Source organism: Vanessa cardui, chromosome 27, assembly GCF_905220365.1.
Source record: "Vanessa cardui chromosome 27, ilVanCard2.1, whole genome shotgun sequence".
NCBI lineage: Eukaryota > Metazoa > Arthropoda > Insecta > Lepidoptera > Nymphalidae > Vanessa > Vanessa cardui.
Window position 1 is genome coordinate 1,463,583 of NC_061149.1, and position 235,900 is coordinate 1,699,482.

Consider the following 235,900-nt stretch of genomic DNA (forward strand, 5'->3'; position numbering starts at 1 on the left):
GAGCTAAATTAAACATTCTCTTGATTAACTTTAATGAAGGAAAGTTGACGATATATATGTTTATATTTTATAACACTTATTATCTAAAAGCAGGTACAGATAAGCTTAAACAAAATAATTATAAGTTTTAGTAGCTGTCTTTAGTATTTGAATTATTTTTAAATAATTTTTTTTGACGAAGGTCTGAACCTAGCGTCATACTTTATAATTATTATAGTATTTTAATTAAACATTTTTAAAATATTTCATTATTAACAAGAATATTATTAGTATAGTCAAATACAAAGCGAAACATTTTTAATAATTCTTTGTTTATAGGAACTATTTTCTAAACTATCACTATTTAGATATAGTATCTATAAATAACAGCATATTTTGGTGATTTTTCGTTTGCTCACAATTCCTAAACTAAATAAACAGGACATCAGATATTGCTATCTCTGTCTCATCTTAAGTACTTAAAGAGTATAGCAAGTGACAAATATACTATACTAGGTTTGTATAATATTAAGACAATTAAACTTAAGAGAATAATGGCAGCTGTTTGAATTAATCTATGGATATTAAATGGTCACGAATAAATATAATATTGGACAACATCACATACATTACTCTGATCCCAATGTAAGTAGCTAAAGCACTCGTGTTATGGAAAATCAGACGTTACGACGGTACCACAAACACAGACCCAAGACACCATAGACACTATTAACATCTATAACTATTATTATTAATGTATATTTAGAATTTGTTTGTGTTCAACTACCCTAAATCTAACTACATATAATTTTAACCTTAAAATATATTTAAAGCGTGTTGCAAAACTATAACTGCCTTTAATCCGAATCAAAATATAACCGAACTATAACCAGCATTAATAGTACAATTCCTTACAATCAATAATCCGTTATAGAACTTTATCCAATGAAATTCAGACATTTTCTTTGCTCACTAGATACTATATGAACGGTGAGCCAGTGTAGGCACTACGGTTATAACAATATACACCGCAATTAACAGTATGTACCTTAAAATCTAAAGACGTTTAATAAAGAAGATTTATTCAATATAGTAATAAGCACAGATAAATAAACTACTCTTTTGATTTACACTATTAACAGGAGTTTTGAAAATATATTATATATGGCAGAAGACCTCAATAGCGTTAAAATTAAAGACTGTCTAGATTATGAAAAATTTGATACTTCAATTCCAGCGGCGGATTTACAAATCTGCCGCTAATAGGCTAGTGGGCTATTAAATTTTTGCCGCCCCTTACTTTTTTTTTGCAACATTTATGATTTTTGTTCTATCGTCCTGATTACATCGGTTTTTCCCGTTATTAGTATGATTATGAACTAGGTGATATTTCTGTCAGTTACTAGATTATTTTTCCAACCCGCTATGTAGTGACGAGTATACGGATTACGGACGTAATGTGTATACACATAATTATAAGTTTGTTTTTTAATTTCTGTAAGATAATAACAAATTTGGACTAAATTTGCCGCCCCGCTTAATCTGCCGCCCTAGGCTCCAGCCTACTTAGCCTATTGGTAAATCTGCCACTGTTCAATTCTAACTCCTTGTTTTATCAACACGATGATAAATAAACGATGAGCTAATACGTGTTTCCAGGCAGGGTATATTACATACATACATAATTGTATTTTACTGCCATGACTTAAAATGGTATCTAATGAATTTCTTGTAGGCTCTTCTCGGTAGAATCTACTTTCCGAACCGGTGGTAGCTTCACTTAATTGTTAAATGACGATTCAAAAGTGCTTGTAAAAGCCTACTTGAATAAAGCATGTTTTGACTTTGAAATCTACCAAAGCTTTATAGATGATGTGGATCAGACTAATTTCAGCTGCAGCGTCTAATCTCTTGAGATTTTCAACGAGGCAGAGCGACACTTATGTAATATAATACTAGTACTTGGCGGTAGGGCTTTGTGCAAGACCGTCTGGGTAGGTACCACCCACTCATCAGTTATTCTACCGCCAAACAACAGTACTCAGTATTGTTGTGTTTCGATTTGAAGGGTGAGTGAGCCAGTGTAACTACAGGCACAAGGGACATAACATCTTAGTTCCCAAGGTTGGTGGTACATAGACGATTTGATTTCAGCGGTTTGGTGTTGAAAGAGCGACAGGCTTACAGAGTTACTTTCACATTTATATTTTATAGGCGAAATCGAAATATTAGCAATTCCTAATCTCTATCTATATAATCTATCAGGCTATTGAAATAAAACGCTGAAGATTTGGGACGTGATCCCGAATATGAACACTCATCGCTGTAAAGCTATTCAAATCCTACCAGTGGAAGTTACTTAATACATTACAACAGATTATTGTGCGTCTGCATTTAACTATCTAATTAATTAATTGAATATTTTAGTGACCTAGTAATCATCATATGATGGTCTACAGTGAGACATATAACACACACATGTATATATGTGTCTGTGTGTGTGTAATAAGTATATATACAGGCAGTCTTCGACTTAAGTCGTTTCAAGTTACGTCCAATAATTTGATAGTATTCCTCAAGCATATGTCAATGGCTTCGATATCTGGTATAGGAATGCACCTTTCGATGTCAAAGCCATAGCAAGATCAACATCACATACATTACTCTGATCCCAATGTAAGTATAGTACGACACAAATTAGATGTAGCATCGGAAAATGCAATGGAATGAAAATAAAACCGATTACTGCCGATTTACGCAACCAATAGAAATAGCTCCCTATCGCGCCATTCGACGCTATTCGTCGCTATAGATTCACGCGTCAGAGAAAGCAAGTGCATGTAAATCGACGCGTCAAATTGACGAATATATTCACACATATGATATTACAAGTTATTACGTTTATGCAAAGATCATATTCACATGAGAAATAAATATTGATAATTTGGGATAGCGTACTCAATTCGGATGTGATCGGTTTTACGAATTTAGCCGATGCTACATTTGAGTTGTGTCGTACTATACTAAAGCACGTTATGGAAATCAGAAGTAACGACGTAACAAACACGCAGACCCAAGACAACATAGACACTAATGATCTTTTTCTACATCGACTCGGCCGGACGAACCCGGGACCTCGGAGTGGCGTACCCTAACCGGTGTACACACTCGACCACGGAGGTCGTCAAAGTAGACGACTACGACGAAAGAGGTCGACTTATCACGTACTTCGAGAACCTAGCCGTAAGTAAGACTGCCTGTATATGTAACTGTCTATTCAGACCAGATTAAGGGACATCAAGTGATATTCTCAGTCTTTAAATCTGAGATCGAACCATTTCAATAATTACGAACAGTGACGTAGCTAGGGGGCCCCGGTGCATAGAAAAAGAATCAGGCCCCCATCCTCTTTCCTATCCCTCTTAATAATTACCTTATAAAATTATAGATCTTGTGCGCAGGCTCGTATTTTTCTAGCTTCAGCTTAAGGTTTAGTTTAAAGGCCCCCTGAAATCCGGGGCCCTAGTGTACGATGCGACGATAGCTACGCCACTTTACGAACACCCTTTCCAAATCTTGTCTGTTCTGTACTTATTGTATGGCACATGAAAACGGATGGTACAACAGTATGTTGAACATGGCTGAAGTGCTTGCTGCCACTTCCATTTGCAGTTGCTTATCCGTGTCTTCGTCTTCCAGTGGTTCCTGGACGGATTGCTCCTCTTCCTGTTGGTCGTCTAACAGGAGATCTGTTGATGTATTGTCATTATCTGGAGTATTAGCGATGAATACCTGGAAATGAAACAATAGGCTATTTGACTAGTTTTTAAAATCAATTTTATATAATTTAGTAGAAGATAAGGAACCCAGTAAAAGTTGTGTTTTTTATTTCTAGTATATATTTGCCGAAAAATATCATATTAAAAAGTACATATTATATAGCGCGTTAAAACGATACTTGGACAATATGGCGACACAATGGGATCGGTGACGTCACTTTCCTGTATTTTAATCTGTAGTACATATATTAGAAAAGCAAAGTTTACAAGAAAGTGACTTCATCATAAGCCCGGCATTGAAAAAATGCATATTTATTTATGTATTTTTGAATAAATTAAGTATTATTTTCAAGTTTCGTTTGTAAATAACCATTTTTAAACTCATAATATACAGTGATTACAATATTTCACAATTTATTTTTCGCATTTTCAAATAGCCTATTATTTATACATTACTAGTAGTCCAACGCGGCTTTGCTCGCGTTTTAGGGTGTTGCTTATCATGTATTAGAAAAAAAGTATCCTTTGTCCTTTCTTGGAGATCAAGTTTGCTTCATACGAAATTTCATCAAATTCGGTTCAGCGGTTTGGTAGTGAAAGAGCGACAGACAGACAAAGTTACTTTCACATTTATAGTATTAAATGATCACTTAAAAATAAATTCCAATTTGCTACATTCTTTCTAAGGTAAAAATTCGAATCAAAATTTGTATAAAGTATAAAGTGAGATGACTACGACTTCAATATCATTGTTAGATGCCATTTTCTTTTTCCAATGACCTAGACAAGTACTACTTTTAATGTGTTTATAATTCAGCTCTTGTTCGGCGGTGAAGGAAAAAGTTTGGAAATCTTCACGCCTAAGATTATATCACGCCGCAATCCTCAAGAGGATCTCAATTTACGACTAGATTACTTTGTTATATTATTATTTAGCTCTGAAAGAAAACTGGCATATCGCTTACATCGTCATCCAAATCTATAATGGCCTGATTAGCGATATCCTTTGGGTTATATGAGGCATAATCATCATCAGAGCTGTATTCATCACTTTCCTCCTCACATTCGAAGTAACGACTCTGAAATAAAAAATATACATCAGTTTCATTATGTATCAAAACATAATCTTGTTTTAAAAAGTTAAAATGAGTTAAAAAAAAAATCGTTAAAAAAATTAATTAAAAATTCTATCATCACTGTTATGGCCGTAGCTTTAGTTTAAATGTATTATTATTATAAAAAAAATAATTGTTGAATGAATTAACAATAACATTAAAAACATATTAACTAGACTGTAAGGGTATAATTAGTGCAATATAGACTTTATCTATTTTTTATTTAAGCGGTTATAAATTGAGGTCAATTAAATGTTTTGAGGTCAATGATTAACTATTCGGTAAATGGATTAATGTCATAAAACAGTTATACCACATTTAAGACCGAATGATGAAATAATTTCAGACTCCATACGAATAGAATTTGAACTTTCCGTTCCCACATTTTATTTTAAAATTAGTATAAAGATATTAGAAAAAACAAAACTATTTATTACATTAAATATAATTGTACAAATATCATATTTCATAGATCAAAAACATTATTTAGTTTCTAATATAATTTCTTGAACGTGAATTACTTCGTAACATTAATAAAGTTTGTGTCATATGCGTAAACGGAACGTATTCGTAGCCAACACAACGAAACAAAAAAAAATCTTTACGGAAACGTCAAACAGAGAGACACTTGTCAAACTTTTACAATCGACCGTGTGTTATTATTTCATTAATCATCGTTTATTTTGATTAAAACAAAGGAAACCATGTATGAGTGTGCGACGTAATTCAATGAACAACGCACTACGAGATAATACAATGATATACATCAAATAAATCCGTTTCGATCTCATCGTTTATCTAAAATGTGTTGAAGATTACAAAAGTATTTTATTATTGGAAATTACGTGTGCACACACCATGGCCGCGGCCCTCGCAAACGATTCCCCCAGATATCGCAACAGCTTAATTTGCTGCAGCCCCAGAAGTGTAGACGTTACGTCTAGGTCATCTTCATCAACCTCGGGATGTGTCTCCGCGGACGAAAGCTGTGACTCCAACTACATTCCCAAATCAATAGCAAATAAGAAACTTAAAATTCACAGCTCGGCAACGAAGGAAGAACTGGAGAAAGCGATAAACCAATGCAAGGAATTAGTCTTAAATAGCCCTCAGTGTTCCGACGAGCGAAAATGGTTAGTGCGTTATTTAGTCGAACTACGTTTAAGATTAGAAGATCTGAAGGACAACGATGGTCAGCTGAGGCCAAGGGTTGCCATAAAAGGGCACCATTTCGAGCAACAGATTAACACAAACAACAGAAAGCAATACTGTGATCATTGTAGCGGAGTCATATGGAGTATTGTTCAAAGTTCGTATGTATGTACTGACTGTGGATATGTTTGTCATTATAAATGTGTAGATGACATATGCAGGGTTTGCGCGCATGTTGTAATGACTGAAAGAGGGCAATTTGAAATGAGCATATGCCCTGAAAAAGGTCTAGCATCACAGGACTACAAGTGTGCAGAATGTGGAACTGCCCTAACATTCAAGGACACTTGGAATGAGCCTCGTCTCTGTGATTACACTGGAATGTATTTCTGTGCAACGTGCCACTGGAATGACTTATCTGCGATCCCAGCAAGAGTTGTACACAACTGGGATTGGGATAAACGATACATATCACGACTAGCGTACCAAATGCTAAACTTATCCTGGTCTCGACCATACATTGATGTTGAGAATATCAACTCGAGGCTATTCAACTTTATTGCTGAATTAGAATGGGTCCACAAAATGAGAAAAGATCTTGAGTGGATGAGGAGATACTTATGTGCCTGTGCCGAGGGATCCACTCTCCTATCTCCGTTATTCGTACAACTCGGCGATGTCAATAAAAAGTACAGCATGGCCCACTTACAAGCCATAAACGATGGAAGTCTTGAAACTCAACTAACAGAATTAACTGAAGTTTGCCGAGCTCATATAACAAACTGTGCCTTATGTTCTGGTAAAGGTTACTTATGTGAGGTCTGCGGCAATAATGAAATCTTATATCCGTTTGACAGCGGAGCAATATTATGCGATAAATGCAACTCCATGTTCCACAGGAGTTGCTGGTTAAGGAAAGGACAAGCTTGCTTAAAATGCTTGCGTTTAGACAGTAGAAAAAAAGACACGGTCCAATCTCCGGACGACGTTGACACAAATTTGGAATACGACATTGATAAATTTGTTGAATAGATTTCTATGTTTGTTTATGATCTGTACATTTTAATAATAAATATTTCTAACAAATTGTTTATATTGTAAATAAATACATTAACATGTAACAACCAACTTTGTTTGGCAATAATATATTTATAAGTTCAATTTAGCTTTACAATTTGTATTAAACTAAGCTTTGTGACAGAAATTGAATGTCAATATTTAAAAAAAAAAATGCCTTGGTGCTGTTTATTAATATTTTAAATAAATAAGCTTTAATGCAAGTGCTAAAATTGCTCCAATATTATATAGAATAATGTTTTGTTGTTTGGCTGGGTCAAAAATAAAATTGATTTATCAAATAAGACTTTATTTTATCTGTATTTCTTTCACAAATCATTCATTTGTTTCTGAACAAATTAATATTATTCAAACAGCCTTTGATTTATTTTGAGAGTACAATTTTTATTTTAAAATAGTTTTTTTTTATAGCAGAATCTGACGCAAAAGGTTGACTTTTTAGCATTGGAGCTGAAGGCTTAAAACCCTAAATGTCTAAGAAATTGATTATCATAATCATCTCTAAATTCACGGAAAAATACATAAATAAAAATATGATAATGATAATAATTTTATTCTACATTTAAACATTTATTTACAACGGATAAAATTATTGCAAAATTAAAAAGTAAATGGCATGAATCAATTTTCCCGCGCGGCAGTAATGGTGGCGAGCGCTCTCTTCTATATAGTTAGTGACACTTAAAATTATAACACCCCTCCCCTACATGACTAAAGGAAGTTATTTGTTCGTTGCAGACTTTTTTATAAGGTTCCCCTTACCTCCGCTCATAATTTGTCTCTTATAATGCCTAACCGTTTTGAAAACCGACAAAATCAAAATATACTTTATTCAAGTAAGCTTTTACAAGCACTTTTGAATCGTCATTTAACAACTATTTTAAGTGAAGCTACCACCGGATCGGAAAGTAAGTTCTACCGAGAAGAACCGGCAAGAAACTCAGTAGATACTCTTTTTTTATAATTAAAAAATACAGTCATGTTAGTTCATTACATTTATATATGTATGTAATATATCCTGCCTGGAAGTCTACAAGTATTAATTCCGCGCTTTTTTATCGTCTGTATAATCTTGTTCTGAATAATATGCCTTCTTTACCACTGTATTTTTTTTTCAAATAATTTAAATTTATGAAAAGGAAAAGTTAAAAATGTCTGCGGAATTTTATTATGGAAACGATTACCTTGCCTTAAGAAGCATTTATTGACTTTGCGGAGTCGGAAACTTGGCGTTATAAGTTTATCCTTACTTCTTTTGCACATAGACTGATTACCACAGATTTTATCAAAGTGATCAATGTTACTATGAATAAACATAATTTCGACTAGGATAGACAGAATTATATTTTCAAAAATCTAACTTAAGGATTAACAAGGAGATTATTACTACTATACTTGGCATTAAAACTAAATTGAGTTTAGTGTCTCAACCATAAGTCGGATGTTACCATTGGTTCGAGCTGAGATGGCCCAGTGGTTAGAACGCGTGCATCTTAACCGATGATTGCGTGTTCAAACCCAGGCAAGCACCGCTGTTTCATGTACTTAATTTGTCTTTATAATTCATCTCGTGCTCAGCGGTGAAGGAAAACATCGTGAGGAAACCTGCATGTGACATATTTCACAGAAATTCTGCCACATGTGTATTCCACCAACGAATATGTTCCAAACCTTCTCCTCAAAGGGAGAGGAGGCCTTTAGCCCGGAAGTGGGAATTTACAGGCTGTTGTTTGTTGTTGTTGTACCTTACAGTAATCGAAACTTACCTGACAATCCAGACACCGACACGATTCCCTGTAAGTGCAGCTCGTCAGCGCGGATTCGAAGTGTTGCAAGTATTGCACTTGCTCTGACTCCAGACTGCGCTTTCTGCGCGCTAGAGACGCTAAGAACGAGAGCAGAGACACTCTGCACGTTGGTTTCGATTTTGAATGTTCACTGAAAATAATAAACCGTTTGAGAATATTCTACCGCCAAATAACAAACTCAGTATTGTTGTGTTCCGGTTTTAAGGGTGAGTGAGCCAGTGTAACTACACAAGGGACATAACATCTTAGTTCCCGAGGTTGGTGGCATATTGACGATTTAAGGAATAGTTGATATTTCTTACAGCGTCATTGTCTATGGATAATGGTGACCACTTATCATCAGGTGGTCCATATGCTCGTCCGCCAACCTATACCATAAAAAAGAGAAAAAAATAATTATTATTATTATTTGCATTTATGACTAAGAGTAATCCGCGGCTTTCCTCGCGTTTTAGAGTGTTGCTTGTCATGTGTCAGGCTAAACAGTAGCCACAAGGTTTGGAACATATTCCACCACGCTGTTCCAATGCGGGTTGGTGGAATACACATGTGGCAGAATTTCTATGGAATTTGTTACATGCAGGTTTCCTTACGATGTTTTCCTTCACCGCTGAGCACGAGGTGAATTATAAAGACAAATTAAGCACATGAATCAGCGGTGCTTGCCTGGGTTCATCTCGACTCCTTGCTTACCTATGTTACAAATAATAAAACGTCATTAACTCACTCTGGCTCGACGGCATTCATAATCGTCGGTTTTTCGTCGCACAGCAGAGTCTCGCTCGAGCGACGTTTGACGCGGCGCTTCACACAACTCACTGGCATATTCGATTCACATATCACTGTCGAAAAAATAACTTATATAAAAAAAATATATACGGTACACGCAGACACACCTTGCTCCATGGTGCAAGCTGGCTTTCGCGCGTTGGTATGCGCCTCGCTTATGATGGTTCGGTCTAAGATCATCAGTGAGGCGTTACAGAAAGACTTAAAATATTTTATTTGGGGTATAACATAGCACTTTTTGCACCCTGCCACTTCTTGTTATGCTGGACTAAGAAAAATAGATAACAGTTGGATTTAATAACTAATTTAAACAATATAATAATTATATGTCACTTCTTTGGTACGCAAACAAAACTATTTTATTAACTCTATGTTGTTACCAGTGGCATAGCTAGTTGAGGAAGGGCTCCGGTGCATAGAAAGAGAATCGGGCCCTCACCCCCTATTTCCCATCCCTCCTTAACTAATAATTCCCCTTTAAAATTAAATACCAAATAAGAAATCTTGCGCGCAAGGTCGTGATTTTCTAGCTTTAGCTTAAGGTTTAGTTTAGAGGGCCCCCTGAATTCCGGGGCCCTGGAGCACTACACCTGCCCTACAATAGCTACGCTACTGGTTGTTACTATCAATTTAATAGCTGTTCTACCAACCAACGTAATATATAACTGAGGTTTGTCTGGGCCTTGCAAATTCAAGCCTTTATCTCTTAAAATGATTTAGCTATAATTAATAAATAAATCTGTAAATTATATATTCATTTTTGTAATTGGATGTGTTTGGGTTTAACTTAGTTTAGTAGAACTTACCTTATAGAAATTAAATTAATAACAAAAAATATATATTAATTGGAATAGTTTAATAAATACCGGTGTTATTTTGATCGCAATAATTCCAATTTATCGTTTCCGGGTTGTAATTAGCGTCGAAGTCGGTATGTTTGTTCGTCTGTTCGTTTGGCCACAGCTCCTCAACTGATTGGTTTTGGTAAATCGTTTCTGTCGATGTATTTCCATTTTCGATGTCATAGTTGTTTGGTGGTTCTAATACCTACAATAAGGTTAGAAAATTATTATAATATATTACAATATTTTTATTCTTTATCTCAAAAGGATTAAGATAAAGTACATTATAAGCTATTTAATAGTAATAAAGTACATTATACTTGGTGGCAGGGCTTTGTGCAAGCCCGTCTGAGTAGGTACCACCCACTCATCAGTTATTCTACCGCCAAATAACAGTACTCAGTATTGTTGTGTTCCGGTTTGAAGGGTGAGAACTGAGAAAGCCAGTGTAACTACAGGCACAAGGGACATAACATCTTAGTGGCACCACCAACCTTGGGAACTAAGATGTTATGTTATGTCGATGTAAGAAATAGTTAATATTTCTTACAGCTTCATTGTCTATGGGTGATGGTGACTACTTACCATCAGGTGGACCATATGCTCGTCCACCAACTTATACCAAAAAATATATATATATTTTTGATATGAAATATTAAAATATTATTATAGAAGGTACGTCATATTTAGCAATCTTAATTCTCAAATAAATTGCAAATTAATATTGGCTGAATCCGCAGTAACAACAGCCATAAAAAAAAACGAAACATGAACAAAAGGCAATGACCCGACTGACAGATTAAAAGCGCAACTACACAGATTTTAAATTTGGAACCTTCAAAAAGAACGCGCTAAGAAATTATTTTACGAGAATCTTTTCGAACGACACAGCTTCAATATTCAATTTGATCCCATTCACCTTTTAAAAGTATGTTTTAAGTAAATGATTTGTTCATATTCAATGATATTCTATAAACAAATATGTTATACCCATACTAAACAACAGAAAAAAGTGTGTCGCGCCGGGGACCGTTTATTTTACATTTCGTTACAAGTAAAAAGGTTGATAAAAATAATAAGTAAAAGGGACAATTAGATGTTTTAATTACGCAAAACGTATTATTTCGTAATTATGATGTGTTATAACGTATTACTACGTAAAACGACTATAGGCAAACGTCCCAATTAGGACGTTTTCTAGTCTTCACTTTTTGCGCGTTAATAACATATCTGTTCACTAGAACATCATTGTTCCTGTTTTTGAGTTTACCAAAATCCAATGCGCATTACATTTTTTTCTAAATTTAACCCGTATTGTTATAGTACGACACAACTTAGATGTAGCAAATTCGATAAAACCGATCACTGCCGGTTTACACAACCAATTTGAAGAATTTTAGCACCAAAAATCGGTCAAAAATCTTGGACTAGCTCCCTTTCGCGCCATTCGACGCTATTCGTCGCTATAGATTCTCGAGTCAGTTAAACCCGAGAAAGCGAGTGCATGTAAATTGACGAATATATTGGGTCATATGATATTACAAGTTATTACGTTTGTGTTAAGATCATATTCACATAAGAAATAAATATTGATAATTTGGGATAGCGTACTTAGTTTGGATGTGATCGGTTTTACGAATTTTGCCGATGCTATATCTAAGTTGTGTCGTACTATACTATTAGTAAAATAAAACTTACCTCATAATGAGCTCTGCTTCCTAAGAAAAAAACTGCACCATTATTGCCGGCCGCCATATTAACTGAGAATACAGATGATTAATATTATAATATTTTGAATAGCGAATAAAAAAAAGCGATTGTCTTATGTTTTTACTGATCCTAAATACTAAGGTACTATAGATTGTAAATAAATACTATCAACATTTTTAATCTTTTTTTAAAGTTATTACTGGTGATTAAGTTTAAAGTAAATATAAAATATACAAAAATTTTGCGCACTGATTTCACTCGGTCTTTCCACAATTCGTCGTGAACATTTCCAATGTATCATATACGATATGTATCATATACGCTTATGGTGGTCGAGCTATATACTTATTACATATTAATAAGTACACAGTTTAGAGTTTGGTAAATAATAAAACAGATAAAACTCTCTTAAGAGCGACACGATAGCGGATCATAATGTGAAACCTTTTTATCAAATGCTTTTTTAATCTTTTTTAAAAAGAAGCGGAGACGAATGGAGTCGAGGCTTCCTTTATTTAAATAAAGAATTTATTTTATCTATATTTAGGTTTATGACGTTTTCGCTCACAATAAAAAAAAGTATCTATAATTAATTTCACTTCGTTTTCAATTGTAAATATAACGTGTAATTGTTTTAAAAAATAAACAAATTTTTTAGTCTCCCGCGTTACTTCGCGATAATTTCGAAATCCGTAATTGAACCTATGATGTATTTCGATTTCATTTCATTGTAAGCCGAAAGTTTTGGCGCCATAATTGTGAAAGCTTCTTTAAAAGAAATTTTATTGTCATTATTTAGTTAGAAGTTTGTCGAAAACATTTTACTGTAAATTTGTTTAAGATTTTTTTTCTAATATAGCTGTAGTAACGCTCTCTAACCGGCTAGTGAAAGTCACTAGCCGGTAGTCACTTCCGCTCTCTAAAATGAATTATTTATTGAATCGTTACAATTTAGTCAAAAATGCCCTTGCTTTAATCAGGGAGATTGGCTATTGGATTTGACAGTCACTCCGGGTCCTGCCTGGCGCAGAGGTTGTCCATAGCCGTACAGCGTGGAAATGCAGCCTGCATTATGGGCAGCTATGCGTCGGGTACGAACCAGGAGAGACTATTTTAAATTTGACTATAAACGATAATTATAGCAATGATAATGTGAAAAAAAATTAATATTATATAAATAAAATGAGTTTGGACTACCCACAAAAAGCAAAATAAATATTGAAATTCGAACTTTAAATAAAATTGAGTTTAAAATAATAAGCAGTATTGCAAGGTTTAAAAATAAATTAAAAAGAAATTTAATTTCAAAAATAATTTAGTTTTTAAGAAATGGTTATAACTTTTAAAAAACGTAAAAAAAAACATTTTTTGAATTTTTTTTTTTGGAATCGAAATTTTACAAGTGTAATAATAATAACATCTATCTAAAGAGGTTTCCAAATTAAAAATTGCTGAACAGCCTTATTTTTTGTGAATACTTGATAGCTTTCCCCTTTGCTTACATATAATATGTCTAGAGCTGAGTGTTGTATTACAAAAGAAATGCAACACCAAACTTCATACTTCTTGTATGTAGCCACTATTTATTTTGAAAGATTTTTCTACTTTGACAGTATCTATAGAAATATAAATAAACAATGCGTTACCGATCGTAGAATCATTAGAATGACAATAATCTCTGATAGATTATAGATCGAATGCATTGACATTTATATAAAAAAAAAAACATATGAAGATTTTAGTAAAGGTTACAAATCAAGAGCCAAGATGACAATTTGTAATTATAGATTTGTCACTAATTTGTGTAAACTCAGAGACAAGACAAATGGAGAATTTAGAGCATGATAGTGAAGCAAAAAACGGAATACAATTATATGTTTAATTTTAGTATCTAGGTGTAAAGTGGTAAGCTGAAAAATTATAATAAATTAAAAAAAAATTGGACATAAGAAAGTGTTCGATATATGGATATTAAAAAGTGTTAGCTTTAAAATTATTATGGTATCTAAAGCACTAGGCGAATATTTGTCTAACTAGTTTTCAAATATTTCATCTTAGAACAGGAACTATTTGAATTGTGTCAATCAATTTACCGTGATTCGTGACCTATAAATGTAGTCTATGAAAGTCGGTCACACACATAGGTACTAAATTAACGTCTTTAAAATCGATATATATATTTTAATGACTCACCACACGTTTGAATTATTATTCCATTTGTTTATTTTATATTTAGAACAATTACATAAAATATATAATATAATTTTCCTTTATTTAAATTTTTATAACTATAATTTAACAACACATGTTGTACTTACCTGTCAAATATCTTTTTTTTTTGAATTAATGTAAATTATTGTCTTATGCGTGCACAAAATTTACTTCCAAGATAAATAAAGAAAGATACAAAAAGTACTGTTAAATTAAATAATTTTGAATTAATGACAAATATTAATATAGATAAAATAGTATTTATACGATACACATACACACCAGAAATCTAAAGCAAAAATGTTGTGAAATAAATAATTGTTTCCACAGTCTTGCTGTTTTTGACGTATTTTGATCCTGCGCAGTACAACTGGTATTATTATAGGGTTGCCAGGGACCTGATAAAAATAAGGGTAGTTACGACCTTCCCCTTCTTTAGGAGATTATTTGATATATCATATCAGATCTTTTTTATAATCGAATAACTGATCCACACATTATTAATCCGATTAATTGATATTTAATTTCTAAGGAGGCAAAGGAGAATATTTAAATATTCAGCTTTAGCGCCATCTATGCTAAAAGTCATTTTTGTGTTAATTCGACTGTTGTCACCAAAACTAAGATATATAAATATATTATAAATTATAATATATACAATAACTAAGTTTTACAATGAATTAGGCATGTTCATGAAGTTACTATCTAGATCCCAAAAAGATTATTGTGTCTTATTCTGGGGGATTATAAACTAAACTTTTATATTTAGCATTAAATGGTAAGCCCAATGATGTTGTAGTAAACAGATATGTTATTAACGCAGAAAAAGTGAAGACTAAAAAACGTCCTAATTGGGACGTTTGGCTTAAGTTGTTTTACGTAGTAATACGTTATAATACATCATAATTACGTAGTTATGCGTTTTGCGTAATTAAAACATCAAATTATCCCTTTTACTTATTGTTTTTATCAAGCTATCCTTTACTTGTAACGAAATGTAGAATAAACGGTCCCCGGCGCGGCACACTTTTTTCTGTTGTTTAGTATGGATATAACATATCTGTTTATTAGAATATCATTGGGTAAGTCTCATTGGTTTGTACTTTAGCTCATTAAATAAATTTGCTTTGAAGTACAGGCATGGTCACTAATAAAGTATGTTTTAATGTCATTAATTTGTTAGTTCAATTTCTGACAGATGGTAGAGTCAAAACTTTGAGCCTAGAGAAATAAGTGTAGCTGAATCGTTTACCTGAAAACTCCTGCCGTGTGTGGACGTAATTGATTTTCATGAGCGTATTATTCTGAGCAGCTGAGATTTTGTTTGACTGCATACGAAATAATTATAGCAATAAAAACCTATATTTATTTATATTTGCCGTGAGTAGGTTCGGATTAAGTATGTTAAAGCTTTTAGGTAAAGCCCATATCGGGTCCACTTTTTTCTAATTTCTACAAAAAAATTCTAAAATATGCTGTTCACCCTTTACAAATGCATAATTACAATACGATTTTTATATCATACGAACATGAAAAAATCGTATTGAAATAACAGTCATATTTGAGGTCAACAATTTCCTTAAAAATATAATAAAATTTTCGTGTTTCCTATTTTTTATAGAATAGGTTGGTGGACGAGCATATGGGCCACCTGATGGTAAGTGATCACCATCACCCATAGACAATGAAGCTGTAAGAAATATTAACTATTTCTTACATCTTCAATGCGCCACCAACCTTGGGAACTAAGATGCTATGTCCCTTGTGCCTGTAGTTTCTGGTCTAAGTGTACTGCCTCATAGGTAATCTGACTCTATTATCTCTATTTTCGATGCTAAAATTAAGGAACTACACGATTTTACTATGATAAGCATAAATCTCCTGACCAAAACTTCTTTTTTACACGCGATATTAAGAGATCTCTACCACCCAAAGACAAGAATATATGTTAAACTTCTATTAAATAAAACTTACAAGATATTGACGAATGCTATCAAACAATAAAAAATAATATTCAATCACAGAATTATATAAATATTATGGATACTTTTTGGTTTGACATTTTTATAAACAAAACTAGAAAAATAATATACATATTTAAATTTGACAAGGGAATTGTTAATATATATTGAAAAACGGGATTTGTAACAAAAACTGGAAAATAAAAATACTGCAAACTATTAACTATATTCTGATTGTAATTTTTTTGATGTTTTTAAGGAGATAAGCTGGGTCAATAGTAATTATACTACTTATAAAACATTAATTAATTATTATAATAAGGTAGAGAAGGAGAGTCCTTATTTCGATAGAGCTGGCGTGTAATGCGATTCTGTTTAAAAGTATCTTCGTCTTATTTATGTGATAGGTATTAAAACACGTTAAGAAATATTTTGATATAGATAATAAATAATAATAATAAATAAATATAAATATGAGACAACACCACATACATTACTCTGATCCCAATGTAAGTAGCTGAAGCACTTGTGTTATGGAAATCAGAAGTAACGACGGTACCACAAACACCTAGACCCAAGACAACATAGAAAACTAATAGTGATCTACATCGACTCGGCCAGGAATCGAACCCGGGACCTCAGAGTAGCGTACCCATGAAAACCGGTGTACACACCACTCGACCATGGAGGTCGTCAAATAATTATAACAATAGGTGGCAAATGAGCAGTAGGCTTGCTTGATGAAAAGTGACTACCACCGCCCATGGACATCTGAAACACTAGAGGGCTTGCAGGTGCGTTGCCGGCTTTTAAGGAAGGAGTACGCTTTTCTTGAAGGTTACCAAATCGTATTGATTCTCAAAAACCGCCTATCTAGCTATTATGTATCTATCTATATAATTATTACTTACATCTGATTGTCATGATTTTTTAAATATACTTACATAATTTTATTTGAAACTAGCTGTGCCTGCGACCTTGTACGCATTTGAATTTACCAAAAAAAGGCCTAAGTTATTCTCTATTATATCAGTTATCGCCCAGTGAAAGTCCCGTAAAAATCGGTGTAGCCGTTCCAGAGATTAGCCGGAACAAACAGACAGACAGACAAAAATTGTAAAAATGTTATTTTGGTATATGTAACGTGTATAAAACTATAAATACATGCATTGAGTAAAAAAGGGCTATTTTAATATTACTAAGAGACACTCCAATTTTATAATATGTATCGTGTGATTTTTAAATACGATTTTTTTATTTGAAATAACGTTATTGATTCGGTCATCGACGCCGTATTGTGGGACTCCCGTCACTTCCTCTCGTGGCGTGGTGCGGCGAGCTGGTACTGCCTGCCACGAGAAAAACAAAAGGCGGTGGATTTGGGACGGCCAGTAGAGAAGAAAACGAGTGTTACGAGAGTAACCTTAGCCTTCAATACGGTCAAATCAAATCAAATAAAAATAAACTTTATTCAAGTGGGCTTTTACAAGCACTTTTGTATCGTCATTTTACCACCTAGTTACTACGCTACCACCGGTTCGGAAAGTAGATTCTATCGAGAAGAACCGGCAAGAAACTCAGTAGTTACTCTTTTTAACATTTAAAAAATACAAAGCCATGTTAATTACATACATACAATTATTTAAATTAATATATCCTGCTTGGAAGTCAACACGTATTAACGCCACGCTTTTTGTGTTGTATTATGACATTTGATCCTATATCACATTACTATTGCATATTATGAATATAGCAGGGGCTATTGAATTTACTTTATTATATACAATTATTATTGTAGTAATAATTATTTTTATTAGAGGCGAGATGGCCCAGTGGTTAGAACGCGTGCATCTGAACCGATGATTTCGGGTTCAAACCCAGGCTAGCACCACTATATGTATGTGCTTAATTTGTATTTATACTTCATCTCGTGCTCGGCGGTGAAGGAAAACAGCGTGAGGAAACCTGCATGTGACTGCCCAGCCAGCCCAGCCCAGCAATGGGAAATTTACAGGCTGTTACTTAACTTACTTTACTTTACTATTATTGTAATAATTTCATCCATAGCATTTAATGCTGGCATGTAACACTATTTCTTATTTTAAATATGATTGAGCTGTCATTAGAAAACAATTGGACGATAGCGTAGCATTCTAACAAAAGATAGAGAGATTGGAGTATCATTGTAAAACGATAATATTATTTTAGGCCAGCCCGAACTACTGAAATTATACGAGGTTCTGGGATGGGCGGTAAAAGCATATAATTAATCTACACTAATATTATAAAGAGGAAAACTTTGTTTGTTTGGTTGTAATGAATAGGCTCAAAAAGTACTGGACCGATTTTAAAAAATCTTTCACCATTCGAAAGCTAAATTAATCTACACTAATATTATAAAGAGGAAAACTTTGTTTGTTTGGTTGTAATGAATAGGCTCAAAAACTACTGGACCGATTTTATAAAATCTTTCACCATTCGAAAGCTAAATTAATCCCGCATAACGTAGGCTAATTTTATTTTGAAAAAAAATAGGGTTCCGTAAGATATTTTGGGTTTTTCGGACAAAAAAGGAAAAAATCTACCAAAAAAGTTGATTTTTTGCGTATGATGCCTAAACTATAAAAGATAGAACTATAAAATGTTCTAACTCCGGCCCTTAGAGGGCATAATGGCCTCCGACCCTAAGAACCTCACCAGATTCGTGGCTGATGTTGGTCTGGCTGAGGTGTTGTGATCACGAATTTGAGGTTTATCACAATAGATCCAAGCGCCGGTTGCAGTAATTCTTCAAATGTGACCGTGCCTCAGCAGTAGGGATATTAGAAGACTGATTATGAACCGTTATCTACGCGGGCGAAGCCGCGGGCGACCACTAGTATACAATAAGGGGGTAAATAATATATGTATCGATTGGTAAATTAATATAGTGACATAAATTAATGTTATGTGAGTAGTTTTATTACAGGTTATATTACAGTTACATTGTATAAGTATTGTAGTCACAGTAGCATAATAAAAAACCGACATTAAACGGTCGTGTAATGTCGTTTCTGTGGTGAATTTCGAATATCTTGTTACAGAATAATCCTAAAGATTGAAATAAGTTTTACGTTTCGAAATGGAGCCTGACAATGTTACCTCTTAGAAACACCTTTAGGAAAATTAATATTATTACAATTTCATAAGTAACAGTAAATAAATAATAAATATGAGACAACATCACATACATTACTCTGATCCCAATGTAAGTAGCTGAAGCACTTGTGTTATGGAAAATCAGAAGTAACGACGGTACCACAGACACCCAGACCTAAGACAACATACAATACTAATTATAATCTACATCGACTCGGCTGGGAATCGAACCCGGGACCTCGGAGTGGCGTACCCATGAAAACCGGTGTACTCACCACTCGACCACGGAGGTCTACACAGTTGTTAGAAACCCTTTTAATTTATGTACTCACATTTATATTATAATTTTATATTTAATAAACTCATACGTTTGTATTCGATTTCATTAAAGTGTAATCGATTTTAAACATCATTCGTATGGCTTTGAAAAATAATACATGATGGTTTCCCGCGCAAAATAATTAAAAAAAAAAAACAAAAGAGAGTCGCGCATGGAGTGACAATATACTTTTATTACTTGGATTTTTAACTTCAAGACTTTTATGTATATATTAATAAATACACCGGTTAATATATATTTAGCATACAGAAGTGAAATAGATTAAAGAAAAGACAAGAACATAAATAACTTTAATCAGTATATAAACAATTTCAATCATTTACAAATAAACAAAATAGTTTTAACTTCGAAAATATCTTAACATAAATAAATCACCAATCATACATATTGAAGTGAATTACTTACTCAGTTGAGCTTACAAATCCTAATAAGACAAAAATAACACTTATAACAAATTACAAGTCGCGCCAATATTGATCTTATTGTCGCGCCCAAAAAGAAAGAATAATGACGGCTTGATACGGTTTCGCGCGCTTTTGTTTTTTTTTTTTAAATTCTTTCCAGTTGCATAGTTAAAGGAATCTCCTAAATATATATATAACGAGGAGTCAGGCATCAACTTTTTATCAAACGTGTGATAATATTCGAAATATAAGTGTAGCCGTTCTGACTGACATTTTTTTTCTGTCATGTGATCTACGCCATACTGCCATACGATATATTATGGCAGCATATACGATAAAAAATAATTCTAATTAGACTTTTTGAAGCTTCGACATATATATTTAAATATTATATATTGATACAAAAAAGGAGTCAAATTTACCACGTCGGGGCTGTGAGCAGTCATAGTGTCCAAGCATTCGTCATTCTCCTGCGTCTGGGTACAAAGTACTTTTTTCTAGCGATTACATCTAGTTTGACAGAATGGCAAATCTTGAAATTGGATCTTATGTGACGTTGAAACAAGGTTTAATTTAGTGTGCGACGCATTCTCGTGTGGTGGATGCGTGTACCACCGTACCTCGTGGTAACGGACCCCTCGATAGTACAAGCTAAATTATTGCTTATATGCAACGATGTTATAAAACTTTGATAGCGCGATTCAGTTTTGCAGTGTAATTTGAGATGCAGAGACTGCTTTCACTCAATCCTCAATTTATTTAAAAAGTTGAATGTCTTACATTATATTTAATCATTTAAACATATTCGATACCTAACTGTACAATTCCTACAGGATTCTTATTAGAAAAATTATATATTTATTCTTGATTATACATAATCCAATTTGTACGAAAGATCGTAATAATTTGTTTTTTAAACCATATTCATTTATATTAACATTCAGACTATAACATTACACATACAGAAATGATGATGTTAAAGATAAATTCACAATAAAAACTGATCTCAATACTTTCATATTCCAGAGTAGTCTGTTGTATCACTACTCTACATTTTGAGTAGTGGAGGGGTTGAAATCAGGTTTCTTAGCGTTTAAGAAGTTCATACAATGCACCACATATTATTGCCAAGCAAATATGAAACCAATTCGGTTTAAATATAAGTCAATATCGTGTGACGGTCTCGTTATGTTTCGCCGACTTCAGATGCTATCGCTGTTTTTTTAATTCACTTACATCGTTCCCCTTCCATTTGAAGTGTTTTTATACTCTGTAGTTATTACTTGGACTTATAATACAATGCCTTTGCTTAAGCAAAGAATATAGGTGAAAAAAAGCAAATTTGTAATGTCGAAACATACTTTAAACAACGTTAAAAAATCTAGATATTATCTGTCGAAATATTTTGAACATTTTGTTCATAATTTCGGGTTTCATTTTCAGTATAAAACAATACGTTATTCTTATAGAATTATTAGAAACAATTAAAATTATATAAGTTCTTTTGCGAATAGAATGCTTCGTTCGCAGTTTTTCGACAGTTTACAATCTTCACTGTGATCACAAATAGATGTAATCATATCTTTTTTTTGTAACAAATTCAAAAGCGAAATATACTTTATTCAAGTAGGCTTTTAAAAGCACTTTTGTTTCGTCATTTTACTAAACTATATTAAGTGCTACCACCTGTGCGGATTGTAGTTTTTACCGGCAAAAGGCTCTGTAGGTACGCTTTTTCAATATTGAAAGTAAAAAGTCTTGTTAGTTAAAAACAATTATATACATCATTACATAGTATAAAACAAAGTCGCTTACGGATGCCTATATGATGACCTCCATGGTCGAGTGGTGTGTACACCGGTTTTCATGGGTACGCCACTCCGAGACGATTCCCGGCCGAGTCGGTGTAGATTACCATTAGTTTTCTATGTTGTCTTGGGTCTGGGTGTTTGTAGTGCCATCGTTACTACTGATTTCCCATAACACAAGTTTTTTAGCTACTTACATTGGGATCAGAGTAACGTATGTGATGTTGTCTCATATTTATTATTATTATTATGTATGCTTTTATCTTTAAAATTTAACGGATTTAAATGAGTTTTTTTTAATAGATAGAGTGATTCAAGAGGAAGGTTTTTGTATATAATTTATGTTATGCGCATTGCACACGTGCGAAGCTGGGACTTGGCGCTAGCATGTATATAATATATCCCTCCTGGAAATTCACAAGTAGTTGCGGCACGCTTATTTATATAATCTTGTAGTTGATACTATGCTGATTGAATGATTACTTAAAACTAGAATTGTAAGAACCGAATACAGTCCCGGGTGCATGAACAAGATGATTCTGAAATATTTTAATTATTAAATAAATAATTAAAACTCAAATAACTTTATTTAATATAGAAGTATTACACTTTTTTAGGTGGCAAACGAGCAGGAGGCTCACCTGATGGAAAGTGACTACCACCGCCCATGGACATCTGCAACACCAGGGGGCTTGCAGGTGCGTTGCCGGACTTTGAGAAAGGAGTATTTCTTCTTTATTATTATTATTCTTCTTTCTTATTATACTATTATTCTTTATTATTATACTTTCTTATTTATGGTCAATTGAAACAGTACCACCGGTTCGGAAAAGAAAATACCCTGACCTGAGAAGAACAGGCGAAAGAAGCGGGTTTTTTTTTATTTATTATATTCTTCAGATGAAACGAAGATTCTAGAGACTTTTTATTTCACTTGTTAATTAACCTTCATGGTGGTACGAATGCCTACATTTTAGACGGAGATTACGCGCTCAAACCAAAGCAAGCTCACCTAAATTTTCGTGTACTTAATTTGTGTTTATAATTCATCTCGAGATTGGCGGCGATGGAAAACATCACGAGGATACCTGCATGTGTCTAATTTTAACGAAAATGTGACACAAATCCACCACGCTGCTCCAAGCCAGGTTGCAAATGTCAAGTATGCTCCTAACCTTCTCCGCTACACTACTGACACAGCTGACACCGGCTCCAAATATAACAATAACTATAACTACGTTATATGATCGCAAATCGACTTTTAAGTAATATTTTTCATTTCATTTTACCTAGGAGGACTCTAAAATATGTGTTAAATATGCAATTATTTTTATTACTTTTTAGTGCATTTTTATTTGTTTTAAAATAGTGTTTTGTTTGAAGTCGGTTTTTCTTTTTGTTAAAATTTTTATTTATATTGGTAAATTTTCATTTCCATCGTCACTATTTGGTTCAGAGGCTAGCGTATCGGCTAACATTGAATCTACAATCTTACCCGTGGAAGCGGTTGCTGTGGGGCAGGTATACTGCAGCTCCAGATTCCTCATAAAATGCTCTTAAATTTTGCGGTAGTGGAAGAGGACTTTTAAGTTTTATTTATTGAGGAACCCAAAATATTGCGGACCTTCCGTATTATGAAGAAGCGGAAGAGGATTCCTCAGCAACCCTAGGGATCAGGGCTTAGGACGTAAAGTTTGTTCGTCTAGATAACTATCCCCACTCAGCATATATTCTACCGTCAAACAGTAATACTTAGTTTCGATGCGATCTAGTTTGAGGGGTAAGAGAAATAATCAAAGCTTTCAAACTTTCAAACCCAAGTCCTCTATACGATAGGGACAAAAACAGATTATTGCATAAGTGCGTAATATGACATTTATGACATTATTTTTGTTACTATCAAATCTTAACTGTTATATTAGATAAACTTATGATGATGATATACTAGATAGCTTACTAGACACTGGCTTGATCCTGCTCTCCTTTTAACAAGAAATTTTCTGTTTATTCCATTGCGCAGCTCATTAGTGGCGGTTTTACCATTAGGCTAAGTAGGCTGGAGCCTAGGGCGACAGATTTAAAGGGATAGCAAATTTAGCCTAAATTTGTTATCTTACAGAAATTAAAAAAAGAACTTACAATTATATGCATACACATTACGTCCGTAATCCGCACACTCGTCACTACATAGCGGGTTGGAAAACAAATCTAGTAACTGACAGAAATATCACCTAGTTTATAATCGTACTAATAACGGGAAAAACCGATGTAATGAGGACGATAGAACACAAATCATAAATGTTGCAAAAAAAAAAGTAAGGGACGCCAAAAATTGAATTTCCTAGTCTACTAGCGGCAGATTTGTAAATCTGCTACTACTGCTCGTAGGGTAATAAAACACATGTGAATTATTATCCGGTATCTAGGTTTCCTAGTCTAGATAGATGAGATGAATTATAGACACAAATGAATACGTATAAACATCATAGTTGCTCGAGAATTGTATTCGTAATTGACGATTTAATACACGCGATGTACTAGACCACTAGTTCCCAAATTTATTTTTCTCCTGGACACTTTCAAAATTTTATTGGTTTCGGTGGACCCTCGGTCCTGCTACATTTCTATCACATTCTTAAAGTCGCCAAAAAATAAAAATTGTGTCACTTCTGAGTTCTGACCGTATGTTCCGATAGATAAAATAAAAACGAAAAATAGTACATTTTCTAACAATGTAGTTATTGAAAGAAAAAATAATAAGGAAACATATTTATGCTTACATTTTTGCTCTTTACTATTAAAAGTAGATAAATTTTCGTGGACCCCCATTAACATTTTATGAAACCCCATTTTAATTCACGCCTACGTAGACCCAAATCATGTCTCCCGTGGCCCCTGGGAGTCCACCTAGACCACTTTGGGAATCACTGTACCTACTAGACGATAACGCTTTGATATCGTACTCAGAATATGGTGAGAAGGATCTCGGCCATCTTTGAAATACAACTGTTTAGAATCTAAAACGTCGATGATAGAGCTCAATGTAATAGTCAGACATTTTCATTACTAATATGATGACCATAATAAGAGTAACGCTAGCACCATAATTCATACCTTATACCATGTATGTTAAGGAATAAAATTGCTTGTATGTTTATTTCTAAATCTACAACGATGACGTCACTGTTACGTGCTCCGTGCCATTGGAATATGTACCGTTATTTCCTGTAATATTGTTTGAGATTAGAAAGAGAGAGATTGTGTTTTGTTCTATTTTGAATTGTAAATAAATAAACGCAATATTTGTTATTGTTTGTGACAAATGAAAAACGTTTAATTTATGATAGAGTAGGTAGGAAATTTAGCGATATGATTGTAAAATATAATAGTATATTTATAAATAATGATATAGGTATCTTTAGTGAATTTCTAAGTCTGTAGAATTAGTATTAGGTTTACAGTTGTATTTCGTTAAAATACTAAAATATTCGCACAAAGAAAATGTAGAGTCAGTAAGACGTATACATATTTATGTATTATAAATACGATAATAAATAAATATTGTCTTAGTAACAAGCAACAAACTTGCAATCTTTACGAACGAGACGGAAAATATTTTTAGCTAAGTAGGTACTTTCTTAGTGCTGACTTTGACCGATATTATGAGCGTAACGATCCAATGAGAATCGCAGGCCTGAATCGCGCTTTAAGAGTTTTTTGTATCGTTGCTATAAATATATAAAACTGTCTGAAGCATGCGGGGAGTCCCATGCTACTCGGGATACCGGTCTTTGCGGAGGGCCGGCTTAAGCCTCCGCGGGTCTGAATATGTCCCTTATCTATAAGACGTCATATTGTATGGACTTCAAAGTAATGAAAAGAAGGTGATAAAAAAAATAATAAACAATTCTTAATAATGAAAAATCGAGAATTCTTCTCACTGACACCGATGTAGCAGCTTAGACTTCCTTTTGGGCTGCTTTTCAACCGACTTCAAAAAGGAGGAGGTTATCAATTCGTCTGTATTTTTTTTTTTTTTTTTTTTTTTTTTTTTTTTTTTTATGTTTGTTACCTCATAACTTTTTACTGGGTGGACCGATTTTGATAATTTTTTTTTTGTTTGAAAGGTAGTGCTTTCCGTGGGGTCCCATTTTTTTTTTATTTTGTTCCGATGATGGTATCCGTATGAAAACGACATAAGTCTTAAATTTGCATTATGTATATGCGCGACAAATAGGTGAATAACTCAAAATCACGTTAACCAATTTTGATGATTCTTTTTTTATTATAAAGTATGTACTTTAAGGGTAGTGTGGTGAAAGTTTGGTAAGGTTCTGAGCACAGGATCCATGACAAATTAAGGGAACGGGAGGGAACGGAACAATTCTGAGGAGCACGTTAGCAATACTCGGTCGAATCTTTTATTTATGGGTTACTTGGATATTTGAATCACCTTCCGGAACGTGGTTATGTTCATGTAATTGTCATAATCGAATATTATAATCAACTAGCGACCCGCCCCGACTTCTCACGGGTGCAATACTGATACTAAATATACTAAAGAATTTGTTTATTTACGACATCACATTGCAAACTTCTAAAATTGTCAGTGTTTCTTTACTATATTGTTCATTTATTATATACACAAACCTTCCCCTTGAATTATACTATCTACTGAAAAAAACCGCATCAAAATCCGTTGCGTAGTTTTAAAGATATAGGGACAGAGAAAGCGACTTTGTTTTATACTATGTATTGACGGAACTCCTAAACGGCTTACAGTTAGGGTGCGATTTGAGGCAGAATTTCTTTCTGTCTTTAATCAAATTTTGTGTATATGATGTGATGTCATATGATGTACGACATAGCATACGAATAGCTCTTTTGCAAAGTTTTTTTACTGAGGTCGATTACAGCTCATTCGAGGGTGGTACCTTGTAGTTTACGCCGCAAGACGTATTAAAGACGCATTTTCGAAAGTCTATTTTTGCTTTATTCGAAAGTTTCTTTTGAAATTGTCCCTGAAGTAGTTTCTGATTCATATAAACGGCACGCTTAATCTATCCATATTAAGAAAAAAATGTTAGTCTACATCAGCTTCACTTAAAATCAAAAAATAAATAAAATTTTAACAAAAAGAAAAACCGACTTCAAACAAAACAGTATTTTAAAACAAATTAAAATGCACTAAAAAGTAATAAAAATAATTGCATATTTAACATATTTTTGAGAGTCCTCCTAGGTAAAATGAAACGAAAAATATTAGACTACTTAAAAGTCGATTTACGATTATATAATGTAGTTATAATTATTGCTATATTTGGAGTCGGTGTCAGCCAGCCCTATACTATACCTATCAAAAAACAATACGAGAATACTTTAAGAAATGTTTCTTACAAATTACCTTTTATACGATATTATACTGGGTCAATCAAAAGGCTCGTATCGCTTCTTTCTTTTGATTGTTGAAGCGTGTGCCTGTGGCTGACACCGGCTCCAAATATAACAATAACTATAACTACATTATATAATCGTAAATCGACTTTTAAGTAGTCTAATATTTTTCGTTTCATTTTACCTAGGAGGACTCTCAAAAATATGTTAAATATGCAATTATTTTTATTACTTTTTAGTGCATTTTAATTTGTTTTAAAATACTGTTTTGTTTGAAGTCGGTTTTTCTTTTTGTTAAAATTTTTAAATTTCTAAAATCCTCGCCAACTTTCCAAAAAGCAGAGTTAAAGTTTTAAATTCAACTAATTTATTTATTGTTGAAAAATATGTAGTTTCCAATTTGACTCTACTTAATAAAACCGTAACTTGTAGAGTCAATATAAAACTATATTATAGATTTCAATATATTATGCACATGATAGACTAATATAAAACAAATTAAATGCAGACTTAGATTATTTTACAGAAGGAATTAGCGGAATATTGTAATTATAGTGCCAAAACACTCCAATTTAATGACAAGTATATAAATTTTTTAAAACTTTACCATGTATGTTTTAGAGTATATAAGTATATTTTGTAATTAATAAATTAATAATAATTTTAAGCCTATAACTGTAAATTTTATATAAAATAAAATTAAATGTAGAATCATAAGTGTTCGTCAGAATTCAATCAATTAAAATTAATATAATAACATAATAATCACGACAGTAATTTTTCTATTCACTATTAAACTGTCACTTTATTATTATACTAATAATTCCATTATTTCCTAAAATCAAACTATGATATATATAATAGGCATTCGGATACGTCTCTAATCAATATACGCCAATAATTTACTTTCAACTGTTAGTTTAAATTAGTTAAATTTCAACTAAGTTAATTGGGTTGATCCCATATCCAGGATAAAACCTCGTGAGCCTTAAAAAGGTAATGAAGCTCTACCGTGCTATTCAAATGCTGATCAACCAACGAAATGAATTACAAAAACAAATTAAATAAGCGACAATTGTATAATGCTTGTCTGTATTTGTAATCGCAGTTTATCTCTAACGATTCGAAATAATTAACTATTTAAAATCGATTAAAATTAATTGTAGAGATGATACATATTTGCTAGAATTCATTGAATTAAAATGATACTTAAAACTCTACCACATCTTCTTCTTATTTAATAGTACATTACTTTTAAAATAACATAATTACTTTTAAAATAACATAAAAAAAAGTAAAATAATATTTATATACGATATAATTTTTTTTTTAAATAAAATACAGCAAAAGAAGGTCGAATCAGCTACTAGCGTGTGGATGAGACCAAAGCCTCTCTTTATCATTTTCTTGACATATTTGACATTAGTTTACCATATATGATTGCTTTATTACGCTTCAACATATCTGATGGCGGGGAAGTAGACCGGCTCCCTGCCTTCACCGGCTCACTTAGTAGCTACGGACCCCCCGATACACTACCCCGAGAACCATATTATATACGTATCAATGGTAAAAACTTCGATAGCGCGTTTTAGGAATTTGATTCTCTCGAGTATATTAGCTCTATAAATATGCATCAATCGTTAAGATATTCATTTAAGATAGTAAAGAAACATTTTTTATGTGTTTATTTATCGAATTTAAAGTCGTATTAAGTAGATAATTGGTATTTTCATTTGTTTTAATTTTATATAGGACTTGTATGAGAGCAAAAGAGATAGCGATGTCAGTCACTCAAATGTATTGATTCAGTCTATTTATGTTCTGACTCTATATTGGCTCTACGTTGAGTCATTGATCTTTGAAAAGAAACAGAAACAAGAGTTTGTATGTGTAAAAGAGATGTAAAATTAGGGTGACGTTCTAGATTTTATGAATCATTGACGATAATTCGCTTATCAATTACTATTTAATTTACAAAAAGTAGTAGCGTTTTTTTGTGTCTCGAAATTACAAGTCACCTTACATAATGGTTTTGAGTTGAAATAAAATTATTAACTGGAAGAGTAAAAATGACTTTTTTTATCGTTTCCTTGTTAATTTAAAAATAAATAGTAATCAGTTTTATATTAAACTTAAGAAAAAACTACATTTTTTTATAGTGGCAACATTTTTCGGAACGAATAGTAAATTATCTTTACTTTGCTACGGTGCTACCTTATTATGAGGAATGAAACGCGAACTAAGCTAAAATGGCGTAATGTCTTAATATTTATAACGTGAATGTTGTGCTAGTGGAGAAAATAGAAAGACTGTATAATTAGCATATTGTGTTATTTGTTTATTAACAAGTTTAATCAATTGTTGCCATCAAAAGTGAGTTTCAATTGTTGCAATAATAATAAAATTGTGTAGACATTATAGAAACACCGTAGTGTAGTGTTGCAAGAAATTCTTTTGCTATCTGACGTTTTATTTACATATAATTTTCAAAATATAATATTTACTCACATTAAGAGGAAGTGCTTTTAGAATAATTTGCAATATGTTTATTTCGAATTCAAATTATAGCGATATTTCACATTTTAGAATAGACAGATGCGGCTTTTATTTGTACACATTTTTTAGGTATAGCGGGCACTTATGTTCCTATCGTATTATACTATAGATTATTAAACATAATATAATACCTCCTCTTTACTTTTCAATTATTAAAAAGCTGTTTTGAAAAGATAGGCGTAATTAAAAGGCAAAATGTCGTGACAAAGACTTATGTTTACACAAAAACAAAATTACCTATACAGACGGTATTTCACAGATACCTTGTGTTTAATTTCATGTTAATATGTAAATTTTCCTCTTTCAGCATCAACAATCATGTCCGATGAGGAACAAGATGTTGCTCGAACTGAAACTGCAACCAGAATGCTGACCGCTGAATATAAGGATGGTGAGAAGCTACATTGTTACAGCTTAGTAACAATATTTGAAAGTCGGCATTTACAGACCCATTCCTAAAAGCACACAATGTGGTGGCTGTTTGTCAGCTATGGTTGTTTTTTATTACCATTACATTAGCATTAGGGGATTAAATACTGCATCTATTTTTACATATTCTTATGCACTGTAACACTATGTACACATCTGATATCTAAGATATCAACTGTGTAGTTAGCAAGCTCTTGTAAATAGGAAAATCATAATTCATATGATTACTGTAGTTATGCGAACTCATTGGGGTTGGTAGTACTCACAGCTTCTACTTACTGATACAGCAGCAATTGCAAGGGTACTTGGTACATGACCATTAAATTCACAAGCACCTCAAAATGAAAATAATTAAAGAGAAAATTTGAATTTTGGCAATTAAATACAATGACTGATCAATCCGTCGCCATACAATTTACTTTTCTACTCACCTTGGACTATCTTTGGATCTTAGAGCTAGAAGACCAGCAGTAACTCCGAGCAACAGATGTAGTCCTATATAAGAGGACAAACTTCCTAATAGTTATACTATGTACGAGTTCTGGCTTTAAGTTAGTAGGGCAATAATTACAGGCACAAAAGATGTCTTAAATATTGCTTTACTGTAGTGTCTGGTTTGTGCTTGTATTCATTTGACTACAATGATTGTTTCAAAGATGTTTAATGCAGTTGTATATGTTACAGGTCAGTTGGAGATCGTGGAAATGACTCCGTATCAAAAGGGGCATAAAGTAAGATGTATACATTTTATATATTTAATTGTACTGCCTGATTGTCAGATTATGAACATATATACATTATTATATATTACATACTACCTTACCTTACCTTACACAAGTAGAATAATGATTATAATATAAAACATTAAATTTATATTTACAAACAAACATACAAAAATGTCTAAGTCTAAAGTATTTTTTTGTTATGTACTTTTACAAGTTTTTTTTTTTATTATTCTTTATTGTAAAGATCAAACATGTACAAAGGGCCGACTTAACACTATTACAGCATTTTCACAATCAACGATTTATTTGGACATCCGGATAACCACTAATGCGTATCTATATTGGTTACAGGTGGAAGGCATCAGTCATGTGATAGCAGAAGGATCCGAGAGCAGTAACGAAGGCCTGAAATATATGCAGGTGTTGGACGCTGACAAGAATGTCGTAGTTGATTTACTTAATTTAACATTGGTTAGGTCAGTATTTACTTTACTAAGAAATCGTTTATACCTATAACAATCTTGAATAAGGAGAGTAGTATTAGATTCTACCAAAAACCAGCAAGAATCTTAGATATTCTTTTCTATTATTTTAATTGACAGACTATGTAAATAAGTACCATTAAATTAGGTCAATAAAGACCATTTTTTTGATCAGGAATATAATCCTGTACTCGGTAATATGCCTTATTGTCATAAGGGCTACAACCCATCTAATTGCATCAGTCAGCTAGTTAAACTATATGTGAAATTTTGATTATATCCACCAGGTGTGAAGATGGGCAGGAGGCCTACCGATTGGTGAGCAATGACACTGAGAGCGGTGACGACACAACGGTCACCTGTGTGCTCTCAAACGAAGATTGTGAAGGTGAGTCCGGTTTGTGACAGTAACACCATCATCATTGTCATATATGTCTATTCATATTCAATGTGTACCTAGTTTGACGTTGTGTTTATTTGATTTACAATAAGTAAGTGTAATGCTTCCATATTGAATAAATTTATAAGAGTTTGACTATGCTTGTGACCAGACCTGTCAGTCAATAATAATAAATGATGTATAATCAAATCAAACCAAATCAAAAAATTGACAATGTTTATTTATTAGCATAAGAATTAACAACATTAAATGCTTAAATATATACAAATATGAACTAAAACTAGTTACTGTATAAATCTTGACCGTGTGGAATGGTGGCAAGAATGCTAGCAGCATTTCCCCATTGAATCGCAATTCCGATCCTTTGGGCAAAAAACGAACCAGACCTCCTGTATATCAAAATAAACTTTATTCAAGTAGGCTTTTACAAGCACTTTTGAATCGTCATTTTACAATTAAGTGAAGCTACCACCGGTTCGTAAAGTAGATTCTACCGAGAAGAACCGGCAAGGTATTCAGTAGTTACTCTTTTTTAACATTTAAAAATTATTTGTGTTCCAGAGCAAGAGAACCAAGAGTCATACGTTGTACTGGAAGGGGAACAGGGACCGGTGGTATTCCTGCAGTCCTCGCTGCCGCAGACCAATCAGACGATCAAAGTTGAGACGAAAGAGGTTTGTTCTATTGGTAGAGGTGACAACGACTTCATAACAGCATTATTGTTGTAGCCTAAGTTACTTCAGTGAAAGTCTTATCAAAATCGGTCCAGACTTAAAAAAGACTACCCGGAACAAACAGATAGATGGACAGACAAAAATTGTAAACAATGTTAATTCAGTATTTGTACGGTGTATACATACATATGCATTTAGTAAAAAGTGATTATTTTAATATTACAAACAGACATTCCATGTTATTATGTTCGCAGATTTATTTAAAAGAATAAATTTAATAGAACGACACTGGTATATGATGGTAGTCCTTGTTAGACGCTGGTACCACATGTACCACATTGTCCCCTCTAGATAGTCTTAAAAGATAATATAGCTAATTCCAATGGCCGGAAAAGATAATGAATATAAATATGCTTATATATGTTTGAATTACAGCAAAAACAAAAAATGTCTTCCGCAGAGATACTAGAAAGAGCAAAAGCACTTCAGAAGGCTAAGTAAGTTTTTTTATTCATGTATATGATATTAATTTAAGTTATTAATTAACTAATTAATTAGTCCAGTCATAAGGTTCATTGACGACCTCCGTGGTCGAGTAGTGTGTACACCGGTTTTTATGGGTACGGCGTACGCCACTCCGAGGTCCCTGGTTCGATTCCCGGCGGAGTCGATGTAGAAAAAGTTCATTAGTTTTCTATGTTGTCTCGGGTCTGGGTGTTTGTGGTACGTTACTTCAGATTTTCCATAACACAAGTTTAGCTAATTACATTGGGATCAGAGTAATGTATGTGATGTTGTCTAATATTTAATTAAAAATACATAATTCCTAAATAAATTAATCGATGATTTGTTAACTGATTTGATTTGAATTAAATTATATATTATTTAAAAGAGCATTAATTTTAATTAAAAAAAAATCCCACATGATTTCCAACTTATGATCAAAACTAAATACTATAATAATAAATAGGCTTAATGACTGATTTTTAAATTCCATTTTTTAATTATTTAGTAGAGGTTATGTTAAAAGTAAGCCCAGTGAAAGTTGTTTAGTATATATTTGCCAAAAAAAAGAAAATTAAAAATTCCATATTCAAATAGCGCGCGAAAACGCTACTTAACGCTAATATGGCGCTGCAATAGGGTCGGTGACGTCACTTGTCTGTATCTGAGTCTGTGGTACATATAATCCACATACACGAAACGAGTTTAACAAGCAAATGACGTCATCATAACCCCGACTAATCAGGAGCGTTTTGTGTCACGTGAAAAACGTTAAAAAAATGCATTTTTATTAATGGATTTTTTAATAATTTTTAATAATTAACTTTCGCATTGTCATATAGCCTAATTATTGTGATCTTTTATTTTCCAGAGCCCTTATGTCCGTGCAGTCGACCAAAGATCGCAGTCGGAAGCGTAAAAACGAGCTGCCCCCCCCACACGAGCTGCTGGCCTCCCCCCAGTTCAAGCTGTTTCTGTACTCTTGCAAGCTGTGCAGCTTCAAATGCAACGCTATTAAAGAACTTACAGCTCATAAGGTGAGCGATTGTTTAATCATAATATGCATTTTATTTGAGACGTTGATGAATCTAGTGGAGATATGGCATGTCAAGTTCTTGTATGTAGTTAAATTAAATACTATCAAAAACAAAATCAAAATCAAAATAAACTTTATTCAAGTAGACTTTTACAAGCAGTTTTGAATCGTCATTTAACAATTAAGTGAAGCTACCACTGGTTCGAAAAGTAGATTCTAGTAAGAAGAACTGGCAAGAATTTCAGTTGTTAATATTAAATGTGAAATGAGAGCCAAGTTCAATAGGCCTGGCTTGTCGCCTCTAGGGATAAAATAAGTGAGATCCAAATGGGTGTCAAGTTCAATGGTCAGTTCTGACATGTATGTATTTAATACAACATAAAATATTATTTATTCTTATTAACAGGCGAATATAATTATTGTAGCCTAAGATCTGACCTATGGTTTTGCTTGCAGTACTATTACTTGAATATGGCTTGATATTAGATTTTTGTATCTGTGCAATGTTTAAGCTTTATCGGTTATAGTGTTTCTGTTGTAAAATGTTCTTTTATTTATTTTAAATAGTAATAAAGTCTACTAATGTTTTAATGCTGTGAGCTTTATCGGTTATAGTGTTTCTGTTGTAAAATGTTCTTTTATTTATTTTAAATAGTAATAAAGTCTACTAATGTTTTAATGCTGTGAGCTTTATCGGTTATAGTGTTTCTGTTGTAAAATGTTCTTGCATTAATTTTAAATATTAATAAAGTCTACTAATGCATTAATGTTGTACAAACTAGCGCTGTACACGTGCCTGTAAGGTCTTTGACACTTTACGATTCGTATTACACACAATTCGTATGATCCAGTTACGATCATTATGTTATTACATTTTATAATTATGTACTTTCAGTGTAATAAAGACGCTCCGTAGTATCGGTTGGCTTGACAAACATATTGTTTTCTTTGCTTGACGACAACCCCGATTGCTCTCCGATCTATCTGATATCTGACGAGTTAAGTGAACGTGTGCTAACTAGTCTGTTTAAGTGTTGTGATTCATGTCGTCGTCCCAGGCGGCGGAGCACAGCGGCGGCACGAGCAAGTGGCGCGGGGGGGGGCGCGCCGCCGCCAGCTCGCTGCAGTGCGCGCGCTGCCCGTACCGCGGCGCCACGCACGCGCAGCTGATGCGGCACGTCGGCGACAAGCACCTCGACGGCGCCGCGCCGAGTGAGTGCCGCGCGCGCTGACGCGTCACGCGAGCGCGTTGCCGCAGCAGTGTAACAGAGCGCGTTGCAGCGGAGGGGCGCGGCGCGGGGCGGCTGCTGCTGGAGAGCGCGGAGGTGCGCGCGGCCGACGTGCTCGTGTGCGGCGCGTGCGGCTTCGAGTCGGCCGCGCGCGACGCCTTCCGCCGACACATCGAGCGCGAGCACGGCGTCACGCCCTGCTGAGAGCTAGTGAGATCGACTATTTCATTATATGTATTACTTGATTACTCGTCTTTACTCATGTTGTCGCGATTGTTAGGTACCAGCAGCGCCGTCTGGGGGAGTTGACACCAACGACTAAGAGAGGAAAATAAAGGAAATGTTGCATTCCATAAGTCTTTTATTTATTTTTCAAATGATACCTCAACGTGGTCATCAGTGTCTCTTATTCTAAAAGATACTTTAAAAATTATGATAGCGATGACTATAGGGACGATCTCTATTGACATTATAATTCTCTTCGGAGCCAGAAAAGAACAGAATGGATCGACTTGGTTGCTCGTTTCTGTAACAAAATATGTCTGAATTGAATCTCGAGCGTACAACGACTTACAACTATTCATATTTTAATAATTATTTTCATTTTTAATCTTGTTTTATCAAATTAAGGTCGATATTATTTCATTTGGAGTGGCCTGTGTAAGCAGTACGCAAGTATGAGCTCCTAATGATGATGATAAATTTCCTAGTTTTTGTACGAATTCAAGTAAATTAGAAATGAAACACGTTTTTGATAACTTCAATACATTTATTAAATTTAAATTCAATACATCGATCATAACAAGCGGTTCATGCACTAATTATATACTCTTACATATTGTATAAAACCTAAAAAAATATATTTTAATACTCCACAATGCAACGAGCGCTATCCAGGCAGTGACGCGAGTCAAGGCACCGCTGGCGTCCACTTCAGTTCCTTAATCTAACCTACGGCGTACGGCAGTCGATATATCGACGATAATTCCACTATTCAACTAAAAAGAATCAAATTCAATATCGTACAAACCTTATAATAACATTTCAATTCCTGTTTTAAACAACAAATAACATCTGAGTATAGCTGCCTTAAATTTAATGTCAATACAACGTAACATTGCACTAAAATATTGCAAATTAAAAACTATTTTCTATCTATATTAATGTTGATGTCGACTGTAAGATTTTGTTAGCGTATATTCATTATATATTGTACGTTTTGACCATCGTACTCTATGTATGTACTGGCTGTTATAGTACGACACAATTTAAATGTAGCATCGATATATAAAGAAAAAAACAATCGTCAATTTGTTTATATGACATTACAGATTATTACGTTTGCGAAAAGAATAAAGATTCATGTTTTTAAGGCACTTCGGATGCGATCGGTTTTATCATTTTTGCCGACGCTACATCTGAGTTGTGTCGTACTGTACGCAGCCGCATTGGAGCGAACGCAGAACTTCATGTGTTCTTCTGTTCAAGCATACCTACTCTCTCCGTTTACAAATGACTAATGTCAACTTAAAATTAAATTTCAATAAAAAAATATAACAAATTTTGATACTTGCAGATTTCACAGAGTATACGACCGTTCCAAATTTGTCCCTAAGAATCCTTAGCTAGGATCATTATCAAATTGTATACCTACAACATAAAATCTACATCTATCTACAATGCTCTGTATTATTTATATAGTAATAGTTGTATAGATCAATTTAATTAATCTAAGATCCGGTTACACAATGCCCGAGTTATATCGAATCTAAAGTTAAACTATGAACTACGAATCGAAATTAAAACATAACCTAGATTCGTATGAAATCTTTACTGCATTACAATTTAAGGTCATAATGAAGTAAAGAAACCCATAACAAACCACAAAATAAGATATAAACAAACAAACTTATTTTAATACAATTATTGATAACGTTAATATGATGAGGTGAAACAGTTAGTGCACACACACAAACACACGTTTATTTATTTATAGTATAATAATCAACGCGGCCCATTTAATGAGGCCTCTTACTTGGTGTAATGTGTTCGCATGTTAAATTTGTTCGAACACATGTATAGTATATATGTAATTGGATTTGCTTTATTCGCACAAGTACAAGCAAACAATGCAAATCCCAAGAAGTCAAAAAATCAGGCAAATGTTTGCAATATTTTGAACGTTAAATGATTCGGACGCAAATATGCTGACTCGAATGAAGTGTAATGTTAATTCTACACAAAATAGTCACTTTTGTTAAATGTCAAACCTCCCTGAACAAGAAAGTTGAATTGACTTTTAAGACACTAATGTATTACGTCTTTCTACAATGAACGTCCTTTCAAGACTCCTATCGTTCGTGAAGTTGCATCACACTATACAACCCCAGAGAACCGTTACCAATCCACATAGAAAACCCATCTAAAATCCCCATAATATTAACATAGTAGGCTTCCGATTGGAGTCTGTCAGTCTATGCGGATACTATTTGATAACAGACCATAGGTCTCTACTGATACAAATTGACCCAATATAATATACCATTGTTTATATAATTGGCAGTCGTAATCGTTTTATAGGATGTATAAATATTAATTCTTGTATAATCTTTTACATTTAAGGCACTTTTCAATCGCATCTTATTCCTTATAATCACAAGTTAAGACACATTTTAAACTACACACTTAAGATACTGTATCGTTAACATTTTCAATACAATACTCTGCCCCCAACTTATTTGTTGATAGTCGCTGGCTCTCGTTGAAAGTTGCCAACTCCTCCCTCTCGTGTATCAACGGCACCGGTGTAATGTGCCAGTCGTGTGATCACCGCAGATGCCATACAGTCGTCCATCGACTCCGTCGTCGGTCGCCAGTCCCGTCGGCCGGCGCTCGGCCGGGCGTCAGTTGCCAGTCGGGCTGAGCAGCAGCGCGTTGTCCTCGATCCTCTCCAGGCGGTACGTGGAGTTGTCCGGCAGGTGACGGACCAGCTCGTCGGTGAGCCGGACTCTCGCGTTGTTCGGTCCCGACACGAGGACGGTCTCGCACTCCTGTAAGATATATAATATGGATTACTCTTCATTAACATACTTCGAAGTGTAACAGTATCGTATCCAACGATCCTCTATCTAAGACTACACTGGGGCGCTTGGGGCCAGCCGGTACGTGTCCCCGTGTGCCGTGTGCCGGGCGGCGCGCGGTACCTGTGCGTGCGGCAGCAGCGCGCGCAGCTTGTGCAGCAGGTCGTGCGCGCGCGCCGCGTGCAGGTACAGCGCGCTGTGCACGCCGCCGCCGCCGCCGCCGCCGCCGCCCGCGCACACGTACAGCGTCAGCCGCGGCTCGATGCGCCTGCGGGGACCGCACGCCGTACATTGTTTTATATGAAAAAAATGTTTTTGACAAACCCCTCCCCTCAAGATAGAGAGGTCTTCGTCCAGTAGTGGGACATTAGGGGTTGTTACTTTTTTATGTCATCACTATATAGCATAAAACAAAGACGCTTTCTCTGTTGCGGTTTATTTTAATAGATAGAGTGATTAGAGAGGAAGATTTTTGTATTGATAATTTAGTAATTTCTAATGTGATGTCGTAAATAAACAGACTCTGTAGTATATTAAGTATCAGTATGGCTCCCGTGCGAAGCCGGGGCGAGTCGCCAGTTTGTTATGGCTTAGTACAGAATACAGACTCACTTGGCGTGTAGCGCGTTAAACAGGCGGATGCCGTTGGCGAGATTTTTATTCAAAATCATAATATATTTTATAGAAAAAAATTATCCTTAAACAACATACTATGTATAGACAGAAAGTATGTAGTTTGTCCTCTATGGTTGTTTTTTGTTACCGTTAGATTAGCAGTAGGGGATTGAATACTGCATCTATTTATACATATACTTATGCACGTGTAACACTATGTACACATTTGATGTCTAAGATATCAACTGTGTAGTTAGCAAGCTCTTGTAAATAGGAAAATTATAATTCATATGATAACTGTAGTTATGCGAGCTCATTGGGGCGGGTAGTACTCACAGCTAATTCTACTTACTGATACAGCAGCAATCGCAAGGGTACTTTGGTACATCACCATTAATTAAGTTTACAAGCACCTCGAAATGAAAACAGTTAAAGAGAAAATTCGAATTTTGCCAATCAAATATAATGACCGATCAATCCGCCACCGTAAAACTACACTCGCCAACTCGTCGTGGACCGATGTGTGAGATGACTAAAACGCCATCATATCTTAGAGCTAGGAGACCAGCAGTAGCTCTGAGCAACAGATGTTGTGCTTTCGATAGGAAGCCTCTTCGCATGACAGCATTATCAACAGATATGCCCTTAGCTTTAGGACTGATTGCAAATATAAGAGGAAAAGACGTCCTAATAGTTATACTGTGTACGAGTTCTGGCTTAAAGTTAGTAGGGCAGTAATTACAGGCACAAAAGATGTCATAAATATTGCTTTGTTGAATGCACGCTGCAGTGTCTGGTTTGTGCTTATATTGATTTTATTTGATAACTAGCTGTGATCGCGACCTTGTACGCGTTTGAATTAGACAAAAAAAAATATTGTTATAGCCTAAGTTACTCCTTATTATATCAGTTATCTGCCAGTGAAAGTTCCGTCAAAATCGGTCCAGCCGTTCCAGAGTTTAGCCTCAACAAACAGACAGACAGACAGACAAAAATTGTAAAAATGTTATTTTATGTACCATGTATATGTCGGAGATATAATTGGGTTGTCAGCTTCCATTGCAATTAAACGCAGCCAAATAAATATTATTTATTTCATGGTATTAACAATTTTATAAATTAAGTAAATTCTTCGAAAAAGTGTCAATGCGACGTGTCGTTGCTAAAACAATCTTCGTTTCTAAAGCGTTCTTCTAGAATGAATCAAACGGATATTCACAACTACAAGTTTTATGATAAATTAATGCAAGTACTGCAAATTCATTCTTGAAATACAGTTTAATATTAAAAATGAATATTTATAAGATTGTTATTCTTAAATACAGCTCTTAATCAATTACAGGTGAATTACTTAAAATAAGTAATATAAACCAACATTTATATTACATAGTCCGTTATGACACATTATAGGTGGCGCTGCATGACGAATCCACATTTTAGTTTCACTTATTACATTGTAGTGTTTTAGAAATTTACATAATAAAACAGATCATTAAAATGATAATTAACAATATACAATTATTAATTAATATCATTAATATTTTACAACCATTGCCGATAAATGGCGACATGAGCTCACATCTTCCAAAGAATAAAACAATCAAATCTCTATTAATTATTAGAGCCTGATAAATAACATCATCATGTTTACAAATAGCTATTGAAATACATATTTACGCTTCTTAGACATTTATCTAATAAAATATAATAATATAAACGATAAATTCAAATATAAACATCGTTATTTAACAACTATTACCGATAGATGGCGACTTGCGCCCATATATACATAAATACGCATGGAGTAAAAAAGGGCAATTTTAATATAACTGATGTTCAATGCAGTTGTATATGTTACAGGTCAGTTGGAGATCGTTAAAATGACTCCGTATCAAAAGGGGCATAAAGTAAGATGTATACATTTTTATATATTTAATTGCACTGCCTGATTGTCAGATTATGAACATATTTTTAGAACCAGAAGTAGGAAGTAGGTTAACCTCTAAAACAATTAACTTTAATTTAAAATAACACTCAATCTACCACAAAAGAAAAACATTTAGTCTACAACACAAATAACCACCAATAATCACATTACACCGTAATAATTATAATTGCCAATACTCAATGTGTCAACTACGAATCTCCCGCCTTTTTTTTTTTTTTAAAGGGAAGTTGTGTGACTTGACGCTGATGTTGCTTGTTTATTCCAACAATATATACATTTTTATATATTACAGACTACCTTACCTTACACATAATTATATGTTATTGAAATGTTATACGTACATATTCATGTATTTTTTCACTGTAGGACTTATCAAAGTACACCACGATCAATCAATGAATAATTTAGGACGTCCGGATCACCACTAGTGCGTATCTGCATCGGTCACAGGTGGAAGGCATCGGTCACGTGACAGCAGAAGGATCAGAGCGCACACTGCATTAGTCTGGAGAAGTGTCGCTACACGCGGAGCTAACGTACGCGTCGTCACGTCGCACGTCGGGAGAAGCACTCGACGGCGCCGCGCCGAGTGAGTGCCGCGCGCGCTGACGCGTCACGCGAGCGCGTTGCCGCAGCAGTGTAACAGAGCGCGTTGCAGCGGAGGGGCGCGGCGCGGGGCGGCTGCTGCTGGAGAGCGCGGAGGTGCGCGCGGCCGACGTGCTCGTGTGCGGCGCGTGCGGCTTCGAGTCGGCCGCGCGCGACGCCTTCCGCCGACACATCGAGCGCGAGCACGGCGTCACGCCCTGCTGAGAGCTAGTGAGATCGACTATTTCATTATATGTATTACTTGATTACTCGTCTTTACTCATGTTGTCGCGATTGTTAGGTACCAGCAGCGCCGTCTGGGGGAGTTGACACCAACGACTAAGAGAGGAAAATAAAGGAAATGTTGCATTCCATAAGTCTTTTATTTATTTTTCAAATGATACCTCAACGTGGTCATCAGTGTCTCTTATTCTAAAAGATACTTTAAAAATTATGATAGCGATGACTATAGGGACGATCTCTATTGACATTATAATTCTCTTCGGAGCCAGAAAAGAACAGAATGGATCGACTTGGTTGCTCGTTTCTGTAACAAAATATGTCTGAATTGAATCTCGAGCGTACAACGACTTACAACTATTCATATTTTAATAATTATTTTCATTTTTAATCTTGTTTTATCAAATTAAGGTCGATATTATTTCATTTGGAGTGGCCTGTGTAAGCAGTACGCAAGTATGAGCTCCTAATGATGATGATAAATTTCCTAGTTTTTGTACGAATTCAAGTAAATTAGAAATGAAACACGTTTTTGATAACTTCAATACATTTATTAAATTTAAATTCAATACATCGATCATAACAAGCGGTTCATGCACTAATTATATACTCTTACATATTGTATAAAACCTAAAAAAATATATTTTAATACTCCACAATGCAACGAGCGCTATCCAGGCAGTGACGCGAGTCAAGGCACCGCTGGCGTCCACTTCAGTTCCTTAATCTAACCTACGGCGTACGGCAGTCGATATATCGACGATAATTCCACTATTCAACTAAAAAGAATCAAATTCAATATCGTACAAACCTTATAATAACATTTCAATTCCTGTTTTAAACAACAAATAACATCTGAGTATAGCTGCCTTAAATTTAATGTCAATACAACGTAACATTGCACTAAAATATTGCAAATTAAAAACTATTTTCTATCTATATTAATGTTGATGTCGACTGTAAGATTTTGTTAGCGTATATTCATTATATATTGTACGTTTTGACCATCGTACTCTATGTATGTACTGGCTGTTATAGTACGACACAATTTAAATGTAGCATCGATATATAAAGAAAAAAACAATCGTCAATTTGTTTATATGACATTACAGATTATTACGTTTGCGAAAAGAATAAAGATTCATGTTTTTAAGGCACTTCGGATGCGATCGGTTTTATCATTTTTGCCGACGCTACATCTGAGTTGTGTCGTACTGTACGCAGCCGCATTGGAGCGAACGCAGAACTTCATGTGTTCTTCTGTTCAAGCATACCTACTCTCTCCGTTTACAAATGACTAATGTCAACTTAAAATTAAATTTCAATAAAAAAATATAACAAATTTTGATACTTGCAGATTTCACAGAGTATACGACCGTTCCAAATTTGTCCCTAAGAATCCTTAGCTAGGATCATTATCAAATTGTATACCTACAACATAAAATCTACATCTATCTACAATGCTCTGTATTATTTATATAGTAATAGTTGTATAGATCAATTTAATTAATCTAAGATCCGGTTACACAATGCCCGAGTTATATCGAATCTAAAGTTAAACTATGAACTACGAATCGAAATTAAAACATAACCTAGATTCGTATGAAATCTTTACTGCATTACAATTTAAGGTCATAATGAAGTAAAGAAACCCATAACAAACCACAAAATAAGATATAAACAAACAAACTTATTTTAATACAATTATTGATAACGTTAATATGATGAGGTGAAACAGTTAGTGCACACACACAAACACACGTTTATTTATTTATAGTATAATAATCAACGCGGCCCATTTAATGAGGCCTCTTACTTGGTGTAATGTGTTCGCATGTTAAATTTGTTCGAACACATGTATAGTATATATGTAATTGGATTTGCTTTATTCGCACAAGTACAAGCAAACAATGCAAATCCCAAGAAGTCAAAAAATCAGGCAAATGTTTGCAATATTTTGAACGTTAAATGATTCGGACGCAAATATGCTGACTCGAATGAAGTGTAATGTTAATTCTACACAAAATAGTCACTTTTGTTAAATGTCAAACCTCCCTGAACAAGAAAGTTGAATTGACTTTTAAGACACTAATGTATTACGTCTTTCTACAATGAACGTCCTTTCAAGACTCCTATCGTTCGTGAAGTTGCATCACACTATACAACCCCAGAGAACCGTTACCAATCCACATAGAAAACCCATCTAAAATCCCCATAATATTAACATAGTAGGCTTCCGATTGGAGTCTGTCAGTCTATGCGGATACTATTTGATAACAGACCATAGGTCTCTACTGATACAAATTGACCCAATATAATATACCATTGTTTATATAATTGGCAGTCGTAATCGTTTTATAGGATGTATAAATATTAATTCTTGTATAATCTTTTACATTTAAGGCACTTTTCAATCGCATCTTATTCCTTATAATCACAAGTTAAGACACATTTTAAACTACACACTTAAGATACTGTATCGTTAACATTTTCAATACAATACTCTGCCCCCAACTTATTTGTTGATAGTCGCTGGCTCTCGTTGAAAGTTGCCAACTCCTCCCTCTCGTGTATCAACGGCACCGGTGTAATGTGCCAGTCGTGTGATCACCGCAGATGCCATACAGTCGTCCATCGACTCCGTCGTCGGTCGCCAGTCCCGTCGGCCGGCGCTCGGCCGGGCGTCAGTTGCCAGTCGGGCTGAGCAGCAGCGCGTTGTCCTCGATCCTCTCCAGGCGGTACGTGGAGTTGTCCGGCAGGTGACGGACCAGCTCGTCGGTGAGCCGGACTCTCGCGTTGTTCGGTCCCGACACGAGGACGGTCTCGCACTCCTGTAAGATATATAATATGGATTACTCTTCATTAACATACTTCGAAGTGTAACAGTATCGTATCCAACGATCCTCTATCTAAGACTACACTGGGGCGCTTGGGGCCAGCCGGTACGTGTCCCCGTGTGCCGTGTGCCGGGCGGCGCGCGGTACCTGTGCGTGCGGCAGCAGCGCGCGCAGCTTGTGCAGCAGGTCGTGCGCGCGCGCCGCGTGCAGGTACAGCGCGCTGTGCACGCCGCCGCCGCCGCCGCCGCCGCCGCCCGCGCACACGTACAGCGTCAGCCGCGGCTCGATGCGCCTGCGGGGACCGCACGCCGTACATTGTTTTATATGAAAAAAATGTTTTTGACAAACCCCTCCCCTCAAGATAGAGAGGTCTTCGTCCAGTAGTGGGACATTAGGGGTTGTTACTTTTTTATGTCATCACTATATAGCATAAAACAAAGACGCTTTCTCTGTTGCGGTTTATTTTAATAGATAGAGTGATTAGAGAGGAAGATTTTTGTATTGATAATTTAGTAATTTCTAATGTGATGTCGTAAATAAACAGACTCTGTAGTATATTAAGTATCAGTATGGCTCCCGTGCGAAGCCGGGGCGAGTCGCCAGTTTGTTATGGCTTAGTACAGAATACAGACTCACTTGGCGTGTAGCGCGTTAAACAGGCGGATGCCGTTGGCGAGATTTTTATTCAAAATCATAATATATTTTATAGAAAAAAATTATCCTTAAACAACATACTATGTATAGACAGAAAGTATGTAGTTTGTCCTCTATGGTTGTTTTTTGTTACCGTTAGATTAGCAGTAGGGGATTGAATACTGCATCTATTTATACATATACTTATGCACGTGTAACACTATGTACACATTTGATGTCTAAGATATCAACTGTGTAGTTAGCAAGCTCTTGTAAATAGGAAAATTATAATTCATATGATAACTGTAGTTATGCGAGCTCATTGGGGCGGGTAGTACTCACAGCTAATTCTACTTACTGATACAGCAGCAATCGCAAGGGTACTTTGGTACATCACCATTAATTAAGTTTACAAGCACCTCGAAATGAAAACAGTTAAAGAGAAAATTCGAATTTTGCCAATCAAATATAATGACCGATCAATCCGCCACCGTAAAACTACACTCGCCAACTCGTCGTGGACCGATGTGTGAGATGACTAAAACGCCATCATATCTTAGAGCTAGGAGACCAGCAGTAGCTCTGAGCAACAGATGTTGTGCTTTCGATAGGAAGCCTCTTCGCATGACAGCATTATCAACAGATATGCCCTTAGCTTTAGGACTGATTGCAAATATAAGAGGAAAAGACGTCCTAATAGTTATACTGTGTACGAGTTCTGGCTTAAAGTTAGTAGGGCAGTAATTACAGGCACAAAAGATGTCATAAATATTGCTTTGTTGAATGCACGCTGCAGTGTCTGGTTTGTGCTTATATTGATTTTATTTGATAACTAGCTGTGATCGCGACCTTGTACGCGTTTGAATTAGACAAAAAAAAATATTGTTATAGCCTAAGTTACTCCTTATTATATCAGTTATCTGCCAGTGAAAGTTCCGTCAAAATCGGTCCAGCCGTTCCAGAGTTTAGCCTCAACAAACAGACAGACAGACAGACAAAAATTGTAAAAATGTTATTTTATGTACCATGTATATGTCGGAGATATAATTGGGTTGTCAGCTTCCATTGCAATTAAACGCAGCCAAATAAATATTATTTATTTCATGGTATTAACAATTTTATAAATTAAGTAAATTCTTCGAAAAAGTGTCAATGCGACGTGTCGTTGCTAAAACAATCTTCGTTTCTAAAGCGTTCTTCTAGAATGAATCAAACGGATATTCACAACTACAAGTTTTATGATAAATTAATGCAAGTACTGCAAATTCATTCTTGAAATACAGTTTAATATTAAAAATGAATATTTATAAGATTGTTATTCTTAAATACAGCTCTTAATCAATTACAGGTGAATTACTTAAAATAAGTAATATAAACCAACATTTATATTACATAGTCCGTTATGACACATTATAGGTGGCGCTGCATGACGAATCCACATTTTAGTTTCACTTATTACATTGTAGTGTTTTAGAAATTTACATAATAAAACAGATCATTAAAATGATAATTAACAATATACAATTATTAATTAATATCATTAATATTTTACAACCATTGCCGATAAATGGCGACATGAGCTCACATCTTCCAAAGAATAAAACAATCAAATCTCTATTAATTATTAGAGCCTGATAAATAACATCATCATGTTTACAAATAGCTATTGAAATACATATTTACGCTTCTTAGACATTTATCTAATAAAATATAATAATATAAACGATAAATTCAAATATAAACATCGTTATTTAACAACTATTACCGATAGATGGCGACTTGCGCCCATATATACATAAATACGCATGGAGTAAAAAAGGGCAATTTTAATATAACTGATGTTCAATGCAGTTGTATATGTTACAGGTCAGTTGGAGATCGTTAAAATGACTCCGTATCAAAAGGGGCATAAAGTAAGATGTATACATTTTTATATATTTAATTGCACTGCCTGATTGTCAGATTATGAACATATTTTTAGAACCAGAAGTAGGAAGTAGGTTAACCTCTAAAACAATTAACTTTAATTTAAAATAACACTCAATCTACCACAAAAGAAAAACATTTAGTCTACAACACAAATAACCACCAATAATCACATTACACCGTAATAATTATAATTGCCAATACTCAATGTGTCAACTACGAATCTCCCGCCTTTTTTTTTTTTTTAAAGGGAAGTTGTGTGACTTGACGCTGATGTTGCTTGTTTATTCCAACAATATATACATTTTTATATATTACAGACTACCTTACCTTACACATAATTATATGTTATTGAAATGTTATACGTACATATTCATGTATTTTTTCACTGTAGGACTTATCAAAGTACACCACGATCAATCAATGAATAATTTAGGACGTCCGGATCACCACTAGTGCGTATCTGCATCGGTCACAGGTGGAAGGCATCGGTCACGTGACAGCAGAAGGATCAGAGCGCACACTGCATTAGTCTGGAGAAGTGTCGCTACACGCGGAGCTAACGTACGCGTCGTCACGTCGCACGTCGGGAGAAGCACTCGACGGCGCCGCGCCGAGTGAGTGCCGCGCGCGCTGACGCGTCACGCGAGCGCGTTGCCGCAGCAGTGTAACAGAGCGCGTTGCAGCGGAGGGGCGCGGCGCGGGGCGGCTGCTGCTGGAGAGCGCGGAGGTGCGCGCGGCCGACGTGCTCGTGTGCGGCGCGTGCGGCTTCGAGTCGGCCGCGCGCGACGCCTTCCGCCGACACATCGAGCGCGAGCACGGCGTCACGCCCTGCTGAGAGCTAGTGAGATCGACTATTTCATTATATGTATTACTTGATTACTCGTCTTTACTCATGTTGTCGCGATTGTTAGGTACCAGCAGCGCCGTCTGGGGGAGTTGACACCAACGACTAAGAGAGGAAAATAAAGGAAATGTTGCATTCCATAAGTCTTTTATTTATTTTTCAAATGATACCTCAACGTGGTCATCAGTGTCTCTTATTCTAAAAGATACTTTAAAAATTATGATAGCGATGACTATAGGGACGATCTCTATTGACATTATAATTCTCTTCGGAGCCAGAAAAGAACAGAATGGATCGACTTGGTTGCTCGTTTCTGTAACAAAATATGTCTGAATTGAATCTCGAGCGTACAACGACTTACAACTATTCATATTTTAATAATTATTTTCATTTTTAATCTTGTTTTATCAAATTAAGGTCGATATTATTTCATTTGGAGTGGCCTGTGTAAGCAGTACGCAAGTATGAGCTCCTAATGATGATGATAAATTTCCTAGTTTTTGTACGAATTCAAGTAAATTAGAAATGAAACACGTTTTTGATAACTTCAATACATTTATTAAATTTAAATTCAATACATCGATCATAACAAGCGGTTCATGCACTAATTATATACTCTTACATATTGTATAAAACCTAAAAAAATATATTTTAATACTCCACAATGCAACGAGCGCTATCCAGGCAGTGACGCGAGTCAAGGCACCGCTGGCGTCCACTTCAGTTCCTTAATCTAACCTACGGCGTACGGCAGTCGATATATCGACGATAATTCCACTATTCAACTAAAAAGAATCAAATTCAATATCGTACAAACCTTATAATAACATTTCAATTCCTGTTTTAAACAACAAATAACATCTGAGTATAGCTGCCTTAAATTTAATGTCAATACAACGTAACATTGCACTAAAATATTGCAAATTAAAAACTATTTTCTATCTATATTAATGTTGATGTCGACTGTAAGATTTTGTTAGCGTATATTCATTATATATTGTACGTTTTGACCATCGTACTCTATGTATGTACTGGCTGTTATAGTACGACACAATTTAAATGTAGCATCGATATATAAAGAAAAAAACAATCGTCAATTTGTTTATATGACATTACAGATTATTACGTTTGCGAAAAGAATAAAGATTCATGTTTTTAAGGCACTTCGGATGCGATCGGTTTTATCATTTTTGCCGACGCTACATCTGAGTTGTGTCGTACTGTACGCAGCCGCATTGGAGCGAACGCAGAACTTCATGTGTTCTTCTGTTCAAGCATACCTACTCTCTCCGTTTACAAATGACTAATGTCAACTTAAAATTAAATTTCAATAAAAAAATATAACAAATTTTGATACTTGCAGATTTCACAGAGTATACGACCGTTCCAAATTTGTCCCTAAGAATCCTTAGCTAGGATCATTATCAAATTGTATACCTACAACATAAAATCTACATCTATCTACAATGCTCTGTATTATTTATATAGTAATAGTTGTATAGATCAATTTAATTAATCTAAGATCCGGTTACACAATGCCCGAGTTATATCGAATCTAAAGTTAAACTATGAACTACGAATCGAAATTAAAACATAACCTAGATTCGTATGAAATCTTTACTGCATTACAATTTAAGGTCATAATGAAGTAAAGAAACCCATAACAAACCACAAAATAAGATATAAACAAACAAACTTATTTTAATACAATTATTGATAACGTTAATATGATGAGGTGAAACAGTTAGTGCACACACACAAACACACGTTTATTTATTTATAGTATAATAATCAACGCGGCCCATTTAATGAGGCCTCTTACTTGGTGTAATGTGTTCGCATGTTAAATTTGTTCGAACACATGTATAGTATATATGTAATTGGATTTGCTTTATTCGCACAAGTACAAGCAAACAATGCAAATCCCAAGAAGTCAAAAAATCAGGCAAATGTTTGCAATATTTTGAACGTTAAATGATTCGGACGCAAATATGCTGACTCGAATGAAGTGTAATGTTAATTCTACACAAAATAGTCACTTTTGTTAAATGTCAAACCTCCCTGAACAAGAAAGTTGAATTGACTTTTAAGACACTAATGTATTACGTCTTTCTACAATGAACGTCCTTTCAAGACTCCTATCGTTCGTGAAGTTGCATCACACTATACAACCCCAGAGAACCGTTACCAATCCACATAGAAAACCCATCTAAAATCCCCATAATATTAACATAGTAGGCTTCCGATTGGAGTCTGTCAGTCTATGCGGATACTATTTGATAACAGACCATAGGTCTCTACTGATACAAATTGACCCAATATAATATACCATTGTTTATATAATTGGCAGTCGTAATCGTTTTATAGGATGTATAAATATTAATTCTTGTATAATCTTTTACATTTAAGGCACTTTTCAATCGCATCTTATTCCTTATAATCACAAGTTAAGACACATTTTAAACTACACACTTAAGATACTGTATCGTTAACATTTTCAATACAATACTCTGCCCCCAACTTATTTGTTGATAGTCGCTGGCTCTCGTTGAAAGTTGCCAACTCCTCCCTCTCGTGTATCAACGGCACCGGTGTAATGTGCCAGTCGTGTGATCACCGCAGATGCCATACAGTCGTCCATCGACTCCGTCGTCGGTCGCCAGTCCCGTCGGCCGGCGCTCGGCCGGGCGTCAGTTGCCAGTCGGGCTGAGCAGCAGCGCGTTGTCCTCGATCCTCTCCAGGCGGTACGTGGAGTTGTCCGGCAGGTGACGGACCAGCTCGTCGGTGAGCCGGACTCTCGCGTTGTTCGGTCCCGACACGAGGACGGTCTCGCACTCCTGTAAGATATATAATATGGATTACTCTTCATTAACATACTTCGAAGTGTAACAGTATCGTATCCAACGATCCTCTATCTAAGACTACACTGGGGCGCTTGGGGCCAGCCGGTACGTGTCCCCGTGTGCCGTGTGCCGGGCGGCGCGCGGTACCTGTGCGTGCGGCAGCAGCGCGCGCAGCTTGTGCAGCAGGTCGTGCGCGCGCGCCGCGTGCAGGTACAGCGCGCTGTGCACGCCGCCGCCGCCGCCGCCGCCGCCGCCCGCGCACACGTACAGCGTCAGCCGCGGCTCGATGCGCCTGCGGGGACCGCACGCCGTACATTGTTTTATATGAAAAAAATGTTTTTGACAAACCCCTCCCCTCAAGATAGAGAGGTCTTCGTCCAGTAGTGGGACATTAGGGGTTGTTACTTTTTTATGTCATCACTATATAGCATAAAACAAAGACGCTTTCTCTGTTGCGGTTTATTTTAATAGATAGAGTGATTAGAGAGGAAGATTTTTGTATTGATAATTTAGTAATTTCTAATGTGATGTCGTAAATAAACAGACTCTGTAGTATATTAAGTATCAGTATGGCTCCCGTGCGAAGCCGGGGCGAGTCGCCAGTTTGTTATGGCTTAGTACAGAATACAGACTCACTTGGCGTGTAGCGCGTTAAACAGGCGGATGCCGTTGGCGAGATTTTTATTCAAAATCATAATATATTTTATAGAAAAAAATTATCCTTAAACAACATACTATGTATAGACAGAAAGTATGTAGTTTGTCCTCTATGGTTGTTTTTTGTTACCGTTAGATTAGCAGTAGGGGATTGAATACTGCATCTATTTATACATATACTTATGCACGTGTAACACTATGTACACATTTGATGTCTAAGATATCAACTGTGTAGTTAGCAAGCTCTTGTAAATAGGAAAATTATAATTCATATGATAACTGTAGTTATGCGAGCTCATTGGGGCGGGTAGTACTCACAGCTAATTCTACTTACTGATACAGCAGCAATCGCAAGGGTACTTTGGTACATCACCATTAATTAAGTTTACAAGCACCTCGAAATGAAAACAGTTAAAGAGAAAATTCGAATTTTGCCAATCAAATATAATGACCGATCAATCCGCCACCGTAAAACTACACTCGCCAACTCGTCGTGGACCGATGTGTGAGATGACTAAAACGCCATCATATCTTAGAGCTAGGAGACCAGCAGTAGCTCTGAGCAACAGATGTTGTGCTTTCGATAGGAAGCCTCTTCGCATGACAGCATTATCAACAGATATGCCCTTAGCTTTAGGACTGATTGCAAATATAAGAGGAAAAGACGTCCTAATAGTTATACTGTGTACGAGTTCTGGCTTAAAGTTAGTAGGGCAGTAATTACAGGCACAAAAGATGTCATAAATATTGCTTTGTTGAATGCACGCTGCAGTGTCTGGTTTGTGCTTATATTGATTTTATTTGATAACTAGCTGTGATCGCGACCTTGTACGCGTTTGAATTAGACAAAAAAAAATATTGTTATAGCCTAAGTTACTCCTTATTATATCAGTTATCTGCCAGTGAAAGTTCCGTCAAAATCGGTCCAGCCGTTCCAGAGTTTAGCCTCAACAAACAGACAGACAGACAGACAAAAATTGTAAAAATGTTATTTTATGTACCATGTATATGTCGGAGATATAATTGGGTTGTCAGCTTCCATTGCAATTAAACGCAGCCAAATAAATATTATTTATTTCATGGTATTAACAATTTTATAAATTAAGTAAATTCTTCGAAAAAGTGTCAATGCGACGTGTCGTTGCTAAAACAATCTTCGTTTCTAAAGCGTTCTTCTAGAATGAATCAAACGGATATTCACAACTACAAGTTTTATGATAAATTAATGCAAGTACTGCAAATTCATTCTTGAAATACAGTTTAATATTAAAAATGAATATTTATAAGATTGTTATTCTTAAATACAGCTCTTAATCAATTACAGGTGAATTACTTAAAATAAGTAATATAAACCAACATTTATATTACATAGTCCGTTATGACACATTATAGGTGGCGCTGCATGACGAATCCACATTTTAGTTTCACTTATTACATTGTAGTGTTTTAGAAATTTACATAATAAAACAGATCATTAAAATGATAATTAACAATATACAATTATTAATTAATATCATTAATATTTTACAACCATTGCCGATAAATGGCGACATGAGCTCACATCTTCCAAAGAATAAAACAATCAAATCTCTATTAATTATTAGAGCCTGATAAATAACATCATCATGTTTACAAATAGCTATTGAAATACATATTTACGCTTCTTAGACATTTATCTAATAAAATATAATAATATAAACGATAAATTCAAATATAAACATCGTTATTTAACAACTATTACCGATAGATGGCGACTTGCGCCCATATATACATAAATACGCATGGAGTAAAAAAGGGCAATTTTAATATAACTGATGTTCAATGCAGTTGTATATGTTACAGGTCAGTTGGAGATCGTTAAAATGACTCCGTATCAAAAGGGGCATAAAGTAAGATGTATACATTTTTATATATTTAATTGCACTGCCTGATTGTCAGATTATGAACATATTTTTAGAACCAGAAGTAGGAAGTAGGTTAACCTCTAAAACAATTAACTTTAATTTAAAATAACACTCAATCTACCACAAAAGAAAAACATTTAGTCTACAACACAAATAACCACCAATAATCACATTACACCGTAATAATTATAATTGCCAATACTCAATGTGTCAACTACGAATCTCCCGCCTTTTTTTTTTTTTTAAAGGGAAGTTGTGTGACTTGACGCTGATGTTGCTTGTTTATTCCAACAATATATACATTTTTATATATTACAGACTACCTTACCTTACACATAATTATATGTTATTGAAATGTTATACGTACATATTCATGTATTTTTTCACTGTAGGACTTATCAAAGTACACCACGATCAATCAATGAATAATTTAGGACGTCCGGATCACCACTAGTGCGTATCTGCATCGGTCACAGGTGGAAGGCATCGGTCACGTGACAGCAGAAGGATCAGAGCGCACACTGCATTAGTCTGGAGAAGTGTCGCTACACGCGGAGCTAACGTACGCGTCGTCACGTCGCACGTCGGGAGAAGCACTCGACGGCGCCGCGCCGAGTGAGTGCCGCGCGCGCTGACGCGTCACGCGAGCGCGTTGCCGCAGCAGTGTAACAGAGCGCGTTGCAGCGGAGGGGCGCGGCGCGGGGCGGCTGCTGCTGGAGAGCGCGGAGGTGCGCGCGGCCGACGTGCTCGTGTGCGGCGCGTGCGGCTTCGAGTCGGCCGCGCGCGACGCCTTCCGCCGACACATCGAGCGCGAGCACGGCGTCACGCCCTGCTGAGAGCTAGTGAGATCGACTATTTCATTATATGTATTACTTGATTACTCGTCTTTACTCATGTTGTCGCGATTGTTAGGTACCAGCAGCGCCGTCTGGGGGAGTTGACACCAACGACTAAGAGAGGAAAATAAAGGAAATGTTGCATTCCATAAGTCTTTTATTTATTTTTCAAATGATACCTCAACGTGGTCATCAGTGTCTCTTATTCTAAAAGATACTTTAAAAATTATGATAGCGATGACTATAGGGACGATCTCTATTGACATTATAATTCTCTTCGGAGCCAGAAAAGAACAGAATGGATCGACTTGGTTGCTCGTTTCTGTAACAAAATATGTCTGAATTGAATCTCGAGCGTACAACGACTTACAACTATTCATATTTTAATAATTATTTTCATTTTTAATCTTGTTTTATCAAATTAAGGTCGATATTATTTCATTTGGAGTGGCCTGTGTAAGCAGTACGCAAGTATGAGCTCCTAATGATGATGATAAATTTCCTAGTTTTTGTACGAATTCAAGTAAATTAGAAATGAAACACGTTTTTGATAACTTCAATACATTTATTAAATTTAAATTCAATACATCGATCATAACAAGCGGTTCATGCACTAATTATATACTCTTACATATTGTATAAAACCTAAAAAAATATATTTTAATACTCCACAATGCAACGAGCGCTATCCAGGCAGTGACGCGAGTCAAGGCACCGCTGGCGTCCACTTCAGTTCCTTAATCTAACCTACGGCGTACGGCAGTCGATATATCGACGATAATTCCACTATTCAACTAAAAAGAATCAAATTCAATATCGTACAAACCTTATAATAACATTTCAATTCCTGTTTTAAACAACAAATAACATCTGAGTATAGCTGCCTTAAATTTAATGTCAATACAACGTAACATTGCACTAAAATATTGCAAATTAAAAACTATTTTCTATCTATATTAATGTTGATGTCGACTGTAAGATTTTGTTAGCGTATATTCATTATATATTGTACGTTTTGACCATCGTACTCTATGTATGTACTGGCTGTTATAGTACGACACAATTTAAATGTAGCATCGATATATAAAGAAAAAAACAATCGTCAATTTGTTTATATGACATTACAGATTATTACGTTTGCGAAAAGAATAAAGATTCATGTTTTTAAGGCACTTCGGATGCGATCGGTTTTATCATTTTTGCCGACGCTACATCTGAGTTGTGTCGTACTGTACGCAGCCGCATTGGAGCGAACGCAGAACTTCATGTGTTCTTCTGTTCAAGCATACCTACTCTCTCCGTTTACAAATGACTAATGTCAACTTAAAATTAAATTTCAATAAAAAAATATAACAAATTTTGATACTTGCAGATTTCACAGAGTATACGACCGTTCCAAATTTGTCCCTAAGAATCCTTAGCTAGGATCATTATCAAATTGTATACCTACAACATAAAATCTACATCTATCTACAATGCTCTGTATTATTTATATAGTAATAGTTGTATAGATCAATTTAATTAATCTAAGATCCGGTTACACAATGCCCGAGTTATATCGAATCTAAAGTTAAACTATGAACTACGAATCGAAATTAAAACATAACCTAGATTCGTATGAAATCTTTACTGCATTACAATTTAAGGTCATAATGAAGTAAAGAAACCCATAACAAACCACAAAATAAGATATAAACAAACAAACTTATTTTAATACAATTATTGATAACGTTAATATGATGAGGTGAAACAGTTAGTGCACACACACAAACACACGTTTATTTATTTATAGTATAATAATCAACGCGGCCCATTTAATGAGGCCTCTTACTTGGTGTAATGTGTTCGCATGTTAAATTTGTTCGAACACATGTATAGTATATATGTAATTGGATTTGCTTTATTCGCACAAGTACAAGCAAACAATGCAAATCCCAAGAAGTCAAAAAATCAGGCAAATGTTTGCAATATTTTGAACGTTAAATGATTCGGACGCAAATATGCTGACTCGAATGAAGTGTAATGTTAATTCTACACAAAATAGTCACTTTTGTTAAATGTCAAACCTCCCTGAACAAGAAAGTTGAATTGACTTTTAAGACACTAATGTATTACGTCTTTCTACAATGAACGTCCTTTCAAGACTCCTATCGTTCGTGAAGTTGCATCACACTATACAACCCCAGAGAACCGTTACCAATCCACATAGAAAACCCATCTAAAATCCCCATAATATTAACATAGTAGGCTTCCGATTGGAGTCTGTCAGTCTATGCGGATACTATTTGATAACAGACCATAGGTCTCTACTGATACAAATTGACCCAATATAAAATACCATTGTTTATATAATATGGGAGTCGTAATGTTCAACTCTTTATCTCCATCTTTGTTTACATTGTTTCGTAGGAAGTATAAATATTAATTCTTGTATAATCTTTTACATTTAAGGCACTTTTTAATCGCATTTTATTCCTTGTAATCACAAGTTAAGACACATTTTAAACTACACACTTAAGATACTGTATCGTTGACATTTTCAATACAATACTCTGCCCCCAACTTATTTGTTGATAGTCGCTGGCTCTCGTTGAAAGTTGCCAACTACTATCCTCTAGTGTATCAACGGCACCGGTGTAATGTGCCAGTCGTGTGATCACCGCAGATGCCATACAGTTGTCCATCGACTCCGTCGTCGGTCGCCAGTCCCGTCGGCCGGCGCTCGGCCGGGTGTCAGTTGCCAGTCGGGCTGAGCAGCAGCGCGTTGTCCTCGATCCTCTCCAGGCGGTACGTGGAGTTGTCCGGCAGGTGACGGACCAGCTCGTCGGTGAGCCGGACTCTAGCGTTGTTCGGTCCCGACACGAGGACGGTCTCGCACTCCTGGAAAATGTATGATATGGATTACTTTTCATTAACATACTTTGAAGTGTAACAGTATCATATCCAACAATCCTTTATCTAAGATTTCGTTTCTTGTGTACTTACAATTACTTATTTTTGTATTACTCAAATATTCATCTCGCTAATCAACTATTTTTATTCAAAAACGTATGTAATATATTTTATAGAAAAAAAAATATCCTTAAACAACATACTATGTATAGACAGAAAGTATGTAGTTTGTCCTCTATGGTTGTTTTTTGTTACCGTTAGATTAGCAGTAGGGGATGGAATACATACTGAATCTATTTATACATATACTTATGCACTGTATACACATTTGATATCTAAGATATCAACTGTGTAGTAAGCAACCTCTTGTAAATAGGTAAATTATATGATTACAGTAGTTATGCGAGCTCATTGGGGTTGGTAGTACTCGCAGCTAATTCTACTTACTGATACAGCAGCAATCGCAAGGTTACTTGGTACGTCACCATTAATTAAGTTTACAAGCACCTCGAAATGAAAACAGTTAAAGAGAAAATTCGAATTTTGCCAATCAAATATAATGACCGATCAATCCGCCACCGTAAAACTACACTCGCCAACTCGTCGTGGACCAATGTGTGAGATGACTAAAACGCCATTATATCTTAGAGCTAGGAGACCAGCAGTAGCTCTGAGCAACAGATGTTGTGCTTTCGATAGGAAGCCTCTTCGCATGACAGCATTATCAACAGATATGCCCTTAGCTTTAGGACTGATTGCAAATATAAGAGGAAAAGACGTCCTAATAGTTATACTGTGTACGAGTTCTGGCTTAAAGTTAGTAGGGCAGTGATTACAGGCACAAAAGATGTCATAAATATTGCTTTATTGAATGCATGCTGTAGTGTCTGGTTTGTGCTTATATTGATTTTATTTGATAATAACTAGCTGTGATCGCGACCTTGTACGCGCTAGAATTAGAGAAAAAAAATTATTGTTATAGCCTAAGTTACTCCTTATTATATCAGTTATCTGCCAGTGAAAGTTCCGTCAAAATCAGTCAAAATCAGTCAGACAGACAGACAGACAAAAATTGTAAAAAAATGTTATTTTATGTACCATGTGTATGTCGGAGATATAGTTGGGTTGTCAGCTTCCATTGCAATTAAACGCAGCCAAATAAATATTATTTATTTCATGGTATTAACAATTTTATAAATTAAGTAAATTCTTCGAAAAAGTGTCAATGCGATGTGTCGTTGCTAAAACAATCTTCGTTTCTAAAGCGTTCTTCTAGAATGAATCAAACGGATATTCACAACTACAAGTTTTATGATAAATTAATGCAAGTACTGCAAATTCATTCTTGAAATACAGTTTAATATTAAAAATGAATATTTATAAGATTGTTATTCTTAAATACAGCTCTTAATCAATTACAGGTGAATTACTTAAAATAAGTAATATAAACCAACAAATTTATATTACATAGTCCGTTATGACACATTATAGGTGGCGCTGCATGACGAATCAACATTTTAGTTTTACTTATTACATTGTAGTGTTTTAGAAATTTACATAATAAAATAGAATCATTAAAATGATAATCAACAATATACAATTATTAATTCATATCATTAATATTTTAAAACCATTGCCGATAAATGGCGACATGAGCTCACATCTTCCAAAGAATAAAACAATCAAATCTCTATTAATTATTAGAGCCTGATAAATAACATCATCATGTTTACAAATAGCTATTAAAATACATATTTACGCTTCTTAGACATTTATCTAATAAAATATAATAATATAAACGATAACTTAAAATATAAACATCGTTATTTGACAACCATTACCGATAGATGGCGACTTGCGCCCATATATACGTAAATACGCATGGAGTAAAATAGGGCAATTTTAATATTACTGATGTTTAATGCAGTTGTATATGTTACAAGTCAGTTGGAGATCGTTGAAATGATTCCGTATCAAAAGGGGCATAAAGTAAGATGTATACATTTTTATAAATTGAATTGCACTGCCTGATTGTCAGATTATGAACATATTTTTAGAACCAGAAGTAGGAAGTAGGTTAAACTCTAAAACAATTATCTTTCTAAAGCGTTCTTCTAGAATGAATCAAACGGATATTCACAACTACAAGTTTTATGATAAATTAATGCAAGTACTGCAAATTCATTCTTGAAATACAGTTAAAAACACAAATAACCATCAATAATCACATTACACCGTAATAATTATAATTGCCAATTCTCAATGTGTCAACTACGAATCTCCCGCCTTTTTTTTTTTTTAAAAGTGAAGTTGTGTGACTTGACGCTGATGTTGCTTGTTTATTCCAACAATATATATATTTTTACATATTACAGACTACCTTACCTCACACAAGTAGAGTAATGATTATATGTAATATGAAATGTTATATGTACATATTCATGTACTTTTTCACTGTAGGACTTATCAAAGTACACCACGATCAATATTTAGGACGTCCGGATCACCACTAGTGCGTACCTGCATCGGTGACAGGTGGAAGGCATCAGTCACGTGACAGCAGAAGGATCAGAGCGCACACTGCATTAGTCTGGAGAAGTGTCGCTACACGCGGAGCTAACGTACGCGTCGTCACGTCGCACGTCGGGAGAAGCACTCGACGGCGCCGCGCCGAGTGAGTGCCGCGCGCGCTGACGCGTCACGCGAGCGCGTTGCCGCAGCAGTGTAACAGAGCGCGTTGCAGCGGAGGGGCGCGGCGCGGGGCGGCTGCTGCTGGAGAGCGCGGAGGTGCGCGCGGCCGACGTGCTCGTGTGCGGCGCGTGCGGCTTCGAGTCGGCCGCGCGCGACGCCTTCCGCCGACACATCGAGCGCGAGCACGGCGTCACGCCCTGCTGAGAGCTAGTGAGATCGACTATTCTATTATATATACCTATTAGTTGATTACTCGTCTTTACTCATGTTGTCGCGATTGTTAGGTACTCACCAGCAGCGCCGTCTGGGGGAATTGACACCGACGACTAAGAGAGGAAAATAAAGGAAATGTTGCATTCCATAAGTCTTTTATTTATTGTTCAAATAATACCTGAACGTGGTCATCAGTGTCTCTTATTCTAAAAGATACTTTAAAAATTATGATAGCGATGACTATAGGGAACGATCTCTATTGACATTATAATTCTCTTCGGGGCCAGAAAAGAACAGAATGGGACGACTTGGGTGCTCGTTTCTATAACAAAATATCTCTGTAAAGATTGAATCTCGAGCGTACAACGACTTGAAACTATTCATAATATTTTAATAATTATTTCCATTTTTAATCTTGTCTTATCAAATTGTTAAGGTCGATATTATATCATTTGGAGAGGCCTGTGTAAGCAGTACGCAAGTATGGGCTCCTAATGATGATGATGATAAAATTCCTAGTTTTTGTGCGAATTCAAGTAAATTAGAAATGAAACACGTTTTTGAGAACTTCAATACCTTTATTAACTAAGGAATACGACACATCGATCGTAACAAGCGGATCATGCACTAATTATATACTCTTACATATTGTATAAAACCTAAAAAAATATATGTTAATACTCCACAATGCAACGAGCGCTATCCAGGCAGTGACGCGAGTCAAGGCACCGCTGGCGTCCACTTCAGTTCCTTAACCTAACCTACGGCGTACAACAGTCGATATATCGACGATAATTCCACTATTCAACTAAAATGAATCAAATTCAATATCGTATAAACCTTACAATAACATTTCAATTCCTGTTCTAAACAACAAATAACATCTGAGTATAGCTGCCTTAAATTTAATGTCAATATAACGTAACATTGCACTAAAATATTGCAAATTAAAAACTATTTTCTATCTATATTAATGTTGATGTCGACTGTAAGATTTTGTTAGCGTATATTTATTATAAATTGTACGTTTTGACCATCGTACTCTATGTATGTACTGGCTGTTATAGTACGACACAATTTAAATGTAGCATCGATATATAAAGAAAACAACAATCGTCAATTTGTTTATATCACATTACAAATTATTACGTTTGCGTAAAGATAGTTTTCGCATAAGAAATGAATAAAGATTCATGCTTTCAAGGCACTTCGGATGTGATCGGTTTTATCATTTTTGCCGACGCTACATCTGAGTTGTGTCGTACTGTACGCAGCCGCATTGGAGCGAACGCAGAACTTCATGTGTTCTTCTGTTCAAGCACACCTACTCTCTCTGTTTACAAATGACTAATGGCAACTTAAAATTAAATATCAATAAAAAAAAATATAACAAATTTTGATACTTGCAGATTGCACAGAGTATACGACCGTTCCAAATTGGTCCCTAAAAATCCTTAGCAAGGATCATTATCAAATTGTATACCTATAACATTAAATCTACATTTATCTACAATGCTCTGTTCTATTTATATAGTAATAGTTGTATAGATCAATTTAATTAATCTAAGATCCGGGTACACAATTCCCGAGTTATATCGAATCTAAAGTTAAACTATGAACTACGAATCGAAATTAAAACATAACCTAGATTCGTATAAAATCTTTACTGCATTACAATTTAAGGTCATAATGAAGTAAAGAAACCCATAACAAACTACAAAATAAGATATAAACAAACAAACAAACTTATTTTAATACAATTATTGATAACGTTAATATGATGAGGTGAAACAGTTAGTGCACACACACAAACACACGATTATTTATTTATGGTATAATAATCAACTTGACCCATTTTATGAGGCCTCTTACTTGGTGTAATGTGTTCGCATGTTAAAATTGTTCGAACACATGTATAGTATATATGTAATTGGATTTGCTTTATTCGCACAAGTACAAGCAAACAATGCAAATCCCAAGAAGTCAAAAAATCAGGCAAATGTTTGCAATATTTTGAACGTTAAATGATTCGGACGCAAATATGCTGACTCGAATGAAGTGTAATGTTAATTCTACACAAAATAGTCACTTTTGTTAAATGTCAAACCTCCCTGAACAAGAGAAGCTAAATTGACTTTTAAGACACTAATGTATTACGTCTATCTACAATGAACGTCCTATCAAGACTCCCTATCGTTCGTGAGGTTGCATCACACTATCCAACCCCAGAGAACCGTTACCAATCCACATAGAAAACCCATCTAAAGTCCCCATAATATTAATATAGGCTTCCGATTGGAGTCTGTCAGTCTGTGCGGATACTATTTGATAACAGACCATAAGTCTCTACCAATACAAATTGACCCAATATAAAATACCATCGTTTATATAATATGGGAGTCGTAATGTTCAACTCTTTATCTCCATCTTTGTTTACATTGTGTTATAGGATGTATAAATATTAATTTCTTGTATAATCTTTAACATTTAAGGCACTTTTCAATCGCATCTTATTCCTTATAATCACAAGTTAAGACACATTTTAAACTACACACTTAAGATACTGTATCGTTAACATTTTCAATACAATACTCTGCCCCCAACTTATTTGTTGATAGTCGCTGGCTCACGTTGAAAGTTGCCAACTACCTCCCTCTCGTGTATCAACGGCACCGGTGTAATGTGCCAGTCGTGTGATCACCGCAGATGTCACACAGTCATCCATCGACTCCGTCGTCGGTCGCCAGTCCCGTCGGCCGGCGCTCGGCCGGGCGTCAGTTGCCAGTCGGGCTGAGCAGCAGCGCGTTGTCCTCGATCCTCTCCAGGCGGTACGTGGAGTTGTCCGGCAGGTGACGGACCAGCTCGTCGGTGAGCCGGACTCTCGCGTTGTTCGGTCCCGACACGAGGACGGTCTCGCACTCCTGGGAAATGTATAAATTTGGATTACTCTTCATTAACATACTTCGAAGTGTAACAGTATCGTATGCAACAATCCTCTATCTAAGACTACACTGGGGCGCTTGGGGCCAGCCGGTACGTGTGCCGCGTGCGGCGGCGCGCGGTACCTGTGCGTGCGGCAGCAGCGCGCGCAGCTTGTGCAGCAGGTCGTGCGCGCGCGCCGCGTGCAGGTACAGCGCGCTGTGCACGCCGCCGCCGCCGCCGCCGCCGCCGCCCGCGCACACGTACAGCGTCAGCCGCGGCTCGATGCGCCTGCGGGGACCGCACGCCGTACATTATTTTATATGAAAAAAAAATGTTTTTGACAAACCCCTCCCCTCAAAACAGAGAGGTCTTCGTCCAGTAGTGGGACATTAGGGGTTGTTACTTTTTTACGTCATCACTATATATCATAAAACAAAGACGCTTTCTCTGTTGCGGTTTATTTTAATAGATAGAGTGATTCGAGAGGAAGGTTTTTGTATGTAATAAATACATGGACAATATAGTAAAGAAACATTGATAATTTAGTAATTTCTAATGTGATGTCGTAAATAAACAGACTCTGTAGTATATTAAGTATCAGTATGGCTCCCGTGCGAAGCCGGAGCGAGTCGCCAGTTTGTTATGGCTTAGTACAGAATACAAACCCACTTGGCGTGCAGCGCGTTAAACAGGCGGATGCCGTTGGCGAGATTTTTATTCAAAATCATAATATATTTTATAGAAAAAAATTATCCTTAAACAACATACTATGTATAGACAGAAAGTATGTAGTTTGTCCTCTATGGTTGTTTTTTGTTACCGTTAGATTAGAATACTGCATCTATTTATACATATACTTATGTACTGTAACACTATGTACACATTTGATATATAAGATATCAACTGTGTACTTAGCAAGTTCTTGTAAATAAGAAAATTATAATTCATATGATAGCTGTAGTTATGCGAGCTCATTGGGGTGGGTAGTACTCACAGCTAATTCTACTTACTGATACAGCAGCAATCGCAAGGGTACATGGTACATCACCATTAATTAAGTTTACAAGCACCTCGAAATGAAAACAGTTAAAGAGATAATTCGAATTTTGGCAATTAAATACAATGACCGATCAATCCGCCACCATAAAACTACACTCGCCAACTCGTCGTGGACCAATGTGTGAGATGACTAAAACGCCATCATATCTTAGAGCTAGAAGACCAGCAGTAGCTCTGAGCAACAGATGTCGTGCTTTCGATAGGAAGCCTCTTCGCATGACAGCATTTTCAACAGACATGCCCTTAGCTATAGGACTGATTGCAAATATAAGAGGAAAAGATTTCCTAACAGTTATACTATGTACGAGTTCTGGCTTAAAGTTAGTAGGGCAGTAATTACAGGCACAAAAGATGTCATAAATATTGCTTTATTGAATGTACGCTGTAGTGTCTGGTTTGTGCTTATATTGATTTTATTTGATAACTAGCTGTGATCGCGACCTTGTACGCGTTTGAAGTAGACAAAAAAATGTATTGTTATAGCCTAAGTTACTCCTTATTATATCAGTTAACTGCCAGTGAAAGTTCCGTCAAAATCGGTCCAGTCGTTCCAGAGTTTAGCCTCGACAAACAGACAGACAGACAAAAATAGTAAAAAATGTTATTTTATGTACCATGTATATGTCGGAGATATAGTTGGGTTGTCAGCTTCCATTGCAATTAAACGCAGCCAAATAAATATTATTTATTTCATGGTATTAACAATTTTATAAATTAAGTAAATTCTTCGAAAAAGTGTCAATGCGATGTGTCGTTGCTAAAAGAATCTTCGTTTCTAAAGCGTTCTTCTAGAATTAATCAAACGGATATTCACAACTACAAGTTTTATGATAAATTAATGCAAGTACTGCAAATTCATTCTTGAAATACAGTTTAATATTAAAAATGAATATTTATAAGATTGTTATTCTTAAATACAGCTCTTAATCAATTACAAGTGAATTCCTTAAAACAAGTAATATAAACCAACATTTATATTACATAGTCCGTTATGACACATTATAGGTGGCGCTGCATGACGAATCCACATTTTAGTTTCACTTATTACATTGTAGTGTTTTAGAAATTTACATAATAAAATAGTATCATTAAAATGATAATTAACAATATACAATTATTAATTAACATCATTAATATTTTAAAACCATTGCCGATAAATGGCGACATGAGCTCACATCTTCTAAAGAATAAAACAATCAAATCTCTATTAATTATTAGAGCCTGATAAATAACATCATCATGTTTACAAATAGCTATTGAAATACATATTTACGCTTCTTAGACATTTATCTAATAAAATATAATAATATAAACAATAACTTAAAATATAAACCTCGTTATTTGACAACCATTACCGATAGATGGCGACTTGCGCCCATATATACATAAATACGCATGGAGTAAAAAAGGGCAATTTTAATATAACTGATGTTCAATGCAGTTGTATATGTTACAGGTCAGTTGGAGATCGTTAAAATGACTCCGTATCAAAAGGGGCATAAAGTAAGATGTATACATTTTTATATATTTAATTGCACTGCCTGATTGTCAGATTATGAACATATTTTTAGAACCAGAAGTAGGAAGTAGGTTAACCTCTAAAACAATTAACTTTAATTTAAAATAACACTCAATCTACCACAAAAGAAAAACATGTAGTCTACAACACAAATAACCATCAATAATCACATTACACCGTAATAATTATAATTGCCAATTCTCAATGTGTCAACTACGAATCTCCCGCCTTTTTTTTTTTTTAAAAAGTGAAGTTGTGTGACTTGACGCTGATGTTGCTTGTTTATTCCAACAATATATACATTTTTATATATTACAGACTACCTTACCTTACACAAGTAGAATAATTACTATATGTTATTGAAATGTTATACGTACATATTCATGTACTTTTTTACTGTAGAACTTATCAAAGTACACCACGATCAATCAATGAATAATTTAGGACGTCCGGATCACCACTAGTGCGTATCTGCATCGGTGACAGGTGGAAGGCATCGGTCACGTGACAGCAGAAGGATCAGAGCGCACACTGCATTAGTCTGGAGAAGTGTCGCTACACGCGGAGCTAACGTACGCGTCGTCACGTCGCACGTCGGGAGAAGCACTCGACGGCGCCGCGCCGAGTGAGTGCCGCGCGCGCTGACGCGTCACGCGAGCGCGTTGCCGCAGCAGTGTAACAGAGCGCGTTGCAGCGGAGGGGCGCGGCGCGGGGCGGCTGCTGCTGGAGAGCGCGGAGGTGCGCGCGGCCGACGTGCTCGTGTGCGGCGCGTGCGGCTTCGAGTCGGCCGCGCGCGACGCCTTCCGCCGACACATCGAGCGCGAGCACGGCGTCACGCCCTGCTGACTGCTAGTGAGATCGACTATTTCATTATATATACCTATTAGTTGATTATTCGTCTTTACTCATGTTGTCGCAATTGTCAGGTCTGGGGGATTTCGACGACTCTCTGAGCTGTGCGACACCAACGACCAAGAGAGGAAAATAAAGGAAATGTTGCATTCCATAAGTCTTTTATTTACTTTTCAAATAATACCTTAACGTGGTGATCAGTGTCTCTTATTCTAAAACATACTTTAAAAATTATGATAGCGATGACTAAACTGAATCTCAAGTTGAAGGGTAGAGATGAAACTAATCTGGAGATTTCTAGAGATGAGATAATCTAAAAGATGCAGATTAGCTAAAATGTTATGTAATATTTATCAAAAACAGCTGATATCAACAAGCGCCTGTAGTGCTGTTTGATATTAAATTAGTTTATCTGCATATTTCAGATTCGATGACAGAAATTGAGTTTATATGTTATTTATTGTGTATTATGTTATTATAGTGACTTTATTCATAAGCCCGGCCAATCAGGAGCGTTTTGTGTCACGTGACAAACGTTTGAAAAAATGCATTTTTATTTATTGATTATTGAATAAATTAAGTATTATTTTCAACTTTCGTTAGTAAATAACCATTTTTAAACTCTTAATATACACTGATTACAAAAATTCACAATTTATTTTTCGCATTGTCAAATAGTCTATTTTATCAATCAGCCTTTAAGGTTAATTCACCGCCAAATTTTTTCTATTATTTTAATAGTAATTGATACAGTGGCACAGTTACAGTACTAATCAGTTTTTCATTTACGTTGCACCCGATAGGGACCGATATCTATTGACATTATAATTCTCTTCGGAGCCAGAAAAGAACAGAATGGATCGACTTGGTTGCTCGTTTCTATAACAAAATATGTCTTGTCGATATTATTTCATATAGAGAGGCCTGTGTAAGCAGTACGCAAGTATGGGCTCCTAATGATGATGATGATAAAATTCCAAGTCTTTTGTGCGAATTCAAGTAAATTAGAAATGAAACACGTTTTTGATAACTTCAATACATTTATTAACTAAGGAATACGACACATCGATCGTAACAAGCGGTTCATGCACTAATTATATACTCTTACATATTGTATAAAACCTAAAAAAATATATTTTAATACTCCACAATGCAACGAGCGCTATCCAGGCAGTGACGCGAGTCAAGGCACCGCTGGCGTCCACTTCAGTTCCTTAATCTAACCTACGGCGTACAGCAGTCGATATATCGACGATAATTCCGCTATTCAACTAAAATGAATCAAATTCAATATCGTATAAACCTTATAATAACATTTCAATTCCTGTTCTAAACAACAAATAACATCTGAGTATAGCTGCCTTAAATTTAATGTCAATATAACGTAACATTGCACTAAAATATTGCAAATTAAAAACTATTTTCTATCTATATTAATGTTGATGTCGACTGTAAGATTTGTTAGCGTATATTTGTTATATATTGTACGTTTTAACCATCGTACTCTATGTATGTACTGGCTGTTATAGTACGACACAATTTAAATGTAGCATCCATAAATAATGAAAAAAAAAAACAATCGTAAATTTTTTTATATGACATTACAAATTATTACGTTTGCGTAAAGATAGTTTTCGCATAAGAAATGAATAAAGATTCATGCTTTGAAGGCACTTCGGATGTGATCGGTTTCATCATTTTTGCCGACGCTACATCTGAGTTGTGTCGTACTGTACGCAGTCGCATTGGAGCGAACGCAGAACTTCATGTGTTCTTCTGTTCAAGCATACCTACTCTCTCTGTTTACAAATGACTAATGTTAACTTAAAATTAAATTTCAATTAAAAAAATATAACAAATTTTGATACTTGCAGATTTCACAGAGTATACGACCGTTCCAAATTGGTCCCTAAGAATCCTTAGCAAGGATCATTATCAAATTGTATACCTACAACATTAAATCTACATATATCTACAATGCTCTGTACTATTTATATAGTAATAGTTGTATAGATCAATTTAATTAATCTAAGATCCGGTTACACAATGCCCGAGTTATATCGAATCTAAAGTTAAACTATGAACTACGAATCGAAATTAAAACATAACCTAGATTCGTATAAAATCTTTACTGCATTACAATTTAAGGTCATAATGAAGTAAAGTAACCCATAACAAACCACAAAATAAGATATAAACAAATAAACTTACTTTAATACAATTATTGATAACGTTAATACGATGAGGTGAAAGAGTTAGTGCACACACACAAACACACGTTTATTTATTTATAGTATAATAATCAACGCGGCCCATTTAATGAGGCCTCTTACTTGGTGTAATGTGTTCGCATGTTAAAATTGTTCGAACACATGTATAGTATATATGTAATTGGATTTGCTTTATTCGCACAAGTACAAGCAAACAATGCAAATCCCAAGAAGTCAAAAAATCAGGCAAATGTTTGTAATATTTTGAATGTTAAATGATTCGGACGCAAATATGCTGACTCGAATAAAGTGTAATTTTAATTCTACACAAAATAGTCACTTTTGTTAAACGTCAAACCTCCCTGAACAAGAAAAGCTAAATTGACTTTTAAGACACTAATGTATTACGTCTATCTACAATGAACGCCTTTTCAAGACTCCTGTCGTTCGTGAAGTTGCATCACACTATCCAACCCCAGAGAACCGTTACCAATCCAGATAGAAAACCCATCTAAAATCCCCATAATATTAACATAGTAGGCTTCCGATTGGAGTCTGTCAGTCTGTGCGGATACTATTTGATAACAGACCATAAGTCTCTACTAATACAAATTGACCCAATATAAAATACCATCGTTTATATAATATGGGAGTCGTAATGTTCAACTCTTTATCTCCATCTTTGTTTCCATTGTTTAATAGGATGTATAAATATTAATTCTTATATAATCTTTTACATTTAAGGCACTTTTCAATCGCATTTTATTCCTTGTAATCACAAGTTAAGACACATTTTAAACTACACACTTAAGATACTGTATCGTTAACATTTTCAATACAATACTCTGCCCCCAACTTATTTGTTGATAGTCGCTGGCTCTCGTTGAAAGTTGCCAACTCCTCCCTCTCGTGTATCAACGGCACCGGTGTAATGTGCCAGTCGTGTGATCACCGCAGATGCCATACAGTCGTCCATCGACTCCGTCGTCGGTCGCCAGTCCCGTCGGCCGGCGCTCGGCCGGGCGTCAGTTGCCAGTCGGGCTGAGCAGCAGCGCGTTGTCCTCGATCCTCTCCAGGCGGTACGTGGAGTTGTCCGGCAGGTGACGGACCAGCTCGTCGGTGAGCCGGACTCTCGCGTTGTTCGGTCCCGACACGAGGACGGTCTCGCACTCCTGGAAGATATATAAATTGGGATTACTCTTCATTAACATACTTCGAAGTGTAACAGTATCGTATCCAACAATCCTCTATCTAAGACTACACTGGGGCGCTTGGGGCCAGCCGGTACGTGTCCCCGCGTGCGGCGGCGCGCGGTACCTGTGCGTGCGGCAGCAGCGCGCGCAGCTTGTGCAGCAGGTCGTGCGCGCGCGCCGCGTGCAGGTACAGCGCGCTGTGCACGCCGCCGCCGCCGCCGCCGCCGCCGCCCGCGCACACGTACAGCGTCAGCCGCGGCTCGATGCGCCTGCGGGCCACGCCGTACATTGTTTTATATGAAAAAAATATGTTTTTGACAAACCCCTCCCCTCAAAACAGAGAGGTCTTCGTCCAGTAGGGGGACATTAGGGGTTGTTACTTTTTTACGTCATCACTATATAGCATAAAACAAAGACGCATTCTCTGTTGCGGTTTATTTTAATAGATAGAGTGATTTGAGAGGAAGGTTTTTGTATGTAATACGTGGACAATATAGTAAAGAAACATTGATAATTTAGTAATTTCTAATGTGATGTCGTAAGTAAACAGACTGTAGTATATTAAGTATCAGTATGGCTCCCGTGCGAAGCCGGGGCGAGTCGCCAGCTTGTTATGGCTTAGTACAGAATACAGACTCACTTGGCGTGTAGCGCGTTAAACAGGCGGATGCCGTCGGCGAGGCCGCATATCTGGATAATGTCGTCCCGGGACAGTCTGAAAACGACATTTTATTACTATCTTATTAGTATAAAGCGCGACTCGGACTAGAGTCGAGATGGTTCCGTACTTTTTCGTTTCCTATGAGATTAACAAAGAAACTGATTCTCTATTTTTCCAAATTGACAATAGTTTCTTTAATTTTATTTGTGTTTCATGTTGTTTAATTATTTTGATTCTAAAACATAATATATTTTATAACACATTAAATTTAAAAAAAAAGAAAGGTTAGAAAAATTGTGAATTCGTTATGTTAGGAAAGGGTAGTATAACAGCGTCAAAAACGGACGGTGGTAACAACTTATCGGCAGATCGCCTACCAATATTATATAAAAAAATATATCCTGGCATGCCTTCCGGTGGATCGTCGTTACCTGAGCAGGTCGGCGCCGGAGAAGTTTGCGAAGGTGGCCACGTGCGCCGCGAAACGGTTGCGAGCCAACCACGACGCCGTCTCCGCCGACGAAGCCTCCTTCGACAGCCCGTAGTGCTGGGGGGGGCAAGGTCACGTTAGCGATACCAAACTAACTTCATACAATTTCCGACCTTAAATCTAGAGCGATAAGATTGATTATTATCGTTCCTTCAAGATAAGTTACTGCTTTTGATTTAAAAAAGCAGTAACTTATCTTGAATAGATAATAATAATATTTTATTGTTACATTTATAAAAACAACTTGTATCAAAATATATCTGTCTATATCTTATCATTTACCTTTGTGATACACATATATAGAAAGAGACAGCAATATATGTAGCGAATAATAAAATCGACTGCGCTTTGTGATATAGGATATAATGTTGTCTTAAATTTTCGCGATTACACATTGAAATAAAACTAGCTATAACGGATTTGAGTCGCGTATATTAATTATTTTTGACATCCCGACGTTTCGAGCACTTTACAGCGTTCGTGATCACGGGTAGACTGAGGTGGCATTTGTATTTGTATATTTGGAGAACAAAAGAAATATTATTCACAACTACCGCCAATTGTGAAATCTTTGGCGGTAATAATAAAGTAATGATAGTTTCTTGGTAGTAGGGCTTAGTGCAAGCCCGCCTGGGTAGGTACCACCCACTCATCAGATATTCTACCGCTAAACAACAGTACGCAATATTGTTGTGTTCCGGTTTGAAGGGTGAGTGTGCCAGTGTAACTACAGACACAAGGGACATAGCATCTTAGTTCCCAAGGTTGGTGGCACATTGAGGGGAAAGGAATAGTTAATATTTCTTACAGCGTCATTGTCTATGGGTGATGGTGACCACTTACCATCAGGTGGCCCATATGCTCGTCCGCCAACGTATTCCATAAAAAAAAAAAAATAGGAAATAATTCGATCGGTACCTTGTCGGGATCCTCTGCGGGCTGCGGCAGGTCGGGCAGGATGGCGCCCGGCGAGTGGCACGGCGGACTGTTCACTTTAACGTCGCCGCCGCTGCGCACACAGACACACACATGATTATCACATGTCGCTTTGATGATATACAACAACAACAACAGCCTGTAAATTCCCACTGCTGGGCTAAAGGCCTCCTCTCCCTTTGAGGAGAGGGTTTGGAACATATTCCACCACGCTGTTCCAATGCGGGTTGGTGGAATACACATGTGGCACAATTTCTATGAAATTTGTCACATGCAGGTTTCCTCACGATGTTTTCCTTCACCGCTGAGCACGAGATGAATTATAAAGACACATTAAGCACGTGAATCAGCGGTGCTGGCCTGGGTTTGAACCCGCAATCATCGGTTAAGATGCACGCGTTCTAACCACTGGGCCATCTCTGCTCTCATACACAGCTTAAAAAACTAAAACTAGTATTTGTCTTTATAATTCACCTCGTGCTCAGCGGTGAAGGAAAACCCGCATGTGACAAATTTCATAGAAATTCTACCACATGTGTATTCCACCAACCCGAATTGGAACAGCGCGGTGGAATATGTTCCAAACCTTCCCCTCAAAGGGCGAGGAGGCCTTTAGCCCAGCAGTGGGAATTTACAGGCTGTTGTTGTTGTGAATTTTTTTTTTATTTTTGATTTTTAAAAATAGGTAGAATATCCCGACAAATCTTGGCTGTGGCACCCATCTTAAAGGGATACTAGTTAACTACGTGGAATATTTTGCAAGTGTTTGCGTCGAGCGGTCCTCTAGATCTGCGGTTTCATATCTAGTCAATAGACCACAGTGATAGTCAAGTATTTAATACTAAGTATTAAACAAATTCAAATGCGTGCTAACACCGCAAACATATACAGTTCTTAGTATCGTAAAACAAGTTAACGTATTATATCTTACAAAATATATTTATTAGCAATGCTTCATTATGACGACCGCCATGGTCGAGTGGTGTGTTGTGTGTGTGAAAACACGTTTTCATGGGTACGCCACTCCGAGGTCCTGGGTTCGATTCCCAACTGAGTCGATGTAGATTATTAATAGTTTTCTATGTTGTCTTGGGTCTGGGTGTTTGTGGTGCCGTCGTTACTTCTGATTTTCCATAACACAAGTGCTTTAGCTACTTACATTGGGATCAGAGTAATGTATGTGATGTTGTCTCATATTTATTTATTATTATTAGGCTCTAATTAAGCATAAAGCTTGTGTTCGTAGTGGGGGTGACAATAGCCCAAAGGGTCGAGGAGAGTCCTTAAGCTATTATAATTGTAATTATATAAAAAATATACTCACTCCTGACAATATAGTGGTTTCATTTGATTGGGTGAAGCAAGAATTGCTGGAACAGAAAAAAAATACAGTAAACAATTTACATTACATTTAAAAATTTTTTTATTTTTTTATTAGTTGTCTTCTTTACTCGAAATATGAGCATAACTCGCTCGTTTTTAATATTTTGCAGATTCTGTCACATATATTTTTTCTCCTAATGGTTGTATTGTTATTTAACACTAAATACTGAAGAGAATTATTCAAATCAGACCAGTAGCTTCTGAGATGAGGTTATTCAACCCAAATTCGACCAATCGTTTCTATGATTAACTCATTTATAAAAGCAAAACTTCCAGGCAGGATGCATTACATACATATATAATTGTATTTAACTAATGTGATTGTATTTTTTAAATGTTGAAAAAGAATAACTACTGAGTATCTTGCCGGTTCTTCCCGGTAGAATCTACTTTCCGAACCGGTGGTAGCTTCACTTAATTGTTAAATGACAATTCAAAAGTGCTTGTTAAAGCCCACTTGAATAAAGTTTATTTTGATTTTGATTTTTTGAAACAGACTCTTCAACTTTACAATATTAGTATAGTGTATCTGCTGACAAGAGTTGGTTGTTCTTTTTTGGCCAGATAATTGGAATCACCATTCAACAGGGAAATGCTGCTAGCATTCTTGCCACCATTCCATATAGTCATTTACACAGTAAGTATTTCTGGTTACTGATGAAGACATAGAATAATGGCAAGAATACTATCAGTATTAGCCCGTTGAATAGCATTTCTAATGCTCTGGGCAAAAAACGAACCAGCCCTCCTGTTACCAGTGGGCGCAATAAGGAGAGTTGTTATATTTTAAAATAATGTTATTAAATCATCATTAAATGTAATGTTACTTACAAGGCTGTGTTAAAACTGGCTTGTTGGCCAATATAGGACTTGCAATAGACTTCGGAGCGACACTGTAACAAGAAAAACATAGTTTAACAAAAAGAATAGTTGTTTAATATTATATGTATGTAAAATTATTTCAGTGAATTTAAGCTTAAACAATTAGAATATACCTCTTCCATGTTAAATAAATAAATATAAATATTGGACATAAACACAAACATTTTTTATAGGTTGGCAGATGAGCATATGGGCCACCTGATGGTAAGTGGTCACCATTACCCATAGACAATGAAGCTGAGAGAAATATTAACTATTCCTTACATCGTCAATTCAACCAATCTTGAGAACTAAGATGCTATGTCCCTTGTGCCTGTAGTTACACTGGCTCATTCACCCTTTAAACCGGAACACAACAATACACTGTTGTTTGGGGATAGAATATCTGATGAGTGGGTGGTACCTACCCAGGCGGGCTTGCACAAAGCCCTACCACCAAGAAAATTTAATACAATTTAATATCAAAACTATTGTTTCAAATTATTAATTTATATTTTGGTGATTATTTATAAAAGAGTCGAGATGGCCCAGTGGTAAGAATGCGTGCATCATAATCGATGATTGCGGGTTCAATATAAATTGTCTTTATAATTCATCTCGTGCTCAGCGGTGAAGGAAAACATCGTGAGGACACCTGCATGTGACAAATTTCATAGAAATTCTGCCACATGTGTATTCCAACAACCCGCATTGGAACAGCGTGGTGGAGTATGTTCCAAACCTTCTCCTCAAAGGGAGAGGAGGCCTTTAGCCCAGCAGTGGGAATTTACAGGCTGTTGTTGTTGTTGTATTTATAATAGGTAGGTGTACTGGACACCTAATAGAAACCACTATTAGCCATAGACATTACTATAAGTAATATAAACATTTGCCAATAATATTGCCAATCCCGGAAACTCACATGTTATGTCCTTCAAAATGAAACACAACAACTCAAATTGATTCTGTTCGGTTATAGAATAAATGGTGACTGGTGGTATTTTTCTAGACGGGTTCAAAATTCTACCATTAAGTAAAATAATGCAAGCCCATCAAAAAAATTAGGTAATTTAAAGTAATTGAAACCATTTAACAATTCAATGGATGTACATTTATCATATTTAGGAATACAGCCCTCTAGAATTAAAAACTTTAATTTGTTAAGTTATTATATAAATTAACTCTTATTTATTCAAACCATCTCATCCCTTTTTCAAATTATCATAAATAACCCATTGTTTTTGATCGTAAAATACTCAAGAGGTTTTTTTTCTATATTGGACAACATCACATACATTACTTTGATTTCAATGTTCTCAAGGAAAGGCAGAGGTAACAACGGCACCACAAACGCCCAGACCCAAGAAAACATAGAAAACCAATGAACTTTTTCTACATTGACTCAGCCACAAATCAAACCCGGGATCTTGAAGCGGCATACCCATAAAAACCTGTGTATACAATACTCGAGCACAGAGGTAGTATTATGATTTTAAGTCAAATCATTCAGTCAAGTCAGTAGAGGACATTATTTGAAAACAGAAAGTCAAGTGTCCTTCATCACGAGATTATGATTCCCGGTTATCATATCTGCTGTATAATCATTCACTTGAGTCAATTCCGTTAATGTATGATTGATATGAGTGACATAATTATGTTTCCCAAGTAAAATTTACTTTAACATAACTTTGGTACAAATTACTGTTTATTTTCTTAGTTCATAAGTAAGCACAAGATTTATGAAATTAATTTGTTTTCGTTTAATTACATATACAGTATTTATGTACATATATGAATAATGACCTAAATATGTACATATTTCCCACAGATGATATATTTTTACTTTAATCAAGTTATGATAAAAAAAAATTGGTATGCACCTATAACTTTTGTTTAATTTAATCTATAATCCATATGTTTTTTCAATGATTTAAAAATTTCCTACGATGGTATACGTACGGACATCTTTCGTACTTTAAATTATAGTCAGGATCCGTCACGTAAACACAACAACATCGATCTATTGATAAAACCAGTATACACCAGTATGAATTATGCAATTCACTTCTCGCGAAAGAAATTCCCCATTTCTAAAAACGATCAAAGATTAACCGGTGCGAATGGCAGATTATAAACTACATTTATATAAAAATAATTCTGTATTTACGTTAAACGTCGCCCAGGTCTGACTATAACGTTCGCCGCTCTCAATCTCCTGGCTAGTTCCCTGTACGTTTCGGGGTCAGCGTCGATCTCCACCTCTGTCTTGAGGAGGGAAAACTTCATTCGCCACCCGTGGGCTTCGATGCCGTGGACCAGGCGGGCTCTCAGCACAACCCCGCGCCCCACTTGCCGCGCACTCAGTCTCTGCTCGAGAACGAGCATAATACTCGTCAGCTATAGTCTTGTCTCGTTAGATTGAAGAAGATGAAAGCGCCGGATCCGATGCGGTAAGCCGCGCCACCGGCAACCACCATAGCTGGACCGCGTACCACCTCAACAACCATTGGGCACTCTTATTGAAATAGCTAAGAACAGGTATATCTCGAACAGTCCCGACTACAATTCACTTCACTTGTCCAACATTATAATGTCCCTATAACTTCTCGCGGCCGATCTTCGATTCGAAATGATAAATTAAAAATAAACGTTCAAACCGGGAAGTAAAACGGTATGAGATAACACCGGTTCAAAAGCGGTTAAAGAAATTCGGTTTTATCAACGGTAAATAATGCAGAAAAACAGAAACAAAGGAGTACAAGGCGACTGAAGGAACGCAAGCGACTGAGTAGAATGGCCGCTGATTGGTCGCGAGTGGAGCGCGTTTCTCGATTGGATCAAAACCGGTTCGAGTCGGTTTATGTGGGCCGCGGCCGGCTTGCGTTGGTGCATAGAGCAACGTCACGGTTATAGTGAGGCGACAAGCCGTCCCGTTTTTATCGATACGACATCAATTCATAATTGCATTAATGACTAATGATTATTTTTTATTACGACAAAGTTCTTTATTGTCTCTTGTTTTTATTAATGCAGAGGTATTTTTAGCTCACAGTTAATTTAGGTTAGACATATCGGCAGCGAACCGGATATAATAATAGCTCGTATGCAGTTTTGGTCAATTGTGTGTCAATTTGTTTCTAACTGATACGATCCGGTTTCGCTGTTAGATCGACTTTATCGCTCGTTTCCAGTCACCAACAGAATTATCTTACATCACTATAAATTGCGATAACAGTTTTACGGACGGAGACGCGACCTTAGACAACGTTTTCGTGTATTCGTAGCTCCTTCGTTTTCTATTGTTTTATTTATTAATATGCAAATAATAACGTAATTGTTCTAACTAGAAACATTGATAAGTACTTGATTTGTTACCGTTAGTTGCACGAAATTAACACGTGAAACTTTCAATCAAATCATCCTCGTATCAGGAGCACGCACTTAAAAGTATTTATATTATATAATATTTATATACCAACTTCATTTCAATTGTTTCAATAACAGATAGTGTTTAATCTAGTTATTTTTATGTCACGGCTATTACTGCAGGGACTCATTATGTGACTATATCTTTTTTCCCAAACATTAACAAAATGTTAGGCAAATAATAAGTTATTTTAATGGGTCACAAATATAAAAATACATGGCATGAGCAATATTCATTTGCATAATTTGTTTAATACGAACGAACGAAAAGGATGAAAATAAATTAATAAACATTCGCCATTTTCTAATGGGATAAAAAATAGCATCAGCGTACCACGACACTTATTTAATGACTTGAATGCTGATGGGTTTGGTCCACTTATTAATAGTATATTTAGTGACCAGTCTTTCGTTGGTTAACGAACAAAACACTATTAGCGTGAAAAGCATAAATCTCATGTTTTAATAATGGATTGCAACGCGAGCGTTTTTGACCTTTGCCTCATTTTCTGAACTTCCCGACCTACATCAATTTTAAAAATCACTTGAATCGTCGCGACAAGTACTAATTTCGAGACGTGATTTCAAAAAAGTTGGAAATACTAGGCATGATTCGTTTTACTTTAATATTTTTTAATGTAGTTAAAGTTTTACGATATTAAAGCCAATTTTTGTAGCTCCATAGAATGTTTTGACTTTAATTAATTTAAATTATTTGCATTTGATATCAACACAACGTTGCATTTTATTTTGATTCGTTGAAGCGGCATTTTTAATTTGCAATTAAATCAATTAACAACTGTTTATATGCTATAAGGTGCATGTAATTAGGTTCGTTAGACTTTAATTAATCATGTATTATACTGATCCTTACTAGAACTGGTTATCTATGACTGTTAACGATTTATCTGAAATATTTACTTATAAATATCACAAAAATCGTGCAATAATTATTATTAACAACATTCATACTAGCACAATCAATAAAAGCTTGATCTGTGAATGAAGCAAGCATCGGTAATGATCTATATTTCTTATTGTAACTGTTATACTAACAGTATACATTTTATAATCATAACAAAGTATACGCCGATACATAAGACATTATTGATTGAGAGAACGACCTTCTATTTACCGTTTCTGTCTTAGTTTTACGATCACGTACAATTTTAGAAACGACTGCCTAGTGTAAAAACACAATAAGCTTTAAATACTCTAAATAAGACACACAAAAAAGACCTAATGCCATTAAAAAAAATGTGTGTGTCAGGTTAATTCCAAAACTGTGGTTGATTTCTGGTGATTTGTCTTTAGAATTATCAATGCCATTGTATAATCAATTATAGATTCCATTAGTTTTCTATGTTGTCTTGGGTCTGGGTGTTTGTAGTACCGTCGTTACTTCTGATTTCCATAACACAAGTGCTTTAGCTACTTACATTGGGATCAAAGTAATGTATGTGATGTTGTCTCATATTTATATTTATTTATTATTATTATTAGAAAAGTTCAGGATAGTTTAAGTCTTAATTATTAACATTAATTTTAAAAAGATAAATTTCAAATCAAAACGAATGTAATGTGAACTGCAATAACATAAATAAACATGCATGCTAAGCAATGGGAAATGATAAGGCGTTGCGTAAATTGCAGCATCCTCAAAACGAAACCAACTCGAACAGGTTCGAATCAACTTCGGAAGTATGAGACGGCGACGCTAAATATAGCCGAGAGCGATTCGTAAACACGACCACGTTATAAACATAAACGTTGAAACAGATGCAGATACACGTATTGATGCATGTGTTGCAGAGATTACCAACACATAGAAACTAATATTACTATATTATAAAAAAAATGAAAGTAATTCTCAATTCAACTTTCACGAATTACCTTTTTTATGGTATAGGTTGGCGGCCGATCATATGGGCCACCTGTAAGAAATATTAACTATTCCTTACATCGTCAATGCGCCACCAACCTTGGGAGCTAAGATGTCATGTCCCTTGTGCCTGTAGTTACACTGGTTCACTCACCCTTGAAACCGAAACACAACGATACTGAGTACTGTTGTTTGGCGGCAGAATAACTGATGAGTGAGAGGTACCTACCCAGACGGGCTTGCACAGAGCCCTTCCACCAAGTAAATCATCATGCATCAATTAATACTTTATATGGCGGTGTTCAGAATGAGGCAATATAATGAGACATGGAATTTAACCTTAAATAAACCTTAAGTAAGTCATATGTTGCAAAACATAGACCTGGTCACAAGTGTGTCATATAATCTTTTACTAAAAAGTCCTTGCAATGTGATTGTCTACGAGCAAATATTACTTAAGGCCTCCTCTTCTATTAAGGAGAGGGTTTGGAACATATTCCACCACGCTTTCCAATGCGGATTGGTGGAATGCACATGTGGCAGAATTTATATGTAATTAGACACATGCAGGTTTCCTCACGATCGTTTTCCGAGCACGAGATGAATTATAAACACAAATTAAGCACATGTGTATATATATAGTGGTGCTTGTCTAGGTTTGAACTCGAAATCATCGGTTAAGATGCACGCATTCTAACCACGGGGCCATCTCTACAAAGATTACCTAGAATTAAGTAAAAGTTAATTCTGGTAGTCGAGATGGCCCAGTGGTTAGAACGCGTGCATCTTAACCGATGATTGCGGGTTCAAGCCCAGGCAAGCACCTCTGTTTCATGTGCTTAATTTGTCTTTATAATTCATCTCGTGCTCAGCGGTGAAGGAAAACATCGTGAGGAAACCTGCATGTGACAAATTTCATAGAAATTCTGCCACATGTGTATTCCACCAACCCGCATTGGAACAGCGTGGTGGAATATGTTCCAAACCCTCTCCTTAATGGAAGAGGAGGCCTTAACCCAGCAGTGGGAAATTTACAGGCTGTTACTTTACTTTTTTTTAATTCTGGTAAAAGATAAGATATATATATATATGGTAATACGAGCTAAAAATAAGTTCCATTCACACACAGTACATATGAATAGACATGCCAATTGAATAACAAGGGCTCAATTGAGCAACTGTATGTTAATTTAGGTTCACAGGGCTCATTCTATGCGAGTGATACGAGGCATGAACTTTTGTTCTATTTTTAAAACTTATAGTGTTGGTCTTGGAGTATCGATACTTTTAAACTGGTTTTTCTTAAAATATTTACAATTAATTATGTTACATTTATTATCTATTTTTTTAACTATAAGTTTGTATGTAGGAATACCCAAATCGAAAATTAATTTTAACTTAGTTATTATTGTTGTAAGTTGTTAGTATTTCAGATTTCAAAATGTCGCTTCGATTGGATTGATTGATGATTGTTATAAAAAATTCACATTCAGATAGGCATTCACAAGAAGTTATGAAATATTTTAAAGAATTTAAATTTAGAATCTAATCCAGTAAATTATGTAAACGTGTTTACCAAGTATATAACACTCCATCTCAAATTGAAAGTGATCTAAGAAACGACAAACAATTCCGTTGTAGACATCGATTATAACCCGTATATTGGAAAGAAAAATCCACCAAAAAAAAGTATTCCCATTATTCCCAATTCTGCTAAATACTTTTCTTTACAATACTTGAATACACACTACGAAGACTGTAAAGTAACGGAACCAGGGCGAGCGGACAACGATAAACTAACATAAAGTTATATTTACTTTGTACGTTACATTGACTTATATAATACATATGTTGATTGTAAATAAATGGAATTGTCGTGTATACACACATTTCCTTGTAATTAAATACCGTGACCGTTGTAACAATCTGGTTTAAAGCTGTATTCTGTTATCACGTGTCCAATTACTTCGCTCGATTGAATTGAGAGCGAATTGAGGATGAATGACGGTGTCGTGTGAGTGAAATGGAAATAATTGCGAATGAAAAATATGAGATAATGTCATACATCGTAGTATACTTCAATTCATTATTCAAATAATCAATAAGGAACGCTTTTATAACTAGTTAATCATTCGCAATGAACTCAACTATCATTCACTTGGAGATCAATTGGGATTCTAATTTTAAAAAAAGAAGATGGCGGTTAATTTTTTGACAACATCAAACATTAGGTTACGAGACTTGTAGTTTTTTAATTGGATTATCCTTGCTTATATTAAGAGTAGATATGTTAATGCACATATTTACAATAATATAATAAACAATGAACCGTTAATTAAATTATTGTTACAAAATATGAGAATCACACTTGTGTATACAAATGTCTACCATTTTCGCGCTACAAAAAGACTTAACACTCCGTATCTTACATATAAAATATCATGCTTTTCTTTCAAATAATATGTAATATTCTCAAAAAAAAAAAACAGTTTTCAATCCTAAATAAACTTTAATTGAAGTTAAAGTAACGTCTATTTACGTACGATAACGTCATATTTGATCGTATGTTTCGAAAAGTGCGTTCATATTTTAATCAATCAAAAATCATGAGAACTGCTAAAGAATTTGTTACATTATAACGTTATAAGGATATATACTAGTGACAGAAATATCGAGAAGATTCATTAATTCGTACATTCATGACACTTTCTAGACATGACGCATGATTTATAAAAGATGCCGCGCCCTCTTAAATGACGTTTAATTGGCACAATTTATTGCTCTATTGCAGATTGTGATTGTTAACTAGGCGATAAAGAAAGGGCATTTTATCTTAAGAGCGTAACTTACGTACTTTAGATAACGATACAAAATATTAATAAACGAATAATATTTTTGAACACTTTTCAAGTCATCAATCAGACAAGCTCAACGAGTTTTTTATTCCTTAATCAGCTGTTTATCTCGTCTCAATTCACGATAAATGTAAAAGTGAATATCATTGCACAAAAGCCCCACGGCGGCGGTTATACACATATTAAATTTAATTTCGATCGGTTTAGTGTTGAACAAGCAGATATTTTCACTGACTATCAATAATAAACCATTATGTTTTTGCATTTTATTATTAGACTGTAGTAAGTGGTCACTTTCGGCCATAGACATTGACGCTGTAAGATATATTAACCACTCCTTACATCATCACGGCGCCACCTTAGGAACTAAGATGTTACGTCCCCTTCAAACAGCCACACAACCATACTAAGTACTGCTTTGGCTAAAGGCTAAGTTGTGCTTTGGCGGATAAATCTGGTAAGTGGTTAGTACCTAACGGGCCTATACAAAGCCATACTACCAAGTAAATTATATGAATATGAGTGATTTATACTAATAAAGATTTTTTCATTTAATATAATATTAATAAATGTTAATAGACATTAAGATTGACAATTGCCTTTGACATCAGAACATTTGTAAAGTTAATGCAATCTGCGTTTGTTAACACTGTTGATTTAAAATCTAATTTTGTATCGTGCGGTCAGAGTTGTTTAATTTGTTTTTGCTAGAATAACGGTCGTTTATATTTAATAACTAGCGACCTTCCCTGACATCATACGGGCCCACATGGGTTATATTACGACCAAATTACATAAAATCATTATAAATTGTTGCTTATGTGTTATTCTGATGTGTAACTCATATTACTGTAAAATTTCATCCAAATCTGGTCTGTAGTTTTATAGTGAAAGAGTAACAAACATACATACATCCATTCTAACAAACTTTCGCATTTATAATATTAGTTAGAAGTCATGGCGATAGAAAGATACATAAGGTATAAAAATTAGTACCTCGGGAACGACTCTATATTATAGGTTGGCAACTAGACTAATAAGGTGTTGTATAATATATAAATACATAAATGTAATGCGATTTAAAAAACCCATTAAGATTGATTAAATCTCGTCTCAGATGACGTTCAATTGTTACAATTTAGTGTTCTTTATTATCGTGACGGTGACCTTATGTCTGATTGTGTAATGAATGCGACGTATGCAAACGTAACGCGATCTGTATGACTATATTAATAACTCGAGCTATACAAGTATAATATAATATACAAAATAAAACCTTCGAGAAACGGCTACCACACAATCCTATCCCGTTTTGGCCCATATGTTCCTATACTTAAGATTTAGATACAAAAATTAGGAAAATTAACAACGACCAATGACAATATTGGTATTAAAACACATAAATCTAAAATAAAACATTTCATAACGTCAGGATTTAGTAAATGATGTATCTTAATTTTGTGATTCGTCTCCTGGCTATTTCCATTCATATACAATATGTATTTAATTAATTTGACAAAAAAAGACTCGCTGAGTTTCTTTGGCCGGTTCTTCTCAGGTCAGGGTGTTTCTTTTTCCTAACCATATATATCAATAAGTAAGTTTAATGCTTCTACATTGCATAAATTATTTAATTTGAGTTTGAGTTTAAATTGATCCGTCTGCTACCAGTATACACACACAACGTCATTTAGCATTACTTTTCAATAATCATAATAGCCAACATTAGATTCAGGTCACAATACGTTTTAAAGACATCATATACAACACGTAGAAAATTAGTATTATCATATAGAAATCTCATTTAACACTTCAAGGGTACTCTGTTACATTGTAATACAAAAAGTGATATAGGAAAGGCACAAGTGGAGTAAATTCCAGTAATACTTCAACTAATCGACAACAATGTATACGAAACACTCAAAACACGTGCATATTTGCATGTTACTCTGTTCTACAACACGACGTATCCACTTAAAACTATAATGAAAATCCAGTGACATTATAATTACATACATTGTAAGTGGAATTATTCAAGGTCATTTCTATGACAACTAAATATATGATTATAAGATTTAATTTAAATCAGACTGGTTATTTAAAAGATCATTAATCTCTATCATAATCAAGATATATCCTAACGAAGTATGCTTTCTAGCAAGCAAAACACCTTTCAATCGTCTATTTGCTGGATTTTATATACACATATAAAAAAACATATATATTAATGTCGATTCTATCGGGAAGAAACAGAAAGAATCACTAAAATTAGTCTATAGTTTTCTACCTAAGTAAATATAAACTTATGTTAATAAATACAGACATGATATCGGCGTGATATATGTATATACAATTCATGCATTAAAAAAAACACAATAATAGTTTAAGCAATGTTGCTGTACCTCTAGTTTTTTTAGTGATATTAACCACCGGCTTGCAAACTTTTATTTATTATTTAATACTAATACAATTTTCAAATAAATATCGATAATATTTTAAAATCATAGGAACATCACTAAAACTGTTCTGTGTCACTGTTCGAAAATTTAAAATTGGAATTATTATTTGTAGTATCGACGTTATAGTTTGTGCTTATTATATTTTAAATTATTGTATATTTGTGATTAGAACTCATTCTTATGGTTGAAAACATTTCTGATTTCAACTACAGACCGTTTATTTCATATTAAAAAAAAAACTAGTTAAGTAGAATAGTAATAGTAGCAATAGGCTATTTGACAATGCGAAAAATAAATAGTGAATTATTGTAATCAGTGTATATTATGAGTTTAAAAATGGTTATTTACTAACGAAAGTTGAAAATAATACTTAATTTATTCAAACATCCATAAATAAAAATGCATTTTTTCAAACGTTCGTCACGTGACACAAAACGCTCCTGATTGGCCGTGCTTATGATGAAGTCACTTTCTTGTAAACTTTGATTTTCTACTATATGTACCACAGATTAAAATACAGGAAAGTGACGTCACAAATATATACTAGAAATAAAAAACACAACTTTTACTGGGTTCCTTAACTTTTTCTAAATAATATAAAATGGATTTTAAAAACCAATCAAATAGCCTATTAGAACGTAACTATATATTAACAATTCATATTGGAATAATTAATACATATAGAGAAACAAAAGACATCGCTATAATTCATATTTCGAATAGTATGGAAATCGTGGACGACCGTTTTTTTTTCTGTAGCGTTTGTCAATGAACGTTTAATATTCAGCCGATTTCAAATGCAAAAATAAAAATAGTTAAATATTACAAAAAAAAACATGAATGGAATTGTCTTTTGACGCCCTCCTTGGTCGAGTGGTATGTACACCTGTTTTCAAGGTCACTCCGAGGTCCCGAGTTCGATTCCCGGCCGAGTCAATGTAGATTTATCATTACTTTTCTACGTTGTCTTGGGTCTGAGTGGTACTGTCGTTACTTCTGATTTTCCATTACACAAGTGCTTTAACTATTTACATTGGGATCAGAGTAATGTATGTGATGTTGTCTCACATTTTTTTGAACAAAAAATAAATATAGTTGACTCGCCTCTGTTTAGTCAGCGTCATACATAAGTTGAGATTACCCTAATAGATAAATTCAAACATCTTACTCGAACTAAAGGGTAGGTTTGAATATTATTGATCAGTGTTTCTATTTATATCCAACTAATGTTATAAATGAGACTCTTTGGGCGCATGGATGTATGTACATATGTTTGTTACTCTTTCACGAAAAAGATACTGAACGGATTTCAAAGAAATTTCACAAGAATTTTTTTTTTACATCAGAACAACACATAGGCTACAATTTATAGTGATTTTATGTAATTTATTCATAATATATATATAACGATATATATCAAGTACCCTTTTTTTCGCTTGTCAAACGCATTACGCCCTTCCCCCACGTGATGGAAAGTGCGGAGGGGGGGGGAGGTTGTCTATGGGTTCCTGGACGCCGAGTGCGCTTCGATCCACCGGGCTTACCCTCTAAAAAACCAGCGGTACACTCTCCGCCTTCCGGCGGACGCCACGGGATCGCATACGCATGCTACCGTGACGCCCTGACGGTCGGCCCGCCTATGCGAGCCTCCAATACCTAGGGGGTATTCCCGGTGTAATTATATATCAAGTGCCTACGCGAAGCCAGCGCGGGTCGCTAATTTAATACGATCATTTCTGTGTTTTATAATCTCCACTGCTAGATAGCGCCATCTATTAGTACACAGGGAAAACACGCTGTATGTATTATAGAAAATATGTCGTTCGTAGACATTCGTAACAGCTTGTATTTAATATTTAAAGTATTCTTCCATCGCAACCTGTGACCTGAGTTGAGAGAGAGAGACAAAAAGTTGTGAAACATACTTACAATAGCGGCTTATAGGGATTGTTTAAATGTGTGACATTTTGTTTGTGTGTGTGTGATGTTATGTAAGGAAAAAACCTAACCTAAATTGACGCATTCGCTGAATCGATTTTTTTGCTGCGGTGACGTTAATACGTAAGTACTAGACATGTGCCGGTTATAAATTTGGCCGACTAGCCGACAAACAGATTAGTTAGTTGTTAAGAGACCGACAAGTCGGCTAAATAGACCTTTAGACGCTTCGCACGAGTCAGAGCAGTATTTTGTCTAAAAGTATAAAGAGCTTGAGATAACACTACTATTCCTCCCAGTTCAGTCCACCGTAAGCCGTGTAACAAACTTTGTTCTATGTACTTACCACATCTCCGGCGAGTATGGCGGCGAGGTGGTCACCAGCGACGGCGGCGGCATGAGGGCGTCGTTTGACAGCTGTTGACAAATTTCCTTTTAATTATTATATACCAATTTAATGTTTCAAAATCAATTTTTTTTCCGTCTGCAAAGAGTGCAACCCAACTGAAATGCGAATAGTGTGCGAGGGAGATGACATGAGGTCATTTAGAAGAATTTAATGGCAACTATGATGGAAGGTACATATCATAAGTATATTTTCTTCTTTTCTTGTTGTAGAGGTTTTGTGCAGACCAATCTGAGTAGGTATATTACACGTCAGATATTCAACCAGAAAACAGTAGTAATCATCATAAAGCATGTTGTATTTCGATTTGAAGGCTAATGGGATTCGGGGTTAGTGGCGCATTGACGATGAAAGGAATGGTTAATATTTCCAGCATTTGTCTTTGGTGGTGGTGACCCTTTACCCAATCTCCTGTACCTATATCATAAAGAAATATGACGGTGGAGTGTGTGTTAATATTTCATCCAGCATTTGTCTTTGGTGGTGGTGACCCGTACTCAATTTCCTGCACCTATGTCATAAAAATTTGACGGTGGAGTGTGGTGTGGTAACGGCAATGTCGATGGTACGTACGGTGGTGAGCACGGTGGCGTCGCAGCCGGGCTGGTACTTGTCGAGGTCGGCGCGCGGGCGTCGCAGCACCTTCTCGCGGTCCTGTTTGTGCTTGCGGTCGGCGCCCTTCAGCTTGAACACCTGCACCAATAACAACAGCCTGTAAATTTCCCACTGCTGGGCTAACACCTCCCAGTTTGAGGAGAAGGTTTGATGTACCACCAATGCAACCCGCATTTCTCACTACTGGACTAAGGCCTCCTCTCCTTTTGAGAAAGTGAAGAACATATTCCACCACGCTGTTCTTTTGTGGGTTGCTAGAATACACATGCGACAGAATTCCTATGAAATTAGACACATGCAGGTTTCCTCACGATGTTTTACTCCACCGCCGAGCACGAGATGAATTATAAACACAAATTAAGCACATGAGTATAAGTGGTGACGAGAAGAGGCCGTAGCTGAGGGTTGGTAGAATATACACGACGCAGAATTTCGATGAAATCAGACACATGATGGAAGGTTTCCTCACGATGTATGCTCCACCACGGAGCACGAGATGAGTTTTAAACATGTATATACAGCGATGCTTGAACCTTAACCATGGGTTCTAACCACTGGCCATCTCGGCTCTCATTCTCCATGTCGATGGTCGCTGAGCTGGAAGTGGTACCTTGATCTGGCAGGCGGCGGCGTGAAGGCGGTGGTGGTCGTCTGCCGCGAGGTAGGTCTCGATCTGGATGCGGAACGGGACGCCCTTCTCGCCGCCGTGCTTCTTCGCCGTGAACTCCGTCGATATGCAGTTCACCTAATACACGAGTCATCATCAAAAAAAAAAACAAAATCAAAATAAACTTTATTCAAGTAGGCTTTTATAAGCAGCTTTGAATCGTCATTTCACAATTAAGTGAAGCTACCACCGGTTCGGAAAGTAGATTCTACCGAGAAGAACCGGCAAGAAACTCAGTAGTTACTCTTTTTTAACATGTTAATTAAATACAATTATTTCAATTAATGTATCCCGCTTGGAAGTCAACAGGTATTAACTCCACGCTTTTTTATCATCTATAAAATCTTGTATCGAATAATATGCTTTTTCTACCAATTTATTTTTTACAAACGATTACCTCCTACTACCCCCTATATTCTTCTACTTGGTGGTAGACCTGTGAGCTGGGTAGGTACCACTCATTCATCAGATTTTACTGTACTTGGTATTGTTGTTTTCTAATTCGAATGGTAATTACAGGCACAAGGGTATACGATCTTAGTACCCAAGGTTGTTAACGCATTGGCGATATAAAGAATAGGTAATATTTCTAACAGCACTATTGTCTATGGACGGTGGTGACCACTTACCATCAGGCGACTCATGTTATCGTTCGCAAACTTATAGCATAAAAAAGTAGGAGTCAGGATAAAGAAATGTCTTTTTTTATCTGTTACATTTTCACTTCTAAACCATTCAACCGAAATTAATGAAATTTGTTACGAAGCAAGCTTTAACACCTAGAAGGAATAAGCTGCTATTTTATTACCTAAAAGCTATGACAGATATGAACCCCCTCCCCTATACGAAAGCGAAAACTAGTCATTAATAATTCTAAAAAACATTTGTTACAAATCTTAGAAGAAACAATAAATATTTATCAATCATCAGTTATTCTACCGCCAAACAACAGTACTCAGTATTGTCGTGTTCCGGTTTGAAGGGTGAGTGAGCCAGTGTAACTACAGGCACAAGGGACATAGCATCTTAGTTCCCAAGGTTGGTGGCACATTGACGATGTGAGGAATAGTTAATATTTCTTACAGCGTCATTGTCTATGGGCGATGATGACTTACCATCAGGCTATGTCCGCCAACCTTTACCATAAAAAAATCAATTTATTCATAGATGGTCCATTGAAACACCTTTTTGGCTGAGGATAGTAACGATAGATGGGGGTTATGGTGTGGGTCTGACCTTGATGTAGACGCCGACGTCCTTGGTTGGGTCCCAGTACACGTGCAGCGCGTTGAGGCAGGCGGGCAGCTCGGCGCGCAGCACGCCGTACGACAGCGGCACATCCACCTACCACCCATCACCACTCATTGGTAAATGGTCAATTCAAGTGTGAGCTGAGATGGCCCAGTGGTTAGAACGCGTGCATCTTAACCGATGATTGCGGGTTCAAACCCAGGCAAGCACCACTATATATATGTGCTTAATTGTGTTTATAATTCATCTCGTGCTCGGCGGTGAAGGAAAACATCGTGAGGAAACATGCATGTGTCTAATTTCATCGAAATTCTGTCACATGTGCATTCCACCAACCCGCATTGGAACAGCGTGGTGGAATATGTTCCAATCTCTCTCCTTAATGGAAGAGAAGGCCTTATCTCAGCAGTGGGATATTTTCAGGCTGTTACTTTTACTTTTTTTACTTTACAATTCAAGTGTACAGTACGACACAACTTAGATGTAGCATCGGCAACTTCAATAAAACCGCATGCTGACGATTTACACGACCAATAGAAATAGTTCCCTATCGCGCGATTCGACGCTATTCGTCATTCTCGCGTCATTTCAACCCGAGAAAGCAAGTGCATGTAAATCGACGTTTCAAATTGACGAATATATTAAGTTATACGATATTACAAGTTATTACGTTTGTGTAAAGCTCATATTCACATAAGAAATAAATATTGATAATTTGGTGTCGTATACAATACAGTTTAAAGTAAAGTAATAAAAATAAATAACATTTTTATATATAATTAATGTAATAGACTGTGTTAGATACATTTTAGCTTGTATTATGGAATATCTTGGAATTAACTATATATTTCTATATATAGTTAATTCCAAGATTTGACTCGTATGGAACTAAATACTCGCACCTCATTGGTCGATTAGAGAGACCAATGGGACAAAGACGATTGTAGGAAAATATTTGAAGGTCACGCGTTAACCAATGAGAGCACAGGAACAATCGGAGCTCGTTTCGTGTAATGGAGTTTTTGCGGCTCCAAAGTCAAAGCCAAAAATGAAATCTCTATTAAAAATAGTAGTGTTTACACTTCTTTATTGATGATCAATAATCTACCACCGGTTCGATATTTAACACCTCATACCTGAAAAGAACCGGCGAAAGAAACTCAGAGGGATTTATATATTTACTACCAGCTGTGCTTGCAACCTTGTACGCGTTTGAATTTAACAAAAAATAAATCAAAATAAACTTTACTAAAGTAGGCTTTTATAAGCACTTTTGAATCGTCATTTCACAATTAAGTGAAGCTACCACCGGTTCGGAAAGTAGATTCCACCGAGAAGAACCGGCAAGAAACTCAGTAGTTACTCTTTTTTAACATTTAAAAAATACAACGTCATGTTATTTAAATACAATTATTTCAATTAATGAAAAAATATTATTGTAGCCTAAGTAACTATCGCGATGTATTAATTTACATATTTTGACATAAAGTTATCTAGTAGCTATAGGTTACATTTATTATTACGTGTACAGCTTGAATAAATTAAATATAAATATATAAATAAATAAAATTTAAATTATAAAAATAAAAACATCAGTTAATAATTAATTAAATGTGAACTTGACTTTGTAATTTGAAAAGATTTGATTGGTCAAAGGGGGCGGAGTCAGGCCGGTAAACAATGACAACTCACTGCATTCTTAACGCGAACAGACTATACATATTATATCAGTTATCTGCCAGTGTTAGTCCCATCAAAATCGGTCCAGCCGTTCCAGAGATCATCATCATCAGTTAATGTTGGTAGGACTGCGGGCTTACCTCCAGGATTCGGTCCCCGGGGCGCTCGGCGTGCCACTGGGCGATTTGCTCCCTCTCGGCGTATTGCAGACGACGCTCGTGGAAGCATATCTTTATTATACTCTGTGGACATCATTAGCTAATTTGAAAAAACCATAAATAAAGAGGTTATATATTTTAAAAGTTAAAAGAGAAGTTTTTGTGGCCTTAGTGATTTCTTATTTATTAGTCATCTACCACTGAAAGTTTGGTCAAAATCGGTCAATGCGTCGCCAACTGACAGATAGACAGACAAACAAATAAAATAAAGTCATACCGTGTATATATATTTATGAATGTAATTAAAGCAGTTATTTATTTATTTATTTTTTGGGAAACAAACAATTATAATTACACTTAATAGTAAAAAACAAATATAAGAAAAACATAAATCAATCAAGTTTCCACTTAAAATTAATACAAATAAATAACTTATTATATTAAAAATAAAAACAAAAACAGAAAGCACAGAATACAAGTGAAACAGCTATAATTTAACTATATGACGTTAATTAATATAACAAACAGACACTCGAATTTTTTTTTATGCAATAGGTTGGCGGACGAGCATATGGACCAACTGATGGTAAGTGATCACCATCACCCAGAGACAATGACACTCTAAGAAATATTAACTATTCCTTACATCACAATGCGCCACCAACCTTGGGAACTAAGATGTTATGTCCCTTGTGCCTGTAGTTACACTGGCTCACTCACCCTTCAAACCGGAACACAACAATACTGCGTATGTTGTAAGCGGTAGATATATGTGTATAGATTTGCATAATAATATCTTAACTATAAAAGCAACGGTATGTCTGTTTCTATAAAAAAATATTCCATTTTAAGTATTAATGGTGCTTATTAATGAAATTGCAAATATATATTTTTTTACACAAAAGCAAGGCAAACAGCCTACCTTCAGAATCTTGCCCTTGTAATGAGACAGGTCTCCCAACTTCTTCAGTTTGATCTCGTACGGCTGACCCTGGTTGAGGTATGTGAGCGTCTCCTCGTTCTGTTTGGTTGCTATGGACGTCGCCGCAGCTAGGACATATTGAAATCTAGAAAAGAAATCGAATCTAGAAACAAAATACATCTATTATTGCATAGTCGTTCAGTTTTACCAGAGATTGACTAGACAATTCATACTGTTCACGAAATTAAAAATCTTAACCGGTTATAACCGGTTTGAACTTATAAAAACTTTAAATACAAACACTAAGAAAATAAAGCCTATCTGGACGCCACAGTAGAAAGCGATCCCGTAGTATATTAAACGATGTGTAAGTTTTTTTAATTTGTGTTTGATTTATCACATGAAAAATTTTAAAAATTTGATTTTTTTTTTTATATTATAAATAATAAGATTGATTCTGCTAATTTACTTGCAAAAATAAACTTTATTATGCCCTTATGCCACCCAGATATCATAAAAACTACACACAATAACAATTTCTTTTCAGGTAGCATTACAACTTATAGCAAACAATTTAATGATATTGATCTTTTAAATAACTCCTTGAATACTTTTAAAACCAAAATCGCGGGAAAACGTCACTTATAATATATTAAACGATTTCATCTCTTTTTTCTCTTTTCATTTTTTTTTTAATGTATTAGTGACTAAAATTATTTTTTATATGATTTCTTATTTACTTGTTATCTATTTAATAGTTTAAGGTATGTATCATTTCTGTTTAGACGACTTTCACAACTGTTTTCAAACTGATGTTGTTAAAATATATATTTATATATTCAAATGTATTCAAGTTTGGACATTCCTTGTCTTTATGTTACTTATTTTTAGATCATTGTAATTTTAGATTAATGACTGTTTGTGTCAAAATAAAGAGAAAAAAAAGAGAAAATTAATCATGATTATATACTTAAGTTCACCTAGTAGTAAAAAAATCTCAATAGATCATACGGTCTCCAAAACTGGATCAACATTTTAAAACAAATATCCTGCCAAACACAAATATATAGTATACTTGTATTCTATTCTGAAAGTTCAGTGAGCTGGTGTAACGAAAGCCATAGGGGATAATCCTTGAAAATTTCTGTTAAAAATGCAAGGTAATCCAAAAGCTGACATTACCTGGTGTCGTCCTTGAAGCTGGCGTCATAAGCAAAATCCTTGAAAATTGCTGTTCGAAATGCAAGGTAATCCAAAAGCTGACATTACCTCGTGTCGTCCTTGAAGCTGGCGTCGGGCCTGGTGCCGGGCGAGTGCAAGAACCCGTCCAGCGAGCTGACCGGCGAGCACATCAGGAGACCGGCATCTGTTGGAGATGATTATCAATATTATAAGCCGAACTTATTGCGGGTAGTTGGCGTACCTACCGACTCGTATAAAAACGACCGCTCGATAGACTGCGGGTCACTTTGTCATCAGTCGTCGGTCGGTAAGGGTGTCGGTACTTTCTCTACTTAACAAGTCAGACCGTTTATTTATAATTGTGGTTTTGTGTTTGTCATATCCGAATTTAACGGTTGTTTGTGATTGCTCAAAATTTGATTACAATTTGAATTATTGTTAAATTATTTTCAAACAAGTTAGCTATAGGTTGTTTCATTTGTTTTTTTTTTTAAATTATTTTTCCTTCTGATTGCTAAAAATATCATATACAAGAAAGCATCAAATAAATTTATATTACTTATTGGGCTTAGTATAAGTATAGTTGTAATGTTAAGTTGGACACAAATATAATAATTATTTTTATTATTAAATTTCGATATGAGTACTTACTTTTGTTCTCCTGGTTAGTCGGCGAATGGTAACCGTTCATTGGCATCACGGCGACTGGCATCGACTGGCACTGCATGCTCTCTGGACTGGCTGGATTATAAAAGAAAATCATTAGGCCATACACATACGGCATTATTTTGTTTGATGATTGCGGGTTCAAACCCTGCCTGGGTTGCCAGCACCACTGAATATTCATGTGCTTAATTTGTGTTTATAATTCATCTCGTGCTCGGCGGTGAAGGAAAACATCGTGATGAAACTTGCACATGTTTTTAGCGAAAGTAGTAGTAGTAGTAGTTGCAGCTAATTTTAACGAAATTCTGCCACATGTGTATTCCAGCAACACGCCAATGCGTGTTGCTGGAATACATTTCTGGAAAACATATTCCACCACGCTTATCATTGGATAAGCAAACAACCAAACCTTCTCCTCAAAGGGGGGGGGGGGGGGCTTAGACTAGCAGTAGGAAATTTACAGGCTGTAACAATGTTTGTGGTAGACGTACGGAGTTGGTGGCGTCAATGGTAACTGCCTCAACACGGGCGCCTCCCTTATATAATCTACCTGCTTTTTCTAGAGCAAAAGCCACAGGGCTGGAACTCCCAAATGTACAGGACAGTACAGAAATAGGACCAAAAAATAGGCTGTCAGGATATTTCCTCACGAGTAGTATTTGCTGTCTTCAGTATTACCAATATGGTCTTATATTTGAAAATAATTTTAACCGACATCTACAAAAGGAGGTTATCATTTCGACATGTATGTAAGATTGTTGAAATTGTATTATATTCGAGTATGATGTACCATTTAGGCTTCCAAGCACGTGTACTTAATTTCGTAAGTGTATGTTTGTCCGCGAATTTCTCGAAAACTAGGTCGTATAGAGATGGTCATTATTAATCTAAGCTACGTACACTTCAACTTAGGGAACAGTGTAAGTTACATTAAAATCGGTCGAGTAGTTTTACAGATATATATATTTATTTTTAGTTCACTATAGTAGCGGCATGCTATGATGGCCGTTTTGACGTTTGCCCGCTCATGAAGTTTCGTATTTAATAAATAATTACATCAAAGGAGCAAATTCAAAAGTGACGTGCAGTGACGTGCAGTTAGTCATAAAATTTATCGAATGTGATTTCTAAACTACAAATATTAGGATACCGCGAAGATAACTTGTTTTTATTTTTTTTTTGGTTTCTTTTTTGTATCAATTTATTTCTTGTATGTAATGTGTTTATAAAGTTATTCATTCTAATTCCAATTTTTGATTTAAATTGATTTTGTTCGGATATATTACTTAAACTTATTTTATATTTTTTTATTAAACCTTTTTAATCAGATACTACTTGCAACAAAAACTTGAATTAAATTACTTGCAAAAAAACCAAGATTTTAATATATTATATCGATAATAAATTTACATTTCACATCACTTTTTTAATGTGTCAAAACGGCAATCGTATCTTGCCGCTAGAATAGTTCAGTCATTTTAATTTCTCTCTGGACCAAAAGATGGCGTTGAAAGTACGTTACGATCTGTAGCGAACAAGCAAAAGGTTCGTCACCGTAAGATCTATTTTCGTGTGCTCTGTGTGAGCGATAATCTGCTTTACCGATCGAGAGTGACATATTGAGTAGAGATGGCTCGATTAACCGATGATTGCGGGTTCAAAACCAGGTAAGCACCGCTGATTCAGGTGCTTAATTTGTCTTTTTAATTCATCTCGTGCTCACCGGTGAAGGAAAACATCGTGAGGAAACCTGCATGTGAAAAATTTCATAGAAATTCTGCCACATGTGTATTCCACCAACCCGCATTAGAACAGCGTTGTGGAATATGTTCAAACCTTCTCCTCAAAGGGAGAGGAGGCCTTTAGCCCAGCAGTGGGAATTTACAGGCTGTTGTTGTTGTTGTTATCGCAATGATTCGACGTTTAGATTCAAAAGGCACTAAGAGCTTGAGACTTGATAAAGGGTTTGAAAACTGATGAAGAGAACTTTGAAATAATATCTTGGAGATCGGACATAACTTCAATTTTTCTTCGCGTCTTGTCAGGGAGCAGTATAATAATTTTGCTATCAGAAGTCCAGCAGCTATTAACGCCGAAATGTTTTCGCGCTTCCATGAAAACGTGATGTTTGGATTTCGTAAGGAATTCTGATATAGTAATGCCGGACCCTTTGAGTGAAGTCTTAGAATTCCATACAAGTTGGCGCATGTTATAGTTGTTAAACCTGACTAAAATAGGCCTCGGTTTACCTTGATGAACTCCCAGGCGATGGCACACTTGCAAATCACTAGGTCTGACCTCGGACAACTCTAATCGGTCGGTTAATATATTGTGAACAGTGTTGTCAAGCTTTTCATTTTTTTCTTCAGGGACACCATGGATAAGGATGACTTTTCTACGTAAGTGAGCTTCGTGTCGTTCAAGACCAAGGGTCAACATCTCAACTTGTGATTTCATAAGTGTGAGAGTCTTCCAAACAAAGACTTTGAAGTCGAGAAACTCACTGGCCAATGACTTCAAATCCATAGAGGGAGCAGCAGATGGCGGGGAAAGTTTTTTCAGCCTCTCTTCGTAGTTCTTCATTCGAGAATCAAACATTTTCACTATTTCATCAAAGTTAGAGGACATTTTAAGTGATTGGTCCATGTTTGTTGTAAATAAGGTTTTTCTTGTGCAAAATAAAAGTGAAAATTAAAGGAGTGGTGATTGCCTTTTATTATAATTTTAATTCATGTGATAAAAGTTTTTAAAATAAATAAAATTATTAATTATGTTTAGGAGCTTTATAGAGAAGATGTACACACTTGTAAGTCTACCCACAAAAAAAAAGGTTTGTGGAACGCTCTGCCGTGCACGATTCGCACTTCTAATTCAATTCACATTTTTAAAAAGAAGTTAAAAGAGCATTTCTTATCAGTCTCCTAATTTTGGCATATGTATTTATATGTATGTATATTATAAGCATTTATATATGTAAACTTTAATGTATTATATATATATTTCTCATTTTTAGTTTAGTATTTGTTTTAGTTTTATTTTGTAATTGTAAACTCTTGCCTGTCTACCTTTCACTGTTCTGTCTATTTTCACTCTTCTGGGTATGCTGGAAGAAATCTCTTATAGGGATAAGCATACCTTTTAAATTTTGCTTTCCTGTGACTTATATATTTGTATCTGTACTGTATCTGGCAAATTTTAATAAACTGTTAAATAAAATAAGGTTTTCGACTGTACATTTATACATGACTTACAATGGGCGTTCACCATGCCGTTGTGTGGTGAGGACTGTTGGCAGGTCTCCTCCATACCGTCACGATTGTCGATCACCATATTGGTTATCTATGGATAGAACAAGAACATCACTAACATATGAATCTTAAAAATTACATAAATCAAAATCAAAATATACTTTATTCAAGTGGGCTTTTACAAGCACCTTTGAATCGTCATTTAACAAACTATGTTAAGTAGAGCTACCATCGTTTCGGGATGCAGATTGCATATATTATATTACTAGTAGTAGCCCGTTCCTTCTCTCGAGTTTTAGGGTGTTGGTTCTCATGTTAGGCAATAAAAGTAACCTATGTCCTTTGTTGGAGTTCAAGTTTTGTTCGTAACAAATGTCATCAAATTCGGTTCAGCGGTTTGGTCGTGAAAGAACGACAGATAGGCAGACAGACAGAGTTACTTTCACATTTATAATATTACCATAAATAAGTAGTTAATATTTTTCTACAATGAATCAAAAATCAACGAATACTCTTAATTATTATCGAATAAATATAAATCCTATCTTCTCTCACCGGTTTTATATTCAAAATTACACTTTGATAAACACCTATACTTAGGCGATAATTGTGCACAATTCTATGTAAACTTAAGCTTGTATCACGAACTATGTATTTTTTTATGGAATAGGTTAATGGTAAGTGGTCACCATCACCCATAGAAGTAAAAGATAAATATTAACTATTACTTACATCGTCAATGCGCCACCAACTTTGAGGACTAAGATGCTATGTCCCTTGTGCCACTGGATTACTCACCCTTCAAACCGCAACACAACAATACTGCGTACTGTTGTTTAGCGGTAGAATATATGATGAGTGGGTGGTACCTACCCAAGCGGGCTTGCTCAAGGCCCTACCACCAATTAAAAATATGTATACAGAGTAAAAAAAATCTGTATATTTTTTTCAAATCGACTTCAAGAGTGAACAAGTAACTGTAATCTTCTGACAATTTAGGTTTACCTGTCTATCGTCAGTCCTGCGAGCCGGCCAGGCGCGTCGAGGTGGAGACAGCACGTTGCCGGTAGGAGAGGGCGCTTCTTGCTTGAAGACGGCCAACGACGGCAGAGACAGCAGCGCCTCGCTGGAAGAACAGGAGATAGATAGACAGACACACATGTGTACATCTTAACCGATGATTGCGGGTTCAAAGCCAGACGAACACCACTGAATATTCATGTGCTTAATTTGTGTTTATAATTCATCTCTTGCTCGGCGTTGAAGGGAAACATCGTAAGGAAACCTGCATGTGTCAATTTCATAAAAAATCTGCTACACGTGATTTCACCAACACTGCTGCTAATCTTCTCCTCAAAAGGAGAGAAGACTTAAGCCCAGCAGTGGCAAATTGGCAGGCTGTTACTTTAATTTTAGTTATAGTAACAGCCTGCCAATGGCAATGGGCTGGTGAGTAAGATAGTTAAGATATTTGACGACCTCCATGGTCGAGTGGTGTGTACACCGGTTTTCATGGGTACGCGACTCTGAGGTCACGGGTTCGATTCCCGGCCGAGACCATGTAGATTACCATTAGTTTTCTATGTTGTCTTGGGTCTGGGTGTTTGTGGTACCGTCGTTACTTCTGATTTCCATAACACAAGTGCTTCAGCTACTTACATTGGGATCAGAGTAATGTATGTGATGTTGTCTCATATTTATTTATTTATAGTGATACATCGGAGTATATAATTGTTGAAGTGAGGACAGCCTGGGTTTGAACCCGTAGTTTGAACTAATTAGCTTGTTTGTCACGCGGGCGATAAATAGTATTAATTACTCACTTCATAGACAGCTCGCCGGGCAAATCCAGGTCGAGATCGTTGACCTGCCAGCCGGGGGACATGTGCGATGACGAGGAGCTGGTGCCGCTGCCGCCCATCTCGCCAAGGGTTGCTGTAACCAGATTGATATTTCAGATATTACTTTTTGAAAACAAGTTATTCGCATGGCAACACAGGAATAAGCGAGGTATAACGGAATACAGTTGAGAGATTATCTGCCAACAACGTCGTATATTTTTTTATAATGCTAATTCGTTAGTAATGCGGTAAAAAGGGATATTCCTTTACCTATTACTTTACTCTTGCTGACCATAAGTGGAAACTAGCTTATAAAAATAATAGACTTACGACTATCTGAATTTATATATTTTTTTATGGAATAGGTTGGCGGACGAGCCACATGATGGTAAGTGGTCACCATCACCTATAGACGATGACACTGTAAGAAATATTAACTATTCCTCACATCGTCACCAACCTTTGGATCTAAGATGTTATGTCCCTTGCGCCTGTAGTTACACTGGCTCACTCACCCTTCTAGCCGGAACACAACAATACTAAGTACTGTTGTTTGGCGGTAGAATAGCTGATGAGTGGGTGGTACTTACCCAGATGCTTGTGCAGGGCTTTGTGCAAGCCCTAGCACCAAGTAAATAATAAAAAACTAACTAAAATGCCTCAGAAGGAGTATGTCCGAAGCACCAAAAACATCGCGACACAAAGTAAACCGTGCGTCTGTAACAGGCGCTTTTTTCAAATGTATTTCGCCACAAGATAAGAATGCATCTAAAATATACATATTCAGCTTTAAACTGTGATCAAATCTTAATTCGACAGAGTTGCATCTATCGTGGCCACTAGCCGAGTCAGAAATTGGGAATTTTAATTGTCATACTCACAACGCCGTTTTGAAAAACCACAGCCTAAAAACTTAAGCATCACATAGCAATTTATTTGGTTATATAATAATGAATCTAATGTCTATTTGAACTATTATAATACACACAGCTTAAACTGGTTCAGCCATTGGTCACAGCGGTGATAAGAATCCTGTCAGTGATAATATCCAGACATTGCTCTCGGTATAATGACTTGACCTTTGATAAACTTTGAGAACACGTATTTATATGGCAACACAACGACAAGATTTAGATAGAGGAAAATGTTAATTTTACCCTTTTATTGGGGACTTATTAATACAAATTTTGAATTGTAAGTAGAGTTAAATATTTCGATCAGCAATTAATATAATTATATTTCTCTAAAGAATTCGAATAAAATCTTCGATTAATAGTAACAGCCTTGTAAGAGTCTCCATTTGAGGAGAAGGTTAGTAACATATTCCATCAAGCTGCACCAATAGGGATTGATGGATGCACGTGGGGCAGAATTCGTTGAAATTACACACACAGAGGTTTCCACCACACCAGCACACCATTCTAGCTGTCATATTCTGAGCTGCAGCTGAGAATTTTTCGACCAACATACCCAAAACCTTTAACTACCCCGTCTTGAAAATTATTCCCATAACCTAAAGCTGTCAAAAAATAATTATCACGATGGTAAAGACAATTAAGTATATACGAAGCTGTAAAAATCAACGGACATTTTATCAACTGGGTTACTGGGTCACCGCTGAGGGTTACAGAGTTCATGACGATTGATTTGTTTTAAACTCCAACCTCGATAATACTTACAAGGGTACTATCATGTTTTTTGTTTTACAAATTCCATAAACGGAGTTCAAAGACCTCAAATGTCGTCAAGATCGATCTGAAGAAGTACTAATTTGTATTAGTAGTAGATCTTTGCTCAAAGACGGTATAACCATAAAAATAACTGTTGTTATTCAAAGATCACCAAAATTGGTACCTAAAGTTTTATCTAATTATAGCCATCAAAATGACTTGACAAACATGCATTATAAAGTATGATAACCCGACACGACCTCTGCTTGAACAATATCTGATTACAAATTTCACAACGAAAAACAAAAGAATACGAAATCTGTTGCAGTTTTAGTATATTAATTACTAGCGACCCGACCCGGTTTCGCACGGGTGCAATATTAATAGTAAAAATACTACAGAATTTGTTTATTGACGACCACACATTAGAAACTCCTAAAATTATCAGTGTTTCTTTATTATATTGTCCGTGTATTATGTACAAAAACCTTCCTCTCGAATCACACTTATCTATTAAAAAAAACCGCATCAAAATCCGTTTCGTAGAATTAAAGATTTAAGCATTATACATAGGGACAGAGAAAGCGACTTTGTTTTATACTATGTAGTAATGTACATCAATTATCTAAGTCATTTTTAATTGTATTTATTTTAAGGGAATATGGACTTTAAAAGGCATTTCTGAACAGTGTTCTAATCGCTCTAGAGGGCATGACAAACAATATTATGATTAATCGTTGTTACGGTTTTGGGATCCTCTGAGTCTACTCTACCTACTCATCATACACAAAGCAACACTATTCAGTATTTTTGTCTTCTGTTTTGAAGGTTGAGTTAGAAAGCGTACAGGCACAAGGGACTTGAAAACTTGGTCACCAAGGTTGGTACCACATTGGCGATGTGGAGAAAAGGTTAATGTTTCTCATAAGGCTCATGTTTATAGGCAGTGGTGACCATTTAAATTCCGGCGATTCATTTGCCAGTCCGCCGAATTATAGCTAGCTTATCGTCCTCTATCATACTCCTGCACTTATCCCAGTTTTATTTGGGTTCGCGCAGCATGTATTCTTCTTCCATACTTATCTGTCTGACGTCATCTCGTAGCTATGAGATGAGAAAACCTATGGCTCACTTAGGCGACAAATCTCTAAGAAGACTCATTGACGAGAAGTCTTATAAAGAAACATAGTGTCTCTTTTCCTTATTCTTCCAACGCAACTGCAAAATCGGTAAGAGTTCACGTGCAAGGTCAACGACTTTAGGTATTTTTTTGAAGTGAAATAAAGAACTTACGCACACAAAGACACGTTCATTTGTTTATTATTGTCAAATTTGTATCCCAACAGACATACTATCCGTGCCTTTAATTTATATCTTCATTTTTGTCTGGATATATTTTACCACCCCTACATAATATAAAACAAAGTTCTCTGACCCTATATCTGTATGAAAGCTTAAATCTTTAAAACTACGCAACGGATTTTGATGAGGATTTTTTAATAGATAGAATAATTCGCTAGGAAGATTTTTATATATAATACATGGATAATATAGTAAATAAACGCTGATAATTTTGAAAGTTTCCAATGTGATATAATTAAACAAAATTCTGTGGTACATTTAGTACTTTTGCAACCGAGCGAATCCGTGACTGGTCGCTATACTATACATTCCAAATGATAACATTTGAGATTTTATGAATTTTCTAGGAAAAAAGTAAGTGATAATTAATTTACCATCTCATTGCGCAAACATGAAACTGGCTTACATTTTAGCGTTATCAGTTAAACTTTGCTCGGGGCCGAGTTCGTTGAGTATATCTAGTTATAACCAATTCCTCGATTTGCCCTGTAAATAGTAAATATATACACGTTCTCGAGTAAAACCACTACTGGGTACTAAGCTTATCGTCTTGGAAAGGATTAGTGTTAATTCCAACACACTGATTTAGTTCGACACAGATTATGCTATAATCTTTCTTTGTATTCTAACAAGTGGACCAACTTAGCCCTTCCAGTATACAATACAAGGAATAAAGAGACTGGAAATTTTTTGTTTAACATAATCAGTTTTTTTTAAATTACCAATCACCTATTCATTGATTAAATATAAGAGTCCCATTAAAATACCATTAGTGGCTATGGCGTAATACTTACAAACACAGCATTTTAAAAAGTAAGCAAAAAATTAACTAACTTTACATCATTGCATTTCATATTAAGGTTTCTGTGTACAATATAAAAAGTGGCGCCCAAACTGGGACTTAAAAAATAAACAGTAAAAATAATGCACGTTATCAACGATATTTGAAAAAACTAAGTTACCATATGCATTGTAAGTGATGCTGGCGAACGCATGCGCTCCAAACTCAGCAAACCTCCTCCCCTCCCTCGCTTCCCTTGCTGCGAACTGCAGCACAGCGGCCGCGGACACGCGATCCGATTGCTGATTCGTATCTTCCACCATATTGGATTATCTCACTCGAACGACCAAAAGATGGCGTTAGTTGTCACTATGCAGTCCGAGATATCCTTAATGATTCCAGTTGCCGATAGATGGCGTTGATATGCGTTTTCACTATGACGTGTAAAAGTTATTCAGAGTGTTTTTGTCACTGTCACAACACGCAGCAACATTTTATCGTCCATATATACTTCCTCGACATTGTCCGTCCGTTCATTAACATTTCTAACGTGTCACGCGATACAGTCATTTTAGTTCGGAAATAATTGTTCGCTGAAAACTAATTTTTAGAATAATTGCATTATGACATATCGAAACGTAAGTTTTTGTTTTAATGGAATATTAATAGCGAATTTAAAAGCGTTTGTTTGATTCTGTATTGTTTTTATACTTCATATGATAATGTTAGATTTATTTAGTTATTTATTTAACGCGATTTTTAGTAGAGATTATTATTTACAAATATATTTACGAAATAAGCAGTTAAGAGTATAACTCATGAAGATAACATTTTATGAAAAATATATTTTATTTATTATGAACTACCGTCAAAACTGACCATATAGCAATATTACCAATTTCGCCGTTAAAGATAAAATTACACAGTTCTGTTGTAAATTAAACGACACCGACATTATTTTGAATAAAAAAATATCTAATTCTCAAATAGTACATTCAATGTGTGTTTGAACCTTTTTCATTTTATATGTTAATACTGTGTGTCGCACTACAATAGAACTACAAATATAAATCTTTATTGCATTGGCGTGCGAAGCTCTCATCAAACGCACAAAACTAGTATGAGTTTTGTGCAAATGGTTAATAAGTTAACACTTTGTTAAACATTCATCGCGTATCTTAAACGACGTTTCGTGCCCATAAAATATTTTTCAAAAAAAGTATTGTTTATATATAAGTAATACAAACAAAGGAAAGGGCTATTGAATTTGTAGAAAAACGCAGACAATTTTATCGTAATTATAAAATTTGGAAATGTTTTTAGTTCATTGTGTCTTTATCAAGTTCAAATATAATTTGATTAAGTAAGGTTTGTATGCATATTTAAATCATTATTATAATCTTATAGTTTTTTTATAAATAAATAAATATGAGACAACATCACATGCATTACTCTGATCCCAATGTTATGTTAATGTTGCTGAAGCACTTGTGTTATGGAAATCAGAAGTAACGACGGTACCACAAACATCCAGACCCAAGACAACATAGAAAACTAATGGTAATCTACATCGACTCGGCCGGGAACGAACGAATCCGGGACCTCAGAGTGGCGTACCCATGAAAACCCGTGTACACACCACTCGACCACGGAGGTCGTCAACAATAGTAGTTTATTGAAAGTGATGTGCAGTTCCTTACAGTGTTACTAACTTTAGGCTTTTTCCCCGAATTTAGGGAGAATCAAGTTGTATCGCAGGTTTGAGGGGCTATTTTTGTTTTGAAAGGAGAAAAATTATCCCAATTTTATTTGGGGTCAATGCAGCCCGTCTTCTCCTTCCACACTTCTCTGTCAGACGTCATCTCACAAGTAACATTCTTTCTTACCATATCGTCTTTCACACAGTCCATCCATCGTTTCCTCGGTCGTCCTCTACATTTATACCTCTCATTCTGAATAAAATATAAGGAATAATATATGCAATTGAAAGCTAAGAAAAACTAAATTGTTAGTTGAAAATTGTCACACTTAAGATAAGATTGATTGACGTGTGAACGATTATGTCAGACGCGTTACTGTGATTGGGTTATTAAAATATTACGGGGAAATCCCCTAAATATGTAATTATGTATTAAAGACCGGTTACTTGATTTAATTAACACATACACACATTTATAAAACCAATGGTTATCTACGACTCCACTGGTGGGCTAAGACCTCCTCATCCATTAAGGACCTGGTTTGGAACATATTCCATCACGCTGTTCCAATGCTGGTTGGTGGAATACACATGTGGCAGAATTTCTATGAAATTAGACACATGCATTGTTCCTCACGATGTTTTCCCTCACCGAGCACGAGATAAATTATAACATAAATTAAGCACATGAATATTCAGTGGTGCTTGCCTGGCTTTAAAGCCGCAATCATCGATTAAGATGCACGCGTTCTAACCACTGGGCCATCTAGGCTCAATAGTCTACATCGACCTAATATTACGTGAACGTATAAAAATAGTTACTACTAACTTTTCTGTAATGAAAAAGCTGCGAACCACGGCGAGTAGCAAATACGATCGAACGCTGGCATCCTGTATATAGAGATTTAAAACGAATATAATCTGCATTTTTATTTAAAAAAAAAAAAAACTGCTGTCAAATTCATCCTTGAGATTTTTTTTTTAATTTATAAATGTCAAAAACGTTGTACATAAGTTATCTGTTGTCAATTGTATAACAGATAACCATGTTGAATACTTTAGATATTATAGGTTAGTTTAAATTAAGTCGGCTTAAACAAGCACTACTGAATCGCCATTTAACTTATATCTCGTCTTAAGCTAGTTGTGTGTGGCCAAAATATCACCCAAAAAAAACCTTAATTAATTGTCCAAAATAAATCAATGTATAACAACAAAAACGGGAAAAGAATTTGAGAGATAATATTATTAATTTCCAAAACTCTATAGATAGAGGAAACAAAAAAAATCATTAGACATGCAATGTCTTGCATAAAAAAAATCATAAAATCGATATTCAAATACTAAACGTATCAAACTATCAAATATATAATACGTACTCAAATATCAAATTAAAAAAAAAGGAATTAAGACATTTGAAAGCAGTTTTATTTATAGTATTGATCTATAATATAATTGTAAGACAAAGGCAGATCTGATAAATAGATAAACATACATATATTTGAGCTATATTCAACTCTTATTATATTTCAATTGTATATATGCGACAATCACAGCATAGCTGAGCTGTTTAAGAGAAACTATACTATATAATATCATCGACAAATTCTTTAGCATTGTTTTTTTTTAAACAATGTGTTAGTTTGTATGTCGAATGAAGAATTCATGAGTTCGCGTCGCTGTCGTTCACATAGCTATCGTATAAAAATATATAATATTTACAGGTAATTATTATTGGAAATCTTTACTGAAAATTATATCAAAGCACGAATGACCACTATGCTCGTAACAAGCATGCTACCTACCATGCTCTTATTCATAACGACAGCGTGAAGCATCACGCTTATACGTATGATAATATATTAGGCCAGTCGCCAGAGATATCAAGATTAAAACATTGTTATTACATTCGAAACGGTTCACGACTAAGGCTATGAATATATGATATAATATAAAATCATAGCATTGAATTAAATAATTCATAAAAAATCTATTAATTCACCTATTTCTTATAAACAATTAAACTGTCATAGATAATATTAAATCTGTCATGTACGGCACAATCTATTAAAAAAAAAATATTAATTGACAAATCGAAAAGAGCAGTCGAATTATTTGATTCGATTTTTTTAATACTTTATTAATTGAAATTTATATAGAAACAAATGAAACTATGCAAAATATTTAGCTAGCCTTATTTAAGTATACTAAAACTAAAATAATTTTAGGATCAGAGCGTAATGCCTTTGTCTTACAAACGAGATTTAAAAAATAAATCTGTCATCGCTTACATTTTCACTTCGACGCTTTATAATATACAAATTGGTGTTCTTTCACTAAAAACCGAGACGTTTCTACATGATATACACGAGAGATTAAATAATTAAGACTATTGTTTGAACAATTTTATCAAGATATATGACACATTATATAAAATAAAGTGTTTAATTTACTTCAACGTTTATCTGACTATTGATGCCTTTTACATAAAACTAAAGCCTCCGCAGATTACTTCGCGAAAAATACGTCTGAGAGATACAGTAACTTGATTAGAGCAGATTTTAGTGATCTATTTGTGTCTTTTACGCATATTTGCATTGTTTTACTAACGCAAAAAACTTCTTCATAATATAATTTTTGATGGGAACCTTTTTTAGTATTTGTCATGTTGACAGTATTGGGAAATACGTCCTACATAGAAGTGTGGAAGGAGACATTCTGTGTCGACCCCAAATAAAATTGGGATAAGGGTAGGAGGATGATGGTGATTAGGAAAAATGGCATGGATTGGATCAGAAGCATAATTCCACTAAATAATAACCAATTCGATTCGATATAGATTCTATTCCGATGGAAGTAGCTGAGAAATGCCCCCCATAACTTCGTACAATTTAGAAAAAAATACACTAACAAGATTGTCGATAGAGGGGGTAAGATCATACATAGTTTCCGACTCTGGTAAACTGAAACAGATATCAGCATATAACTAACTGATTAGCTAACTTATCAAATTGTCTATTTGCTAGTACATGGCTATTTTAAACAATCCCCCAAACCCCTAACACCCACCCACTCTAATACAACTTTCAATGCAACCTGCAAGGTATAGGACTCCTTATCATAAAATTGTGTATTTGCTAGCACGTGCCTATTTTATAACCGTAATGCAACCTGAAGCTAGTATATAAATTATCACTTAAAGCTAACGCCTTAGCTACCTATTGATATCTCAGAGCCGTTCACGAGATAAACTGTGATATTTAATCAAGATATACCTTCGCATACATTTGCGTAATCTTGACTTATTCAGACAGACAGACGGATAATAGACCACTTGGCATATGTGTGGACTCTACCAGATATATTATCCATTCCTATTATAAATTATTATTATTATTTAATAATGTAATTATAATTATTATTTCTATTTCTATATAAAACACAAACTTCCAGCCAACATTTAACACCCTTAGGGAAGGCGTCTTAAAATCCGTTGTTAGCGGATGTCATACCCTGTCACATATCAAGTATGTAAGTGATGTCGGTAATATTATGTATTTTAGTGGAATTTTGACTTAATTGAGACTGGAAAGTAAGCTTAGTTTGGGCGTAAAAACTATGTTAACCCTGAGGGGGTACAGCATCTACCGTCAAACATTGAGCTTGCATACCAGTAACGTATGAATAAGATTTTAAATTAACATGGTTATTTTTATTACTAAAGTTATTAATTTCGGGATATTTATCATGTTTTTTTTTTGTTTTAAGAGAACAAGTCTCGTGAACAAGACGTTCGTAGATAATGTCGAAATATCGAGCTCCACCGAATAAAAATATAAACCATGGTAAATATCCCGCAATTAATAACTTTAGTAATAAAAATAACCATGTTAATTTAAAATCTTATTCATACGTTACTGGTATGCAAGCTCAGTGACGGTAGATGCTAACCCTCACAGGGTTAACATATCCCAAGTTTTTACGTCCAAACTAAGCTTACTTTCCAGTCTCCATTAAGTCAAAAATCCATTAAAATACATAATATACCTGCTTACTGATTAAGAGCCGAGATTGCCCAGTGGTTAGACTTATAAACACAAATTAAGCACATAAATCGGCGGTGCTTGCCTGGGTTTGAACCCGCAATCATCGGTTAAGATGCATGCGTTCGAACCACTGGGCCATCTCGACTCGAGGGTAAGGTTACTTATATATTTACACAACATTCGAGGTATTATGGGCGTGTGTTTCTCTCGAGTAACACGATTCGCAAATATGTTTTTCTCGTGACGTAACACTGACGTCATCAATGATAATTTATGATACCTTCAAAACGATGTATCAACAGCACGAACGTATACACGTTATAATTTAATTATTATCTATTTTTATATAAAACCTACCTAAGATGATTTTACATACTTCCGCTAATGCTCAAGTATAGGCTATTTGACTGGTTTTTAAAATCCATTTTATATTATTTAGTAGAGGTTAAGGAACTCAGTAAAAGTTGATTTTTTTAATTCTAGTACATATTTGCCGAAAAATATCATATTAAAAAAACCATATTTAAATAACGCGCGAAAACGCCACTTGGACAATATGGCGCTGCAATGGGGTCGGTGACGTCACTTTGCTGTATTTTAATCTGTGATACATATACTAGAAAAGCAAGGTTTACAAGAAAGTGACTTCATCATAAGCCCGGCCAATCAGGAGCGTTTTGTGTCACGTGACAATCGTTTGAAAAAATGCATTTTTATTTATTGATTTTTGAATAAACTAAGCATTATTTGCAAGTTTCGTTAGTAAATAACCATTTTTAAACTCATAATCTACACTGATTACAATAATTCACAATTTGTTTTTCGCATTGTCAAATAGCCTCTTATACTAGTTAGCACACACGTCTTCGCTCGCGTTTTGGTATCGGTTCTCATCTGTCAGGTAGGAAAAGTTGCTCATGTCCTGTCTTGGGAGTTCAAGTTTGCTTCATACCAAATTTCATCAAATTCGGTTCAGTTGTTTGGTCGTGAAATAGCGACTGACAGAAAGAGTTACTTTCACATTTATAATATTAATATAGTCAATGAAATATTAGTCACAATATATTAAAATAATATACTTTGATAAACATATAATTGTATATAACTTTGCAATATGAATACTTAGTTTTAGAAATACTACGAAATATATAACAGACTCTTGTATGACGTTTGGTATACAAAAGCAATTAGCACAGATCTGCCAATTAGACCGGTCTTTTGAATTATAAAAATCATGCAACGTGTTATTTATAAAAGCCTATTTTGGTAATATTTTGTACATCATTTTAATGAAGGTAGGTAGTGTTGTGTAGTAAGAACTATCTAAGTTAATACCATACCGCTCCAAATTAACTGATTGTAAAAACAACAAATTTAATTTGTAAAAAATAAATTCAAGACACATAAAAGTGAAGTAACAAAAGCAGTAATGCGAAACGAGATGGACCAGTGGTTAGAGCGCGTGCATCTTAACCGATGATTGCGGGTTCGAACCCAGGCCACTGAGTTTTCATTTATGTATATAATTCATCTCGAGCATCGTGAAGAAACCTGCTTGTGTGTACTTTTAGTGAAATTTTGTCACATGGAAATCCACCAACCCGTATTGGATCTTCGCTGAATAACTCATTTGGTGGAATATGCTCCTAACCTTCTCTTAAAAGTGAATGGAGGCTACTGTTGTTAGGGGCAAATTAAAAGAACTTCATAAGAAATCATCGGAATCAACGCTTTATGACTGTATTTTTTAAATGTTGAAAAAAAGTAACTACTGAGTTTCTTAATTGTAAAATGACGTTTCAAAAGTGCTTATAAAAGCCTACTCGAATAATGTTTATTTTTATACCATTCGATTATTTCACACTCTTCGACTTCAGAAATTAATTGTAATTTTATAATTAACAAAGAAAGCAGCGCGATTAAAACTCAGTAGACACGATGTCTATAAACCTTATTGACGTAAAAATCTTACGAGATAACGCTATTTGAATATAATTATCTACAGCAGTTTCAAACGGTGCAATGATGAAAACAATTCCTGGAAAACTATACTTTAACGACCCGGCTTTACTCTTGTTCACTTTTAACAGTACTCAGTATTGTTGTGTTCCGATTTGAAGGGTGAGTGAGCCAGTGTAACTAAAGGCACAAGGGACATAACATCTTAGTTCCCAAGGTTGGTGGCACATTGACGATGTGGAATAGTTAATATTTCTTACAGCGTCATTGTCTATGGGTGATGGTGACCACTTATCATCAGGGTCCATATGCTCGCCCGCCAACGTATACCATAAAAAACAACTAAGACATCCTCAAAATAAATTCCAATTTATACTAATATTATAAATGTGAAAGTAACTCTGACTGACCGTCTGTCTGTTGCTATTTCACGTCAGAACCGCTGAACCGAATTTGATGAAATTTGGTATGAAAAAATGTTGAAGTCTAAGGAAGGACATAGGCTTACTGCCTAACGCATGACAACCAAACCTTTAAAAAGCAGCGAAGCCACAACTAAAAAAAATACATTTAAATATTTTCTAGGCAAAGAACTTTTGCCTAGAAAATATAAACCTATGTTCTTCCTAGGTACTTATATTTTCTGTGAAAGATAAGCCCCTAGGAAGAACATAGGTTACTTTTACATCTTACTCTTGACGATAAACCCCTAAATCGTGAGGACAACTGTCCTCATCGTCCTCGTCAGAGACCATGTGTTCCCCTATTAATGACACATTATTCTTGTACTACAACGAACACGAGCTAAGATGGACCAGTGGTTAGAACGCGTGCATCTTAATCGATGATTTCGGGTTCAAACCCAAAAAGCACCACTATGTGCTTAATTTGTGTCTCGTGCTTGGCGGTGAAGGAAAACATAGTGAGGAAATCTGCATGTGTCTAATTTCATTGAAATTCTCCCACATGTGCATTCTACCAGCCCCCATTGGAACAGCGTGTTGGAATATGTTCCAAATCCTCTACTTAATGGAAGATGCCTTAGCCCAGCAGTGGGTAACTTACAGGCTGTTACTTTACTACAATGAACAAACGCAAGTTTTTGTACAAATTATTATGATTGTATTATATACTCGGGGTATTTACAGCATGGCTTTGAGTCGTAAAATCATTTAAACTGTTTGCAAAGTGTGTCATAATCATATTCATTAAATGAAATGCAAGCAACTCATGCTTTTTTTCAAATAGTACGTTTTATAAAGGCACGATAGTCTTTTGTTTTACGTGTTACTAATCTGTTTTCTTTTTTTCTTTAAAATATTAATTAAAAGAAAATATATTAAAGCTCTGCTAATATTATAAATGCGAATGTAAGTCTATCTGTTTCTCTTTTGACGGCCAAACTGAAACTGCTGAACTAAATTTGATGAAATTTTGTATGTGTCAAGTAGAGACATTAATTCTTTTAAAAAAAAAAAACGTGACGACCGGCCCCTAAAGGCAAATATACAACTAGAAGTTAAGTTATATTTTTAAAATAATCTGCAGGCCAACTTTCATTATGATTTTTTTAGTCTTTAAGGCATTTTTGAGGAAAAGAAAATTGAAATAAATTCGTTTTCCGTTTCTCATTTTTATATTTGGACCGATAATTATTGTTTAAATATTTACGAATATCCAGTGTTTAATCGTTTTTATGGAACAAAAGAAAAAAAAATAGATATCAATTGATTCTTTTTTTTAAATAAATTTTTGAAGTTGCATTTTTGACAAATTTTGAAAAAAGCTAAAAAACGTGATAACTCAAAAATGGTTCACTTTTGCACTATACATACGGGGGTTAAAATTAATGCAAATAGTCATAATACCAATAACCCTGTATATATGAACAAGCAAAATCAACGTCACGTGACACAAATAAAAAAAAAGGCGGACATTTTGCTTTTGACACATTTTCGATCGCCATTATGATTATTACTGTGTAGTGATTATTGGTGGTTATTTGTGTTGTAGATTAAATGTTTTCTTTTGAGGCAGATTTAAATATATATACATGTGTACATTAAGTGTAAGATTATATATGATAATGATAAACGAAACATCTGTCTAATACATTAATTAGATTCCCTCATATCTGTACACGTTTCGAGCCGTTATAGATTGATAAGGAATGTACGAATGACACGTACCGTTCATTTGCCAAAGATTAAAATCGTTCATTTATTATATATCAAATAATTCCGATAATCTCTTTTATTAATATCACAGTAATCATCTCTCCATAGTGAATCATTACTGTGTATTGTAAGCCTATAGAGTATTTTGAATATAATATTTATAAATAATCATTAAAGGTTATATAAAACTTCTAGCTGTTGAGCTATATTCAGTCACAGAATTGAATGAATGTAATGAATACTTTTTGGTTTAACATTTTTATAAATAAAATTAGAAATAGAATATTATTAAATTTGACAAGGGAATTGTTAATCTGCCTTTAAATACGGAAGATAATGGATGATTGTAAAGAAAACTGTAAAAATAAATATTGTAAACCATATTAAATATTGTTAATTATTTGATGTTCCTGTTTATCTGAAGCTGGGTCTACAATATGTTTAATCATACTAGTGGAAGCTCATTGGCCGAAATTCAACTGTAATTAATTGCTTAATTAAAATTAAATATCATTGAAAAAAATCGCAAATATTAGGCTCAGCTGAACGATCCCTTTTATATTTTAAAGAATACCTACTATGAGAATGAGCCTCATTCATTACTTCTTTTTTTTGTTTTTCTTTAAGTTCGAAAGTTGAAATTTTCGGCCACTATATAATATATATATATATATATATATATATATATATATATATATATATATATATATATATATATATATATATATATAATATTATACATGAAAGAGTCGAGAGGGCCCAGTGATTGAGTCCATCTCGTGCCCGACGGTGAAGGAAAACATCGTGACCAAACCTACATATGTCTAATTACAACGAACAGGCTTGGAGCATATTCCACCATTAGTTCCAGAATTTAGATGAAATTAGACACATGCAGGTTTCGTTACGGTGTTTTCCTTCAACGCCGAGCACGAGATGAATTATAAACACAAATTAAGCACATATATATATAGTGGTGCTTCCCTGGGTTTGAAACCGGAATCATCGGTTAACGCGTTCAAACCACTGGGCCATCTCGGCTCAGTAACAAGAATATGTTTATGTTAATCGGAAATGAAACATAAATTAAAAAAAAATACATAAATATCCCGCTGAGTTTCTTTCGCCGATTCTTCTCAGGTGTTAAATTCCGACGGATCCCTACCATCCAGTAAGATAGTGACACTATCTGCCCTATGTGTCATGTTTATAAATACATAAGTATGATTAGCTGTTGCTATGACGATATTATTATCTATATAACTTAATAACTATGATAGATAAATATGTTTTACCTAATGTAGGTTAAACAGTACGTTTGGATTCTTTAATCATATAAGTAAGCCGAGCGAAAAGGCAACTTGATGGTAAGTGGTCACCATTGTCATTGACAATGACGCTGTAAGAAATATTAACCATTTCTAACATCGACAATTCGTCACCAGCCTTGGGAACTAAGATGTTAGGTCCCTTGTGTCTTTAGTTACACTGGCTCTTCCTTCAAACCGAAACACAAGCTCTGCTGCAAGCACGAGATGAATTATAAAGACAAATTAAGCACATGAATTAGCGGTGCTTGCCTGGGTTTGAACCCGCAATCATCGGTTAAGATGCACGCGTTCTAACCATCTCTGCTGCTGAAATAAAAATCTATCCGAAACAGTAACCAAAAATTTTATTATAATTTAATTTTACGTAGTGTTATATTTACAGTAGCTAAATGTATTTTAAAACTATTGTTTTACTTCTAACACCATAAATTAATAACTACATAATAGCCTATAAATAGAGGCAAACTCATATATGTCTCTTTTACAATATCTAAATTATATAATATCCGTAACTACCATCCGAAACAATTGGATAATCCGAAGTAATGTCGTATCCGTAACTGTATCTAAGTCTGGTAGATACCCAGATACAATATTACATTTAAATAAATATAAATTAAATATTGGACAACATCACATACATTACTCTGATCCCAATGTAAGTAGCTAAAGCACTTGTGAAAGGGATGGTTAATGTTTCTTTCAGCGTCAATGTCTATGGGCGGCGGTGACTACGCCAACCAATAGCATAAAAAAATAAAAAAACCAAGACCCTGCTGTCAATAACTGGTAAAATAATCCATATATGTTTAAGTTTTTTTTTTATCAAAGCGAGTTCAACAGTGATACAAAAAATTAAATTTCCAAATTAAAAAAATAATAATGAAGTAACGCTTTTGTTCGAAGGGTAATACAATTAGTGAGTTTATGATTGATAGCACACCTTGGAAATGAAACGATCGCCTTCTGACTATATCTACTTATACAATATTTGTATATAATAAAATTGACAAAGGAATCTCTGAGTTAGTTTTAATTCTTCTCAGGTCAGGGTATTCTTTTTCGAACCGGCGGTAACTACTGTTTAATTTAACAATCAATAAATAAGTGCCATGCTTCTATTATTATCAATATATAGTATAAAACAAAGTCGCTTATCGCTGTCCGTTCTATGTATGCTTAGATCTTTAAAATTGCTCAACGGATTTAGTTGTATGGATAGATTGAATCAAGAGGAAGGTATAGTCTCACAATATAGTAGAGATTAATACCTGTAATACCTGTTGACTTCCAAGCAGGATGTATCAATTTAAATAATTGTATTAACTAACATGACTTTGTATTTTTTAAATGTTGAAAAAGAGTAAGAGTTTCATGCCGGTTCTTCTCGGTAGAATCTACTTTCCGAACCGGTGGTAGCTTCACTTAATTGTAAAATGACGATTCAAAAGTGCTTGTAAAGTCTACTTGAATAAAGTTTGTTTTGATTTTGAGAATGACTGAAAAACTGTGAATATTGAAAGACATTTTGTAGCATATTTAGTATCAGCATTGCAACCGTGCGAAGCCGGGCCGGGTCGCTAGTATTGAATAAGTTAATAATTAGAATAACTAGAGTTTGATAGAGGCTGCAGGTTCTATACATCTCATTGACAAGAATTACTATTGCATTATCCAGAGTTCACAAAGACTTTTGTCTCCTAACGGACAGACACTTATACCAATGTATAATAATATTATAATATTGCTGTTTCACGGTCAAATTACTAAACTGATTTTGATTAATTTTGGTATAACAATAGATTGAACTCTATGGCAGAACATGGGATCCTTTTATTCCCTAACACCTGATTCTGATAACCTTAATCATCTTTAGTATATTAATAGTGATAGCCTGTAAATTTCCCACATATGGGCCTCATCTCACTTTGAGAAGGTTAGGAGCATATTCAACCACGCTGTTCCAAAGTGGATTGGTGGATTCACATGAGGCAGAATTTCGTTGAAATCAGACACTTTTAGGTTTCCTCACGATATTTTTCTTTACCACCGAGCTTGAGATGAATTGTGAACACAAATTAAGCACATGAAATTACAGTGTGCTTTCTCACAATCATCGCTTTAATAGGCCATCTGGGCTCTCAACATCTCTAGTAATTCATAATCCATATCTAACTTCCATGTGGAATTTTTATCCGTCTTCACGTCTTACGATGAAGTATTCACAAACACATCTTAATAATATAATATTTAGATCGCTGATAGCTCTTTGACCAACAATAAGCAAGTATAACGCTTTGGGCGATCGCGATGCCACACCAATCGGCCTGGTGGAAACCCGAGGATGGTTTTAGAGGGTAGGACTGGGAATTGGCCCTCATTGCCCTGGTCGAGTCCACAGTACCACCGAAGCGTCATGCGTCAACGCATTTCCTCCTCATAAAACAAAAAAGAGTGTAATGCTTCTATATTAAATAAAGATTTTCGTCTTCGACTAATTACGTGATTCTAGACAGAATTGAATCAGCAAAATCTGCTTTTGATTCGTGCGTTTTTACACACGAGTCTCGAAACGTAACGTCACAAAAAAACATTTAATAATAAAACATGTGTATTTAATACAAATTTATCGTACGATAATATTATTAAAATTAAAATAATAAAACTGTCCAAACATTTCGTGTCATAATATTTCCATACCTTTGCCTATTAATTTCGTTATTATTTTTTTAATAATCATTCCAAATTTAAACCTTTCAAAATCGAATATTATTTTCGAATATAATGCAATTATTATACGATATTAGGTAACTTGAAAATTATTTACACTAAAAACACTGATATGTATTAATTGCAACACTAAACACAGAGTTCACTTAGGTCACAAACACACTAGCGATAAACGCAAAACGTCTCGTCTCTGAAACGCGCCGCATTGTACTAGTTTTGTATGAAAGTTCAATTTGTCACATATTATATTGTTTGATATCAATATAGATTATTGGTTACAGATATGACGCTATGGAAGAGTTTATTGCCTAGCTGTGTTATGTCTCTCTGAGGCTGTTGTTTAAATTATTATTATACTATCTATCCGCCCAACTTTATATATGAATAAAAGGTCTAGATAGAACGTCGGACAAATATATAAATAAAATCTTAGATTTTTTTCGTCTTACAAAAATGTATCAAAATAATGCAATAATATCAAACAATATGTGGCATGTTATAAAATATGAATAGATATTAGACACCATAATATCTGGATTTACTGGACAATTGTGTATAAATATTTACCGATAGATCCATTGAAAAGGGATAAACTGTACAACAAGGTTCCTTGACGGTAACGTCAGACGCAAATAAAACTACTTTCTTTAAATGACAGGAGGTCAAAAGCTAAATATACAATATTTGACAACATATTAACGCGATTTCATTGGTCGAGAGCTTGAATAATATGTAATATATGATATTCGATATGGATTTGCGAAAAATCGTTTTGATTTTCAACGAAACATTCCTCTTAATTTGGAATTAATTAAAGTAGATATAAATTTAATTAAAAAGAATAAAGCATTGAAATGAAATAGAGTTGTATCATATTATAGACATATTAAATCAAGAACTTAGTAGTGCACAATATAGTTGATTTCGTTGATCGAATGGAAGACGAAAATCTAAAACTTTTCGAATGTAATAGGCTACACGTGCCGCAACTAGTATTATAATTAACCACTCAAACCGTAGATGTTTCTAAACATAAAGTAATAAAACCATTAGATAATAAAACATGTAATCAATTTATACACATTTGATAAACTATAACATTCATATCATAGTGTTAATCGCTTGTTCGTTTTGAGGTTAAAACAAAGACCTGGAGCGGTAACTGTAAACTCACTTTATATCTCAAAACATTTATTACTTAATATAATTAAGTTCTGAAACAAGTTATTACTTAATCTATACTAATATGACGAATGTGAGAATCGCTCTCATTAGAGCCTCCTATAGACTTCTTTTTCTTCTTCATTAAACGCGAGAGCTATGAGCTCCAATTAAAGATTTGTAATTTGATAATACGTAACACGAGTACCAATTGTTAATACTATTCGATAATTCGTGGACCAAGCGACTTCCATTCGTTGACTACGAGGCGTTCACTCGTTGATCGCAAGGAGTCAACTGGTTGACAAAGCAACGTTTATTGGTCATATCGCGCAGACCCTTCGATCACCTGCCGACTACGAGTGGATGCCGTGCAAAGAGGCACTCCGGAGTGGGTGGCTCAAATGACCTTTACAACTAACGAGCAACAACGACAACAACAACTAGTCTAATATAAAAATAAAACGAAGCTCACAATAGAAATAAGTGCATATTTTTGTAGACAAGCAAGAAAGAAATCTATTATATATTGATCACGAGCATTAATTATTACCAAGACCAACATTATTAAGCACACTTGTGGCTTCTCGTTTCGGCGCATAACGATCAATGGCGTACAAACACACTGATTAATGATCACGAGTCGTCTCCCTTTGTTTCTTAATGTATACCTATATACATATAATTTCGGTGTGAGTTCATTGACCTTCTCTTTTGGCTTGACCGATTTTGATGTTATTTATTGTTAGTATTTAAAGATTATTCTAAGTAGTGTGAACGTATCTTTTTTTTCATTATTTTTTTTTATTATAAAAAAGTTTTTACAAGAAATAGTTCTCGCCAAGCTGTTATGCCTAACGGATGACTATGTTGGAAGTTTATAAAAAAATAAAACATTTATGATTATTAAAATATTAATAACATGTAATTATTGAAAACAATAAGTTTTTAAAATCATAAAGTACAAGAACATTAAATTTTATAATCAACTTTTATGATCAATATGAAACCACATCTGTAATACTTTTAATCTTTGACAAATCGAGTCTCACGCTTATCTAACGATACATAACGAGATCGTATGTTCGTTACGCGGCTGTTAATTGTTTAAATACTTAAAGAGGAATTTTATCGAATCGAAATATTAAAAACTATGTATATTCTTTGTTTAATCGAATCGATATTGTCACGTCACTAGTCCAAAACGATTAAAACTGGAGATGAAGATATTTATTTACATTGACAACGTCACATAAAATCAATTTTATTCACGTAAACTTCACTGGAGCCGAGATGGCCCAGTGGTTAGAACGCGTGCATCTTAACCGATGATTTCGGGTTCAAATTCAAGCGCGACTATATGTATATACATGTGCCTAATTTGTTTTCATAATTCAACTCGTGCTCGGCGGTGAAGGAAAACATTGTGAGGACACCTGCATGTGTCTAATTTCATATAAGTTCTGCCACATGTGTAGTTTACTGACCCGCATTGGAACAGCGTGGTGGAATATGTTCCAAATCCTCTCCTTAATAGTAGTTGGGCTGTTAAACTCCACAATTAAGCGTTTTTGAATCGTCGATAATTAAATACTACCACCGTTTCGGTAAGCCTCCAGCGAGAAGAAACGGCAAGAAATTCGCATAGTTGCTCCTTTTATATAAACAGATTTACAATGCTCTTATTTACAGTAATTAGTGTCCTGGGATGGAAGCCGAGCCTAAATCCGGGTGTGGTTCTCTAAAAAGTACTCATTTAATGAATAATATGATTTATTTATTAATTTAGTCATAATAATCTTTTTAAATTTTGTAAATGGTAAATCATATTTTCCGGTATCTTATTACATACAAATACGAACATCACATACATTACTCTGATCCCAATGTAAGTAGCTGAAGCACTTGTGTTGTGGAAAATCAGAAGTAGCGACGAAACCACAAACACCCAGACCCAAGACAACATAGAAAACTAATGAACTATTTCAACATCGACGAAGTCAGGAATCGAAACCGGGACCTCGGAGTAGCGGTGTACATACTACTCTACCACGAAGGTCTTTGTGGCTCCGAATCTTGTACAGGTAAAATTAAAAAGTAACCTATATGCTATTCCACAATGCAATCTATCTTTGTGATAAATGATAAATTTCATTCAAATACTTTCAGACGTTCTGGCGCCGTTGAGTAAAAAACATCCATACAGACAAACTTTCTCATTTAAAGTAAGAAACCAGATGTAAGACCTTCTCCGAAACGCCTTCCAAGCATGGAACCAACTTCACGAACTTTCCGAGGCACGAAATTATACGTAGATAGTTTCAACTTCCAGCTTACGAGTTAAACCTCTAAAAACTACCGCTAATAAACCTAATTACTTTTTATCAGCACTAGCTGTGGTTCGAATCCAAGACTGTTCTGATCAGATATGCAGCCTGATACATCAAAGAGGCAACTCTTGGTTAGTAGCGTATTGCAGGTACAATTGATGGTTTATTTCTTACAATGGGCAGATTTTTGATAAAGTCCCTTTGATTCCAAAAACTAGCAGGAACTACGAAACGACTCACCACGCACGGTAATACTTGGGCTTCATCCAGGAAAATCGTTGAGATTTTGAAGAGCATTACAAGCACCCAGTGTAGCGGTTGGAATCGTTCGTCGACTTTTGTAAAATCAATGAGATCTTTACAATCAATGACTTTTTGACATCCAACGCATTACAGGTCCAAAAAAAGAAGATGTACCATATGTTTCAGATAGGGGTTTTCTGAAGAGTTATTTGACGATATTTGATTAAGAATTTATAAAATCATAAATGGTAATAATCTTTAAGGTAACTTAAAATACCTTCGAATCTGTAAGAAAATACGTAGAAAGAAAAAAATATTGACTCACCCATAATCTTTTTCGGCGGCACCTTCCTCTGCTCCTTCTCCTCCCCATCCTCCCGCCTCATCATCTTCCCCTCCCCCTGGTGCCACTTCCGCTTCCTACCCTCTCTCTCCTCGAGGAACATCCCCAAATCCTCGTTACTCCCCACCAAAGTCAATCTCACTGACGACTCCCAAGCGAAGTCCTCTTTACGACTGTCATGCATAATATAGTCCTTTGCTCCCTCAAAATATTCCATCACACCCGGGCCATCGCCCGCACAACACAAATGTCACTGAATGAACTGATGATCTGATGAATGAACGGTATCGTACGGCGAATAGGTTAGAAGAGAACGAAGAACGAATTGTACAGCTTCTTGATGCCGGTTGTCTCTCTTTGACGATGCCGTTGCAAGAGTTGATTCTCGATTTTCAATAGCATGTTGCTGCTGGAACGGCAGATATGGTACTGTATGTGGGGCACGAGCCCTGGGAAGGTTTTCGTCGTGAAGCGATTGCCGATCAAATACGTTCGCAGGAAGTTTAGAATGGCCTCCATGTGGCCTTCTCTGGGGGATTAATCGGCCGAGGAATGTCACTCGATGCTACTTTGATTCGTGAAGGCGGTGGGATTACGGCTCCTGGAAATAAAAAAAAACAATAACCATTTGGAAATTATATTTTACTAACATGATTTTCAGATATTATTAACTTTGTGTTTAGTTTAGAGGGAAAACAATATTTCAGCAGCGTGGTAATCCAGCGGTGGGATATATATACATATTTATCATTGATCAAGATACCTAGTTACAGATCTGGTATAATTATAGCCCAAAAAGTAAAGACCCGTAATTATAATTTAGTTTCTTTCTATGGTATATGTTGGCGGACGAGCATATGGGCCACCTGATGGTAAGTGGTCAGCGTCACCCGTAGACAGTGACGCTGTAAGAAATATTAACTATTCCTTACATCGTCAATGTGCCACCAACCTTGGGAACTAAGATGTTATGTCCCTTGTACCTGTGGTACTGAGTACTGTTATTTGGCGGTAGAATAATTGATGAGTAGATTAGTAAACACCAATCACATTTCAGGCATGTAACGATAGTAAGTAGATAGTTTTTTAAGTATATTTCTAGTAATCCTCACATTCGTCTAACAAAGAAAAGTTACTGATCTACACAAAAAATACCATTTAAGAAAATTCTTAATACACTGAACTACTAGAGTTATTAGTTTCGGGATATTTAACATGTTTTTATTTTGGTTCGGTGGAGCTCGTTATTTCGACATTATCTACGAATAAAAATAATAATAATAAAAATATCCCGTAATTGATAACTTTAATAATAAAAATAACTATGTTAATTTAAAATCTTACACTGAATTACATTTTCTAAAATATGTATCAAAATGTTAAGTATTAAAGTAGGATCACAAAAGCTCGATAGAACTGTTATGTTAAACTGTTAAATTAAATTAAACCTATTGTTTGTAAAAGCTATTTAATCTAACATTTATTTGAGCGTAAAATATATTTGTTTTGAAATAATAAGTTTTCAGTGCTCTGATAAAATTAAATCATAAATAACATTCAGACCCAAGAATATTCACTAGTATTTTTGACAATTAGTGTACCAAGCGGCAAATAAACTCTTAAACAATTTTCCAAATCCATTAACAAAGAACACTATTAAAGAAAATACAATCGAAGGAAGATCTTAATTTGAAGTCGAAGAAATTAAAGCCTACTTTTAACAGTTATGTTTACATTTAACAAAAAAAAAACACGAAACTGTTTTGCTTAGAAATATAACCTCTCCGATGTTAAGTTTGGATTCATCTTGCACGCAGAATCCACCGCGCATCTAACAAACCCTAACCGCGTTTACTACGACACAATTTAATCAGTCAATTGTCAATTTGACGAATTTATTTGTTTATACGATATTACGCGTTATTACGTTTGTGTAAAGATCATATTCACATGAGAAATAAATATTGATAATTTGGGATAGCATACTCAATTCGGATGTGATCGGTTTTACGAATTTTGCCGATGCTACATCTAAGCTGTGTGGTACTACACTTCAAATGTTTGAACCTATCCTGTCTGCGAGCGAGCGCCTACACGAACAGTTGCTACATTGGACGATGCTATGTGGTTCATCTCTCTGGATTTCAGGACACAGTAAGACCTTCCATCCAGTAAGCCGTCTCTCAGTACGAAGTCTCTCAGTTGGGTATCAATTCAGTGGATCACATGTCTCAGTATTTTTACACATTCTTCTTCGATAATTGTTCACCATTTTATATATACTAATATTATAACTCTGTTTGTCTGTCTGTCGACCACTTACACTACCAAACCGCTGAACCGAATTTGATGATATTTGTTATGAAACACACTTGAACTCCGAGAAAGGACATACGCGTATTTTGTCTGACACATGACAAGCAATCCCTAAAACGCGGGCAAAAACTAGTATGAAATAAGTTATGGAAAAAAATCGACTTAAAAATCATAAATCTTCAAAATTGGTCATTTTTTCTTTAATTTATATATAAAAAAATATATTAAATATTATAAGATACCTCACGCAGCCGATCCGTAATAACCAACATGAAACTAAATCAGAAAAGAACTAACTTTGCTGAAAGTAATACGACCCTACGCATTGTAACTATACATAGATTATAAATAGTAGATATGTTAAGTCGAATTATTAATTCCTTAGTCTAAATAATTATTAAAAAAAAAAAAAAACAAATACAGGCGGAAATTATTTTAAGTTTCTGGATGAATTAACTCTAATTTAATAAATTTAAATGATTTGAATCATTTTTATTATTCTGGAAAGCACCAGAACAAAACCGCACTTGGTTTCCTCACTACTTTTCCTGCGGCATATTAAGCAAAAATCAAAAAATATTACCTAAATACAATAAAGGTCCAATAACATTATTATTTAATCTGTGGTTTTTAAACAAAACTCTTTTTACAAAATGACAATGACATATAAAATGGCGGGAAAAGCTGAGGAGATTCTGGATTTTTAATCTATGACATGTAAACTACGTATCTTCCAAATATATATGTAGGTCGACATATAAGGTACGCACTGACACACATTACGTATTGTTGATTCAACGGATTCGTATTACATGAATCACAATTATTATAAACAATTTCGACTAAATATTTATAATTAATGTTTAATATCGACTTTTCTCGAAGGTTATAGAAAATACCGAAATCGTTACACAAACCAACCACATCAATTGAAAATGAATTCGAAATTATTAATTAAAACGGAAACAAAAAATCTTTGCCTTCATAATATTAAAAAAAAAGAGATTGGCTGAATACACTAAAATCACTAAATCAATTATGGAACACATTCTATTATTTAATTAAAAAAAAAAAAACAGGAAACGGCAATCGTAGCACAAAGACCAATTCATCCTAATTCACAGAAGCTCACCTTGGACACCGTCCTTGTCACAATAACACTACAATATCCAGTAAACGAGCCTTTCAGAGGACCTCAGCCATTTTGGCGAATATCCACTTCAGTATAGCCATAATCCAGCCATCGCCGTCTCTTAGGAACATGGTTCAAACCACCATTATTCGCGAAAACTTATGACATATTCGTATATGTGCGAAGTGTTCAAGACTCTATTGCTAAATTGGTAGCAAGACGGTCAAATGAATAAATAAGGAACATCGTTAATTCGCTGGCCAATGGCGGCCGGGGATGTGTAGAATTGGACCATTTTGCCTGCAGGGTCACGCGATTGACGGGTCAAGACGATGGCTACACAGCCATTGTGTTGGGTTCTGCATGTTTCGTCAGGGATTTGTTTATGAGACATTTGCCTGAAATTTTGCAAACGATTCGTAGAATACTAATTTCTAACTTTTCGAATCAACACACGGCATTCTATTTTCAAATTATGATATAAAGATTTACGACAAATAAACTCTTAATTTTCGGATCAAAACGGAATAGTATTCTTTTTTCAAAATTGTATTTTTTTTTTAAATCGGTGTATTCAAACAAATATCTACACGATATCACGAAGAAAAAAGGTTGTATATGACAAAGTTTCAATATGAAAAAACGACATTATATATCCTCGTCAAAAATCGGCGACTTCAACTTCGTTAATGCTTTACGAGTACCAATTTTTTCGGAGCAATATTTAAGTAACGAAATAAAGTTTAATTTCAAAGATGGCGTCCACCATGACAATTACAGACAATCAGTTGTAATGAGAAGCGTGCAACTGTCGTTTCTTTTAATTGAAATTTATTGGAGGCTATTAAATATTGTTTCGCGGAGTTCGCTTGGCAAATTTTATTGGTATGGGACCATCTTGAGAATATGAAAAATGCGCCTTTGTAAATAATATAGTTGAAATTAAATGCACATAATATGTACTCATATATATGTATTTTACTTGGTGGTAGGGCTTAGTGCAAGCCCGTCTGGGTAGGTTATCATCAGTTATTCTACCGCTAAACAACAGTACCCAGTATTGTTGTGATCCGGTTTGAAGGGTGAGTGAGCCAGTGTAACTACAGGCACAAGGGACATAACATCTTAGGTCCAAAGGTTGGTAGCACATTGACGATGTAAGGAATAGTTAATATTTCTTACAGCTTCATTGTCTATGGGTGATTGTGAACACTTACCATCAGGTGGCCCATATGCTCGTCCGCCAACCTATTCCATAAAATAAAAAATAAATAAATTTATATGGTATGGGGGATAATCTGAAAACATATTTTGACGAAAATACTATGACTAACTTCCAACATACATATAGATGCCACCTGTTCGTACCTCTTCTTTTAATTCAACCTTTAAAATATTAATCTACGGCAGTGGACTGTATTTTTATACATATCTATATTTAATATTATAAATGTGAAAGTAACTGAAAGAGTCGAGATGGCCCAGTGGTTAGAACGCGTGCATCTTAACCGATGATTGCGGGTTCAAACCCAGGCAAGCACAGCTGTTTCATGTGCTTAATTTGTCTTTATAATTCATATCGTGCTCAGCGGTGAAGGAAAACATCGTGAGGAAACCTGCATGTGACAAATTTAATAGAAATTCTGCCACATGTGTATTCCACCAACCCGCATTGGAACAGCGTGGTGGAATATGTTCCAAACCTTCACCTCAAAAGCCTTTAGCCCAGCAGTGGGAATTTACAGGCTGTTGTTATATATTATATAATTTGATAAAAAGCAATCTGGAACTGCAAAAAATGACATGGGCTACTTCTTTGCCTGATACGTGACAACCAACCGTCCAAACGCGAGCGAATCCGGGGACGACAACTAGTATAAAAAAATATGCCTCGACTTTACATAAACACTTTTTTTATGACATAGGTGGCAAACGAGCAGGAGGCTCACCTGATGGAAAGTGACTACCACCGCCCATGGACATCTGCAACACCAGGGGGCTTGCAGGCGTTACCGGCCTTTATATTACAGTTTGCAATTATGCGCGTCACTTAATTTGCTATAATCAATTTAATAGGCGTTACAACTTATTTGTATTTTCAATATTGGAAAGGAAGTAACTAGTGAGTTTCTTGTCAGTTCTTCTCGAATCTGAATTCCTTTTTCCTTTAATAAAGCATATTTTGATGACGATTGATTTTGAATGGTAAATTGGGTAAGGGAACCGGCAACGCACGGGTACTGCAAATGTACCTTTATATTAAGACCAATTTACATAAAATCACTATAAATGTTAGCATATATGTTAATTTGATGTATAACCTATATTACTGTAAAATTTCCTTCAAATCTGTTCAGTAGTTTTTTCGTGAAAGAGCAACATACATACATCCTTACAAACTTTCGCATTTATAATATTAGTAGGATAGGATAGAATATATGCGCACTCGGAGCTTCAGCGTAGCATGCGTCCTATCCCGTTGAGCCCGCCGAAAGACGCAGATGTTACCGCTAGTTTTTTGTACTTAGAGGTATTCGACGTCCAGAGCACGGGGGAGTCGCACATAACCATTCCCCCCCACTTCCGCGTAACGCGTAACGCGTTTTTGCAACGAGAAAATAAGAAAAGGAAAGGACGTATGCGCAAACACTGGTGTACTCATGATCACTTTCATAATTAAAATTACAAGCAAATTTGATACGACAGAATGAGTTAAGGCGCTGGACCAACAGCTTCACGTACCTTACGAGGCCTTCACACGTGACTGGGACCGTTTCGATAGAAAGACCTAAAGCTTTACATCGGCCCAACCAGGGTTTGAATTTAGAACCTCAGATTCTGCGACCTGATATCTAGCTAGCATACCCTCGAGACAAGTACATACAGCATCATTATAATTCAATACATATCTCATGTATGGAAGTCACGCTTCAGATTTAATAAATTATTTATTTATTCAACATAAAGTGATAAAGTTTATAATTCCATTAATTAGTATTTATTATAAATTCTAAGAATGTTGATAAATCTAAGAATTATCCTGACAAAGTCATCATACATTGTCTAGATCTTGATCTAGTTATTCTTTACTTGTGCGAAATTCGTAAGACTTTACTAATAACACACACCAACCGCCAACCTTGGGTACGGAGATGTTATGTCCTATCTACCTGTAGTTACACTGGCTTACTTATCCTTCAAACCGGAACACAACAATACTGAGTATCGGTGAGCAGTGGAATATCTGGTGAGAACCTCGGTTTGGCCGAAACCCTACCACAGAGTGTGTCCCATAGAATCTGACAAGAAACTCGCAAGCCAGTTTCAACAACATGTCACATGTACTGCAGGGAATTTACGGAGTATACGTAACCGAAGCTCTGTGTGTCTTATCTGATGAGTGCATGGCACCTACCCAGACTTGCTTGCACAGAGCCCTACCACCATGTAGTGAGTTGGTCCAGTTGCGATTCGAAGTTTCTACTGAACGGAATCGGAAATTCGACCCACAGATTACAAGTTATATTATCGTCAAACATTAATTAAACTCCTTGGTTGGTTGTGCTACGGTTTACAAAGAATCTGGACCAGTGTAATAATAATTACAACAGCTTGTAAATTTCCCACTGTTGGATTAAGGCCTCCTCTCCATTTGAGGAGAAGGTTTGGAACATATTCCACCACATTTCTTTGAAATTAGACGCATAGGTTTCCTCACAATGTTTTCCCTCACCGCCAGCACGAGATGAATTATAAACATAACAATAATTAAGCACATGAAAATTCAGTGGTTGCCTGGGTTTGAACCCGCAATCGTCGGTTAAGATACACGCATTCTAACCACTGGGCCATCTCGGCTTGTGTTATTAACACAAGTGTAAATGTATTTTCGATATCGTGGTTAGTAAAGAACATATTACTAGGTATGTTTGAAGAATGAGTGTCTGTTTAACTACAGGCACAAAGGACATAACATCTTAGTCCCCAGGGTGATGGCACATTGGCTATGTACGGAATGGTTAATGTATCATACGGCGCCAATGCTTGTAAGCAGTGGTACCGTCGTTACTTCTGATTTCCATAACACAAGCTACATACATTGGGATCAGAGTAATGTATGTGATGTTGTCTCTAAAAAAACAAGTGAAGGCCTATTCGCCAGTCCGATACCATAAAAAAATACTTTAAAGGATTATTTGGAACATATGTAGTACAATTTTTGACAAAAAAGCTTCCTTTTGTGCGAACAGCAAACCAAAACTATTAGATCAACTTGAATAAAACTCTACTTAAATAAAATGACTTATACAGGTTTAGTATTATACTAAAATGCGTACTATAAATTTCCCAATGCTGGGCTAAGACCTCCTCTCCCTTTGTGAAGATGGTTAGGAGCATATTTCACCACGCTGCTTCGATGCGGGTTGATGGATTCACATGTGGCAATATTACGTTGAAATTAGCCACATGCAGGTTTCCTCCCGATATTTTCCTTCATGGCAAAGCACGAGAGGATTTGAAGATTTGATCTACGTGTTCTAACCACTAGGCCATCTCGGCTCCAGTATCTGTCCTGCAATAATACTAAACTAAAGGTCTAAAATACAATCGTCAACTCACCATTAATGTTATCCCAACACCAAAAAAAATTCGTGGTCAATCGATCACCAAAAATTTTCCATTCGAAATCTTCATTACCGAATCCAAGATGGCCGGTCTAATTTTTTCCATTAATATTTCTGAAAGAGCAAGCGATAACACTATGCTCGTCTCTTTCTAACCGCGTCTTAATGTAGTTCTCTTTCCCTTTCGAAGGGTGCGCGAACACTTGATTGGATGTAACTTTATATCTGGGGAAAAATAGAAAATTTCTTTCATTACATTTCTTATTTAATAAAAAAACAAAATTGGAATTACTAATTTTCAAAATTGGAATTCGTTTTATTGTTTTCGTTTTTTTTAAATAACTATGTCTAAGAAATAAATTAAGAGTTCTTTTTAAGAGTATTATTGTTGTTACATCGTAAATGGGTTACATAATTATATTAGTATATCTTTAGCGCGAAATCGCTGACATATAAGGACGTGATAAAATAGTGTTGTATACGTTTACGATAGCAATCAGTTTGAACATCGATCAGTTTGATTTATAATTTCGACTGAGTTGAGGATCAAGACCACTTCATATAATATAATAAGTTATCTGTGACATGCAGATTCGAATTCTGAAATTTGATTCTGATTTCAAAAAAATCCGTCTGGGTAGTTACCACCCACTGACCAGTTATTCTACCGTCAAATAACAGTACTCAGTATTGTTGTGTTCCGGTTTGAAGGGTGAGTGAGCCAGTGTAACTACAGGCACAAGGGACATAACATCTTAGTTCCCAAGGTTGGTGGCGCATTGACGATGTAAGGAATAGTTAATATTTCTTACAGCGTCATTGTCTATGGGTGATGGTGACCACTTACCATCAGGTGGCCCAAATGCTCGTCCGCCAACCTATACCATAAAAATGACAATAAAAAAAACTGTTTTCCATTACAAAACTGATTTATCTCTACTTTATATTATAATATTATAAATGTGAAAGTAACTCTGTCTGTCTGTCACTCTTTCACGACCAAACCGCTGAACCGAATTTGATGAAATTTGGTATGAAGCAAACTTGAACTCTAAGAAAGAACATACGCTACGTTTTTGCTTGACATTGACAACTAATACCCTTAAACTAGACTAGACTGCAACTAATTAATAAAAAGATCATTATTAAAAAAAAAAAAACATTTATATTATATATATGCCGAAGCGTCAAAAAGTTTAATAAGGATTTTTTTTAACGGACATACTGGCGACTGAGTATGACGTAGAAAACAGGACAGCGAAAAAAGGGATATTTCAGGGAATATCGAAAGAAATATATACGACTAGACTTATATTTGGAATGTCATCCAATGATGTTCTAGTAAACAGATATGTTATTAACGCGCAAAAAGTGAAGACTAGAAAACGTCCTAATTGGTTTTGCGCAATTAAAACGTCTAATTGTCTCTTTTTTTCTTATTGTTTTTATCAAGCTATCCTTTTTACTTGTGACGTAATGTAAAATAAACTGTCCCCGGCACGGCACACTTTTTTCTCTTGTTTATTATGGGTATAACATATCTGTTTATTAGAATATCATTGATATCATCATATCTGATAACGAGCTGATGCCTGACTCCTCGTTATATATATAATGAAAATCGCGATGACGTGTTTCCCGTAAGAGTAACGCAGTTCCTCCATACCTACAGCTCAAGTTACAAGCAATTTAGACGCTGTTATCTTATGCGAAAATCTAATAGCAAGTAGGGAAGACACTTATTTCACAATTACCGATAAACAAACCAATTTATACATGCTCAGCGATAATAGCTCTTGTTCCCTCGGGATAAGGGCATCAGTGTTGCCAGTGTGGACTGCGTTCGGTTTAAGTGGAATTTATTGTAGTGAGTTTGAACCGGTGCTCGCGGGATGGGTACAGTTTTAATTTCGAGAAGGTTGAGATGAGTGAGGAACTTGGGAAAAACGAGCTCATGATGCAGAAGAATATATATTTTATATTCATATATATAATGAGAAGTTAGACATATACTCGTTTATAAATAAATTTACATTGGACATATATTAGTCTGATCCCAATGTCAGTAGCTAAAGCATTTGTGTTATGGAAAATCAGAAGTAACGACGGTATCACAAACACCCAGACGCAAGACAACATAGAAAACTTTTTCTACATCGATATAATACTCGGCCACGGTGGTCGTCAATATAAATAAAGCTGTGTTTTAAATGTATACACTATATTATAGTTTCTCATATTTTATTAAGTTAATTTAATTTGAATTTTATGTCCTGTTAGTCATATTACAAATTTAAAAAAAAATCTACTTTTGTAAATAGATTACAATGTTTTTCTTTCATTTCTAATCCCTCCATCTATAAATAATATCTATTTCTATATTTTAAAAATAGACATAATAAATAGGATAAAATTAAATAATATTAAAACGTTCTCGGAAAAATCAACGACTCACCAAAAAGCGTCGTACGCGCGAATATATAGAACGGCGGCCATTTTGAAAACGTTCTTTTTTCAAAATTAACCTTTTTTTTTCGGCGTCGGAGGCAACGATACGCGGTCAAATCCGAACACAGTCTGGATTGCATGTGCCTAGTGGGACAATGAGGGGGACACAATTGGTGCATACAATGACCAATGATGAGTGATTTTGGGGCCAATTTCATTTATTAACTGTACAGTAATACAGATAATATATTACATATTTAACGACTGTATCATTGATTTTTGTTCTTCCATATTCAAATATGTTATACGATAAAATATAAATCATTTTGGCGCGCTTATTTGAATCATATTGACAACAAATAAAATGTTGCCAACTTTTGCACAGTGACTTTATTATTTATTTTACGTAATAATAACATTAAAATGATACATACGTTTAATTTATAATGATTTAATTTACTAATATAAACTTAAAAATTTTATTTAAATGATTTTAGCCTCCAATAAATATGAGCGAAGTCACGAACAATAACTAGGAAATTAAAAAAAAATAATCAATCGCATTATAACATGAGATCATTCCATATTACGTTATGCAAGTTTGAACGTCAACGATTTATAATATATTATGGATGCGGCAATAAGTCTCCAGTGTCGTATCTAATAGTATCTTTAAAATAAACTAAATTATATAAAAGGCTAATCATTAATCGTGAATTTTATTGAATAAATTATTTAGTGTTTAGTTATAAGACGCTCTGTATCATCAACTGTCAAATAAACGACTGAAAGTAAGCATTTATTATTTGATTTTAAGTTCAGGCTAGACTAAGAGCTAGCGCGCACTGGTGATTTTTGTCATGTTGACTGTTTCGTCATTCTTGTCAAGTCCGTGAATATGTATGGCGTTGCGTGCATGTTACGACGTGACAATTGGGTGACATTTGTGTACGCCGACCGGCGAACAAGCCCGTGACCAAACTGTCAGCGTCTTTACGTTTTTTCATAGCAACGCGCACTAGCGACAAATTTGTCACTCTCGTCGTCAGTCTTTAGTCATTTGCATTTTGACTGCCGACTTTGGCGCGCGCAAAATGGCGTCACCATCTAGTCAAAACGTAAACATTCGTGAAGCCGATATTGATAATGATGTTCTAATAGAAGTAGTGGAAAAGAGACCAGCTCTTTATGATAAAAAAATGAAAGAGTATTCAGATATTCACGTGAAAATTAAAGCGAAATTAGTAGTCTCTTCGAGTAGTTCTCTTCGATTTCTTTTACTCCCGAGTCTCACGAGTTCACAGAGAACGACAGAACATTCGAAATCCATAGTGGCAAATGACACTTCGATTTCGAAAATGTTTTGTCACTGTCTCTATTAATGAGCGCACTCCACTTTGGAAACGTGACATAACAAACACTTTAAAGTTCCTGTGACAAAAATCACCAGGGCGCGCTAGCTCTAATTCAATGGCAAAGGGCGCAAAAATCGAGAGCCGTTGGACAACCAACGATAATGGTCAGTGAGGCGCAGGTATCTTAATATTTATTTGAACGAGCAAAGATCTAAGGCTTGTTATGCTTAAGTCGCTGTTTTATTACTTGGGAATATTAAACCAACTAAAAATCAACACAATATAATACACGTTCATGATCAACCTTGTAGCTTGACAGTTAAAACAAAAACAAAAAGTAATCACCTGAATAGCTTATGAAATGCCATATTGGTGGCAAAATAATACACCAATATATCACTTGCTGTATAGCGATTTATTCTCCTGTCAGCCTCCAAAGTTTGACTAGAAGACGTTTTATTGGGGGCGGCGTTTGTACACAAATTTATTTTCTTAAGTTTAACATCAACTTTCAGCTTATTTTCAATCCAATAATCTTTCAAGACTCAATTAACCAAAGAATGTCATTGAATGAAGTCATTATTTTTCGTGATAGTGAAATACTTAACTTCGATAGATACGGTTCATTAATGAAACTCCGTGAAATCGTATTAATTGTAGAAATATTTTAAAAAAAGTATTTTTTTGTTTTTCTTTTATTTCCTTATTATAAACGAACCAAGAATAATAGGTAATATGTACGAGTGATTGTTTGTGATTTATCTAAAATGAAATACTTTGTTTCATTGGAGACAGTTAAGTGATAAAGTACGTAGCCTAAACCCTTTACTTAACAGATACATGTACTGTTTAAATTATTATACAGATAATAATTTGTATCAGACCGATGGTACGGCAATGAATGAATGGATTGGGAGCCTTCATTGCCAAACCGTGCCGTGCCATATATCTTTTTAATAAATGAGACACAAGGATTAAGCTAAGAAACGGTTATCTTCAACACGATGATGGCAATGAGATGACATGGCATGGCATGGCATGGTTAGTAAACTTTACCCGAAAAATCTCGTAAATACTCATGAAAATAATTAGAATGATGACAGGGAAAACGTAACAGGAAACTAAGGAGATTTCCGAGAAGATTCTGGACTATATGACCTATAAATGACGATCCATATTAGAGAATAAAAGACCAGCCTGAGAAGGGAGAATCCCACAGACACTAATAACAGGAGTCAATAGTTGTAAGCAAAGATAAAGTGTCAATAAAATTACACAAAAGTCTATTAATTATTAACGTGTATGAATATTTATAAATAATCAATAGAATAAATTTTACATTACACAGAAATAATATGCTATTTGACAATGCGGAAAATAAAGTGTCGTAGTACATTTAATAAAAAAAAAAAACAACTTTTACTGGATTCCTTAACCTCTTCTATATAAAATGAATTTTAAAAACCAGTCTAATAGCGTTCCAAATTCAAATCAAGTACAAAAAAAACTCTAAATTCAAATAGAATAATATCACATCCATATATCGTACAGCTATGATTAATCAGTCTCATTGTCGCGACAGCGATACCGCACACGTGTAGTTATCATGTGTGAGTGAGTGAATGTATTCTCACACACACACACACAATGGTATTGACATTTCAGCGTAGTCAACGTAAAATGTTTCGAGGATACCATCCATTCAAAGACGACTCATACAATTCATATACAGGCGTTATCTATAGTAATAATATAACAACAACAGCCTGTAAATTCCCACTGCTGGGCTAAAGGCCTCCTCTCCCTTTGAGGAAAAGGTTAGGAACATATTCCACCACGCTGTTTCAATGCGGGTTGGTGGAATACACATGTGGCAGAATTTCTATGAAATTTGTCACATGCAGGTTTCCTCACGTTGTTTTCCTTCACCGCTGAGTACGAGATGAATTATAAAGACAAATTAAACACATGAATAAGCGGTGCTTGCCTGGGTTTGACCCGCAATCATCGGTTAAGATGCACGCGTTCTAACCACTGGGCCATCTCGGCTCCATATTATAAATGTGAAAGTAAAGTCTGTCTGGCGCTCTTTCACGACCAAACCCTTTAACCGAATATGATGAAATTTGTAATGAAGCAAACTCGGAGTCCAAAAAAGGACATAGGCTACTTTTTTGCATAACCCATGACAACCAAGACCTTAAAACGCGAAGTATTAGGACTACTAGTATGTATTATTTAACTAGACGCTTCGTGCAGTTTCGCCCGCGTTAAGTGTTCCTGCTCCGTGGGTCGCAGTGAGATGGTATATGTATGTATGTATGTATGGCTCATAATCATCCTCAACGATTATCAATTATCAACATCCCAGACAATTAGTCTTGGTAACTAAGTACCAAGTTAACATTAATCATTTACATTTTTTTTTTTTTTTTTTTCTTTTTTTTTAAAATACATTACTCTGATCCCAATGTAAGTAGCTGAAGCACTTGTGTTATGGAAATCAGAAGTAACGACGGTACCACAAACACCCAGACCCAAGACAACATAGAAAAGTAATGGTAATCTACATCGACTCGGCCGGGAATCGAACCCGGGACCTCAGAGTGGCGTACCCATGAAAACCGGTGTACACACCACTCGACCACGGAGGTCGTCGCTTGCTAATAGGATGCTATACGACACCGAAAGGGATGGTACCACAATATATTTTACCAGCAGTACTTTGTGTTGTTGTACTGCGGTTTGAAGGTTGAGTAAGCCAGTGTAAGTACTGGCACAAGGGACATAATGTCTCAGCTCCCAATTGGTGCCGGTGATGGTGTTGGTGCCTGAGTTACGTATGGGATGGTGAATAACATACATTATGGTACATTATAATATGAAGAAACTCTATTCTTAAAAGTATCTAATTATTTACTCTTAAATCTATATTAAATAAAGAATTTGATTTTGAAAAACAGTACCTACTGAGTTTTACCAGCTGTTCCCGGTAGAATCTAAATTCCGAACTGTTGCTAGCTTTGCTTAATAGTTTGTTAAATGTCGATTCAAAAACCTATTTGAATAAAGAATATTTTGATCGAGTTCTTTTTTTGAAAAACATTTGGCGGGACATTCTCTATCTATCTCATTATCTCTCTCTTTCTCATGTGAAATATATAAGGCATAGAATAAAATAAATAATATAATGAAAAGAAATTCATTTAAAAAAATATCTTGATTGATTGATATTTAAATAGTTTATTACAAAAAAAATCATTTGATTTAACAATAATATTAACATTGATATGTCATTTATAAAAAATCTGTAAACACCTCAAAATGGTGATTCAACGACGCAATAGTCTGTAGCTTAGTTTTACTTTTCAAAGCTCCACAGTCCTCATTGTCGATGCAGAAGAACACTCGCTGTGCCCGTGAATGCACCAACGCCATTGAACACATCACACACGGCTCTCTTAACATATAAACATAATAACCAGTGCACAAATACGGCCCTTCTTTAGTTTTCATCTTATCTTCCGAAACATTCTTGTACTCTTTTCGATAGTATTTCAAAGATGGAAATTTTTCTTTCAAATATGGCAACACATCCTCTGGAACACCATGATATTCATTGTTAGTTTCGTTCGTATTCCACACACCACCGTCTTGTGTCTTTGCGACATTGTCTATGGCAAGCATTGCTGAATGCTGTACAGGATGGGCTTGTCTATTATCAAACGACAAAGCAACAATGCTCTGCAAAATCGGATCAACGACAATTGTTGCATTTATCTTTTTAAATGTACCGTCAATCAAATCAATGTTATACTTAATTGAATAAAACTTTGCAACTTCGAAAACCACATTCATGTACAATCTGTGAATTTTCAAATCATGTGACGGAAAGAAATCATCTCCTGTTAGTTTTTCCAAGTATTTATTAGGATGAAAGTTGCATGACCAGATACGTTTAGTTTCTTGAAAATGTCTATCGATTTTAGGAGGATTTAAAGGCACTTCAACTTGCTTGAAATATTCAAACATGTCTTTTAACTCAGGCACGTAACACTCTATGAAATCTTGTATTGATGATGTGTCGTTGAAGTAATTAGTCGGACACAGAATAACATCTTGACGTCGCACTCTTTTCAAATGTTGCAATTCCTTCAACGGAATCTTCTCATTCAACACTAGAATTGTTTTCGATATAGTCTTCACATCTTTTATATGACCGACGAATACTTTAACCAACTTCAGCGGTGAATCAAAGTCATCACTGAGAACTGCTTTTAAATTTTTCGTACTATCTATTAATTGTATATATTTGTCGAAGATATCAGTGGAAATTTCGGAATGACTGTCTGATTGTTTGAACTTCTTTAATGGTGGTCCTATTTCCATTTTTACTTCATATCCTCTTCATTACACTTGTTTTATTTCTTTGCTGAAAATAGAGAACAGAGGCACTATTTCATAATCACTGAGTAAAACTTGTCTTTAAACCGAATCAAATCATTGTTATATGTTAAAAAGTCAGTTTAAATGTTCAATTTATATTTATCATACATATTTATACATTACTTGGGTCTTAAACACAATTTTTAAAAATGTCTTTGCCTGAAAATTTCAATCATTTTGCAGTACCATTCTGCATGTTGCAACAACCCCATCAAATATATAAATATGTAGTATGTGTGCATGTTTATACATGTTAAGATATTTGATTTATTTCCTTAAATGCATATAAAAGAAACTGATTCATAAAATTGTTGTCTATACTATTGTTGTGCATGTTATTTTTTAATTAATTTCTTCATTGTTTAATTCAAATGTCACTACGAAAAATATGAAGTTGTATAATTGGTTTAACTTCATAGTATAAGAGAGAGATAGAGAGAGATAGCACAGATTCTAGATAGTACAATATATAACATATTGATTTAAATGAAATGTAAGAAATGTATCAAAGATAATATCTATTCCTATTTTATTACAAGCACTAAGCTATTACAAATAGGTTTAATATCACTTATTTAAGTAAAAATTACATTAATAGCCGTTTTTATTGGTGTCTAGAACGTTAAATGATAAGAAATGTTGAATTTATAAAGGAAAATAACGATAAAATTAATGTTGTTGACATTACTGATAATTATTCCGCTTATTATTTCAAATAAGAAAATATCAAGTACTCACGGTAGCGCGCCACATCACTGAATACATAATCACATAACTGATTCGTCTCATTGATAAATATTAACCATAGGAATATATAAAAATAAATAAAATACCTAAAATCTTACCAAACACCGACTCCAGCAACTGAATTTCATAGATGGCGTGATTTCTGCGTAAAGCTTTATATGTATCCGTGATTATAGAAACTTGAAGCACATTTAGTGTAGTAATTTCTGCGGTACGTTAAATTATATTTATTTTTCACACACCTATATTAGTAAAATAAAGCAGCCATTAGACATAACACTAAAAGTAAAATGATTTCAATTACAAAACGTGGCTTATCATTGACGTCTGAAGGTATGATTAGAATACGCAGCAATCCGATTGGCTGATTTTATGAACACGAAAGATTTTGTCCAATTGCGAATTAGAATCGCAATTTTAAAGTGTCAAATGAAACAAACGTATTATTTTATGAAGGATGTTACATTTTACGCAATTATTCTTTAAATAAACAACAAAATGTAACGATATTATTTTTATAAAACAGAATACTTTAAATAAAATTACTTATAAAAATATTTACTAAAAGTAAATAAAGTTTGAATTAATTATTTGTCATATTAATATAAAATAGATGCCATGGAAATCATAGAAATAATTTGTACTTAGTAATTAAATTATGTATCATACGCTGAATTGTTTTTGGTATTTAACTAATGTTTTTGTACTTTATGTATGTTCCATGTTTAAGTTAATTTGACGTTAAATAATTATGTTCCTATTGAATTTTTTATTATGTACTTGTTATTAAGATAAAGGCGAGATGGCCCAGTGGTAAGAACACGTTCATCTTAACTGATGATTGGGAGTTCAAACCCATGCAAGCACCGCTGAATATTCATGTACTTTATTTGTGGCTATAATTCATCTCGTGCTCAGCGGTGAAGGAAAACATCTTGAGGTACATGTGTCAAGTTTCATAGAAATTCTTGCCACATTTGTATTCCACCAACTCGCATTGAAAAAGCGTTGTAGACGGAGTAAGATTTAAAGGTCTGGAGGCCCTCGCGCCAAAAAACAGTGGGGGCTCTAGACAAACAAAAGCGTGAACAACCTAATAATTATATTGTCATGAATTAATTACTTTTTCATTTCAATGACTAAGCTATGATTTATTTACTTGTATCGTTAACTTTTAAAATATTAAATAATAACATTATTTATTATTATAATTTGACTGTATTTCGGTATTTGTGAACTTGCTGAAAAATGTGGCTCCCACTAATGTGGAGGCCCCAGGGCAGTTGCCCCGGTTGCCCTCCTCTAAATACGGCCCTGGTTGTGAAATATGTTCCAAACCTCAAAGGGAGAAGAGGCCTTAGCCCAGAAGTGGGAAATTTACAGGCTTTTGTTGTTCTAATAAGATTATCATAAATAAATGGGAAAACTAGACAAATTAGTATAAAGCAAAAAAAGATTACAAATATTCTTCAACAATAACGCAACTTTTGTGTCATCAAACCAAAATGATAAAAAAAGTCGACAAGAAAGTAGCTGCAAAAAAAACCTTTAAAGAATATAGCTTTACAGAATTCATTTGTGTATTACATTCTAAAATTAAACTTTAAAAGCGTATCTATTACAGCGTTTGATATAATACCCACCCACGCTAATAACAATGTTGAACTAACAAATCTTGTCCCAAAGTATTCCATAAGTTAAATATCAGTTCACCACATCCTTAGCGAATGAACAAACGAAGTAACTAAGCTATTAGTCCAAACCCACATCGCAAGATTAATACACCAGTTCCCTAAAGCAATCAGGGGTTGGCAAATTTTCACAACTTGCTCATAATATAAATGTAACATAACCACATTACTGAAAACAATAATGAAAAGGCTTAACTCCTCTATTCCTTAGTAAAGGATCAAATATAATTGAACGCTGCTATAGTTGTTCATTTTTTAAAAGTAAACATAATTAAATGGATTAACAACCGTTGAAAAAAAAAACAAAAAGGTTTTACTTCTAAATTTTTTGTTGGGTTGGCTTACAAGTGTTAAATTAATCATAATAAAAAATAAATAAATCTGCATTTTTTTTAAATATATTTGTTTATAGTATGTTTCGGAACGATAATCATCAGTTATTGTATTTAATTAGCGTTAATTCGTGTAGGAATTACTTTTTAAGTCATTCAAAATCGAAATTAAGCGTTTCGTTTTTCTTGGTTTAACTAAATAGGTTATAAAAAGTAATTACTTTTTTAAATCATATTAAATCGAAATTAAGCGTTTCGTTTTTCTTGGTTTAATTAAATAGATTTAAAAAGTATTCTGAAAGATTATTTGTAACGATAGTCAATTAAATACAGTAGTAAATTTACATTTTGAATGTATAATTGATATTTTGGAAAAATATTTATACATGTACAATAGCAGCGAAAAATAGATTGAAATAAAGATCTTGTTATTCTATTATTTATACATTTTTGAACTATCAAAGTAAGGGGTTTTCAAATATGAGTGAATAGTTTTCGAAATACAGAATAAGTACATTGTACTATTTTGAAATAAAATAACAATAAAAACAAAGAGGTTTATCTAATTAATATATTTGAGTACAAACTATCGATACAATAGGTTACACAATATAAACATAATTGTATTTAATTAAGTTTAAATATCAATAGTATTGTCTGTGTGCAGTATGTAGTATGTCGTGTGTTTGAGTATGTAGTAAAATTTAATTAAAAAAATACGATTTAATATTTTAATCAGATTAAGATAACAATGTATTTAACTTTGTATATTGTTAGTCTATAGTCTATACATGATTATACTTTCAAGCAAATCCATTGGATACATTTATTATTTACTTCTTTTCTAAGGTCTGGTACCAAGCCTGGCAGGTTTCCGAAGCGATGTCACAGAGGGCAGACAAAACGCGGCCCGTGGAGTCATATTCTGCAAAAAAAAAAAAAAACGAAATATGTCATCCAATACTTAGCTTAGTGCTAATTCAATAGACGTCAAAAATATAAGGGAAATTATCACAAACCAATATTATTTCTCTTGCCGAAGATAGAGCCATTGAATGGAAGCTTCTTGTAATTAGCTTCGTTTAATTGGATGAGGCAGATCATGACGATGATACCGAAGAAAATGGCAGCGCGCATCTTTACACCTAGAAAAACAGTTAATATATAATCAGCTTACAATATTACAATTAGATTTAACTGTTCTCGAATATAATATTAAGATTTTTATATACAATCAATTACAATATTATTTTATATTAAATTCAAATAATAAAAAAAACGGGTAGAAATAACAGTACGTAATGGCAACATCTGCATGATATAAAGGAGAATGCAGAATGGTTAAATTGTTAATTTTTTTTAAAAAAATATACAATTAATCTATATTAATATTATAAATGTGAAAGTAACTCTGTCTGTCCGTCTGTTGCTCTTTCACGACCAAACTGCTGATTCAAATCAGATGAAATTTGGTTTGAAACAAACTCGAACTCCAAGAAAGGATATAGACTACTTTTTCTACCTGACACATGAAAACCGACACTCTTAAACGCGAGCGACACCGAGTGTGCCTATTAGTATCTAATACATTGATATATGACATCTTTGTACGAAATTTACTTTTATTTATTAAATTTGTATTGAGTAGCGAAGTAGAATATTATAATCAACTTTATAAAACTTAAAACGAAGTAAGTCTTTACTAAACACTATTATTATTAAGATATCAAATATCGGGTACTAAATTTACTTATTGAAACAGACACTCTCAATCGTCTTGCTAAGTTGTTGTGAAGTAAAATTAGTAGTACCTCTTAAAACTTCAGATCAGATCTTAAACTGTATACTCGAGTAAATCTCGAACTGTACTGATGCTGGTCTTCAGATTCAGTAGCATTTTATACTAGAGCTTCTAATAATCTAATAATTATCTGCACAGCAAAATTGTTTCTTGTTAAAATTGCATTACTGAACAAATTGTTTGTAAGACACTTTGGTTAGTTTATTCATTTCTTAGAACACAAGGCATAGTTTTAATTTTTAACATTTATATCTATATTGCATATTATAAAAGAGAGCGTAACTCTGTCTATCTGTCGCTCTTTCACGACCAAACCCCTAAAGCGAATTTGATGAAATTGGGTACGAAGCAAATTTGAACTCCGAGAAAGGATATGGGTTATTTTTTTGCTTAGCACGCCGCAAGGCCGGTGACTACTAGTGCATATATAATATAAAAGCATAAAATACCAGCTCGTCATTTCAAAAGTTTAAACTTAAAGTAGGTGGAACTCATGTACATCACAAAAAACGTTTCGCCATTCATGAAAATATGCTGTCTTTGGTTGATAAATGTTATTTGTCAATTACATGGACAAAAATACTACCTAGTAAGTTTATCTTACGACGAGAAATACTTTCAATGCGATGCTAATCTTGGGATCTATCTACACGTTATCCCCATAGCACCTCTAGTTACAAACGGGAACATAAGATGAGAGTACTTTAACCAGACCGGCTAGCGAAAAGCTCAGATTAAAAACAGAAATTAATTTGAAACTGAGTTTCTTTATTTGTTAACCTTAATGTCTTAACCCAACCAACCGCCATGATATTTTATATATTATCTTGCCCCCTACTCTGTATATTTATAGGATGTGTAGTTTGTTTTTATTAATACCTAATCATAATCCTAATTGTCTGTAATCAAACTTATTCTATGTTTGCGATAATTATGCTTTAAAAGTTCTTTTCCCTTATTTTATTTGCAATGTAAGTAAATTTAAAAGGTCTAAGGTCTGTGAAGGTTTGGTGCCTACCACGCTGACAGAACGAATTTTGGTGGAAACAAATTTTGTCAGAATTTTTCTTTAACCGCCAGTATATTATAACAATTTATTTCATGGATATTACAGTGCAGCTCATTATTGAAATATAGAATCTGTTTTTCAATAAAAATCATCGAAATCCTAAGATTTTAGAGAGAGAAGAGATTCTAATTTTAATAAACAATAACTGCTTATACTTGTGAGAATAGATATAAAGTTTACTTTGAGTTCATACGCTTTGCTCGTATCAATATTATGCACTAACGAAGTTTTCATCCCTCGAGCTTTAGCCTTATCACTGTCAATATGCGGTCAGAATCCAATAATCCTATAATTGAGTGGACGTCCATCATGTCCTAATTTCGTGCTATAAAATGGAGGGAAAGGCTCTCTCGAAATCAGTTGACATCTCGTCTTCAACAGTGATACCAGTATAAGAACATTTACCACAAGTAAAGGTAACTTAATATTTTTTTACATAAAAGCGTCAAATAACAAACAATCTATTTTAAAACTGATTCTTTTGAATGTTTTTAGAAGTGTTTAAAAATATGTTTTTATTACAGATGATCGCAATGATGAGGCTCACCTTCGCTTTGACTCTTGTAGCAGTACTATTTTGCTTAATAGATTTTAGTGAAGCTAATTATAAAAACGCCCCAATGAATGGAATCATGTTTGGAAAGAGGGGACCCTCAGGTAATTATTGTAATTTACATCTTCTGCTGTTTTTGTAATATAATTGGGCTTATTTACAGCAAAGCTAATTAGATCTTTAAAAAAATAAAGACTAACTGCTGTTCTCTGTGCATATAATCAGATTTAATGAACAAAATTATTTAGGACGGTGTCTTACTGTACTTTTGAAAGTGCTACCGAAATGGAAAAAAGTTATTGTGCAGAATTTCCAGAGCTTTAATACGTTCATTATATAGAAACTAAACCACTGTTAATTGAAGGGGTAGGCATAAGCATTCAAAAATCTACACAGTAAAACATTTTAAACACAAACACTGGTATTAAAACCCCTTTTTGTTTGTTTTTAGAATACGACTCCAGAGTCAAAACGCTGACAGCTCTGTGTGAGATCGCAACAGAAGCGTGCCAGACGTGGTTCCCATCGCAAGAAAATAAATAGAAGACAGATTAATGAACATGGACAACAAGACAATATCGACAAGATTACAGAAAGATATATAATCGCACATAACATTTATGCGAAATATTAAATGCTTTAAAATTATATTGTAATTATAATAGTAGAATTAGAAGTAGTAAATAATGCTTCATTAAAATTTTCCATAAAATTTTCGTATGTGACTGATATAAAAATTTTAATAAAATATTACTGCCGATACCTTTTATTCTTTATACCACATCTCTAATTTAGACTAATTTTTATTTTTCGCGTGAAATGGAACGCGTTTAATTGACCTACATTACCTATTTATATGAAGTCATAACAATGGCAACACTCATGTGAACAAAATGATAATAACTTCCCTCTGCATTGTTAGCGCTTATTGTTTTTTATTCTAGTCACTTTTTACGTAACGTTTAGTTCCACCCGGAAAATATGAACTGTTCTCGAGAGGAGAAAATTAGTTCGTGTTTTGTTGAATTTGACCTCACGAACTTTAGGAATTGTAATTTTGACACATGTCAATAATGCAGTGACGTCTCGCATTTCGCATCATATTTTAGCAATTTTAAATCTACCTTATTTCTAAAATGGATTTTCAAAGTTCCGAACTCGTGGTGAAATAATAAAACAGTTTTTATTGTGTTATATTTTTTAAATAGTTCGATTGAAACCCCAAAATGACTACGAAGGAATTATACACGAAGGTAACATTTTATCATTTGTTTCTATTTTGTTTTTTTTTTATTTTTCTGATAAGGTATTCCGTCAAAATTTTGATTTTAGAATTCGAATAGTATATTTTTTATTTTAATGTAATCTTGTTTTAAATTATTACGGATGTTATAGATTAACGAGATAATGATCGCTTTCACTATCTGTGTCAAATGCATGTAATCATATTGTTCACACACATTTAATATGAATAATTCATTAAGACAATTTTATTGCAGATTTTTATGTTTACTATTGCATCACAGTGGCTGAATAACTAGGCCAAGATGCACATTACATTTAAAAACAAATTGTCATGATTACTAAAACAAATAAAGCTACCTCTTTTTTTAAAAACAATGATTAATATAGTTTTTTGATAATATAAAAAAAAAATTGCTTTTTTTTAAATGAAATCAAGGAGAAATTCTCTTTAATGGTTATTTTTCTTGCTAGAATCTTACTAGTTTGTACATTAAAAAAAAGAAAAATACATGTTTATAAAATGTTGCTATTTACTCCATAACTTTTAATTGGGTTATGCAATTACATAGAATACTTTCAAGTATTTATTAATGAGTAATAAAACCTTATTTATAACTAAAATTATAATATCAATAAAATTTATCACATCTCTGTTTGATAATATGATTCAATGAAATCATTTGTATAGATAAGGTTTTATATATTTAAAAAAAAAAAGAAATTACAAAGGAATGACACTAATTGAATTTAATAATAATTTAACAAAGTGAATATTTTGTTTTAAATCTTAGTCATTATCAATATCAATAAAAAAAGTAAAAATATAATACCTTCCTACAATTTCTCATCATGACTTTTCTTTATTAAAGAGTGAGTTGAATGTTATTCACAACTCATTCAAGCATTATTATTATTTATATTCATTCCTTGGACATACAAGTAATTTGTAATTGTATTCTATGAATGAATTTTCATGGCTTTATTACACAATACAAGATAAGGAATTTCCGGGACGGATTCTATGAATTATTGTAGGTTTTGTCATCAATGAAACGAGGTTAGCAAATATAAAATATATAAAAGATTAAAATAATTACTACATTCATGAAGGAATATGCTAATTACTTATGATATTTGCTGGTTCTACTCAGAGTATTATCTTTTCTATTAGTAGTTTTTATATTGACTACTAATATGGATAATTGGTGAATATTGATTTAAAAATCTGATAAATTGACAAAACATTTGGTAGCTCTTTTTTCAAACTATATTACTACATATATAATATTTGATGTGCATATATATTTTATATTTTTAATCTATAGAACATTGTGTAGACTGACCTGACTTGTCAATTTTATTTTTTTTAATTTGTTTTTTAAATTTAGAACTGGATGATTTTATTATTAAGAATGTTTAAATGCATATTTGTCAAAATTCATTTTATTATAAACACATATCAGAAAAAATCTATGACAATAACATTTCATAAGAATGTTATACATTGAAACTATTATTGATAGATAATTTAATATTAACTATTTTTATCTGATAACTAAATGCATTTAGCTTGTCATTATATAGTACATGTTGTGTATATCTAAAATTCTTTCTCTTTACAAACAACTTCTGTTTAGTTCTGCTACAAATTGTCAGGGTGAAGTTTATGTTGAATAGCATAGTTAGTCATCAGATAAACTAGCACATTCTTGCACCATGTGCACAGGATGTTTTTTTTTATGATATAGGTTGGCAGACGAGCATATGGGCCACCTGATGGTAAGTGGTCATCATCACCCATAGACAATGACGCTGTAAGAAATATTAACTATTCTTTGCATGGTCAATGTGCCACCAACCTTGGGAATTAAGATGTTATGTCCCTTGTGCCTGTAGTTTAATATAAAATAACAAAAATATGCTTTTTTTTTAATTATACATTGACCAAGGTCAGATACTAACAGTCTTTATTTACGTTATATTTTATATACATAACTTGTTTTTGTCTTAAATAAACACTTCAGCTAGTTATAGCTTAGAACATATGATGTCAGAGTTCTTACATTGTAGATGATTGCATCAAGGAAACCTGTTTGTAAAAGATAATAAGAACATTAACTAAACATTATATTACAAAGAGTCTTAATAAGATTAATTAATTAATATTAATTAATTAATATTAATTAATATTTATTTAATACAAAATGTTGTTGTTCAATTGTTTTTCATTGTTTACATCCTAAACTGATTTTGATGATATATGATTTTATTTTGGTTTACCTTGATTTTTCCAGTTGGATTCTTAGTGGTCCTGTTACCAACATCTAATAAATGATTTATATATTTTTTTTTTTAAAACTATATTATGTTGGATTGCACTCATAAATATGATGTATTCTTTAATTTCAATGTCCTTACATTTTTTTTAACGGTTTTTATTGAATTTTATTTCAAAAAATGCATATGACATTCTGATTACATATTCCAATAAGATAAAAAATATCAGTATAAATAATCAATGCCCGTTTTTGTGCTTGAGATTATCTTGACTTGTATTTATTTCATAATTGGTAGCGAAATTAAATCAGGTAAAATTAAAATATAATGTTGTAAATATATTCTCCTACAGTCAACAGAACCATATCAACCTTTGGGCCTTCCTTAATTCGATGTTTATAGTTCACAGACTATTTTCTGACAAGATTTCCTCAAGAGCAACTTAGTGTGTGGAATCCTATGCTGAAAGCAAGTAAACTGCTGAATCTTTCGATTTGAACTTTCTACTATTTCTGCACCATTCTTTCTAGTCTGGCCTACCATTGCATTTAGATAAAGTTACAAGAGCGAAGTAAATGAGAGTAATATATATAGCTGTGTTTATCTCTGTGCTCTATAATCAATCCAGCGTATATTAATCTCCGAATAAATCAAATCAAAATAAAAAAAAAATCAAGTAGGTTTTTACAAGCACCTTTGAATCGTCATTTAACAACTGTATTAAGTGAAGCTACTACCGGGTCAGATAGTAGATTCTACCGAGAATCGCTAAGAAACTCAGTAGTTAGTCATTTTCAACGTTTAAAAATACAAAGTTAAATAGTTGCCAGCACCAAAGTTTGTGAGATTAAAGTCATGATGAGGAGATGTTGATCATTTGCTCGTTCGTCGTTACATAGTATAAAATTAAGCTTCCCGCTGTCTGTTTGTCCCTGTGAATGCTTCTCATTCTTTTTTATATGTTTAAACGCAACGGATTTTGATGCGGATTTTAACAGATAGAGTGATTGAAATGGAAGAATTATTTGTATATTATATTATAATAAACACAATATAGTAGAGAAACACTGATTTTTTTAGAGATTCCTAATGTTGCTTCGTATATAAATACATTTTTTGGGTTTACATTGCAGATGCTGGCTGAGCCCTAAGAGATAGATCAATGTAATTTACTAAAGTAATGTACTACGTAAAAAGGGCTACAAAAATATCCGCGTTTCAATCTATCAGGGATAACCAATAACAACTGTTTACAACAATAGCTTGTAAATTCTCACTGCTGGGCTAAAGGCCTCCTCTCTCTTTGAGGAGAAGGTTTGGAACATATTCCACCACGCTGTACCAATGGGGGTTGGTGGAATACACATGTGGCAGAATTTCTATGAAATTTGTCACATGCAGGTTTCCTCACGATGTTCCTCTTTCCTCACCAATCCTCCTTGGGAATATTGTGTTTAGCCCAAAGTGCAGAAAGTATGCACTGGGCTTTAAATACCCTTAGTTGCCTCTGACGTCTGCCGAGGCAAGATTGGGGGAGGTCTTATTCTAATAAGGATCATCACGGAACTTTATTCGTAATTTATCATTTCTATGTTAAGTAGTTAATCTAAATTCGAAACCCAAAAGAATTTGTGGAAATAATAAATACACGAATAAAGAATGCCGTAAAGAATGTATCGATCTTTGGCAATAGTTCTTGGCTGTGAGCCCATAATGTCTAATATACAAATGTTCGAAATTGATGTAAGGTCGATCGTGTTGTGGCTATAGTTACTTACTAGAGAAGTAATATATGGCGTTTATATTGTGTGCAGTCTCTAAAATTTCAAAAACAGCTAAGTCAGTTCTTCGCGGAGTCGATTAATCCTTTCTTCTGCAAACGTACAAATAATAGTAGTTGCCCGCATCTTTTAGGTTACTTGTTAAGTAAAATACAAAATGAAAATCAACACCAGCGCGATTTTAGAGATATTCTCTGTGGAATCAGCTTTCTCGGAGGTTTTTTTTGAACTGATACGACTTGGGACTTAGGAGCGTACTCATTTCTTAGGCTGGCAATAAATTGCAAGCCCACCGTTGTTGCGGATGTCCATGACCAGTGGCTAAACTTTCCATCAGATGAGCCAACATTGCCACCTATAACATAATAAAAAAAAAAACAAAACGCTTCTTCTTTCAAAATTCATGCTCTCGACCAATCATATCGCGTCAATTCCATGACAAATATTGTTTATTTAGCGTTTATCATCTTGGATTTGGATAAAACTATAAATCGACCTAGATGCACTAATCGAATTGCCTGTCCAGGAAGGAGATCTCTTTTGTGGGATATCTTTAACAAAATTATTTTATTCATTTACTTCCACAAACGCTAGTAAATATCTCAAGTGAACATTCTTAGAGATTATCATTCCTATTCTTAATTGATTGCATCCTGACCGCGTCCCGTGTTATTATAGGATAATGAACTTATCCCAAGATTATCGCAGACTTTTTAGATTACAAGGATCGACTAATATATCTTACTAAATCTATAGGTGTCGTGCAAACAAATTTTGTTTTAACTGATTTTGGACAGGAAGATCAACTCTTTAGAGACCATCTAACAACATATTACATTACAGTGCACTATCTATTCCCTCATTATCAGATGGGATAGCCAATCGGACACGATAGATAGTTCAGGAGCAAAATCAACGGTATTTACGTGCTTTTCGATTTGCGGTAGGTGACACACTTCCATACTCTGTTCCACATTCTCTGGGCTGTTCAAGACATCCAATAACTTTTTGTTTACGAGACTCTTAGAAGCCAAGACCTCGTAATCTTCTGCCTTATATCGTGCAACCACGATCTAATGCCTTGTTGTGATGTCTTGTACATCTCGTAGATTTCCACGACACATTATCCGACATTTCATGGGTACTTGCCATGTTTCTCGTATCGTGGGCATGCGTTTCAGTTTCCATACTTTTAAATTTAATTAAACAAGCTGCATCGTTATCGTTATAAAGTAAAGCTTGGCCTAGATTTATGCAAATTTCGCGTTACCTTTAACCAGAGCACATGTAGTAAACAAATCAAGCACTAAGGAACGTAAGTGCGGATTTGAATTGATTGCAATGACATTTTCTACCTTCGTATCTCATTCGTTAAATGTCTCAAACGACGTTGGTGATACGCTATTTTGAATGTTATAATTATATTAGCCAATATCGCGTGTCTCGATTTAAAACTTACTTCGAGTTTATTTTATCAGAATAGATCAATTGACTGAAATTTATTCAACGCTTTAATAGGCACTTAATTTTAAAAGGGTTCTATGCTATTATTAATTAAGCAACGTTTATTATTTTTGTAATTGTATTTATTTGTATCTTCTAATCTCCTCTACGTACAGTATTATAAATGGGAAAGGCTTCTTTATAAAACTAAAGCCGCAGATAATTAAGTATAAAATGCTTAATAACTTAATTCTTTAATTACAACTTAGTTGCAATGTTGCAATTTAAATCGGAAGCATGCATAACATTTAAATATCTTTTTATGATTGTAATACAGTTTCTAAGCAATAATTTAAAAAAAAAAAACTTGGCTAAAAAAAATTGGCGCGAAGTTTTATAATATAATAATTATTATCTGTAGAAATTATTTTAGTTATTAGTGATCTGTGTAATGTTTATAATATCTGTCGTTTCGTTCGAGTGAAACGAATGAATTCCATTCTATATTTAAATACCTTACTTTTTTAATGTTCAACCTTCATATGAAGCAAAGGTCGGTATTGATTAAGACGCCTGAACGTACAAGTGGCATTATCTGTTTGACTGATTTCCGTTTCGAATGTGGGTTGAACTAATTTTTGTTAATTGGATTATTGTACTTAAGTTTATGTTTGACATAAAAAAAAGATGTATATAGGTGGATTACAGTGGAACTACTATGTGTGAGAACGGAATTGTAACTCAACGCAGAGAACGATCGTGAAATGTCAGAACGTATACGTCATTTGTTTATGTTAATTTAATAATAGGCTATTTGACAATGCGACAAATAAATTGTGAATTATTGTAATCGGTGTATATTATGAGTTTAAAAATGGTTATTTACTAACGAAACTTGAAAATAATACTTATTTTATTCAAAAATCAATAAATAAAAATGCATTTTTGCAAACGCTTGTCACGTGACACAAAACGCTCCTGATTGGCCGGGCTTATGATGAAGTCACTTTCTTGTAAACCTTGCTTTTCTACTATACGTACCACAGATTGAAATACAGCAAAGTGACGTCACCGACTCCATTGCAGCGCCATATTGTCCAAGTAGCGTTTTCGCGCGTTTTTTAAATATGGAATTTTTAATATGATATTTTTCGGCAAATACGTACTACAAATAAAAAAGTCAACTTTTACTGGGTGCCTTAACCTCTACTAAATAATATAAAATGGATTTTGAAAACCAGTCAAATAGCCTATTATATTTGTTATTATATAAAAAGCTTATAACGAAATACATATATTGTTCATTACTGAATACCCAATATGAAGTTGTTCTTTTTTCAAAAAACTGTGTTCTTTATTTGAACGATACAAATACAAAATGTCATGATACATGTACCGTTGGTTTTCAAGGTTTAAGAAGTGAGATCTTGAGTGATTTCTTACAAAGTACATTGCATTTTCGAATTAAAATTTTCATTTCATAGAATAAGCAGCTTATGTAATAAGTACACGGACTAATTAGGTACTTGACAGTAATCACCACAGCCCATAGACAAGGCGCTAAGAAGTTACATACATATTTAATTGTAATTAACTAACATGCCTGTATTTTTTAAATGTTGAAATGTTTACTACTGAATTTCTTGCCGGTTCTTCTCTATAGAATTTACTTTACGAACCGGCGGTAGCTTCACTTAAAATAGTTGTTAAATGACGATTCAAAGGTGCTTGTAAAAGTCTACTTGAATAAAGTATATTTTGATTTTGATTTTTTGAAATATAGAACATTCACTAACATCGCCAATGCGCCACCAATCTTGAGAATTCAGTATATGTGTCTGTAGTTACACTAACTCATACTTCTTATCAGAACCCAACAATACTAAGTATTGCTGTTTGGTTAAATGTCAGTCTTTACCACAAAGTAAATAGATGATCACGTTTTTTATTGATTTATTTCAAAACTAGTAATCGCCCTCGGCTTTTCGTTTTAGGGTGTTGCTTGTCATGTGTTAGGCAAAAAAAAGTAGACTTTGTCCTTTATTGGAATTCAAGTTTCCTTATCCTCATCAGCTGTCCACTGTTGAACATAGGCCTCCCCCAGAGCGCACCACGCTGCTCGATCCTCTGCCTCCCTCATCCAGCCACCACCGGCGATCCTGCCATGAATTCAAGTCTACTTCATACCAAATTTCATCAAGTTCAGCGATTTGGTCGTGGAAGAGCGACTGACAGACAGACAGAGTTGCTTTCACATTGTGGTGTTCTTATTAAAAATAAAGATAGACGCGTGTTTGAGAATAAGGTAACTGTAAAACGATAATAAAGCTAAAAAGTTGCTTGGTTCAATTCTAATTGGTTATTACGGGGTCAGCATTGACTAGGCTCGGTCCGAACGATGAAATTCTCCCCGTTATTTATCCATATGTTAAATCATCTTCTAATTGATATGAGGCCGCAGATCTCTAGGTTCTTGGTTCAAACATCAGATCGGGGCGATGAAAAGGATATAGAAAAATACTCTGTAACAGACGAAAGTCTGAAGGATCGAAGGGCATACTCGCCTCGGAAAGCACGTATAGCCTATTAATGTAAGTTGGAAAAAACGATAAACAAACCTTAACTCAAGTATATTGTGTGTTAAAAATAGTTCTTGATTAATATATTTTATTTATAATACAACAATTAACCATTAACCACTTACTTGCATTTTAATTTTACTTCCAAGATTCCGATAACAGTTTCGTTGACGTTCAAACGCCAATCGTAAATCCACAGTGAATATCACAGATTAATCGAGCTCTCGGCAATGGTATCGCGTCAATTTGCGGCCAAATGTTTATTTACATTTTCTTCTTTTATATTTGGAATAGAGTTTAAAGATGTTGTCCTGTACGTAAACTCCTTTCGATTGAACGCCATCGAATTATGACAGTGACCAAATAGAGAGTGCACCAATGTTTGTTCCTGCACTTGAACACTTACAACAAATAAATAAATATTGGCCAACATCACATACATTACTCCGATCCCAATGTAAGTAACTAAAGCACTTGTGTATAATACGTCTTGCATAGTTCATTTGTTTCATTAGTTAAACGAAATCAGTTGGACAAGATCTATATTTTAAAACCTATGCAACAATCTTGGTATAACATCTCATGATTCTGTAGTTACGCCGTTATGATGTGATTAATTAACGCGTGTATTTTATCACAGGAGAACAAGCATGCGTTTTCCATCAGATATCTTCTACGGGAGTTAAATTTCCGTCATTCTAGCTGGTAGGGCTTTGTGCAAGCCCGTCTGGGTACCACCCACTCATCAGATATTTTACCGCCAAACAACAGCTCGTAGTATTGTTGTGTTCCGGTTTGAAGGGTGATTAAGCCAGTGTAACTACAGGCACAAGGGACATAACATCTTAGTTCCCAAGGCTGGTGGCGCATTGGTGATGTAAGGAATGGTTAATATTTCGAAAAGCGACATTGTCTATATGCGATGTCTATGGGTGGCCCATGGGAATCCGCAAACCTATAGCATAAAAAAACCCTAAATGAGAGATTTCAAGTTAGTGATACATAAGTATTAAGGAGTGGTCGTAAATCTCGTTTTCTTTTTTTACGTTATACAGAGTTAAAAAGAATTAGAGTCGTCAATCATATAATGTCAGCTGAAGTAGCGTCTCTCCTTTTGCAAGAGAAGTTTGAGATCCATATTCAACCACGCTGTAACACTTGGAAGATTATCATTCGTCAGGTTTCCCCGAGATGTTCTCTTGTATCGCCGATTAAGGGTTGCAATCTTATTATATAACCGCCCACATCGCGAAAATAATGATAGTTTTGTCGTTCAGTTGCTTTCTTCCAGGGTTCCGTACCCAAAAGGGAAAATCAGAACTTACTAAGTCTCCACTGTCCATCTGTTACTAGGCTGTAACTCATGAACCGTGATAGTTACAGATACATAAGATTACAGATGTATGCCTGTTCCCGTTATAATAACGAATACTAAAACCAGAATAAAATTATTTTTTTAATAGGGCCATACAACAGACATGACCTTTTCGCCCTTTTTTATAGATACTGATACATTTCGTGCATGTGTCTGACCCACTTGGTCATTTTTTTACCCCTGGAGTTTCAATTACAGTGTTTTATATTTCTTAATTCTATTATATCCGATAATAATGATATTTATGGCGTTGAATTTGATAAAAAATACATTTGTTAACATAAGAATTGTTAACATTGAGCCCTTAACTATTTACAACAATAACAGCCTGTAAATTTTCCACTCCTGTGCTAAGGCTATATTCTACCACGCTGTTCCAATGCGGGTTGGTGGAATAGATATGTGGCAGAATGGTAACAGGATTTCCCCGTTGAATCGCAATTCCGATCCTCTGGGCAAAAAAAAAAACAGCTGTCCTGTTATCACTAGAGGCAATACGGCGATATACTTTTAGTGAAGCTTTTTGCACCACTAATTCAAGGGCTGTTTCGACAGCAAATGGGATAAAAAGTAATTTGTCATCAAACACTAATATTTAGAACGTTTTTTTTATAGAATTGCAGTTTCATGTTATTATCACGCTCTTAATTAACCCCAACTAGCGACCCCCGTCTTCGCACGGGTGTAATACTGATACTAAATATAATACTACAGAATTTGTTTAATTATCGTAACTAAAAATCACATTACAATCTTTTAAATTTATCAGTATTAATTTACTATATTGTTCATGTATTATATACAAAAAGTTTCCTTTCGAATCACTCTATCTATTTTTTTAAGTTCTAAAACCGTATCAAAATCCGTTGCGCAATAGGCTATTTGAGTGGTTTTTAAAATCCATTTTATATTATTTAGTAGAAGTTAAGGAACCCAGTGAAAGTTGTGTTTTTTATTTCTAGTACACATTTGCCGAAAAATATCATATTAAAAATTCCACATTTAAATAGCGCGCAAAAACGCTACGTCGACAATATGGCGCTGCAATGGGGTCGCTGACGTCAATCTGTGGTACCTATAGTAGAAAAGCAAAGTTTACAAGAAAGTGACTTCATCATAAGCCCGGCCAATCAGGAGCGTTTTGTGTCACGTGACAAACGTTTGAAAAAATGCATTTTTATTTATGGATTTTTGAATAAATGAAGTATTATTTACAACTAGAAAATAACCATTTTTAAACTCGTTATATACACTGATTACAATAATTCACAATTTTTTTTCGCATTGTCAAATAGCCTATTGAAAAGATTTAAGCATACATAGGTATATAGGGACAGAGTAAGCGACTTTGTTTTATACTATGTAGTGATTAATACCAGATGCTATTATAGCAAGTCCTAACGATGGCCTTAAGTTACTAAACATGAATCCTATATTATCTTCAATGATATTACGCTCCAATTACTTTCAGTGAATGAATCGTGTAATACTTCAAGCAAAAGATCAATAATAATAATAATAATACTCTGCCAAGAAGTGAGGGGGGGAGAGGTATTATAGACATAATAAACTTGCACAATAACCAAATTACAAACCTACGAAAATACTTTTACACTAAATCTAACACATCAAAACTACACACTGCAATAGTTGAAACCGATAAAAAACTCACACCACTAAACTTACAGGATAAAAACACGCAAAACAATGAAGAACAAATAGATCGAAATGTTAAAATAAGCGAATGGGCCCGTAAGTCACTACACGGAAGACATCGTCAAGACCTATGCCGTAGTAACGTCGACATAAATGCGTCAAACGCGTGGCTGAGTCGAGGCGAGCTTTTTCCTGAGACTGAGGGATTTATGATTGCAATACAGGACCAAGTTATTGAGACTCGTAATTACCAGAAATACATTATGAGAATACCTAACTTAAGCACTGATTTATGTCGACGCTGCAATAGTGTTTCGGAGTCCATACAGCATATAACTGGCGCATGCAGAGCAATAGCACAAACAGATTATAAGTACAGACACGATCAGGTAGCAAATATAGTCCACCAAGAACTGGCTCTAAAGTACAAATTAATATCTAACAAAACAGCATACTATAAATATACACCCGAAACGGTACTAGAAAACACCACTCACAAATTATACTACGACAGAGCAATACTTACAGATCGAACAGTTCACTACAACAGACCTGACATAACAATAGTCGACAAAGTACAAAAATCTGCCTTTTTAATTGACATTGCCATCCCTAACACACACAATCTACAAAGCACCATAAATGAAAAACTTACAAAATACACGGAACTAAAAGAAGAAATAGCACGTATGTGGCACTTGCAGAAAGTTACAATAGTCCCAATAGTTTTGTCCACTACTGGCGTCATACCCAAACAAATGCACATATCTGTAAAAGCTTTAAATCTTCCAAATTTTTTATATGTAAATATGCAGAAGGCCGTGATACTAAACACTTGCAGAATTGTACGCAAATTTTTTGCAACGGATGAGGAACGGGAATTGCTTTAGAGCTTTCAATTTTTAAGACGTGTCTGACCACTTGGCTTCGGCCCGTGAGAATGACGTAAATACCGGCTCTAAGCCGAGTTGTTAAAAAATAACATGTAAAAATAATAATAATAATATGAGACAACATCGCATACATTACTCTGATCCCAATGTAAGTAGCTGAAGCACTTGTGTTATGGAAATCAGAAGTAACGACGGTACCACAAACACCCAGACCCAAGACAACATAGAAAACTAATGGTAATCTACATCGACTCGGCCGGGAATCGAACCCAGGACCTCATAGTGGCGTACCCATGAAAACCGGTGTACACACCACTCGACCGTGGAGGTCGTCAAATATTGTGGACATCTTAAAAACGCTTGCATATATCTCATAGGTAACTCTGACGATATCCGAGGTCGAGTAGTGTGTACACCGGTTTTCATGGGTACCACTCCGGGGTTTGATTCCCGGCGGAGTTAATGTTAAGAAAAAGTTCATTAGTACAATATAATTTATTAACAAAATTAAATGCTTAAATATATACAAATATGAACTAAAAAAAATTACTATATAAATTTTGACCGCGTGCAATGGTGGCAAGAATGCTGGCAGCATTTCCCCGTTGAATCGCATTCCGATCCTCTGGACAAAAAACGAACCAGCCCTCCTGCCACCAGTGGAGACAATGAGGCGAGGTGTTATACTTTTGATGAAGCTTTTTTTTTAGTTTATTAGGTGTCTATGTTTGTATTATTATCCTATATAATGGTATAAACATTTAGAAAAAAAAACTGTAAATGGTGGTGTGCCTTTGAACATGCTCGCCAGGAATTCAGCAATACTTAGTCTTGGTATTCCGGTAAAGTGAGCCAGTGTGATAGACACAAGAGATATAAAATCTTTGTTCTCATAAGGGCGATATAATTGGCTTATATTACGAACACCGCCAATGTCTGAGTTTGGGGTTGACAGTCAAGTGGCCCATTCCTTAACAAATGTTTTGTTCAAAGTAAAGATTTGATCGGGATATCTATAAGGTCTAGGACTTCGGGATGTTATGACGAGGTTGACATACTTACGGTGGCGATGCGTTATATTTACAACAACATTATGTATATCCACAATAATATTTTGAAAGAAACACTGACGAACATTGGATAAACATGAGACTTGACAAATACTTATAACACCAGGTTTCGTTTTCGCGAAGTCAATTAATCCTTTCTTCGGCAAACGTACAACAACAGCTTCTAAATTACTTAAGTCTCCTCTCCCTTTGAGGAGAAGGTTTGGAAAACATTCAGGGTAAACGTACATATAAAATTAATCGCCCGCAGCTTTTAGGTTAGTTGTCAGATATAAAGGACAAAAAATCAACAAAAACGACGCCATATTTGTTATCTTGTGGAATCAGTATTCGCCGCCGGTTATTCCGAACCGATACGACTTAAAAATCTTCTAGAATAGAGCATACACTGGTGGATTTACCAATAGGCTAAGTAGACTGGACTCTAGGGCGGCAGCATTAGAGGGACGGCAAATTTAGCCCAAAACTTATAATTATATGTATACAAATTACGTCCGTAATCCGTATGCTCGTCACTACATAGCGGGTTGGAAAAATAATCTAGTAACTGACAGAAATATCACCTAGTTTATAAACATACTAATAACGGAAAAAACCGATGTAATGAGGACGATAGAACACAAATCATAAATGTTGCAAAAATAAAGTAGGGCGACAGAAATTGAATATAATACTAGCCTACTAGCGGCAGATTTGTAAGAACGACACTGCATTTCCTAAAGGCCGGCTCTATTTGCAACTCTGTTTCCATGTCCGTGGGTGATGTTAGTCACTTATAATATAATAATAATAATATTATTGGTCAAAGTCGCACTACAACACAAAAACAATCTTATTCACGATTAAAAACAGTATAAAAAAGACACAATAAATAAATTCGCTCAGTAAAAAAAAAGAAGCATCAATGATGCTTCTCAACTGATTTTCAGCGATCTCCACTCACTCTCCACTCACTCTCCACATCACTTAAGGGCCTTCTGCTCTTTTGCAAACTATAACATAGCCTATGACCTTCCTTGGAATTCAAGCTTGCATTTCATGCCAAATCTAATCAAATTTGATTCAGGGAAAGCGTAACAGAGGTTACTTTCGCATTTATAATATTAGTAAAGATAGTGCTTTAATAAGTAAGACGTTAAGTGTTTGCTTAATTAGAGATTATATGTTTTTTCTCCTTCTTATCTTTTCTTTAGGAATCTATGTATGTGTTTTGATCCTCGCGTTCATAAACCATTCAGATTAATACGATTGTGGTTCCTGGTGTCAGAAAAAATGTTATCTTTTATTCTTTAAGTACATTTTTATCCGTAGGAATCCAGGAAGGGTTGTTAGTAGATGATAAAGCGTTAGTATTCGTTGATTTGCATATATTGCGATTTATAATTGCTAATTAATTGTATGACATTATCACGCAGATGTGATTAAATTAGTGGTTTCGAGCAACCACAAGTCAAACTAGTGATATCTTTGAATTGAAATTAATTAATTTTGTAGGATTATGTAATAAGTTCGATCACGCCTGATTGTAAAAATGTAAAGTATAGTAAAGACTGCGCATCTCTTACTATTGAGCTAAGGGCTCTTTCCCTTTGAGGAGAACATTTTGAGCGAATTCAATCACTCTGGTCCAATCTGAATTCAGTGGTGCTTGCGTGGTGTCCTCAATCATCGGTTAAGATACATATATGTACGTTTCCTAACCATATGATTATCTCAGCTCGCGCCTACCTAAATAAAGTTTAAATTGATTTAGATATTTTATCTTTCTCAAATCAAAATCAAACTAAACTTTATTCAAGTAGGCTTTTACAAGCACTTTTGAATCGTCATTTAAAAAATACAAAGTCATGTTAGCTAATACAATTATTTAAATTAATATATCATGCTTGGAAGTCAACAGGTATTAACTCCAAGCTTTTTTATCATCTATAAAATCTTGTATCGATAAAAGATAGATAGAAAATATTATTACTTGGCAATAAAATAAAGTATATTCAACTGTAAGACATGTTTAAATTTTAAAATGTGTGTGTGATATATGACTCGTGACGGCCCAGTGGTTGGAACGTGTGCGTTTTAAGCGATGATTGCGGGTTCAAACCCAGGCAAGCACCGCTGATCCATGTGCTTAATTTGTCTTTATAATTCATCTCGTGCTCAGCGGTGAAGGAAAACATCGTGAGAAAACCTGCATGTGACAAATTTCATAGAAATTCAGCCACATGTGTATTCCAATTACATATTGAATATGTTCCAAACCTTCTCCTCAAAGGGAGAGGAGGTCTTTAGCCCAGCAGTGGGAATTTACAGGCTGTTGTTGTTGTTGTTGTTGTGTGTGATAAAATTAAAATATCATGGTCGAATTTTCATGCATCCTAATTTTCTTATATTGTTATGCAGGATGCCCGTATATGGGTGGAGCATCCTCTGTACGTATGGGAGGGTGCAACCGTGACCAGTGATTACCGTTCCGGTGTCCTCATCGTGAAGATAGACCAGACTGGTGAAATTCGACAGATTAAAGTGAGTATGATTCCTGCAAATCTGACAAAGAAAAATAAACCCAACTACTAGAAAATAAGAGACAAAATTGCAGAGGAATATAGTACCAGGATTTTTTGAATTTGACTATTTACATTACGAAACTTGCAACATTGGAATAGTTCTACGAAATTCGTAGCGCCTTTTTCTCCGTCTAAATGTGTAGCAGTTAATTTAGTGATAATATTGTCGATTTTATCAAAGTTACCCAAATAACGTGTTCCAATAATATAGTCATAACTTCACATTGAAACCAGTTTGAACCACCAAGATGAGAGATGAAGAGAGAACGAAGCTGAATGGTTATCGCTTGGTGTTATATTTGTGTCAAATGTTAAAGTGTTGGTTTATTTTAGATCTCAGACGAAACGAAGTTACCACCACTGCGGAATCCATCATTGTTGATCGGACAAAACGATCTCACGTCACTCTCTTATCTACACGAGCCGGCTGTGCTACACAATCTAAAAGTCAGGTTAGTAAATAATTTAAACAACAATAACATAGAATTCAATATTAAAAAAAAAAACATTATCAAGAAAAATAATAAGTTGTGTCATAGTGACTGTAAATGAAACTTTTTTAAGCTATATCAAGCATTATATTTATGTCGGAGCATGAGATAATTAAATACTTTGATTGAAATCACTTAGCTTAGATATTTAATCCTGGCCAGAGAGAATCATGTTAGAAAAACAAGAAATGTCAGCTGTCAGAAAAAGAAGGTGTTATGGCATATAAAAAATATTATAACTAACCAATATACGAATCCAGTTATAGTTTTTTTTGTATTATTCCCTGAATGTATTTGTCGAAGGTGATGAACCAAACAATCTTGCCGGCTCTCCGTTATATACATAACGATGAGCTAGCCATATACTCGTTATCACTCATGATGTTCAAAATATGAGTCCAGTCGTTCACGTTCGTAATATCTTATTCTCGATATTTTTTGAAATATCACTGTTTTCGATGTTATGTGTCCTACTTCATACTCACGCTGCCAGCAAGTACGATAAAAAAATATCTTAATAATACATTTTTTTCATGCTTCGACATGTATATTTCATAAGACAACGTGGTGTAAATTCAGAATTTTTTCGATAATTTTGAATAATAGAATTTATATATATGAATCTAATAATTATGAGTTACGCCTTTAATAAAAATTAATAATAAAATATGACCTATAATGTTTCCTTGTGGAACCCCTGAATTTACATTCCAGTTTAAATTTTATTGCTTATATAGTATAATAAAGTGCTTCAATAAAAAAGATGGACGTAGTACACGTCCATAAATCAAAATATACTTCATTCAAGTAGGCTTTACAAGCACTTTTGAACCGTCACTTACTAACTATATAAAGTGAGGCTACCACCAGTTCGAAATGTAGATTCTACCAAGAAGAACCGGCAAGAAACTCACTAGTTATTCTTTTTCAATATTTATTACAAGGTGCTTTATAATTTTCTCTAATTAGGTCTAACTGGCTTTTTAAATGAAATAAAATGTTTTTCGTAAGCTAATACAGATAGATTATATAGTACGACTTTATTGATTGCTGTAATATTGAATGTATCGCGTCAACATTGCTTATTGCCAGATGGCCGCACCTGTTCAAACAATGCGATACTATACATATTATTATTCATAACAATTTATTTCAATGGAATCCCGACTAAATATACAAAGATTATCCAACAATTTGTACCAATGCTGGGATTGGTGGATTGGTCGATCACCAAATGTGTATATTTATAGGTGTTTTAGAATTTCTTTTGACTTCAATATTTCCACTGATTTCACACGATTCGAAGTCACTGGACCAACATTTGTTGATAAACAAAAACATGAGAATGATGAATCCTTAGAAATAATTAGATAAATATTTATAATAGTTTGCTAGGAATAATACAATTAATAATCAATTAATTAACATGTTAATTATGCCGCGGTCTTTTCAGTAGACCGCGGTCTCATCAGTAGACCGTAGTCTCAATCACTTGGAATTTATATCAAATACATTTTTTTACAGATTCTGTGATCGCAATGCCATCTACACGTATTGTGGGATCGTGCTTGTCGCTATCAATCCTTACTACGATTTACCAATTTACGGTAGGTATAGTAACTTTATATTCATATGGTTTTTTCGAGCCAAGATGGCCCATTAGTTAGAACGCGCGCATCTTAACCGATGCGCGCACCTTAAACTCCCTGGATTAACAGCTGACTCCATATCCCGTTCCCATCGCCTTGGTCAGCTTGGCAAAGGTAAGCCACGTGCGATTCTGGTGAAATTCAAGGATACTTCGGTTAAAGACAAGGTCTGGGGCGCCAAAAAGAACCTTAAAGGCACCGGTATCACCATATCTGAATTTCTAACCAAACGTCGCCATGAAGTGTTTTTAGCAGCCCGGCAGCGATTTGGGATATCTAGATGCTGGACTGATAATGGTGTAGTGGTGGTGATGGGGTCCGACCTGTCGAAGCATCGTGTTCACACAAAACAGGAACTGGATGCCATCCCCAGTGACAGTGACAGTGTGGTTCAAGGCCCTTCTGCTGCGACTATTGTCTCAAATGCAGTTAAGGATAGCAAAACAACTTATTTGCGATCTAAAAGGATCGTTAAGAAATAATTTATCCTTATTATCTTGTACTGTTTTTGATTTTTCTATTGATTATTTAACATTTAACGTCTTCCTTTCGCGAGTACTTGTATCAACTTCGTTTCTTTCTTTTTATTGTCTTGTTTTTGTTTATTTCAATGTTCAGTTTAGTTTTATCACGTAATAAAACTAATATAATTTAACAAATCAGGTAGTAAGCAATTTTGTGTTGTAAAATGTAAACAACTAAACACTGTCACGTTGACATCTTGACAAGTGCATTCATACTGCGTTCCGTTATTGCTTTGAGATATAAATGTCATAACGAATGTTTGTCATAATTTAGCTTCTGCATTATTTTTTCTTTATCTCAATACTAGTATAGTTTACTTATTGCATTCATTATATATTATTTTTGTTACTATAAATATGTTACTTGTTGTTCTTTTCCTTTTTTATATTTTTCTTTTTTATTTTATTTTTTACAATTTTGTTTCTTTTGTTGTAACGTGTTTTATTTTTACTTGATACTATCTATTAGTTTACAACGGTTTTGAATTTGTTTTTTACCTTTTAAGTGATTTTCTTTCTCTCAGACCGCTGGTGGGTTGGTTTCTGCCTTTATTGGTTTATTATTATTATAACTTATTTACTATTTATTATAAGTTATTTATATATAAATTTTCTTATTTTTATTATTGTATTTTATATATATCTATTATAAAACTATCATAATGTCATTAAATAATAGTATATCTAGTAGCCATTTTTTGTCTTGCTCATCAAATGAAGATCTGTCAGTTGAGGATGAGGATAGTTTCCACAGTACATCTTCCCTCCCTTTAAACGTCGTCCTTAATTCTTGTTTCTCAGATTCAATGAAGAATTTCAACGTTATTCACATTAATGCACAGAGTATTCCGGCCCATTATCCCGATATGCTTGCGTCATTTGAATCTCGTAATATCCACGCGATTCTCATCTCCGAATCCTGGTTAAAGCCATGTTTACCATCTACATCTTACTGCTTACCAGGGTTTACACTGATACGTAACGACCGCATTGGTAAAGGTGGGGGTGGAGTCGCGATCTACCTTCGTTCTTATATTCCCTTTACTATTGTTAGCTCGTCGACTCAGCCTCCTCCAACTAATGCTGCTGAACACTTACTCATCGAAGTAACTCTTTCTCTCACCAAAATTCTTCTTGGCGTATTTTATATTCCCTCTCTACATATTGATTATTTTTCTGCATTCGAAAGTTTATTAATTAATTTGTCTCCCTTATATAGTCATACCATAATTATGGGTGACTTTAATACATGTCTCCTTAAAGGTGACAACCGATGCAGAAAGCTAAACTCTGTAATTGAAGCGTGCAACCTACACATTTTGCCTCTCTCGGCCACTCATAACCCCCCTAACTGTGTCCCTTCACTTCTTGATCTTATTATAGTGTCATCTCCAGATTTTGTCCTCACGCACGGCCAATTTGAGGCTGATGTTTTTTCGAATCATGATCTGATTTTTGTTTCATACAAAGTTCGTCCTCCTAAAGCAAAATCGAGAATACTTCTGCGGCGTAGTTTTGGTGGAATGGATAAAGAATGTCTTACTGAGGATGCTCGCAAAATTAATTGGTCAGCTGTAGTCGATGCCAGCTCAGTCGACTTAAAAGTTGACATGTTTAATTCTTGTCTGACTGGTCTCTATGATAATCATGCTCCGGTTAGACCGATTAAAATTAAACACTTACCAGCGCCTTGGCTATCTGAGGAATTAAAAAGTCTAATTGCGAAAAAAGCTATGGCTAAACGTAAATTAAAATCTGATGCATGTGACAAAAACCGTATTAAATATAATAAAATCCGGAATCGCTGCAATACATCGTGTAGAGATGCGCAACGACGCCACATTCATAAATCAGTCGAAAACGGCGACCCAGCTAAAGTTTGGAAATTCCTCGAATCGTTTGGAATTGGCAAATCATCTCATAATTCTCTTCACCGTAACATTGACATAGAGTCTCTTAATAAGCATTTTTCTTCATCTGACGTTATTGACAACGCAGAAAAAGAGCGGACGTTAAATATTCTTTCTTGTTTGCCAACCTTTGACTATCCACCGTTTAATTTCATTCCTTTCACCGAATGTGATGTTAAGAAGAGCATAGTGTCCATCTCTTCTAATGCCGTGGGCGACGACGGCGTTGGCCGTAATATGATTGTACCTATCCTTGAAACTATTGCTCCTGTTATTACTCATATCCTTAATGAATCCATCACTTCCTCAAAGTTCCCCGATGCCTGGAAAGTAGCCCGTATTATTCCACTCCCCAAAAAGGCTAATTCTATGAACTACACTGATTTTCGTCCTATCTCCATCCTTCCATTTCTTTCTAAAGTTTTAGAAAAACTAGTGCTCCAGCAATTAATAACATTCCTAAATAGGCACAGCCTTCTTAATCCACTCCAATCTGGCTTTCGCTCCGGTCATAGTACGGTCACAGCGCTCGTGAAAATTACCGACGACATTAGATTGGGCATGGATAATAAACAACTTACAGTGCTGACATTGTTAGATTTTAGCAATGCTTTCGGTACTGTCAACTTTGACATCTTATTGAGTTTGCTGCGTTCTCTTAACATATCCATCCATCGGTGTTTGGCTGGTTTCAGAGTTATCTTAGAGGCAGAAGGCAACGTGTTCAGGTAGACGAGACATTTTCGTCTTGGTGTGAAGTACGTGCTGGAGTGCCTCAGGGTGGCGTGTTGTCTCCTATTCTCTTTACTATTTTCATTAATTCTATTACTCAAAAGATTTCTTCTCTCTACCACATGTATGCAGATGATCTCCAGCTTTATACCCAGTCAACCTTGGATAACTTGCCCAGCGCTATCGCTGCCATTAATGATGACCTGGTTACAATCAGTGATTGGAGCAAGTGTTATGGTTTAAAGATCAATCCATCAAAATCACAGGCCATTATTATTGGCAGTGCTGCTATGATTTCAAGAGTTGACTGGAGAAACATTCCTACGATTATATTAGATAATTGTACTATACCATATAGTTCTACGGTAAAAAATCTCGGTATACATCTAGATTCTACACTTTCATGGTCACATCAGTTAAATGTAGTCAGCAGGAAAATGTTTTCGGCGATGGGCTCTCTACGACGTCTCCGTTCCTTTCTTCCTATTTCCACCAAGACTATGTTAGCACATTCTCTACTTCTATCTATTCTCGATTATGCAGACGCAAGCTATCTAGATTTAAATGAGGACCAATTAAATAAACTTGAGCGTCTTCAAAATCTAGCTATACGGTTCATATTTGGCTTACGCAAATATGACCATGTCTCTGAATTTCGTACTCAGCTCAAGTGGTTACCTATTCGTTTTCGCCGGAATCTACATATTGTTTGTCTTCTGTACTGTGTGTTATTCAATCCTCACTCACCTATTTATTTGAAAGAAAAATTTAAATTTTTGAATTCTCGCAATGTTATTGACGGACACAACATGAACTTACGTTCATCTGAAAATTTACTTTTAAATCCACCTGTGCAGAAAACAATTTTTTCCAAAAAATCTTTTACGGCTGAGGCTACTCGATTGTGGAATGCCCTCCCGCTTAATATCAAATCTGCAACCTCTTTAACATTCTTTTACTTTACTTTTTACTTTAAAACTAAAGTTATTAATTATTACCTTACACTCTCACACTGAATGGCGACTAGATACCATTTGTTATTTGTATATATCTGTATATTTATATGTTTTTATGTATGACTCTATGTATATATAATTGTATTTATGTACCTAGCTATATGTATGTAGTAGTTTATTTATGTATTATATTATTTGTATCTATGCATGTAGTCTATTTTACACCACCTACCATTTCTCTGTTGGCTACTACTCCATATCACCTTGTACCATCTATTTTTTTTTATGTGTTCTTACTTATCTGTTTAATTTGTGGTGTACAATAAAGTGTTTAAATAAATAAATAAATAAATAAATGATTGCGGGTTCAAACAAAGGCGAGTTGAAACCCAAGCAAGCACCACTGAAGATGCATGTAATAAATAAATAAATAATAAATAAATAAATATGAGACAACATCACATACATTACTCTGATCCCAATGTAAGTAGCTTAAGCACTTGTGTTATGGAAATCAGAAGTAACGACGGTACCACAAACACCCAGACCCAAGACAACGTAGAATACTAATGGTAATCTACATCGACTCGACCGGGAATCGAACCCGGGACCTCAGAGTGGCGTACCCATGAAAACCGGTGTACACACCACTCGACCATGGAGGTCGTCAAATGTGTGTTTATAATTCATCTCGTAGTCGGCGGAGAAAGAAAATTTCGTGAGGAAACCTGTATGTATCTTCTCCTCAAAGGGAGATGAGCCCGTAGCCCAGTAGTGGGAAATTTAGAGGCTGTTGTTGATGTTGTTGTTGTCAAGATCTGGAAGAGTTCGTTGACACATTTTAACGACGCCCCGAATAATTATTTTCTCTTCTTTCTCTTCTCTTCTTGAAGAATTCTTTATTTACGAGATGACCACCTCTTGTACAACGATTCAAACATTCTGCAACACTTAACTCCAGTTAACTTATTTTCTGCTGTGCAATAAAGCCTATTTGTATTCGCCAGTAATAACAGGTAAACCATTGGCTCGTAATATAATCGTAATATTTTTAAACGATATATTGTCTACAGGTGATGAAACAATTATGGCATACCGTGGTCAGTCCATGGGAGACTTGGATCCCCATATCTTTGCGGTGTCAGAGGAGGCCTACACGAAACTTGAGAGGGAAAGGAGGGACCAGAGTATTATTGGTAAGCGATTGTTTTCTTTCTCTTATATTTGCATTTGCTCTGTACATAGTCGTATGTAGAAAAAAATTATTAACTCACTAGCGACAGCGACCCATTTTACACGATGCAATACAAATACTAAACATACCACAGAATTATTCACGACTTCACATTAGAAACTTCTAAAATTATCAATATTTCTTTACTATATTGTTCATGTGTTATGTACTAAAATCTTCCTCTGGAATAACTCTATTTATAAAAAAACACATCAAATTTCGTTGTATAATTAGAAAGCTCTAAACATACATGTGGACAGGTACTTTTACTTGGTGATAGGGCTTTGTGCAAGCCCGTCTAATTAATATACGCGATTAAAAATCCGTTATAACTAGTTTTATTTAAATGTGTAATAATCGCGAAAATTTAAGACAACATTAAGCCCGTCTGGATAGGTACCACCCACTCATCAGTTATTCTACCGCCAAACAGTACTCAGTATTGTTGTGTTCCAGTTTGAAGGGTGAGTGAGCCAGTGTAACTACAGGCACAAGGGACATAGTATCTTAGTGTCCAAGGTTGGTGGCACATTGACGATGTAAGGAATAGTTAATATTTCTTACAGCGTCATTGCCTATGGGTGATGCTGACCACTTACCATCAGGTGGCCTATATGCTCGTCCGCCTACCTATAATATAAAAAAAGGCAGCGGTAAATGACTTTGTTTTATACTACAATTCTATTTGTGGAGAGTCGGGTCTGTCATATACTTTTCTCATTAAATAGGCAACATCTCATCATCATTCTCTTTTCTACTAATGTTTTCAACCGACTTCCAAAAGGAGGAGGTTATCAATTCGTCTGTATTTTTTTTTTTTTTTTTTTTTTTTTATGTTTGTTACCTCATTACTTTTCACTGGGTGGACCGATTTTGATAATTTTTTTTTTTGTTTGAAAGGTAGTGCTTCCCGTGGGGTCCCATTTTTTTTAAATTTTTTTCCGATGATGGTATCCATATGAAAACGACATAAGTCTTAAATTTGCATTATGTATATGCGCGACAAATACGTGAATAACTGAAAATCATGTTAACCAATTTTGATAATTCTTTTTTTATTATAAAATATATACTTCAAGGGTAATTTGGTGAAAGTTTGGTAAGGTTCTGAGCACAGGATCCATGACAAAGTAACGGAACGGAAGGGAACGGAACAATTCTGAGGAGCACGTTAGCGATACTCGGTCGAATCTTTTATTTATAGGTTATTTGGATATTTGAGTCACCTTCCGTAATGTGGTTATGTTTATGTAATTATCATAGTCGAATATTATAATCAACTAGCTACCCACCCCGGCTTCGCACGGGTGCAATACTGATACTAAATATACTACAGAATTTGTTTATTTACGACATCACATCGCAAACTTCTAAAATTATCAGTGTTTCTTTACTATATTGTTCATGTATTATATACACAAACCTTCCCCTTGAATCACACTATCTTTTAAAAAAACCGCATCAAAATCCGTTGCGTAGATTTAAAGATATAGGGACAGAGAAAGCGACTTTGTTTTATACTATGTAGTGATGGAACTCCTATACGGCTTGCAGTTAGGGTGCGATATGGGACAGAATTTCTTACTATCTTTAATCAAATTTTGTGTATGTGATGTGATGTCATATGATGTACGAAATACAGTTGGTCTTTTTCAAAGTTTTTTTGCTGAGTTCGATTACAGCTCTTTCGAGGGATCCTTGTAGTTTACGCCGCGTGACGTATCAAATCCGCATTTTCGAAAGTCTATTTTTGCTTTATTCACAAGTTTCCTTTGAAATTGTCCTCGAAGTAGTTTCTGACTCATATAAACGGAACGCTTAATCTATCCATATTAAAAAAATTAGTTAGTCAACATCAGCTTCACTTAAAATCAAAAAATAAATAAAAATTATCTATATATAATATCCATTTCCTACTAATAAACTTATTTCTACCTTTTTTTGTATGATACTGTTATTGTCTTGTGATCTCTGTGTCGTCATTTTATGTTACCTGTTTTAGGTGTCCTGGAAAAAATCCTTGACATTTTTCAAAGCTAAACACCGAACAATTTACCTGCGTGTTACTTTCATAAGCATAAACAAGAGATGTGAATGCCATTGAATATATAAAAAAAATAGGCAACACAAACTAGTCATAGTATTAGATAAAGATGGTTTTGTTTATCTGTTATACAGTGAGCGGTGAGTCAGGCGCTGGTAAGACGGTATCAGCGAAATATGCGATGCGATACTTTGCCGCTGTCGGTGGTAACGCCAGCGAGACTCAAGTTGAGAGGAAGGTGCTCGCTTCCAGTCCTATCATGGAGGTATGTCATGATGTACAGGTTAAAGAACTCTATTACATAAAGAGCATTATAGATAGCTTTCAACAACAACAGCCTGTAAATTGCCACTGCTGGGCTAAAGGCCTCCTCTCCCTTTGAGAAGAAGGTTTGGGACATATTCCACCACGCTGCTCCAATGCGGGTTGGTGGAATACACATGTGGCAGAATTTCTACGAAATTTGTCACATGCAGGTTTCCTCACGATGTTTTCCTTCACCGCTGAGCACGAGATGAATTATAAAGACAAATTAAGTACATCAGCGGTGCTTGTCTGGGTTTGAACGTGCAATCATAGGTTAAGATGCACGCGTTCTAACCACTGGGCCATCTCGATATATAGCTTTACAATGAGCAATACATATGATTTATATATGTCACCGTTGTGTAGCGAAAAATAATGCGCTAAATCGCAATCATGTTTGAAAGATTACAATCTGACGGGAAAGATTGCAATCTAACGAATTTTGTAAACTTACGGTGACATATACAAAGTGGGTTTCAGTGGTAGAATCTGTGGCAAATACAATGATCCAATAAATAAAAAAAAGACAAAAGAAATAATATTTACTAATTCTATTCGTATACATCTACCCTTATAAATATTAACTATATTTATGTATGTATTTTTTTAATTGGATATAATAAAACCTATTACAAGGTTACCTTACTTTTATAATATTTTTTTTTCCGTCCGGTCTACTCAAAAGACCATGGTCTACTGAAAAGACCATTATTAAAAAATATAATTAATAACTCTATGACGACAAAACTGTAACTGTAACCATTATGATTTAGGCGATAGGTAACGCAAAAACAACACGCAACGACAACTCCTCCCGTTTCGGGAAGTTCATCGAGATACACTTCGACAACCAATACCGGATATCCGGTGCGAGCATGCGCACATACCTCCTGGAGAAGTCGAGGGTCGTGTACCAGAGTCCGGGGGAACGGAACTACCATATATTCTACCAACTGTGTTCCGCGTCACATTATCTGCCGGAATTGAAGCTGGGTAAGTATTTTATGCTTTTTCTTACATGTAATCATAATTTGACAAGTCAGCCAAAATCAAAATATACTTTATTCAAATAGTCTTTTACAAGCACTTTTGAACCGTCATTTAACAACTATATTAGTGAACCGGTACGAAATTCAGTAGTTACTCTTTTTCAACATTTGAAAAAACAATCATGTTACAATATTGGACAACATCACATACATCACTCTGATCCCAATGTAACTAACTATAGCACTTGTGTTATGGAAAATCAGAAGTAACGACGGTACCACAAACACCCAGACCCAAGACAACATAGAAAACAAATGAATTTTCTACACCGACTCGGCCGGGAGTGGCGTACCCATGAAAACCGGTGTACACACCACTCGACCACGGAGGTCGTCTGTTGTGTCTTACTTATTACTAGCTTCGTCACAGCTAAGCTAGCGTGTTGTGAGGGGGCAGGTGTTCGGTAACTTTTGTATCGTAAGGTTAAAGTCTATTTCAAATTTCATTCAAAACTCTTTAGTAGTTTTTGAGTGAATGTTAACAAAGATTAATCCATTTCTACCTTTTGAGTTTATTAATATGTTAACATATAAATGTTGTATATTATTTATTATTATAGATTATGGATATATTATTGTAAAATAGTCAGTGTGGACCACGTCTTCTCGACTAGCTTGAAGTCCAGGGAAGATCTGCTCATCAAAATCAAAAAAATCAAAATACTCATTATTGTACACCAGTAAATAAATCTCATATACACGGTTAGATGAAAGATGTACAAGAGGCGGCCTTATCGCTAACACAGCGATCTCTTCCAGGTAACCTTAAGGTAGAGGAAAACAGATATAGAAAGAGGTAGGGCTGTACAGAGCAGATATAAACATAATAAATAAATACAGTGTAATATTAATATATTAAAATAAATAAATAAAATAATTTACAGTACCTGATATCTAAAATGCATACATATGTGTATCTATCTAATTAAATTCAAATTATAATATACAAAAATTAAATTAATGCTGCTGATGTTTACTATAAGTAAAAAATATAAAACGCCAAAATGTATAAACATAGAAAAGGCAGGGCAACAGTGACATGGATGGTGTAAATTAAATTAAAATATACATATAAATGAGTTTTTTTTCTATTATTTGCAGATCATCAGGATTCATTTCACTATCTGAACCAAGGCGGATGTCCCAACATCGACGGCGTGGACGACTTAAAGGCATTCAATGACACAAAGAATGCCCTGACAATACTGGGTATGTATTACTCAAAGGATTTATATTTAGAATTAAAAAAAAGATGTTATAACCTAAATTACCCCATATAATATCAGCTATTTGTCAGTGGAAGTCCTGTCAATATCGGTCCAGCGGTTCCAGAGATAATTCGGAACAAATTGACAGATAGACAAAAATTGTACAATTTTTTTTTTGGTATATGTACCATATGCATTTAGTAATAGCTGTTGTTTTGATATTACAAACAGACACTCTTTATAAAGAAAGTTGGAAGTAGTTTTCTTAGTAGATTGCGCTAGGGAAATTTGTAAAAAGAAAGATAAAAGATATGTTAAGTCCATTTCAATGGCAAGGGGAGCCAATAAAGCAATTTCAGATTTATGTCGTGCGTTGCTATATCATGCCCTTATTTTTATTTCACATTACTGAGTCTAAATAGACTATACTGACTGTTCCCGCGACCATGTATGCGTTAAATTTAAAAAAATATATAAATTTATAATCTAAGTTACTCCCTATTATATCAGTTATCTGCCCGTGAAAGTCCCGGCAATATTGGTCCAACCATTCCAGAGATAAGTCGAAATAAACAGACTGTCACAAAGACAAAAATTGTAAAAAATGTTATTTTGGTATATGTACCGTGTATACATACATATGCATTGAGTAAAAAAGGGCTATTTTAATATTACAAACAGACACTCCAATTTTATTATATGTATAGATTATGTATTAGAAAGCGTGCACGTGTAAAATGAGAATGTGTCAGTTTGTATATACAAAATTGGTGGATATCCACCAATCCGCAAAGTAGAGTAAAATAATAGTAAGTAAAGTAACAGCCTGTAAATTTCCCACTGCTGAGATAAGGCCTCCTCTTCCATTAGAGGGTTTGCAACATATTCCACCACGCTATTCCAGTGCGGGTTGGTGGAATGCACATGTGGCAGACTTTCTATGAAATTAGACACATCAATCCTCACGATGTTTTCCTTCACCGCCGAGCACGAGATGAATTATAAACACAAATTAAGCACATATATATAGTGGTGCTTGCCTGGGCTTGAACTTGAAAACTTGAAAATCATCGGTTAACTTTATTTTCGGGAGTGGTCTTGGTGTTGTTGTTGATTGAAGTCTGTGTCGTAGGCGTGTCGGAGTCTGAGCAGCAGAACATGTTCACGGTGTTGGCGGCCATCTTGCATCTCGGCAACGTGCGCCTCGAGTGCGACCCCGACGCTGACGGAGACGACGCCTTCATCGACGTCAGTATTGCCCTCCTTTTAGAAGACAAATTAAATTTTCATTAACAAATTAATCATTATTTTGTAATTGTTGCTTATTATTGGTATTAAAATAAATAATATTTTTAGTAATAATATAGATTGTAATCGAGATCATATTATTTTACGAGATAGAAATAGCGCATTTAATATATTGACTTTGTGTAAGACGATCTGGGTAGGTGCGATATTGACCATGCAAGGAATGGTCTATATGCTTACCGTTGGATGACTTACTTGGTGGTAGGGCTCTGTGCAAGCCCGTCTGGGTAGGTACCATCCACTCATCAGTTATTCTACCGACCGTAGTACCGTGAGTGAGCCAGTGTAACTGCAGGCACAAGGGACATAACATCTCAGTTCCCAAGGTTGGTGGCGCATTGACGCTGCAAGGAATAGTCAATATTTCTTACGGTGTCATGGGCAAGCTATAACGCGGCTCGCGGTCGCGGCGCAGGCGGGCGACGCGCACCTGTCGGCCGTGTGCGCGCTGCTGGGCGTGCGGCGGCCGGAGCTGGCGCGCTGGCTGACGCACCGGCGCATCGCGTCGGCGCACGAGGTCATCGAGGCGCGCATGGACGTGCGGCGCGCGGGCGCGGCGCGCGACGCGCTCGCCAAGCGCCTCTACGGCGAGCTGTTCGCGTGGCTCGTGCGCGCCGTCAACCGCGCGCTCGACACCGGACACGCCCGGCGGCACTTCATCGGTGAGCGACAGACCATGATCCTACTACTATAAATACGATTGAATACGACAAAAAGGTGACCATTGAAAATCAGCATTGGATTTTTTTTTTAGGACCCATATTTCGCTGAATGGTCCGCCTGTTTGGGACACGGCATATTTGCAGGCTTTCCATATGTACATGTCTACGCACATAATTGTTTTTGGATTTATTGTCATAGTTTTAGTTAGTTCGTAGATTTTTTTTTTTGTTTCTCTTGTTCCTTTTTTATTGTAATACCTGTGCCTGTGTTTCAAATAAATACATTCTTCTTCTTCTTCTTCTTCTATTATAAAGGCGAATGTTTGTATGTATGGATGTATGGATGTTTGTTACTCTTTCACGTAAAAACTACTGAATGGATTTGAATGAAACTTTACCACAATATAGCTTATACATCAGAATAACACATAGGCTACAATTTTTGAGGTTACTAATGTGAGGTCGTAAAAAACACATTTTTTTCGCTTACATTGCAAACGCTGACTGAATCCTACATATAGATCAAAACGATGAACTACAGTATTGTACAACTTAAAAAGGTCTACAAAAAAGTCCGTAATGGTATAAGTTTATCTCTTAGTTATAACCCACAATAACCATTTTTTATCCTTTACTTTGTACGAGAAATAATGACTTATTTACGAAGCGATTTTAAGCGATTACTAGACTAGACGGGACGAACCTGAAGTCCACGCGAACGAAGTCGCGGGCAAAAGCTAGTAAATAAATAAATATGAAACAACATCACATACATTACTCTGATCCCAATGTAAATAGCTGAAGCACTTGTGTTGTGGAAATCAGAAGTAACGATACCACAAACACCGAGACCCAAGACAACATAGAAAACTAAATGATAATCTACATCAACTCGGCCGGGAATCGAACCCGGGACCTCAGAGTGGCGTACCCATGAAAACCGGTTTACACACCCTCGACCATGGAGGTCGTCATAACAAAATAATGTTAGGACACACACTGTCTCTTGCATTGAGCACAAAATTCGAATTATTTCGTTTTGTCTGAACCAGTAGGCTATTTGACTGGTTTTTAAAATCAATTTTATATTATTTAGTAGAAGTTAAGGAACCCAGTAAAAGTTGTGTTTTTTATTTCTACTACATATTTGCCGAAAAATATCATATTAAAAATTGCATATGTATATAAATAGCGCGCAAAATCGCTACTTGGGCATTCATTCTGTGATACATTTAGTAGAAAAGCAAAGTTTACAAGAAAGTCACTTCATCATAAGCCCGGCCAATCAGGAGCGTTTTGTGTCACGTGACAAACGTTTGAAAATTTGCATTTTTATTTATGGATTTTTGAATAAATTAAGTATTATTTTCAACTTTCGTTAGTAAATAACCATTTTTACCACCACCACCTTTCAGGTAAAAATCTCAATGACTGACCAACCAGATTTTTTTGTTTACAAGAAAAATGTCCTGCTTATTTAACCTGGGTGACCTTCCAGGTGTCCTGGACATCTACGGTTTCGAGACGTTCGAGATAAACTCGTTCGAGCAGTTCTGCATCAACTACGCCAACGAGAAGTTGCAGCAGCAGTTCAACTCTCACGTCTTCAAGTTAGAGCAGGACGAATATATCAAGGTAATAATAATAATAATAAATACTCTTTATTGTACACCAATAATAAAAAACAAGGTGTACTACGACTTAGATGTAGCATCGGCAAAATTCGTACAACCGATCACATCCGAATTAAGTACGCTATCCCCAATTAACAATATGTATTTCTCATGCGAATATGATCTTTGCACAAACGTAATAACTTGTAATATCATATGACCTAATATATCCGTCAATTTGACGCGTCGATTTACATGCACTTGCTTTCTCTGACGCGAGAATCTATAGCGACGAATAGCGTCGAATGGCGCGATAGGGAGCTATTTCTATTGGTTGTATAAATCGTCAGTAATCGGTTTTATTTTCATTCCATTGCATTTTCCGATGCTACATCTAATTTGTGTCCTACTATAAATGGGTAACATGTTGAGTAGATGTACAAAGGCGGTCTTATCGCTACGGTAGCAATTTCTTCCAGACAACCTTTGGGCATAGGACTGAAAAAAAAATTGGAAGCGGTTTGGAGGCGTACAAGTGTTATAAATTAATTGACTAAAATATATTACATACGAATCAATATATATCAATATGGAAAAAATATATAAATATATAATAATAGATATAAATGAAATATATACATACATACACATTCATATACATACACATACATACATATACATAAACATACATATTAACAAAAGTGTAAAATAAGTTATGACGTATTGATTTGTTTTACGTTAGAAAGAGATGAATATATTTTATGTTGAAGATCGGTGAATTGGTCTTGAATAAATAAATCGAACTTTAGTTTGAGGACGATCAGAAAGTTACCACCTGTGGATGGTAAGTGGTCACCACTGCCCATAGACTATGGCACCGTTATAAAGTGTAATCGCCATTGACCTTGAGAACTAAGATGTTTCGTCCATAGTGTCTGAGGTTTTGTTTTTTAAGTGTCTTATGGTATTGATTGGTGGATATGCAAATGGGCCTGATGGTGAGTGGTCACCATCGTCCGTAAACAATGGCGCCCATAAACATTCCTTAAATCGCCAATGAGACTTTGGAACTATAGTCTGTTCGCGTTAAGAATGCAGTGAGTTGTCATTGTTTACCGGCCTGACTCCGCCCCCTGACCAATCAAATCTTTTTTAACAGCAGGGTGAAGGTGTATGCATATTTGTGTTAAAATTGCAATAAATTATTGTTTTTTATAATAATATAAGTATTCATTTTTTTAAATATCAGTTAATAATAATAAAAATTTAAATAAATGAACAATTTAAACAACAAATTACTTGTGAAGAACTTATATCACTCGATGCTAAGGTTCCTGCTTAATAGTAAAACCAATGGCTGCTCTGAAAGTCATGTTTAATCTTTTTTCTTTTAACTGTGTGCTACTATTGGCCCTTTTGGTCTCTACAGCGTCACCGGGGTGTTTAATCCACAAAATTCTTAACACTATAGACAATCGTTTGCGAATCTTGCCATCGCGATGTAGAAACTTACATATTTTGACATAACGTCATCTAGTAGCTATAGGTTACATTAATTATTACGTGCACAGTTTGAATAAATTAAATATAAATAAACAAAAATTAAATTATAAAAATAAAAGGTAATAATTAATTAAATGTGAACTTGACTTTGTAATTTGAAAAGATTTGATTGGTCAAAGGGGGCGGAGTCAGGCCGGTAAACAATGACAACTTACTGCATTCTTAACGCGAATAGACTATAAGATGTTATGTTTATTGTGTCTGTTGCTACACTGGCTTACTCATACTTGAAACCGAAACACAACAATACTGAGTACTGTTTGTCGGTAAAATATCTAATGAGTGGGTGGTACCTACCTAGACGGATTTGCACAAAGCCCTTCCACCAAGCATACTGGTTTATTAAATCTTCAAACACCAACAAGGAACAACAACAAACATTTAAATTCCCACTGCTGGGCTAAAGGCCTCCTCTCCGTTTGAGGAGAATGTTTGGAACTTTTCCACCACGCTATTCCAATGCGGGTTGGTGGAATACACATGTGGCAGAATTTCTATGAAATTTGTCACATGCAGGTTTCCTCACGATGTTTCCCTTCACCGCTGAGCACGAGATGAATTATTAAGACAAATTAAGCACATGAATCAGCGGTGCTTGCCTGGGCTTGAACCCGCAGTCATCGGTTAAGATGCACGCGTTCTAACCACTGGGCCATCTCGACTCACAAGGTACAACACTATAAAGTATTTTTGTTTGGCTGTAGAATATGTGATGAGGGTATGGTCTACGTCAATAGGGTCTGATATGGGTGTTAATTAATCAATATTGATATTCGGATAGGAAGAGATATCGTGGAAGATGATCGACTTCTACGACAACCAGCCCTGCATCAACCTGATCGAGGACAGGCTCGGCGTGCTGGCGCTCCTGGACGAGGAGTGCCGCGTGCCGCAGGGCTCCGACCGCGGCTTCGTGGCCAAGCTGCACGACAAGTGCGCCAAGTACCCGCACTTCCTCAAGCCCAGGTTCGGCGACGCCGGTGAGTCTCGGTTTCATTTAGAGCTTCCGTCTCGGAACTGAATACAAATGATCTGTGTGTATGCCTGTTTTTATTTTTTTATTGGCAAATAGGCCGAGTGGTAAGAGGTCACCACCGCCCATATACGTTAGAGTTGTAAGAAATATTAATCATCTCGTACACAGATTTAAGTTGTTATGTCTCTTGCGCCTATAGTGACTACTGCTCACTGATATAATATAGGATGTCTGGATGGTAATTAATTAAACAGACGTATTTACACATATCCATGCCATCAAGTAATCTTTTTATTTAACACCTAGAAAGTTAACAGCTGTGAAATATATAAAGAGATCCTTTCCTCTTGAGTTTCGAAACGTGACTTGAAAGGTACTGGGTGGAAATTGTGAAAGTAATTTATAATACGCACATAACACGGCACCTCAAGCGGACGCCCTAACCGCTGCTGCCCTACAGCGTTCATCATAAAGCACTTCGCGGACGACGTGGAGTACCAGTGCGGCGGCTTCCTCGAGAAGAACCGCGACACCGTGCTGGAGGAGCAACTGGAGTGCCTCCGGGCCGGCGCCGGCTGCCGGCTCGTGCGCGCCATGCTGGCCGAGCCGGGCGAGCAGAGCGCCACGCTGCCGGCCCCGCGGCGCCGGCCGGCGGCCGGGCTGGCGGCCGGGCCGGCGCTCACGCAGCCGGGCCGGCGCGCGTCCGGCCAGAAGGCGACGGTGGGCGCGCAGTTCCGCGCGTCGCTGTCGGCGCTGATGGGCACGCTGTCGGCCACCACGCCGCACTACGTGCGCTGCATCAAGCCCAACGACACCAAGCAGGCCTTCCAGTTCGACGCCGCGCGCGCCGTGCACCAGCTCAGGTACGCCCCCCCCCCACCGACTGACGCCATGTCAGTGCTCGAGAGCTTGAGTAACATGTTATTACGACTCTAAAAAGTGGCGTCTTGAACGTTATCGTAATTAATTTAATAAAGTATAGTAGGACACAAATTAGATGTAGCATCGGAAAATGCAATGGAATGAAATTAAAACCGATCACTGCCGATTTACACAACCAATAGAAATAGCTCCCTCTCGCGCCATTCGACGCTATTCGTCGCTATAGATTCACGCGTCAGAGAAAACAAGTGCATGTAAATCGACGCGTCAAATTGACGAATATATTAGGTCATATGATATTACAAGTTATTACGTTTGTGCAAAGATCATATTCGCATGAGAAATAAATACTGATAATTTGGGAGAGCGTACTCAATTCGGATGTGATCGGTTTTACGAATTTTGCCGATGCGACATCTAAGTTGTGTCGTACTATAAATGCTTATGATTTCAGAGCGTGTGGTGTTTTGGAAACGATAAGAATATCATCGGCCGGTTTTCCATCGAGATGGCTTTACCAGGATTTCTTCCAAAGGTTTGTTTTAAAATATTATATAATCATATGCGATCTATAAGAGATGTTTTATTATATTTCTACTAAAGTTCTGACAAATTTATATCGACTGATTAGTGTTGAAGGGAGGTAGCAAGTCCAAATGTCGAGACTAATACTGTCTTCACAGATACCGCCTGCTGTGCCGGTCTAAGGACATCGACCGCGCGAACATTAAGAAGACGTGCTCGATAGTGCTGGAGCGCCACGTGAAGGACCCCGACAAATACCAGTTCGGCGCGACCAAGATATTCTTCAGAGCCGGACAGGTATGTAGAGTATTTTAATATAACGTTAAACTTACATGGACTTAGGCTGACGTGGATATTTTAGATTTAATTTGCTAGTGTTTAAAATAAAAGTAATAATTATTAATAATAAATATAAAGGAATAATATAACTCACTATTAGCTATTGCTGCTCGTCTTGACATCGTTCGGCTATTTTAGAAATTCTCTAAAGTATGGTTTTTGTGAAACATGAACCGTTTACGTTGCGTACGCAAAAAAAGATGTCTCAAAAGTAATAAACTTTCGTTTCGCAACATTTCCATCGATACCCCGGCCCTCATTGGTCGAAGCATGATACGGCTTATCCAATGGCCTATCGGACAATGAAATTACGTTTCAAACCGGACGTTCAAACGCAATCAAGCTGTCCACCACTCAATATGAGTACATTGACCCGATACGGCTTATCCAATGAACTATCGGACAATGAAATTACGTTTCAAACCGGACGTTAAAGCACGCAATCAAGCTGTCCACCACTTAGTACATTGACCCGGCCTCGCAGGTGGCGTTCCTGGAGAAGGTGCGCGCAGAGCTGCAGCGCTTGTACTGCGTGCGCGTGCAGAGCTGCGTGCGCGGCTTCGTGGCGCGCCGCCGCTACGCGCGCCTCACGCGCGCACTGCGCGGTTTGCAGGCGCACGCGCGCGCCTTCCTCGTGCGCCGGTGAGCGCCGCCGCCCCTGACACTTGCTATGCGGCTCCTGCGATACTAGTCTCATTTTTATCTTTTCATTCAATAGAAAAGTTCAGGAGATTCGTCGCAATCGCGCCGCCATTAAGATACAGAGGAACGTTCGTGGTTGGCTCGCGCGCACCAAGTACAGGAGGCTGCGCAAGCTGGCTATTGGCCTGCAGGCGCGCTGTAGAGGCTACCTGGCCCGAAAGCTCTATAAAAATAAGAAGATTCTTAAAGTGGTAAGAAAATATGTACATTGTTCGTTGGTGACAAAAATGGTCCTTCGAGCCGGATAAACACTCAAATTGATTACAAATTTTTAGACGATTGGTTTACAACGCTACGCTCGCGGCTACCTCGCGAGGCAGAAGGCTAAGAAGAAGAGACGACAGATCGTCATATGTCAGTCTGCGGTACGTACTCACCGTACTCACTACATATATAATATGTGTTCTGTGTACCGACGTCTGTATGTGTGACTGGCGCGCAGGTGCGGCGCTGGGCGGCGCGGCGGCAGTACAAGCGGCTGCGCATCGAGGCGCGCAGCCTGGACCACGTGAAGACGCTCAACAAGGGGTTGGAGAACAAGATCATCAGCCTGCAGCAGCGCCTCGAGGACGCGCTGGGCCGCGCGCGCCGCATCGAGCCGCTGCAGGCCGCCATCGCTGAGCTAAAGTAAGCGCCTCCCATCTCCAAACCTCCAGCCGCTCCGCGATTTCTTTCTGCGACATCACGTTTTCGCAGGATTTCATCTCCGACCAGTACGTCTCACCGCTGAGCATTTCGTTGACGATGCGAGGCAGTGAGATGTGCTGACGACGCCGCTGAGGAGTGCCTCTGAGACCCCACGCGGCACTCTCACTCAGGATGTGTCGACTGGCGCTCCTCACTCGTGTCAGGAGGGTGACCTGGCCCTGCCCTGTCTCTGTTCAGTTATACTTTAACACTGACCCATTATTTAAGTGCACTTCATAATTGTCTGCGTGTTGATCTTTCACGGCTGAAACACTGATCCGATTATTTTGGTAGTAAACTTAAATCCTTACGAACACAGACGTTTTTTTAATTGATCCCTTACGAGGATATTTGGGAAAATTATGGTGCGCTTTGAAAATAAAGACACGCGTTCAACTAATCAATACTATAATTTTATAAATGTGAAAGTAACTCTGTCTGACTGACTGTCGCTCTTTAAAGACCAAACCAATGAACTGAATTTGATGAAATTTGTTATGAAGTACACTTGAAGTCAGAGGAAGGACATAGGCTACTTTTTTGCCTAACACGTTTTTTTTATGTTATAACTTGGCGGACGAGCATTTGGGCCACCTGATGGTAAGGTATCACCATCACCCATAGACAATGACGCTGTAAGAAATATCAACAATTCCTTACATCGCCAATGTGCCACCAACCTTGGGAACTAAGATGTTATGTCCCTTGTGCCTGTAGTTGCACTGGCTCACTCAGCCTTCAAACCGGAACACAACAATACTGAGTACTATTATTTGGCGGTAGAATAACTGATGAGTGGGTAACCTACCCAGACGGGCTTGCACAAAGCCTACCAAGTACTGATGAGTGGGTGGTACATAAAACGTGACAACCAATCACTAAAACCGGAGCGAAGCCGCATACAACAACTAATCATTAATGAAATGTATATGTAATCTTTTAGAGCTAAAGTGGAAACACTGAAACTCGTCGAGGTCGAAGCGAAGGTACTCAAAGTGGACATCGTGAGCAAAGACAACCTCCTCAATACGCTGCGCGTTGACATAGCGAACGAGAAGGAAGCCAATAAGAGGCTGATAGAAGAGAAGAGAGCTATAGAAGAGGAATATAAGAAGCATAAAGAAATATGGGAAGCGGAGAGTGAGAAATTGGCAAATGAGCTCAAGAGTAATAAAGAACATTACGAAATGGCTATCGAGGGTGAGTTACATATATACATTTTTTTTTGTTGACGCAGGGTAAATCTTCATAGATATACGACTCCTGGGGGGGAGGCCGGGTTATGTGAGATTGTACTCACTAAAACCCCCTGCGATGGCCGCCACAGCACGGAAAACGGAGAGGCTACGGGATCTTTCGCAGCACGTCCGCGGCCTCTCCCGTGAACATATATACATATACTCTATTCTGTGCCGTACATAGAGCGGTGCCATCGTGCCCAGGGCACAGGGTGTAGGCTCTCGGGGGCGCAAGAATAGACAGACTGGGCAGGACTATTGTTAAAATTCCGCTGTACCCCTAGTACTTGATTCCAATACAAACGTACTTACATGCTAGTATCATTAAAAACATACATCGCGCTCATTTTTTGTCAGCGCACGAGTATTTGAGTTTAGTGTTTGTCATTAATGGGCAACGCATTTGCAGTAGTGAACCTGCGTTTAAGTTTTAGTGAGTGAGACAGTAAAATAGGCAAAGGGTCTGCTTACATAGGGCGCAGTTATAGAAGCTCGTACAGGGTACAGAAAAGGCTATTTATGGCACTGACTCTATTCCAACCATAACAGGAAATAAGTTAAATAAACAACATTTTACAGACGTTAAATAAACATCATTGGTCGAGAGCTTGATTAGTCTGTAATATTCACTTTGGATTTGGCGCCAAAAAATGGCGCCAAAAAATGGCGCTTTGTTATTCACGAAACTGTGAATTTTGAAAGTGAAATTAAAGTGGAAATAATTAATTGTAATAGTGTTGTATTATAAGTAAAGATATATTAATCATTCCATGTTAGTAGTGCAGAGGTATTAACAAATCGCGTGAAATAAGTTAATTTATGGTTTGTTTACATTTTTTCCTACTTCCATTGGAATATGATAAACAGTTGAGTGACTGAGTTTCTTTCGCCGGTTCTTCTCAGGTCATGGTATTTTCTTTTCTGAACCGGTGGTACTGTTTCAATTGAACATCAGTAAGAAAGTGTAATACTTTGAAACAAATGAAAATCAAAATAACCTTTATTCAAGTAGGCTTTTACAAGTGCTTTTGAATCGTCATTTTACAATCTATATTAAGTAAAGCTACCACCGTTTCGAATTGTAGATTCTACAGAGAACCGATAAGAAAGTCATAGACAATAAAACGCGATGAGTTAATTTCACTTTCTATACAACAACAACAAACAACAACAACATCAAATTCTCACCTCTCCATTTGAGGAAAAGGTTTTTTAACATATTCCACCACGCTGTTCCAATGCAGGTTGGTGGAATACACATGTGGCAGAATTTCTATAAAATTTGTCACATGCAGGTTTCCTCACGATGTTTTCCTTCGACGCTGAGTACGAGATGAATTATAAAGAAAAATTAAGCACATGAACCAGCGGTGCTTGCCTGGGTTTGAACCCGCAATCATCGGTAAAGATGCACGCGTTCTAACCACTGGGCCATCTCGACTCTTTACTTTTTTTCTTACTTACTTTCTATACAAAACAAGTTAATTAATACTTTTATCTCTTATCACTCGCTATCTATCACTTATTATGTCCCAAGGGGAAAGGGGGTTACTGATATCTCTTACACGATTAGATACATATTATCAATAATTGATATATCTTGCTCATGATTGGAGGTAGAGATAATTGCTTTACGAATTTTTGTCTTTATTAATTAAGTACAAAAATGATTTGCTTCGGTTTCACGATGGAATGTTTTCACATTAAATATCATTGAACGTGAGTTTTAATAAATTTGAATAAGTTTTTTTTTAATTACAACCCAAAATAGTTCAAGAGCCTATAACAAACGGTCCACAAAAATGAACTTTTTTATATGTACTAGTGACAGTAAATAAATATAAAATGGTGATACCACCGGATTCGATGGTGATGGAAACGGAAGTGTCAGCTACCATTGGTCATGGACCGTGGTCCAAAGAGTTCGAGTCAAGAGCCCAGTTTTGGAAAGGTTAACAATATTGACCCATTGACCTACATATAAAAATCATCTTATCTAGTACATTATGTATATTTATTGTAGCATTCAGTATTTTAAATGATAGATGTTATAATTTTTTTTGCATTATATTAATGTAATATGCATTGTAAACGTGTAATTCTTATTTACATAAGAATTATTTACATTATATCATTTATTATATACAAATATGAATTTTCCGATCCTCTGGGCAAAAATAAATAAATAAAATAAAATTTTAGACTTAATTTTAATTAGTTTGCATCGGTAATAGATTAAAAAATATATTTGTTTTGATGACACTTTAGCGTTGACGCTCTTTATGAAAGAGTGGCCTTAATTTTAAATATTATTCTTATTATTCTATTTATATTACATATATTTATATGTATCTAATTAACTACTAAGTTTCTTGCCGGTTAGAATCTACATTCCAAACCTAAACTTACTTTTAATACAGATCTGTAATACTTGTAAAATAATGTACTTTAATTTTATTAATCAGTAAGTTTTTTAACCTTTTTACATTTTGTTGTCGTAGTAAGCAAATTATGATAATTATATGATATATGTTTTAAAATTAAATGCGTTAATAAACAGAAATCATAAAAATATTGCATTAGCTATTGCAGAGGTAGTATCTTATACACTACACATATTCGAAATTTAATATAACTAAAATGTATTTGTTAGCCGAGATGAGTCAGTGGTGAGAACGCGTCCATCTTAACCGATGATTGCGGGTTCAAATCCAGGCAAGCACCACTAAATTTTCGAGTGCTTAATTTGTGTTTATAATTCTCATACTCGGTGGTGAAGGAAAATATCGTGAGGAAACCTGCATGTATCTTATTTCAACGAAATTCTGGCTATGTATTCCACCATATGTTCCAAATCTTCTACTCAAAAGAAGAGGAAAAGCAATGGGAAATTTACAGGCTTTTAATGTAATGTAATATATTATTTACAGAACGCGATAAGCAACATGAAGCTGAAAAGAAAGCGCTGTGTCTCGAACTGGAATCGGAGAGGCAAAGTCGACAGAAGTTGCTGTCATCTCAATATGAACTACAGGAGCGTTTCGACTCTATTCAAACCAGGTACCACTTTAGATTCTATTCTGAATAACCACTCTACAATGGAACGCAGTCATTTTTATATTGAAAATAGATAGGCTGCCTGCCAAATGGACTATCTGATTTTATTAATCTTCGTGAGTTAAGTCTACATATATGTAGACTACTATGTTTATATGTTTCTGTAATAATAGGGCTCACTCGTCCTATAAGCTGGAACGCATAGTGCAAACCGTTTGTCTATAGATTACCCAATCTGTTGAATGGGGCATATTTAGACGGGCTCGCACAAAATCCTACCAATAATAAATGATCATATATAATGAGACGTTTTTTTGGCTGACATGGTCCAGTGTTTAGAACGCGTGCATCTTAATCGATGATTTCGTGTTTAAACCCAGGCAAGCACTTCTATATATATGTGATAATTTGTATAATTCATCTCGTGCTCGGTGGTGAAGGAAAACATCTTGAGTAAACCTGCATGTGTCTAAAAGTGTTCTTTCTTTCTTTCTTTTCTTTCTAATTTCATCGAAATTCTGCCACGTTTGTATTCCACCAACACGCATTGGAAAAGCGTGGTGGAATATGTTCCAAACCCTCTCCTTAATGGAAGAGGAACCCTTATCCCAGGAGTGGGAAATTTACAGGCTGTTACTTTACACGCCAACAAAGTGTTATGGACCAGTCAAAAATTAGGTGATTGTATAAAACAGCTGTTTTCTGTCTCAGAGCTCCAGTGCCCAAAGAACATAGAAGATCACTGTCAGATGCCAGCACTAACTCCCAGCAGGAGATCACCGTTGAAGATGTGAGTTTTTATTTATCGAGTTTGCTTTACTAAACCAGTAATTAATTAGTTTAACATTGATCTAGCTAAACATAGTAATTTATGATATATACTAAGACCATATTATCTTTGATTATTAACCAATAGGCTATTTGATTGGTTAAGGAACCCAGTAAAAGTAGATTATTTTATTTGTAGTACATATTTCCTGAAAAATATCATATTAAAAATTCCATACTTAAATAGCGCGCGAAAACGCTACAATATGGCGCTGCAGTGGGGTCGGTGTCGTCACTTGCCTGTATTGTAATCTGTGGTACATACAGTAGGTAAACGAGATTAACAAGCAAGTGACGTCATCATAGAACCAACCAATCAGGAGCGTTTTGTGTCACATGACAAACGTTTAAAAATATGCATTCAAAAGTCCATAAATAAAGGATTTTTGAATAAATTAATTATTATTTTTAACTTTAGTTAATCATTAAAATTATCTTACAATAATTGATACTTTACTTTTCGCCTTGTCAAATAGCCTATTAATATGGATTTTATAAATTTATATAGTTCATCTGTATTAGTAGGTTATTAGTTCTTTCGTGGTAAGGACGTAAGGTAGATTTTGAGCTTTTTAAACTACACAAGCAAAGTCAGGACACAATATTCTATAATAGATATTTTGATAACAATTGTAGGATTTTATAACCTATGTAATTATTGACAATTTCCTTGCTGTTAAATGATTGAATATAACAATCTATTAAAATTTCGTCTGATGTCTTGCGCATGCGCATGTTAATCGTGGCTCGCTCTAGGACTTCGGCTACGGCTCGGTGCGCTCTGTGGAGTCGTCGCGGCCGGCGCTGGAGGCCGTCAACTGGTCCGCCGGCTCCCACAATGGACCTGCTCCGGTGAGGATATCTGACATCTCCTCATCAGGCCCTTATCCTGCTTATTTGATGACGAGTCTCTTCAGTCCCTTATCCTACTTATTTGACCAATCAACTCAACTAGCATACCTAGTCATCCCCCTTGACAAAGCTTGTGCATGTTAATTAATTTACCAAACACAAATAGCCTCAACATAGTGCAATCTACAAATTGGGATTGAACTATTCCAATGTTCCAATAATATAAGAAACAAACTTGTACCCCATCTTTCCCCTTGCTTACGTTGCAGAAAACCTGTTGCCTCTTCAGCCCCTTACCCTACTTATTTGATAACCAGCATACCTAGTCATCCCCCCTTAAAAAAGATTGTGCTTGTAGATTATTTTACCAAGACAACTAACACAAATAGCCTCAACCCAGTACAATATCCACGAATTGGCATGGCATTATTATAATGCTTCAATAATATAACTTAACAAACTTGTATCCCAGCTTTCTTTGGATAATGATATACCCATGTATAATAAACTACCAAGATATATAATCAGCTACAATTAACAAACACTTAAAATTAATCTATAAACATTAAAATAATATTTTTTGAATCAAGATTACTGGACCAAGGCTGATTCCAATACAAAACTGATTGACCAATCATTGTGAATACTAAAATAATTGTTTCTGGTTATTTAAAAAAGTAACTTTCTTCTAGCTGCCTTAAAATATTGAACATTCAATATTTTTTGGATTCACTACCAAGCTCTACTACAATGTATTGATATGGTCCTAAGTCTATATAAAAAGGCGTATATCTGCCATGAGTTCGTAAAGTAACACCGCATACCTGAGAAGGATCTACTATAAAAAGTCACTGAGATAATATTGATCAGATGAATCTTCGTCCACAGATGGCAGACGCCGGTCTGGTCCTCCGCATGCAGAACAGGATATCCGTGCTGCAGAGCGAGCTGTCCCGAACCGCCAAGCGCGCCGCCGACCTGGAGGAGAGGCTTATGAGTAAGACGGATGTATACCTTTCTCTTTCGCTCGCATTACCATTTTTATTTATGTGAACAATGTCGCTTAATTGGAAGATGTGATACAAATTAAGTATGGTTAAAGATACTTTATTTCTCAAAAGAAATTACATTTCACTTACTTGAGAAATTTATGACTATAAACATTTTTTAAATTATAACTTCGACAATCATAATAAATGTATCACTAGTTTAACATATAATAAATTTTGCTTTAAACAAGAAATTTAAAACATACCCTCAAAGCAACAATAATTGTGTACAAAACAGCGATAAGAAATGCAAACTCATAGACACAGAGTAACAAAAACAGTTTGATCATCAGTTATTTATTTCATACTTTATTTTTATTCTATTTAATTTTATTTAATTTTTTTATTTTTGTATTAACTTAGTGTTGGTAAATTACAAATACAAGCCACACTTACCCCCCCCCCCCCCCTCTGTAATGTACAAAATGAAGCTTTGACTAAGGAACGAACTCCAAGATTCCTCTTTCGATAACATCAGTATATTTAAATGATATAAATTAATATTTCAGATCGTATGACGTCACCGCCCTCAAACCCGGACACCGACAGGTTCAGGGTCGAGGAGTTGGAGATTGAGAACAAAAAGTTACGGGAACACTTGGAGAGGCTGCGCTCTGCTGACACGTCGCAGACCTCGCGCGAGATAGTCGGTGAGGACTCAGTACCAATCCCTACCGCAGAGGACAATCATTAGGGTTATCCAAACTCCGAGGTTGTCCAGTGGTTAGAACGCTTGCATCTTAACCGATGGTTACGGTCTCAAACCCAGGGAGCACCACTTATTATTTTATAAAATAAAATTTTATGAATAATAAGCAATGGTATTCTAATAAACAGTTATGTTAGAAAAAAGTGTGCCGCGTCGGGTACTGTTTATTTTACATTTCGTTACAAGTAAAAAGGATAGCTTGATAACCAGATGTTTTAATTACGCAAAACGTATTACTACGTAATTATGATGTATTATAACGTATTACTACGTAATAAGACTAAAGGCAAACGTCCCAATTAGGACGTTTTCTAGTCTTCACTTTTTGCGCGTTTATAACATATCTGTTTACTAGAACATCATTGATAATAAGTGAATAATAATATTTTTATTATTCATGTGCTTAATTTGTGTTTAAATTCATCTCATGCTCGGCGGTGAAGGTAAACATCGTGAACAAACCTGCATGTGTCTAATTTCATTAAAATTCTGCCACATGTGTATTCCACCAAGCTGCATTGGAACAGCGTGGTGGAATATGTTCCAAACACTCTCCTTGGGCCTTAGCCCAGCAGTGGGATATTTACAGGCTGTTGTTGTTGTATCCAAATTGCATTGCACTTACTAAACCATTACGGTCGACTTTTATTATATTCGTAGGCAATTATTTATAATTAATTAATTAATTTCAGAACAACTAAGCGCCATGCAGGAGGAGTTGGATCGGCGTCGCGACGAATGTATCCAATTGAAGAATGTCCTAACACACCAGGTTAGTTCCAAACTATTGTTACCAACTTGACTCCAAAGCAGATATTAAATGAACTATTTCTGTACTAATATTTGATGATTAGCTATTTTTGTGGCTTCAGAGGAATTGAAACAATCTTATATGTCAAGGTAACTAAGTAACTGTATTATAATCAGTCAGTACTTCAATAATGCGCTGTTTTCGTTTTACTATTTTTTTATTCACAGTTATATTCACTCAACAAAAGCCTATATATAGTCTATGTTTATTCTGATCGAAAGTATCAATCTCTTCTATATAGTGCCATACTAAAATGTTTCGATTAAAATATCTTTGTCTATAATATAATACATTACACTCAACTACTTCAATTGTACTCGCAAAGTTCAAATAACAGTGTCGACGATAACAAAGCGCCATTTTTTGGCGTCAAATCCAAAGTTAATCATCATCCTCCTGCCCTTATCCCAATTTTATTTGGGGTCGGCGCAGCATGTCTTCTCCTTCCATACTTCTCTGTCAGACGTCATCTCACAAGTAACTTTCTTACTAACCATATCGTCTTTCACACAATCCATCCATCGTTTCCTTGGTCGTCCTCTAACTCTATATCCATCCACATCCATGCTCAAGGCCTTCCTCACAATGTGTTCCTCATTCCTCCGCATTACACGCCCATACCATGATAGTCGCCTTCCACATAACTTCTCGGCTATCGGTGTCACTTTCAAACTTCCTCTTATGTACTCATTCCTTACTCTATTCATTCGCGTAACACCACACATTCCTCTCAGCATTCTCATCTCGGCAACATGCAATTGTCTTCCAAATCCAAAGTGAATATCATAGACTAATTAAGCTCTCGACTAAAGATTTGACGACCTCCGTGGTCGAGTGGTGTGTACACCGGTTTGCATGGGTACGCCACTCTGAGGTTCCGGGTTCGATTCCCGATCGAGTCAATGTAGATTATCATTAGTTTTCTATTATGTCTCGGGTCTGTTTGTGGTACCGTCGTTACTTCTGATCTTCCATAACACAAGTGCTTTAGCTACTTACATTGGGATCAGAGTAATGTAATGTGATGTTGTCTCATATTTATTCATATTTATAATGACATCGCATCAATTTGCTGTCAAATTGTTATTTGACTTACGTCCTTTCGTGCTCGAAATAGACAGTAAACGACTTCAATATGGTATACAGTATACAATAATGCTTGAAGTTATATTTTTATGTGGACACATCGTATGTGAAAAATGTCCAGCATTCGCTCAAGTTTAAAATGGATTTTTTTCATGATATAGCGAGCCAATGGGCTGGTGACAAAAATAAAACACTATTTGTAGCCGGCGGCTTCGCTCACATTTTAATAGGTTATTTGTCGTGTGGTAGGCAAAATAGTAACCTATGTCCTTCCCTGGAGTTAAAATAAGCTTCATACCAAATTTCATCAAATTCAGTTCAGCGGTTTAGTTGTGAAAGACCGACAGCCAGATAGAGAGTTACAACATTTATAATACTAGTATAGAGGTATAGATTCCTTATAACGCCAATGTGCCACCAATCTTAACTAAGGTCTAATGTCACCTGTGCTTGTTGCAAGGGCTCACTTACCTTTCAAATTAAAACACAATATCTGTTATACCTACAAGTACAGCATGGAAGTATGTACTTTGCAATTAATGAAACTTATAATTTGTAATTAAATAAATAAATCTCGCCCTATAATATCACGTCAATTAAATCTCAAAATATTTATAATTCAATATCGTAATCAGGCAAAATGGACTTTCAGTATTTACAATTTAACTAAAAATGTTAGTTTCCTAGATTTCAGTAATACACTTTCTTTTATTTTAATGACATACAAAATATACTTTATTCAACAAAGCTTTTCCTTTTGAATTATCAAAACTATATTATGCGAAGTTACCACCGCTCCACAATTTAGATTTTACCAAGAACCGACAAGAAACTCAGTATTTTCTTTTTCACAACATAAAAAGTACAAATTTCTGTTAGGTAAATACAATTATATATATGTACATAATATATCCTTTCAGGAAGTTAACAATTATATACATACCAGCCTCCTTTTTAGGCAGGTTAATAATATTATTATGTTTGTTTCTTAACACTAAAACAAACATGTCGGCATTGAAATGACACGCTTTAATGTAAGACAAGTTTGTAGAGATAATATTTTTATAAAACAAAGCAGGTTCCAGACATGTGAAAGAGTAAATTTTAGCAAAGTTATTGTATTCATTTGTAAGTAATATATAGTTTTCAACATGTCTGTCTCAGAGTTAAATTAATAATTATATTAGTTACTACTTTTTAAAATTATTATTATTATATAGAAGTACAATTGCATTTGATGACCTCTGTGGTCGAGTGTTGTGTACACCGGTTTTCTTTGGTACGCTACGGTCCCGGGTTCGATATAGATTACCAACAGTTTTCTATGTTGTCTTGGGTCTGGGTGTTTGTGATGCCGTCAACAACACAACACAAGTGCTTTAGCTACTTACAATGGGATCTGAGTAATGTATGTGATGTCTTGTATTTATTTATATATTTCCAAATTTAATAATATTTTACAAAAGAAGTATTAAATATCATACACTAATATTTGAGACTTAATTAGAAATGAGTTCAATTTACAATAACATGTATGCCTTTAGTTATTATTTTTATCAACACTGTTAAAACACAGCTGTTTAATACATTGAAATGATTTGACGAAAATATGTATTTGCATGAAGAAAATGGTGGTGCTGTAATAATACATTAAATAACAATAATATATTAATAAAAGTATGTTTAGATAGGAGAGTACAGTAGGTAGGTAGCTAAATAACAGTAAAAAACTTCTCGAAAGAAATAAAACATTTTTATGAAGAACTAGCTGTGCCCGCGACCTTGTACGCGTTTGAATTTAAGTTTACCAAAAAAAAATATTTTAGCCTAAGTTACTCGTTATTATATCAGTTATCTGCCAGTGAAGGTCCCGTCAAAATCGGTCCAGCCCTTCCAGAGATTAGCCGGAACAAAGAGACAGACAGACAAAAATTGTAAAAAATGTTATTTTGATATATGTACCATATACACATGTGCATTGAGTAAAAAGGGTTATTTTAATATTACAATAGACACTTCAATTTTATTATATATATATATATATATATATAGATACATTTAATTTAATTAATATAGTTTTTTTAAACTATTATTTGTACGAATGTCTCGGAGTAGCTTTACGAAACGTACAGTTTATTCTTTTATCTATGACTTATCTCGATATGAGATACGGTTTGCTATGATTAAGATATATATATTTCTCAAGCGTTACTCGTGAATATTTTGCAGTAGTAAATTCACAGAATTGTAAATAAATAAAAAATATACAATAAAATAAATTTTAACCGAACCTGCGACCTGTTATAGTTATACCTGTTGACTTCCAGGCAGGATACATTAATTTAAACAATTGTATTAACTAACATGACTGTATTTTTTTTAAATGTTGAAAAAGAGTAACTACTGAGTTTCTTGCCAGTTCTTCTCGGTAGAATCTACTTTCCGAACCGGTGGTAGCTTCACTTAATTGTTAAATGTCGATTCAAAAGTGCTTGTAAAAGCCCACTTGAATAAAGTTTATTTTGATTTTTGATTGATTGATTTTGAATAGGTGTTCATAGTTTTTTCATATGAAAATATTCTTAATCAAAAATATGTAAAAGGGAGAGGAGACCTTATCCCAGCAGTGAGCAATTTAAAGTCTGTCTCGTTTTGTATGAAGTCTGTGGAAAAAACTTCTTGAGAATAAATTAGGTTCTGTTTCTAGAACTACTACTTTTGGATCCACAAAACTTTCTTAAATATAATTCATACATATATATTTCGTTCTTCAATCAAGTTCTTTTATTTATGAGGAACAAACAGACAGCAATTGTTTATCATCATTTATATTTATACACATTTATGTATGTGTAATTCTTTATCGTACAAACTAAACATTTCTTTAGAAAAAAATATTAAATATTAGTTTTGTGTTAACACAGATGTGAAATGTTTTTAAGAACATTTATTAAACATAATTCTGTTTAGTTAATAATATTTTAAGTGTTGCATAAATATTCATTAAAAATAATAATATAAGTGAAATGTGAATGATGAAAAAAATAACGGCACCTCCAGAGGGTATTTTTGTGAAGACTCTCTTCAAAGACCTTCCCAATAGAAGGAGTTTATTCCATATTCGGGATAAGAAGGTATATAGGATTTTTGTTGCCTTTTAAAAAGAAAGTAGTAGCGTCGGGTATGATTAGATTTACAGATAAGGGTTATACATAATACATACTAATGTATTATGTATCTCATATTTATAACAGTCGTATCACTTGGTGGTAGGGCTTTGTGCAAGCCCGTCTGGGTAGGTACCACCCACTCATCAGTTATTCTACAGAGAAACAACAGTACTCAGTATTGTTGTGTTCCGGTTTAAAGGGTGAGTGAGCCAGTGCAACTACAGGCACAAGGGACATAACATCTTAGTTCCCAAGGTTGGTGGCACATTGACGATGTAAGGAATAGTTAATATCTCTTACAGCTTCATTGTCTGTGGGTGATGGTAACCACTTGCCATCAGGTGACCCATATGCTCTTCCGCCAAAATATACCATAAAAAACAGTGTCTGTCAATATATATCTTGGACTTTACTGGTTGTTATTAAACATTAATATTTATATATATGATGGTAAATCTTAGGTATATATTAAGAGCATAAGATCAATCATAAGATTACCGTTAGAAGATTCTTGATAGCAGTTTATTATATTATTACAAATTAAAAAATAATTAATTTTAGAGAGCGGAAAAATCACTGGCCTGTTATGGAGAACTTATGTGTTTGACATTTCATTTAAAAAAGGTTTTATCAGTTTCTATTAAATTATATCGAAACTAAACCCGTTTTAGGTTTAAAAACACCTAAAAACCTTTTGAAAACGCAACTTTCCGCGTGCGACCCACTTGTGTAGAAAGCCTTTACACATCCCACTGGTGGGAAATTGCCTCCTCTTTTAAATTCGATTAGGAATTTATTCCACCACGCTGATATTAGTGCTTGCAACAGACATATTAAGCATTCTTCTTGATGTTGCCTTTCATTATTAAGAAAGAGATGACTGTTTATAAACCTTACATCATTAATACATGTATGCACGTTAAAATTCACTAGTCTGTATTTGAACCCGCGACTTTTAATACACATATTCTATCCACTGAACCCTACGGGTTAACCATCTATACTAATATTATCAATCTGAAAGTAATGTTTTTTACCACTTTAAATTTAAACTGCTGGACCGATTTTGATGTAATTTGGTATGGAGATAGTGTGATTCCCATGGAAGTACATAGGCTTATTTTTAATTCAACCCACGAGTAAACATGAGGGTTGTTGGTTTGTGTGTGTAAGTATAGTTCTATTTATAATACACTAAAATATATATTGAATGTTATCGCAGAAACCATGGTTCCAAGCCTTGAAGAGCGTCGTAAGTAATTGAGTAATAAGTATCACATAGGGCTTTTTTAATTTTAGTTATTTAAACATTATTTTTTGAAATTTAGTTGTTTAGTTTCAGGTGTGAATATTATTTTACAAGCTTTTGTTAAACGTAGTATAAAAGCTTTTATGTAAATAATTATTGTCCGATCGAAAGTCGATTTTTGGCCGACGCCGAGGCTGAAGATTATTAATCCTAGGACATTTTTTTTAAATTTAAAATAGTCATGTTAAGATTGAATTAAGTAATAAAATATATATATATCTAGCTAAACTAATGCGCGTATTAACCTGTTTTGATTTACTTATCTATTGTAATCTCGTTTAAGCGTTCGTTTAATTTCGGTGTCTTTTGTTTTCGACCGAAATTTCGGCCTGTTTTAGCCGAAGCGGAACTTCTGTTCGCATATCGGCCAGATTCCACTATACTTGTTGGTTGTAATAGTATAGTACTATTGATATCTTATTTTTTATTTCTATATATATTTAGACAGCAATTTAAAAGAATAAAATATAAAAAAATAGATAAGAAACTCGTATTCGCTCGAGTAAAAAAGATAAAAGTAAAGAAATATAACTCTATTATATTCTATATATATTCCATACGGTTATTATTATTTGGAACTCACTTTCCGAACGCACGCGTTAACGTCAAATATGAACCCGTTGAACTGTCATGTCATTGAATTTTATAGTTTAATGAATGAGTGAATTATACTTTATTGTACATTGTACAAAAACGTCAAATAGAATATAAAAAAAGGACCGTAGATTAAAAGTGTTGTACAACGGGCGGACTTATGGCGAATTAGCCATCTCTGCCAGACAAGCCAATCAGAGAGTTTAATATCGATATACGAATTTTTCGGATTTTTATTTCTGTATTTATTTTGCGATATTTTTTGTATTGTTTATATATTTTAATTAATTTTATTTATTTTTTCTCCATCGCTTTCTTTTGCTGACGTTGCATGGTATATGTTTTTTATTTTATTTGTATAATTAGTATAAAATTCGACAAAATATCATTGTAATTTGAACTTTATTACAACAGACGGTGAATCTGAAGTCGCTTGCAAGCAACTACGGCTCCGATGTTGATATCATAAATGAAGATGGCGAACTGGCGACGGCTTACGAAGCACAGAAAGGAATCAATAGGTATGTCATCTTTACTAATGTACATTCAAAGTTGGAAAACCTTCGTCAGTTTTCAAATTAATTCCTTTATCAAGTCTTAAGCTCTTAGTGCCTTTTGAATCTAAACATCAAATCACTACGACGCAATATGTCACTCTCGATCGGTGAAGCAGATTATATCAGTGCTCATACTGAGCATACGAAAATAGATCTTAAGGTGACGAACCTTTTCTTACCCCGACTGTAAATAATGACAAATCATTACAGACAAGAGCTGAGATGGCCCAGTGGTTAGAATGCGTGCATCTTAACCGATGATTGCGGGTTCAAACCCAGGCTAGCACCGCTGAATATTCATGTGCTTAATTTGTGTTTATAATTCATCTCATGCTCGGCGGTGAAGGAAAACAACCTGCATGTGTCTAATTTCATCGAAATTCTGCCACATGTGCATTCCACCAACCAGAATTGGAACAGTGTGGTTGAATATGTTCCAAGCCCTATCCTTAATGGAAGAGGAGGCCTTATCCTAGCAGTAATAAATTTACAGGCTGCTATTTTACTTTTACTTTATTACAGACAACTCCAAGAAGAACTATCAGCTGAGAAGAAGTTCTATGCGGAGCACATATCGAAGGTGAAACAGGAAATGGATCGACTTCGAGATGAAAACGAGAAATACCAAAAGTAAGTCATTTAATGTTCTATGTTCTGGCACGTAAGGTTGAAAATCAAATGCACGAATTAAACACCCTATAAATTCGCTTAAACGAAAATCAACGAACACATTATACATTGTTCTTTTCCAGTTCCGAAGATATAACGAAATTAACACCGAATTTTAGAAGATATTGGGAAAGTTTTAACTTACCTGGCAACTCTTTAAAAACATTTTTTCACAATGACAACATTTTCGTTAACGTCACTATGGGAATATTCAATGTGTTCTCCATTTAATTTGCCATAGCTTTAATTGCACTTGTTAACTTAACTGACTGTTAGGAAATGTATGTACTTAAAACGATTTAGAAATAAATAAACATATGTTTAAAAAGTAAACTTAATTAAATTGAAATAACCAAATCAAATTCATAAACTTCGTAACATATAAATCCAAATAAATAAGTAATACATTGCTTTAAAGCATGTAATGTATTACTAAGTATTACTATTACATTATAAAAGGTATCTATTGATGTATTGGTGTATCAATGGTATTTAATGTGAGCATTAGATGTACTTTTATTACACACATATAATTTCATCGCCAACATGGCAGTGTAACCGTCAAACCTGTCACCATAACCATCACAACTTGTCAGTGTAACCATCGCCAACATGGCAGTGTAACCGTCAAAGCTGTCAGTATAACCATCAGCAACTTGTCAGTATAACCATCACAACTTATCAGAGTAACCATCGCCAACATGGCAGTGTAACCGTCAAACCTGTCACCATAACCATCACACCTTGTCAGTTTAACCATCGTCAACATGGCAGTGTAACCGTCAAACCTGTCACCATAACCATCACACCTTGTCAGTGTAACCATCGTCAACATGGCAGTGTAACCGTCAAAGCTGTCAGTATAATCATCAGCAACTTGTCAGTATAACCATCACAACTTATCAGTGTAACCATCGCCAACATGCCAGTGTAACCGTCAAACCTGGCACCATAACCATCACAAATTATCAGTGTAACCATCGCCAACATGGCAGTGTAACCGTCAAAGCTGTCAGTATAACCATCAGCAACTTGTCAGTGTAACCATCGTCAACATGGCAGTGTAACCGTCAAAGCTGTCAGTATAACCATCAGCAACTTGTCAGTATAACCATCACAACTTATCAGTGTAACCATCGCCAACATGCCAGTGTAACCGTCAAACCTGGCACCATAACCATCACAAATTATCAGTGTAACCATCGCCAACATGGCAGTGTAACCGTCAAAGCTGTCAGTATAACCATCAGCAACTTGTCAGTATAACCATCACAACTTATCATTGTAACCATCGCCAACATGGCAGTGTAACCGTCAAACCTGTCAGTATAACCATCACAGCTTGTCAGTGTAACCATCGCCAACTTGCCAGTGTAACCGTCAAACCTGTCAGTATAACCATCACAGCTTGTCAGTGTAACCATCGCCAACATGCCAGTGTAACCGTCAAATCTGTCAGTATAACCATCACAGCTTGTCAGTATAACCATCACCAACATGCCAGTTTAACCGTCAAAGCTGTCATTATAACCACCACAGCTTGTCAGTTTAACCATCGCCAACATGCCAGTTTAACCGTCAAAGCTGTCATTATAACCATCACAGCTTGTCAGTATAACCATCGCCAACATGCCAGTTTAACCGTCAAAGCTGTCATTATAACTATCACAGCTTGTCAGTGTAACCATCGCCAACATGCCAGTTTAACCGTCAAAGCTGTCATTATAACCACCACAGCTTGTCAGTGTAACCATCGCCAACATGCCAGTTTAACCGTCAAAGCTGTCATTATAACCACCACAGCTTGTCAGTATGACCATCACCAACATGCCAGTTTAACCGTCAAAGCTGTCATTATAACCATCACAGCTTGTCAGTGTAACCATCGCCAACATGCCAGTTTAACCATCAAAGCTGTCATTATAACCACCACAGCTTATCAGTGTAACCATCGCCAACATGCCAGTTTAACCGTCAAAGCTGTCATTATAACCACCACAGCTTGTCAGTGTAACCATCGCCAACTTGCCAGTGTAACCGTCAAACCTGTCAGTATAACCATCGCCAACTTGCCAGTTTAACCGTCAAACCTGTCAGTATAACCATCACAGCTTGTCAGTGTAACCATCGCCAACATGCCAGTTTAACCGTCAAACCTGTCAGTATAACCATCGCAGCTTGTCAGTGTAACCATCGCCAACATGCCAGTGTAACCGTTAAATCTGTCAGTATAACCATCGCCAACATGCCAGTTTAACCGTCAATGCTATCATTATAACCATCACAGCTTGTCAGTATAACCATCACCAACATGCCAGTTTAACCGTCAAAGCTGTCATTATAACCACCACAGCTTGTCAGTGTAACCATCACCAACATGCCAGTTTAACCGTCAAAGCTGTCATTATAACCATCACAGCTTGTCAGTATAACCATCGCCAACATGCCAGTTTAACCGTCAAAGCTGTCATTATAACCATCACAGCTTGTCAGTGTAACCATCGCCAACATGCCAGTTTAACCGTCAAAGCTGTCATTATAACCACCACAGCTTGTCAGTGTAACCATCGCCAACATGCCAGTTTAACCGTCAAAGCTGTCATTATAACCATCACAGCTTGCCAGTATAACCATCGCCAACATATCAGTGTTATCGTTTAATCTGTCAGTATAACCATCACCAACTCGTCAGTGTAACCGTTAAAGCTGTCAGTAAAACCCTCACCAACTTGTTAGTGTAGCCGTCAAATCTGTCAGTATAACCATCACCAACTTGTCAGTATAACCATCACCAACTTGTCAGTATAACCATCACCAACTTGCCAGTGTAGCCGTCAAATCTGTCAGTATAACCATCACCAACTTGTCAGAGTAGCCGTCAAATCTGTCAGTATAACCATTATCAACTTGTCAGTGTAGCCGTCAAATCTGTCAGTATAACCATCACCAACTTGTCAGTGTAGCCGTCAAATCTGTCAGTATAACCATTATCAACTTGTCAGTGTAGCCGTCAAATCTGTCAGTATAACCATCACCAACTTGCCAGTGTAGCCGTCAAATCTGTCAGTATAACCATTATCAACTTGTCAGTGTAGCCGTCAAATCTGTCAGTATAACCATCACCAACTTGTCAGTATAAGCATCACCAACTTATCAGTATGACCATCACCAACTTGTCAGTATAACCATCACCAACTTGTCAGTGTAACCATCACCAACTTGTCAGTGTAGCCATCAAAGCTGTCAGTGTAACCATCACCAACTTGTCAGTGTAGCCGTCAAAGCTGTCAGTGTAACCATCACCAACTTGTCAGTGTAGCCGTCAAATCTGTCAGTGTAACCATCACCAACTTGTCAGTGTAGCCGTCAAATCTGTCAGTATAACCATCACCAACTTGTCAGTGTAACCATAACAAACTTGTCAGCGTAACCGTCAAAGCTGTCAGTGTAACCATCGCCTACATGCCAGTGTAACCGTCAAAGCTGTCATTATAACCATCACAGCTTGTCAATTCAAGTCTTGGTTTTTTTTTTTTAATATATGGCTTTTATTATTGCCAAGAGAGCACAGATTATTTCGCCAATGTTGCGTTGATGGAGAAGACACGATGGAGTTGAACGGTGCGGTCGAGATTGCAGGCTTAAATTAATTTTAAGGGAATTCTTGGTTTAGTGGCTTTTAGTTATGCATCGCAGCTTGTCAGTGTAGCCTTCAAAGCTGTCAGTATAACCATCAGCAACTTGTCAGTATAACCATCTTCAACGTGCCAATGTAACCATCTCGTCTCTGTCAGTATAACCACCATCAACGTGTCAGTGTAACCGTCAAATCTGTCAGTATAACCATCACCAACTTGCCAGTGTCATGGAGATATGACGTAGACTTCAATACCGGTTCGGTATAACAGTAACCTACTATATATTACTAAATATTCATCGACATTCACCGTATAAATATCAATATAATCACCTCCTTCGTTGGTATTACCTTCGGCTACTTGCCAGTGCATCCTTTAGGTACCTTTGTAACACGTACATACCAGCATAACCCATATCTTGTGACAATATAACCATCATCTGTCAGTGTGATCATCACCTACCATTGTATAATACATGGATCCGGTTATTTGGAGAGTATGCTAAGGAATTACAGAATTGGTTTCCTCTCACACATCCACTTTTCAGCTAAGGTTTTAAATGTAACCCTCTGTTTTCCCGATCAATATCTTAAAATAAAAGCTGGTTTATTTATGTCAAAAGTGAAAAGGTATCTACATTAACTGCGTCTCCGTATCAGCATACGCCGCTTCAACTTTAATTGTGATAGCGGTCAAGGGCAGGCCCCATAGAGACTGGCTGTTTGGCAATCAGGGTAGGGAAAATCAGCGTTGGGTTCTTAGAACCTAACTCTAAAGCTAGGTGCCAATATTTAGGACACTTTAACTAGCATTGTATTTTTATGGGTTAATCTGTCAATATAACCATCAAACCTGTCAGTATAATCATCACCAAATTGTCAGTGTAACCATCACCTCTGTCAGTGTCACCATCACTTCTGTCAGTGTAATTATCACTTCTGTCAGTGTAACCATCACCTCTGTCAGTATCACCATCACTTCTCTGTCATGTAACAATCACTTCTCTGTCAGTCTAACCATCACTTCTCTGTCAGTGTAGCCATCACTTCTGTCAGTGTAACCATCACTTCTGTCATTATAACCATCACTTCTCAGTCAGTGTAACCATCACTTCTGTCAATATAATCATCACCAACTTATCATGTTCTTTTTATTTATTTTTTTATACTTTCTTATAATTGTGCCGTGTTCTAAATAAACATCTCTTTTTACTGTTCATAATATAAATAATAACACTTCCTCCTCTTCCATTAATATTAATTATAAATAAATCTATTCAAGATTGCTGAGCGCAGATTTGAGTCAAGAACCCAAGAATAAGACCCAGGAATACGCCCAGAATGAAATCATAAGGCTTGCTTCTGAAAGTCTTGCGATACAGGTATTTTCAATTACAATTTTTTTTTCAAGATAAGTCTCTTTAACTAATGAAAATATAGCTTACTAAGATGAGACCTAGAAAATTAGTTATTAATCTTTATTTACTATGTCCATAAAGAATCGTGATCGTGGTAAATACTTCAGAAACCCTTTAGGGCATAATCGAAGGCATTATTAACCGTCAAGGTGTATGAAACCTTCTCTTCACACAACGAATAGTTTCGAAACAACTTTGATGCTTTTTATGGAATCTCATGTCTTAAATTTTTTTTAACGTCAGGTTTCTTACTAAATTGTAAAGTAGTAATCCACATACAATGAGAAACCGTCAACAAAACAATTACTAATTTGTAAGGCAAAAATCGCTAATCGATACTATTTACTGACAATAATTTAATCGATAATATAAATGTTACATTGTCATCACTAGTTGTATTCCAAAAAGTGTACTTTGGATCCTCTTTTATCTGAAAGATACCATAATTTTGAACCTTGGCTAGGATATCCTTGATGTAATCTTGGTGGTAGGGCTTTGCTAGCCCGTCTGGGTAGGTACCACCGACTCATCAGACATTTTACTGCCAAACAGCAGTACTCATCATTGTTTTGTATGAAGAGTGAAAACAGCAACTAGAGGCACAAGGGAACATAACATCTTAGTTCCCAAGGTTAGTGGCGCATTGGTGATATGAGGAATGGTTCGTATTTCTAACAGCGGCAATATCCATGAGCGGTTCGGACCACTTACCATCAGGTGGCTCATATGTTCGTCCTCAAAGATATAGCGTAAAAAAAAAATCAAATCCATATATATTATATCGAATAATTGTATGAAAAATTGTCGTTATAGCGCGATACTCCTATCTCCTAAACTATGCCACATATGACACACCTATTCATGATTTTCAGGAAAGAGTCGATAAACTCTCCGAGAGCTGTCGCAGATACAAGAACCAAATAAGACTTCTCGTTGGAAAGTTAAAAGAGGCCGGCGTTGAAGATGTTCAGGACATTTTGGAAGGGAACGGTGAGTGTCTTTTGGAATGAAATGCATCTGTTTATCTAGACCTCGATGATGGGATAGAGGGGGCAGCTATGGGATGTCAATGTAAGTCATAATGAAAAGGTTGTTTTATCTATACATATAAAAAAATTGGAGTGTCTGTTTGTAATATTAAATACTCTTTTTTTTTACTCAATGCATATGTATATACGGTAGATTTACTATAATAATATTTTTTACAATTTCTGTCTGTCTGTTTGAAATTCCGGCAAATCTCTGGAAGGGCTGGACCGATTATGACGGGATTTTTACTGACAGATAACTGATATAATATGGAGAAACTCAGGCTACAATAATGTTTTTTTTTTTTTTTTGTTAAATTCAAACGCGTACAAGGTCATGGGCACAGCTAGTAGTAAATAATCTTGGTGTGTGTGGCAACTTTACTATTTTTAGTGCTTACCTGTTGATCACATTTTTCTCATATTTATTGTCTTTAATTTTCTTTAAGTGATAATCATTGTATGTATGTGCACTAGAAGTAAGGATAAGCTTATAACGCCAAGTTTCCGACTCCGCAAAGTCTATAAATCTTTCTTGGGGCAAGGTATCCGTTTCTATAATAAAATTCCGCAGATATTTTTAACTTTGCCGTCTCGTAAATTCAAATCTTTTATAAAAAATACATTGGTAAAAAGGCGTATTATTCGATACAAGATTTTGTAGATGATAAAAAAGCGTGGAATTAATACCTGTTGACTTCCAGGCAGGATATAATTTAAATAATTGTGTAAACTAATATGACTGTGTTTTTTTAAATGTTGAAGAAGAGTAACTACTGAGTTTCTTGCCGGTTCTTCTCGGTAGAATCTACTTTCCGAACCGGTGGTAGCTTCACTTAATTGTTAAATGACGATTCAAAAGTGCTTGTAAAAGCCCATTTGAATAAAGTTTATTTTGATTTTGATTTCAGAGACAATCGTATCTCAAAACACGTCAACGGCGCTCGAAATACCGCCGGTCATGAGGAAGAAGGAAAGGGAGTACCTTGGGATGTTTGAATACAAGTTGCAAGATGAAGGAACCATTATAAAGAAACTGATAACAGGTACAATATCATTTATAAAATTTACAAAAAAAAAAAACAGTAAGAATTTTTTTTTCTAACCGTACTGTTCCTCAAAGAATGATTTTGTTGGAAACTGACTTACGTTGATCGCTTTCATAATTGTTATGTTTATTATTAGTATGGTAATTTGGTGCCCGAAAATTAAGGTTATTTGAAGAGTTTTCCGGGATAATTTTCACATCTCCTTCTTATATTTTTGACTTGTGACATCATATTAGAAAATTGTTGCCCAACATGTTTTATGATTTAGCTCTTTTACCCATATTAGTTAGTAACAAGTTAGTAATAAATTAAACTAGAAAACATTTTCAATTTATATGGTATCCTTTGTTTCAATAAATGGTTGAATTTAATTAAAAAAAGTGATAAATCAACTTATCAAGCAAGGGAAAAGGTTCCTGGAGGTACTACACTTTCAAGTCTTGTACCTGTAATTAAACTTCAAACAACCACAGACAATAGAAATATAGTATTTTGCTGGTTGGATAATAGTTAGACCCAGACCAACTTGCCACAGGCTACCATACTACTGCCATAGTAGCCTGCGAGGGTACCGCTGGTTTTTTAGTTGGTATTCCGGTGTACCGAAGCGTACTCGGCGTCCTGGGCACCGCCATGCCCCACATACCCCCCCCCACTTCATGAGAGAAGAGCGTTAGTTTTTCCAGCGAGAAAAAAGGCTGTAATGTTAATATATGGTCAGAACGATGAAGTAGTGCCGTGCTCGTTGCAGAGCTGAAGCCCCGCGTGGCCACGTCACTGCTGCCCGGTCTGCCGGCCTACATCCTGTTCATGATGCTGCGCCACACGGACCACGTGGACGACGAGCCCAAAATGCATCAGCTCATCAAGGCGGCGCGCACGGCCGTCAAGAAGGTCATCAAGCGCCGCGCTGAGAGCGTCGAGTACTACGCGCTCTGGCTCGCCAACATGCTCAGGTCAGCCCTAATGATCGTCCCTTAACGATTAAGCGATGGACTATGCAAACCATTGGTGACGCCCCAAGATTCAATGAAACTTATATAGATACTATTAGTCGCCCGCGTTTTCTCTCGCATTTTAGAGTTTAGGTTGTCATGTTTTAGGCAAATAGTAGCCTTTAGTCGTCCTTTCTCGGAGTACCTTATATATATATATTTCGGCGGAGAGGGATTTGTGGAATCATAGTAGCTTCAACCTTTAATTTCAGTTCAATCAGTCGAAAATCTAAGAAGAATTATACAAACTTTCATCCCCTATTTTATCACCTTAAGGGTGGATTTTATCAGAATTCTTTCTCAGCGGATGCTGTCTCGATGACGTCATAAAATCTATCTGCATGCCAAATTTCAGCGCGATCCGTCTAGTGGTTTGGGCTGTGCGTTGATAGATCACCATATCAGTCAGTCAGTCAGTCACCTTTAAGTTATATATATAGTTAGATACCAGTGAGTGATTGATAAATAATTGTCTTATGTGTGGAAATAACTTAAACTTGAACTCGTTTTGCAGATTGTTAAACAATCTGAGACAATACAGCGGGGACGTGAAGTACCAAGCTGAGAACACGCCCAGGCAGAACCAGCAAAGCCTGAGGATCTTCGACCTCTCGGAGTACAGACAGGTGCTGAGCGATCAGGCCATCTCCATATACCAGGGTGAGTTATTCCATCAGTTAACACGCTCAATGCAAAGTGACGTCTAAAACTCCTCGTATATGTGGCTCTTGTGGTACAGCTAAGAAACACAGATTTCTCTGTCGTGCGGAGCGTAACGGCTATTTTATATATTATAGGAAAGTGATATGATGCCTATTGGAAATAGATTGATCGTGTACCTACTTTAATTAAGGGGGCGGGGATTGTTCTTTGATGACGTATCGTACTGTAGAAACAAAATTTTATCGTACACAACATGAATCACATCACATCGAGTTTTAGCTTCTTACTACCGATAGTATGTTAGTTTTCATACGAGGTCTTAAACGCCCCGTACAGCAGTAAGGAAAAAGTTTAAAAAATGATGTTGCAGCCAACTTTTTAATCTTTGGTCATGACAAAATGTTCCATTATTAACAAAATGTTAGGCATATCACGATTGGCGTTTTCTTGAAAACAGTCAAATCAAACCTGTAATCTCATCTTGTGATAAGGTTGGATGACAGAGTCTTCCTCTGTGTTGTATCCAGTTCTAGTAAAAATATTAGCTGAACTAGAAAAGATACTGGCAATCTCGTAAGGCGGGCTGCATATGACTCGGTACAGCTATGTAAAGACGTGTGATGATGAGGGTGCGCGTGCGCAGGTCTGATCACGCTGCTGGAGCGGCAGCTGGAGCGGCTCATCATGCCGGCCATCCTGGAGTACGAGGAGATCAGCGGGCTGTCGGGCCCCCCGCGCGCGGCGCCGGCGGCGGCGTCGGCCGGCCCCGCGCGCCTCAAGCACGAGCTGGGCGCCACGCACGACACGCTGCGCGCGCACGCCGTCGACCCCCCCCTGCGCGTCATCCTCTTCCGACAGGTGCGCCCCGGCTTGGAACATATTCCACCACGCTGCTCCACTGCGGGTTGCGGAATACACATTAACAACAGTTAACACGTTAACAACAACAGCCTGTAAATTCCCACTGCTGGGCTAAATGCCTCCTCTCCCTTTAAGGAGAAGGTTCGGAACATATTCCACCACGCTGCTCCAATGCGGGTTGCTGGAATGCACATGTGGCTGAATTTCGATGAAATTAGACACGTGCAGGTTTCCTCACGATGTTTTCCTTCACCGAGCACGAGATGAATTATAAAGACAAATTAAGCAAATGAATCAGCGGTGCTTGCCTGGGTTTGAACCCGCAATCATCGGTTAAGATGTACGCGTTCTAACCACTGGGCCATCTCGACTCTATTAATACATTTAATATATAAGAAGCAACAATCAATATATTGATTTCTTTATATCATGGAGATTCTTCGAAATGTTAGTTTCTTCGATGAAATTAGACACGTGCAGGTTTCCTCACGATGCTTTCCTTCACCGCCGAGCACGAGATGAATTGTAAACACAAATTTAGCAAATATATATAGTGGTGCTTGCCTGGGCCATCTCAGCTCTCGCGCTACTCTTGACTCGTAGACAATACGACATACGTTCTTAACTCCTGACTCTCTTCGACCCAGATTGCCATCCCATTGGATTATGAAAGTTATCGAATTGAGTGTCTATCTTTAGGTACACTATTTTCTTCTACAATATCTGACGCGCCGTAGTCACTTTTATTTAGTTCAGTCGATGTTTCGAAAATAAATAATGCTCATTCACAAAACCGTCTCGTACACTCGACACTCGTAGATAATGTCGAAATATCGATTTCCACTGAATAAAAATAAAAAAAAACATGGCATATATCCCGTATTAAATAACTGTAATAATAAAAATAACCATGTTCATTTAAAATCTTATATAATTGGTTCTATTTTGAATAATAAAACATCAGATATAGGTAACAGTACAAACTATTTTTTTACAGTTGTTCTACTACATCTGCGCATACAGCTTGAACCAGCTACTGTTGCGTAAGGACCTGTGCTGCTGGGCCAAGGGTCTGCAGATCAGGTACAACATCTCCCACCTGGAGACCTGGATAAAGGAACATCTCGCTGAGTACGGTCAAAAGAGCGTAAGTGAACTTCTTAGCTATCGAATACTTTTACAAAATGCTAAAATAATAGTCCATTATATAAAAACTTGATACTGGGATTGTCATATTGGTATACTAGCTTGTTTTATATAGGCAAGGTCTATTAGCCAATTGTCCCACCTGGTAGTAAGTGGTCACACCCACCCATAGATCGGAGCTGGTAACCATTTCTTAAATCGCCATCGTGCCTCCTGTTGGGAACTAAGATGTTATCTCTTGTGTACTTGTAACTAATTAGACGTTAAATATATAACAGGACATTATCAAGTCTTTCAAACGAAAGTATTATCATAATTGTTGCATATTATTGAAAATTAAGTTACTAAAACATATTCACGTTTGCATTCAAGAAGATTCAACGTTATAATAAATTGGTTGCGTCCCGTTGAATTCTATGAACGTATTGTCACCCTATTACGCACACATTGACAAAACTCATGTTTAAAATAATGTATAGCTACTTGTATATAAATGACACGAACATATACACTTGGGTATAATGTTTAAATGGGATCTGACACTTGGTGGTAGGGCTTTGAGCAAGCCCGTCTGGGTAGGTACCACCCACTCATCAGTTACTCTACCGACAAACAACAGTACTCAGTATTGTTGTGTTCCGGTCTGAAGGGTGAGTGAGCCAGGGTAACTACAGGCACAAGGGACATAACATCTTAGTTCCCAAGGTTAGTGGCGCATTGACAATGTAAGGAATAGTTAATATTCCGTGCAGCGTCACTGTCTATGGGCGATGGTGAGCACTTACCATCAGGTGGCCCATATGCTTGTCCGCCAATATATATATATATAAGATTTTGTTCTTTTTACTAGGATGACACGGTTAATAAAACAAAATTGTGTTTCTCTGTAAAAGGAAATTTAATGGTTAGTTTTACATACCTCACATTAATAAAAATAAAATAAAATAACATTGAAAAAAAAATAATATTTACGCACCTGTAAAAGAAACGACATTTAATGTTACTATTAACAATGTCTTTGTACTAAATTACAAAATTCTTTACTTTTCTAAGAACTCTCTATCGATATTTTTATAGCTAACAAAATTTAGTTGTCATTATGCTTTCGATGACAGTTCATACGTGGAATTAAAATTAAAGAAAATACTTTTTCTTTACATATAGAAGTAAGGATAAGCTTATAACGCCAAGTTTCCGACTCCGCAAAGTCAATAAATCTTTCTTGGGGCAAGGTATCCATTTCTATAATAAAATTCCACAGACATTTTTAACTTTGCCGTCTCGTAAATTCAAATCGTTCATAAAAAATACATTGGTGAAATAGGCGTATTATTCGATACAAGATTTTGTAGATGATAAAAAAGCGTGGAATTAATACCTGTTGACTTCCAGGCAGGATATATTAATTTAATAATTGTATTAACTTAAAAATTAACTAACATGACTGTATTTTTTTAAATGTTGAAAAAGAGTAACTACTGAGTTTCTTGCCGGTTCTTCTCGGTAGAATCTACTTTCCGAACCGGTGGTAGCTTCACTTAATTGTTAAATGACGATTCAAAAGTGCTTGTAAAAGTCCACTTGAATAAAGTATACTTTGATTTTTGATTTTTGATTATATATCTGTGTCGTTGCAGATGGAGGAGATCCTGAGCGTGCTGAAGCCGATAACCCAGGCGGTCCAGCTGCTGCAGGCGCGCAAGTCCATGGCCGATGTCAGCAGCACCGTCGAGATGTGCGCAGACCTGTCCGCCGTGCAAGTCTGCAAGGTGAGATACACATCATGCAACAACAACAACAACAACCTGTAAATTCTCACAGCTGGGCTAAAGGCCTCAAAGGGCTAAAGGTGTATTCCATCAAGCCGCATTGGAACAGCGTGCTGGAATCTGTTTCAAACCTTTTGCTCAAAGGAAGAGAGACATTAGCCCAACAGTAGGAAATTTACAAGCTGTTGTTGTTGTTGTTGTATGGCTTCTTCTTTCATACTCATGTCTGATTTCATCCCACAAGTAACATTCTCTCCAGCCACACCTTCATGCAATCCATCCATCGCTTTTTGTTCGCCCCCTTCCTCTATATCCATCCACGTCCATGCACAATTCACTTGGTGGTAAGGCTTTGTGCAAGCCCGTCTGGGTAGGTACCACCCACTCACCAGTTATTCTACCGCCAAATAACAGTATTCAGTATTGTTGTGTTCCGGTTTAAAGGGTGAGTGAGCCAGTGTAACTACAGGCACAAGGGACAAAACATCTTAGTTCCCAAGGTTGGTGGCACATTGACGATGTGAGGAATAGTTAATATTTCTTACAGCGTCATTGTCTATGAGTGATGGTGACCACTTACCATCAGGTGGCCCATATGTTCGTCCGCCAACCTATACCATAAAAAAAAATGCACAAGACCTTCCTCACAATATGCCCCTCATTCCTTCGCATGACATGCCCGTACCATAAAAGCCGGCTTTCACATAACTTCTTGGCAAAAGTTTCCATACATCTTAATGAATTTAGGATTACTTTACAGTTGCTCATAAACCGTACATGAGACATAAATTCAACATTGAGTTAAAAACGTTTGACAAATAAAAATAGTACTCATCGCATACCAGGAAGCCTTACTGGCAACGTTTTTTTAAATTTAATATTTAGATGACCTGACGAATGATCAATCATATGGTCAGTAGTCACCATCGTTTATAGACATTTGTGATTTAAAAAATATTAACCATTCCTTACATTAGACCAATGCGCCCCCAAATTTGACTGACTCGTCGTTCAAAAAGGAACACAACAATAGGTATTGCTGATTGGCGGTAGAATATCTGACAAATTTTAAAACCTACCCAGAATGGCTTGCACAGAGCCCTACCACCACGCATTGAAGCCACGAATTTAAGATTCACATCTTCTATCCACTGGACCAAGGCTGCTCTATTTCCATTCCTTACCTTCTTAAAAAATATAAAATGTTTATTATAAGCTTCTTTATGAGTGCAGTTTTTTTAAAGGGAAGTTCTGTATGTCATACTTGAAGAATTTCACGAGAAAATGACAATTATCTTTTAAATTACTTCGTGGTAGGGCATTGTGTGAGCCGGTCTGGATAGGTACCAACCACTCACCAGTTATTCTCAGTTATTCCAAATAACAGTACTCAGTATTGTTGTGTTCCGGTTTGAAGGGTATTAAGCCAGTGTAACTACAGGCACAAGGGACGTAACATCTTAGTTCCAAAGGTTGGTGGCGCATTGACGATGTAAGGAATAGTTAATATTTCTTACAGCGTCATTGTCTATGGGTGATGGTGACCACTTACCATCAGGTGGCCGATAAGCTCGTCCGCCGACCTATACCATAAAGAAAAATGATGCCTTATTCAAACAAAGATAACTGGGTGTGTCTCTAGGACTGTCATCTTGACTTAACTATTTAACAGGTGTAACGCAGTATTGAGACTCGAAACCTGTTCACAGATCCTGAATATGTACACGCCCGCTGAGGAGTACGAGGTGAAAGTGACCCGGGAGTTCATCCACGAGATTCAGAAGCTGATGCAGGAGAGGGCTGGACCGAACGCCAATAAGGAACCGGTAAGTTCATCATTACATAATATAAAACAAAGTCGCTTACCCTTGTCTCTATGTATGATTAGGTACTACGCAGCGGGTTTCAATGCGGTTTTATTTAACCGACTTTAAAAGAAACAGGAGCTTCTCAGTTCGATTGTTTGTATGTATGTATGTATGTAAGTTTGTCCGCGATTATCTCGCGTTTGGCTGAAGCAAAATGGATGCGGTTCTCAGAGAAGTATTTGTTACATTCAGGATAAGGTTTTAATGCTTTAAGCGACTCGAAAAAAGGAGGTTCTTAGTTTGTATGTAGGGTTATAAAGTTATTAATATTAGACAGAGAGTTATCAATATATGTTAATTTTTAAACCACGATCATAGTATCAGCATTGCTCCCGTGCGAAACCGCTAAGGCTAGTTTCTTAATAAACGAAAGACAATCGAGTTAAAATCTTTTCATATTATTCAAATACTAGTAATAGTCATAACTAAAGTTCGCTGCAGCGATGTATCTTCATTATGTCATCTAATCATACTATTGAAACACAAAGCGCTAGATCGCTTGTAAAGAATATTTTTTTCGGGACGAAACAATGGTAACCGTTTAGATTGTGAAGGAATGAATAGGAATGAATTGTTGTATTCAAACTCAAACTCAAATTCCTTTATTCAATATAGAAGCATCACACTTACTTATTCAAAATCAAAATCAAAATATACTTTATTCAAGTGGGCTTTTTCAAGCACTTTTGAATCGCCATATAACAACTAAGTGAAGCTACCACCGGTTCGGAAAGTAGATTCTGCCGAGGAGAACCGGCAAGAAACTCAGTAGTTACTCTTTTAGAACATTTAAAAAAAAAAGTACAGTCATGTTAGTTAATACAATTATTTAATTATTATATTGATATAATATTGATTGTCAAATAAACACTACGACTGGTTCGGAAAAAGGAACACCCTGACCTGAGAAGAACCGGCGAAAGAAACTCAGCGGGTCTTTATTTTTTGTCAAATTAATAAGATACGTAGTAGTATATGATTAGAAATAGCCAGGAGGCGATCGTTTCATTCCCAAGGTGTGCTGTGTGAGTAATACATATTCGACGCCATTATGTACATTCCATTATTACTAGGAACGAGAATAAACTTGTTACACCAAGTACACGATTGCACAGGGCTAGTAACTCTTTTTTAGGACAACTACGTTTTTACAACAGGATCCCAGAAAACGTTCAACAATATTCAATTATAAAATTCAAAAGAATCGTTAAAGAGCGTTTGTGTGCTAAAAGATATTACAGCACTAATGACTTTCTAGTTGACTGCACACCTTGGGAATGAGATGATCGCCTCCAGGCTGTTTTAGATAGCAAAAATATATTTGTATTTTTAGAACCTGAAGTAGGAAGTAGGTTAACCTCTAAAACAATTATCTTTAATTAAAAATAACAATCAATCTACCAAAAAAGAAAAACATTTAGTCTACAACACTAATTACCATCAATAATCACATTACACCGTAATAATTATGATTGCCAATTCTCAATGTGTCAACTACGAATCTCCCGCCTTTTTTTTTTAAAGGGAAGTTGTGTGACTTGACGCTGATGTTGCTTGTTTATTCCAACAGTATTATTATTAAAATATATATTGTATATGTAATATGATACGAAAAAATTTATTCCGTTGAGTTTCTTTCGCCGGTTCTTCTCAGGTCTGAGGTGTTGAATTCCAAACCGGTGGTAGATTTTTGACTATTAATAATAAAGTGTTATCATTTCAATTTTGTATAAAGATTTTTGATTTTGACTTATATGATACTTGACGACCTCCGTGGTCGAGTGGTGTGTACTCCGGTTTTCATGGGTACGATTCCCGACCGAGTCAATGTAGATTATCATTAGTTTTCTATGTTGTCTTGGGTCTGGACTATCAATAAAAAAGTGTAAACACTTCTATATTAAATGAAGATTTTTGACTTTATAACCAAAATTATTATTTTTTCTGTACGTTACAGCAAAGTCTTCTCATGGATACGAAGATGATATACTCCGTGCATTTCGAATTCAGTCCATCGCCCATCCGCCTGGAAGACATAGAAGTACCAGAAGTGTTGGAGCTGAACGGACTCCTGACCAAGATATAAGGATGCGGTAACGTTTATCGACGATAATTGACTTCCAATATGCCTAGAAGTTTCAGAAGTATTGAATTTCACACTTTGAATAGTATTTATTTGGCTGTTATATATAGGGACATGTATAAAATGATATTATGCTTTAAAAATTTTACATCCTTGAAGTATTTGTTTGAAATTTAACGAATAGTCTATTTAGCGGATTGTTTGAAAGAGACGACAGTATTTATTGTATAGGAAAGAATGAGATATACATATTATTACATCTGTTTAGTTCCTGTGATTTGCGATTCTCTTTTTACTCGACTACGGCGGATCAAAAGAGTATTACGTTTTTTTCATCGAATGTTACTATACTTAATTTTATATGCTTTTCAAGTCACATATAATATAGACGATGATTCCATTCCATTTTTGAAATAAGTAACTTTTCGGATATTCTGTCAACTATAATGACAGTACTTGCTCTCCTTTTCCATCACACAAGTGTGAAAGAGAAAGCAATATTTGTTTTATTAATATGGTTTTGTTCCATTTGCAAATAAGTAATAGCGCTTATTCGGATATTCTATCAACTGTAATAACAGTACTTGCTCTCCTTTTCCATAACACAAGTGTGAAAGAGAAAGCAATATTTGTTTAATTAATTTAGTTTTGTTGTTCCATTTTCGAAATAAGTAATAACGCCCGCTCGGATATTCAACTTTAATGACAATACTTGCTCTCCTTTTCCACCACACGAGTGTGAAAGAGACAGCAACATAAGTTTTATTAATATAGAAAGGGATTTAGAAAAATCTGTTCCTTTTTTGAATTGCCTTTGTTTATGTTTACATAATTCTTAATTCTTATGATGAAACTTAACAATTTAAAAGCGTTTAAATCAATATTTACGAATAGCTAGTATTGTTTATATATTAATAGATTTATTAGAAAACAGTTTATTCCAGAAATATATAAACCGACTTTGCTTGCCTTAAATTAAATAATCGTACGGGACTCTACTGACCCAACTAAAAATATATAAATCGAATTATATATATTAGAAAACATATATAATTTTTAAATATAGAATTGAGAACCTTCTCGAACTTAGTCGGTTAAATATATAAAAAAATTAACATTCCAATGCATTTATTATTTATTTAATTATTTTATTGCCATACTTAAATATATAACAAATTAATGTACAGTCAGGGTAAGAAAAGGTTCGTCACCTTAAGATCTATTTTCGTGTGCTCAGTATGAGCGATAATCTGCTTTACCGATCGAGAGTGACATATTGCGTCGCAATGATTTGATGTTTAGATTCAAAAGGCACTAAGAGCATGAGACTTGATAAAGGAATTAATTTGAAAACTGACGAAGGTTTTCTTATTCTGACTGTACTTATCAGCCGAATTTGGTGCCATTATTTATATCTATAATTAATCATTATTGGAATTTATTATAAGAACTGTATACAAAACAATTATATATTTTTCAATCACATAACACATTGGATATATCGTCGAGCCTTATTTATCAAGCTTACTATATATTCTAATCGAAATATTTTGTCCTTGTTTTTCAAACGGCGTGTCCCGTTTGAAAGAGTGAGATAGAATATACTCTAGGGCTGCGTTCAGGTATTACGAAAGCAATTGTATTTATAAACAACCTCTGTAAGACGAAAATAGTTTGTTTGAATTATGTAAATAATAATATTTGAAAATGATAAAACATGCCGATATTTAAATAGTCATTTCTTACAAATCAACAATGATTGATATGATATCAAGTCAATTCTGTAATGAAATGTCATATACAAACTCCACAATAACATTTTATTTAAGAGAAGATATCCGAACCTCTCAATTTCAAACATAGAACACTTGAAACGATTGATATAAAGAAATGAGATATTTGTTAGGAGACAATAAAATTGTGTTCTTTATTTTAAATCGTATTATATTCAAAGTACCTTCTCTATTTGTCAGCATAATAAAGTAAAACTTGAACGCCCTCGTCTCTGTAAATTTAATTGAATTGAATAATAGTTAAATATTTATAGAACTTTATATATAGTGTTGTTACATATAGACCAAATATTTAAATAGAATTCGATATTGCACGTATATACAAATATATTTAGACAATACAATAGATAAATTTAATAATTATATCTTATACGAATGTGTGCATATTTGTTTTGTGATAACTGTGTTCAATATTGAGTTATATTCCACACACATAAGTTTTATTTTTGAAGTTTAAGTTATATGAAGTTGTATCGTTTTATATAATAATTATCTAGCGCGCCACCCACTTCATGAACTAAGGTATTATGTCCTTTGAGCCTGTAGTTACACTGGCTGACTCACACGTTAAACCGGAACACAACAATACTGAGTACTGTTGTTTGTGGATAGAATGTCTGATGTGAGGGTGTATATGTGAGTGATTTGGACATAAATCACAAAGAGACTTATTTTGGCATTTATAATATTAGACAGACAATCTATATTTAAATACTAGAATTTTTTATTTATGTTTGAATATTGACACAGCATTATATTTAATTCGTGTTCCAAAATTTTGTGCCAAGATTATTCTGAATCGGTTGAGTGGATCTGCCTTAAATTTTATTTGCAAGATTCACATACTAATTGATACTAAAATTTGTGAAACTGTAATTGTTGTGCTGACTTCATTTAGGTATAACGTCAGCATAACAATGATAAGTATAAATATCTGTTGAAAAAGGTTTAAATAAAATCGCAAGAATGAAATATGCACACATGTAATTTATCAAATATGAAATTATAATATTCAATAATGGTGCAATTAAAGTGTCATTTATTGGAAGATAAAAGATATATTCATAGTATATGATATCAACGCTTAGTTACTTGAAATATTAGTACTTACTTACTTTTAAAAGGTACGTTTTATTACTTAACACGTTTCGACTTATGACCTTCCTTAGTATGATTAACAGTGATCAATGGTGATGCTTCGCTAAGAATTATTATTGTTCACTTTAATATATCTTGGTTGAATTAAATATATTTTTGAGTTATTTAGTAATTATTGAGTAACTTTTGTTTGTAACTTCTGAATAGTAGTATAGTAGCATATTACAAGACACAACTTAGATGTATAATCGGCAAACTCAATAAAACCGATTACTGCCGATTGACACAACCAATAGAAATAGCTCCTTTTCGCGCCATTCGACGCTATTCGTCGCTATAGATTCTCGCGTCAGTTCAACCCGAGAAAGCAAGTGCATGTAAATCAACCTGTCAAATTGACAAATATATCAGGTCATATGATATTACAAGTTATTACGTTTGTGTAAAGATCATATTCACATAAGAATTAAATATCGATAATCTGGTATAGCGTACTTAATTCGGATGTGATCGGTTTTACGAATTTTGCCGATGCTACATCTAAGTTGTGTTGTGCTATACAAATATCTTTAAACAGTGTTTTGTCTACCCAAATAGAAGTTTATTGGTTGCGATACAATTATATAAATCAATAAATAAAGTGTCAAATAAAAAAAATGAAAATAATACACATACAACGTGTCTAGAGAAAATATTTCCAACGGCCTTTTTTCGACGTCGACTCAGATATGACGTCACAAGATGGCGCTGGTCGTAGTGAAGTCAGGCGCGGGCTATACTTAACGAACAAAATAGATTCATCTGATTGGTTGAATTCGTTTCATCAGAATTAATTATCTTTTAAGAAAAATCTGACACAGTATATCTAAGTCCTTTATTTATTAATTTAAAAAAAATATATAATACGCCATTTTGTTTACATTATTTATACACTGTATTGTGATATGAAGTATTTATTTATGTGCTTTGATTTAAATCGTAGTTCCTATATTTAATTAGGTAATTCAATATATATACTCTTAATATTAACTATCCGTTTCAATTTTGTTGCTATTTACTTTATATATTTATTTATCCTCTTTTTGTTAAGTCGCTAATACATAATATATTTTATCATATGGCAACTCTTTTAAGTGAGCATAATGTCAATGCAGATTTAATTGAATCGGGCCCTTTTTTTACAAGGTTATCTTAAATGTAAAGCTATAATCCTTTCGGAATGTAGATTCTACCAAGCAATACAGGCAAGAAACTTAAAAATATTTAAATTTATTAATTGTCAAGTAAATATTTTAAAGTTTACTTGATGTTTGACTAAAATTTGCACTGAGTATTATATTAGCAGATTTATTCAATTTAAGCAAAATGGCTTAATAAAATACTTGTGCGCTAAGAGAATAAGGTTGAAAATGGAGTCGAATCTGATCACTCGTTTGCATAATGTACATTCACTGTTCTATCTATACTCTAAATGTATAAGTGTACATATACAAGCGAGGTAATTAGAGGCAACACCATTTTGAAACCAGGTCATTATCGGCCCGGATGGAAGAACACTTTGCCACGTTCAGTTATATTGGAGGAAGTGTCGTCATAACAGTTTTGAACTTGTCTGCCAGTGCGAGCAAATCCTATATATAGACACTTGTTTATTATCCATAAGTATAGATTTTCAAGGTCAAATTTTCGTGCTAACGCTACCGATGCATTTGTTTTTCTTGCTATCGTGTCCTATAAAATTAAGATCGTCTAAAACTTAAATCGATTGCCAAGTTATAATATAAAACATTTTATCAAATGTTGATATATTTTATGCCATAACTATCAACGAATTAGCTAAATATCATGTCATGTCTTATGATTTTTTTTTGTACTTAATTCCTATTTATTTTATTATTAGTTATACTTTAATTTAAGTAAAGATATTAAGTTTTTAAGAGTCTAAGTACATAAATATTGTCTGGGTTCCGTTTTTACTAGGTCGTGTGTACATTTATTAACTATTAATGCGAACTATACTTTACTAAAGTGACGTCATTAAATTGGTGGAATAACTTCCAATCGTCTTCCTTAGAGTTCCAGCCTTTTCCGACAGAGGAAATAAATATGAACAAACCTCATTACTTACTTTATGTACTTTGCTATATGCACTTCAAACGTTTCTTAAATCTTGATTAATATAACTCTATTTTAAATACAACACTGTTCCACTAAACTATATATATCTACGTTAATTTATTTCCAAATTACCGATATCGCGTTCGAAACGTCATCTTTTTATAGTCATAGCTCTCGACCAATGATATCGCGTCATTTCAAGGTCAAATTTGGTTTCCTTCTCTCCCTAAATACTAATGCCATATATATATGCCGCCAGTATATAGTACCGGTCTAGTGGAAACAGAATCTAACAAATATCCCCTATGAAAACACATCATATGACAATATTTATAGTAATCATAAATAATTTGTTCGTTTAATGCATAATACATAATTTGAGTATTGTAATATTACTAACGACTTTTTTTCTTATTTGTGCCAAAAAGGCATATTGTATCGCCAATGTCACGTGCGATTTCAGAAATGAAAAAAAAAAATTATCAATTATTTGGCGCTTTTCTGTTCTGTCAGAATAACACAGACCATAGCCTAAATTGTGACAACTGTCATTTAAAACGTCAACAGGAATATCGGGTTTCCGGTTCTCTATTACATTTTAAATAATCAATCATAAAAATATTAAATTTATGTTACCGCATGTATTAACGTGTTGCTAGTGTAAAAAATATCGTAATAATATTATTTAAATCAAATGTTACCACAATATAGGTGCTTCGGCAAATTGAATATAAAATATGTAATATTAATTATGTTTGTATGATAAGAATGATCGTACTTATGTTATATATAATATGTAAAATGTTTAAAAATATATGATTTCACTTAAATTAAGTACTTAATATTATTATAAATTTAGTTCAATCGGCCGCATAAGTGAGCTATAATAACTCGATGATATGCGGTAGCTCGTAATAAAATATTTAAATCTATTTTATAATATCAATCTAGTTTAATCCAGTTAAAATCGGTTTAAACTAAATTCATTTTGTCCAAATAAGAGTACATTGTACAAAAAAAAAATATCAGAAATTTAAATAAATTATTATAAAATTGGAAAGTTCATTTTAAGAAAATATTTCTTAAAATAATTTACGGAATAGATATTTGATTTATTCGGTGCTCAATTTTCATGTAGGTAACTTCAAAATATTTGAATTGTTATTTAGTTAAATTTTAGCAAAATTTACTCTTATTAATCATTTTATTTTAATCTGTGTTAATAACGTCCATGGCGTAGCATTTGTGCTAAATAATATAACCTAATTTAAAGTTTAGGGAGGCAACGCAGGTGTTTAATGGACAAGGAATATTATCTACACCGACGCCATTTTGTTTTCTTAATAAATCGTGAAACAGTGATTCAATCATTTAATGAATAATCAATATTAAACGGTGCTTCTGTTCCAAATTGTCAGTATTTGTAAGACATATCTGCGTGATGGATCGAAGTAATTCAGGTGTGATTATTGCATTATAAATTACTGATCGTTAGGGTTGCCAGATTAAAAAACAAGTTACTGGAACTTTCTGTTATTTTTGCTTCAGCATATAGGTTTTGCTGATACAGCGATGTTTTTATAAATACTCTTAGTTTAATCTTGGATTATTAATTTATATCAGGTAGAATGTCGCATTATGAGATCTTGGATTGTCTATACGAAAACATTCCAATATAAAGTCTGTTTGTTTCTAAGCAATTGCTGTTGCTAATGATCTTTTTGAAGATCTTCTCTCCAGTTAAGTGATTTGATAAGTTAGGTAGGACAATTCAAGATAGAACTTGCCATTGTCACCTACCGCTGCGCTATCAAGGTTTACTTTTGTTCTTAGGCTTTATTTTCTGATTCTGATCTTTTATATTATGATTATAAAATATACTTTTAAGTTAAGCGCCATCCACACCTACGTCAACTTCGTTTCACTGCTCACGCGAATGTGTCAGCTGCATAACTTTTTTCATGTGTCTTTGTTTGACAAATAACAAAAAAATATTTATTAAATACAGACATAATCTATGTTAACGAATTAAAAATGAAATAAAGTAGAGTAGCAATATATTTGGAATTATAATTGTTGAATATTTAGCAAAAATATAACCAAACTGTTAAAACAATGATAAATCTATATATTTCGAATTTGTTTAGTATATTATTAATGTTAACATTAAGCAATAACGGGCATATCTTCAATTGTTAATCAGTCATTGTTTTCAGTGTTGCCTGATTTTTGATTTGCATAATTCTTTAATTAAATAATTTTTTGACAGTTAATATATATATTTCATCACTCTTAGTGATGTAATAAAATAAGTTGAGAATGATGAAATATATATATCTTTATGTATTATGACAATATTCTTTAAGTTTACATAAAAATTGCTTTTTTAGTTACTTTATCAAACTAATCATTTTATTTTTTTCAAATAGCAACATTGCTTGTGATTAAAATCAATCTATCTTCATTTTGCTATATCTGTTTTGTCCTAATAATTAATAAATAAAGATTATACATTGCTTGTGCATTTATCGCAGTTTCTTTTTTAAATATAGCTTAAAAATAAATAATATAAAGAATAACTGTATCAAATATACTTATGAAGTTTGCTTTTGAAATGTATTTTCAATTGATTTTGTATCTGTTACTATCTTGTATTTAAGTTACGATGTTTTATCTTTAAACGCAAACCTTTTTATGTCGACAGATTTTTGTGTGCTGTGAGTGTTACATTCCATAGGAAGTAATTTATTGTATTAGATTATAAATTTTCGTTGTATATGCAGAAAAATAAAGGATGTTAGCAAAATTATTGTTTTTTTATACCTTTTTGCAGTAACTTGTTTGGACTCTGTTTTGAGTTAAACTTCAAGATTACATGGCAATAATACAGACTATATGAAAATATATGTAAGATGTTTGTGGATTGGATGAGCCGAGATGGCCCAGTGGTTAGAACACATGCATCTTAACCGATGATTTCGGGTTCAAACCCAGGCAAGCACCACTATGTATATGTGCTTAATTTGTGTTTATAATTCATCTCGTGCTCGGCGGTGAAGGAAAACATCGTGAGGAAACCTGCATGTGTCTAATTTCATTGAAATTCTGCCACATGTGCATTCGACCAACCCGCATTGGAACAGCGTGGTGGAATATGTTCCGAGCCCTCTCCTTAATGGGAGAGGAGGCCATTAGCCCAGTAGTGGGAAATTTACAGGCTGTTACTTTACTTTTTCGTGGATTATGAAAAATACGTGAATTTGCTTCATAAGTTATTGCTAGAAGTTGCCCTTGGCGACCAGAATCAATCAATAAATCAAAATAAACTTTATTCAAGTAGGCTTTTACAAGCACTTTTGAATCGTCATTTTATAATTAAGTGAAGCTACCACCGGTTCGGAAAGTAGATTCTACCGAGAAGAACCGGCAATAAACTCAGTAGTTACTCTTTTTTAACATTTAAAAAATACAAAGTCATGTTAGTTAATACAATTATTTAAATTAATATATCCTGCTTGGAAGTCAACAGGTATTAACTCCACGCTTTTTTATCATCAATAAAAATCTTGTATCCATTTACACCAGCGTTTCTTAACCTCAGGTCGCGGGCGGTGTTGGGATGGGTCGCAGAAATTTTGAAAAAACATGGTGATCACCGTAATCTATGTCACTCTTGACTCGGATCGCAAAGCAATACGTATTATGAGACGGCAGCTTTATAAGAATTGCTTGAATTGCAGGGTGATAGAGTTATAAAAGAAAGATTTGCCACAATCAGTCTATTTGCACTAAAAAATAAAATCCTATTATTTTAATATCACTGGAACATATATGAAAAATTAGGGTCGCAGCCTTAAAATACATTTAGGGTCATCAGCGAAATAGGTTAAGAACAGCTGATTTACACGAACGTTGTCTATAGCAACGCGTATAACATATATCACAGTTTTTTTTTATCGCACATACTGGTGACGTCACTATGACGTAGAACACATGACAGCGAATAAAGGGATATTTAAAAAAATGCAAAGAAGATATTACGAACATGAACGACTGGACTTATATATAGAATATGATCATATCTGATAACGAGTATATGGCTAACTCCTCGTTATGTATAATAGAACTAGCAACCAGTCCCGGCTTCGCACGGGTAAACTATTGTATGTTTCTTTCCGACACGTTTAACAATTTCTCATTCACTCAAACGCCTTAATAAACAGACCTAAACCTCAATGAATCCTATATATATCAGTGAAAACCGCATGAAAATCTGTTCAGTAGTTTTGGAGTTTATCGAAAATATAGACAGACAGACGCGGTCGGGGACATTGTTTATGTAATATATATATAATATAATTAATATAAGAGTCGAGATGGCCCAGTGGTTAAAAGGCGTGCATCTTAACCGATGATTGCAGGTTCAAACCCAGGCAAGCACCACTGACTCATGTGCTTAATTTGTCTTTATAATTCATCTCGTGCTCAGCGGTGAAGAAAAACATCGTGAGGAAACCTCAACCGCAATGGAAACCGCATGTGACAAATTTCATAGAAATTCTGCCACATGTGTATTCCACCAACACGCATTGGAACAGCGTGGTGGAATATGTTCCAAACCTTCTCCTCAAAGGGAGGGGAAGCCTTTAGCCCAACAGTGGGAATTTACAGGCTGTTGTTGTTGTTATATAATAATATATGAGTCTTAATTTCAACATTTTTCTAAACATTGCACAATTCTACTCCCTTAAAAGCAGACATTTATTGCCTCCTACACTGCAAACCTCCTCAAAACATTCATTTCGAAATTTTAACAAAAAAAGATATTTGATCGTTTCGGAACAGATAAAAAAGGTAGTCCCCTATTATCAATATAAAATAATAATCACAATTCAATCTTAATTATTATTTCTACCAACTCTAGATAGCACTTACGTGATAAGAAAATATGACAAGATGGCATTCCGATCAACATTTCAGACATAGCAACGAGGTCTATTACTGGGGCAAATAATAATCTTAGACAAAAAAACATAAGTGCGTTGTAAATAAAAAAAAAATTTGAAGATTATAATAATTATTTATATTTCTGCATTTGAGAAGATTCGGAGATCCTTCCACCACGCTTCTGTCGAAGCAGAATTCCATTCAAATCAGACATATGCAGGTTTCCTCACGATGTTTTCCTTCACCGTCGAACACAAGATCCACTTTTAACATAACGACCTCCGTGGTCGAGTGGTGTGTACACCGGTTTTCATGGGTACGCCACTCCGAGATCCCGGGTTCGATTCCCGGCTGAGTCGATGTAGATTATCATTAGTTTTCTATGTTGTCTTGGGTCTGGGTGTTTGTGGTACCGTCGTTACTTCTGATTTCCATAACACAAGTGCTTCAGCTACTTACATTGGGATCAGAGTAATGTATGTGATGTTGTCTCATATTGAACCTGGATTTGAACTGGTAATCATCGGTTAAGATAAAAGCATTTCAATCACTACGATATCTTGGTTCTCTTCTATCAATATTTTTATTAATATTTAGCTTTGATGCGACCTTGTACGCGTTTGAATTCAACAAAAAAAGTTATTGTAGCCTAAGTTACTCCCTATTATATCAGTTATATGCACGTGAAAGTCCTGTCAAAATCGGTCCAGCCGTTCCAGAGATTAGCCGGAACAAACAGACAGACAGAAAAAAAATTGTAAAAAATATTGTTTTGGTACAATGTATATGTACAATGTATACATACATATGCGTTGAGTAAAAAATGGTTATTTTAATATTACAAATAGACACTCCAATTTTATTATATAATTTGTCTGTTTAACATCGGAGCACTGGCTTTTAATAAACTCAAAAATAAAACTAGTTCTAATAAAAAGTTGCATTAATAGATGTTTTTAGAAATTGCGTTATTAGACAACGAAAATAGAAAGTATGCGTTCTGTTATGTAAGTGTGACCTTGCTGATTATTTATATAAGTTATGCAAACATCCTTACAATCAAACAGCATATAGGGTTGATACAGACAATCAAAATATACTTTATTCAAGAAGGCTTTTACAAGCACTTTCAACAACTTCCTGTAAATTTCCCACTGCTGGGCTTCGTCTTCCTTTTGGAGGAGAAGGATTTGGAACATATTCCACCACGCTATTGTAATACAAAAGTGGCAGAATTTCTATGAAAATAGAAGGTTTTCTCACGATGTTTTCCTTCACCGCTTCACTTTACTTCACTTTGGGATAGTCATTTAACGACTATATTAAGTAAAGCTATCACCGGTTCGGAATGTAGATTATAACGAGAAGAACCGGTAAGGAAATCAGTAGTTACTCTTTGTCAATATTTAAAAATACAGTCATGTAAGTTAATATAATTATATGTGTATGTAATATATCCTGCCTGAGATGTGGCGTAGCTATCGTAGGGCCAGGAGTTGCAGTGCACCAAGGCCCCGGAATTCAGGGGCCCTCTAAAGTAAACCTTAAGCTTCTGTGGCTAGAAAATCAACCATGCGCACTAGATTTCTTATTGAGTACCTATAATATTAAAGGGAAATTATGAGTTAAAAAGGGATGGGAAAGAAAGTAAGGGCCCGATTATTTTTTCTATGCACCTGGGCCCTTTCTCATCTAGATACCCCACTGTCTGGAAGTCAACAACTTTATTATTGGTTTAGACCCATTTTCCAACTGATACGACGCATTGTTCCGCGGGCACTAGACATAGTTTGATTAAATTGTATTTATTGAAGAACACAATCAATAAAAAGATGCTGGAATCGATCGAAAATTCGATTAATACAATTTTAACCCATTGTTGCAAATATTCGCGAACTAATTACAGTCAGGAATATTTAAATTTTAGTAAAAAGTACTAGAAAAATTGACCATGTCTAAATTAAAAAAAGACGACTCTAAAAATTATACTCATATATCAATAATATCATATAATTAAACAAAATTATGAAGTCATCGTGCAGAGTGCTATTTTTAAGGATTAAATTCGTAAGTAATTTCGAACACGATAGTGAAATTGAAAACAGTCATCGTGGTTCATCGTCAAGATTCCAAAAATAAATTTAAAAAATAAATATCACAATGTAAACAGAATAAAGTACGTAAGATCGTATTCCGTCGCATTGCTCCATGAGTTTATTAACAACTGGCAGTGGCCCGCGGCTTCGCTCGTGTTTTAGGGTGTTGCTTGTCATGTGTCAGGCTAAAAAGTAGCCTATGTTCTTTCTTGGAATTCAAGTTTACTTACCAAATTTCATCAAAATCGGTTCAGCAGTTTGATCGCGAAAGAGCGCCAGGCAGACAGAGTTACTTTCACATTTACAATATTAATATAGATAGATGTTGGAACAAGAAATTAACTATAAATAAATATTATAAAACAATTGCATTGTCAATTAAAATAGGATCAAAATTAACGCATAGCAACCCTAACAAAACTAGGGAATCATTCGAAATTCAAAACAGTTTCGCGCGAAACTTCGTCACGCGCGGTCGTGTGTATCGTTTTGTTTTCGTTACAATAGTGTTATGTGTACGGCACTCGAGGACTGGCCTTAAAGATTACATTTTATCTTCTAAGATAAAAATATTAAAAGATATTTGATCAAGGTAAGCTATTTAAAATAATAAATATTAATAATACTAAATGTAAAAATATTTTTTTTAATTAAAATAAGACATAACAATGTCCCATAAATAACAAGAAATTGTGACAGGAATACACATATTGAAAATATTTTTAAAATAATTTTCATCAAAATTGTTTCTTAAACAATATAGTTAAATGTACACGAACATATATAAATATATATTTATACATATAAATGATTTGACAATCCTTTTGAAGTCAAATTAAAATATTTGTAAAGAAAGTTATATGTAATACTTATATATAAAATAACCAAATGATATAAAACGTAAATTCGCTTCAATTCTTTAATTCGTAAATTTTAATCATAATTGTTTAAGCCCGGTTTATTTTAACTATTGAAATAAATATAGAAAATATATTAACTTTTTCCAATAAGTTAAAGTTTTCTTTGATTTAAATCTTTCAATTAAAATTAAATTCTAAATTATATAATAAATATATTTATAATATATAATTTGGGATCAAAATAATATATTTGTCGTTAATCGTAATTATGGCGTAAAATTTATACATACATAGAATAAAATTGGAGTGTCTATTTGATTATACACGATATATATACCAAAATAACATTTATTACAATTTTTGTCTGTCTGTCTGTTTGATCCGTCTAATCTCTGGAACGGCTAGACCGATTTTGAAGGAACTTTCACTGGCAGCAAGCTGATTCTATAAGGAGTAACTTATGTTACACCAATATTTTTTTTTGTTAAATTCAAACTCTGATTTCGTGGGTACAGCTTATAAAAAATAGAGTAATAAGAATAATAAATTACATTTAATCCAAAATCTAACATAATTTGATTCCAATTTACACGTTGACAAACATATCTCAGATTTCTTTACGAATAATTATGTATTTTTTTCCATAAAAGATAAATAAATACAAATTTCTTAGCGAATATACTTGCATGTCTTAGAGTTATATCATTGTTGTCACATTACGACACTAACAGAACGCTTTATTTATTAAAGAACCACCAACAAAATTACATGTGGATATTTTATATAAAAATTATCTATCCTTAGGTTGCAATTATGCATATGATTTCACCTAAAGCTAGTAACAGCTTGCGTAAAAAGTAAAACTATACGAAAACATATAAGGCTAAAATTATAACACAAACTAGGAATGTAAAGTCATATTTAAGTAGATATCACTTCGTGGTAGGGCTTTGTGCAAGCCCATATGGGTAGGTACCACCCACTCATCAGTTATTCTACCGCCAAATAACAGTACTCAGTATTGTTGTGTCCCGGTTTGAAGGGTGAGCGAGCCAGTGTAACTACAGGCACAAGGGACATAACATCTTAGTTCCCAAGGTTGGTGGCACATTGACGATGTAAGGTATAGTTAATATTTCTTACAGCGTCATTGTCTATGGGTGATGGTGACCACTTACCATCAGATGGCCCATATGCTCGTCCGCCAACCTATAACATATAAAAAAAATATGAATTTACAAAACATAAGTTAAATGGTAAATATAGGGTAACTTTTCTAATGAATTATTGACGAACGGACAAACCTACTCTATCAATCACGTCCTCGAGATTCCATGTATCATCATTACATAGTATAAAACAAAGTCGCTTACCGCTGTCTGTCCCTATGTATGCTTAGATCTTTGAAACTACGCAACGGATTTTGATGCGGTTTTTTTACTAGATAGAATGATTCAAGAGGAAGGTTTTTGTATATAATACATGGACAATATCAAAAAGAAACAAGGATCAATTTGTTTGTGTATTTCATAATTAATTATTTGAGTAATTGCCAATAATATTTGATGACTGATTTACTTGTCAGAAGTCGAGATGGCCTAGCGGTAAGAACGCGCGCATCTTAACCGATGATTGCGAGTTCAAACCCAGGCAAGCACCGATGATTCATGTGCTTAATTTGTCTTTATAATTCATCTCGTGCTCAGCGGTGCAGTAAAACATCGTGAGGAAACCTGCATGTGACAAATTTCATAGAAATGCTGCCACATGTGTATTCCACCAACCCGCATTGGAAAAGCGTTGTGGAATATGTTCCAAACCTTCTCCTCAAAGGGAGAGGAGGCCTTTAGCCCAGCACTGGGAATTTACAGGCTGTTTTTTCAAGGAAACTTTTGCCGAGAAGTTATATGGAAGCTGGTTGTCATGGTATGGGCATGAGGGCGAAGGAATGAGGTAAATTTTGTAAAGAAGGCCTTGAGTATAGACGTTTATGGATATAGAGCCCTTTAGCCCAGAGCAGTGGGAATTTACAGGCTGTTGTTGTTGTTTGTTGTTGTTGTTACTTGTCAGGGCGGGTCACCCCGAATGGAGTTGTAAGTGTCATGGCAACGCGAGCCGTTATTGTTGACAAGCGTCTGGAATGCGAAGGTGTGTTTCAAACTTTTGCTTAAATAGTTTTCCAAATCAACCACTAAACCTACCTGTTCGCTATCCTGTTCCTCCGACGTTAAAGACGTTTTCGGTCTATATATGGGCACGTGCCGCATCGGACGTCATCCGACACAATAAAAATTGGCAGCCGAGCACTGCACTCGCTCGATTTATGATCGATTACGATGATTTTGATGCGGTTTTTTCAATTGATAGACTGTTTCGAGAGGAAGGTTTTCACGGTTCACAATATTACGACATTTTACGATCTGACGATATAGATTGTAATCTAACGAATTTTGTAATCTATATTGACATATATAATACAAGGAAAATATAGTAAAGAAACACTTATAATTTTAGAAGTATCTAATGTGATGTAAATAATTAAACTCTGTAGTATATTTAGTATCAGTATTGCACCCGTGCGAAATCGGGGCGGTATACTGGTAATTATTATTATTGCAACTGATAATTCCTACAAAATAATCCTTATCAAAGTTGTTCTTTAAAATTATTTTGAAATGCCTTTTTACAATACAGCATACAAAATACAGCCTTTTCCCAATGCTGGGCTATCGCGTCCACTTCTTTTGAGGAAAAGTTTAGGACCATCTTCTACTACGCTGCTCCAGGCTTAGGTCTTTTTAAAAAAACGGTTAGGAGCTCCAATGCGAGTTGGCGAATCCTCATGTGGCAGAATTTCGTTGAATTTAGCTTTGAATTAGGTTAACAAACGATAATATCCTTTACTAAGCCCGAGATCTATTATATTTAAATTAAGCACATGACAACTCAGTGGGGCCTGGGTTTGAATCCGCAATCATCGGTTAAGGTACGCGATCTAACAACTGGGCCATCTCGGCTCAATCTAAGCTCGGCTAGGCTGGCCTTTTACAATATGTATTCTAATATCATAAATAGGTAATTTTTTTGCTAAGGAAAAATAAACGGTACATGATTTCCGATTTTAAGATATTATTCACTGGTTATTAGAAAGCTAAATTATACCTTAAATTAACATATGATACACTCAAACAAATCTCATATTTAAAATAGGCTAGTAATTTTAACTAATAATTTGATTTTCTGAAACGGTAAAGTTATAAATATCTGTGGAATTTTACTATAGAAGATTTGCGGTCATATCGAGTCCCATTCGAATCTGTTTAGCCGTTATTAAACTTATAGTATTGAGTTCTTTACTAATGATTGAAAAAAAAAACAAAATAAACACATAAAATAGTACAAATATTTATTTATATAGCCATACGAATAGCGTTCTAAAATCGATTACACTTCTATGAAATCGGATACATTAGCGAGAAACGAGTTTCTTAAATATATAATAATAATATAAATGTAACTACATAAATAAATATTTCTAACATAAAGAACTAGAAACGGCAAAGTATCTCAATTATAAAGAGATGGATAAAGAAAGGATGTTTACATTGAGTAAATGCTAACCATTTTTTTAATTGTGTATTTTATTTGTGTCAAGAGTGCACAGATTATTTCGCCAATGTCACGTGCGATCCATTGAATATTACACTGTACTCTAATTGAATACAAATGACAGATAATTGTTGCCATCATTAAAAAAACACACGCAATTTTTAAAGATTAGTAATTTACTCTTTGCGATAAGGCTAATAAATATTTATAAATAACTTGTGCATCAATATCTAAATTATACCAATAAATAAACACTTCAGAAATGGATAATGAACTTTCATAAAATAGTTCAAGTATTTTTCAAACTTAAATTGCAAACGCTATGTTACATATAATTAACAACATTAACATAGTTATAGTACGACACAACTTAGATGTAGCATCGGCAAATTCAATAAAACCGATTACTGCTGATTTACACAACCAATAGAAACAGCTCCCTATCGCGCCATTCGACGCTATTCGTCGCTATAGATGTCGCGTCAGTTCAACCCGAGAAAGCGAGTGCATGTTAATCGACGTGTCAAATTGACGAATATATTAGGTCATATGATATTACAAGTTATTACGTTTGTGTAAAGATCATATTCGCATAAGAAATAAATATTGATAATTTGGGATAGCGTACTTAATTCGGATGTGATCGGTTTTACGAATTTTGCCGATGCTACATCTAAGTTGTGTCGTGCTATAACATATTACAATCGAAGAAGGGTTATAGCAGGGATATTGTGGAGGTCTGTAACAAACTATCGGATATCAATAAAACATATCATAATAATCTTTATAATAATTCAGTTTTTGCTTAGTTTCATCTATTTTAAAAAGATAAGCTATCTATATTGATAATTTCGTGCAGATCTACGATAGATCCTATGGAAACCTATCCACAAATATAAATAATGATTTCTAGTCGACGTCATAAATCGGAAATCGTTTAATCGAAATTTTTATTTTTTATGGAATAAGTTGGCGGACGAACATATGGGCCACCTGATGGTAAGTGATCACCATCACCCATAGACAATGACGCTGTAAGAAATATTAACTATTCCTTACATCGACAATGCGCCACCAACCTTGGGAACTAAGATGTTATCCCTTGTGCCTGTAGTTACACTGCCTCACTCACCCTTCAAACCGGAACACAACTATACTGAGTACTGTTATTTGGCGGTAGAAAACTGGTGAATGGGTGGTACCTACCCAGACGGGCTTGCACAAAGCCCTACCACCAAGTTAAAGTGAAATATTTCGATATTCAGTTAATGAAATACAATGAGACAAGTCGTGTCAAGTTACTTTTTTATTCCATTTGCTGTCGAAACACTTGGTCCTTGGAGCAGTAATGCGAAAAGCTTCATCAAAAGTATAACACCTCGCCTCAATGCCTCCACTGGTGACAGGAGGGCTGGTTCGTTATTGGCCCAGAGGATCGGAATTGCGATTCAACGTGGAAACGCTGCTAGCATTCTTGCCACCATTGCACGCGGTCAAGATTTCTACAGTAACTAGTTTTAGTTCATTTCTATATATTTAATAATTAATGTTAATAATTATTAATAATTCTTATGTTAATAAATGTATACAAAAAACTAATATCCTTGACTGATAATATCCGACACAATCGCATAATTCTTAACTAATATAGTACCTAAAACCGATTAAGATTAATAAAACCGTATCTATAACGTACCGAGACTAAAGATAAACATAAATTACTAGGGGTAGGGGTTTGAGCAAACCCGTTTGGGACCACAAAGTCATCATCTGCCGCTAAGCAGTAATGCATTATTTTTGTTTTCCGGCTTTAAACGTAAGTAAGCCAGTGTAACTACATGCAAAAGGGACATAAGATCCTTATTTCCAAGCTTGGTGCGCACTTGATAGAATATCATCATCGTCTATGGGTGTTGGTGACCACTCATCAGGTGGCTGGTGGTAGGTATATCATAAAAAAGTAATGTTGTGTTTTTGCTTGTAGGAGAGAGCAATCGATACAGGCACAGCGACATAGCTTTTTAATTCCCATTATTGGTAAAGCATTTGGATGTAAGGAACAGATAAGGAATATTTCTTGTAGTAACAATGTGGTAACCACTCATCATCAGAAATTGGCTGTATCGTATACATTTTAAAAGGCCTTCTATTGAGATAGCACCCTCAAAATAAATTCTTCCATTGTGGGGGCTTAGGAAAAGAATATTATAAAATATTCTCGTTTTTTTTTTGAATTGATCACTTTTATTGTTATAATGGCAAAATCTTCCACACCACACACCGTATTTATAAGTAAGTAGGTATATTGAAATGTCTTGTAAAAAACAATCAGTTGATCAAAACTGCTCTTTATAGAACACTATAGATAAACATTGATAAGGATTCGCTTTGACGCAAGAATGGAGGAAAAATAACATTTATGGTCTATTCTTATACTACTTATCGGTCAAAATCAAAAATCAAAATAAACTTTATTCAAGTGGGCTTTTACAAGCACTTTTGAATCGTCATTTTACAATTAAGTGAAGCTACCACGGGTTCGGAAAGTAGATTATACCGAGAGGAACCGGCAAGAGAATCTGTAGTTACTCTTTTTCAACATTTAAAAAATACAAAGTCATGTTAGTTAATACAATTATTTAAATTAATATATCCTGCTTGGAAGTCAACACGTATTAACTCCACGCTTTTTTATCATCTATAAAATCACGTGAGGACTCGGACTGTCATTTGAGGCATAAGATCTTTAGATATAAGCGTGGCTTGGCTTGTGTTCCTTAGTCACGGGTAGCTGTGAAAGCTAAGGTTCACGGATATTCCCGAGACTCTGGATCCAAAACCCAGGTTGAACCAGTAGAAAATTATCTAGATTTTCTGTCATCAAAAAATAAGTATCAGCTCGGAGGCTGGAAGTTAGAAGTGTAAGTATGGCCTTACTTTGAAAGAAGAAAAAAAGCACGTGAAGTCGTTGGCAGTGTGCAGGCTTAGTGCACTCTGTCTGATGGTGATGAATGCCCAACAGACTATAAGAGTTATAAGTTAAATAGAAAGTACATTATAATACAATAATATAACTTGTCGGTTGTTCTTTATAGAATCTACTTTCCGGTGGGAATCAAAAAGTAAAAAGTAAAGTAACAGCCTGTAAATTTCCCACTGCTGAGATAAGGCCTCCTCCATTAAGGAGAGGGTTTGGAACGTATTCCACCACGCTGTTCCAATGCGGGTTGGTGGAATGCACGTGTGGCAGAATTTCGATGAAATTAGACACATGCAGGTTTCCTCACGATGTTTTCCTTCACCGCCGAGCACGAGATGAATTATAAACACAATTAAGCACATATTTATAGTGGTGCTTGCCTGGGTTTGAACCCGCAATCATCGGTTAAGATGCACACGTTCTAACCACTGGGCCATCTCAGCTCAAAAGTGCTTGTAAAAACCTACTTGAATAAAGTATATTTTGATTTGTTTTGATTTGGCATGTCCTGTTTAGTTGGCAGGATTCCGTGGCCGAAAATCTATCACTACGATTCCATCACCATCATAATACATAGCAAACATACTTGCTTGGTTTTGCCTATGATTGGTCGTTCGATATGCATCTTTACACTTTACGGTACTGTACGGGGCGTTTAAGACCTCGTATGAAATCATAATAACGTTACGGGACTTATTAGACCCCGTGACGTTTAAGAAGTTAAAACTCGATGTGATGCGATGCTGTGATTTTATCGAATTTTATTTCTTGTGTGAGGTAAAAGAGACTCCGTATTAAGTTGGTACACCATAGCATTCTGTTTTCAATAGGTATCGTATAATATTATATCTATCACTTTCCTACACTATATTAAATAGATGTAACGGCGTTTGCACGATAGAGAAAAATATGTTTTTCTTAGTCGCACAGCCAGGGAGAAACATACGAGGCATCATTGTTTTCGTCTCCTACCGTCCTCGTTCTACATTGAACGTTTTAAACCATTTAATTTATTCTTTTAATTTTCAATTGTTGTTATTTACTCTTGCGTCAACGTACAAGGCATATACACAATTTATATGTACGTGTATTCTCTTAACGTCAATGACATTACTTCCATGAGACATAATTGAAAAAAAAAAACAACAAAAAAATTACAGACATTCATTGTCGTACGCATTGCTAATACCTCGCCTTGACGACTTTCCACGGACGGACAAAATAATATTTTTATACTAACATATCAAATCATTCACGTTGATGTTATTCTCGTTTAAAAAATAAAAAATATGGCATACTTTAGATTTGTAATTAAAATATAATTCATTTTTAATGTAGATCTTTAAATAACATATTAAGTTAATTGCTTTAATACTCATAAAATAAATATGCCATTATAATTAATAAATATGATTACGCAATGCTTACTCTAACTTTTAACCGAATCAAGAAGAAAAGATTCTTTAGTTATATCTTTCCTGGTCATTAATCCCCGACGCAAAAAGAGGGGTGTTATAAGTTTGACGCGTCTTTTTTTATGACATAGGTGGCAAACGAGCAGGAGGCTCACCTGATGGAAAGTGACTACCACCGCCCATGGACATCTGCAACACCAGGGGGCTTGTAGGTGCGTTGCCGGCCTTTAAGGAAGGAGTACGCTCTTTTCTTGAAGGTTCCCATGTCGTATCGATTCGGAAAAACCGCCGGCGAAAGCTGGTTCCACAAAGTGGTTGTGCGAGAAAATGAATGAATGAAGCAGAAAATGTCTAAGAAATCGCGCTGTTGTGAG

The 235,900-nt window shown here is 35.2% G+C and overlaps 12 protein-coding genes and 1 long non-coding RNA gene across 23 annotated transcripts in view; 5 read left to right on the forward strand and 8 right to left on the reverse strand.

Annotated features, from left to right (window-relative positions):
- Window positions 1-3,524: 3,524 nt before the first annotated feature.
- On the reverse strand, window positions 3,525-12,298 carry LOC124540935. Its single transcript, XM_047118709.1, has 7 exons — window positions 12,240-12,298; window positions 10,566-10,746; window positions 9,638-9,752; window positions 8,869-9,040; window positions 5,731-5,871; window positions 4,724-4,837; window positions 3,525-3,771 (listed from the first exon to the last, which is right to left on the reverse strand). Exons 1-7 carry the CDS (start codon window positions 12,294-12,296, stop codon window positions 3,571-3,573), a joined length of 981 nt encoding a protein of 326 aa, XP_046974665.1. The 5' UTR covers window positions 12,297-12,298; the 3' UTR covers window positions 3,525-3,570.
- On the forward strand, window positions 5,519-7,207 carry LOC124541131 (differentially expressed in FDCP 8 homolog). Its single transcript, XM_047118975.1, has one exon. The coding sequence runs from the start codon at window positions 5,732-5,734 to the stop codon at window positions 7,055-7,057; it is 1,326 nt and encodes a 441-aa protein (XP_046974931.1). The 5' UTR covers window positions 5,519-5,731; the 3' UTR covers window positions 7,058-7,207.
- Window positions 12,299-29,671: 17,373 nt separating the features above from the next.
- Window positions 29,672-35,896, forward strand: LOC124541062. 3 transcript variants are annotated; one of them, XM_047118876.1, is made up of 11 exons: window positions 29,672-29,883; window positions 30,374-30,457; window positions 31,180-31,226; window positions 31,572-31,696; window positions 31,990-32,090; window positions 32,664-32,776; window positions 33,212-33,273; window positions 34,152-34,317; window positions 35,375-35,528; window positions 35,598-35,755; window positions 35,826-35,896. In XM_047118876.1, the coding sequence occupies exons 2-10, from the start codon at window positions 30,385-30,387 to the stop codon at window positions 35,747-35,749; spliced, it is 993 nt and encodes a 330-aa protein (XP_046974832.1). In that variant the 5' UTR covers window positions 29,672-29,883; window positions 30,374-30,384; the 3' UTR covers window positions 35,750-35,755; window positions 35,826-35,896. The 3 variants fall into 3 exon arrangements, with proteins under 3 accessions (XP_046974832.1, XP_046974833.1, XP_046974834.1); XM_047118877.1 differs by lacking the exon at window positions 29,672-29,883 and adding an exon at window positions 29,956-30,135; XM_047118878.1 differs by lacking the exon at window positions 29,672-29,883 and adding an exon at window positions 30,186-30,256.
- An 852-nt stretch (window positions 35,897-36,748) lies between these two features.
- LOC124541063 (transcription factor CP2-like) lies at window positions 36,749-39,311 on the reverse strand. The gene is made up of 3 exons (XM_047118879.1): window positions 39,238-39,311; window positions 38,749-38,893; window positions 36,749-38,595 (listed from the first exon to the last, which is right to left on the reverse strand). Exons 1-3 carry the CDS (start codon window positions 39,294-39,296, stop codon window positions 38,449-38,451), a joined length of 351 nt encoding a protein of 116 aa, XP_046974835.1. The 5' UTR covers window positions 39,297-39,311; the 3' UTR covers window positions 36,749-38,448.
- Window positions 39,312-42,997: 3,686 nt separating this feature from the next.
- Window positions 42,998-45,560, reverse strand: LOC124541140 (transcription factor CP2-like). Its single transcript, XM_047118986.1, has 3 exons — window positions 45,487-45,560; window positions 44,998-45,142; window positions 42,998-44,844 (listed from the first exon to the last, which is right to left on the reverse strand). Exons 1-3 carry the CDS (start codon window positions 45,543-45,545, stop codon window positions 44,698-44,700), a joined length of 351 nt encoding a protein of 116 aa, XP_046974942.1. The 5' UTR covers window positions 45,546-45,560; the 3' UTR covers window positions 42,998-44,697.
- A 3,686-nt stretch (window positions 45,561-49,246) lies between these two features.
- Window positions 49,247-51,809, reverse strand: LOC124541142 (transcription factor CP2-like). The gene is made up of 3 exons (XM_047118988.1): window positions 51,736-51,809; window positions 51,247-51,391; window positions 49,247-51,093 (listed from the first exon to the last, which is right to left on the reverse strand). The coding sequence occupies exons 1-3, from the start codon at window positions 51,792-51,794 to the stop codon at window positions 50,947-50,949; spliced, it is 351 nt and encodes a 116-aa protein (XP_046974944.1). The 5' UTR covers window positions 51,795-51,809; the 3' UTR covers window positions 49,247-50,946.
- A 9,048-nt stretch (window positions 51,810-60,857) lies between these two features.
- Window positions 60,858-63,942, reverse strand: LOC124540936 (transcription factor CP2-like). Its single transcript, XM_047118710.1, has 3 exons — window positions 63,884-63,942; window positions 63,358-63,502; window positions 60,858-63,213 (listed from the first exon to the last, which is right to left on the reverse strand). Exons 1-3 carry the CDS (start codon window positions 63,940-63,942, stop codon window positions 63,067-63,069), a joined length of 351 nt encoding a protein of 116 aa, XP_046974666.1. The 3' UTR covers window positions 60,858-63,066.
- Window positions 63,943-67,664: 3,722 nt separating this feature from the next.
- On the reverse strand, window positions 67,665-121,623 carry LOC124541041 (transcription factor CP2-like protein 1). Of its 7 annotated transcripts, none has more exons than XM_047118840.1 (20): window positions 117,427-117,544; window positions 103,569-103,987; window positions 99,557-99,668; window positions 98,739-98,859; window positions 97,737-97,824; window positions 94,471-94,560; window positions 93,907-94,003; window positions 92,638-92,800; window positions 91,698-91,799; window positions 89,863-89,970; window positions 88,570-88,704; window positions 87,918-88,037; window positions 87,285-87,355; window positions 74,349-74,410; window positions 73,459-73,504; window positions 72,117-72,207; window positions 71,140-71,255; window positions 70,688-70,762; window positions 70,172-70,316; window positions 67,665-70,026 (listed from the first exon to the last, which is right to left on the reverse strand). In XM_047118840.1, exons 2-20 carry the CDS (start codon window positions 103,708-103,710, stop codon window positions 69,880-69,882), a joined length of 2,031 nt encoding a protein of 676 aa, XP_046974796.1. In that variant the 5' UTR covers window positions 103,711-103,987; window positions 117,427-117,544; the 3' UTR covers window positions 67,665-69,879. The 7 variants fall into 7 exon arrangements, with proteins under 7 accessions (XP_046974796.1, XP_046974797.1, XP_046974799.1 ...); XM_047118841.1 differs by having other exon boundaries at window positions 117,300-117,536; XM_047118843.1 differs by having other exon boundaries at window positions 103,569-103,980; window positions 117,427-117,530.
- On the forward strand, window positions 96,470-97,184 carry LOC124541045. Its single transcript, XR_006967189.1, has 2 exons — window positions 96,470-96,776; window positions 96,855-97,184. It is a non-coding gene; the product is annotated as an uncharacterized LOC124541045 (long non-coding RNA).
- Window positions 121,624-121,709: 86 nt separating the features above from the next.
- LOC124541044 lies at window positions 121,710-121,925 on the reverse strand. Its single transcript, XM_047118847.1, has one exon. The coding sequence runs from the start codon at window positions 121,923-121,925 to the stop codon at window positions 121,710-121,712; it is 216 nt and encodes a 71-aa protein (XP_046974803.1).
- Window positions 121,926-136,532: 14,607 nt separating this feature from the next.
- LOC124541043 (probable inactive tRNA-specific adenosine deaminase-like protein 3) lies at window positions 136,533-138,806 on the reverse strand. 2 transcript variants are annotated; one of them, XM_047118846.1, is made up of 2 exons: window positions 138,562-138,806; window positions 136,533-137,714 (listed from the first exon to the last, which is right to left on the reverse strand). In XM_047118846.1, exon 2 carries the CDS (start codon window positions 137,669-137,671, stop codon window positions 136,580-136,582), a length of 1,092 nt encoding a protein of 363 aa, XP_046974802.1. In that variant the 5' UTR covers window positions 137,672-137,714; window positions 138,562-138,806; the 3' UTR covers window positions 136,533-136,579. The 2 variants fall into 2 exon arrangements, with proteins under 2 accessions (XP_046974802.1, XP_046974801.1); XM_047118845.1 differs by having other exon boundaries at window positions 136,535-137,714; window positions 138,574-138,803.
- A 5,974-nt stretch (window positions 138,807-144,780) lies between these two features.
- On the forward strand, window positions 144,781-215,701 carry LOC124541016 (unconventional myosin-Va). 2 transcript variants are annotated; one of them, XM_047118789.1, is made up of 39 exons: window positions 144,781-145,174; window positions 160,641-160,763; window positions 161,138-161,256; window positions 162,820-162,902; window positions 168,140-168,262; window positions 170,479-170,609; window positions 171,424-171,643; window positions 172,801-172,908; window positions 174,040-174,155; window positions 174,631-174,877; window positions 176,376-176,512; window positions 178,835-179,033; window positions 179,490-179,892; window positions 180,366-180,446; window positions 180,595-180,733; window positions 181,260-181,417; window positions 181,494-181,668; window positions 181,753-181,842; window positions 181,920-182,104; window positions 183,108-183,364; window positions 186,333-186,462; window positions 187,171-187,249; window positions 188,044-188,139; window positions 189,028-189,136; window positions 189,698-189,838; window positions 190,590-190,669; window positions 196,187-196,216; window positions 197,282-197,388; window positions 197,947-198,054; window positions 203,013-203,112; window positions 204,021-204,138; window positions 205,088-205,222; window positions 205,977-206,181; window positions 206,735-206,880; window positions 207,527-207,741; window positions 208,742-208,891; window positions 210,528-210,659; window positions 212,369-212,485; window positions 214,485-215,701. In XM_047118789.1, exons 1-39 carry the CDS (start codon window positions 145,148-145,150, stop codon window positions 214,611-214,613), a joined length of 5,448 nt encoding a protein of 1,815 aa, XP_046974745.1. In that variant the 5' UTR covers window positions 144,781-145,147; the 3' UTR covers window positions 214,614-215,701. The 2 variants fall into 2 exon arrangements, with proteins under 2 accessions (XP_046974745.1, XP_046974746.1); XM_047118790.1 differs by lacking the exon at window positions 196,187-196,216 and having other exon boundaries at window positions 214,485-215,700.
- Window positions 215,702-227,098: 11,397 nt separating this feature from the next.
- Window positions 227,099-235,900, forward strand: part of LOC124541185 (solute carrier family 28 member 3-like) — a 58,056-nt gene continuing 49,254 nt past the window's right edge. Inside the window, exon 1 of the mRNA XM_047119048.1 lies at window positions 227,099-227,254. The gene's annotated coding sequence lies outside the window, so the exon portion shown is untranslated. The remainder of the gene's footprint in view (window positions 227,255-235,900) is intronic.

Coding starts and splice junctions, on each gene's coding strand:
- LOC124541131 (XM_047118975.1), top strand. CDS start 5,732: ATGGCCGCGGCCCTCGCAAACGATTCCCCCAGATATCGCAACAGCTTA.
- LOC124540935 (XM_047118709.1), bottom strand. CDS start 12,296: ATGGCGGCCGGCAATAATGGTGCAGTTTTTTTCTTAGGAAGCAGAGCT. Junction 9,753..10,565: donor TTGCGATCAAAATAACACCG/GTATTTATTAAA, acceptor TTTTTTCGACAG/TGATATGTGAATCGAATATG. Junction 5,872..8,868: donor GTCGGTGTCTGGATTGTCAG/GTAAGTTTCGAT, acceptor TTGGGAATGTAG/TTGGAGTCACAGCTTTCGTC.
- LOC124541062 (XM_047118876.1), top strand. CDS start 30,385: ATGTCCGATGAGGAACAAGATGTTGCTCGAACTGAAACTGCAACCAGA. Junction 30,458..31,179: donor GACCGCTGAATATAAGGATG/GTGAGAAGCTAC, acceptor TATATGTTACAG/GTCAGTTGGAGATCGTGGAA. Junction 32,777..33,211: donor TCAAAGTTGAGACGAAAGAG/GTTTGTTCTATT, acceptor TTTGAATTACAG/CAAAAACAAAAAATGTCTTC.
- LOC124541063 (XM_047118879.1), bottom strand. CDS start 39,296: ATGATTTTGAATAAAAATCTCGCCAACGGCATCCGCCTGTTTAACGCG. Junction 38,894..39,237: donor TTTAACGCGCTACACGCCAA/GTGAGTCTGTAT, acceptor CGGTCCCCGCAG/GCGCATCGAGCCGCGGCTGA. Junction 38,596..38,748: donor CGCTGCTGCCGCACGCACAG/GTACCGCGCGCC, acceptor TATATCTTACAG/GAGTGCGAGACCGTCCTCGT.
- LOC124541140 (XM_047118986.1), bottom strand. CDS start 45,545: ATGATTTTGAATAAAAATCTCGCCAACGGCATCCGCCTGTTTAACGCG. Junction 45,143..45,486: donor TTTAACGCGCTACACGCCAA/GTGAGTCTGTAT, acceptor CGGTCCCCGCAG/GCGCATCGAGCCGCGGCTGA. Junction 44,845..44,997: donor CGCTGCTGCCGCACGCACAG/GTACCGCGCGCC, acceptor TATATCTTACAG/GAGTGCGAGACCGTCCTCGT.
- LOC124541142 (XM_047118988.1), bottom strand. CDS start 51,794: ATGATTTTGAATAAAAATCTCGCCAACGGCATCCGCCTGTTTAACGCG. Junction 51,392..51,735: donor TTTAACGCGCTACACGCCAA/GTGAGTCTGTAT, acceptor CGGTCCCCGCAG/GCGCATCGAGCCGCGGCTGA. Junction 51,094..51,246: donor CGCTGCTGCCGCACGCACAG/GTACCGCGCGCC, acceptor TATATCTTACAG/GAGTGCGAGACCGTCCTCGT.
- LOC124540936 (XM_047118710.1), bottom strand. CDS start 63,942: ATGATTTTGAATAAAAATCTCGCCAACGGCATCCGCCTGTTTAACGCG. Junction 63,503..63,883: donor TTTAACGCGCTGCACGCCAA/GTGGGTTTGTAT, acceptor CGGTCCCCGCAG/GCGCATCGAGCCGCGGCTGA. Junction 63,214..63,357: donor CGCTGCTGCCGCACGCACAG/GTACCGCGCGCC, acceptor TACATTTCCCAG/GAGTGCGAGACCGTCCTCGT.
- LOC124541041 (XM_047118838.1), bottom strand. CDS start 121,623: ATGGAATATTTTGAGGGAGCAAAGGACTATATTATGCATGACAGTCGT. Junction 98,860..99,556: donor CCCGGCGAGCTGTCTATGAA/GTGAGTAATTAA, acceptor CTGTTCTTCCAG/CGAGGCGCTGCTGTCTCTGC. Junction 70,317..70,687: donor TTTAACGCGCTACACGCCAA/GTGAGTCTGTAT, acceptor CGTGGCCCGCAG/GCGCATCGAGCCGCGGCTGA.
- LOC124541044 (XM_047118847.1), bottom strand. CDS start 121,925: ATGGAGGCCATTCTAAACTTCCTGCGAACGTATTTGATCGGCAATCGC.
- LOC124541043 (XM_047118846.1), bottom strand. CDS start 137,671: ATGGAAATAGGACCACCATTAAAGAAGTTCAAACAATCAGACAGTCAT.
- LOC124541016 (XM_047118789.1), top strand. CDS start 145,148: ATGACTACGAAGGAATTATACACGAAG. Junction 161,257..162,819: donor CTACACAATCTAAAAGTCAG/GTTAGTAAATAA, acceptor ATTTTTTTACAG/ATTCTGTGATCGCAATGCCA. Junction 189,839..190,589: donor GACCTCGCGCGAGATAGTCG/GTGAGGACTCAG, acceptor AATTAATTTCAG/AACAACTAAGCGCCATGCAG.